Below are 250,000 nucleotides of genomic sequence, written 5' to 3' on the forward strand. Positions count from 1 at the left end.
GAGAGGTTGGAGGAAGGGAAAAAATAGCCGTGAGAAAAACCCAAACAATTGACTCTCTTTCTCTCTCTCTAAAACACATGGCTGTCAGAAAGGAGATGAGAGAGAGAGAGAGAGAGAGAGAGAGAGAGAGAGAGAGAGAGAGAGAGAGAGAGAGAGAGAGAGAGAGAGAGAGAGAGTGAGAGAGAGAGAGAGAGAGAGAGAGAGAGAGAGAGAGAGAGAGAGAGAGAGAGAGAGAGAGAGAGAGAGAGGAAAAAAAGACAAACAAAGACAACCAAGCAAAGAAAAAAAAACGAGACATAAAAAAGAATAGACCGCAAAAAAAAAAGACAGACAGACAGAAGAGAGAGAGAAACACCATCGTCATCATCATCATTAGCAGGAGGAGGAGGAGGAGGAGGAGGAGGAGGAGGAGAGGAAACAAATAAATAAATGTCTTCCACTCTCACACATTCTCTCTTAATCTCTCTTTCTTCACCTCTCTCTCTCTCTCTCTCTCTCTCTCTCTCTCTCTCTCTCTCTCTCTCTCTCTCTCTCTCTCTCTCTCTCTCTCTCTACTCTCTTTCTCCCGTCCCTCATCCCTTCCTTCCCTTCCTTCCCTTCCCTCAATCCACTTCCGTCACCGATATCTATAAGGACAAAGAAGGCCACAATAGGTATACCCAGGACCCCTTTTCAGCCTCTGCAGCACGCGCGTATGTTGCAATAAGGCGCGCCCATTGAGGGAAGGTTAATCTTTATTGCGGAGTCCTGTTTGCCACGCATTTTTCTATCTATATAGTCCATTCTCCGTGGCCGTTCAGGCGCAAGGGAGGAGAGAGAGAGTGGGGGGGGACTAGAGGGAGGGCGCCGCAGGAAAAAATGACGCGGATGAGAGGGAGGCAGAAGAGGGAGGAAGAAGAGGGAACATTGAAGGAAGGGAGGGAGAGCTGGAGGGACATGTGGTAGCCTCTCTTTTGCTCTCTCCCTCTCCCTCCCTCACTCCCTCTCCTTCCCGCCATGCAATACGTCAACAGTCAGTTCCTGAAAGCACGGCGTCAATCAATCACAGGCAGACAAATAAAGGCCGCGTAAAAACCTTGATCGAGCATATGTATACATGGATGGCTCTCTACCGCGCGGCCACTCGAAGCCAAGCCGCCGCTACTCACGGGAACACGGACTCATTCACGCGATAATCACCCTTTTGTGGAATAGATAGATAGGTAGATAGATATAGATAGATTGATTAAGAGCGAGCTAAGGAGATGGATAGATAGACTGACTGATTGAGTGAATTAATGAGTGACTGAGTGAGTAAGTGAGTGATAGTGAGAAGTTAAGAGCGTGTCCTCAGTGCTCATCTCCGTCACATTAGCCCTAGAGCCTGTGGTGGATAAGAGATACAGAGATATAAAGAGATTGTGAGATAGATAGAGAGAAAAAGACTGAGATAGATATAGAGGTAGATAGACAGACAGATAGGTATTAAACACCTAGAGCCGATTTCACAGTCCAACACAGTGTCTTCATAACAGTCCAAACCAAACTATAGAATCCCGTACAATCCAAAATGGGGAGGTCTTCGATGCCACACTAAATACACAAGACTTTTCTAGTATAGTTTCATCAAATTTGTGAACTTAAATATAAACACCAGACACTATACAAGGAAATTTCGAAGGCTCTGGTATTGGTTTGGGAGCTTACTAAGCGATCATGGGAAACTGTGAAACTGGACCCTAATTTCACATCTATCCCAAAATGACGGTTCAGAGCCCTCGCGCCCTAATAATAAGTCGTGACAGGTAACCGTGGACCCGTCGAACCAACCCTCCCCCAACGGCAAAAGACCAAGCCTGCGGGCAAACACTTGTTCATTGACCCGACCCGCGGCCAGACCCCGACGCCCCGAGCCAAGGCCCTTCCTGAGCCCCATAACAGCGTGTGTGTGTGGTGTGGAGGTGCACGACAGGACTACCGACTAGACTAGACCATAAAAACGAACGTGCTTTCTTTATTTAATATTGATTATTTTACAGAGAAGGAAGCAGCTCAAGGGAAAAAAATAAATGAAAGGAAAAATTACTAATCACAGCTCCTATATAAGAAAGTATAGCTCATGGATGACTTTACCGACAAGAACTAGAACAAGATAAGAACAGGAAAAACAAGAACAAAAACAAGAGAGAGAGAGAGAGAGAGAGAGAGAGAGAGAGAGAGAGAGAGAGAGAGAGAGAGAGAGAGAGAGAGAGAGAGAGAGAGAGAGAGAGAGAGAGAGAGAGAGAGAGAGAGAGAGAGAGAGTGTGAGAGAGAGAGAGAGAGAGAGAGAGAGAGAGAGAGAGAGAGAGAGAGAGAGAGAGAGAGAGAGAGAGAGAGAGAGAGAGAGAGAGAGAGAGAGAGAGAGAGAGAGAGAGAGAGAGAGAGAGAGAGAGAGAGAGAGAGAGAGAGAGAGAGAGAGAGAGAGAGAGAGAGAGAGAGGCGGAAGAGGTCAGTGAGATGGATGAGGGAGGCAGACTTGCAGAGGAGAAAAAATGAGCAAAGAGGAGGAGGAGGAAGATGATAGAACAGAGGAAAAGAAGACCAAGTAAAGGTCATAATAGGTAATGAAGGAGATGAAGGAGACCAGCGTGGGATACAGGTGAAGGGAGGGAGGGAGCGAGAGAGGGCAAGGAACAGCGGGTAAGGGACAGAGGGAGGTCCTTCATGGTGTGGTATATCAGGAGGCGCCCCGCTGAGCCGCCCTCCCACCCCGCCGCAGGCTAACCCGCATATAACAACCCTCAACACACGCCACACTGCAAGCTAAAGACTATACAAGGGGTTAACCGCGTACAGAACCCTCAACTCTCACCTCAGCATTACTGGGTCAGCCGCTAAAGAAATGATTCACGGGGTATGCGCGGTGTAGGTGTCCCCGAGATGCTGGCCGTCCCCCGCTGAGCATCCCCGCCCTCTTTTGTTCGAGGTGTTAAAACCCCCGCGGGCGCTGAGTTGTGTTTACCTGTAGCTTATTGTGCGCCGCTGCCACGTCTCCTGCCCACTTATACCTACCCGAGGGTCACACACGCTCCCTCCCCTCACCCATACCCACACCTACACACACACTCACGCACACACCACTCACGCTTAGGACCGGCCGATGAGAGAGTGATGTGAGCTTACTGGGCATAAACACATATATAGATAGATAACGAGAGATAGTTAGATAGATAAATAGATAGAGAGATAAATATGTAGATAGTTAGATAGACTGAGAGAGATACATTTATACACACACACACACACACACACACACACACACACACACACACACACCACACACACACACACACACACACATATATTAACAGCACTTTCCTTCTATACCCTCCTCAAGCCACATGAGCCCCGGCGGTCTCGGTGGGGTCACGGAGTCCAGAGGTGTGATAGGGCAAAGCGTGGACGGAGATTTAATAAGAGGAGGACGTGAGGCAAGACAGAAGACGGGATGGTAACAGGTGTGGCAACGCTGTTCAGAGGGGCACGGACGGTAACGGACAGGCCACTTTCTCGAGAATAATAGACTCGTGTGTGTGTGTGTGTGTGTGTGTGTGTGTGTGTGTGTGTGTGTGTGTGTGTGTGTGTGTGTGTGTGTGTGTGTGTGTGTGCCCGCCCGCCCGCCCGACCCTTCCCGCCTCCCTCACTGCCCCGGGCGGCGGTCAATGGGGGAGGGATTAAGGCGGTCAAAATAATGGGTGACGACTGTTGCGTCACCTCCACTATACATCACCGCCACCACCACCACCATCGCCACCACCACCCTGCTCGTAATGGTATAGTGGTGACGCCAAGAAGGAAGAGGAGGAGGAGAAGGAGGAGGAGGAGGAAGAGAGGAGAACAAGAACAAGAACAAGAATTCTCTCTCTCTCTCTCTCTCTCTCTCTCTCTCTCTCTCTCTCTCTCTCTCTGTTTATCCAGTTAATTCCATCCCAGGACATTCGCGTTCTATCTAAATATCATCTCATTCTCTTCCCTTCTTCCCCTTCCATCTCCTCCTCTCATCTGTTTCTCTTTCTCCCTAACTCGCCTCTTCCCTTTCTCTCGTTTATCTGTATTTATCTGTTATTTATGTTCATTTCTCTCTCTCCCTCTCTCTCCTTTCACAACTCTCTGGTGACATTTCCTTCTTACTTTCATCTCGAATGAGTATATGTGTGTATGTTAGGGGGGGGCGGGGTCTTTGTGTATGTGTGTGTGTTCTTTCTATGACATTAAGACCAGTGAGAGCAAATCTAAGTTGTCTGCGCTCTAAAAAATATAACGCACGTAAACGTTATAAAAACAAGATACTGGTTTATATACAAAATTAGTACAACAAACTCTCGGGAGGTCTCATTTCACATTTAACACTAACGGACTGGCTATATCAAGGTTTTTCAGCAAGATTTCCACTCGAGTGCCATCAACCTTTCAAGCTGAGAAGACAAGCAGTGCGTTACGGACGGAGCGTTACTCGGGCGACGACGCGGTAAACTCTACGGACACAGCCAGCCGCGTTTACATTACTTAGCGGCTCCCGAGATGGTCAACGCCAGTACTTCGAGAGCATGTGTGACTGGCGGACAAAATTCATGAGGGCGAGAGATGAATCCAGCTAAATTGAGGAGGGAAACATCTTTCGAACAGACTAAAGAAGAGAAATAGACAGGGATGGTAAGGGATGTGGCGGGTTAGGACGGCTGATGGTACAGTATAGTCGGTATTCTCAGACGCTTCCACCCCCTACATCAATTATTTCCAAAGGCCGAATAGGAGATCGATTTGGTCCTCATGAGTGTCCTTTTTTAGGTTCCTGGTGCAGAAGAAGGCTCAAACTACCACCAGGCTCATTAATCTACCCCTGGAAATCCCTCAAACCCCCACGAAAGCCTTGTTAAATAGGTGATCTTGGCTGTCGAAGTGTTTAAGAATATGAACCTATGATGGAACGGGTTACATTGAAGCAGAAAGGCAGGGGATGGGAGTGCGGAGCTAGACATTAAGAGGATGGGGCGGTATGCGTTGCGTCGTCCATTTCCCTTAAGAGGAGCCACGGAAAGCACGTCCATAAAGGAGAACGAGAAGCACAAAGTACCCGTATTAATATTACTTTGTCTCGGGTCATTAACTTCTTTCCCTCATTTGCATGTAGACACTGCTGAGAGTTGGTCACAAAAAGAAGCTAGGAGAGAGAAAATGTATAAGCGAGTGTTGTTGATGAAATAAATGATGCACTGTTAATAAGTGACCGTTGCGAAGATATAATGAAGGAGTTTGTGGAGTTGAGAATGATTTTTTTGTCTTAATATTCCTATATATACTTGTTTAATTATACGTGTTTATTTCTTCTAATCTCATATTCTAATATTCTCTCTCTCTCTCTCTCTCTCTCTCTCTCTCTCTCTCTCTCTCTCTCTCTCTCTCTCTCTCTCTCTCTCTCTCTCCTCCCCACCCACATAATGCACCCTTCACAGACGACTTGACCTCCGAGCAGACATAACGCGCAAAACGAGGCATAATTGAGATATAATCCGCCCCATTCCTGTCCAATTTACGTCCTTCGCCACCCATTGCTCTCACTACACTGGCGACGCTCATCGTAGGGGGGAGTTACCCGAGTCGTTGGGGGTCACTGTACCGCAGAAAATGGTGGAGCAGGAGGAAGAGGATGAGGAGGAGTAGGAGGAGGGTTGTAATTGGTTATTTAGTAGACGAGTCGGGGTCAACGAGACGTGCTTGGAATGGCCCGCTGTTAGGCTTGACATCGCTGTTGTTATGTAGTTTTCTGCGTTGCCACCCCCCGTGATCGTGTGTGTGGGGGTGTATGTATGTGTGTATGTGTGTAGGGGAAGGGGGGGGGGGTTGTACGTCTGTGTGTGTGTGTGTGTGTGTGTGTGTGTGTGTGTGTGTGTGTGTGTGTTTGAAAATCTTGCAAACACACACACACACACACACACACACACACACACACACACATACACACATACCCCAACCCAACACACACACACACATATATGAACCCTCCCCACACACACATACACGAACATGGTAACCGCTACGACATCTGCAATAACAATAACACATACACACACGTACCAGCCGAAGCATCGACTCTTATAAGAAGCCAACCGAGGAGCAAGAACAACGCCCCCTGCACCACCACCACCACCACCATCACCACCACCAGCCTCCCCCTCCCTCCTACGGCCAATAATCATACCATAAACCAAGTGGCCCCAGAGAATCTTCGGGGGAACTCAACTAAAGCGCTGCTGTTCATCGCGTCAGCATACGAGATAAATATTTTTCAGCGGCTGGCAATCTCTGTAATGGAAGTCTCCCTCGAGGGGTTGGCTGTGAGGGCGAGGCGAGGGTTGTGATTTTGGGAGGACGGAGGGTCACACATCATCTAGCCGACACCCAACTCGTCCAGCTTTTGCGACTGAGTGAGCAGGGTGTGTGTGTGTGTGTGTGTGTGTGTGTGTGTGTGTGTGTGTGTGTGTGTGTGTGTGTGTGTGTGTGTGTGTGTGTGTGTGTGTGTGTTAACGGCAAGGGAGGCAGACAGCTCAAGGGTAAAATACAAAAGAAAAATTAAACAGAGTAAGAATGAGACCAGAAGTGAGGTCAATTTTGGGGGGAGCGGGGTGAGTGTGTGTGTGTGTGTGTGTGTGTGTGTGTGTGTGTGTGTGTGTGTGTGTGTGTGTGTGTGTGTGTGTGTGTGTGTGTGTGTGTGTGTGTGTGTGTGTGTGTGTGTGTGTGTGTGTGTGTGTGTGTGTGTGTTTTGAGCTCTGCATCCCAACACAAAGGCCTCTCTGTTCCTATATTGACAACAGTCCTTTCGGTAAGAGGTCTTGGTCCCCCGCATGGTCATCCCTTAACCCTTTCACTCCATCATTCACCCCATTCTCTCCACCAGTATCTCCTCCCTCCTTCCCTCTCTCCCTCCCGTCACTCCTCCATCATCTCCTGACAACACTTCCGTTCGTGCCGGCTGCCAGGGAGGGACTAAAGGGGCAGCATAGGCCGTGTAGAGTAACCTCCCTACCCCTTCTACTTCCTGCTCTCTTCCTCACTCTTTGGTCTCTCTCTGGTCGGTATTCTCAGACACTTCCACCTCTCACATCAACTATTTCCAAAGGCCGAAATGGAGATTAATCGGGTTTTCGTGAGTGTTCTTTTATGTTCATGGTACAGAAGAAGGGTCAGACTACCATCAAGGTCATAAGACTACCCTTGGAAATGCCCAAAACGCCTAAGAAAGCCTTGTCAAATATGTATATGCTTGGACCCCGAAGTGTTTAAGAATATACGGGACTCTGTTTTCACTTCCCTTTCCCCTCTCTAGCGCACTCTCTCTCTCTCTCTATACCCTTTCCTGTAGTCATATGTCTTCCCGGCATCCGTATATGTGAAGGCTTGGGGACGGGGTGAGCCATATGTCTGTGTCTATTAGTTGATTGCCCGAAAAAGCCGCAGAGTGGTCATTCGGTGTCTGTTTGTATGTTTGTTTTTGTTATTGGGGGGCTGTTTGTTTGTGTGTGTGTGGAAGGTGGAGGAAGGGTATTTGTGTTTGGGGGTTTCTCTAAGTGTGTGGGGGGTGTCACTTTTTCACTCAAATAATTAACGACCCACGAAGAAAGTCTTGTAAGGTGTTTCTGATTCCTCCTCCTCCTCACCTCCTTTCCCTGATTTCTCCTCCTCCTCCTTCTCTTCCTTCTCCTTCTTCTCTGTCTCCTCTTCCTAGCTATACTCTGGTTCATGGCGTCACAGATCTTCCTCCTCCTTCCTTGTCATCTCCTCCATAATCCAAGTCCTCAGCAGCCCACCTCACAACCTGCTTCCCTCACCCCTCATCCATACGTCGGTACTGTCAGACCATGGGCAACACCGATCCCAGGGCCGTATTTTAAGACACCATCGCTTCTCACATCAACTATTTCTAAAGGTCAAAGAGGGAATCAATCTGTTTTTCATGAGTGTTTTTTTAAGGTTCATGGCACAGAAGAAGGGTCAAACTACCACCAGAGACATTAAACTACCTCTGGAAATGCCCAAAACTCATAGGAAAGCCGTGCCAAATATGTGAACTTGGGCGACGAAATGTTTTAAAATACGACCCCCAGTCCCTCCACAATCCGCCCCAGCCCGCAGATTCCCCTCACTCCCCCTCCCCGTAGAGCACCCCGGGAGGCATAAACCAGAGGGCCAGCCAGGGTCTCTCACGTGGTCGCGGCTCACTCACTTCCTGCGCTGAGCCATTACGGAGAGCGACGAGGCACCGCGCCGCATCTTAACCCTTTACCTCCGGGGCCGCGGTGACGCCCGGCGCAGTATTTTAGGCAGACAATGAGGGTCGGCGGGCAGGTTTGTTTATGATACGGCAAAACACGAGAGGAATCCTGCGTTAAATGCGCCATTAGTGAAGGGAGAAGGGGGAGAGGGAGGAAAGGAGAGGAGTGACAGGCAGCGATGGCGAAGGAGATTGCCCAAACAGATGAAAATTGTATATATAACCGGGATGGGACGCGTATTTCCCTTCTTTGTACTGTCTCCCATACTTGAACACGTCATGCTAGGCTTAGTTGGAGTCACATAGGGTCAGGTTAAGTATTGTAGGTTAGATCAGGTCAGGTTAGGATTAGTTGAAGTCATATGGGGTCAGGTTAGGTTTAGTTGGAGTCATGTAGGGTCAGCTTAGGTTAGGGTAGGTTAGATCAGGTTAGGTTAGGATTACCTGGAGTCAAATGGGGTCAGGTTAGGTTTAGTTGGAGTCATATAAGGTCAGGTTAGGTTAGTGTAGGTTAGGTCAGGTTAGGTTAGGATTAGTTGAAGTCATAAGGGGTCAGGTTAGATTTAGTTGGAGTCACATAGGGTAGATAAGGTAAAAAAAACTACTACTGCAAATGCCCCAAATTCTACCTATCACGGTGAGGCGAGCGAAGAGAGAGAGGGAGAGAGGGAGGGAGGGAGAGGAGTGACAGGCCATGATGGCGAAGGAGATTGCCCAAACAGATGAAAATTGTATAACTGAGGCTGCCGGGATGAACGGGACAAGCTGAGAGGGAGGCTGCGAGGCTTTTGTTTGGCCTCACGCGCCGCCCACCGTGGACCATTTGTTTCCTCGCACGTTTTCGAGAGTCAACGTTTACATAATCTCAGTATTCGTCAAGCTTTTCCACTCTCGCCAAAGCTTCTTTACTTGCCTCAAAGCTGATCACGCCGCGGGACATGCAGGGAGAGAGGGAGTGTTGGTGGTGACAACTGCGTGAAAATTTAATGTAACTTTGCGTAGCGGTGGAAAACAAAATAAAGAACGAGAGACTAAAAATAAAACCAGGAAAGTATAAACCGCTCGTGACTTTTATCTGCAACGTCGGATTAAGACAGAAAAAAACAGCAACGTGGTGAGGAGTCAACCTTTTTTTTCCGTTTTTTTTTCTTTTTTCTTTAACCTCTCCCTTACCTCTGTTACCTCACCTCACAACCTCTCCCTTACCTCTTCCTCCTCCTCCTCCTCCTCTTCCTTATCTTCCAATCAAACTGCCTTATCTTACCCTTATGCGTTCTCCCTTTCTTTATTCTTCCTCCCTCCCTCTCCCTTATCTTACACTCCCTCTCCCTGCCGTTACTCCCTTCCTTCTCTCCTCCCTTCTCCTTTATCTTACACTCCCTCTTCCTGGGCAACCTCGTAATGAGCCAATAAGCTTTCTATTGCCTACTTTTCCCTGTTTCCATGTTTCCTTAATCCCTTCTCCCTTATCTTACAATCAAACTCCCTACGCTTACCCTTCAGCGTCCTCCCTTTCTTCCATCAAACGTCGCCCTTCACTCCACACACTCACTAAGTCGCGCCGATGACACAACTAACAAGAGAGGGAGAGGCGGGGCGAGCAACTTGGGGCCACACTTCGGCGCCCAAGCACACTTATTTGGAAAGGCTTTCATTAGAGTTTGGGGCATTTCCAGGGGTAGCCTTATGACCCTGGTGGTAGACTGACCCTTCTTCTGTACCATGAACCTAAAAAAATACTCTTAGAAACCGATTGATCTCCTTTTTTGGCCTTTGGAAATAGTTGCTGTGAGAGGTGGAAGCGTCTGAGAATACCGACTCAGCTCTTCCCGCGCACTAACTATAGTCAACGAGCGTCAACTAGTTACATAGGAAGGGTTACTGGCACGCGTCATTCTGGCCCCACTGACTGCTTTTCTCGATTGCCTGGTGTAGTGTGAGTGCCTATACCGACCAGACACTAACTTTTGTATTTTGTTTATTGGTTATTATATTAGTGTTTGTTGTCTGACCAATGTGTAAAATGTATACGGATGAAAAGTTATGAGGTGAGGAAGATGCGAGAACGAGGGAGATTGGGAGGGGTGAGGGTGATAAGAAGGGAGGAGTCGTTTCAAGTATACCTACCTGTCTCACACACACACACACACACACACACACACACACACACACACACACACACACACACTAACGTTTCTATATCCTCCACTTACTAATAACACGGCCTAACATTACTACATAGTCCCCCTCTACCTCCCCCTCCTACTCCTCCCCTTCCTCCTCACCGCACAGACCTACGCTAATCAGCTGGAAAACCTCCTCCAACGCTGCCCTTGTGTGTGTGAAGTGAACTGGCTGGCGGAGGGCAAGGAAGGAGGGCATGGGCGGAGGGTAAGGAAGGAAAATAAAGGAGAAGGACCTGCCGGCCTGACGGTGCTGGTGGTGGTGGTGCCCGAGGGTGTTTGTGTAGCACCTAGAGCCCCTATACACGACTAATTATTGTTCCCAGCCACGGGGTCCTCTACTACCAATGTCTACCATCACCTCCTCTTCCTCCTCCTCATCCTCCTACTTTTCTTCTCTCTGAATATGTATGTGTGTGTGTGAGAGAGAGAGAGAGAGAGAGAGAGAGAGAGAGAGAGAGAGAGAGAGAGAGAGAGAGAGAGAGAGAGAGAGAGAGAGAGAGAGAGAGAGAGAGAGAGAGAGAGAGAGAGAGAGAGAGAGAGAGAGAGAGAGAGAGAGATCGCACACACACAAAACAAGAAGAAAAGTGAATGTTAATCTGGGTACAATATGATCAAGGTCGCTTATCACATGAGCCGAGGAGAGGGACCGAAGTAACCTGAAGTAGGGTAGCGGGGAGGCTGTGTGAAGGGTCCATGGTAGGGGATATGAATGAAGACTTAAGTGACGATTGATTTACGTTCAGGAGTGGCAGGTGCGTAACAGGTGTGTGCAACAGGTGTTTGGATGGAGAAAAGGGCAGCAGTCAATGTGTGCGGGGGGGAGGTGAGGGGAGGGATGAAAGAGAGAAAGATACGGGGGGAGAAGGTGAGGGAGGGATGAGAGAGAGAGAAAGAGAGATATGACTTTGATGGATGGGGCGAACCAGCGAGTCACGCCACCAATGAAAGCTCACGAAACGGCTTTTTTATGGACACGCCTTCCCTTCCCTAGGCATGAGGTGTAGTTGAATGACTTGAGGGGAAACTGAATGAAGCGAGAATAGAGAAAGGAAAAGCTGATGTGTGCATATATGAATGGGCCGTCAAAGCCCTAAGAAGCATAAACTGAAGACGAAGAATTCTATTAGGTAAGTTAATGGTAAGTTGAAGGAAGATGAGGAGATTAAGAGAAAAGGAAAAGCTCTGACAATCAAGACAAGCACAGCAAACAGAAGGAAGGTGAGAAGATTAAAATAAGAAAAAATTCAGAGATTAAAGACAACTGCACCAAAGGCAAAGGTAAGCTAAGGAAAATAAAAATAAAAATAAGTATATATAATTTCTCATAATATTTCAATCATTGCCATAAATCCTCTCCTTCATTCTTGTCACTTCCTGGTCTTAGCGTGAGATTAACGAGACCCGCGGCGCCCCATTACCTGCCCTCCGCGCCGCCATTAGCCCAGGTGTGGCGCGGTAATTGGACGCACCTCGCAGCGCCCTTCCTTCACCTTCCCGCGGTCACTGGGGCAGGTGGGGACAGGTGGCGGCCGAGGCTCAGGTGTTCGGAGGCGGTGTGGGGGGGGGGATGTGACTTGGTGTGTGTGTGTGTGTGTGTGTGTGTGTGTGTGTGTGTGTGTGTGTGTGTGTGTTTCCCCTTCCCACCTGTAATTAAAACCCCGTGACCAGCGGCTCGCCAGGTGAGGGGCGCTGCCGGGACAGGTGCGTCGAGGCGGCCACTGATTAACATTTTTATGAAGTGTGTGAGCCAGGCCGAAAACGAGATTGCTTACGCGCTATTGATCATACGTGGGGGGGAGGGGGGGAGGGACACACACACACACACACACACACATTACAAACAGAAGAAAAAACAATACATAAAGCGTCATCCAACTTGTTTAAACAGCTTCCTCTCCCTCTCTCCTTCCCTCCCATCCTCTCTCTCTCTCTCTCTCTCTCCCCCTCCTTATTCCTCCGATTCTGTCATTTTCTCTCTTTCCTTTCTTATCTCCTCTTGAGTTTCTTCTTTCTTTCTCTCTCTCTTTCTCTTCTTCCCTTTCAACGGTAAACAAGCGAACTGGTGGGAAGGGAAAGAATGAGGAGGGGAGGGAATTGATAGGGAGGGATGGAAGGAAAGGAGAGAAGAGAGAGGGAGATAAGAGAGAGAGGAGGAGGAGGAAGAAGAAGAGGAGAAGGAGGAGGAGGAGGAGGGTTAACAGGTAAAAACTAAAAGGGGGGTAAAAAAACAGGAGAGGTAAATAAACAATAATAAAAGGGAAGTAAAACGAAACTGAAGTAAAAGAAATAAAATAAAAAAGCAAAATAGAAGTAAAATAAAGTAAAAGAAAAAGAAAAAAGTGAAAACAAAAGTGAGGGAACGCAAAGCGGGACGGAAGGAAAGGCGGAGGAGGAGGAGGAGGAGGAGGAGGAGGAGGAGGGAAACAGGTAAAAAATAAGGGACGTACAGTGTTATGTCTGAGGCCCCGAGCGTCCCCTTCAAGCCTCTCCAAGAAAGGATAACAAAACATGAAACAATAGCCAGCGACGAGAGAGAGAGAGAGAGAGAGAGAGAGAGAGAGAGAGAGAGAGAGAGAGAGAGCAGAACTTACCCCCCTCCTCTCCCTTCCCTCCATCCCTTCATTTCCTCTGTTCCTCCCCTCCCTCCCTTACATCCTCTCCTCTCTTCCCCTCTCTGCCTTCTCCCTCACACCATCTCTCCACACCCCTCCTCCTCCTCCTCCTCCTCCTCCTCTCCTCTTCTCCTCCTGGCTGATAAATATGCACTTTGCCTTTTATTTCTTCCGGGCACACAATAGCGGCTCACAAAGGGCTGTCTCATTAACCCTGGCAAACAATAACACTGCATGGACACGCCTATACAGACATACACTAGAGCTTCTGCTACTTCTACTGCTGCTACTGTTCCTAATACTGTTTTTTGGTGGTCTTTAATTTACAGATTTGGGAATTTTCTCTCTTGCCTTACCCAACCTATACCTAATTTAACCTTTGCCTTACCTAACCTAATTTAACCCTTGCCTTCCCTAACCTAACTTTACCCTCGTCTTATCTAACCTAATCTAACCCTTGCCTTACCTAACCTAACCTAACTCTCGCCTTACCTAACCTAATCTAATCCTTGCCTTACCTAACCTAACCTAACTCTCGCCTTACCTAACCTAATCTAACCCTTGCCTTACCTAACCTAACCTAACTCTCGCCTTACCTAACCTAATCTAATCCTTGCCTTACCTAACCTAACCTAACTCTCGCCTTACCTAACCTAATCTAACCCTTGCCTTACCTAATCTAACCTAACTCTCGCCTTACCTAACCTAATCTAACCCTTGCCTTACCTAACCTAACCTAACTCTCACCTTACCTAACCTAATCTAACCCTTGCCTTACCTATATTGTTTTTTGGTGGACTTTTACTGCTTTGGGAATTCTCTCTCTCTCTCTCTCTCTCTCTCTCTCTCTCTCTCTCTCTCTCTCTCTCTCTCTCTCTCTTCTGCTAATGTTTGTGGTTGGTGACGAAGCTAAAGATGACGATTAAGAATAAGACATTGACTTGGGCAGGTTATATATAATGTGTGGAACTGATAACAGACGGACAACAACAACAGCAGCAACAACAACAACAATATCAATAGCAAGCACTAAATACGAACCTAATCTACTTATTCTTCTATTGATATTCTTCCTTTCCCCCTCCTCCTCCTTCTCCTCCTCCTCCTCCCCTTCCGCAATGCCACAATCACCACCACTATGTTCCTGACGATGTACAATTACCACCACCACCACCACCACCACTACCACTAACGCTAACTATATATACCATTACTTATAGCTCCCTTCATATACCTCGGTTCATATAGCACATAATACGGCCGTAGCAAGATGGCCACTCACTCAATTCGAAGCGGCCATTATTACTTCATCAATCACCCACATGGCCGCGATAAATGAGTGCTTGTCTTTGTTATTGTGCTGATCCCTCTCTCCCTCCCTCCCTCTCCCTCCCTCTCTCCCTCCGTCCACCTGATAAAGCAGTGTAACGTGCGATCTGTGTTCTATCATCCACTTCTAACGATTTCCACTAATGCTTCTCTCTCTCTCTCTCTCTCTCTCTCTCTCTCTCTCTCTCTCTCTCTCTCTCTCTCTCTCTCTCTCTCACACACACACACACACACACACACACACACACAAATAACCCCACACACACACACACATATCCCCCCCCCCTACACACACACACACACACACACACACACACACACAAATACCCCCCCACACACACACACATAACCCCCCCCCTACACACACACACACACACTCAAGTTTCGACACATTTTACGAGGAACACAACAATGCAAATAGGAACTAATATGAGAATAAACCAGAATTGGAGAAGGAGGAGGAGGAGAAATAGGAGGAGGAGGAGGAGGAGGAGGGAGAACAAGAGGGATCAGCCACTTGTACCCTACCGCTCCTTTTCCCTTACCCTCCCTCTCTACTTCCCTCCCATTGCAGGCACACCCCGGCCCCGAGTACTTGCAGGCGTCCCAGGGCAAGGCGCCGCCACTCCACGCGCGGCCGCTTTCACGTGTCGCCGGAGAACAAAAAAGGAAACGAGGCGAATCTACAAGCAATTGAGAGCCATGCAGGCAGGCGAGGAGGGAGAGAAGGGAAGGGAAGGAAGGGAAGGGAGGGAAGGGGGGTTAAAGAAGGGGGGATGTGACGCTCTATTCTCGAGGTTCACCGCCATGCATGCGACTGGCTATCCTAGGTTGTCTTTAGGAGGGCAAACGGCCTTAAGAAGTAATCTAAGAGAGCAAAGTTAGTTAGAAAGGAAGGAGAGAAGTAACTTAGCCATATAGTAAAGCGTAAAGGAAGTAACTAAGAGCTGTATTTTTAAACAGTTAACCGCCAAAGCTCACATATTAAACAAGGCTTTCGTAGGAGTTTTGGGGTCATTTTCAGGGGTAGTTTTATGACCCTGGTGGTAAGGTAGGTATTATATTTATTAAAGACACTGACGGTAAATCTTTAAAACACTTGCAACCTCAATATTGGTGGTGATGGTGGTGGTGATAGTGAGGGTGGTGGTGACAGCGGGAGGGGAAGTGGAAGGGTAGTGAGGGGTGAACGAGTGGGTGGTGGTGGTGGTGGTGGTAGTGGTGATGGTGGTGGTGGTGAATGGAATGAGTGAATTAAAAAGTAAAATTGACTAATGGAAGCAGCGCCGAGGCTATTGAGAAGAGACAAAAGGAGGAGGAGGAGAAGGAGGAGGAGGAGGGACGAGGACACTGGAAAAGAGGAGGAGGTGGAGGAGGAGGAGGAGGAGGAGGAGGAGGAGGAAGGGAAGTGGCCACAGCTGTCTCATTTCTGGCACCTGTTTAGGGCCAACCTCTTTGCTATTGTTGCATTGTGTGTGTGTGTGTGTGTGTGTGTGTGTGTGTGTGTGTGTGTGTGTGTGTGTGTGTGTGTGTGTGTCTTTCCATCTGCTTGCCTGGCTTGTTAACGTTTTTTATCAAATCTCTCTCTCTCTCTCTCTCTCTCTCTCTCTCAATTACCATGGCACATATGACGCCACAAGACTCTTGTAATATCGACCCTGACACCACCACCACCACCACCACCATACGGCAACCCTCTCAATACTACAAGAACAATAACCATTCTGCATTAGAGGTCGTCAAGTCTCTCTCTCTCTCTCTCTCTCTCTCTCTCTCTCTCTCTCTCTCTCTCTCTCTCTCTCTCTCTCTCTCTCTCTCTCTCTCTCTCTCTCTCTCTAATATAGTATGTGAGACAGATAGAGAGTTTCAATTTATATATGAATTTATTTAACCTTCTCTTTGACAAAACTCTAATAATTGACGAAAATCTGATGCACTGGAAAAAAATAAAAAGTTAATGTGAGAGCTGGAAACTTCTTTTTAAATTCCTAATATAATGTTAGAACAGCTGAGATGCAAGATTCCTGAGGGTCATATTCTAAACATTTCGGCGTCCAAGCACACACATATTTGGCAAGGCTTTCGTTGGGGCATTTTTAGGTGTAGTTTTATGACCCTTCTGGTAGTCTGACCCTTCTTCTGTACCGTGAACCTAAACAAAAACTCATTAGAACCCGATTGATCTCCTTTTCGGCCTTTGGAAACAGCTGATGTGAGAGTCGGGAGCGTCTGGGTATACCATCCTCAAACCGTGAGATGCTGGAGTGAGATTACGAGACATAAAAGAGAACCCGCTAAGGCCTGGAGACGATACAGGGACAGAGATTAAGACCAGATGAAAGACTTGCTCAGACCGAGGGAGGGAGGGAAGGACGAAGGGTTGGAGAGATGGAGAAAGAGAGAAGAAATGGAGAGAAAAAAGGAGGAGCGGGGTAAGCTTATGTATGTTATCTCGATGCAAATAGTGGAAATCTTTTTTTTTTTTATCTTCTTTTTCTGCCTCCTGAAAAATCTTGGTAATTCTGAACATTGGGTTATTGTGAACGTAAACGAGGGGAGAGAGAGAGAGAGAGAGAGAGAGAGAGAGAGAGAGAGAGCGCGAGAGAGAGCGCGAGAGAGAGCGCGAGATCTCTCTCTCTCTCTCTCTCTCTCTCTCTCTCTCTCTCTCTCTCTCTCTCTCTCTCTCTCTCTCTCTATCTATCTATCTATATCTCTTTGTCTATCTATCTATCTATCTATCTAGAGAGAGGACGGACGGACAGAGACAGAAAGAAAAAGAGAAAGAAAGAAAGAAAGAAAGAAAGAAAGGCAAGTAACAGAGGCCAGGAGGGATATGATGACAGCGTAGATGAGGAGGAGAGTAACAATGAGAAGAGGGTAAAGAGGGAGGGAAGGAGGGAAGGAGAGAGAGAGGGAGGGAGGGAGAGAGGGAGGTCGCGCCGTCTTACGAGAGTCGAACAAATATAATCTCTCCTCACTTACTGTAATAAAAATCCCACGTTAAGAGGCTTAGCGTTAATGACGGGACCGGCGACACAAAGGAGCCTGTGGGACCTGCAGGGGAGACTTGGGCATATGTAGCGTGTCAAACCTGTGAACTCTGAAACTGTAGGGACTTGGTATTCTCAGACGCTTCCACCCCTTACGTCGACTACTTCCAAAGGCCGAAAAGGAGATCAGTCGGGTTCTAATGAGTGTATTTTTGTTTTGTTTTTTTGGTTCATGGTGCAGAAGAACGATCAAACTGCCACCAGGGTCATAAAACTAGCCCTGGAAAAGCCCCCCGTCAACTCCTACGAAAGACTTGTCGAATATGTGTGATTGGGCGTTGAAGTCTTTAAGAATCCGACCCTAAAACGTATTTGAAATGAAAGGAGATCAGTCGGGTTTTAATGAGCGGGATTTTTTTTAGGTTCATAGTGCAGAGAAAGGATCAGACTGCAACCAGGGTCATAAAACTACCCCTGGAAAAGCCCCCCGACAATTCCTTCGAAAGCTTTGTCGCATATGAGTTTCAAAATAAGACTCTAAAACGTATAGGAAATGAAGAACGTGTACAACCTGACGAGATCCAAAGGACAAAGGTATATATATTTTGCCTAAGAGATTTTTTTTCTAAACTTAGCTCTTGTTTCGTTATGATCGGGGTAGTTTAAGGTTTTGATGTAACCTGATGTATTGAATAAACTGGCATCTTTTTTTCTCATTTCCGTTCCTATACCATTTTGCAAAGCGATGTTCTATTGGTAGTCGTCCTTAATTCACTCACTCTTTGTCCGACGAGAGAAAAATGTACCAAAGACAAAAAAGAACAGGAAATAATCTAAAGGGGGATTACTTCAAGGAGGACTGTGTATTCCCTCGAGGACAAGAGCCTCCCCGCCTCTCTCCTCCTCCTCCTCCTCCCTCACTCCTGTAATAATCGTTCCCTCCCTCATATCCTCTCTCGATCTTCCCTCCCTCCACCCACGCTTCCCTCCTCTTCCCTGTCACGCCACCATAGATCTCTCAGCCGTTACATCCGTCTCTACATCCCAACCTCTCCGTCCTCTCCTCCTCCCCTTCTCTCCAAGCCTCCTTCACTTCCTCGGCCAAAAGAAAAAAAGTCGATGGGAGATGATGATTCGGAAATGGAGGCAAACATAAAGACAAACAGCAATTATACAGCCAGTCTTAATCCCTCTTTCCTTTCCGTCTCCCCCCACGAGTTGTCGAGGTCCAAAGTCCCGTCAAGTCTTCGCGCGGAACGACCCAAGAGGACACGGGTGCTCTGACTCGTCTTGCCGCGTTTAGAGGGAAGGAGAAGACGTTAAGATTGCAAGAAGGAAGGATCATTTGACGGGGCCTTCCATTCTCTGCCGTGGCACATTCTCTGTTTAATGAGGAAATGTCTTAGTGAAAAAAGGAAGGTGAGAGAGAGAGAGAGAGAGAGAGAGAACGATTAATGTATAGATGTTAGTCACTCGATTTGCTTGCATGCCAGCTTTCTTTATTCTCTCTCTCTCTCTCTCTCTCTCTCTCTCTCTCTCTCTCTCATACACACGAGAACGAAAAAGAGATTAATAAGATTCTCCAGAGTTTTTTTTCTTCTAATTTTACGTTTATGGTGCAGATGCTTTATCAAACTATCACTAGGCTCATAAAACTGCCTATGGAAATACTAACACAACCTCGATGTGACAATAGCCTATCCAAATGTGTGTGTGCGTGTGTGTGTGTGTGTGTGTGTGCCCGGAAATGCTTGAGAATGAATATGCATGGGCCCCGAAGCTAGGCTATCATATTATAAAACTAATCGGTAAAAAAAAAAATTATGTGAAGTATGATGATAATTATAATACAGTAGTCTACGTACTTCACAAACAGCGACGGCCTATATAGCTCACAATACTCTATAATTTAACACATATGAAGGAAGGGGAGTGTTGTATATGTAATACTTAGAAGGTCGACTCCTCAGTATTTCATGTCATATCTCAAGATTAAGGTAATACTTTATAAGAAGTCCGCCTCCCCCTTCGCCACTCCAGCCCCCCCTACCCCCTACGACAAGCCTGGGGAACTGTGGGGAACTGGGGTTGGGGGCCAAAATCACGATGGGCTTCCATTTCCTTGAAAATCCTAAATGAAGGAAAATTCCCTAGTCTCGAAAGTAAGGAAAGTACTAACTTTAAAACATAACAGCCCCCCTCACCCCCCTGCTAATTTCATGTGATGCGCCGGAAAATCTTTTTTTTTTTTTTTGGTGGAGGCATATTTCTAACCGAACTTTACGACTTGCTACTGACTTCTCCTAACCAAGGCTGCGCCCCTCTGGACCCCCATGTAAGGAATTTTCCTTAATTTAGGGGTCTAGGGGGGGCGCAGCCCTCCTTGGTTAGGAGGGGGATCGAGGGGGGCGAAGCCCCCTCGTTAGCAGGTCGTAAAGTTCGGTTGGAGTAGTTTAAATACGCTCCCCACCGAAAAAATAAACCACGATTTTCCGGCGCATCATACATGTGGGGGGGTCCACCCCCCTTGGTTAGCAGGGGGGGCGAGGGGGGCTGTTAGGTTATAAAGTTGGGACTTTCCTTACTTTCGAGACAAGGGAATTTTCCTTCATTTAGGGATTTTTCCAGGAAAATTTTGGAAGCCCATTTTTCAGTGATTTTGGCTTCCCCCCCCCCTCCCCCCCCAAACCTCGGTTCCCCACAGTTCCCCAGGCTTGTCTTTGGGGGTAGGGTGGGCTGGAGTGGCGAAGGGGGAGGCGGACTTCTTATAAAGTATTACCAAGATTTCTTCCTGGTTATAAGTACCACGAAATAACAATTAACGTACCTTTCAAATTCACCAGAGTGCCTTAACTTGATCCTCAACTTGACCGCCAACCTACCGTCACGAGTCACGACCTTGAACTGAAAAATATAAACAAAACAATTTATACAAACAGTAGCTGAGCCTCGCTTTGCGCAGGCCCCTTATCAGCGATCGGCTCCTCGCGTATCTATGCATCGTAACATCAATTTGTATTTTAGGCTGGGAGAGTTTGGGCAATAAGTTGAGATCATGAATAGGACCTATCTTACCTTACCGGATCGACATGGATTGCCACAGCTTTCTTATCTTCTGTCATTTGCATCCATCTCTCGTTGTTCTTATTATTCCGTTCATATACTTTTCCCTATTGCCTGTCTCTTGCTTTATATATTACCCGGGACTCCACGTTAAACTCAAGTTCTCTAATCTTTCCTCTTTTCATAGCGTGTGATAATAATCTCATATCTGTCTTCCTCTCACATTTATCAATATTTCTCTTCCGATATCCATTCTCCATAGCATTTCTTCATGTCGGAAATTTATGTATACCTACATAATTATCTCTGTCCATGAAGTTTTCATAATTAAGCCTTCGCACCACATTTCAAGTTTATAATCCATACATAACAACACAGGCTATATACATAAGTCTTGATTGCTCCTCTCCTAGTTCGTATTGATAAATGTCTGTTAGTATATTCCTCATTCTCTGATATGCCTTCCCTGCTTCACATATTCTTCACATATATTCCTCATTTTTTCGGAGAAACCTTCTTCCTTTCCTTCTCCTTTTAATTAACCTGTATCGCGCCTCGATCTCTTCTGTTTATTCACGCACTTTGCTTTCCAATGGCATTATATTATCTATCTTTCCTCACTTTAATAAACTATAGCACTATATATTTTTTTTCGCAGATAGCTTCTTCCTTTTCTTCTCCTTTTGACCTGTATCACTCCGTATAGGTCCCTCTCCTCTTTGTCGATCATGTCTTCTGTTTATTCACGCACTTTGCTTTCCAATGGCATTATATTATTATCTTTCCTCACTATATATAATACACCATCGCACTATATAATTTTCATAGTCTACTCTCTCCCAAGTCTGTCCGGTGCGCCATAGAAAACGTTCCACCACACACTGTGTTATTTCCTCGCTCACTGCAGCCTCGCAAATGTTGTTGGAAATATAGAATAAGATAGTATGGGAGAAAATCAGCTATTTTTTTTTATTATAGCACTTGTCACCTACCATTGTTTACCTGTGATCTAGTCCGGCCCATGGCAAGGTAGTAAAGAGCTAGAAAGGATCCCAAATGGTGCTGTAACCTATACGAATATGTCAAAAGTTGTGGATTTATTGTATTACCCTAATTAACTAGGGGTCGAGACGGCCTGTTAATTTAACTTACATCAGTCAACCATTTGCCACTCATGGAAGTTACTTAACATCAACCTTCCCAGCCAGCAAAAAATGTGGGCCCCATATGGGTTTGTGAGTGGGCGGAGTTGGGCCCATGTAGCCCATGTGGGCCCTTTGTGGGCAATATGTGGGCAGTGTTTATAAGCATGGGTCTGATGTGGGACCCATATGGGCAATGTGGGCCACTTTGGTTCAGCTGTCAGGAGTGTTCTAAAATGTATTTTGTGAATTTTCTCCGATTCTAAAGGTCATTTGTAGTGCGGGGACAACTGAGAAAATCGATAACCTGTAATAACTGATGTGTTGCTTGTGAATTAGGTGATGGTGCGGCAGGGCAGACATTCAGACAGACAGACGAACCAGTGACGGGTCAGCATCGCGTGGGTCTGACTCATAGTGAAGGTGCCGAGGATGGTTAAAGTTAGGTTTTCTTTTACGGGGAACAACGAGGAGGAATTTTTCACCTAAGTCACGTGGGAGAGAGGAACAGCTGTCTCTGAACTCCTGAGTTAGTGGAACAGGCCAAGTATCTGTAACTACAACCACCGTTCGGTGCTAGTTAGCCGGCAGCCACGCCAAAGGGGGGAAGGAGGAGTCGAGTTAGGGAAGGCGCTGAGAACTGCATATTCAGTCAAGCCTCGTCTCTCCTTCCGACAGGTATATGTGAAGTTTAATTCCAACGGACAGTGATTATTTAGGGTGTTACAATGTTATTAGTATACATATGACGGTTAACTTAGTCAAGCCTCGCCTCTCCTCCCGACAGGTTCCCTAATGACTGGGCAGTTACCCCCTTGTTGTGTTAGAATGTAAAGTTCCCCCTTGTTGGGCTTCCATGCCCACCCTCTGTTATCCTAGGAGCACGAATTTCTCATCCCATGATTAATAGAGTAATAGAAAAGGATTATTTTTCTTGTTAGTGTCATTTGTTTAATACAATGCTTGTGGGGACTCATGGCCATCTCCTTGGTGTCATGAATCCCCATGACTACCTTGCTTCCATGATCATCCCTGTGAACACATATCGGTGGTACGAAATATTTTCAGTAATAATCATGTATCATTGAACCCTGATTAGGGTAGCTGTTATTTAGCAACGGTTAAGTGTTTAGACTATGGCCAGTGTACCACATCCTTCATGTAGTTGTAATAGTCTGAAGAGATGAGTGAGCCCTTTAAAAGGTGAATAGGAGTGATGAGTGATAATTATTAATTAGGATTGATACTTAACTTCAGTAAGCTCGCTACCATGACCAACTAAATGATGAATTGTAAATAAGTTAATTAACTTCAGTCAGCTCGCTACCATTACCAACAGAATAATTAATTGTAAATAATATTGTTGCTTAACTTCAGTAAGTTCGCTACCATTATATACCAACATAATGTGAATAAACCTCATAAGTTAACCTTGTGTTGCGTCACCCTAACAACCATAACAACTATGAAGCTACACTTGATAGTAATATATTAAAAACAGAGCTGAAGGCAACACATATTACAGTTTCGAAGCCTGAAAAGCTGAAATAAAACTTCATTATTAATCTGGATAGCACATTATTTTGTTGCAAAGCTGTTTAGTCTGGCATAGGAAAAGCGCAAACAATAAAGAGTGAGGAGATGACAGAGACGATAATTGTGGTGTTCCAGGTGTAGAGTAGTGTGTATTTTGTGTATTGTTCGTATGTTTTTGTTTTGTCTTTTTACGGGAGGTGCCGTTTCAAAGGCCCGACTCAAGAGGAATCTTTAGACACCTGTAACATCAAGATCAGGATCAAGAATATTCAAAATGGAGCGGAGAGAAGAAGGACGGACCAGCAGAAAGGGATCGACGGCGGCCATATTGGATCACGGTCCCTTGTTCCCAGTCTGCCTATTTACCACTCCCACCTCGGGCCCCAACCCACAGTGCTTCCCCAGACAACCCTTAGCTCTGCATGACACCCCTGACTACCCCTGGATGTCGTCAGATCCGGGAGGAGGCCGCGAGGCCGCCTCCACCAACTTCAAGGGTGATGTTGGTGGAGGATTCATGGTGCAGGGACGTGGATGGTGTGGGGGAGTAGGGGGAGGACGTTGCTGGCCGGGTGACGGCGGGGGGAAAACTGTGGCTGCGGGGGGTGGGTGGTGGGCCTAGAGTTGGGTGGGCGGGGAGAGGAAGGGGTGTGGGGGGCCCTCTGTGTGTGGTGGTGGGCAGAGTGAGGTGTTTGCAGGGGGAAGCGCGGGAGGGGGTCAGTGTTGCTGAGGGGCTGTGGGGGCGGGGTGGTGAGGCGTTGTGGAGTGGGCGCGAGGGTGAGGAGACGTGGGGTGGGGCGGACAATGGCACCAGGATGGTGGGTGGAAGGGGTTGGCTCCAACACTCCGGAGGCAGTTAGCAGTGCGGCAGCGGGGGGGCGCTGGGGTGGTGGTCCAGGGCGAAAGGATCCAGGTTTGATCTCCCGCATCCGCTGCCGGGACTCAAGCACCGTCAGGTCTCCTTTAGTAAGGCTGCTCTGTATGTTTTCTGCTGCTGCATGAGCTGGGCAGAGTTTGGAGGTGGACGTGTGTACGCCCTGGCAGTAGAGGCATCGAGGGTCCTTCGTGCAGTCCTTTGCACCGTGGTAACCGCTGCAGGTGCGGCACCTGACCTGGCCCCTGCAGGTCCCTGTCCCATGCCCATACGCCAGGCAGTGGTAACATTGGAGGACTGGAATGGTATGGGGCCGCACTGTATAGGCCATACTGTCGATGGCCACATGTGTTGGAAGTGGGCCTTAGAATTTAATGCGGATTGCCAGGCCCCGGACTCTGGCACCGTCAATGAACTTGCCAGGAAGTCTGCTTATGGCACTTGGGAGGGAGCGGGAGCCCCCCAGAACAGTCAGTTTGGCTAGGATGGCAGTCAGGCAGGGCTGTGTCGACCGGGTAGATCCGGCCGTATGTATGTTTGTGGGCAGGGTCTGGGTCAATCACCCGGCCAGGCCCCCAGGGAGGTCACAGACTCTGGGGTCTGGGTTAAGTTGTCAAGGTTCGCAACCTCGAAGCATAACCCGTACCCCCCGTGTGTGATCTGCAGGGTCCCCTCGATCACTTTTTTTCTGGAAGATGGAGCCGTGCAGAGCATGGGCCACCTTGGATGGGTGGATGAAGCAGCGGGTGTGGTCGTAGGAGAGGCATACCACTAATGGTGGCTTGCCGGTGGGGTCAGGGTTGTTGGGGAAGGGGAGGGTAGGAGTGTGGCCAGGGTCATCTAGGGGTTCCCCGGGGGGTGGCGGAGTGAGGTGGTCCGTGGGGCCCAGTGCGGAGGGCTGGATGGCGGGTGGGGTGGTGAGCGGGAGGATGGGGTCAGGAGTGGGAGGAGAACCATGATGGTGTTTGGGTTCGCTGGAGGGTACATCACCAAGTGGAGAGCGTGGCCGTTTGAAGGTGGAGGTGGTGGAGTCCATCTGTACCGCGGCGGACGGAGGTAGTTGCCTGGTGACGTCGTGGGAGGCTTCAAGCAGGGAAGGTTGGTGGGCGGAGGCGGCCTCGCGGCCTCCTCCCGGATCTGACGGCATCCAGGGGTAGTCAGGGGTGTCATGCAGAGCTAAGGGTTGTCTGGGGAAGCACTGTGGGCTGGGGCCCGAGGTGGGAGTGGTAAATCGGCAGACTGGGAACAAGGGACCGTGATCCAATATGGCCGCCGTCGATCCCTTTCTGCTGGTCCGTCCTTCTTCTCTCCGCTCCATTTTGAATATTCTTGATCCTGATCTTGATGTTACAGGTGTCTAAAGATTCCTCTTGAGTCAGGCCTTTGAAACGGCAGCTCCCGTAAAAAGACAAAACAAAAACATACGAACAATACACAAAATACACACTACTCTCTACACCTGGAACACCACAATTATCGTCTCTGTCATCTCCTCACTCTTTATTGTTTGCGCTTTTCCTATGCCAGACTAAACAGCTTTGCAACAAAATAATGTGCTATCCAGATTAATAATGAAGTTTTATTTCAGCTTTTCAGGCTTCGAAACTGTAATATGTGTTGCCTTCAGCTCTGTTTTTAATATATTACTATCAAGTGTAGCTTCATAGTTGTTATGGTTGTTAGGGACCGGGTGACGCAACACAAGGTTAACTTATGAGGTTTATTCACATTATGTTGGTATATAATGGTAGCGAACTTACTGAAGTTAAGCAACAATATTATTTACAATTAATTATTCTGTTGGTAATGGTAGCGAGCTGACTGAAGTTAATTAACTATTATTTACAATTCATCATTTAGTTGGTCATGGTAGCGAGCTTACTGAAGTTAAGTATCAATCCTAATTAATAATTATCACTCATCACTCCTATTCACCTTTTAAAGGGCTCACTCATCTCTTCAGACTATTACAACTACATGAAGGATGTGGTACACTGGCCATAGCCTAAACACTTAACCGTTGCTAAATAACAGCTACCCTAATCAGGGTTCAATGATACATGATTATTACTGAAAATATTTCCTACCACCGATATGTGTTCACAGGGATGATCATGGAAGCAAGGTAGTCATGGGGATTCATGACACCAAGGAGATGGCCATGAGTCCCCACAATCATTGTATTAAACAAATGACACTAACAAGAAAAATAATCCTTTTCTATTACTCTATTAATCATGGGATGAGAAATTCGTGCTCCTAGGATAACAGAGGGTGAGCATGGAAGCCCAACAAGGGGGAACTTTACATTCTAACACAACAAGGGGGTAACTGCCCAGTCATTAAGCTGCTCCCACACTAGGACTTTTCAAGCGCGTCATCACGCTACTCGATCGCCTCAACTCCCATATATGGTAAAATGGGCGGAGCTACGCGGGACTCACCGAGAACCTAGCCGAGGGGCATTTGGCGGGACTGGCGAGTCCCGCGCTCAGTTGTTTCCATACAGTGAAGATGGCCTAGAGGAGTTTACAATCTATACGGCATAACCTCAGAGGGCCAACGGTCCGCTCACAAGGGGATACGAGAGAAACACTGCATGTTAATAGCCTAGATTGCCCTAGAACTTACAATTTACACGACATGACCTTGGAGGACCTACGGTTCGCTCACAAGAGCTACGAGAGAACGATTACATGTTGAACATGCATTAATTGGGGTAGGAGGGAGTTTGGGTGGTGTGTGCGAGTGTGTGTGTGTGTGTGTGTGTGTGGACGAGACGATTGTGTCGCCGGGTCGTCACCAGCAGGTTGAAATGATCGAGGGCGGCTTGTGGGCAAAAGGGTAATTACTCGCCCCTAAGATATTAATCAGTATGGTAAGCCGGGGGACGGGGGATGATGCACTGGGAGAAGGGAGAATGCTTCACTGGGAGGGGTGTTGGAGGGCGTTAAATCACTGGGCAACGGAAAGCTGCTTACCTGTAGGTTGAAATGAGGGTGGGTTATGGGCCACTTCATCGCTCTGCGCTCTCTTTTATACCGGGGACAGGGAGAGAAGAGAGGGATAAAGGGATTCCCTGTATTACCCCGAGGGAAGGAACCGTACAACGTCCACTGACGTCTGACTCAGACGGTCGCCTCGCCCGTTTGGGAGTTTCCCCCCCCTTCCCCCTCGAAAGTCCGACTCATGAAGCGCGTTACCAACCCCAGTGTGGGAGCAGCTTTAGGGAACCTGTCGGGAGGAGAGGCGAGGCTTGACTAAGTTAACCGTCATAGGTATACTAATAACATTGTAACACCCTAAATAATCACTGTCCGTTGGAATTAAACTTCACATATACCTGTCGGAAGGAGAGACGAGGCTTGACTGAATATGCAGTTCTCAGCGCCTTCCCTAACTCGACTCCTCCTTCCCCCCTTTGGCGTGGCTGCCGGCTAACTAGCACCGAACGGTGGTTGTAGTTACAGATACTTGGCCCGTTCCACTAACTCAGGAGTTCAGAGACAGCTGTTCCTCTCTCCCACGTGACTTAGGTGAAAAATTCCTCCTCGTTGTTCCCCGTAAAAGAAAACCTAACTTTAACCATCCTCGGCACCTTCACTATGAGTCAGACCCACGCGATGCTGACCCGTCACTGGTTCGTCTGTCTGTCTGAATGTCTGCCCTGCCGCACCATCACCTAATTCACAAGCAACACATCAGTTATTACAGGTTATCGATTTTCTCAGTTGTCCCCGCACTACAAATGACCTTTAGAATCAGAGAAAATTCACGAAATACATTTTAGAACACTCCTGACAGCTGAACCAAAGTGGCCCACATTGCCCATATGGGTCCCACATCAGACCCATGCTTATAAACACTGCCCACATATTGCCCACAAAGGGCCCACATGGGCTACATGGGCCCAACTCCGCCCACTCACAAACCCATATGGGGCCCACATTTTTTGCTGGCTGGGAAGGTTGATGTTAAGTAACTTCCATGAGTGGCAAATGGTTGACTGATGTAAGTTAAATTAACAGGCCGTCTCGACCCCTAGTTAATTAGGGTAATACAATAAATCCACAACTTTTGACATATTCGTATAGGTTACAGCACCATTTGGGACCCTTTCTAGCTCTTTACTACCTTGCCATGGGCCGGACTAGATCACAGGTAAACAATGGTAGGTGACAAGTGCTATAATAAAAAAAAATAGCTGATTTTCTCCCATACTATCTTATTCTATATTTCCAACAACATTTGCGAGGCTGCAGTGAGCGAGGAAATAACACAGTGTGTGGTGGAACGTTTTCTATGGCGCACCGGACAGACTTGGGAGAGAGTAGACTATGAAAATTATATAGTGCGATGGTGTATTATATATAGTGAGGAAAGATAATAATATAATGCCATTGGAAAGCAAAGTGCGTGAATAAACAGAAGACATGATCGACAAAGAGGAGAGGGACCTATACGGAGTGATACAGGTCAAAAGGAGAAGAAAAGGAAGAAGCTATCTGCGAAAAAATATATATAGTGCTATAGTTTATTAAAGTGAGGAAAGATAGATAATATAATGCCATTGGAAAGCAAAGTGCGTGAATAAACAGAAGAGATCGAGGCGCGATACAGGTTAATTAAAAGGAGAAGGAAAGGAAGGTTTCTCCGAAAAAATGAGGAATATAATTATGTGAAGAATATGTGAAGCAGGGAAGGCATATCAGAGAATGAGGAATATACTAACAGACATTTATCAATACGAACTAGGAGAGGAGCAATCAAGACTTATGTATATAGCCTGTGTTGTTATGTATGGATTATAAACTTGAAATGTGGTGCGAAGGCTTAATCATGAAAACTTCATGGACAGAGATAATTATGTAGGTATACATAAATTTCCGACATGAAGAAATGCTATGGAGAATGGATATCGGAAGAGAAATATTGATAAATGTGAGAGGAAGACAGATATGAGATTATTATCACACGCTATGAAAAGAGGAAAGATTAGAGAACTTGAGTTTAACGTGGAGTCCCGGGTAATATATAAAGCAAGAGACAGGCAATAGGGAAAAGTATATGAACGGAATAATAAGAACAACGAGAGATGGATGCAAATGACAGAAGATAAGAAAGCTGTGGCAATCCATGTCGATCCGGTAAGGTAAGTGTCCCAGGAATTGGTCGCCATCAGTTGTGCTCGGCATCAAAGGATCCAGGAGAGAAAGTTGAAGAAGGATAAGATGTTTATGGCAGCGCAGACACTCATGGACATACAGGAATACACTCAACCTTGCAGTGACGAAGTTCATGTTGGTAAGTGGGTATGTTGATATATGCCATCAACAAGTAGCCTGTTCTATGCTTTTTTTATGGAAATACAGACCTTTTCATAAAAAAAAACCATTCATATCACCATAAAATGCATTCTCATCCTTTTTGTTGATGTAAGTTAAGAAACCTCTTCTAAAATGGGTATGAATTGTCACGGGTCAAAGTTGTCATGGGAGTGTATTACTATCGTCTCACAATCTTCTTAACCTTTCAGAACAACAGGAACAGTTGTCCCTACTAGCCATTGGCCAGACATTTCAGACAGAGAAGCAAACCAATCTGTCTAGACCAGCTGCCTGCCAGACAGAAACTGTAACAGTTGCAACTGTTGGCTGCCAAACAGACCTCACCCTAATGGAGATGACCATGTTTGATCAGCAGTATGAGGACTTGAACCAGTTACGAACAGAGGTGTATGAACTCCGTTCTACAGTAGGTGACTACAATAACCTCAACCTCAGTAATGATGATGAAAAAGTACTTTTTTATACAGGGCTGCCAAACTATGCTGTACTGATGTGCATTTTTAATTATGTTTGCCTTAATGTTACCCATTCAATTAATTCAAAGCTATCCCCGTTTCAAGAATTTGTTATGTTTCTGTTGCATCTTCGTTTAAACACATGCTTCCAGGATTTGGCCTACAGATTTAATATATCTCTTTCAACTGTGTCAAGGATATTTTATTAATGGGTAGATACAGCAGATACAAAATTAAGACATTCCATTGTTTGGCCCGGAAGAGAAGAGCTTAGGCTAGCAATGCCTGCATGCTTCCGCAGGAATTTTGGTGACAAGAGTTTCTGTCATACTTGACTGTTTTGAAATGACCTTGGCTACTCCTTCCTCCCTAATGGCCAAGGCAGCTACTTGGTCAAATTATAAACACAATAACACCATGAAATTCCTCATAGGCATTACTCCCACAGGATGCATATCATTCATATCTAGAGGTTGGGGTGGTAGGGTCAGTGACAAGACCATTACCGAGAAGTGCGGCATTTTAGAAAATTTGCTACCTGGTGATATTGTGCTTGCTGATAGAGGGTTTGGAATTGAGGAAAGTGTAGGATTATACCATGCAAGTTTATATATTCCATCATTTACCAGGGGAAAATCGCAGTTGTCAGCCTTTGAAGTTGAAAATACTAGGAAAATTGCCAATGTAAGAATTCATGTAGAGAGAGTAATTGGGTTGGTTCGTCGTAAATATAAGATTTTTCAAGGTCCACTTCCAATAGAATTAGTAAAAGGTAATGACAGCAATGAGACTACGCTAGATAAAATAGTTAGGATATGTTATGCACTTGTTAACTGTTGTCCAGGCATTGTACCAATGACTTCATGAATGTAATTTAATTACTTATTTATGTTTAATATGTAATTTTTAATCCAGCCTTCTTCCCAACAAGTGGGATGGCAGATTAAATTAATTGGTAAATGTAATCCAATTAATTACATTATCCATTTCTATACAATAAAATAAAAACAAAGATTGTTACTATAACCATATAGTGTCTCTTAGTAACCCTTTTTAATGGGGGAGGGGGGCCTATGGATAGAAGCCTTGAGAGGCCTAATAAGACCCACTTTTTGTGTGTTAAGATGGCCCAAATGTAAATCATGGCATTAACAGTGACATACAGACTATCATTATCTCAATCAATTGGGGCATACGCCGGGGAGCGCGTCGCCACATCCACCCAATGACGCCAGCCTCGGGGGTTCCTCCAGTCTAGTCTCCATGCAGGCCCCCTTCCCATCCCAAGTACGTACCTCATGGCAAGTAATAGGTGTCGAATCAGTCTCATGCAATAATCATTGATTTGACATAGTCATTCCAGCGATACCCTATGATCCTGCGTAGACACCCATTACCAAAGGCATCAATCCGCCTCTCCAAGTCGCTATTCAGTGTCCATGTCTCACAGCCATAGAGTAAGACAGGGAGCACAAGCGACTTGAAGATCTGGATCTTTGTCCTTCAGCACAGGTATCGACAACGCCATATACTCTGGCTGAGCGAGTCCATAATGCCATGGGCCACACAAATCCATCATAAGACTGCCTGCTGAGACCCACCGTCGTTATGAACTACACTACCAAGGTATGTGAAATTTTCCAAGATCTAAACGTCCTCGCCACACGCTCGAACAGACTGTACTGCTTCATCTAGCAAGCCCCTAAACACCTGTACCTTGGTCTTAGCCCAGGAGACCATTATGAAATTACTAAAAGATGGGTTGAGAAATAAGACATACAAATAACTTTGCATCAGATTATATCAATATATTAATGTGGACTAGAGGAGGACTAAGGGCAACATATATACATTCAATGTAAATCATGGCAATAGCAGTGACATACAGACTATCATTCTGAGTTTACTAAATGATGAGATGAGAAGGCATACAAATAAATAACTTTGAATCAGAATATATTAAGATATTGCTGTGGACTAGAGGAGGACGATGATTATGGACTAGAGAAAACACTTATATTATACCTTCAAATACATTTTCATCTGAAATTTATTTATGTCTACAATTAGGGCAGTACCATTTTCCTTTGGGCACTCTCTTCAGCTTCATACAGGAAATGTGAAACCAGTGAGTCGCACACATATTGTCACACTGGATCATCCTACCATATTCATGCTGTCTACATGTGCACCATATTTCCTGAGCACCCTGAATATTACATAGACTCATATGTGACGGCCTACGTGTGTACACGGTAGCCAGGAGTTCTGGCAACACACCTGTTGACAAATATTTTGACTTTTGTGGTGATGGCCTCCCACAGCCATTCGTCAGGGACTACATTCTTTGAATAGACATGCTACTCAGCCAGGTGCCAACATTTCTTACCAGGATTTCTTACCAGGATGAGCTCCACAGGCATGGAGCAATACATAGATATTATTGACAGGATACAGAATTTAGCCTGTTGTGTACATAAATACATACTCTGTGCTTGGGTGTGGAACTAGGTGTCACTTCTTAATATGTTATAATTAGGGATTGTTATGAATGAGTCAGATGCGGAGGGTAACAGCCATGTTTCAGTTATTGCAGCAAAGTCAATCCTGTTCTCATCAATTAAGTGACACAGTAAATTAATCTTATTACAAAGGCTATTTACATTTACAAGAACAAAATTTAATTCTCTAAAGGGGCATGTGGGCGTTCCTCTCCATTACCTGGGCCGACACCAGGGCTCGGGGTTGGAGCAGTACCCACAGACTTCCCTGGCTCCTGTGACTGTCCAGACTGACTCCTTTGAGAAGACTCTGTTCTCCTATTCACAAGGCTCTGTCGTCAAGCATATAACTCTTGCCACTGAATATAAGTCAAGTCCCGGTTGATATAGATGTTGGAGAATTGATCACTGTCTTTGAGGGATTTAGCTTCAAGCAGTAAGTCAGTGCGAAGATCTTGGTTCAAGCACTTGACTCTATAAATTCCTTTCACTTGATTGAGACAATACAAGTCTAGTATTGGAAACTGAGTTCCGAGAAGATACTCTGAAATTTGAAATAATGTGTTTTTAGCTTCTGTCAAGTTAGTAGCCATGATACCATGAAAAATTATGGAGTCTTTAAGTTTGCGTCTTTCCTCAATTTCAACAATCTCCTTCCTGATTATAAAACTAAGATCTTGAGATTCTGTTGGACGGTTTCCCCAAACACCAGTGCCAGCTATGGCCTGGCTAAGCCCAGCATTAGCTTGACAACTGGCGCTGCCATGGGTGCAAGGCCTGACCGCAACCGACACCTGGTCAGTCAAGACAGTAACCTGCTCAGATAAAGCCTTAACAGAAGTACAAAGGGCCCTAACAGTCTCATGGAGCTGCTTAGGGCAAGGTTGTTACTACCACTGTCCCCAGTGCACCTGCCTCCCCCACCAACACCACTAGCCCCGCCGGAATTCCCAACTCTGCATCCAGTACAGACAAACAGTAAAGCATCTCTACCCTCTTTTAATGACTGTATAATTGACTGGAACAGACCCATACACAGAGGAGAGTCATGAAGCCATAGGGGGCACTTATCACAGCCTATGCAATTGTCATCCATGTCACCACACTATCCACAGTATCTATCATCACTACCGTCAGCATTAATATTTGCAGTAGCAGAGGCACTTGAAACAATATTATTAGGGTTGGTCTTACGATTGGACCTCCCGCCCCCCCCGGCCTCATCATCGTGAAAACAATCATTATCTATGATATAAGGATCTACATTTCCTATAACAGATATTATTTCATCATATCTGTGTGCTGCAGCCGCTGGAAGCTGGTAATAATACGAGGAGTGGTCTTTAAACACAGCCATCCTTAGCGCCTGAAACCAGCCGTGGACCCACACAACGAAATGTAAACAAACTCAGCTGATAGAGTCCGGTGCATTGTGGGAAATATGTGACGTAGGTGCAAGGAACCTTCTCTTTGGCTCTCACGAAGGTTCTTGTCTCTAGGGAGAACACGTGTACCAGATGTTCTGAGTGTTTTCAAAAAGCACGCATTCCTTTGTGGGCCGGTAATAAAGTCACAGGAAAAATAGTCACAATTTTGGTTAGGATAAAAAGTCACAGGAAAAAAAGTTACAACTTTGGCAAGGAAAGAAAATCAGGTAATCAAACAAAAATGTTCAACTCATATGCAATCGCCAGACTGAATGATTGCAGTGACCAACGAGGTTGAAGAATTTATTATTCCACACTTCTCATATGTTTTTGGTACGGACATTGTTATGTCATGCACATTCCACAGGTGAGGGACAAACAGAGGTGGAATGTGACGCATTCTCAAAGGCATCAGGGCATCATTAATCATGGCAAGTGGCTGCTGCAGCAGTTGAAAGGAGCCACTAACACAAATACAATCGAAGTAAATGAGCAACTCCTCGGCTGAATGCAGGTGCATCTTGTGGAATGACAGTTTTGAGGTAGCTCATACCTTCATCAACGTTCTCTAGGGGCAAAAACGCTAGAGCATTAATCATGTCACAAAACAAGGAACTCAGCATTGACATTATCCTTTGTTTCCAAACCCAGTTTCTGGATCTATAGATATAAAGCCTAGTAGACTGCGTAAGATGATAGAAATAATTACCTTTGCACTCTACCTCACGGCCAAACACTGCAAGAACAGCTCTCACTCTCAGTACACCATTTTCGAAGTCAGTCAGCACGGTAATCTGCACATCAATAGAATAGTTTAGGTCTGCACACTCATCAACTGTAGCCTGCAAGAGTTCTTCGTAGGTGGCACGAGTCTTGTTTGGGAGATGAGTAGCTACTCGTACAGTACACTGAAGTAACAGTTCTTTTACCGAAATGCACACGGATGACATAAATCTGTTTGAAAATATTTGGAGCCAGAGCAAGGTTGCGATCCATATATAAAGTGAAAACAGTGCTAACATTGCCTTGTTTCTTTTTTGTCTGTGACTTTCTTATTGTGGCTTTTTTACTTGTGATTTTCTTGTGTTTTTTTTACCGTGACTTTCTTACCCGTGGCTTTTTTACCACGACTTTCTAACCTGTGGCTTTTTTACCGTGACTTTCTTATCGTGGCTTTTTTACCGTGACTTTCTTACCCGTGGCTTTTTTACCATGACTTTCTAACCTGTGGCTTTTTTACCGTGACTTTCTTACCCGTGGCTTTTTTACCATGACTTTCTAACCTGTGGCTTTTTTACCGTGACTTTCTTATCGTGGCTTTTTTACCGTGACTTTCTTACCCGTGGCTTTTTTACCGTGACTTTCTTATCGTGGCTTTTTTACCGTGACTTTCTTACCCGTGGCTTTTTTACCGTGACTTTCTTATCTGTGGCTTTTTTACAGTGACTTTCTTATCGTGGCTTTTTTACCGTGACTTTCTTACCCGTGGCTTTTTTACCGTGACTTTCTTACCCGTGGCTTTTTTACCGTGACTTTCTTACCCGTGGCTTTTTTACCGTGACTTTCTTATCGTGGCTTTTTTACCGTGACTTTCTTATCCGTGGCTTTTTTACCGTGACTTTCTTATCTGTGGCTTTTTTACCGTGACTTTCTTCTTGTGGGTTATTTCCGTGACTTTCTTATTGTTACTTTTTTGCCATGACTTTCTTATTGCGGCTTTTTTACCGTGACTTTCTTCCTTGTGGCTTTTTTTTTTACCGTGACTTACTATTGTGACTTTCTTACCGTGACTTTCTTATTGTGACTTTTTTATGCTGACTTTCTTACCTGTGATTTTTTTTACCGTGACTTTCTTATTGTGACTTTTTACCGTAACTTACTTATTGTGACTTTTTTACCGTGACTTACTTATTGTGACTTTTTTACCGTGACTTACTTATTGTGACTTTTTTACCGTGACTTACTTATTGTGACTTTTTTACCGTAACTTACTTATTGTGACTTTTTACCGTGACTTACTTATTGTGACTTTTTTTACCGTGACTTACTTATTGTGGCTTTTTTACCGTGACTTACTTATTGTGACTTTTTTACCGTAACTTACTTATTGTGACTTTTTACCGTGACTTACTTATTGTGACTTTTTACCGTGACTTACTTATTGTGACTTTTTTACCGTGACTTTTTTATTGTGACTTTTTTACCGTAACTTACTTATTGTGACTTTTTTACCGTGACTTACTTATTGTGACTTTTTTACCGTGACTTACTTATTGTGACTTTTTTACCGTGACTTACTTATTGTGACTTTTTTTACCGTGACTTACTTATTGTGACTTTTTTACCGTGACTTACTTATTGAGACTTTTTTACCGTGACTTACTTATTGAGACTTTTTTACCGTGACTTACTTATTGAGACTTTTTTACCGTGACTTACTTATTGAGACTTTTTTACCGTGACTTACTTATTGAGACTTTTTTACCGTGACTTACTTATAGTGACTTTTTTACCGTGACTTACTTATTCTGGCTTTTTTACCGTGACTTTCTTCCTTGTGACTTTTTTATCGTGACTTTCTTATTGTGACTTTTTTACTGTGACTTTCTTACCTTTGATTTTTTTACCGTGACTTTCTTACCTGTGTCTTTTTTACTTGTGACTTTCTTACCTGTGTCTTTTTTACCTGTGACTTTCTTACCTGTGTCTTTTTTACCTGTGACTTTCTTACCTGTGTCTTTTTTACCTGTGACTTTTTTACCTGTGTCTTTTTTACCTGTGACTTTCTTACCTGTGTCTTTTTTACCTGTGACTTTCTTACCTGTGTCTTTTTTACCTGTGACTTTCTTACCTGTGTCTTTTTTACCTGTGACTTTCTTACCTGTGTCTTTTTTACCTGTGACTTTCTTACCTGTGTCTTTTTTTACCGTGACTTTCTTAACTGTGTCTTTTTTACCGTGACTTTCTTACCTGTGTCTTTTTTACCTGTGACTTTCTTACCTGTGTCTTTTTTACCTGTGACTTTCTTACCTGTGTCTTTTTTACCGTGACTTTCTTACCTGTGTCTTTTTTACCGTGACTTTCTTACCTGTGGCTTTTTTACCTGTGACTTTCTTATATGTGTCTTTTTTACCGTGACTTTCTTACCTGTGTCTTTTTTACCTGTGACTTTCTTACCTGTGTCTTTTTTACCGTGACTTTCTTACCTGTGTCTTTTTTACCGTGACTTTCTTACCTGTGGCTTTTTTACCTGTGACTTTCTTACATGTGTCTTTTTTACCTGTGACTTTCTTACCTGTGTCTTTTTTACCGTGACTTTCTTACCTGTGTCTTTTTTACCTGTGACTTTCTTACCTGTGTCTTTTTTACCGTGACTTTCTTACCTGTGTCTTTTTTACCGTGACTTTCTTACCTGTGTTTTTTACCTGTGACTTTCTTACCTGTGGCTTTTTTTACCGTGATTTTTTTACCTGTGACTTTTTAACCGTGACTTTCTTACTTGTGGCTTTTTTACCGTGACTTCTTACCTGTGGCTTTTTACAGTGACTCTCTTATCTGTATTCCATTCCTTGCACCTTGTTCCTTCAAAAAATTTATTTTGCAAAACTGTAGAGTTTTAACTCAAAAAGAGGATCAAGTCATTGTCATTCTCTTACTAAATACATCTGTGCTGTTTATCTTTCACCTAATTCTACTAACTATGTAAAATTCTTTGACCACCTGAACTCTAAAGTGGAGCACATCTTGGCCCACTCTCCCTTCGCTGAAATCTCCATCCTAGGAGATTTCAATGTTCACCAACGCTTTGGGTTTCATCCTTTTTCACTGACCAGCCTGGTGAGCAAGCCTACAACTTTGCTCTCCTCAATGACCTAGAGCAGTTGGTTCACCATCCTACACGTATTCCCGACCGTCTTGGAGACCGCCCCAGCATACTAGACCTTTTCCTTACCTCTAACCCTTCTGCTTACTCTGTCAAACTGTTCTCTCCGTTGGGCTCCTCCGATCACAACCCCATTTCTGTATTCTGCCCTATCGCTCCTGTACACCCTCTGGACCCACTGAAGAGGCGATGTTTCTGGCATTTTGCTTCATCTCGGTGGGACGACCTGAGGATGTACTTTTCCGATTTCCCGTGGAATGATTGCTTCCAGGATAGAGACCCCTCTGTGTGTGCCCAGCGCATCACAGAGATGATTGTCTCAGGAATGGAGGCATTCATTCCACGTACTTTCTCTACTCCCCATGCTAAAAAGAAATGGTTTAATCACGCTTGTTCTCGTGCTGTCAAAGATAGAGAGGCAGCTCACAAAAGGTACCAGAGCCTTCGAACTCCCGTTAACCATGACCTTTACATTTCCGCCCGGAATCGTGCCAAATCTATTCTTCGACTTACCAAAAACTCCTTTATCCATAGCAAATGTCAACACCTTGCTTTCTCTAATTCTTCCAGAGACTTCTGGCACTAAGCCAAAAATATCGCCTCCAATTTCACTTCTTTCTCTTTTCCGCCTCTTCTTAACCCAGACGGCAGCACTGCCGTCTCTTTTATCTCTAAGGCTGAACTCTTCGCTCAAACTTTCTGTAACAACTCCGCTCTGGACGATTCTGGGCATATTCCTCCTACTCATCCCCCCTCCGACTCCTTTATGCCAGTTATTAAGATTCTTCCTAATGATGTCTGCTATGCCCTCTCTGGCCTCAACTCTCAGAAGGCTTATGAACCTGATGGAGTGCCTCCTATTGTCCTTAAAAACTGTGTTTCCGTGCTGACACCCTGCCTGGTCAAACTCTTTCGCCTCTGCCTATCAACATCTACCTTTCCTTCCTGCTGGAAGTACGCCTTCGTACAGTCTGTGCCTAAGAAGGGTGACCGTTCCAATCCCTCAAACTACCGCCCTATAGCTTTACTTTCCTGTCTATCTAAAGCTTTTGAATCAGTTCTTAACCAGAAGATTCAAAAGCACCTTTCCACTACTAACCTTCTATCTGATCGCCAGTATGGGTTCCGCAAGGGGCGTTCTACTGGCGATCTTCTTGCTTTCTTAACTGATTCTTTGTCATCCTCTCTCAGCCGTTTCGGTGAAACTTTCTCAGTTGAACTAGACATATCGAAAGCCTTCGATAGAGTCTGGCACAAGTCTTTGCTTTCTAAATTGCCCTCTTTCGGACTCTATCCTTCTCTCTGTTCCTTTATCTCCAGTTTCCTTTCCGACCGTTCTATCCCTGCTGTGGTCACTGTTCTTCTCATAAACCTATTAACAGTGGTGTTCCACAGGGCTCTGTCCTATCACCCACTCTTCCTGTTATTCATCAATGATCTTGTTTCCATAACAAACTGTCCTATCCACTGATACGCTGATGACTCCACTCTGCATTATTCAACTTCTTTCAACAGAAGACCCTCTCAACAGGAATTACATGACTCCAGGCTGGAGGCTGCAGAACGCTTAACCTCAGACCTTACTATCATTTCCGATTGGGGTAAAAGGAACCTTGTGTCTTTCAATGCCTCAAAAACTCAATTTCTCCACCTATCAACTCGACATAACCTTCCAAACACCTATCCCCTATTCTTCGAGAACACTCAGCTGTCACCATCTTCAACACTAAACATCCTCGGTCTATCCTTAACTCAAAATCTTAACTGGAAACTTCACATCTCTTCTCTCACTAAATCAGCTTCCTCGAGGTTGGGCGTTTTGTATCGTCTCCGCCAGTTCTTCTCCCCCGCACAGTTGCTATCCATATACAGGGGCCTTGTCCGCCCTCGTATAGAGTATGCATCTCACGTGTGGGGGGGCTCCACTCACACAGCTCTCTTGGACAGAGTGGAGTCTAAGGCTCTTCGTCTCATCAGCTCTCTTCCTCTTACTGATAGTCTTCTACCTCTTAATTTCCGCCGCCATGTTGCCTCTCTTTCAATCTTCTATCGATATATTCATGCTGACTGCTCTCCTGAACTTGCTAACTGCATGCCTCCCCGCTGCACGCGACTTTCTACTCATGCTCATCCCTATACTGTCCAAACCCCTTATGCAAGAGTTAACTCTTTCATCCCTCACGCTGATAAACTCTGGAACAATCTTCTTTCTTCTGTATTTCCTCCTGCCTACGACTTGAACTCTTTCAAGAGAAGGGTATCTGGACACCTCTCCTCCCGCAATTGACCTCTCTTTCGGCCACTTCTTTAGATTCTTTTTGTGAGCAGCGAGTAGCGGGCTTTTTTTTTATTATTGTTTACTTTTTTGTGCCCTTGAGCTGTCTCCTTCGTTGAAAAAAAAAGTAGAGCGTCGGGGGGCACCATGAGCCAAGCAAGAATGGCGCCATTATAAAGCAACTGCCGGCGCCACTAACGAGCTGCGGCCGAACAACAGGCCTCATACGAAAATAAAAAAAACTAACGGTACTATAGCCCAAACAAAAAAAAATATATATACATTGTAAGTCGAAAGTGATGGCAACAGGTGTTCCCAATTCCCCAACTCTTGATTTTGCAGTCACCGTTGAGTAATACTTGTATCAAGAAGCTTAAATTTTTTTAGCAAGGAGTACCTAAGGATACGTGTTCTTACTGGGCCCAATTACATATGCGTAGCTAAATTTTTCCATAGTCAGCTTACCCTTAGCGTTTCCAGGTGTGAAGACCTCAAAATTTCGAAAATGCTTCCTTTTGAATTCTGGAAGGCCTGGCACGTTCACAAATGATCAGTAAGATGATATTTTATTTAACTCTTTTTGTAGGGATATGTCATTAATCAGACTAAAAATAAAGTAAAAAATGAAATTTAATCGTTATAAATGAGCGAAAAAAATATTACTGGGGTGCCCATTTACCCCAAGAGTGGAACGCCAGCACTCGTCGAGCCAGCAACTCTCCTGGCCTCTGGGCCACCTGTAGACTGTTGAGTTGCTCGCATGGCTCTGCTACGGGCTGCCGTGTACGCCCGTTTCCCCGCCTGGCACGCCAGCCGGCGGGTTCAACCTGCCATCCCTGCGACGGGCCGTCCCCGTGACAAAGGCCCGTTTTCCCTTCTAAGGGGATAAATCTTAGAAGAAGAAGAAGGAGAATTTACCCCAGTTTATACCCAATCACCCCATTACACGGTAACTGTCTATCTTGTATAAGAGTTGAGCTATGGCATATAATATAGGGAACATTTACCAAGGGAAAATGTGTGACGGACAGACAACCTCTCGAGGAATCCATCCAATCAAGAGGTCTGACGAACGTCGCCTTTAGAGGAAAACAGTTTGATCAGACTATAGATACCTGACGTCATGGAAATCTCTCAGAGAAATGAGGGATATGCATGATACACACACACACACACACACACACACACACACACAAAGAAACAGACAGGCACGCGTGCGCTCTACCGCTTTAGTGTTTTCCATGTGCCAAACTGTTTCAGAAGGGAACTCCGCACGCTGTACATATAGTGGTTAATATAACAAAGAATATTGGGTGCTACTTTAGTATGAGGTCTACCTGGCCGTTTCTACTTTAGCGTGCGGTCTACCACCATATTATTTTTACAATTCAGCGTGCAGCCTAACTTACTACACTACTGCTGATTAAAGATTTTATTATTATATGACACCAATGAAAATCATCAAAATATAACTATAAAAATGCTGAAGAGCATATCAAAGTTAAAAAAATACATAATCATAGACCAATGCTAAACAGTACGTCAAAATAAATAAATAAATATTTGTAAATATATTTTGGTCCTCTAAAGGTACATACTTTGTATATCATTGAGGAATGGCACAAACATATCAGCTGCATCTTTTCTAAGTATTTTCCAACAGATATGATCAAGGTGTGACTGAAAAAGTTCACTGCTGACTCCTCTCATTGTCTTTAAAATCTTTGTTTTGGCATCGAACCATGATCGTTCAGCTTGTGTGTGTGCTCCTGTCTCTGGGTCTTCATAATGTTGTTGGTGGTTCACTGTAATATGGCGGCAACACATGGCATTTAGATTTATACGCTGGCCATTCACTCGAATGAATTACGGAACCTTTCATATAGACCGGTTTGGAATAGTCAGGTAAGATGAAGTAATGACCTGACTGTGGTCAGTTCATTACTCTGGAGCTAAGGTTTCCGGAGACAGGTCATGTCATTCAGGTGTCCGGTGAGAAGCACTCAGGTAACAATACAACTTCAGACGAGGTCTCGGGAGACAGGACAGACCGGTAGACCACACGCTAAAGTAGCACCACACTTGGTGCATACTGGACTACAAATACGGCTCTAGACTGCATAAAAGGTTAGCACCGAATATTGCGTCCAGAGCATTCGTGGCAGCGGTGCCTCCGGCTTTCGCTTCGGTCTCTTGTCATGGGAGTCATATAATTATTGAAAAATATTTATCTATTTTTCATAAGGTAATCACATTTGCATTTGTCATCTATCCTGCCGTTTCTCTCCCACTGTGAAGGGCTGCCACCAGAGTTGCCACACGCTCTCAAAACTTATGTGCGGGAGAAAATCTAAAGATCACTTACTCTTACTTATCACTTACTACTACACTTACGGAATGTTTTTTATATTTGGAGGGGGGGGGAGGGGAGGGGAGGGCACTGATAGAAATGTCAAAATTCTGGATCCACTTCAAAACTACCATCAAAGCAAAACTACTATCAAAGAGAGAGAGAGAGAGAGAGAGAGAGAGAGAGAGAGAGAGAGAGAGAGAGAGAGAGGAAGGAACTGGAAGGAACTGGACTGCATGAGTCGAGGCGAGGCAAGGCGTCATAATACGATGGAGTCATCTACATTTAAAATTAAAATAATGGAACTCTCCTTAGAATACACATACTATGAGGGTGATTGTTGTGGGCCATGCATGATCTCATGTAGCCACTGCATAAACAAATCAGGTGGGTGAATAAAATCCACACTGGCAGACGAAAGATGTGCATTTTAGTCATCCTCTCAGGTTTACCTTTTCTTCTGCGTACAAAATGAGATCTGAACTTATTTTCCCTACTTCTATATTCCTTCAGTTATAAAATCAGGTAGACTATAAGCTCCCTGACGGGGCGTCAGGGCGGCCGCCCAAGCTCTGCACCCACCGTTAACAGAGACCTAGCGCGGCGCCTAGTAGCAGTCTGTCTGTGGCCGCACAGGGTTTATCGGTGAGTCTTTCCCATGTAGGCCACGTGACTTGACTCAAGAGGTCTCTAAACAAGGAAGAGTGCGGAGGAGGGGTGATAGCATATCAGCTTTTTACAGCTTATGCACTTCATTCGCTGGTTGTCGTTAGCCAACAGTATGAAGGTCATAGATCAATACAACGTAAAATACTTGCTTGCTTGTATATCTAAGAAACTTCCATTACATTTCTCTGTGCTATAAATGTTAAAACATCCTCTAGATGGTAACGCAGCATTGAATGTACCAACACACCCTCTACCTTTATCCAATCAGGGACGAGTATTCGTCAAGTCTTCCATGACGTCACACAGATAGGTAAACTGGGGTACTGAATGAGCATTAAGCCCATACTAGAATCTATATTTTTATACCTGCAAACAAAACTTCTCGCTGCCACACATTAACATGTTGAAAATAAGTAAACACGCAGGTCTGCATGATGCGACGTACCCTGGCACGTTAGTGGTCGAGTATTTAAGTAGAAAACTAAACAAAATGAAACAGCATGAGTTCTTGTGGAGAGTAGAGCGAGCTCGGACTATACTATCTGATATATATATATATGAGAGAGCGTATGCTGAGCCTGACTCCAGTATTATAGTTTTACGGAGCCACCTAAAAGGGCTGACTCCCTCGTTTTTCCCGCACCAGCAGGTAATGTACTAAAGACTGTCATAATCACACACATCATCATAGCTGAGGTGGCAGCTGGGGGCGTTGGGTCTCTCAGCCGATATAGGATGGGGAGCGCCGCATCCATGCATGCCTTATGTCAGAGGAATGATGGTTGTGTACCGCCATAAAGCCATTGTTTTGGTGGGACACGTCCTAATGGATGTTGCGTGTTGAGCTCAAGGTGATAGCGCCCTAGCACGCTTTATGCCCTATTAGTCTTGTAACATATCTATTTATTTGTTTGGTGATATGATATTCAATCTGATTAAATATACACGCCAAATTAACACACACACACACACACACACACACACACACACACACACACACACACATACACACGCACAACTTCATTTGTGTCTTCGAGCCAGATTATTATTATTATTATGCTTGTCGGACTATGCCACCGCCACAACAATACAGTTGACTTTCATATCTTATTAAAGAGAGAGAGAGAGAGAGAGAGAGAGAGAGAGAGAGAGAGAGAGAGAGAGAGAGAGAGATCGTTCGTAAGATTTACTCCCTAAATAGGGGGACAGGGCCTTTGCTCAAAGGCGGCCCTGTAAGGGGGGGCGGGCAATTTAAGTCCCGGCGGGTGTAGGGACGCCTCCGCCGCCGCCACAGCCACGGGTAACAACCGGCGAGCAGCGACGGAGGCACGGGCCCTCCGGGCAGGCGCCCAGAAGCAGCCCGTAGCGGTACACGGGCGAGCAGCCGACCAGTCGACTTGACTGCGGAGGGGGGTCCCAAAGCGAGGATGACCACGCGGGTCAACCTCGCCGCCGCAGAAGGGCCACCCGGCTGCTCGTCCACGGATTGCTGGCGTTCCACTGAGAGAGAGAGAGAGAGAGAGAGAGAGAGAGAGAGAGAGAGAGAGATAATAATGGATGGAGGGAGGTCAAAGCCGCAAAGCACCTAATTCATCCACATAATAATAATAATAATAATAATAATAATAATAATAATAATAACAATAATTATAATAATTATTATCATTAATTATAATAGTAATAATGAGGACAGCAAAAACAACTGTAGTTACTTCACTAATATAAAGTGACTGACCGACGTTTGAGTAAAAAAAAAAGCGAGCGAACGAGCATTGGAGAGAGAGAGAGAGAGAGAGAGAGAGAGAGAGAGAGAGAGAGAGAGAGAGAGAGAGAGAGAGCTGTGGTTGACCAATAATTTCAACACTCGGGCAGCGAGTCAAGATAACACTACCACCACACTGTTAAGATACAAGATAGATATACCTAATCAGTAGTTGACACAAAACTTTGGAGATGATTCACGTGACGGAGAGATTTACATAGATTTACATAGAAAATCAGACCACACAGACCCCATGGTCCAGACTAGGTGGTCTGTCCATAAACCTAAGTGATTCTACATTAATCAGAAGGCTCCAAAACGATGCATTTCAACTCTAGTTGATATTAAGTTGATGGAAGTGACGGTCGAGCTTGTTTTTGAAGGAGTCAATCGTGTTACACGACCACTGACGGTGGGAGCTTATTCCATTCTCGCACTACAACGTTGGTGAAGAAAAATTTATTGCAGTCTGAATTTACTTGTCTACATTTGAGTTTTACGCCATTGTTCCTCGTACGCAAAGTGTCATCGATCGTAAACAATGTTGATCTGTCTACATTCGTGAAACCATTAAATATTTTAAAACATTCGATCAGTTTTCCTCAGAGGCGACGTTTCTCAAGAGAGAACATGTTAAGGGTGGAAAGCCTTTCTTCGTAGGATTTTTTGCGCAAGGAAGGGATCATTTTTGTTGCCCGACGCTGAACACCTTCTAATTTAGCAATGTCCTTTGCATGGTGGGGAGACCAAAACTGTACCGCATATTACAAGTGGGGTCTGACTAAACTATTGTAGAGTGGAAGTATTACATCTTTATTCTTGAAGAAAAAGTTTCTTTTAAGCCCAACATTCTGTTCGCTTTATTTGCTGCATCGATGCATTGCTGTGAGAATTTGAGGTTTGACGCGATTTTGACCCCCAAGTCCTTAACGCATTGACGCTTTTGAGTTTGACGCCGCGCATTTCGTAATCGAACTTCTTATTTCTTGTTCCAACTTGAAGGACCTGGCACTTGTCTACGTTAAAGGGCATCTCCCATCTGTCAGACCAAGCTGAAATTTTGTGCAAATCCTCTTGGAGGCTTTGCCTGTTTTCGTCAGTGAGAACCGAGTTACCAATCTTTGTGTCATCTGCAAATTTACTAATGCGATTATTAAGTCCGACATCCACGTCGTTGATGTAAATAATGAAGAGCACTGGGCCAAGAACCGAGCCCTGATGGACGCCACTAGTGACCGGCGCCCACTCTGAGTTAAATCCATCAATCACAACTCTTTGTTGTCTGTTGCTCAACCAATTCGCGATCCATTGGTGTACTTGACCGTCAATACCTATTTGCTTTAATTTGTAAAGTAATCTATGATGTGGGACTTTATCAAACGCTTTCTGGAAATCAAGATAGACTACGTCCAGTGATTTGGTTACGTCATAAACAGTGGAGAGGTCGTTATAAAAGGTTAATAGGTTTGATAGGGAGGATCTTTTGTTATGGAAGCCGTGTTGTGAGTTCCCAATTAATGAGTGTCTTTCAAGGTGACTCACAATTTTGTCTCTAATTATGCTCTCAAGTAGCTTACCTACAACCGAAGTTACACTAATGGGCCTGTAATTACCTGGTACTTTTTTGTCTCCTTTCTTAAAAATCGGTGTCACGTTAGTCTTTTTCCAATGCGAAGGGACGATGCCTTGTCGCAAGGACATACTGAATACGATTGTGAGGGGGGAGACTATTTCGCTCTTTGTTTCTTTGAGCAGAGTAGGATATACTTTGTCAGGTCCAAGATTTTTATTTGTTTTAAGTGATTTGAGGGCTTTAAGGACTTCATCGGTTGTTATTTCAAAGTTAGGCAATGCATGCTCGGGATTTACATTAGTACTGGTGTTGGTGGTAGTGGTGGGAGGACTGTTAGTATTAAACACAGAGGAAAAGTAATTGTTTGATAGGTTTGCAACGTGTTGGCTGCCAGTCACTAGTGTACCATCGGTGTTTAGTAGGGGTACAATGCCACTTCTGATCGCTTTTCTGTTGTTTATGTAACTGAAGAAGGATTTCGGATTATTTTTACAGTTGGCCGCAATAGTTTCTTCATATCTACGCTTTGCCTGACATACTAATCTTTTTACTCGTCGCCTGGCATCATGGTAAAGTCTAATGTTTTCGGGCGTGCTTTGCTCTTTCTTTAGCCTGTAAAACAATTTTCTCTCCTTGAGTGAGTGTTTAATTTCGCTGTTAAACCAAGGTGGGTTTTTATTAGTGTTACTTCGCTTCTCACACAAAGGGACGAATATGTTCTGCTGAGTGAGTAAATGATTTTTAAAGCTTAGCCAGGCGTACTCTACATTACCGTCATCTGATAGTTGCATTTCTATTAGTTTTCGTCGGATTTCTACGAAGTTAGCTCTTTTGAAATCGGGCACCTTTACTTTATTTTCAGTCATTGATGTTTGAGCTCTAATGTCGACGCGGACTAATTTATGATCGCAAGAACCGAGGTGTTCTCCTACCGAGACATTACTGACAAGGTTATCTTGGGTCGTTATAACAAGGTCTAGTATGTTATTTTGTCGAGTTGGATCAGAAACTTGCTTAGATCATTTTCTTCCAAAAATTCGATCATTCTGTGTGACTCGCCTTCTGTACCTGACAGTGTCGCCCAGTCGATATGGGGGAAGTTAAAGTCTTCTAATATCAGTGAGTCGCTGTTATTAGGTGACTGCCTTAAAACGCTGTACATTTCAAGATCGGCATCGAGTGATTGCCCCGGAGGCCTGTAGGTGACAGATATATTTAAATTGACCTTTGCAATGTTTACTCGCACGCACAAATGTTCAATGTTACTGTCTCCTGGTGTTCTGTCAGTGGGTTGCAAATAGCTTTTGACAAAAAGGGCGACACCACCACCTCTACGGTTTACACAATCTTTGTTGAAGAGTCTGTAGCCATCTATGTTGTATTCTGTACTTAAATCAATATTTGTGGTGTCGATAAATGTTTCGGTTATAGCAATTACGTCAAAATTTTCTGTCAGAGCAAGACATCTCAGTTCATCAAACTTGTTTCTTAGGTTACGCGCATTGAAACTAAGGACTCTTAGGTTATCTTGAGGCTTGGTAATAGAGGTGTAGGTACTGGCGGGTTCAATGTTACGAGTTTGCTGCGATGAATGGCGTCTACTTACACGGGCGGGGTGGAGGGACGTGGCTGAGGGTCGTTTTTTGATCGGGTGTCAGTACTGCGTCGTTGAGAGAGAGAGAGAGAGAGAGAGAGAGAGAGAGAGAGAGAGAGAGAGAGAGAGAGAGAGAGAGAGATTTACATAGATTTACATAGAAAATCAGACAACACAGACCCCATGGTCCAGACTAGGTGGTCTGTCCATAAACCTAAGTGATTCTACATTAATCAGAAGGCTCCAAAACGTTGCATTTCAACTCTAGTTGATATTAAGTTGATGGAAGTGACGGTCGAGCTTGTTTTTGAAGGAGTCAACCGTGTTACACTGGACCACTGACAGTGGGAGCTTATTCCATTCTCGCACTACAACGTTGGTGTAGAAAAATTTGGTGCAGTCTGAATTTAATTGTCTACATTTGAGTTTTACGCCATTGTTCCTTGTACGCAAAGTGTCATCGATCATAAACAATGTTGATCTGTCTACATTCGTGAAACCATTAAGTATTTTAAAACATTCGATCAGTTTTCCTCAGAGGCGACGTTTCTCAAGAGAGAACATGTTAAGGGTGGAAAGCCTTTCTTCGTAAGATTTGTTGCGCAAGGAAGGGATCATTTTTGTTGCCCGACGCTGAACACCTTCTAATTTAGCAATATCCTTTGCATGGTGGGGAGACCAAAACTGTACCGCATATTCCAAGTGGGGTCTGACTAATCTATTGTAGAGTGGAAGTATTACATCTTTATTCTTGAATAAAAAGTTTCTTTTAATGAAGCCCAACATTCTGTTCGCTTTATTTGCTGCATCGATGCATTGCTGTGAGAATTTGGGGTTTGACGCGATTTTGACTCCCAGTCCTTAACGCATTGAACGCTTATGGGTTTAACGCCGCGCATTTCGTAATCGAACTTCTTATTCCTTGTTCCAACTTGAAGGACCTGGCACTTGTCTACGTTAAAGGGCATCTCCCATCTATCAGACCAAGCTGAAATTTTGTGCAAATCCTCTTGGAGGCCTTGCCTGTCTTCGTCAGTGTGAACCGAGTTACCAATCTTTGTGTCGTCTGCAAATTTACTAATGCGATTATTGAGAGAGAGAGAGAGAGAGAGAGAGAGAGAGAGAGAGAGAGAGAGAGAGAGAGAGAGAGAGAGAGAGAGAGTAGGGGGGGTGGGGGATATACAGTACTGTAGCCTACCTTGTTTTCAGCACTTCTCTAATACTTGAACTAATTTTACGACACACTGCCTAACCTTTTAAATCTGGTGTATATCTTTGCAGCATGTCTCTTCGGTGGTCAGCAATCCTGCTACGACGGGCGGCGACGCCACTGATGCAGCCCTCCAGGACCCTCTACAACAGGGGTGAGTCAGGCGCGGATGCAGGAAAAAAGTTTGAGAGGGGCCCGAATGTTGAAGTGTTCGACGAAATTGTCTACCACACAATGGACATGTTTCCGGTCAACATATTTATTTCAAATTCTGTCTGTATGGATAAAATAGGCGCTAAATTCAACTATGGTACTATTTTTTCTTCATGTAAAATAGTAAATGTGGTATAAAATATGGATTAAATTTGAGGAAAAATCCCGTGACCTGGAAACGGGTGCTGATTGGTCGTGACGTCACGATGCAGTCGGCAGGCCGCCAACTTTGTGTTACTCCGAGATTTCGTGTTGTGGTATATATTTCTAGTGTCTAGCAATGCCTGGAGACGTAACCCGCAGTCGTGATTCGTGCCAATGTGCAAGAGTATATATATATATATATATATATATATATATATATATATATATATATATATATATATATATATATATATATATATATATATATGGAAAAAAGTACTCCACGTAAGATATTTCTGTGCTAGTGAATCCTGCAATAATTTTCTTTAGTTTCCCTTCGGACTAACTTTTCATCGTGAACTCAACTATTCTCTCTACTGTCACGTCCTCTTATTATAAAATATTGGTCTGCATTCGTTTTCTTCTTATTCATCTTCAGGCATTGATTCTCTCTCTCTGACGTTCCAGAGCCATTGTTTTCTCTAGGTTAGGCTAGGTAAGTTTCCATAATACTAATATAAATTCAACCTTGATTATTCTCTATAGTTCCCCCTCTGACTAACTTTTAATCGTGAACTCAACTATTTCTTGCAGAGCAGAGGCGAATCGGTTGATTTCACTCCAATTTTAATAATATAACATATTTCCAACACTCTTAAGGTGTTCTGTAAGCACCTATAACATATATGTTAGGCGCAGTTTGGAGCTGGAGTGGCCATAGCTGATAAGAAAAAAAAATGGACACAACACTGGTACTGTCGTCTGCTGTACTCCGCTTCAGCCTGATGACGTCACGAGCTAATGGTGGCTTCTCCCCGTGAGATGAAAATAATTTGAGATATCTCTCCAATATCCAGTCAACTAGCGATTTACAGGACGTAATATGTGCACTACTTTATCATTGGTACGTGGCACAAAGCATTTCTAGGCTCTTCCCAGAACCGGAAACATGTCCATTTGGAATGCCCCGCAGCGCGCTTTTGAGCTGGTTTTACTGTATCCACTCAGAACCATGGGGGGGACCCGGGCCCCCTGGACCCCCCACCCCCCTTGGATCAGCCAATGTGGTGAGTCAAGGGAATTCGCAGCAGGATCTTTTTTTCGAAGTCCAGTGTGTAGCCCCGCCTATGGAGCAAGATCTATGACGACTTTAAAGTGAGCAGCAGGGGGTTGACCGCTCATGACCCGGTCAGTCTGGTCAGACCTGCCGCCGCGTGAAAGTCAAAGGAGCTCCACTAATTAGTGTATTATGGGAAAATTTGCTTTAAAATTTGAAAAATTATTCTCTGTATCGTGTGTGTGTGTGTGTGTGTGTGAGAGAGAGAGAGAGAGAGAGAAGGAAAAAAATGGGTTCATACGTCTCCTACTGTGTAGGACAAAGCACTGTGTGTGTGTGTATGTGTGTGTGTGTGTTTGAGAGAGAGAGAGAGAGAGAGAGAGAGAGAGAGAGAGAGAGAGAGAGAGAGAGAGAGAGAGAGAGAGAATTTACATAGATTTACATAGAAAATTAGACCACACGGACCCCATGGTCCAGACTTGGTGGTCTGTCCTTAAACCTAAGTGATTTTACATTAATCAGAAGGCTCCAAAACGTTACATTTCTACTCTAGTTGATATTAAGTTGAAGGAAGTGAAGGTCGAGCTTATTTTTGAAGGAGTCGATCGTGTTACACTGGACCACTGATGGTGGAAGCTTATTCCATTCTCGCACTACAACGTTGGTGAAGAAAAATTTGGTGCAGTCTGAATTTACTCGTCTACATCTGAGTTTTATGCCATTGTTCCTCGTGCGCAAGGTGTCATCGATCATAAACAATGTTAATCTGTCTACATTCGTGAAACCATTAAGTATTTTAAAACATTCGATCAGTTTTCCTCGGAGGCGAGGTTTCTCAAGAGAGAACATGTTAAGGGTAGAAAGTCTTTCATCGTAGGATTTGTTGCGCAAGGAAGGGATCATTTTCGTTGCCCGACACTGAACACCTTCTAATTTAGCAATATCCTTTGCATGGTGGGGACACCAAAACTGTACCGCATATTCCAAGTGGGGTCTTAGAGTAGGAAAAAAATGAGTTCATACCTCTCCTACTGTGTAGGACAAAGTACTGTGTGTGTGTGTGTGTGTGTGTGTGTGTGTGTGTGTGTGTGTGTGTGTGTGTGAGAGAGAGAGAGAGAGAGAGAGAGAGAGAGAGAGAGAGAGAGAGATAAGAGCGAGTCAGACCGACAGACAGACAGATGGGGGGCAGGGGAAAAAAAAAAAAAAAGAGGAACTGAATCTGTAATGGTTCAGTTACCCATTCCTAGTATAATTATCTCTATCCCCCTCCCCCTCCCTCCCTTGTTTCTCTGAGAGGGGTCCCAGACCTCTCCATTGGTTACTTTGTCATCCCGCCAGGCATCCAGGCGACGTCTCATTGGTCCTTAGCCGCACCTCATAGTGACGTCACATAGGGTGCGCAGTAGCGAGAAGTGAGTCGACCTCTCCTTCTATAGATCTTGCTATGGAGCGGGGTAGGTCTAGTCCACTCCTGACTCGGGAAAGACTTAACACATTTCCAGAGACTTTAATTCCCACCAAAACCATCGCCTTGCATCAACCCACCTCTCTCTCTCTCTCTCTCTCTCTCTCTCTCTCTCTCTCTCTCTCTCTCTCTCTCTCTCTCTCTCTCTCTCTCTCTCTCTCTCTCTCTCTCTCTCTCTCTCTCTCTCTCTCTCTCTCTCTCTCTCTCTCTCTCTCTCTCTCTCTCTCTCTCTCTCTCTCTCTCTCTCTCTCTCTCTCTCTCTCTCTCTCTCTCTCTCTCTCTCTCTCTCTCTCTCTCTCTCTCTCTCTCTCTCTCTCTCTCTCTCTCTCTGTCTGTCTGTCTGTCTGTCTGTCTGTCTGTCTCTCTCTCTCTCTCTCTCTCTCTCTCTCTCTCTCTCTCTCTCTCTCTCTCTCTTTTAAGACGGCATACACCTGTCCCCCATCGGGGCAGCCAGATTCGGAAGGCTCCTCAACAACGCCGTACGTAACGCCCGAACAACAAAAAACGACTCTCAGCCACGTCCTTCCATCCCGCCCGTGTAAATAGACACTATACACCGCAACAGACTCGTAACATTGAACCCTCCAGTACCACCACCTCTATTACCAAGCCTCAAGATAACCTAAGAGTCCTTAGTTTCAATGCGCGTAGCCTAAGAAACAAGTTTGATGAACTGCGATGTCTTGCTCTGACAGAAAACTTTGACGTAATTGCTATAACCGAAACATTTATCGACACCACTAATATTGATTTAAGTTCCGAATACAACATAGATGGCTACAGATTCTTCAACAATGATCGTGTAAACCGTAGAGGGGGTGGTGTCGCCCTTTTTGTCAAAAGCTACTTGCAACCCACTGACAAAACACCAAGAAACAGTAACGTTGAACATCTGTGCGTGCGAGTAAGCACTGCAAAAGTCAATTTAAATATATCTATCACTTACAGGCCTCCGGGGCAATCACTCGATGCCGATCTTGAAATGTACAGCGTCTTAAGGCAGTCACTTAATAACAGCGACTCACTGATACTAAGAGACTTTAACTTCCCCCATATCGACTGGGCGACACTGTCGGGTACAGAAGGTGAGTCCCATAGAATGATCGAATTTCTAGAGGAAAATTATCTAAGCCAAATGGTTTCTGAACCAACTCGACAAAATAACATACTTGACCTTGTTATAGCGACCCAAGATAACCTAGTCAGTAATGTCATGGTAGGAGAACACCTCGGTTCCTGCGATCATAAACTAGTGCGCGTTGACATTAGAGCTCAAACATCGGTGACTGAAAATAAAGTAAAGGTGCCCAATTTCAAAAGAGCCAACTTCGTAGAAATCCGACGAAAACTAATAGATATGCAACTATCAGATGACGGCAATGTAGAGGACGCCTGGCTAAGCTTTAAAAATCACTTACTCACTCAGCAGGACACATTTGTCCCCTTGTGCGAGAAGCGAATTAACACTAATAAAAGTCCACCTTGGTTTAATAGCGAAATTAAACACTCAGTCAAGGAGAGAAAATTGTCTTACAGGTTAAAGAAAGAGCAAAGCACGCCCGAAAACATTAGACTTTACAATGATGCCAGGCGACGAGTAAAAAGATTAGTGCGTCAGGCAAAGCGTAGATATGAAGAAAATATTGCAGCCAACTGTAAAAATAATCCGAAATCCTTCTTCAGTTACATAAACAACACAAAGGCGATCAGAAGTGGAATTGGACCTTTAACAAACAGCAACGGTGCACTAGTGACTGACAGCCAACACGTTGCAAATCTATTAAACAATTACTTTTCCTCGGTGTTTAATAATAACAGTCCTCCCACCACCACCACCAACACCAGTACTAATGTAAATCCCGAGCATGCATTGTCTAACTTTGAAATAAAACCCGATGAAGTCCTTAAAGCCCTCAAATCACTTAAAACAAATAAAAGTCCTGGACCTGACAAAGTATATCCAACTCTGCTGAAAGAAACAAAGAGCGAAATACTCTCCTCCCTCACAACCGTATTCAATATGTCCTTGCGACAAGGCATCGTCCCTTCAGATTGGAAAAAGGCTAACGTGACACCGATTTTTAAGAAAGGAGACAAAAAAGTACCAGGTAATTACAGGCCCATTAGTCTAACTTCGGTTGTAGGTAAGCTACTTGAGGGCATAATTAGAGACAAAATTGTGAGTTACCTTGAAAGCCACTCATTAATTGGGGACTCACAACATGGCTTCCGAAACAAAAGATCCTGCCTATCAAATCTATTAACCTTTTATAACGACCTCTTCACTGTTTATGACGTAACCAAATCACTGGACGTAGTCTATCTTGATTTCCAGAAAGCGTTTGATAAAGTCCCGCATCATAAATTACTTTACAAATTAAAGCAAATAGGTATTGACGGTCAAGTAAACCAATGGATCGCGAATTGGTTGAGCAACAGACAACAAAGAGTAGTGATTGACGGATTTAACTCAGAGTGGGCGCCGGTCACTAGTGGCGTCCCTCAGGGCTCGGTTCTTGGCCCAGTGCTCTTCATTATTTACATCAACGACGTGGATGTTGGACTCAATAACCGTATTAGTAAATTTGCAGAAGACACAAAGATTGGTAACTCGGTTCTCACTGACGAAGACAGGCAAAGCCTCCAAGAGGATTTGCACAAAATTTCAGCTTAGTCGGATAGATGGGAGATGCCCTTTAACGTAGACAAGTGCCAGGTCCTTCAAGTTGGAACGAGGAATAAGAAGTTCGAATATGAAATGCGCGGCGTTTAACTCAAAAGCGTTCAATGCGTTAAGGACTTGGGGGTCAAAATCGCGTCAAACCTCAAATTCTCACAGCAATGCATCGATGCAGCAAATAAAGCGAACAGAATGTTGGGCTTCATTAAAAGAAACTTTTTATTTAAGAATAAAGATGTAATACTCCCGCTCTACAACAGTTTAGTCAGACCCCACTTGGAATATGCGGTACAGTTTTGGTCTACCCACCATGCAAAGGATATTGCTAAATTAGAAGGTGTTCAGCGTCGGGCAACGAAAATTATCCCTTCCTTGCGCAACAAATCCTACGAAGAAAGGCTTTCTACCCTTAACATGTTCTCTCTTGAGAAACGTCGCCTCCGAGGAAAACTGATCGAATGTTTTAAAATGCTTAATGGTTTCACGAATGTAGACAGATCAACATTGTTTATGATCGATGACACTTTGCGCACGAGGAACAATGGCGTAAAACTCAGATGTAGACAAGTAAATTCAGACTGCACCAAATTTTTCTTCACCAACGTTGTAGTGCGAGAATGGAATAAGCTCCCACCATCAGTGGTCCAGTGTAACACGATTGACTCCTTCAAAAATAAGCTCGACCGTCACTTCCTTCAACTTAATCTCAACTAGAGTAGAAATGCAACGTTTTGGAGTCTTCTGATTAATGAAATCACTAAGGTTTAAGGACAGACCACCAAGTCTGGACCATGTGGTGTGTGTGGTCTGATTTTCTATGTAAATCTCTCTCTCTCTCTCTCTCTCTCTCTCTCTCTCTCTCTCTCTCTCTCTCTCTCTCTCTCTCTCTCTCTCTCTCTCTCTCTCTCTCTCTCTCTCTGCTTGGGGTGATCTACATATCTTTATAAGAAATTGATTTTTGGGTTATTTTATTTACGATATTTATATGAATTTAAAAGTAGATCACACGCACACACACACAAACAGGGGCGCCCACAGGCGGACGCACTGACGCACGTGCGTTCATTACAGAGGGTCCCAGTTAATAAAAGACATCCTATCATTCAAACAGATCTGTATGGAAAACATTTGTCAGTAAAACAGTCTCTTTCTAAAACTTGTGCTGAAAAACTGTCAAAAAGTAGAGCTGCTCTAACATCATGACATGGGTGTGGTATGGACATGCACAGGTGCCGTGCGCATTATTATCATATCAAGAACATTATCATCAGCCAAATGTTAGGCTAGACACCATTCTGACTCCATGAAAAATTCAAAATACTTAATTGTCATTGTCACTGATCTTCTTTCCAAAACGAACTGTCCTAGCTATTCTAACGCCGATGACTCTTCACTATTTAACATCTTTTGATAAAAGACCCACCTAACAGGATCTTCATGATTCCGCAGAATGCTTAACCTCAGACCTTACTATCATTTCCGATTGGGGCAAGAAGTACTTGGTGTCTTTCAACGCCTCAAAAACTCAATTTCTCCACCTATCCACTCGACACAATCTTCCAAACACCTATCCCCTATTCCTTGACAACACTCAGCTGTCACTTTCTTCTACAATAAACATCCTCGGTCTATCCTTAACTCAATATCTCAACTGGAAACGCTATACCTCCTCTTATTAAATCAGCTTCCTCGAGGTTGGCCGTTCTGTACCGTATCCGTATGGAGTATGCACCTCATGTGTGGATTATCAGTAACGGCGGGATTATCAGTAAACCTCTTCCCTCTTCGTCGAAGCGTCTCTTAGAGAGTATGTTTCCGTTTGGAGGTATTAGTAAACGCTCGCTTCTTTTCCTTCTCCGAAGCTATCTTTCCTTGTAGTGTTGGTACTACTGCAAATCAAACAAACTTTAAAAACCGAAACATTAACGCATTTTAGGTACATTTCTAAAATGGAAAATATTGTGTGGCTAATATTAAGGTAAACAGTGGTTGATGCAGTGACATACACTATAAACATACACTATATACAACAGAAAATTTTATATTGATGCTTTGGTTGTTAGCCATGGCGACGTTTGTTTCGTTCTCACAGCTCGTGACGTCACCTGTGGGCGGAGCTTAGGAGACCTCTTTAGAATTTTTTTTCTCCAAAACAAGACCAACGCAATACACATGCATACATTGTGGAAGCACAAATGATAATATTGCTGTAGGTCTATCCTAAACATCCCCAACAAGTGCTTACTAATAGCAAAATAAATATATAACCTCGCTCTCCCTGAGCGAAGATCACAGCAACAGCAGCTGGACACAACGACGAGGAAAGCTCGGCAGAAAACAGATGTTACCACTTTTCACCCACTGATAGGAGCTTGAAAGTTAGTTCAAAGTATATTCACATGGGATAAAATATTGCTCACACAGTCTATACGGGTACGAGCAAGGCATATATGAGGTGCCTGGCTTTCCACGACCAATCATCACTGTTCCACCTTGTGACGTCATCTGTGGGCGGAGCTAAGGAGACCGCTGGAGAGTAAAATGTGTATATTTTCTTTATTCTCCACCTGTTCCATGAGACATCTCTTTCTTTATTTTTCTAACTAGTTTTCGAGCTCCTATCAGTGGGTGGAAAATGGTATCATCCGCTCTGCCGAGTTCTCCTCGTCGTCACAGCCAGCCGCTGTACGTTGCGGTCTTAGCACAGAGAGAACGATGTTGTATATTTTTTTTCGTTACGAGTTGGGACAACGATGATTGGCCGTGGGAAGCCAAGCACCACATAATACCTCCACATACTCATACAGACTTGGGAAATATGCACCCCGGAGGCCGCTCAAGAACGAGAATTTCTATTTTTATTATTATTTTTTTTTTTTTTTGGGGGGGGGGGTATTTCGTTGGGGATATACCCCAAGGGAGGAAGGCGGTGCATGCCGCGCAACCACCCAGACGGCTGGTAGAGAGATGCCCAATTCTTTCAAGGAGGAGGCCCAACAACGGGCTGAGGGTGTCGGAAAGAGCCATGGCCATGAAAGAGCCCACCTTTCCATCCCCATGGCACCGGATAGGTCTCGAACCTACGCTCTAGCACCCCGCCGAAGCGCAAGGCGGAGACTGTACCACGGGACCACGGGAGCCCCCGAACGAGAATGTTGTTAGAACTGGTGAATATTATAGTGAACCGGGCAGCGTGTTCCAATGTTGGCTCATATTATTATAGGAACCGTGAAGTCTTGAATAAACAGAAAAATATATTAATTGTTTCTCACAGTGTATGACTTATATAAGGCCCAGAAAATTTAGATTGATCTTATACCCAATTGATAATACAGCAACATGGAAAAATGTTGTAATAAATCATTAAATGTGCGAAGATATTAGAGAAGAGGTGGCCTTCAGCTGCTCTTCCTGAAGAGAGAGAGAGAGAGAGAAAATAGTTGGTTTCCTTCCCGCTCGCCGCTTCGCGCGCTGCACAAATCCCCGTTTTCTTAAACTTCTAAAATTTCGTTTCGTAGGTCAACACACTACGGTGGTGTGCTAGCACGCGAATGTTAGGTTTCGATTTCTTACGGCCGTTTTCTTAAACAGTGTAAACCTAGGATACCACATTATTAGTTAACTAGACACCCACAAATGGATTTCATAAACGCATCTGGCACCGTTCTGTGTATAGCTAGGATCCCACATTATTAGAACATTCGTGTGTTGACCTACCACACAACATGGGGCGACCATATGTCCACCCGAAGGAGAAGCGAAATGTAAGAAATGTATTCATTATATGAAAAACATTTATGAATAATAAATAAATATGCTATTATTCTACTTGTTATTATTTCACTTCTCTTTTTCAATCAGTAACTCTGTAATCACAACAAATACAAGATTTTAAAACAAAGCGTGGTCGCGCGTGTATTGAGGGTGCCACAATCAAAACAAACATCTGAGTTGGACAAGAAGCTGAGAAATTCGTTATAATGGTACATATGATATATAAGTATATGTAATATAGTGAAAATATGAAGCATCATAGAGGGAATGTTCGAATAAATGGTTATACATGAGCGTTGTTGCACGGTTAAATACTGAAACCACTGAAAGATCGACGGTATTTCAGCTTCTCGCCCCACGCAGGTACACATTCCTACCCCTACCTCATTATATAGAGCAGTGATTCCTAATTATTTAGCACTTGCGACCCCTTTACCAAAAGCTTCAAACTCACGCGACCCCCTGCTATCAGCAGCTTGCAAGTAGCAGCTAGGGCTTGTATGACTTAGGTTGCTTGTCAACACCACTGCCCAGCTGGGATATAAGGCAGTCTCGCCACACACGAGCCGCCAGCAAGGGTGTTATAACTGTTATTCTACTACATAATTCTTTATAAGAAGTCCGCCTCCCCTTCCGCCACTCCAGCCCCCCCTACCCCCCAACACAACCCTGGGGACTTGTAATCTATTATAACATAACCTAGCAGCCGGTCTGTTGAGTGTCGGGCGTGTCACCCCCAACCACCGCCTCCCAAATCCGTCCCCTACATCATAACCTCCTTGGGAAAAAGATCGTAGAAGTTTTTTAAGGATTTCTTAAGGGAAATTTTGGAAGTCCATTCTTTAAGTACCCCCAATTCCTCTTGAGCTGTTGCTGGGTATTGCCCTCCGACACCGAGAAGTTCACATTGAAGTTCTCGGTGATCCTCTCCCATGCTGTTTTGCGTGCCAAAACAGCACTGTAGTCCGATGGCTTTCTGTGGACGACCGGGTTGTCTCTTATTTGGTTCACTAGAAACAGTTTTTGTGAATAAGAAAGCGGGGAGGTCTTTGTCTCTTGTAGCCATTTTCAAAGAATGCAGCGCTATACTACATCAGTTGATACACAGGCCAGCCAACCTACTAGGGCGGGAGCTACCAACCTTTGCGAATCGTCCGCAATTCTTTGGTATGCTAGGTCACGAGTGTGGTTGTCTAGCTAGCTAACAACACACTACTGGATTTGCGAGTGTTTAAGAAATCGAAACATAACCTTCGGGTGCTAGCACACCACAGTGGTGTGTTGACCTACGAAACGAAATTTTAGAAGTTTAAGAAAACGGGGGTTGAACACTCGCTCACCCAGTAGTGTGTTGTTAGCTAGACAGCCACACTCGTGACCCAGCATACCACAGAATTGCGGACGATTCGCAAAGGTTGGTTGCTCCCGCCCTAGTAGGTTGGCTGGCCGCTTGTAAAATACGCGTCGTAACGTTTCTCCACTCTTCCTCTTACTTTCGTCAGCAGCGAGCAGCGGCTTTCAGTCATGGCAGGCCAGATAAATTTTAGGGTTGCCACACGTTCCATATGGATTCGTTCTGTATTGGAGAATGGGATGTTGCGTTCCTTATTTGTTTTATATCAAGATGGCAACCCTAACTGAGACTATTCCCATTGTTTTCTGCTTCAAACGCTCTCGTCTTGTAGGGAACAAAGGGAACCCACGCTCACGTCTTCGACTTGTACAAAGACTCACCAGTCCTCGTCGAAAGACCGATTTGGTTGGCGAGGCTGACATAAGCCGATAGAGTCGGTCTATCGGCATCCTCCCCTTCCCATCATGAGCTGTCACCCGGCAGGAGTTTGTGATCCCTCCTCGAAGGGACGTACGCGCTTGATAATGACGGACTCCATATAGCCCGTGTCCCCATCCGGGAGGTGGCGAAACCCCCCCGAACAAACAGGATGCTCATATAACAAGTCACCGCTCGTAAATCAAAACACTCGTAAACTAAGGTACTCGTAAACCGAGGTTTGACTGTATATATATATATATATATATATATATATATATATATATATATATATATATATATATATATATATATATATATATATATATTTTTTACATCTCCGCCTGTAGCGCCGGTAAGCTTTCTCTAGGGGCCTGGTGGTCGGCCCTAGCCCGTCATGTCGCAGGCAATTTTTATAGTGGCGCCAGTTATATTGTTTTTTTTCTTTATGTTTTCGCCTATGGCACCGGTAGGCTTGCTTGGTGGGGCCTGATGGTGTGGCCCAGCCCGTTGTGGCGTAGGCAAGTATTTATAGTGGCGCCATCTTGCATTGGCTCGTGCTGCCCCCCGGAGCTCATCTTTGATCCTAGAACTTAGAGTCCGGGTTAATCGGTGGTCCTCTGGACAGCATGTGTTTAGTCTTAGGCAAAAAATCCCAGCTAGTGACACCAGGCGGGGCGCGAACCCGCATCGTACTGGACGCGGCGTCACGCTATCCACTCAGCCACCGCCTACCCAGCTCATTCTGCTCTCCGGGACTCATTCTTGGTTCACTTTGACGGTTTCTTCTAGAGTCCGGGTTGATGGGTGGTCTTCTGGACAGCGTGTGGGTAGTCTTAGGCCACTCGGCAGTGGCTGAAAAATCTCAGGTGGTAGCGTGGGGATTCGAACCGACGTTGTCCATGGCGTGGTGAATATGGGGCCCGCACGCTAACCACTCAGCCATATATGAAGGTGAGTAGGGAAAAATCAAGGGTCAAATCAGAAGTTTATTCCTGACTAGTTTCGCTTGGTACAGCTTCTTCCTCTGAAGAAGCTGTACCAAGCGAAACTAGTCAGGAATAATCTTCTGATTTGACCCTTGATTTTTCCCTACTCTCTCTCTCTCTCTCTCTCTCTCTCTCTCTCTCTCTCTCTCTCTCTCTCTCTCTCTCTCTCTCTCTCTCTCTCTCTCTCTCTCTCTCTATATATATATATATATATATATATATATATATATATGTATGTATGTATGTATGTATGTATGTATTTTTTTTTTTTACAGCTAAGGAGACAGCTCAAGGGCGCAAAGAAAAAAAAAGAAAAAAAGGCCCGCTACTCACTGCTCCCGAACAGAGGTTAAAGGAGTGTCCAAAATCAGAGGTTAATTTCGGGAGGAGGTATGTCCTGATACCCTCCTCTTGAAAGAGTTCAAGTCGTAGGCAGGAGGAAATACAGATGAAGGAAGATTGTTCCAGAGTTTACCAGCGTGAGGGATGAAAGAGTGAAGATGCTGGTTAACTCTTGCATAAAGGGTTTGGACAGTATAGGGATGAGCATGAGTAGAAAGTCGAGTGCAGCGGGGCCGCGGGAGGTGGGGAGGCATGCAGTTAGCAAGTTCAGAAGAGCAGTCAGCGTGGAAATATCGATAGAAGATAGAAAGAGAGGCAACATTGCGGCGGAATTTAAGAGGTAGAAGACTATCAGTATGAGGAGGAGAGCTGATGAGACGAAGAGCCTTAGCCTCCACTCTGTCCAGAAGAGCTGTGTGAGTGGAGCCCCCCCACACATGAGATGCATACTCCATACGAGGGCGGACAAGGCCCCTGTATATGGACAGCAACTGTGCAGGGGAGAAGAACTGGCGGAGACGGTACAGAACGCCCAGCCTCGAGGAAGCTGATTTAGTAAGAGATGAGATATGAAGTTTCCAGTTAAGATTTTGAGTTAAGGATAGACCGAGGATGTTTAGTGTTGAGGAAGGTGATAGCTGGGTGTTGTCAAAGAATAGGGGATAGTTGTTTGGAAGATTGTGTCGAGTGGATAGGTGGAGAAACTGTGTTTTTGAGGCGTTGAAGGACACCAGGTTCTTCTTGCCCCAATCGGAAATAATAGTAAGGTCTGAGGCTAAGCGTTCTGCAGCCTCCATCCTTGAGTCGTTAAGTTCCTGAAGGGTGGGGCGGGGATTGAACTCGCGTCCTCCTGAACACGGGGCCGTTACTTTGACGACAAGCAATTTTAGGTGCTGTTTTGGTATGTTATCTACCTCGTTATTTTTGCCTACCTGGTACGCGTCTGTTTTGGAGTGTTCTACCTTGCTAAATCAGCAACGAATCATGATTCGTTTCACGTCACGATTATGTGTGTCTCTCCGTCCGTCGACAAGTGCTCAGATTTGCGTCCTACTCATGAATTTTACTGCAACATAGTGCCTTCAGAGGAAGTTGCAATTGCCTTCCTACGGCAAAACCACCTTCTTGATGCTGTAAATGATACTGTGAGTAAACTGTGCCGATAACCGTGTTAGCCTATAATAAGCAAAACCACCTTCTGGATGCTGCAAATGATACTGTGAGTGAACTGTGCAGATACCGTGTTAGCCTAATAAGCTGTACAATTACGCAATTAGCATGTAACTTTCACATTTCAAGCCCCATGTAGTTACTGTGGTGGAGACATGAAAGAAGTTAACAAGAGGGAAAGGAATGGAGAGATGGCCCTAATGTTGTGGTGCCGCAGGAAAGGTTGTCAGAAGTATCGTTCCGTTCGCCAGGGTAATCGTTTCTTTCACTTCACCGATGTCAATGGAAAACTGAATTCTAAGCCTATATACTCTGTGTCAGATCCTTGAATTGGTCTATCTCTTCCTTCTCAACATCCCGAATCTTACAACCGTTTTAAACTACTCTACTTGAAGGTAGATAACATACCAAAACAGATAACACATGGTAGATAACATATCAAAACAGCACATTTACTGGTTTTGTGGTTCACCGAAAAATGCACTCACTACATTTTTAAAACCCTGGATTTTATCTGCTTAACCATTCAGACAGGCATATACGGAACAAATGGCGTCCCGTATTTTTAAGGAAAGGTGGCAAGTTTGCAACTCTAATGCGTCATCTGGCGATATATGGCCTTCTTGAACGATTCCCCATTCTTGAGACTGTTTTTCACCTCCCTCCCGTAATCCGCCAGCGCGCTCTATCTTGTCCATATGATTGGATGCTAAGTCTATATATACCAAGTCAAGTCATACGCAGGTTTGTGGGAGGAGACACGGCAGAGGCGTACTTCATGCGTGACTGCTTGGAGCCAAACTAGAGAATGTAGAAACAGGGATTTAGAAAAAACGAAGAAAGGTGAACTAATTTAAATCAATCACTTCAACATGCCCTCCCTCACACCCCACACCGCCGTTTGTAGGCATTGGTATTACAGTCACGCAAGAGCACAATAAAAAGGCATATTTTTTTTTGTCAGTGGCTTGCCTGAAAGCGCCGAGAAAGAAGGCAAGCATGCACATCCAAAGTGCGCACACGGCCGCAACTTTAGTTACCCCTGAACTGGCAGGTATTTTTTTTTTTTTAGCTTCAAGTGACGTCATCCCGCTGCTCCGCCCCCAAACCGCCCCCTGCGCGTACCGGTCGCAGTTTTGAAGCAGAGTGACTTGACTTGGTATATATAGACTTAGATTGGATGAACCAACACTATTTCTCATTTTGTCACTCATCAAGGACAACACGCGTTAATTTTGTCACAGTTACGGGATCTACAGTTCATTAGGAGTATTTCAGTTGCTACTTAATTAATTAGTGTCATTGCATCCGACAGAATTTCTTAAAACGTTCTTCTCTACAAAATATTGACAAATGGCATCGTTTCACTTTCTTATGTTTCTAACGATGATGATGTTTTCATACCGGGAAGTTCTTACTTATCATACAGTGGTGCAACAGTAACACAACAGTAACCTCGTGAACTCAAAGTCCACCCCCACCTGGCAGGGCATAGAAGGCTAAGGAAATGGCATAGCTGGGCGTTATCGCGATAAGTTATCGCGATACTTTATCGCTGATAACAAAGTCGGGTTATCGGCCATTCGCTACTCATTTAAATATGTATCGGTATCTTCGTTACTGTTGTAACCAAACCAGCGATAATCGCTACTTTTTTCCGCCTCTCAGAAAAAAAACCGTTGTCTCCTCCCTACTGCGCATGCGTGGCCCGGGCGCCCGGTGTTGTTTGAAAAAAACTTCGGGGTATGAAATATCTTCGGTGAAAAGATTTCATACTTATATCATCAACATTAAAACACTAGGTTATTTTTTATGTTAGACACAAAAATCAATATATCAAAGAGAAAAATCATTTAACTGCCTCAAATTTGATATTCCATATTCGTTTGTGAGCATGCCATGGTTTTGAAGGCACACGGTGTTGTACGTGTTATTTGGTGTCCCATCGTCAAAAGCTGGCGCTTTTGTTTATAAACACTGGTCTCTCGTGAACTTCCCATGTTCAGACCAGTAAGCGTAGCCCTGTACAGTCTCACAGAGCTTTTTAACACATTAAGAGTTACTGGAAGGCTGAATCAGACAAACAGTACCACCATCCTCGCTGTTTCTAGAACGACACTCTTTACATATAAATACAACTCGTACAGACTGTCGTTCTAGAAACAGCAGGGATGGTGGTAGTGGTACTGTATGTCTGATTCAGCCTTCCAGCAACTCTTAATTACGGTTAAAAAGCTTTGTGAGACTGTACAGGTCTATGCTTGCTGGTCTGAGCATGCGCAGATCATGAGAGACCAGTGTTTGTAAACAAAAGCGCCAGCTTTTGATGGTGGGGACGCCAAATAACACAACACCGGTTCAGGCGTTTCTAGTATTACCGTCCATAGGTACGTGTCAACGTGTGGTTTTCAGGTTTTGCAAGTTTTCTAAAATACAGATAATGAAAATTTGAATTCATCTATGTTTTTTTATTTGAAATATCAATAAAGTATCGTTTTCCCCTATCGGACTTATCGCTAGCTAGTATCGGAATTGTGGATTTATATCGGGTATCGGTTATCGCCTATATTTGTGTCTCCAGTTAACGAATATCGGTTATCACCGATAAGGTTTTCCATTATCAGTTATCGGTTATCGGGAATAAGGTTTTCTGTTATCGTGCCCAACTATGGGAAATGGTCATCGGCAGTAGGCCTGTGGAGGTGCGGCCAGCAAAACAGTGGCCGTACCCAGCCCCGCCGCGGCTTGCGCAGGAATTGGGGGGAATTCTTTGAACTCTGACACACCAGAAGAAGAAACGCAAGAATTTTGCAAAGATTTGGGGTAATAGTTGCTCTGTCTAGAGTGCGTGCGTAATTCTTGGTCCGTGTTGTATCTCATAGAAATAGCTCGTGTCATATTTTCGGCACTTCAGTGTGAGTTCTTTGTGCTTTAACAATGTCCCCCAGAAAGATGGTTAAAAGGGATGGTGCGTAAAAGAAGAAAACAGGAACGGTGGACATACTATTCTGGACGTGACTGACTCCCGTTCACCCTTCATCTTCATCTTCATGTGAGAGAGATTGCAGGCAAAGCTAGTGGCATAAGCTATAATATTCTTAAGGGAACTATTTGTAGAACTCCAGATTTTATGAGAGGTTTTTATTTCACATATTAGGCCAATCCTCGACTACGCTTCTGTGGTGTGGTTTACTGGATATTTGGGTAATGTAAGACTACTATATAGAAGCTGTTCAGAGAAGGTGAACTAAGAAAATCATTGGGTTCTGTGACGTACCTTATAGGGATCGTCTCGTGCAACTGAGTCTCTTGCTACTCGATCAAAGGCAGACTGATCAGAGCTGATCTTATTATGGTATTTAAAATTGTAAAAGGACTTTGTCCGAATCTTGATCATTTGCTGACGAGAAATGGCAATAGGGACACTAGAGGTCACTCCTATAAGCTTTATATGTCCCACGGGGGATATAAAGCTTATAGGAGTGACCTCTACAACGGCCGTGGCCGTTGTAATACTGATGTGAGAGCCCGCTTCTTCTCATTGAGAGTGATTAACATTTGGAACAGCTTGCCGGATTCTGTTGTTTCTGTCATCTCAGTGAATTCCTTCAAGCATCAGCTTGGCAAGCATCTTGGTCAGATCTCATACGAATTTGATTAATTTGCCACGTGGTTTGGTTGTTCTTTGGGTGTTTTGTTTGGATTGTTGTTGTTGACTGGATATTGAAAACTAGTAGTTGTCCGTGCCATCTTGTGATGTCATACTAGCCAACCATCTGACCATCTTCATGAAAATTCATCAGCTGCAGTTTTGGTTGGAGACATCACACAGTTTTTGGATGGGGCGTGTCCCCATCCAGGTAAGAAACCCAGGTAAGACATCTCGGACGATACATCGAGTTTGCTTCACGTTGGTAGTCGAACGTAGTTCCGGTGCCAAGAGAATAGGGAAACTGCGGCTGCTAAGCCCCGGGGCGAAGCCTACACCTCAAGTGTAGTTAGCGGTTGCGGGAGTCTCCGTAACAACCGTAACACATTGATATGTGTTTCATATTATTAATAATCGCTATTTGTTACTAAAATAACTTTAATTCAGTAAAAAAATAACATGTAAAATGATTTTCATATAAATATCTTTTGAGATATGGGACGCATTAATGGGATTTACATTAATTTAGATGGGGAAATTCGTTTTGGTTTACGAGTGTTTTGGTGTGCAAGCAATATTCCGGAACGAATTAAACTCGTAAACCGAGGTTTGACTGCATGTGTGTGTGTGTGTGTGTGTGTGTGTGTGTGTGTGTGTGTGTATATATATATATATATATATATATATATATATATATATATATATATATATATATATATATATATATATATATATATATATATATAATGGAACCTCGGGTCACGAACGCCTCTCATCACGATCGAACAAATCGGTTCACGAACAAATTTTCCGATTAAGAATCGTCTCGGGTGATGAATGATGTTTCGAGCTACGAACACGCAAGTCAGCAACTTCGTGGGGCGACAAGGTGGGCAGGATATCGTCAGTTGCTGTGTAGCCCTACATTTCACTAAATACACAATATTGAAGGGTCTTCCCCTCCAAATAATAACATCTCTTCCTTTTCCCTTCCTCACCATCTTCCACCTTGTGTCAAACTGGGCCATTTTCCTCCAACCGCATTGGCGGTAGGGGCTAAGGGCAACTCCAACTTTGCCGGGTGTGCATCACCCGGTGGCTGAGTGGTTAGCGTGCCGGCCTCGCATACGGCGCGCTGTCCATGATGTGGGTTCGAATCCGCCGCTTACCACCTGGGATTTTTCAGTCACCGCCGAGTGGCCTAAGACTACCGACATGCTGTCCTCAAAACCACCCATTAACCCGGACTCTAGAAGAAGCTCTACAGCACAAGTGAAATCAAGAATATGAGCTCCGGGGGACAGCATGAGCCATCAGGCCCCATGAAATAGCCTACCGGCGCTATAGGCCACATGTTAAAAAAAAAAAAAAATCACACACAGCTAAGGCCGGTTGCCCATTATCTACAACATAAACAATGCAGTTGCCCTGTATCGACATGACGCCGTCTACTAATAAAGAAAAAGCTGCTTTGGATTGTGCTGCCGTTACCAAAGTTATGGACTTGTTGCCGCAGTAAAATGCAAGGAAGAAGCGGTTGTGAGCACGATCATGGCTTCAAAGACGGGAGGACAGGAGTGTTTTTCCAAATCTCGTCAGAGAATTGTGCTGAGACCGGGAGTCCTACAATTTTCATAGAATGGAGAAAATAAGATATTTTGAAATGTGATTCCACAGCACAGGGTGTTCTCTTATCTTGTCAATTAATTTATAAACAAAGCAGCTCTGCCAGTCCAATTTACGAGTCTCTTGGTAGGCCATCTTCCACTGCTCCTCACTTCAGCCATTGCCAACGTGTTTGTTTACATACAGACGCGCCGTTGTTCGTATCCACAATCGTTTTCCATCCATACGGATAGAACCAACGGTTGGGCGTACGGGCAACCGTGGTTGCCGCGTAGCCCCAACAGTTGGAGGAAAATGGCTAGTGTGACACCGCCTATTGCGCCGTCAAAGTTAAAGTTAAAGTAAGTTTTCGTCTATATTTTATCTGTTTAATAATGAATTCCTCTATTTTTGTGTTAGAGTTATTGATCTCCATTGGTTTTGAGTTGTGCACTTGTGCACAAAAGTACTGAAGTAAGTTTAAATTAGCAATCATCTGGGGTCCCGGAGCGGATTAATTCATTTTACAATGATTTCTATGAGGAAACTTGCTTCGGTTTAAGAACATTTCGGGTGATGAATGACGTTCAGGAACGAATCAACTTTGTGAACCAAGGTTCCACTGTAATTGATCTTTAAAGCTTTAGCCAGGCATCATCATCTGATAGTTGTATTTGTTAATTTTTGTCGGATTTCTTCGAAATTTGCTCTTTTGAAATTGGGTACCATTACTTTATTTTCAGCCACTGTTATTTGAGCTCTAATGTCGACATGCATGTGACTAATTTATGACTGCAAGAACTGAAATGCTCCCCTACCATAACATTCCTGACTAGGTTACCTTGGGTCGCTATAACAAGGTCTAGTATGTTATTTTGTCGAGATGGCTCAGTAACCATACGACTTAGGTAATTAGCTTCAAAAAATTTGATCATTCTGTGTGACTCGCCTTCTGTACTCGGCAATGTCACCCAGTTAATATGCGGGAGATTAAAGTCTCCTAATATTAGTGAGTCACTGTTATTGAGTGACTACCCTAAAACACTGTACATTTCAACATCATCTTCGAGTGATTGTCCCGGAGACCTGTAGGTGACATATTTAGATTTTTTTTCCTTTCCTTATAATTTACTCACACACACAAATGTTCAATGTTATTGTATCTTGACGTTCTGTCAGTGGGTTGCAATTCATTTGATTAACAACACAGAGAGAGAGAGAGAGAGAGAGAGAGAGAGAGAGAGAGAGAGAGAGAGAGAGAGAGAGAGAGAGAGATTTTTTTTTACATAGATTAACATGGATATTCAGACAAAACAGACCCTATGGTACAGGCAACTTGGCCTTTCCTTAAACCTAAGTAAAAATTGTGTTAAATCAAGTGCATTTCTATTTTAGTAAATTTTAAGCTTAAGGAATTGAGTGTCTGTCAAGCTTGTCTTTAGATAAGTCAGTTGCATTTCACTGAAGTACTGAAGGTGGGAGCTTATTCCAATATCACGCTTCAACATTGGTGAAGATAAATTTCGTGGAGAGAGAGAGAGAGAGAGAGAGAGAGAGAGAGAGAGAGAGAGAGAGAGAGAGAGAGAGAGAGAGAGAGAGAGAGAGAGAGAGAGAGAGAGAGAGAGAGAGAGAGAGAGAGAGAGAGAGAGAGAGAGAGAGAGAGAGAGAGAGATTTACATAGATTTACATAGAAAATCAGACCACACAGACCCTATGGTCCAGACTTGGTGGTCTGTCCTTAAACCTAAGTGATTTTACATTAATCAGAAGACTCCAAAACGTTGCATTTCTACTCTAGTTGATATTAAGTTGAAGGAAGTGACGGTCGAGCTTATTTTTAAAGGAGTCAATCGTGTTACACTGGACCACTGATGATGGGAGCTTATTCCATTCTCGCACTACAACGTTGGTGAAGAAAAATTTGGTGCAGTCTGAATTTACTTGTCTACATCTGAGTTTTACGCCATTGTTCCTCGTGCGCAAAGTGTCATCGATCATAAACAATGTTGATCTGTCTACATTCGTGAAACCATTAAATATTTTAAAACATTCGATCAGTTTTCCTCGGAGGCGACGTTTCTCAAGAGAGAACATGTTAAGGGTAGAAAGCCTTTCTTCGTAGGATTTGTTGCGCAAGGAAGGGATAATTTTCGTTGCCCGACGCTGAACACCTTCTAATTTAGCAATATCCTTTGCATGGTGGGGAGACCAAAACTGTACCGCATATTCCAAGTGGGGTCTGACTAAACTGTTGTAGAGCGGGAGTATTACATCTTTATTCTTAAATAAAAAGTTTCTTTTAATGAAGCCCAACATTCTATTCGCTTTATTTGCTGCATCGATGCATTGCTGTGAGAATTTGAGGTTTGACGCGATTTTGACCCCCAAGTCCTTGACGCATTGAACGCTTTTGAGTTTAACGCCGCGCATTTCGTAATCAAACTTTTTATTCCTCGTTCCAACTTGAAGGACCTGGCACTTGTCTACGTTAAAGGGCATCTCCCATCTATCCGACCAAGCTGAAATTTTGTGCAAATCCTCTTGGAGGCTTTGCCTGTCTTCGTCAGTGAGAACCGAGTTACCAATCTTTGTGTCGTCTGCAAATTTACTAATGCGGTTATTGAGTCCAACATCCACGTCGTTGATGTAAATAATGAAGAGCACTGGGCCAAGAACCGAGCCCTGAGGGACGCCACTAGTGACAGGCGCCCACTCTGAGTTAAATCCGTCAATCACTACTCTTTGTTGTCTGTTGCTCAATCAATTCGCGACCCATTGGTTTACCTGACCGTCAATACCTATTTGCTTTAATTTGTAAAGTAATTTATGATGCGGGACTTTATCAAACGCTTTCTGGAAATCAAGATAGACTACGTCCAGTGATTTGGTTACGTCATAAACAGTGAAGAGGTCGTTATAAAAGGTTAATAGATTTGATAGGCAGGATCTTTTGTTTCGGAAGCCATGTTGTGAGTCCCCAATTAATGAGTGGCTTTCAAGGTAACTCACAATTTTGTCTCTAATTATGCCCTCAAGTAGGTTACCTACAACCGAAGTTAGACTAATGGGCCTGTAATTACCTGGTACTTTTTTGTCTCCTTTCTTGAAAATCGGTGTCACGTTAGCCTTTTTCCAATCTGAAGGGACAATGCCTTGTCGCAAGGACATATTGAATACGGTTGTGAGGGAGGAGAGTATTTCGCTCTTTGTTTCTTTCAGCAGAGTTGGATATACTTTATCAGGTCCAGGACTTTTATTTGTTTTAAGTGATTTGAGGGCTTTAAGGACTTCATCGGGTTTTATTTCAAAGTTAGACAATGCATGCTCGGGATTTACATTAGTACTGGTGTTGGTGGTGATGGTGGGAGGACTGTTATTATTAAACACCGAGGAAAAGTAATTATTTAATAGGTTTGCAACGTGTTGGCTGTCAGTCACTAGTGCACCGTCGCTGTTTGTTAAAGGTCCAATTCCACTTCTGATCGCCTTTCTGTTGTTTATGTAACTGAAGAAGGATTTCGGATTATTTTACAGTTGGCTGCAATATTTTCTTCATATCTACGCTTTGCCTGATGCACTAATCTTGTACTCGTCGCCTTGCATCATTGTAAAGTCTAATGTTTTCGGGCGTGCTTTGGTCTTTCTTTAACCTGTAAGACAATTTTCTCTCCTTGACTGAGTGTTTAATTTCGCTATTAAACCAAGGTGGACTTTTATTAGTGTTAATTCGCTTCTCGCACAAGGGGACAAATGTGTCCTGCTGAGTGAGTAAGTGATTTTTAAAGTTTAGCCAGGCGTCCTCTGCATTGCCGTCATCTGATAGTTGCATATCTATTAGTTTTCGTCGGATTTCTACGAAGTTGGCTCTTTTGAAATTGGGCACCTTAACTTTATTTTCAGTCACCGATGTTTGAGCTCTAATGTCAACGCGCACTAGTTTATGATCGCAGGAACCGAGGTGTTCTCCTACCGTGACATTACTGACTAGGTTATCTTGGGTCGCTATAACAAGGTCAAGTATGTTATTTTGTCGAGTTGGGTCAGAAACCATTTGGCTTAGAAAATTTTCCTCTAGAAATCGAGAGAGAGAGAGAGAGAGAGAGAGAGAGAGAGAGAGAGAGAGAGAGAGAGAGAGAGAGAGAGAGAGAGAGAGAGAGAGAGATAGAGAGAGAGAGAGAGAGAGAGAGAGAGAGAGAGAGAGAGAGAGAGAGAGAGAGAGAGAGAGAGAGAGAGAGAGAGAGAGAGAGAGAGAGAGAGAGAGAGAGAGAGAGAGAGAGAGAGAGAGAGAGAGAGAGAGAGAACCTATCACCCTTTCTTCTACAGGAAAATCTACCATGGTGTCGGCATCACTGAAAGCTGAAATACCCTCCATCACATCTGCCCTTCCTGCACACCACCATGCTGCCAAAGTCATATTTGACAATGATACTGTTGCAGACTTCAAGTACATTTGGGTAATTATCAAATTCAAAATTCTATCTAAAAATATGTAATAGTTCAACCTGATGGCAGTAACCTTAGCTTACCCTTATACTCAACAAGGCCCCCTGTTCACAGCTGAGGGACAACTGTCAGTGTCCCAAGTGTGTCGACCAAAGCACAAAACAGAAGTTGGTAGACACTCCCCTCCTAGACGTGAATGTGAGGCCAGAATCCCTCTTCATCAACAGCAAGGGCCAGCTTGAAATTATGTGGTCTGAGGAGAGTGGATCACACAAATCTGAATATGATCCTCATTGGTAAGTATATTTACAGAAAGTCACCGCAGTCACAGGGATCGAGTAAACAGCTAAATTAAAAAAAATATATATATATATATATATATATATATATATATATATATATATATATATATATATATATATATATATATATATATATATATATATATATATATATATATACTGATGGGACATTCCACCAAAACCAGGAAAGAAAGGGATTAAAAAGCGACTTTCAGCATTTACTACGTGACTTTCTCATGAAGCCTTTCATCATAAAGTTTGTTAAGCAAGGAGATCAACTTTGTTGCCCTACATTGAACACCTTTTAATTAAGCTTGGCTTGGCTGAGAGACCAAAACTGTACTGTATATTCCAAGTGGGGTCTAACTAAACTATTGTACAGAGGAATTATTACGTCTTAATGCTTGAATGAGAGGTTTCTCTTAATAAAGCCCAGCATTCTGCTCACTTTATTTGCTGCATGAATGCATTGCTGTGAGAATTTGAGGTTTGGTACAATTTTGACACTTGGAACTCTTTTGAGTTTAGCGCTACATCTTTCATAATCAATATTTTATCGTTAATACAATTGTCTTCGCTAAAGTTGGTGCTAGTGGTGATAAGACTGTCAGTGCTGAATACTGAGGAATTATAATTATTCAACAAGTTTGCAATGTGCTGGCTTTCAATTACTAATTCACTATTGTCTTGTCCTGTCTTGTCGTAGTTTTGGTGATGTTCACCCTGGTTGACTTGGGAGTCCACCCCCCAAAGTTACAATCAGTTACATGTCCAATCCCACTTCTGATCTCCTTCCTATTGTCCATGCAATTGAATTACATAGAATTACATAGAAAATCAGACCACACAGACCCCATGGTCCAGACTAGGTGGTCTGTCCTTAAACCGAAGTGATTTTACATTAATCAGATGGCTCCAAAACGTTGCTTTTTTACTCTAGTTAGTATTAAGTTCAAGGAAACGACGGTCGAGCTTGTTTTTAAAGGAGTCAATCGTGTTACCCTGGACCACTGATGGTGGGAGCTTATTCCACTCTCGCACTACAACGTTGGTGAAGAAAAATTTGGTGCAATCTGAATTTACTTGTCTACATTTGAGTTTTACGCCATTGTTCCTCGTACGCAAAGTGTCATCGATCGTAAACAATGTTGATCTGTCTACATTCGTAAAACCATTAAGTATTTTAAAACATTCGATCAGTTTTCCTCGGAGGCGACATTTCTCAAGAGAGAACATGTTAAGGGTGGAAAGCCTTTCTTCGTAGGATTTGTTGCGCAAGGAAGGGATAATTTTTGTTGTTCGACGCTGAACACCTTCTAATTTAGCAATGTCCTTTGCATGGCGGGGAGACCAAAACTGTACCGCATATTCCAAGTGGGGTCTGACTAAACTATTGTAGAGCGGAAGTATTACATCTTTATTCTTGAATAAAATAAAAAAATTAATGAAGCCCAACATTCTGTTCGCTTTATTTCCTGCATCGATGCACTGATGTGAGAATTTGAGGTTTGACGCAATTTTGACCCCCAGGTCCTTAACACATTGAACGCTTGTGAGTTTGACGCCGCGCATTTCGTAATCGAACTTCTTATTTTTTGTTCCAACCTGAAGGACCTGGCACTTGTCTACGTTAAAGGGCATCTCCCATCTATCCGACCAAGCTGAAATTTTGTGCAAATCCTCTTGGAGGCTTTGCCTGTCTTCGTCAGTGAGAACCGAGTTACCAATCTTTGTGTCGTCTGCAAATTTACTAATGCGATTATTGAGTCCAACATCCACATCGTTGATGTAAATAATGAAGAGCACTGGGCCAAGAACCGAGCCCTGAGGGACACCACTAGTGACCGGCGCCGTCAATCATAACTCTTTGTTGTCTGTTGCTCAACCAATTCGCGATCCATTGGTTTACTTGACCGTCAATGCCTATTTGCTTTAATTTATAAAGTAGTTTATGATGTGGGACTTTCTCAAACGCTTTCTGGAAATCAAGATAGACTACGTCCAATGATTTGGCTACGTCATAAACTGAGAAGAGATCGTTATAAAAGGTCAGTAGGTTTGACAGGCAGGATCTTTTGTTACGGAAGCCATGTTGTGAATCCCCAATTAATGAGTGGCTTTCGATCGAGGTAACTCACAACTTTGTCTCTAATTATGCTCTCGAGTAGCTTACCTACAATTGAAGTTAGACTAATGGGTCGGTAGTTACCTGGTATTTTTTTGTCTCCTTTCTTAAAAATCGGTGTCACGTTAGCCTTTTTCCAATCCGAAGGGACGATGCCTTGTCGCAAGGACATATTGAATACGATAGTGAGGGAGGAGAGTATTTCGCTCTTTGTTTCTTTAAGGCTTTAAGCAGTATAGGATATACTTTGTCGGGTCCGGGACTTTTATTTGTTTTAAGTGAATGGAGAGCTTTAAGGACCTCATCGGTTGTTATTTCAAAATTAGGCAATGCATGCTCGAGATTTACAATAGTACTGGCGTTGGTGGTAGTGGGAGGAAGACTGTTAGTATTAAACACCGAGGAAAGTAATTGTTTAAGAGGTTTGCAATGTGTTGGCTGTCAGTCACTAGTGCACCGTCGGTGTTTGTTAAAGGTCCAATACCACTTTTGATCGCCTTTCTGTTGTTTATGTAACTGAAGAAAGATTTCGGATTATTTTTTACAGTTGGTTGCAATATTTTCTTCATATCTACGCTTTGCCTGACCTACTAGTCTTTTTACTCGTCGCCTGGCATCATTATAAAGTCTAATATTTTCGGGCGTGCTTTGTTCTTAATTTCACTATTAAACCACGGTGGGCTTTTATTAGTGTTAATTCGCTTCTCGCACAAGGGAACGAATGTGTTCTGCTGAGTGAGTAAGTGATTTTTAAAGCTTAGCCAGGCTTCCTCTACGTTGCCGTCATCTGATAGTTGTATTTCTGTTAGTTTTTGTCGGATTTCTACGAAGTTAGCTCTTTTGAAATTGGGCACCTTTACTTTATTTTCAGCCACTGATGATTGAGCTCTAATGTCGACGCACACTAATTTATGATCGCAAGAACCGAGGTGTTCTCCTACCGTGACATTACTGACTAGGTTAGCTTGGGTCGTTATAACAAGGTCGAGTATATTATTTTGTCGAGTTGGCTCAGAAACCATTTGGCTTAGATAATTTTCTTCTAGAAATTCGATCATTCTATGTGACTCGCCTTCTGTACCTGACAGTGTCGCCCAGTCGATATGGGGGAGGTTAAAGTCTCCTAATATCAGTGAGTCGTTGTTATAAAGTGACTGCCTTAAGACGCTGAACATTTCAAGGTCGTCATCGAGTGATTGCCCGGGAGGTCTGTAGGTGACAGATATATTTAAATTGACTTTTGCAATGTTTACTCGTACGCACAAATGTTCAACGTTACTGTTTCTTGGTGTTTTGTCAGTGGGTTGCAAATAGCTTTTGACAAAAAGGGCGACGCCACCGTCTCTACGGTTTACACGATCTTTGTTGAAGAGTCTGTAGCCATCTATGTTGTATTCGGAACTTAAATCAATATTTGTGGTGTCGATAAATGTTTCGGTTATAGCAATTATGTCAAAATTTTCTGTTAAAGCAAGACATCTCAGTTCATCAAATTTGTTTCTTAGGCTACGCTCATTGAAACTAAGGATTTTTAAGTTATCTAGAGGCTTAGTAATAGAGGTGGTGGTACTTGCGGGATTACGGTTACGGGTTTGTTGCGATGCACGGCGTCTATTTACACGGGCGGGGTGGAGGGACGTGGCTGAGACTCGTTTTTTGATCGGATGTCACGTACTGCGTCGTTGAGGAGCCTTCCGAATCTGGCTGCCCCGATGGGAGACAGGTGCAATCCGTCCCTGGAGAACGACTTCAGAATAGTTTTACAGATGACAGCAATATATTCTTCATACCTAAGCTTTGCCTGACATACTGGAGCTTAAACATGTATTTGTGTGTGTGTGTGTGTGTGTGTGTGTGTGTGTGTGTGTGTGTGTGTGTGTGTGTGTGTGTGTGTGTGTGTGTGTGTGTGTGTGTGTTTTCAGGTCACCCTTGGACAAAGTGAACCAGAATTTGGATGCTCGCTCTCTCTCTCTCTCTCTCTCTCTCTCTCTCTCTCTCTCTCTCTCTCTCTCTCCGAGCAAAAAACGAGTCACGGCCACGTCCCTCCACCCCGCCCGTGTAAATAGACGCCGTGCATCGCAACAAACCCGTAACCGTGATCCCGCAAGTACCACCACCTCTATTACCAAGCCTCTAGATAACTTAAAAATCCTTAGTTTCAATGCGCGTAGCCTAAGAAACAAATTTGATGAACTGAGATGTCTTGCTTTAACAGAAAATTTTGACATAATTGCTATAACCGAAACATTTATCGACACCACAAATATTGATTTAAGTTCCGAATACAACATAGATGGCTACAGACTCTTCAACAAAGATCGTGTAAACCGTAGAGGCGGTGGCGTCGCCCTTTATGTCAAAAGCTATTTGCAACCCACTGACAAAACACCGGGAAACAGTAACGTTGAACATTTGTGCGTGCGAATAAACATTGCAAAAGTCAATTTAAATATATCTGTCACCTACAGACCTCTCGGGCAATCACTCGATGACGACCTTGAAATGTACAGCGTCTTAAGGCAGTCACTTAATAACAGCGACTCACTGATATTAGGAGACTTTAACCTCCCCCATATCGACTGGGCGACACTGTCAGGTACAGAAGGCGAGTCACATAGAATGATCGAATTTCTAGAAGAAAATTATCTAAGCCAAATGGTTTCTGAGCCAACTCGACAAAATAATATACTTGACCTTGTTATAACGACCCAAGATAACCTAGTCAGTAGTGTCACGGTAGGAGAACACCTCGGTTCTTGCGATCATAAATTAATGCGCGTCGACATTAAAGCTCAATCATCAGTGACTGAAAATAAAGTAAAGGTGCCCAATATCAAAAGAGCTAACTTCGTTGAAATCCGACAAAAACTAACAGAAATACAACTATCAGATGACGGCAACGTAGATGAAGCCTGGCTAAGCCTTAAAAATCACTTACTCACTCAGCAGAACACATTCGTCCCCTTGTGCGAGAAGCGAATTAACACTAATAAAAGCCCACCGTGGTTTAATAGCGAAATTAAACAATCAGTCAATGAGAGAAAATTGTTTTACAGGTTAAAGAAAGAACAAAGCACGCCCGAAAACATTAGACTTTATAATGATGCCAGGCGACGAGTAAAAAGACTAGTAGGTCAGGCAAAGCGTAGATACGAAGAAAATATTGCAGCCAACTGTAAAAATAATCCGAAATCTTTCTTCTGTTACATAAACAACAGAAAGGCGATCAAAAGTGGTATTGGACCTTTAACAAACAGCGACGGTGCACTAGTGACTGACAGCCAACACATTGCAAACCTCTTAAACAATTACTTTTCCTCGGTGTTTAATACTAACAGTCTTCCTCTCGCTACCACCAACACCAGTACTATTGTAAATCTCGAGCATGCATTGCCTAATTTTGAAATAACAACCGATGAAGTCCTTAAAGCTCTCCATTCACTTAAAACAAATAAAAGTCCTGGACCTGACAAAGTATATCCAACTCTGCTGAAAGAAACAAAGAGCGAAATACTCTCCTCCTCACAACCGTATTCAATATGTCCTTGCGACAAGGCATCGTCCCTTCAGATTGGAAAAAGGCTAACGTGACACCGATTTTCAAGAAAGGAGACAAAAAGTAATTACCCGTACAGGCCCATTAGTCTAACTTCGGTTGTAGGTAAGCTACTTGAGGGCATAATTAGAGACAAAATTGTGAGTTACCTTGAAAGCCACTCATTGATTGGGGACTCACAACATGGCTTCCGAAACAAAAGATCCTGCCTATCAAACCTATTAACCTTTTATAACGACCTCTTCACTGTTTATGACGTAACCAAATCACTGGACGTAGTCTATCTTGATTTCCAGAAAGCGTTTGATAAAGTCCCGCATCATAAATTACTTTACAAATTAAAGCAAATAGGTATTGACGGTCAAGTAAACCAATGGATCGCGAATTGGTTGAGCAACAGACAACAAAGAGTAGTGATTGACGGATTTAACTCAGAGTGGGCGCCTGTCACTAGTGGCGTCCCTCAGGGCTCGGTCCTTGGCCCAGTGCTCTTCATTATTTACATCAACGACGTGGATGTTGGACTCAATAACCGCATTAATAAATTTGCAGACGACACAAAGATTGGTAACTCGGTTCTCACTGACGAAGACAGGCAAAGCCTCCAAGAGGATTTGCACAAAATTTCAGCTTGGTCGGATAGATGGGAGATGCCCTTTAACGTAGACAAGTGCCAGGTCCTTCAAGTTGGAACGAGGAATAAGAAGTTCGAATATGAAATGCGCGGCGTTAAACTCAAAAGCGTTCAATGCGTCAAAGACTTGAGGGTCAAAATCGCGTCAAACCTCAAATTCTCACAGCAATGCATCGATGCAGCAAATAAAGCGAACAGAATGTTGGGCTTCATTAAAAGAAACTTTGTATTCAAGAATAAAGATGTAATACTCCCGCTCTACAACAGTTTAGTCAGACCCCACTTGGAATATGCAGTACAGTTTTGGTCTACCCACCATGCAAAGGATATTGCTAAATTAGAAGGTGTTCAGCGTCGGGCAACGAAAATGATCCCTTCCTTGCGCAACAAATCCTACGAAGAAAGGCTTTCTACCCTTAACATGTTCTCTCTTGAGAAACGTCGCCTCCGAGGAAAACTGATCGAATGTTTTAAAATACTTAATGGTTTCACGAATGTAGACAGATCAACATTGTTTATGATCGATGACACTTTGCGCACGAGGAACAATGGCGTAAAACTCAGATGTAGACAAGTAAATTCAGACTGCACCAAATTTTTCTTCACCAACGTTGTAGTGCGAGAATGGAATAAGCTTCCACCATCAGTGGTCCAGTGTAACACGATTGACTCCTTCAAAAATAAGCTCGACCGTCACTTCCTTCAACTTAATATCAACTAGAGTAGAAATGCAACGTTTTTGAGTCTTCTGATTAATGTAAAATCACTTAGGTTTAAGGACAGGCCACCAAGTCTGGACCATGGGGTCTGTGTGGTCTGATTTTCTATGTAAATCTATGTAAATCTCTCTCTCTCTCTCTCTCTCTCTCTCTCTCTCTCTCTCTCTCTCTCTCTCTCTCTCTCTCTCTCTCTCTCTCTAGGTATATATATATATATATATATATATATATATATATATATATATATATATATATATATATATATATATATATATATATATATGTTAACTAGAGAAGAAATGCAAAGTTTTGGAGCTATCTGATTGATGTAGAATTACTTAGGTTTAAGGACAGATCACCTAGTCTGGACCATGTGGTCTGATTTTCTATGTAATATTCTATGTAAATCTCTCTCTCTTTCTCTCTCTCTGAGCTTGAAATGAAAATATGTCAGAACTATGAAAATAATATTAGTTAATGTCCCTTTTCAAATGGTTTTAAGGTGGCTTTATAATAGTTTATGTACTGTTATGATCTGAAGAATTGCCATTTTAATCCCTTATCATTCTACTGATGTTATTCACAGCTTAATTTATTTCTACTGTAAGTGTTTCATTGCCACGTTCACAGGTTGCTGAAGTATGGACAGTCATTCATACACAACAGCTTCGGGAGTGACAGCATGGATGTGGAAACCATGCCTCTAAGATCTGAGATAGAGCGGTGGGATCGCACCACCATTTGGTCAAACTTTCCAGAGTTGTCTTACACTGAAATGATGGAAAGTGATAGTGGCCTCAGGCAGTGGCTTGACATATTTTATAAAGTAAGCATTAAAATGAAAAATAAATATAAATAAAAAAATAAAATAAAAATTGTTCATCTACCAGTGTATAGTTCTAATGCCTTGTTCCCTCCAGGAACTCCTATTGAGGGCTTGGCCATGGCAGAAGTCAATTGTATTTACATATGACTTTGTAAAACAAATTTCTTCCTCTTTGGTCAAATATCTATTTATTTATTTTGTCTGTTTACAAAGTTTTCCTTTAATTAACCATTATATAATGTATTCAACCTGGTCATAATAATATTTTTTTTAATCATTTACAGTTCATAAAGCAATTGCAAAAAAGTACAGCAACTTCATTATTTGGGGTGTTCATATTTTTGTAAAACTTTCCATTATCCAGGTTGAGTATAATATATCCAAAGGGATATGACATCACTTATGAAAATTTTGGCAGTAATTTGCCACAGACCATTGTTGCTGCAGGGATTTTATTTTTGCTTTTCTTCTGTTCAATGTCTCAGAGGCCTGCTGATAACATCAAAGAGTAACAGTTTGAAAGATGATACAAACTTTTGAGCTTTCAGGAGACATTAGTAGCTAATATACACTCATGCAAGAAATAGTCACTTTAACCCATATGCAGTTGATGTTTTATAATTGAAGTTAGTTAGTTATACTAAAACTGGTAACTTTTTATTCAGGTCTAGACTATGACTGTCATCTGTTAAGAGACTGAATCAACTCAATCCTGCCCTTTGTTTGAAATTACACAATTACTTTCCATTAGTCACTATTTACTTTCCATCCTGTCAAAGTTCCCTTAGTAACACCCCTCCTCAGTATGGTGTAGCAGTCCTTCGTGGAGTACCAACAGAGGAAAAGAAGATCACAGAGGTAGTGGAGCGATTTGCCTATGTGAAGGAAACCCAGTATGGCCGAACCTTTGATGTCATCAACAAAACCACAGAAGGTGCCCACCTGGCCTACAGTGGACTGGCTCTGGCCCATCACACAGACATGAATTATCGAGAGAAGAGTCCAGGCATGCAGCTCCTCCACTGTCTCAAGGTGCTCACTGACTGACATTTATGAACCAATAATCAATTAGAATGGTTTCTCATTACTCAAGTAAAATGTCATGATTAGTTATATTTGAATATACCATCATCAGTAGCAGCCGTATTTATATTTATATTTCTCTCTCTGTTAATGAATATTTTCATCCGCTTATTTTACAGGCTAATGACCCGAAGCTTTCTGATGGTGACATTGGAGGCCGCTCCTTCTTTGCTGATGGCTTTCGAATTGCTCAGTGGCTGGAAGAAAATGAACCAGCAGCCTTCCATGTTCTCACCTCCACACCAGTTCGGTGAGTCAGTGCAGTGGGAATGAAAATGCTGCATTTATGTATATTTACAACATTATTGGCACTAACACTGATCCCTGTGGCATTCCGCTAGAGTTTTTTCCAATCTGATTGTTCATCTTTCAACATGGTTCTCATTTCTGTTTGTCAGGTAATTTTTCATCGATTCTGTCATTTTTCTCCCCAATCCTCCTCTATTTTCTAATTTCCACAGCAGTTTCTTTGTATGAAACTTTATCAAATGCCTTCTCTAGTTCCAAAAATATGCAATTCGCCCATCTGTCTCTCCTGCAATATATTTTTTTTTTTTTTTTTTACAATAGAGGAAACAGCTCAAGGGCAAAAAAAAAAGGAAACTGTAATGGAAAAAAAAAAAAAGCCCGCTACTCACTGTTCCTACAAAAGAGGTAAGAGGAGTGGCCGAAAGATAGGTCAATTTTGAAAGGAGAGGTGTTCTGATACCCTCCTCTTAATATAGAGTTCAAGTTGTAGGCAGGAGGAAATACAGATGAAGGAAGCTTGTTTCAGAGTTTACCACCATGAGGGATGAAAGAGTGAAGATGCTGATTAGCTCGTGCGTAGGGGATTTGGACAGTAAAGGGATGAGCTTGAGTAGAAAGTCGTGTGCGGCGAGGCCGCGGAAGGGGGGGAGGCATACAGTTTGCAAGTTCAGAAGAGCAGTCAGCGTGAAAATATTGATAGAAGATAGAGGCAACATGGTGGCGGAATTTAAGAGGTAGAAGACTATCAGTAAGAGGAAGAGAGCTGATGAGATAAAGAGCCTCTTACTCTTGAGTAAAAACATTAAATTTGTAACACAAGATTTACCTTGTCTGAATCTAAATTGACTTTCATATATTATTTTCTCTTTCTAGATGGTCTACCCACTTTCTTTTAATTATCTTCTCACAGTTAAAAGACAGTGGGAAGACCATCTGGAAAGAGAGAAAATAATATATGAAAGTGTGTGTGTGTGTGTTACTGCATCTAGGTGGCTGACAACATAACACCACCGTGCACGCTCAAGGAAGGTAAAACAAGAAAAACGTAATGCTTGCATACACAGTGCCTTCCTTATCACCACAGTTACACTCATAGCACTTATACTACATACATTAACACATTTGAAACAAACAACACACCCACGACAACTACAAACAAGCACTCACACACAACAATCGTTTTCGCTCACCGTGGTTCAGTATTTCGAACAGCACACAAACAATGATACAAAAGCACACAAACGGCACACCATCCTTTTCTTGCTGCTTCTATGTGGAGACACGGGCGCTATGGTCAACTCTGGCCCTTATAACCCCAAGTATCCTTGCCAACTTTGTAGCAAGGCGGTGAGGTGGGGGCAGAGGGCCATCCAGTGTGATTCGTGTCGTGATAGATCCGAGCATGCTGGCTGGTAGGTACCACGTCAGCTGTATCGGTTCTTTCACGCCTACTTACGCTGGATTGGTTGACAATAGCATCTCGTGGATCAGCATTAGATGTGGCGTACCTAATTTCTCATCCTCATCCTTCTCAGCTGATCCTCCTATTCCACTGTTCAATTCCTTCGACACGCTATATCAACATAACACAGACAACCCTGGCACACAACACCTCCTCTTGAACCCCAAACATTCAACACCTCTCACCTCTCATAACCCGGCTCCATTTTTCACACCTAGTCCCATAAACACCCACAGACAGGTGCGTTCCCTCCGTACGCCAGACTTGACCCGTCACTCACCTCTCACCACAGCTACTAACACACCCAGGTCTGCCCTATCACCCTCCCCCGATCCTACCCTTAGTTCTCTTTCCCCAGTTCCTATTTCCATTTCTTCCCCTTGTTCATCACCTGTTTCACCTCCCTCCTCTACTTCTTCACCCCCTCCCGTTTCTTCTGTATCTTCACTATCCTCGCCTCTCCCTTCACTTCCACTACCACCACGTCATAACCATACTTCCCTCTGACTTTAACAATTAATTTCCGTAGTATCAAAAACAAAATAGCCCAATTACAACACCTAATCACCACACATAACCCAGACATAATAGTAGGGACTGAGACTTGGTTGACTTCTGATGTTGACAGTAGTGAGCTTTTCCCTCCCCCATTTAGTATGACTTTCGTAAGGACCGCCCGACAGACCTCGGCAAAGGTGGCGGTGTTATCATCGCCACCAAGCCGGGTCTTTGTGTTAAACTTAGGCCTGACCTTGACACAGACTGCGAAATCACCTGGGCCCAGTTACAAACCTTCAACTGTAAATCTCTTCTTATTGCTGCTTTTTACAGACCGCCTTCTACTAATACAGACTATTTACACAACCTTCAAATTTCTTTTTCACGCATACAGGCAGACAAACACATCTGGATCACAGGTGATTTCAACCTCCCCAACATCGACTGGACTGCAATATCCCCATTTGACCCTCCCGATGCTGACGCCCCCAACCCCATTATTCCCCACACGAACAGACGCCAACTACACGACACATTCATTGACATTATAAAAACATTTTCACTCTCACAAACAGTACTCCAGCCAACACGAACACATACTGTAACACGCCCCGGTGGCCACGGTGGCCCTTTGACCTCGGCACACACACTTGACCTTTTTCTCACCAACAACATTCTTAACATAACAAACACTCAGATTGTTCCAGGACTTAGTGACCATGACATACTCATTGTTGACGCTGACCTCCGACCGATTAGACATAAACAGAGACCCAGACAGATTTTCCTTTTTTCAAGGGCTGACCTAGACATGATCAAACAAGACCTAACTGCCTTCAACACTGACTTTTTTGCGACAGACCCACACACAAGACCTCCTTCCACCAACTGGAACAACCTGAAACACAAAATACATGCCTCAATTAACAGACACATACCACAAAAACCACTTTCTAGTAGGTACACACTTCCCTGGTTTTCCAGGGATCTACGCAGACAACATCGCAAGAAACAAAGACTCTACAGACGCGCGCAGACATACAACACAACAGATAATTGGACTGCCTACAAAAACCACCAAAAGACATTTGCCAAAAACATAAAAGTAGCGGAACACAAACACATACCAACTTACCTCGCAGACAACGTAAGAAATCACAAAGGAAACTTTTTCAAATTCTTTAACACGTTACCTGCGATGCGACCCACCGGTGGGTCATCAGCTTCTTTTATATGTTGCGATATGACCCACCGGTGGGTGGTAAATTTGCTTTCATATATGTCATGTTTTCTTTATATTATTGAAAGGAATTGGATTATAGTTAAATTACAGTAGTCAGCAGGTGTAGGTGGCCATAGAAAAATGATAGATAAGTAATATTGATAATATTTCATTATTTCATTTATATAAAAAAATAATACAAAAAAGACCTTATTTTTGTTTGACATTTTCATGATACATATAAAAATATATATTATCTTCTATTTTTTTTCATTCAAAAGAACATGGAAAACTTTCCTAAAACAAATAATGCAAATAGCGCTTTCATAAATGGAATTTCCTGGCTAGGCTTCAGTGATGTTTTTTGTCAAATTTCCTTTTTTTTGTGTGAAATTCCTTATATAATCTGCTGAACAAACTATGACAAGAAATCAATCAATGGTGAACTTCATAGATCTTATATCGTATTGATAAACACTAGTAATGTTGGCCAAATCTTCCATTCTGATGATGAAGCTCTCACACAGAGTTCTTCCTTTCCTGGGAATGGAAAGGAATGCTGTGTTGCTGTCACGTTTTTGCAACTACAAAAAGGTGATACAGCTAAATCATCAACAAAGTCCTCCTCTTCCTCCTCCTCATCAGTCACATCTTTTCAGATTTTTTTTTTTTTTTTTTTTTTTTTTTTTTTTTTTTTTTACATCTCCGTCTATAGCACCGGTAGGCTTTCTTCATGGGCCTGGTGGTCGGCCCAAGCCCGTCAGGGCGCAGGCAATTTTTCATAGTGGTGCCAGTTATGCTTGGCTCATGCTGCCCCCCTGGGTTGAGCTGCACTGAAGTGAGGGCAAATTACTTAGATCACAGTACTGGAGAGTTCGCCGCGATGCCAGTCACAGGCAACGTGTTAAGATACGCAAACATGACACTAACACGATTACATCACTTAAAGACAACACTAATACATTAGTAACCAGACCACAACACAAAGAACAAATACTCAACACACAGTTCCAATCGGTATACACACAAGAAAACAACCTGACACCAAACATGGCACACAGCCCATTCCCCCCCATAGCCCCCCTTGACATCACGACTAACGGAATACAGAAATTACTAGAAGGACTTGACATAGCTAAATCCACTGGCCCTGACAACATTCCCGCCTTCATCCTTAAAACCTTTGCCCCCATCCTTCAGGCCATATTCATCCAATCACTATCATCCACCTCATTACCCTCTGACTGGCTTTTGGCAAATATTGATCCTTTATTTAAGCCAGGTGACCGGACTGACCCAGCCAATTATCGCCCCATCTCACTAACATCGATTCCATGTAAAATTTTCGAACACATTAGACACAAACACTTAATGAATCACCTTGACACAAACAACATCCTTACTGACTCACAACACGACTTTCGACCTAAACGCTCATGTGAATCGCAACTCATAACAACATATTACGACATTACGAGGCCACTTGATCGACGTGACATTAAACAAGTTGACACTATTGTTTTAGATTTTGCCAAAGCCTTCGACAAAGTCCCGCACAAAAGACTGACATTAAAATTGAAATACTACGGTATTTCAGGACCTATTCTTCACTGGATCACTGCATTTCTTACTAACAGGACTCAACGTGTTCTTCTTGACAGATCTTCATCTGACACTGTCCCTGTTTCTTCAGGTGTCCCACAAGGCACCGTTCTAGGTCCCCTTCTTTTCCTCCTGTACATTAACGATATTCCACTGTCAACGCCTAACTCTTCCACTAGACTATTTGCCGACGATAGTTTACTGTTTAGAGCAGTAAAGACTACTGATGACTGCAGACTACTACAAAACGACTTGAACGCCCTCGAGCGGTGGGAACACACCTGGCAAATGCACTTCCGACCAGACAAATGCAAACTATTAAGATTCACCAGAGTGCACAACCTCATCCATCACATTTATAGCCTCTTCCATTTAGCGTAACCCGTTTCTGGGTCGTGATCTGTAGAGTCCCTCACAGAGTCCCGACAACCTAAGATTTGGACGCCATTATTGGCCCTGTGTTTTCACCGCGCTTTTCAAACACTAGCACACAGTCTCGCGGCGAAGACAGGGCCAATAATGGCGTCCAAATCTTAGGCTGTCGGGACTCTATCTATCAAGGGACTCTACAGATCATGACCCAGAAACGGGTTACGCTAAATGGAAAAGGCTATTACACTCTCCACAATTCAGATTTAGAATCGGTTCACACACACAAGTACCTTTGTATCCATCTCTCAACTAACTTGAAATTCAACACTCACATAGACCATATCAGTGCCACAGCCAACAGAACACTGGGGTTCCTGAGGAGGAATTTACATAACTGCACACCTGACATTAAACACATAGCTTATGACACACTGGAATACTGCTCCACGGTGTGGGATCCTCACACACACAGAAACATTGATCGGTTAGAACAAATCAACACCAAGGCGGCTAGGTTCATTACAAACAATTACACTCGAACACCTGGAATCACAACACGGATCAAACAACAGATAAACATGGAACCTCTTCACATACGCAGACAAGCACACAGACTTACACCTATGTACAAGATCACAAACACTCACATTGACATTGACCCACAAACATACCTACATAAGACAAACAGTCAACGTACTCGTAACACACACATCCATAAATACCAAACATATCACACTAACACTGACGCATACAAGCACTCATACTTTCCACACACCATACATGACTGGAACAGCCTCCCTCAACAGATTTTAGATTGAGGTACAGTAGACTCATTCAGAAAACAAATACATACTCTCTTGTCACCACAACACACCAACACTAACAACTACACTGGATTCACTTCCCTCCCTGCACACTCGGCTCCCCTGTCCCCCCAACAGCCAACACAAATATGCGTGTTATGCACCTATACAGGTGCCCTGCGCAGTATTGTCCAGATCTAGATCCAGATATTTGTTGCACTTCAAAAAGCTGGTGACACCTTACTAGATCATTTACAAAGATATCAATCTTCTTAATAGATTTTCAGTGACAAATGAGGGGCAGCAGTACTCTGCAGTGTGGCCTGTCCTGTGCACAAATTCAGATGGAGACGTGATTGAGGTGCACTACAACAACCGCACCATGAAGCCCCTCCAAGCTCCCACCCATGTGGTGATACCCTTCTACCATGCTTACAAGGTGAGGGAAACCTTTGTATGGCATGCTTGCCTTGGTCACTCATCAGTTGCCAAGAGCACCTTCAGATGGATTAAGACATTGTATTTGTTATTGAATAAAAGTGATTTACTGTCATATCATTCATATACAGGTATATAGTACTTGAGTTATGATGGAGTTTGCTACTGACAGGCTGGTTGCAAGTCAAAATTTACATTAAATAATAAAAAATATTGAAATGTCCTGCCAGGGATAGATTGGCAGTTGCACACCTCTTACCCTCCCAGCAAACCTGCCTCTGTCCTCATAACTCCATCTTGCCACAATCCTGCAAATGGTTGACCCTTTGGCCACACAACATTGTGCAACATTATAGAATTGAGCTACCGAGTTTTGCCAAGATGGCGGCATTAGCCAAATGCCCCACCAAGTCATTTTGTTGGGCATTGTGTTGGTCAGGGGACAGTGTTTGTAAGTAAAGGAAATGTTATAGTTATATGACTAGCCAGTGTCACCTCTGCAGGCTCTGCTGCATCTTCTTATTTTCTGTGAATGTTTTGTTCAACTATGATTGCTGTTTCCAATAAACAGTAGACTATAATAGCTGCTGCAAGAATATTGTAAGGGGGCTGATGTTGTGGGATGTCATTTTGCTAGCCAACTGGCAGCTGCTAGATTTAGCAATAAGCTTGCACAGCAGACTATAAGCATATAAAATGGTAGAGTAGCAACTATCAACTGCAGTGTGAGTAGTACTTGCAGCTTGTGTTCCAAGGGCAACTGAAGGAAAAGTGTGCCACACACACTTCATTCCTTGTGCGCCCCACCTCAACCCCAGCCTGGCTGGGGTGGGGCCAGCACATCATAACTCACAGACTACATGTACATATATGTACTTTTTTCCCTTTTTTTCATTGTCCATATTATGCGTATGAGTATATTTACCTAGTTGTGATATTCAGACAGTGAGTTACACTCATAGAATTTCCTCTCCAGAGCTCAGTTTATCAAGTTTAGCTTTAAATTCATTATTTTTTTGGCTTGAATTATCTCCTTTTCAAAGTCACTCCGGGTGTCAATTTATCTGTGGCACCCTTTCCCAACCCTGGGATCGCCAAGACCTCAAAATATCAAACATAGTGTTATTATATCATAATAACACATATGTATACAATTAAACTAGTGGGGTCACGGTCATGTTTAAAAAAATGTTTGAAAAAAAAGTTGGGAACCACTGATCTATGGGGAAAGCGATGTTGGATGGGATCACTCACAAACTCATTTCACCTTAGTATTACAAGTCAGCAGGGCTCTTCTTCATAGCTTATGAACCAAAGTTTCTACTGACCCCAACTCAGCTGATGTGATCATGTAAGTCTAGCATCATTCATCATCATCATCATCATGAATGATGATCAGTATATCATAAACAAACAATTATGGAATGATTTTTTACAGCTCTTCTCAGACAAGCTTCGTGACCTTTCAAGCAGTCTAGAGTTCAGCATGGTACCAGGTGACCTAGTGGCTTTCAACAATCGCAGGGTCCTTCATGGTCGTACTGCCTTTAATCCTACCAAAGTGGATAGGTGAGAAGTCTTGTATTACTCATTAACTGAATGGAGTAATGACAAAGGTCTTTTACTCAAGTCTAAATCTGCTGACAATCCCTATAGGCCATTGCATCTTTATTATATTTTTATTAGTGAGCAGAGGAATGGGATTTTAATGCTGATACATTTTCTTCAGACACCTTGTTGGCTGCTATGTTGACATGGATGAAGCCCTCTCCAAATATGATTTGCTCCAGGCCAAGTAAGTAGGGATCTTGTTGGTCACTAGAATTTAACAGTGCAGTACAGTCTCTTTAAGTCAGTATTACTGGGACAGAGGCCTTTCACTCGACCACTTTGCTGACAGAAGAGTGGCCTTCCCCCAAACAATATGATAAATAAAAGCAATTATCATGTTAGCTTACAGCATTAACCCCTTAACCCCTGGCATATTTCAGCAGTCTTGTGCTGCAGCCTGGAATAATTGGGCAAAAGTTGCCCTTGGGAAAATATTCGCCAAAAAAAAAAAAATAATAATAAATAAATAAATTAAAAAAAAACTACTTAACCTAGATCAATAAACCAAACAGCATATGAAAGTACATTCCTTGGACTTCAAGATGGCGGTCTTGTTTGACTGGTACACAGACAATGAAGAAGACTGGGGTGGGGTGGGGTGGGGGCATAGCTGGGCACGATAACAGAAAACCTTATTCCCGATAACCGATAACTGATAATGAAAAATCTTAACGGCGATAACCGATATTCGTTAACTAGAGACACAAATATAGGCGATAACCGATACCCGATGTAAATCCACAATTCCGATACTAGCTAGCAATAAGTCCGATAGGCGAAAACGATACTATATTGATATTTTGGATAGAACAACATTGATGAATTCAAATTTTCATTATCTGTATTTAAGGAAACTTACAAAACCTTAAAACCACACGTTGACACGTACATATGAACGGTAATACTAAAAATGCCTGAATCGGTGTTGTGTTATCAGGCGTCCCCACCGTCAAAAATTGTTTACAAACACTGGTCTCTCGTGAACGGTGCATGCTCAGACCAGCAAGCGTAGACCTGTACAGTCTCACAAAGCTATTAAACCGTAATTAAGAGTTGCAGGAAGGCTGAATCAGACATATAGTACCACTACCACCATCCTTGCTGTTTCTAGAACGACACTCTGTACGAGTTGTATTTATATGTACAGAGTGTACGTCGTTCTAGAAACAGCGAGGATGGTGGTACTGTATGTTTGATTCAGCTTTCCAGCAACTCTTAATGTGTTAAAAAAAGCATTGTGAGACTGAACAGGTCTACACTTAATGATCTGAGCAGTTCACGAGACACCAGTGTTTGTAAACAAAAGCGCCAGCTTTTGACGATGGGACACCAAATAACACAACACCGGGTGCCTTCAGTATCATGGCATGGTCACAAACGAATATGGAATATCAAATTTGAGGCAGTGAATAATCATTTTTTGGGCAAAGTTAAATAATTTTTCTCTATGATATATTGATTGTTGAGTAGCATTAAAAAAAAATAACCTAGTGTTTTAATTTTCATGATCTAAGCATGAAATCTCATCACCGAAGATATTTCATACCCCGAAGTTTTTTCATACAACACCGGGCGCCAGACGCATGCAGTAGGGAGACAACGTTTTTTTCTGAGAGGCGGAAAAAAAGTAGCGATTATCGCTAGTTTGGTTACAAAAGTAACGAAGATACCGATATATATTTAAATAAGTAGCGGATGGTCGATAATCCGATTTTGTTATCAGCGATAAAGTACGCAATAACTTATCGCGATAACGCCCAGCTATGGGTGGGGGGTGTAAACGCAGGTAGTTTGCCCCCAATTTATTGGCACTTCTCTGCACGCCAGGACGTACCACACACTCACAAAGCTGTTTATATAATGCTGGGCTCATATATATACACAGTATCACTTTGTTTACACAAAATATTTTGGTTGTTTGCACAAACAAGTGGGGCACGTATGCGGGAAACATGCGCTTTTTTCCGTGAAACGGTATTAGTGCAGAACACTGTTTGTTTGCAGAGTTGGCTGGCCTGAAAAAAAAAAAAAGCTGTTTACAGGTTGTTTACATCTAAATTTAGTAGATTATTGTACATTTTTTATGAAAAAACATCATTCCATTTTTTGACTAAGTGTATTGTAGCAATATATGGGGTACAATGGCAAACATCATTGTTTACATCATAAACAGCGAATTGTTTACGTGATACATATGAAATGAAGAGGTAAAAATGACGTATGAGTTATACCGTTGTTTGGCTATCCTTACCCATTGAAGAAGTGCACAAATGGTGATTGTTTACACCCATGACAATTGTTTACACCACCAAAAACATCAAATTTTGAAGAAGAAAAAAATTGCATGATATGTGAGTGCGTGGTATCATTACCAACCAAGAAACCCCCCAAAAAATGATTTCCAAGTGTTGTTTGCTTCTTGTTTGCATGAAATATTTGTGAAAAAGTTGTAATTTTTGGTGTCAAATTGAGCATATGTGACTTATGGCCCCTTTACTGAACGTATATAAAAAAAAAAAAAAAAACGCATTGTTTGCACTGGAATGTCATTGTTTACACCTAAAACAGAGAAATTATTGTAATTTTCGTGACAAAACTGAAAAATTACGTACATTTCCTTCCCCCGTCTGTTTATTTGCCAATGTTTACGTGCTGCATTGCACTGTTTACGTGTTTTGTGGTTTTTTTTAACTACCACACCAAGCTGTTTACACACTGCCCGAGTGCGAGGATGAACTACACCTTTTCACCCTCAAATTAAAAAAGTTGAATTTCAAATTAAAAAAGTTGAAATTCAAATTTAAAAGGTTGAAATTCAAATTTAAAAAGTTGAAATTCAAATTTAAAAAGTTGAAATTCAAATCAAAAAAGTTGAAATTCAAATTTAAAAAGTTGAATTTCAAATTAAAAAAGTTGAATTTCAAATTAAAAAAGTTGAAATTCAAATTAAAAAAGTTGAATTTCAAAATAGAAGTTGAAATTCAAATTTAAAAAGTTGAAATTCAAATAAAAAAAGTTGAAATTCAAATTGAAAAAGTTGAATTTCAGATTAAAAAAGTTGAATTTCAAATTAAAAAGTTGAAGTTCAAATTAATAGATGAAGTGCAAGTCATAGAAAGAGATATATGTGCATTCATATTACATAAATTCATACATCCACAAACTTATCATATATACATATATATACATATATATATATATCTATATATATATATATATATATATATATATATATATATATATATATATATATATATATGAAAAAATCTGCGTGAGCAGCGTGGATCAAACTCGCGTCCCCAAAGGTGGAAACCCTAAGCTCTACCACTGAGCCATCGGGCAGTGTGTGTGTGTGTGTGTACGGTATGCATGTATGTATTTATGTGTGTGTGGAGGGGATGTGTGGTATGAGTACTTGTGGAATGAGTGCTTGTGGAATAAGTATTTGTGGAATGAGTGCTTGTGAAATGAGTGTGTGTGTGGAATAAGTATTTTTGGAATGAGGGTTTGTGGAATGAGTGCGTGTGGAATAAGTATTTTTGGAATGAGTGCTTGTGGAAGGAGTGCATGTAGAATAAGTATTTGTGGAATGAGTGCATGTGGAATAAGTATTTGTGGAATGAGTGCTTGTGAAATGAGTGCGTGTGGAATAAGTATTTGTGGAATGAGGGTTTGTGGAATGAGTGCGTGTGGAATAAGTATTTTTGGAATGAAGGTTTGTGGAATGAATGCATGTGGAGTGAATATTTGTCGAATGAGTCTTTAAGGAATAAGTGCGAGTGGAATAAGTATTTTTGGAATGAGTGCTTGTGGAAGGAGTGCATGTAGAATAAGTATTTGTGGAATGAGTGCATGTGGAATAAGTATTTGTGGAATGAAGGTTTGTGGAATGAATGCGTGTGGAGTGAATATTTGTCGAATGAGTGCGTGTGGAGTGAATATTTGTCGAATGAGTGCGTGTGGAGTGAATATTTGTCGAATGAGTCTTTAAGGAATGAGTGTTTGTGGAATGAGTGTGTGTTTAATGAGTGTTTGTGGAATGAGTGTTTGTGGAATGAGTGTGTGTGGAATGAGTGTGTGTGGAATGAGTGTGTGTGGAATGAGTGTGTGTGGAATGAGTGTTTGTGGAATGAGTGCTTGTGGAATGAGTGCGTGTGAAACGAGTGTTTGTGGAATGAGTGTGTGTGGAATGAGTGTGTGTGGAATGAGTGTGTGTGGAATGAGTGTTTGTGGAATGAGTGCGTGTGGAATGAGTGTTTGTGGAATGAGGGTTTGTGGAATGAGTGCGTGTGGAATGAGTGTTTGTGGAATGAGTGTTTGTGGAATGAGTGTTAGTGGAATGAATGCGTGTGGAATGAGTCCTTGGAATAAGCGAATGTGGAATGAGTGAGACAAAGAAAACAAAATAACTACAGAGGTCCCATTCAATTTCTATGGTGGAGGCGCCAAGTGCGGGTCATTCAATATAGCAGCCGGCGGCCGAACACTGACGGGGGAGATAACCCCTCCATGTGTATAGAGCTCAGTGGGAGAGAGGCGCACTATTTTAAGCCACTCGGTGGCGGCTGAAAAATCCCAGCTTGGTGGCACTGGGCGGGGACTGAACTCGCGTCATCCTGAACGCAGCGCTGTCGCGCTATCCATTCAGCCACCGCCTCTCCATTAATGAACTGTAGATCTCGTAATTGTGACTAAATTAATGTGTATTGTCCTTAATGAGTGACAAATTGAGGAAGTGTTGGTTCATCTAGTCATACGAGCAAGAAAGAGGGCTCTGGCGGATCACGGGTGAGGTGAAAAACAGTCTTAAGAATGGGCTGGGGGTCAAGAACACCAGGTTTTTGTTCATGATGCTGCAAAAGGTGCAATATTTCATACTGAACTTGATGCTCACCAAGTGCATGGAGGCCTCACCATTCATTCATTCTTGACACAACTCTCAGCTTATCCTAAAGGCTTAGAGCTTACAATATCATCCCCTTCCTTCCTAAGGAGCCATGGTTCCATGAGCAGAAGTAATGATTCACGATATTCACTTAAAACACTTGAAAAGTGAGCAACACTTTGTCTGACTTGTGAACAAATAAGAGAGATGCATCCCTTCCAGGGGCAGAAGTAAGGCTGGAAAGCTGAGTGTGGGTCTCCAACAGATGGCACACTGCCAACTTGACTATTTTTTTCCACTTTTTTTTGTATGTCAAAATGACATGCTACCATACAGTGTTTAGGTTTCAAGCAGAAGATATACTGCCAACTTTAGGGTCATTTTTTCTAACTTTTCTCTGGCAGTTAAAAATTTAATTATATTTCTTGAATGTTTCATATGTTGCCATCATGGCAGAAACTTCATGCCGAATGTCCTCCATTATCAATGTTGCCTTATCTTAGATGAGACCATTCCTTAACTTGCAGCTCAAGTCTGTTGACTGTGAGCAACAGCTCAATCAAGCTGTACAAAGCCAAAACATGTCTCACTAAAGTTACTGTTACAGTAAGCACAAACCAGCCTTATTTGCATAAAGGAAAACATGCCAATAAGTCTTATCTGTTTGTTGCCTTTGTTTGTAAGCATTTCTCCATTTGTCAAGTACCCATATGACTCCTACTTCCTGTATAACTCCCATTTTTTTTAAACTGATGAATTTCTCTTCTAGAATAACCTTGAGGTCCCTTTCTTTAGTCTCACTGATTAAATAGACCTGTCATATTTTCATACGATGGAATATTTTTAACAAATAAAAACTACCATCATCTGGGGTTAATTTGACTGGTGGTTTTATGTTGACCAAAACTTTTTTTGTTGTTGGTGGGAGCTTTTAATAATTATTTACAGTGTTATTTTGAAAAATTGAAGTGTTAAATATAAAGCAAAATATTTTCAAATTACATTGAAAAATGAGAAAAAAAGATATGCCAAAGGTTCAGAGTTCAAATTTTACACATGAAGTTCAAATATATATATTGAGTAAAAGTGCATAAAAAAAAACTGACAAAAAAATACAAATTTTATATCATGCCACTACAAAAAAATGTATTTGATAAAATCAATTTTTAAAGACTTTCCAAAGTGTGAAAAATGCCAAAATTTCCATTTATAGCACTTTCATAATTAACATACAGCAGGGATCCAAAGTTTGGGGAAAAAGTTGTCCAAAACCATGGGTCTAAGTTGACCACCTTGAAAAAATGTTCTGAAAATATACCTGCATGTTAAAATGTTCAAATATAGGCTTTAATGCTTGTTTTATACCCGTTTCAAGAGATCTGCATGAGATTTGCATGATCTGTGAGTGTTAGCATATTGCATCCTGCCTAAAGCATGCCACACAAATATATAAAAGGGTCGCGTGGGCGAGAGTATCAAAAATGATAAAATTATAAAATTATAAAAAAAATTATAAAACAATATACTATCGGGTAGTAGCTGGGAGTGGTAATTTCAAATTTACTGGGAATCACACAGACATTAGTTTTGTTGACAAACCATCCATAATTAACAAGGTTGAGCAGCCAGTTATGAACAAGAGGGATCAGTTTGTCTTTAAAAACTCTCTGGATGTATACCATTAAGTGTTGTAGTATGTAAGTACAAGGAATATGGATAGAGAATTACCATATATTTTGCTAAAAAATTTCTAATTCAAGGAAGATACCATTTGTTATGTTTACTTTGTTCTACTAGATTGTTGCCTGTAGGACAAAATTACACCGCCAAGTGTCTGTAATGGTCATGTTTACCCCCATTCTCCCATCAGAGGCATTCCTGTAGTGTTTAAGCTAGAGGCACCTTTACCCCGAGTTGTGGGCCCAAGTCATAATTACCCCAAGTCTGTGGGCAAATTTGACCACCAACATTTAATTATATGGCAAATTAAAAGAAGAATATTTTTACTTTCTTTATATATGCTTAGATAGCCTCAACAGGGATACAAACTTATATATTTTGAGAATTCAAATAAATGTTTTTGTTTGTAAATATAAGTGTTTGTTCTTCAAAACTGGTCAATATTACCCCTTTTCACAGTATGTATTTATCTTCTTGCAGATTTCACACAAAATGATGAGATGTGATACCTGTCAAGGTTGTGGCAGCGATTTAGACTAATATCACCATGAACAGTGAAGAGAAGGTATTCATTTTATTTACTAAGGCTAAAAATACATGCAATATTAAAATACTGTATATTCTGATATTTAAGTTGATATTGCCTATGTCAGCAACACTTTTTTCACTTACATAAAACATTCTTGAGATACAGGAGTCACTTTTGATGGCAAATGTGTAATCACATCAATAGTCTTAGTACAAGTTGAAGGTTTTAGTTGGTGACCTCAATATACAAAAATTAAGGTATTTATATGTCAGCTGTTTTTATGTAATGGCTATGTAAATCTGTGATGTACAGATCATAAACACATGAGTACAATGACATGGATGGGAGGTGACCCATGCTTGTGGATATGATTGCTGTTTGTTTGGAGATGCAGATTTCTAGCAAACTTTAGGTTTGCAGCCAATTCACATGTTGTTCAGTCATTACAACTAATAAACTTGCCTTAACAAAGCACATGTGTTGTTTTTCTGTTTAGCTGCATGCCACTAGCAAATCATAAGAATAGATGAGTGTGGGTAATATACAAAACTTTCTACCATCAAACCATCATGTCATGAAAACTTAAAGAAATTTCTTTGTAAAAAGAATATTTATATGATGCAGAATGGCTTGCTTGTGCTTGGTCTGTTTCTAAAATATTCATTACCATATTTGCATGCATAGAGCTTAAGGAATATATATTCAAGGTCATAGTAAATATATTGGAGCCCCTTTTTACAATGTAAAGATATTGACAGCGATAGAAAGTAGTGTGTAATTACAGCTGTGCAAGATGGGGATTATAACATCACAAAGATAAAAAAATTTCATCAGTGTTATAAAAAAAATAATATATAAAATAATATGCACTTATTCAAAAGTGGAAACATACACTTTCTGAAGTCAAAACTATTTTGACATTCTTTTGATACTTAAATATTTTAAAATTGAGAAGGTAAGAGAATGAACCTGTATAAAACTGTCACTCTAATCAAGTGATAGAGAGGGAAAGAATTAGTGTCAGTTGCAATTGTATATATTACTCATATTAATCTAACCACATCAATTTCACTACTACTGAAACATTTGCTGTTAGAAAAAAAAAAAAATATATATATATATTATATATATATATATATATATATATATATATATATATATATATATATATATATATATATATATATATATATATACATACACACACACACACACACACACACACAGGTAACTCGATTTATGCGAGTATTGTGTCCTTGAAGAGGTCGCATAAATCAAAAACAATGTAAATCAAACAAGAGGTAGGTTTGAAGGTTTCTATCAAAAAATAAATATTCACTTCATTCAGTGGAGAGAGAGAGAGAGAGAGAGAGAGAGAGAGAGAGAGAGAGAGAGAGAGAGAGAGAGAGAGAGAGAGAGAGAGAGAGAGAGAGAGAGAGAGAATATCCATATCACCGAGATATCCACTTAGGCACTCGGTCTCAGCCTCACTTGTGTGAGGAAGAAATGAGGGACACCATGAGCGACTGGCTAGTATTGGTACCGGTACTGAGCAGTCTGGTACCGGTACCGTACCATATAGCTGGTACTGTTAGTACCGGTACTGGTGCCGGTACCTGCCCACCCCTATTGTTGAGTAGCATGACAACGTGGGTACTATATTGTTGTTCAAGTGGCACACAGGAAGAACTGAGCTCAGCTGTGTGGCCGCGGCGCCGTGTGAGTCCAGTTGTGTGAGACATCTGGTGGCCACTCCATAAAATATCGTGTATAAGTGAAAAAACGTGTAAATTAAACATTTATTTGGATTTTGGATCCCGCGTTATTTCAAAAATGCGTAAACTAAACGTGTGTAAATTGAGTTACCTGTGTATATATATATATATATATATATATATATATATATATATATATATATATATATATATAGATATATATATAGATATATATATATATATATATAATGGCTACCTGGTTTGTTAGGCTATTTGAAATAATTTATTATTTTGTTTGTATGCACATTGCTAAGTACCCCATTAACATTTTTAAGTATGAAAATATGAATATCACATAATATGTATCCTCCTTCATGTAATTTATTTTATATGGTCACAGAGCATCCTCCCCCACATGTGAATGGGATTCAGCTGTGTCTTCATAATGTTTTGATGATTGTTATTAAAGACAACAAAAACATTCGTTTTTTTTCATGACAAGCAAACTATGTAGACTAGGGTCAGAAATTGATAACACAACATGTGATGTGTGTAATTCACTTCACCACCACGGCCTGATCACATGATGGACTCGTAATCGCCAGCAGGTACCCTCCCGACATGAGCAAGTGCTCTTTATCATCGATCTATGGGTACTGCCAGGGCCTCACACACCACACAGCCCATTACCCTTGCTCAAGGGGGGACAGTAACAACTCATAGTCAACAGAAAGAATCCAGCCTGAGCGGGCTCGACCCGCTGCTCTAGCCGTCAGGCCATGAAGCCTGGCAGCGCAGCGCTCTAACCAGTTGAGCCACAGAGTGGTGTGTGTATTTACCTCTAGTCTGTTCACTTAAGCTAGATTCCTGGCGCCTAGGCAGGTTGGTAAGCTTGCAGCTGATTGGCTGCTCCACTCTCCCGCTAACACTTATGTCGGACCACATCTTGCATGCTTGAGTGAGACATGTTTCTTTATTATATGCCATAGCTCAACTCATATACGAGCTAGCCAGTTTTGGTTGACACCATCAGACTCAGCAGTGACTGTTGAATCAAGATGTATTATAAAAACTCGACAAAACAAATAAGAAAATGGTATTACGATGAGTTGAACCGTGAAGATGTTAAAAAAATGTTTATAACATGTTTTACTTATGCTCACTGTTTTCAACAGTTGTTCATTGACTGCAGAAGTATATTATTACATTACGTAGGAAAATTTCTCGTGAACACGATAGTGTGATCAGAATGCAGTTAAAGCTCTACGTATTGAAAACACAGAGTTATTTATAGCAACATTTCACTCGCCCCAACCATCACGGCGTCGAGACACCCTGTATGATGATGTTAAAAAAAATGAGTGTCGCGCGCGCCATGATGGTTGGGGCGAGTGACATGTTGCTATAAACAACCTGTGTTTTCAATATGTGAGTTTCATCTGCATTCTGATCACACTATTAAGTTTGATTAACTTTCTTGCATAAATACTTAATATATAAAAAAAGTTAATGAACAACCGTTTAAAATAGTGAGCATAATTAAAACATGTTATAAATTCAAAGATTTTATCTGTTGATCAACAACAAAAACCAATGTTGTTGTTTTTTAAACAAAAACCAGGTTTTTTTGGTTTAAACCATTTTTTTGGTTTAAACCATGTTTATTAGTTTAAACCACAGATTTTTTTTCTTTTTGCTTTTCAGTATTTTTATTCCAGTAATTCTATCCGTTTATACAAATATGAGTTTGAAAATGAATTATAGATAGATTTTGAGATGGATTTAGCAATATATTCATTTGATCTTCATACAATCTGTAAAAGAGGCAAAATGCAGCTTCTCCAACATGCTTTTTAATTGCAATGTTAAAGAGTAGTAAAACATGAAAGACCTCTTCTAATTTTCCAGTTGCATGCTACAAAAACAGCTGTAAGAGAGAGAGAGAGAGAGAGACAGAGACAGAGACAGAGACAGAGACAGAGAGAGAGGGGGGCTTTACTGGCTATATCCCGCACGCATACTGCCACTGCATCGCGCTCCCTGGAGTTAGGCGCTGTTATGATGACTCAGAACAACAATGGCTGTCTTAGCATATACAGACTGTACGTATGTACAATTTACAGTCCACAGACGCCAGTGTCACCATGCAACATGGACAGCATGCATCTAATATCTACTGTGCTGGAACCTAAGTAATACTTATTCTGAGTTATTAATGAGAATAGTCACTAGGACTGAAAATCATTAGAATAGTGGTCCTGGCAATTATTCAGGTGACGATTACCATTGCAGCTTCCAGGACAGCGCCCCCCCCTTCGGTGATGGCTGCATTCACGATGCCCTCTCTATAATACCTAGTTACACTATACCTCGCTGCTACAGTAATACACTACCGGTACACAACACTATCACTTTGCACCTTGCTCCCGACCGCAGCTCACAGCTCTGAATGACTAGAATCATGAGTCACTCTTTCCCTTCCCACCAGGGTTGCCAGGTTTGGCTTAATTATGCCAATTTGGTATATTCCAGGCCTGGTTGGCGTACTGGAAATTTAGTTTTATGCCTAACCTCATTTGGCATAATTTTTGGTATATTTAGGGGTGTTTTTAATATTATTTCATTTATATTCATAATAAGGTGCTGGAAGTCAAAGACGTTGACCAGATTCTATAATATATCTAGTGAATAAAACATCAGAAAAAAGCATTATACACATCAGATGAGGTACCGTTCCTCTTAAACCGTTTCAGGACCTAAAGTTCTGATCACCGCAGAACGCATATTGTTCGTTACTAGTCTGCAGGTCTGTGCGGGAAAGGAGAAAGTGGCCTCCACTGCCCAGCAGTGCCCAGGATTGTACACTACTTTACGAGGACTTACGCTATCCCAGCTGTGTTATTGTGTCTTACAAGTGGACTTAAGTATCAGAGTGTGCTAGGATCCGTTCCTGACCTGCAGTACAGGCTGAGTCGCAAAAACTTGGAAGTATTTGTGGTGTGTTCCTCAGAGGCATCGACGAATATGGCGGAAACGCTGCGGCATCACATTTTTATGCGCTTATAAAGACCCTGAGAAGCCATTTTAACGTGATTTTAGGAGTAAATAAAACTGTTCATATCATATTCTCCCCTCACAGTGTGGCATCAACGAAAGGAAGCCAGAAATCTTTAAAATGTGCTGATAGGCGTCGGTTTCTGAGTCAAAGGACTCCTCTGCATCCTTGTAATCTACTGCTGCACACATTAGTTGCAGGGGCGTCGGTGATGCGATGGTGTGGAATGTGGAGGGAGTGGACAGTGCTCGATTGGAAACAAGATATAAAAGACCAAAATTGTGTTTTAACTAAGCTAGAGTGAGGAGGCAGGCTGTGAGGCAGCGCAAGTTTGGTGCAGCAGGTCCTATGTAAGGGGTCTTGGCTTGTAACTCACAAGAAAAGGCTAAGATAATACGCATTTGAAAGATGTGCAAATCTTAAGAGTGTTGAAATAATGCAACGTGTGCGTGTGTCTACCATTCCAGTACTTGAACAGTGCCATACAGTGAAGGTGATGTGAGGGTGAGTGGGAGGATAAGATGATGCGCTAAATCCTTCTCGTGTCAGACCTCATAATGCTGAAAATATATAGATACGCATACGCTGAACTATACCATGTAATTTAAATTGATACATACTGTATACTGAACATACTTAATTACAGAAACAAAGCAAATAGTGTATAGAGAAGTGAGTATGATTGTGTCTTAATCTTTATCTTGAACTATGAAAAATATTAAAAGTTTTACTGATTATATTCTATTCAAACGTACAGGCACAGAGATATTATAATGCAGTGATCAAACCATTAACTATCAAGACTCAAGTTATTAGAAACAAAGTTAAAACTGTTGGTGATTAACCTTGTGCTGAACTATTCATCAATATGACAGGCAGAAAACCAGACTATATTTGGAAATTTTTTGAAAAAAAGGTTGTTGAAGGCAGAAAAGGCTGCCGAGCAATTTGTAAAAATTGCCGTAAAGCAATGGAAGGACAAATAGTACAAATGAAGAGTCATTACAGCAAGTTGTTTTCAGCTACTTTGAAGTTACAGCATTTGAATAGAGATTTGAGTTTACCAACTGACGTTTTCATCCTGGTGTTAGTAAAATGACAGTGCATAATTTTTTTTTTAAACCACATATAATTAAAACCACAATACCTGATGAAACTAAAAAAGATTCACAAAAAACACTGGTTTTATTGATGGGCTTTTGGTTTAAACCAGGGGTGTCAAACTCATGGCCCGCGGGATAATCATAAATGGCCTGCTGTATCACGGTAACTTCAATCTTGTCAATGTATTTTCTACCCTTGTTGGCCCCCATTCAGAGTATGAATTGGCCCTCGAAGGGTTTTGAGTTTGACACCCCTGGTTTAAACCGCCAACTCTGCTGTACATAATTAAAATCTTACACATAGTTAAAACCACAATACTGATGAAACTAACAAAGATACACACAAAAGAAAAAAAAAAAAAAAGGTTTTATTAGTTGGTTTAAACCAATGGTTTTTTTTATTGGTTTAAACCATGGTTTAAACCGCCAACCCTGCTGCTGAGTCTGATGGTGTCAACCAAAACTGGCTAGCTCGTATATGAGTTGAGCTATGGCATTTAATAAAGAAACATGTCTCACTCGAGCATGCAAGATGTGGTCCGACATGAGTGTTAGCGGGAGAGCAGAGCAGCCAATCAGCTGCAAGCTTACCAACCTGCCTAGGTGCCAGGAATCTAGCTTAAGTGAACAGACTATAGTTGTATTTACCTAGTTGTGACATACGGGAAAAGAGCTACACTCGCGCTGTCCCGTCTCCAACTTTTCCTTAAAATCATGAATTTTCTTGCACAAACCACCCCCTCCTCCAGTCTATTCCATAGCTCAATGCTTCTGTTTGGGAAGCTAAACTTTTTCACGTCTCACCTACACGTGGTCGTCCTCAACTTCTTTCCATGTCCTCTCGTTTCTCTCTCGCTCCACACACACAGGTCCTCTCTGTCCAGATTCTCCACCCCGCTCGCCACCCTGTACGCTGCTATTAGGTCTCCTCTTTCTTTTCTTTTCTCCAGGGTTGTGAGCCCCATGCTATTGGGTCTCTCCTCGTAAGTCCGATCCCTAAGTTCCAGTACCATCTCAGTTGCCACTCTCTGTACTCTTTCCAGCTTTCTTATGTTCTTCTTTTTGTGAGGAGACCAGACCACTGCTGCATACTCCAACCTTGGCCTTATCATTGTAACTATTATTTTCTTCATCATCTCTTCGTCCAAATACACAAATGCCGTCCTTATGTTCCTTAGCAAATTCACAGTTTGTTCCGTTATCCTGTTGATGTGTTTGTCCGGTGACATGTTCTCTGAGACAGTCATTCCCAAATCTTTTTCTTCCATTCCTCTGCATATTATCTCACTTCCCATCTTATAATCATATTCACATCTTCTACCACTCCTACCAAACTCTGTTTTTTTACATTTCCCAAGGTTGAATTTCATCTGCCATGTACCACTCCACTCCCATAGTTTGTCCAGGTCCCCCTGCAATGCCTCACAGTCTTTCACATCATTGACTCGTCTCAATAGCTTTGCATCATCTGCAAACAAACTCACATAGCTGGTCACTCCGTCCACCATATCATTTATATAAACAGCAAACATTATTGGCGCTAGCACCAAACCTTGTGGGACCCCACTCCTCACTGGGAACCAGTTGGAAACCTTGTCCTTGATTATTGTCCTCATTTCCCTGTTAGTTAGGAAGTCCTCCAGCCACTTAATCAGTCCATCACCCACTCCACCCCTATTTTAAATTTTCCAAATTAGTCTTCTGTGCGGTACTTCGTCGAATGCCTTTTTTCAAATCCAGGTACACTCCATCCCCCCAGCCTTCTCTCTTGTATTAAATCTGTCACCCTTGAGTAATAACATAACAAATTGGTGACACACGATCTCCCTCTCCTGAATCCAAACTGGCAATCCGAGATAATTCTCTCCCTTTCTAAAAAATCCGACCACCTGTTTTTAACTAGCCTCTCACATATCTTTGCAACCACATTAGTGAGTGATACCGCTCTGTAATTCAATGGGTCCTCTCTCTTTCCTCCTTTATAAATTGGTAATATGTTTGCTCTCTTCCAATCTTGTGGTACCCTTCCTTCCCTCAGAGAGGTGCTCATTATGGAGTGCAGTTTCTCTGCAAGTTGCTCACTACATTCTGTCTGTGTGTGTGTGTGTGTGTGTGTGTATTTACCTATTTGTAGTCTACCGGGCCCGAGCTAAGCTCTAATAGTTCCGTCTCCATATCTACATTTATCCAGCCTTTCCTTCATTTGGTGGACACTGCTCGCCTCCACCACTTCTTCCCGTAAGCTGTTCCAAGTATTAATACTTCTATGTGGAAAACTATACTGTTTTACGTCACTCAAACAAGTTCCTTTATTAAGTTTCTTTCCATGTCCTCTCAGCCCCTGCGTTCTCGCAGTTGAGAAGAGATCATCTCTATCCACCTCATCAAACTTATTTACCAACTTATAAAGTGTGATCAGATCTCCTTTCTCCCTTCTTTGTTCCAGTGTAGTCAAGTCCATCCCCCAATCTGTCTTCATACGTCATATTCAAGAGTTCTGGGACCATTTTAGATACAATTCTCTGTATCCTTTCCGACTTCCTGATATCCTTCTTTTTGTGATGCAACCACACAACTGCAGCATATTCAAGTTTTGGTCTTATCATTGTTGTTATTATTATCTTCGTCATTTCTTTGTCCATATAATGGAATGATACCCTTATATTTTGCATCATCCTGTAGGTTTTTCCAAATAACTTGTTTATGTGCTTTTCTGGGGATAGTGTGTCTTGCATTGTTACTTCCAAATCTTTTACTTCATGTATCAACTTTAAGTTTTCTTCTCCCATCCTGTATGTTTTCCTCTGTCTTTTTTTACTTTTCCCCATATCCATAACATGGCATTTGTTTGCATTAAATTCCATCTCCCATAACTGGCTCCATCTTACACTCTATCCAGGTCTTTTTGCAGTTCTTCACAGTCTTCCTTCATCTTCACTTTTCTTATTAACTTTGCATCGTCTGCAAAAAGGCTTATATAACTTTTTATACCCATCAGCATATCATTTATTTTATATTATGAACATAATTGGTGCCAGTACTGAGCCTTGAGGAGCTCCTCCTCCACTCTCCTCCAATTTGATTTCTCTTCTCTAATCACTGTCCTCATTTTTCTTCCTGTTAAGTAATCCTTCATCCACTCGATAACCTTTCCGGCCATTCCTCCCCATTTCTGTAGTTTCCAGATTAACCTTTTGTGCAGAACCTTGTCAAAAGCTTTTTTCAAATCAAGATATACACATGTGTGTGTGTGTGTGTGTGTGTGTGTGTGTGTGTGTTGGGGGGGGGGGCGGGGTGCATTTAACCCGTAAATTGCTACTGGGCTGTGGCGAGCTATCCTTATGATGCGGCAGTATTAAAAAAAAGGCCGCGATTACAGTATCGGTAAAGATAGCATTCCAGTGTCTTTGGAGGGTGACACTGCATCTACTTGCAAAAATAACTTGTAGTAGGTCTTTTTGTTTTCATATAATTGCTTTCCAAAGTTGTATTTTGGCGTGAATGGAAGCTCGCTCTGTCAGCAGGGGAGGGAGGGGAAGGATAGGGAGGGACGGGTAGGGGGTACTCGTTGCCATGGAGATGGGAGAGACAGCAGCATTGTCAACATCAGCATCACAAGAAGACTGTGCGGTAATTCATGTCATGCAAATGAGCGCGTGTGTTTGTGTGTGTGTGTGTACACGCACACACAATATATATATATATACAGTAGAGCCCCATTTAGCGCGAGAATTAGGTGGATGAACGCGGTCGCGCTAATTGAATAAAGTAACCAATATGAAAAAAGTTATTTGGTGCACACGTGGGTCTGACTTTTGGGTTTGATAATTACTCAAAATACACAGTCATCAGTTATTGAGCCGTGATGGTGACTTGCGGCCCAAGGTATCGGCAAGTGGGTGTGACAGGAGTTTGGCCCCAGCAAAGGTTCGGCGGGCAGGGTGTGGGCGTGTGTGGGCGTCATGCCTGCCAGGCTGACATCACACTCGTTATCATCAAGCGTGTTACGGTGACGGTGGCCACTCAGTCAATGGTGACACCTTGCCTCATCTGCCCCGCTGCGGCAGGTAATAGTGACACCACGCGGGGCCGACGCGGCGAAGCTCACGCCCGTGGCGACGCCCCGAGGATGACAGCGGAGGCGGCAGCGGGGCTGGGACACAGAGTGTGACAGTGGCTGCTGCGGCGCCACACAGGCGGCGAGCTGTGCACCACCCCCAACAGGAGGTGGCAGGTGAGGCGGGCAGCCTCCGAGGGGGGCCAGGGGGAGTAGGACGACGTTAGGGAGCATGAGAGACTGGGAGCGTGTGGGAAGTGGTGGAGGGGGGCTGTGTTGTGGTGTGAGGCAGGCCACCCAGGCCTCCGTGCATCATGGCGGCTTGGCGCAATTTTCAAAATTCAGTCGTGGTAGCTGCTCACGCTAACTGAGGCTTTCGCGCTAATTAATTTTTTTCTTGGTTGATGGTGGCTTGCGCTAATTGCGGTTCGCACTAATTGATCTCGCGCTAAGTGGGGCTCTACTGTATGTATGTATATATATATATATATATATATATATATATATATATATATATATATATATATATATATATATATATATATATATATATATATATATTTTTTTTTTTTTTTTACAGCTAAGGAGACAGCTCAAGGCAAAGAAAAAAAGAAAAAAACCCTTCTCACTGCTCCAGAACATAGGATAAAGGAGTGTACAAAATCAGACGTTAAATTAGGGAGGATAGGTGTCCTGATAACCTCCTCTTGAAAGAGTTCAAGTCGTAGGCAGGAGGAAATACAGATGAACGAAGATTGTTCCAGAGTTTACCAGCGTGAGGATGAAAGAGTGAAGATGCTGGTTAACTCTTACATAAGGGGTTTGGACAGTATAGGGATGAGCATGAGTAGAAAGTCGAGTGCAGCAGGGCATGGGAGGGAGGCATGCAGTTAGCAAGTTCAGAAGAGCAGTCAGCGTGGAAATATCGATAGAAGATAGAAGAGAGGCAACATTGCGGTGGAATTTAAGAGGTAGAAGACTATCAGTATGAGGAGGAGAGCTGATGAGACGAAGAGCCTTAGCCTCCACTCTGTCCATAAGAGCTGTGAGTGGAGCCCCCACACATGAGATGCATACTCCATGCAGGCGGACAAGGCCCCTGTATATGGACAGCAACTGTGCATGGGAGAAGAACTGGCGGAGGCGGTACAGAACGCCCAGCCTCGAGGAAGCTGATTTAGTAAGAGATGAGATATGAAGTTTCAGTTAAAATTTTGAGTTAAGGATAGACCGAGGATGTTTAGTGTTGAGGAAGGTGATAGCTGGGTGTTGTCAAAGAATAGGGGATAGTTGTTTGGAAGATTGTGTCGAGTGGATAGGTGGAGAAACTGTGTTTTGAGGCGTTGAAGGACACCAGGTTCTTCTTGCCCCAATCGGAAATAATAGTAAGGTCTGAGGCTAAGCGTTCTGCAGCCTCCAGCCTTAGTCGTTAAGTTCCTGAAGGTGGGTCTTCTATTAAAAGAAGTTGAATAATGCAGAGTGGAATCATCGGCGTAGGAATGGATAGGACAGTTCGTTTTGGAAAGAAGATCATCAATGAACAACAGAAAAGAGTGGGAGATAGGACAGAACCCTGTGGGACACCACTGTTAATAGATTTAGGGAAGAACAGTGACCGTCTACCACAGCAGAAATAGAACGGTCAGAAAGGAAACTGGAGATAAAGGTACAGAGAGAAGGATAGAAACCGTGGGAGGGTAGTTTAGAAAGCAAAGATTTGTGCCAGACCCTATCAAAAGTTTTGATATGTCCAGCGCAATAGCAAAAGTTTCACGAAACAGGTAAGAGAGGATGACCAAGAGTCAGTTATATATATATATATATATATATATATATATATATATATATATATATATATATATATATATATATATATATATATATATATATATATACACACAGTCGTCCCTCAAATAGTAGGGGTGTTAGGGAGCCAGGACCCGCGTACTATTCAAAAATCCGTATAAAATTAGTGCCCCCCTAGAAACACTCCTGGCACTCCTACGGAATCTGGCTCCCGCCTGGCTCAGTTGCCAGTTATGCATTTTCTGCTGCAGTCACAGTGCAGTGTTACCACACTGGGGGGATCGAGGGGGTCGAAGCCCCCCCATTAGAGGTCAGGTTATTTAAAGATTGGTTGGAGTAGTTTAAATATGTGTCCCTTAACTACGTATATAACATGGAGGCATAATGCCATATTTTGGAGGCGCGGAGTCAATCTCCACAATTACCGTTTCGTATCTTATTTGAAGTATGATTTAGACAGCAATAGAGACAATGGTAGAGAGTAAGATAGAGTGCGAGTGTATGATAAGGTCCGCTCGCTGACAATGTGGAAGGGAGCGCTGCCAGGATGGCTCCGTTGCCCAGCGTGGTAACACTACGGCAGAAAATGCATAACGGGCAACTTTGGCCGGCGAGTAGAAGCTGAGCCAGGTGGGACTCGGATTCAAGTGGTATGCTCTTCCTACTGCAACTTAACTCGTACGAAAACGTAACTTCTCCTAAATTTGAATTCTTCTGCAAGGTGAACAGCTTTCTCGAACACTTTGGGGTGCTTACAGCAAGTGTTTTAGTTTGTCTCTTGGGTCCCATGTTCATGTTATATGGTAATGGAGAAGCGTATCTGAGGCTGTGCACACACACGGACTTAAGGAAAGCGCATACGTTTCAATCTGGCAAAACATTATTCCTGATGTGCACACACATGGACTGAGATGCGCATGGGTGGCAGTCTGGGCCGATAATCCCATTCATTGAGGTAAAGCCGCCGAACTGTCATTTTTAGGGCCGGAAGATGAGGGATACACGGGTGAGAAAAGCCTGCTGAACCCATTAAGGGGGAGCCTAACCTGACGACACCTGACACCTGGCAGGTTTCCACAATCTTGCGGCCCTAAAAATGACAGTTCAGTTGATTCACTTAATTGGGCTGATGTCGACTCCACCAATTCTACCTCCACGAGTAGAACAGTGTTGCCATTCACGTCATTGCTATTTGGTGCGATGAGCGGGAAATTTAAAAATCCTAAAAATAAAATTCTATGACAATCCGTATAAAACTGAAACCATACTATTGGAAACCGTACTATGTGAGGGACGACTGTATGTATGTGTATATATATATATATATATATATATATATATATATATATATATATATATATATATATATATATATATATATATATATATATATATATATATATACAAAGTTCGACTTAGTACTGAAAAATATCTGGCACTCGAACGTCCGCTGCGTGGTTGTAAACAAAGGCTCCTGGCCTCTCCCTCCCCGCCGCCGCCAGTTGTCCCGCTGCGGTCGTGAGAACAACATTCTCCTGCGTTCTGTCTGTGGTTTTTCATCTAGAAACTTACAATGGCACCAAAGAGGCTTATTAGTGGTGAAAATATGCCTAAAAGGAAGAATGTAGTGACGACCACTGAACGGAAAAAGGAGATTATTGATAAATACGAGAAAGGAGCAAGAATCACCGATCTTGCAGCTGAGTATTGTATGGCGAAATCTAGAGTAGCCACCATACTGAAGAACAAGGAGGCCATTAAGGGAGCTGATGTGGTGATGGGTGTGAAAAAGCAACTTGAGCGACCTGCGGCAGTGGAAGAAATGGAAAAATTGTTGATGGTGTGGATAAACGAAAGGCAGATGGCTGGTGATTCTATGTCAGAGGGCATAATTTGTGCAAAGGCTAGGCGGCTCCATGGTGATCTTATTTGTGATACTACCTCTGACTCCAGTGAAGATTTTAAAGCTAGTAAGGGGTGGTTTGGGAATTTCAAGAAGAGAACTGGAATTCATTCTGTTGTGAGGCACGGCGAGGCCGCAAGTGATGACAAAGTTGCCGCCGAGAAGTTTGTGCCTGAATTTAAGAAATTTGTGGATAAGGAGCACTTAAGCCCACAACAGGTCTTTAATTGTGATGAGACAGGCCTGTTTTGGAAAAAAACTACAAATCAGGACCTATATAACAAAGGAAGAGAAGTGTTTGCCAGGACACAAGCCCATGAAAGACAGGCTAACCCTGCTTCTGTGCGCCAATGCAAGCGGCGACTGCAAAATTAAACCGCTGCTGGTGTACCATTCAGAAAACCCCAGGCCATTCAAGAAGAACGGTGTGCAAAAGAGCAAACTCAGTGTGATGTGGAGGGCAAACAAGAAAGCCTGGACAACCAGGCAGTTCTTCACGGAGTGGTTTGTGGAGGTGTTTGCACCTGCAGTGAAGACATACCTAATAGAGAAGAATCTACCACTCAAGGCCCTCCTGCTGATGGACAGTGCCCCTGCACACCCTCCAGGCGTGGAAGAAGAATTGGGTAAGGGGTATAAATTCATCGGTGATGTTCCTCCCCCCCAACACCACGCCACTGATCCAACCCATGGACCAGAATGTCATCGCCAGCTTTAAGAAGCTGTACACAAAAGCACTTTTTAAGAGGTGCTTTGAGGTGACTTCTGAAACAGAGCTCACTCTGAGGGAGAATTGGAAGAATCCTTTTGGAAGATCATTATCCTCCACTGCCTAAGGCTTATAGATAAAGCCTGGGGTCAAGTTTCTGTGAGGTCCTTGCAGTCTGCCTGGAAAAATCTGTGGCCGACCTGTGTGATAGCCAAGGATTTTGAGGGATTCGAGCCTTCAGTCCAGGAGTCTGCTGTGGTGGAGGACACTGTGTCTCTGGGGAGGGCCATAGGCATTGAGGTGGACAGTGATGATGTGGAGGAGCTGGTGCAAGCACACTCTGAAGACCTCACCACTGACGAGCTGCATCAACTTCAACAGGAACAGCTGCAGGAGGTAACTGAGGAGCTGTCTTCAGGGGAGGAGGAGGGAAACAGCAAGGAAATATTTGCGGCAGTGGACAAAGCTGGGAAACTTTTTGGAGAGGTGCCACCCTGATATTGCTGCCGTACACAGAAACATAAACCAATTTGATGAAAATTTGATGCAGCATTTCAGAGACATTTTGAAAAAAGGCAAAGGCAGATCACATTAGACAGATTCTTGTTGAAAAAGGAATCTAGTGAGAGTGCAAGTGTTAGTGAGCCACAGCCCTCCACTAGTGGGTTCACAGGAATCACACCAGGAGACGAGTTACCAGGCGGTGACTCGTCCTCCGACAATAACCTCCCTCCTCCTCCCCACCCTTCTCCCCTCCTCTTCTACGTTATCCATCACCAGCCTTCACTTATGGTAAGTACAAATCAAAATTATAAAAAATTTTACATTGGAATTTTTGTAAACTTAAGGTTTTGCTAAGGTTGGAACGAATTACCTGATTTATAGGTATCGGTAGTCGAACTTTTTGATACTCGAACACCCATTTGGAATGAATTAAGTTCGAGTATTGAGTCTCCACTGTATATCCATATAAATCTAATTTATTATTAATTAATTTGAGTGTTTGCTGGGCCCTTGGAAGGTCTATTTGTTGCTGTCCCCGGCGGTACACCTGTACAAACTTTATACCCGTTACCCCTCTGCCACTGTTGCAGTCTCCGCCATGTTTGTTTACTCCTCAAAGCAGTAGCCTCGAGTCTCAAAGAAGGACCAGTTCTGGCCAGTCCCAGTAAGTATCAAGGATTTTAAATTTAAAATATTGAGATTTAGGGCTGTTTTCACAGTCACTTTTCTTTGTTTTGATTGTTACCAATGACCGGCGATCGCTGCTATACTATTTCAATGGTGAGAGTCTTTCTTGATTTCTTGGCAGCACTTTCCTGTGAGGAGGTGGAATGACACTTGGGTGCCATAGTAGAGGTGAAAATGCAGTGTATTCCAGAGAAACTTTCCACTCACAGTGCGGGCTAGGTTCAGACTGAGGAGAAACAGAGCGTCTCAGCGCGATTCCTGCCAGAAGTAGTGTGGGTGCGTGTGACGTCATCTTGCATGACATCATCAATTAAACGCATGTTAAATCGAAAATATCGCGTTAGTTAATTGTATCTCCTTAAATATAAACTCGTATTAAATAAAAAAAACGTGTTGTTTAAACTTGTGTTAATCAAAAGGTGACTGTATGTATAATGAGCTTGCACAAGGTATTTTGAACTGCCACAGGGCTTCACTGTGAGACTATTTTTCTTTATTAGGTGACTTTATTCTAATTCGTTGGAAATAAAAAAGCATCGCTTCTCATGCTTAGCCTACGCAATTTATCCATATCAAAGAAAATGACTCTCATGCTTAGCCTACGAAATTGATCTGTATCAAAGAAAATTATTTCTTCTTTCACGATTAGCCAACGTAATTGATCCATGTAAGAACATAAGAACATAAGGAGTCTGCAGGAGGCTGGTTTGCCTATACAAGGCAGCTTTCCTTTCTTTCCTTTCCTTTCCTCTTTCATGCTTAGCCTACGACATTGATCCATATAAAAAATATGCTTTCTTCTTTCATGCTTAGCCTACGTAATTGATCCATATTAAAGAAAATGCTTCCCTCTTTCATGCTTAGCCTGGCCCTAGGACATTAATCCATATAAAAGAAAATGCTTTCTTGATAAGCTAATATAATTTTCATTCATATGAAATAGATTGAGTGATACAAAATAACTATAAAAAAAGCTACTTTCTTTCTGGTTGGGAGGGGGCATTCTTCATTCATGTCATTAGAAAGGGATGCAGTGCACTGCCTCCCATAACTGGCGGTGAGAGACTGCGGGTCTCTGGGTTGAGCAGCGCGTGTGACTCATTGTGTGTGAGATGCAGTGTTACCAACGTACAGAAAGCCTTCCTTCTGAATTCTTAACAAATTGTTATTTTCTCTCATCTTTGCTTCTTTTTATGCCTGGAGTTTGATGTTATTGTGTTTATAACTATATTTACAATGTAACAGAGAAGAGACAGTGAGTAGGATCCTGAATTCAGTGACTCTATAGGCTTCCCATACAAATGTCTTTATCACTCTTGACAGACGACAAACTAATGACAAAATCTGCATGTCTAAGATGAAAAATGAAACATGAGACGCTATGCTAACTAGAAAAAATAGATTCGAGGGTGTACAAGGTTCAGCAGTTTTATAGAAGCAATCTAAAAATCACGCTTCCAAGAGGTGTACAGCACGTTCCTGAAGAAGCCGCCTGAGAGGCGTACAGCAGTTAACGGGTTAATGGTAATCTAAACTATTCCTTGACATGCCCTGTTGCTTTCACCAAGAAAATCTGACTTACCTGTCATTAATGTTAGTAAATTTTGTGAATCTATAATCCTTCTCTTTCATGAGAAATGCTGTTTAGGTTCAGGACCAACTTCACAAGACAGAAGAAAACATATTCTCAAGAGATAATTTCCTTTATGATGTGTCTGCGTTGCAGGTTTAATTCACAATCTTGTAATGCTTGCAGCAGCCCTGGTATGGGGTCTCCTTGTGCCTGCAGTCTGTGTTCCTCCAAGACCTATAGGTTGAAAGTTATGAGTATCATCAAAAACTTCGTTCTGCAAATTTGGAAATGGTGATCAAACTGATATGTAAAATGACTGCCTAAACTTTGCCTGTCATTATAATTATTATTATTATTACCATTATTATTATTATTATTATTATTATTATTATTAGTATTATTATTATATTATGATCACTACAATTATCATGAACCAATTTTTTTCCTTAGCAAAGTAGGGAAGGATACAAATAATAAGATACCAAGAAAAAAACACATTCAAAAACAGAAAACTGAGTTACACAACATACTCATAATACAAGTGTATGGTTGCTCAACCCTAACATTGTTTACAATAACACTCCCAGACACTATATGAAGCCCAAGTGCCCATCTTGTAAGAATAAAACTATCCCCATTTGCTTCTTGAAAACTGAATTTGAAAAAAATAATGGAAAAGGGAGGGTACAGATGAAGATGAAGATGACTACTGACCTGATGAATCTTGTCTTTGTTTCTAATACCTGATTCTCGGAACAGCTCACTGACAAGATTACCAAGGTTTAGGGAACGCCCCAAGTCCGACCACCTTCCTCGAAGATTTTCGCTCAGGTACTCACAGACTGTGGAAACATGTGTCCTTACCTTTATACTGTTCATGAGGCCTTGTAATAGATTCAGCAAAAAGGAATTCTCTAGTCACAACTTTATCAGGCAAAAGTATCTCCTAAATGTTTTAACCCTTATACTCCGTCAGGCACGATCGTGGCTTTTATGTTAGTCCACTTTATCACTTACTTTTGGCATAGATAGGTTCATGAGGCAATCTGTTCTGATCATCATGCCTTTCTTGACTTCGATGGGTGTTGACAGAAGAGATGGAAATTTTCTTGTACTGTTCTATGAGACCCCGAATCATTTCTGAATGAGGTCCCACATCCTTAGTGAGCCAAAGAAGAATGTCCACTCTATGTGAATGAAATTATATCAGTTAAATGGTACAAGGGGAAATAAGTGTTAGTCAGTCATATAAAAATTGCAACTACCTGACAGCTCAACAGCTGCATTATTTATATTACTTGGCTTCTAAAATTTGTCTGCAAAAGAGGGAAGAAAGGAGGATCTGACCTCATAAATTACAATGACTGGAGGATCTTAACTCAGTACTAATTACATTACATAAGGATTTATAAATGCCTGGTAGATCACTTAAATTGCCCTATTCCTTCGTCGACACAAAACTTTTATCCTGTTTCATTATGAAAATGAATATATGATAAATGAAACTGAAAAAGTAGAAGGCCCACCAGAAAAAAATACGGAAGAGGAAGTAAAAGAAGCACTAAAGGAAATGAAAAATGGTAGAGCAGCAGGACCTACAGGGCTAACAATAGATTTAATAAAAGCAGCAGGAAAGGAAGGAGTGGTGGAATTTAGTAGGAATAGGTAGGAAGACACCTACCGAAACGGGCACAAGCCACTCCCAGTGAGTTATATACGGGAAGCGAGGAGGGTGCTGAAGCCCTCCAAAGACCCTTCCTGTGTCCTCACTCTCCATTTCCCTATTGTCTCATCTACACCAGAGAGTGGTTCAGCATCTCTCTAAAGACAGATCCTCTTACTTTCCACACCACACTACATACACACAACACTTGCACCATTTCCCAAAATTATCCAAGTTTCAAAATGGCGTATAATAATGCAGCCTCGGAGTCCCCGTCTGAGGGGGGGGGGGAGACCACAAATGCCCCCAGAGCAGACTCCACATTCGGCCTCCGAACCAAGAGGTGTCTTGATACCTCTTCCAACTTTCTTTTATCAATTTCTGCAACATTCGAGGTCTTCGTTCTAATTTTCATTCTGTGGAACACCATCTCTCCTCCTCTAAACCTCACCTTCTCTTCCTCACTGAAACACAGGTTTCTGAGGCTACTGACAGCAATCTCTGTTCTGTTCCCTCCTAATATCTCTATCCTAAATTTCAATCCAAAGCTGGATGTTGCGCCTACGTGCGCAACGACATCACTTGCTCTCGTGCCCACGACCTTGACTCTTCAGAGTTTTCCACCATCTGGCTAAGACTTCATTGTCATTCTATTACTAAATACATCTGTGCTGTTTATCTCTCACCTAACTCTACTAACTATGTAAAATTCTTTGACTACTTGAACTCAAGTGGAGCACATCTTGACCCACTCTCCCTTTGCTGAAATCTCCATCCTAGGAGACTTCAATGTTCACCACCAGCTTTGGCTTTCATTCTCTTTCACTGACCAGCCTGGTGAACAAGCCTACAACTTTGCTCTCGTCAGTGACCTAGAGCAGTTGTTTCAGCACCCTACACGTATTCCTGACCATCTTTTAGACCGGCCCAACATACCAGATCTCTTCCTTACCTCTAACCCTTCTGCTTACTCTCAAACTGTTCTCTCCGTTGGGCTCCTCCGATCACAACTTTATTTCTGTATCCTGTCCTATCACTCCTGTACATCCTCTGGATCCACCGAAGAGGCGATGTTTCTTTCATTTTGCTTCAGCTCGGTGGGACGACCTGAGGATGTACTTTACTGATTTCCCGTGGAATGATTACTGCTTCCAGGATTTACATAGATTTACATAGAAAATCAGACCACACAGACCCCATGGTCCAGACTTGGTGGTCTGTCCTTAAACCTAAGTGATTTTACATTAATCAGAAGACTCCAAAACGTTGCATTTCTACTCTAGTTGATATTAAGTTGAAGGAAGTGACGGTCGAGCTTATTTTTGAAGGAGTCAATCGTGTTACACTGGACCACTGATGGTGGAAGCTTATTCCATTCCTTTTCTAGCGTTGGTGAAGAAAAATTTGGTGCAATCTGAATTTACTTGTCTACATCTGAGTTTTACGCCATTGTTCCTCGTGCGCAGACTGTCATCGATCATAAACAATGTTGGTCTGTCTACATTCGTGAAACCATTAAGTATTTTAAAACATTCGATCAATTTTCCTCGGAGGCGACGTTTCTCAAGAGAGAACATGTTAAGGATAGAAAGCCTTTCTTCGTAGGATTTGTTGCGCAAGGAAGGGATCATTTTCGTTGCTAGACGCTGAACACCTTCTAATTTAGCAATATCCTTTGCATGGTGGGGACCAAAACTGTACCGCATATTCCAAGTGGGGTCTGACTAAACTGTTGTAGAGCGAGTATTACATCTTTATTCTTGAATACAAAGTTTCTTTTAATGAAGCCCAACATTCTGTTCGCTTTATTTGCTGCATCGATGCATTGCTGTGAGAATTTGAGGTTTGACGCGATTTTGACCCCCAAGTCTTTGACGCATTGAACGCTTTTGAGTTTAACGCCGCGCATTTCGTATTCGAACTTCTTATTCCTCGTTCAAACTTGAAGGACCTGGCACTTGTCTACGTTAAAGGGCATCTCCTATCTATCCGACCAAGCTGAAATTTTGTGCAAATCCTCTTGGAGGCTTTGCCTGTCTTCGTCAGTGAGAACCGAGTTACCAATCTTTGTGTCGTCTGCAAATTTACTAATGCGGTTATTGAGTCCAACATCCACGTCGTTGATGTAAATAATGAAGAGCACTGGGCCAAGGACCGAGCCCTGAGGGACGCCACTAGTGACAGGCGCCCACTCTGAGTTAAATCCGTCAATCACTACTCTTTGTTGTCTGTTGCTCAACCAATTCGCGATCCATTGGTTTACTTGACCGTCAATACCTATTTGCTTTAATTTGTAAAGTAATTTATGATGCGGGACTTTATCAAACGCTTTCTGGAAATCAAGATAGACTACGTCCAGTGATTTGGTTACGTCATAAACAGTGAAGAGGTCGTTATAAAGGTTAATAGGTTTGATAGGCAGGATCTTTTGTTTCGAAGCCATGTTGTGAGGCCCCAGTCCATGAGTGTCTTTCAAGGGAACGCACAATTATGTCTCTCATAATGCCCAGAAGTAGCGTACCTCCAACCGAAGTTAGACTAATGGTCCTGTAATTACCTGGTAATTTTGTCTCCTTTCTTGAAAATCGTGTCACGTTAGCCTTTTCCAATCTGAAGGGACGATGCCTTGTCGCAAGGACATATTGAATACGGTTGTGAGGGAGGAGAGTATTTCGCTCTTCGTTTCTTTCAGCAGAGTTGGATATACTTTGTCAGGTCCAGGACTTTTATTTGTTTTAAGTGAATGGAGAGCTTTAAGGACTTCATCGGTTGTTATTTCAAAATTAGGCAATGCATGCTCGAGATTTACAATAGTACTGGTGTTGGTGGTAGCGAGAGGAAGACTGTTAGTATTAAACACCGAGGAAAAGTAATTGTTTAAGAGGTTTGCAATGTGTTGGCTGTCAGTCTCTAGTGCACCGTCGCTGTTTGTTAAGGTCCAATACCACTTTTGATCGCCTTTCTGTTGTTTATGTAACTGAAGAAAGATTTGGGTTATTTTACAGTTGGCTGCAATATTTTCTTCATATCTACGCTTTGCCTGACCTACTAGTCTTTTTACTCGTCGCCTGGCATCATTATAGAGTCTAATGTTCTCGGGCGTGCTTTGTTCTTTCTTTAACCTGTAAAACAATTTTCTCTCATTGACTGATTGTTTAATTTCGCTATTAAACCACGGTGGGCTTTTATTAGTGTTAATTCTTCTCGCACAAGGGGACGAATGTGTTCTGCTGAGTGAGTAAGTGATTTTTAAAGGCTTAGCCAGGCTTCCTCTATGTTGCCGTCATCTGATAGTTGTATTTCTGTTAGTTTTGTCGGATTTCTCGAAGTTAGCTCTTTTGAAATTGGGCACCTTTACTTTATTTTCAGTCACTGATGATTGAGCTTTAATGTCGACGCACTAATTTATGATCGCAAGAACCGAGGTGTTCTCCTACCGTGACACTACTGACAAGGTTATCTTGGGTCGTTATAACAAGGTCGGTATATTATTTTGTCGAGTTGGCTCAGAAACCATTTGGCTTAGATAATTTTCTTCTAGAAATTCGATCATTCTATGTGACTCGCCTTCTGTACCTGACAGTGTCGCCCAGTCGATATGGGGAGGTTAAAGTCTCCTAATATCAGTGAGTCGTTGTTATTAAGTGACTGCCTTAAGGCGCTGTACATTTCAAGGTCGTCATCAGTGATTGCCGGGAGGTCTGTAGGTGACAGATATATTTAAATTGACTTTTGCAATGTTTACTCGCACGCACAAATGTTCAACGTTACTGTTTCCCGGTGTTTTGTCGGTGGGTTGCAAATAGCTTTTGACATAAAGGGCGACGCCACCGCCTCTACGGTTTACACGATCTTTGTTGAAGAGTCTGTAGCCATCTATGTTGTATTCGGAACTTAAATCAATATTTGTGGTGTCGATAAATGTTTCGGTTATAGCAATTATGTCAAAATTTTCTGTTAAAGCAAGACATCTCAGTTCATCAAATTTGTTTCTTAGGCTACGCGCATTGAAACTAAGGATTTTTAAGTTATCTAGAGGCTTGGTAATACAGGTGGTGGTACTTGCGGGATCACGGTTACGGGTTTGTTGCGATGCACGGCGTCTATTTACACGGGCGGGGTGGAGGGACGTGGCCGTGAGAGAGACTCCTGTGTGTGCTCAGCACATCATAGAGGTAATTGTCTCTGGAATAGAGGCATATATTCCACGTACTTTCTATACTCCTCATGCTAAAATAAAAACCCTTGGTTTAATCACGCTTGTTCTCGTGTTATCAAAGATAGAGAGGCAGCTCACAAAAGGTACCAGAGCCTTCGCACTCCTGCTAACCATGATCTTTATATTTCTGCCCGGAATCGTGCCAAATCTAGTCTTTTTCTTACCAAAACCTCCTTTACTATTAAGATTCTTAAGAATGATGTTTTCTATGCCCTCTCTGGCCTCAACTCTCAGAAGGCTTATGGACCTGATGGAGTGCCTCCTATTGTCCTTAAAAACTGTGCCTCCGTGCTGTCACCCTGCCTGGTCAAACTCTTTCGTCTCTGCCTGTCAACATCTACCTTTCCTTCCTGCTGGAAGTATGCCTTCATACAGCCTGTGCCTAAGAAGGGTGACCGCTCCAATCCTTCAAACTACCGCCCTATAGTTTTACTTTCCTCTCTATCTGAAGCTTTTTAATCAATCCTGAACCGGAAGATTCAAAAGCACCTTTCCACTTCTGACCTTCGATCTGATCACCAGTATGTGTTGCGCAAGGGGCGTTCTACTGGCGATCTTTTTGCTATCTTAACTGACTCTTGGTCATCCTCTCTTAGCCGTTTTGGTGAAACTTTCTCAGTTGCGCTAGACATATTGAAAGCTTTCAATAGAGTCTGGCTAAAGTCTTTGCTTTCTAAACTGCCCTCTTACGGTTTCTATCCCTCTCTCTGTTCCTTTATCACCAGTTTCCTTTCTGGCCGTTCTATCTCCGCAGTGGCAGACGGTCACTGTTCTTCCCCTAAACCTATCAAGAGTGGTGTTCGACAGGGCTCTGTCCTATCACCCACTCTCTTCCTGTTATTCATCAATGATCTTCTTTCCATAAAAAACTGTCCAATCCACTCATATGCTGATGACTCCACTTTGCATTATTCAACTTCTTTCAACAGAAGACCCTCTCAACAGGCATTACAAGACTCCAGACTGGAGGCTGCAGAGCGCTTAAGGGGAGGCGCCAATAACAGATATTTTCACTTTTTCAGCCAAATTTTAAAAGTCACTCCAAAAAATAGCTGAACATGGCACACGTTCCCTGTGAAAGCTTGGCACCTGTACGACAATTCTTTCCCTTTCAAATAAATAGATTTGTATTACTAATTTCGTGGTCCCCTACTTGCAGAACCTATATGTTTTCTGTAGAATACTCATATATGTTTCATTTTGCCTTCTTTTGTCCAATTTTTTCCACTTTTTTTTTTTACGAAAAGCGTGTCATCATGCATCTGGCAAAATTCTAGTGGCAGCCAGCAAGCCTTGGAGGGTGTGGTTGAGTGAATCAGTCAATTAGTCACTTATTGCATCACCAGTGCTCCTCAGAGGTACACTTGTACTTTGGCAGGTTTGGAAGCTCAGGAAGAAAAGGAGAAGCCCAAAAGAAAAGAAAATGACGAAGAAGAAACAGGAGGCATCCACAGAACACTATAGCCCAGATTTCTAGTGCGTGCGCGCACACACACACACACACACACACACACACACACACAGAGGTGTCAATTATGATGATTATTTTTTATATCATTCATTGTCATTCATAAATACAACTACATAGGTATCTAAGTTGTTTTTTATCCCTGTAAAATCCTCTAAAAATCATAACTTTGTTCGCTAACTGGATCTATACACAAAATAGCCGATATCTCGAAAGTGCATTTTTTGTATTTTGGAGAATAATAACTATTAGTTGTGAACATAATAAAAAAATCAAATATCTGCTGAAAGACGAGTGAATGGTAAAAAAAATTATCCTTCTGATTTTTTTATAAAAAAGAAAACACTGCTGATATGATTTATTGAAGGTAAAAAATGTGGTAGAATTATGGGACACATAAAATGGTGATTTTGGTAATTTTTTTTGCACAGGAATGGTGAGGCATATTAAAAAATTTAACAGACAATATTTAACCAGTGGTGTTATGAGTAAAACTGCCCAATGTCGTACATGTTGAGTGAACATGCTGGCCCCCATTTATGTTTTTAGCTCTCTTATTACAGGTAATAAATTTCGTTTGTAATTTTTTTTCCTACAGAAGCACGAAAGCTATTATGCTGATACATGCAGATTTTAATGCACTTACCTAAGTCTTCAAAGAAAAAATACCTTAGAACAATTGAAATAAAATGAATGTACCCTCCACTAATACTAGGCGGCGCCTCCTCTTAAATGTATTAAAAAGGGAGAGATACCAGAAGACTGGAAAGGAAGATACACTGTACCCATTTTTAAAGGGAAAGGAGATGCTTTGAAATGTGGTAACTAAAGGGGGATAAGTTTACTGGAGGGAAGGTATACGAAAAAGTCCTGAAGAAGAGGCTGAGAAGGATAATAAGAATAGATAAATTCTTGAGCAGTTTTCTTTGATGTAAAAAAAAAAAAAAAAAAAAAAAAAAAAAAAAAAAAAAAAAAGTCAGTTTTTGTAGCAGTTTCTGCTTCATTCTTTTTGTGGTAGTTGCCTTATGGCGCTTCGACCCCGCTAATATGAACAAGATCTAATTTCCATTTGGTACTTACTATCCCCATTTCTAGTGTTTTTTTGTGCATGTTGTGTTGTGGTGGTGAAACCTTGTATGATATGAATCATGACATGCCTTTCGTTTTGTCGCATGGAAAATAAATACATGTTACTTGAAAAATAATCGCATTCTGAAAGGCAACACTCACGGAGAATCTTGTGGCTGCTATCAGTTTGAATTGTAGACACAAACACTCTCTCTCTCTCTCTCTCTCTCTCTCTCTCTCTCTCTCTCTCTCTCTCTCTCTCTCTCTCACACACACACACACACACATACACCCCTCCGGCATTGTTTACACCGCAGAGCGCAGGGGTCAGGACAAGGCAAGCAGCAAAAAGGCAAGAGTTTGAGTTTGAGGGCTTCCCGGATGACATGGAGAGACCCAGAGACAGAGACAATATGTTGAAAAGGAGGCTCATAGACTTGGAAAGGGAGATGAAGGATATGAGAGATAGAATGGGGATGCTGGAGAGAGAGGTGGACGTTCTGAAGACAGAGAAGAATGTTTGGAAGAATGCATATAATGACCTGCACAAGCAGGTAACATTGAACGAGAAAAAGGCAGAAGACGCGGAGGTTAAAGTCAAGGAATTAAAGGAAACACATAAAGTCTGGAAGGAGGAACAAGAAAAGGAGAATGTTAGCTTTAAGAAAATTGTGGAGGAACAAGTCAAGGCTGAGGATGAAGCTATAACTGAAAAGGTGATCAAGGTGATAAAAGAAAAAACAGAAATAGTGAGGGACTCCGCTGAAAAAAGAAGTCTGTAATAGTGGTGGGCATTAATGAAGAGCACATGCCGGTCAGACATACAAGGGAAAAGAAGGAAAGGAAGGCAGTGGAGCAAGTAATTGAAGCAATTCAGGAAGAAGGTCATGAGCTGGTAGGAGAGATTGAAGAAGTATTCAGGCTTGGAAAGTATGAAGAAGGAGCCCAACGACCAGTTGAAATTAGATTTAGGTCTCAAGTGGCTGCAGAAGAAGTGGTGGGAAAGTCATGGAAGTTAGCAAGAACAGAAACCTACAAAAAAGTCTGGGTAAGAAAGGACAGAAGTGTGGAGGACAGGAACACGATAAGAGAATTGAAGAATCAAGCCAATGAAAAGAATGAAGTAAGATCAGAAGAGGATAAAAATAAATTTTCTGGAGAGTGATAGACATGGACCTAAGGAAGTGGTACAGAAGGGAAGAGGAGACAGCTTGAAGGTGGCATACACTAATGTGAACGGGTTAATATCGTCAATGTTAGAAATAGGAGATTCCCTGAGCAAGGAAAAAATAGATGTTATGGGGATTACGGAAACCAAATTGACTGGTAGTATAGATGCATTTAACTTAGGGGATGGTAAATATAATGTATGGACGAGAAATAGAGAAAATAAACAAGGAGGAGGAGTGATGCTATTGTTGAAAAAAGAATGGACAGTGGAGGGTGTCACCTATGGCGAAGGGGAAGCGGAGGTCTTGAGTGTGGGAATAAGACTGCAAAGGGGAGGATGCAGAAATATCGTAGTGGTGTATGTCCCTCCAAAAACCAATTCATGGACAGAAGAATTGTACAAGAAGAAGCTGGAAGACACATTGGATTGCCTAAGGAGATTGCTGGAGGAGAAGGATAAGATTCTGATAATGGGAGATTTTAATTGTAAGGAAGTGTCATGGGAAAACTGGTCAATGGAAGGAAGTGAAGCTTCATGGGGGAACGAGGTTTTGGAATTGGTTATAGATAACATCCTCACACAGTGGGTGGAGGAAAATACACGATTCAGAGGAGAAGACGAGCCATCTAGATTGGACTTGATAATCACCAGGGAGCCAGATATCATAGAGGAAATGAACTATAAGAGCCCTATAGGGAAGAGTGATCACGTACTTATCGAGTACATATTACGAGAAGGAGATAAAATAATCAAGAATGAGGACTACGGGAAAGAATGGTTTAACTTTAATAAGGCAAATTTTGAACAACTTGGGAAACATTTTGAGGAAGCACAATGGGATACTTTTTCTGAGGCTGAAAATGTGGAGGAAAAATGGGCTATCTTTCTACGGATTTACAATGGAGTGGAAATGTGGGTACCAAGGATGAAAGAAGGCCAGAAATCAAGAGAAGAGTGGTATAATAGAAAGTGTGTAGATGCCAAGCAGGAAAAGGAGAAGGCATGGAACAAACGGAGAAAAAATAGGAGGATGGATCTTTGGAATGAGTACAAAAGGAAGAGGAATGCTAATGTTAAAGTAAGAAGAGAAGAAAAAAGGAATTTTGAGAAAAATATTGTAGATAAGTGCAAAGACCAGCCAAAACTGTTTTAAAAGTTCATAAATGGACAGTTGAAAAATAGAGATGAGATTCAAAAAGTAAAAGTTAATGGTGAAACTTTTGATAGTATAAGTGAAATAGTAGAAGTGATGAATAACTGTTTCCAAACAGTGTTCACAAGGGAGAGTGAGTTTGAAGGTGTAGATGCAGTGCCGGGGAATAGAGTGCATGGGTCTGGAGAGAATACAAACATCAGCAGATGAAGTTAGAAAATTATTGGAAGAATTGGATGCGAGGAAATCAGCAGGACCGGATGGTATATCAAATTGGGTGCTAAAAGAGTGTAACCAGCAAATAGCTGAAAAGTTGAGCAACTTGATTAATGTCTCACTAGCACAAGGGAAGGTACCGAGAGACTGGAAGAGGGCTAACATCATCAAAATTCATAAAGGAGGAAGTAAGGAAGACCTGTTGAATTATAGGCCAGTATCATTAACAAGTGTAGTAGCAAAGATGTGTGAGAAAATTATAAAAAAAACATGAGTGGAGTATTTAGAAGAGAATAGTATATTAACAAATAGCCAATTCGGATTCAGAGGAGGACGGTCTTGTGTAACTAATCTGATCAGCTTCTATTCAAGAGTAATTGATATAATACAGGAAAGAGACAGTTGGGCAGATTGTGTGTATCTGGATTTAACCCTTTCCTTATGCCAGAAAAGTGGACGCCGACTATCCCCTCAGGCGCAGTCAGGCAACCCAATGGGGGGTCTTTTTTATCCTCTGTATCTCAAAAACTATTCATCACAGCTAAAAACCCAAAACACCATTGGAAAGAGGAGGTCCAGATCTATAGGAGTCAGTTATGTATGCCTCTCTTGCGAACGTACATGCACGTTCAGGGAGTGTTGAATGTTAACACTTATGTCGGTGCGTGCGGGATGATCAGCCATATTGAGGGAACTGCGGACATCTCTCCTTCAGATTCTGGCAAGGGAGTATTGCCAACTGCAATATTTACAACTATTTGGTCAAAGAATCAGTCAGGTGATAGGTGAAGCTATGCAAAAATGCAGCTATATTGGGCAAGAACATCCACCAGTTACTCGTCTGTAGATTTGCCGCGCTGGGCTGTTATGATTTTACACCAAATTTAGTGAAGAACCCACTCAATTGGCAATCCTGTGTTGTGAGAATTAGTGTTGGAACACTCATATGCGGGAGATTTGAGTGCTGGTGGAGCTCGCAGCAAGCGTTTAGCACCACCAGCAAATACGCCTAACGCTCGCTGCGAGCATTTAGCAATGAAAGGGTTAAAGAAGGCATTTGATAAAGTACCACACAAGCGATTAATATGGAAACTTAATCATGTTGGAGGTCTGGGTGGTTCAATATTGGATTGGATTATGGACTTATTGACGAAGAGAGAAATGAGAACAGTAATCAGGAATAATAAATCAAGCTGGATGGAAGTGATGAGTGGAATCCCCCAAGGATCGGTGCTGGCTCTGATTATGTTTGCAATATATATAAATGACATGACAGAAGGGGTGACAAGCTATATGAATATGTTTGCTGATGATGCTAAAATAATGAGGAGGGTGGCTAATGAAGATGACTGTGTAGCCCTGAGCCAAGATCTCGATAGAATAAATGAATGGTCACGCAAATGGGAAATGACATTCAATACAGAGAAGTGTAGCGTGATGGAGTTTGGTAAGAGCAGTAGACGAATATCGGGGAACTACTCTGAGTAATGAAAGCATCATGAAAAAAACTGAAGAAAAAGATCTGGGAGTGATCATAACAGACAAGTTATCCTTTGGAAAACATATAGACCAGATAACTGGGGAAACACACAGTCTTCTTAGAAACATAAAAGCAGCATTTACATATTTAGATGAAGAAATGGTGAAGAAACTAATAACATCAATGATACGTCCAAGACTGGAATATGCAGCATTAGTGTGGTCACCTAGATTGAAGAAAGAAATTAGAAAGTTGGAAAGAATACAAAGCAGTGACTAAAATACCAGAAACTCTGAGAGAACATACTTATGAAGAAAGACTGGAGAAATTGGGACTAACAACACTGGAGAGCAGAAGAGAGAGAGGGGACCTAATAACATTGTACAGGATACGCGATAACTTATCGCGATAACGCCCAGCTATGATATATATATATATATATATATAGATATATATATATATATATATATATATATATATATATATATATATATATATATATATATATATATATATATATATATATATATATATATATATATATATATATATATATATATATATATATATATATATATATATATAACGAGCTTGCGCAAGGTATTTTGAACTGCCACAGGGCTTCCCTGTGAGACTATTTTTCTTTGTTTGGTTACTTTATTTTAATTCACTGGAAATAAAATAGCGTCGCTTCTCATGCTTAGCCTTCGAAATTGATCCTTATCACAGAATATGATTTCTTCTTTCATGACTAGCCTACGTGATTGATCCATATAAAAACATAAGACCGTAAGGAGTCTGCAGGAGGCCGGTTTACCTATACGAGGCAGCTTTCCTTTCTTTCCTTTTCTTTCCTCTTTCATGCTTAGCCTACGACATTGATCCATATAAAAAAATATGCTTTCATCTTTCATGCGTAGCCAACAACATTAATCCATATCCAAGAAAATGCTTTCCTCTTCCATGCTTAGCCTACAGAATTTGACCATACCAAAGAAAATGATTTCCTCTTTCATGCTTAGCCTACAACATTGATGTATTAATAAAAACCCACACTGGCAGACGATAGAATTATATTTTTAACCAAACAGTTTCAGTGGACACTGCCACCATCTTCAGTGGTGTAAAGGAAGAGCAGAAGTAGATAGAGTTATATTTTTAACCAAACCGTTTCGGTGGACACTGCCACCATCTTCAGTGGTGTAAAGGAAGAGCAGAAGTAGATAGAGTTATATTTTTAACCAAACAGTTTCGGTGGACACTGCCACCATCTTCAGTGGTGTAAAGGAGGAGCAGAAGTAGTCACAATGGTTTACAATGGTCCTTATATACATAACAGAACGAGTAGCCTACCTAAGTATGGGAGGGGCTGGATAGAGAGGGATGGGTGCGTCCGTCAGATCAGGGGGAGGGAAATGAGGTCACGGCCCCACCCCAATGCTGCGGCGGACACATGGGGGGATGGGAGAGTAGAAGTAGGATTAGGGATTAGCAAAATATAATCTAATAGGCGTACCTAACAATCACCAAATGGAGGGGTACAAACTTGGTGGAGGGACTTTTTTGGCAGCCATAGCCGGTAGTGGGCTAAAGAGTAGCCTATCCAGATATTTTGTTTTTATCTATTAATGATCCATGAGACATCCTAGAGTTAAATCAAAGTATGTGCTTATCTTTGTATTCATTCATACACATGCTGGTAATATTTCTGTGGGGTCTGATTCACTTGTTTGAGTGAAATTCTGTTGTGATAAACAGGCACCAATTCGGGTCACTAGTAAAAAATGAAACGGGTAATGTAAGTTTTGCCTCCATGAAACATACACAAATAGATAAATATGAAAGCTCAAAAAGTCACAGTAAGTGACCACCTGCTTTGTGCAGTAAAAATATGCTATTTCAGGTATCTGACACCTGCAAAACGGCGTGCGCGCTACCTCTGTCCTCGGAGCTACAGCCTCAACATTGCCAGATTGTCGTACTCAGCCGATTATATTTATTGACTTCCTACCCCCAAACTGTCTTCTGGGCCCCAATAAGAAAACTAATTTATAGTTATCATTAAAAGAGTTAGATTCTGATGTTTCTTGGCAATAGTTAGACGTCAGAAACAGGTAAATACTATGCTCTGAGTACGACAATCTGGCAACAGTGGCTATACGTATTTTCATATTATTGTTCTGCTGTGTTCAAGAAAAAGAATACTCATAATTTTAGTTAGTTTTTGGTTATAAGGATTCTTTACGAAATACAGTTATAACATTACCTCCTACTAGTTAGGAAACGTACTGAATCCTGGATCAGATATGGTGATGTTAGGTACACCTATTGACAAACAGGAAAAGGAAAAATTAAAAACGATATACAAAGGACAGGGATGGGTGGGCGGGCAACCCTAAGCCATCAGGTCGCATATAGGTAAGTAAGGTCGGCACCCCACTCCAAAGCTACGACTGACAGATGTTGGGATTAATTAAAGGGGGCGGGAAGAGACTTCTCGACCAGTGACCTCATTACCGGATCGAGCTTGAAATTCCCGTCACATGAATTAAAATTGCTATGTTTCTTTATACACATTGCCTCAATAACCTTACGTTGTTTATAATCATTGCATTTATATAAAAGATGGCTGTTTTTCCACGAAATCCTATGATTTGTATTTTCAATGTGTTTAAAAATAGCATTATTGTCGTTCCCTGTTATAACAGCATACTTGTGTTCCTTAATGCGTGTATTGAGATCTCTACCTGTTTCGCCTATATAAACTAACTGACAATCTTCGCATGAGACTTTATGCACACCAGCTGCCGATGAAACAATACTTTTGTTCTTAACTAATATGTTTTTGATTGTGGAAGTATATGTAAAGGCTATATCAACATCAAGTTTATGACACACTGCTTTAATGTTACACAAGTCAGCAACATATGGCAAGGACAGAAATTTTTTTTTCCTAGGGGAGGGAGCGCTAGGTACAAAATATGATTTTCTTGCTTTTAAATATGCTTGCTGTATAAGCCAGTTTGGATATTTTAGGTTGCGGAAGATCCTCCATATATAATTGTTTTCACATAAAATATAACTCTATCGTCTGCCAGTGTGGGTTTTTATTTATACATCAAGAAATTACGTCAGTGTGATTAGCCGCTCTACGACATTGATCATTATCAAAGAGATATACTTTCTTCTTTCATGCTTAGCCTACATAATTGATTAATATCAAAGGAAATGCTTTCCTCTTCATGCTTAGCCTACGACATTAATCCATATAATAGAAAATGCTTTCTTCATAAGCTAATATAATTTTCATCCATATGAAATAGTGATAAAAAAAAATAACTACAAAAAAGTTACTTTCTTTCTGCCGGGAAGGGGGCATTCATCATTCATGTCATTGGAAAGGGATGCAGTGTTTGCCCCGTGCACTGTCTCCCATAACTGGCAGTGAGAGACTGTGGGTAGCGGGGCGGAGCGGCGCCGCGCGCGTGACTCGCGAGAGGCAGTGTTACCAACGTACAGAATGCCTTCTTTCTGAATTCCTAACAAATTGTATTTTTTTCTCATCTTCTGCTTCTTTTTATACCCGAGCTTTGATGTCATTGTATTTATAACTATATCAACAATGTAACAGAGAAGAGACAGTGAGTAGGATCCTGAATTCAGTGACTCTATAGGCTTCCCATACAAATGTCTTTATCACTCTTGACAGATGACAAACTAATGACAAGATCTGCATGACTAAGATGAAAAATGAAACATGTGACGCTATGCTAACTAGGAAAAAAAAGATTCGAGGCTGTACAAGGCTCAGCAATCTTATAGAAGCAATGTAAAAATCGCGCTTCCAAGAGGCGTAAAGCATGTTCCCGGAGAAGCCGCCTGAGAGGCATACTACAGCAGTTTACGGGTTAAGGGCAAGAGAGATGAGAACAGTGGTAAAGGACATGAAATCGGAATGAAAAATTGTAGAGAGTGGAGTGCCTCAAGGATCGGTATTGGCACCTATACTCTTCCTAGTATATGTAAATGATATGCCAGAGAAAGTAAACGGTTATATGAGCCTGTTTGCAGACAATGCAAAAACTGCTATGACATATTAGAAACAGTAAAGACTGAAATTCTGCAAGATGACCTGAACAAGATTTGGAAATGGAGTATAAAATGGGAGATGGAATTCAATGTGAAGAAAAGTCATGTAATGGAAATGGGAAAGAGTGAAGGAGACCAAAATGGACATATAAAATGGGAGATGGAAAAGTATTAAAGAAAGTTCATGAAGAGAGAGATCTGGGAGTGACAATACAAGATAATCAACAGCCTGAGTCATGTAAATAGGATATTCGGTGATACGTATAAAATGGTGAGAAACAGGATTAGCATTCCACTACATGGATAAGGATATGATGAAAAAGTTAATAACCACTATGATTAGACCAAAATTGGAATATGCAGAGGTGGTGTGGTCTCCCCATAAGAAGAAACACACAAAAACTAGAAAAAATACAAAGAATGGCAACAAAAATGGTTCCAGAACTGGAGGGACTGACATATGAAGAAAGATTAAAGGAAATGGACCTTTCCAACACTGGAACAAAGAAGAGAAAGGGGAGACCTAATACAAATTTATAAATTATTGAGCAAAATGGAAGATGTAGATAATGAGGAGTTACTACTTAAAGAAGGAATAAACACCAGGAGGACAAGAGGACACAGTAAAAAACTGAGGAAAGGAAGATGCTTGAGAGACATAAAGAAACATAGCTTTCCGCAAAGAAATATAGAGGTTTGGAGCAGACTAAGTGAGGATGTAGTATCGGCAAAGAGTGCAAAACTTCAAGGAAAAGTTGGATAAATACAGATACAGAGATGGGACCACATGAGCGTAAGCCTAGGCACCGTAAAGCTATAACTAGGTAAACACACACACACACACACACACACACACACACATTCTCCACCCGCACAAAAACAATTACGCACAGGAAAGGGCTTTTTTCGTGACTATAATTTCTTGAAGCTAAAATATGACATGTTCTCCTCTCAACACAGTTACGATGTTATGCACGTCCCTAACTCATTGCTCCAAGTGTGAGAAAAAGAAGAAGCGATAAAACTATATAAGGTTTCGCTAAGCCACAAACTCTAGCATGGAAGATCTTGTGCAGCATAATACCACTTCCACTCAGTTCTTGGTGCAATGACTAATTTCCATTCCTTTCACATCATTTAAGACTGATTTCGCTAAGAAAAACAAAAATATTCAAGATGTGGCCGGCACTGGCGTAACCACAAGGTGCCATATTTGCCAACGCTTTACAGGTTAAAAAATCTGCATACGCTTTGCTTTCGAAACTATCCTCAGGGGGAAAAAATTATGAAGCAGCTCTGCAGATAGAGAAATAATTACAAAGACAAAGATCCAATAACAGAAACTCTTATATAAATTAAAAGACATTCCACAACCACAACACAACTATAAGGCCTTGAACGATATTAGAGTTACCCTTAGTTGTACATTGAAAGCCTTACAAGTACCTACATAAACTGGCCTGTGATACAGACTGGCTCTTCAGCCATCTAATACATCACATATTGCCCAGTGCACTTTGGGATCAGTTGTACCAAAAATACCAAAAATTACTACAACTGCCCTGAAATTGAAGAGGGCTTAACTCTTTCATTGCTAAGCGCTCGCAATGAGACTATCCCCTCAGGCGCGCTCGGGAACCGCAGTGGGGGAAGGGGATCTCTTTTAACTGCTATATCTCAAAAACTATTCATCACAGTTACAAAACAAAAACACCATTGGAAAGAGGAGGCCAAGATCTATAAGTTTCGGTTGTGTAAGCCTCTCCTGCAAACGTACAGGCATGTTCAGGTTTTTTTTTTTGCTGTGAGTGCGACTGGCACTCGCAGCAAGCTTTTAGCACCACCAGCAAGTGACGCTAGTGCTCGCTTTTTTAACCTCTGTATCTCAAAAACTATTCGTCACAGCTAAAAAACAAAAACATCATTGGAAAGAGGAGGCCAAGATCTATACGATTCAGTAATGTAAGCCTCTCCTGCGAAAGTACAGGCACATTCAGGGGGTGTTGCCTGTGAAGGCGTACATTTATACGTGCGCGACGGTCAGCCGTAAGGCAACTACTGTAGATCTCTTGATGATGGGGTGCTGGCAGGGCAGTATTGCCAACTGCAAAATTTACAACTATTTGGTCAAAATATCAGCCATGTGATAGGTGAAGCTATGTAAAAATGTCGCTATATTGGTCAACAACATCCACCAGTTGCTCGTCCGTAGATTTTCCGCGCTGGGCTGACATGATTTTCCACCAAATTTAGTGAAGAACCCACTCAATTGGCAATCCTGTGTTGTGAGAATTAGTGTTGGAACACTCATACGCGGGAGATTTGAGTGCGGCTGGAGCTCGCAGCGAGCGTTAGCGTCACCAGCAAATACGCCTAACGCTCGCTGCAAGCGTTTAGCAATGAAAGGGTTAATGACAGTGTGTAAACATCTGCAGAGATCTAACAAACCCCCTCAAAAGGAAGCTAAGGATAATGCTCCAAAGGGCCCAATTGATATGAAACCAAAATATAAAAACGAAAGCCTAGGAAAGAGAATATTGGCACATATGCTGCTTCAGAATCCTTTACACAATAAAAACTCTACACGATGAAAGCAAAGCAAGCAGATCCTCCAAATAAAACCCAAAATACAGGAGCAAGGATTCAGCAAAAAAATACTGTTTTTTGTCAGGAGGAACACCCCAAAAATGTAACTTCCACCAGACAGAAACCCAACACCAGTGACCTGTTACCCAAGTCATGACATATCCAGGGCAGGAAGTGGCCACAGAGATAAGTGTCCTGAAGGGAATGTGCTCTGCGGGAAGACGTGTGGATGCCTCCTCGAATTCCAAAACGTTTCCAGATTTGAATTCTAGAGTATCCAAAGTCATAACCTCACACATGGACCTCAACTGCCTCAGGTCACACCATGTCACGTCAGACTGCTCCCTTGTATTGAAATCTTGTCTAAAGTGTAAAATAGGATGGCATAATGTTGCACTGTGAGGGCCAAGTGAGTCACACTTTACGGCAGATACCATGAATAAAATTTGGCTGATGGGCTAGGGTCGTCTAAGAGGCCCTTCAAGACGACCTACTGGCGCAATAGGCAACACCTAAAAAAATAAATTAATAAAGAGAGAGAGAGAGAGAGAGAGAGAGAGAGAGAGAGAGAGAGAGAGACTGGTAAAGTCTCATGCTAATATAAATCTAGGACATGAAACATAATACATATATAATAAATGCATCACCTATTCCAATAATTATATGGATTTTCAAAGTAAAGAAACATACTCAAATAATTTTAATTTATCTGCTATAATAATACATTTGCTTACTTTTGAGGTGTCAGAAGTTTCCATTTTTCAAGCAAAATGAGAGCTGAAGAAAGATCATAACACTTGCTTATTTCTCTCATGCGTGGGTACTGCCCTACTGAGCGGGAAACTTCCAGAAGTGCCATACGGACCTGGGCCATCTGTTCAGCACTCAGCTGCACCCATGTGGTGCAGATTTCATTTTTCAAATCAGTGTATGTCATTCTGGAAGTAAAAATTGTGCTGTGAAAATGAGGACTGCAGGTTAGGAAAAGTCTGATAGATCTGCTGTTCACCATGCATGCGCACTGGGGGGAATACACAGCAGGAGGAACTTGAGGAGGTAGGAAGACACCTACCGAAACGGGCACAAGCCACTCCCGGTGAGGTATACATGTATATGGGAAGTGAGGAGGGTGCTGAAGCCCTACAAAGACCCTTCCCATGTCCTCACTAACTGTTTCCCTATTGTCTCATCAACACCAGGGAGTAGTTCAGCATGCTCTCTAAAGACAGATCCTCTCTCTATCCACACTACACTACTTTCACACAACATACACACTTTTTCCCAAAATTCAAAATACAAAATGGCACACCTTCACCCTGCCTCAGAGTCCCCACCTGGGGGGGGGGCACAAATTCCCCCAGGGAGAACTCCCCTTCTGGCTGCTGACTTGTGAGGTGTCTTGATAACTCCTCAAACCTCTTTCTTATCAATTTCTGCAATATTCGCAGTCTTTGTTCTAATTTTCATTCAGTGGAACACCATCTCTCCTCCTCTAAACCTCACCGATACACAGGTCTCTGATCAAGGCTACTGACAGAAATCTCTACTCTGTTCCCTCCTACTATCTACATCCTAAATTTCAACCCAAAGCTGGATGTTGCACCTACATGCACAACGACATCACTTGCTCTCGTGCCCACGACCTTGACTCTTCAGAATTTTCCACCATCTGGCTAAGACTTCATTGTCATTCTACTAATAAATACATCTGTGCTGTTTATCTCTCACCTAACTCTACTAACTATGTAAAATTCTTTGACTACTTGAACTCTAAAGTGGAGCACATCTCGATCCACTCTCCCTTCGCTGGAGTGCCTCCTACTGTACTTAAAACCTGTGCCTCCGTGCTGACACCCTGCCTGGTCAAACTCTTTCACCTCTGCCTGTTAACATCTACCTTTCCTTCCTGCTGGAAGTATGCCTTCATACAGCCTGTGCCTAAGAAGGGTGACCGATCCAATCCCTCAAACTACCGCCCTATAGCTTTACTTTCCTGCCTATCTAAAGTTTTTTAATCAATCCTTAACCGGAAGATTCAAAAGCACCTATCCACTTCTGACCTTCTATCTGATCGCCAGTATGGGTTCTGTAAGGGGCGTTCTACTGGTGATCTTCTTGGCTCTCTTAACTGACTCTTGGTCATCCTCTCTTAGTCATTTTATTGAAACTTTCTCAGTTGCACTAGACATATCGAAAGCTTTCAGTAGAGTCTGGCACAAGGCTTTGCTTTTTAAACTGCCCTCTTTTGGATTCTATCCCTCTCTCTGTTCCTTTATCTCCAGTTTCCTTTCCGGCTGTTCTATCTATGCTGTGGTAGACAGTCACTGTTCCTCCCCTAAACCTATCAACAGGGCTCTGTCCTATCACCCACTCTCTTCCCGTTATTCATCAATGATCTTCATTCCATAACAAACTGTCCTATCCACTCATACGCTGATGACTCCACTCTGCATTATTCAACTTCTTTTAACAGAAGACCCTCTCACTAGAAATTAGAAGACTCCAGACTGGATGCTGCAGAACGCTTAACCTCAGACCTTGCTATCATTTCCGATTGGGGTAAAAGGAACCTTGTGTCCTTCAATGCCTCAAAAATCCAGTTTCTACACCTATCAACTTGACACAATCTTCCAAACACCTATCCCCTATTCTTCGACAACACTCGGCTGTCACCATCTTCAACACTAAACATCTTCGGTCTATCCTTAGCTCAAAATCTCAATTGGAAACTTCACATCTCCTCTCTTACTAAAATGCCAGCTTCCTCAAGGTTGGGCGTTCTGTATCATCTCTGCCAGTTCTTCTCCCCCACACAGATGCTTTCCATATATAGGGGCATTATCCACCCTCGTATGGAGTATGCATCTCACGTGTAGGAGGGCTCCACTCACACAGCTCTTCTGGACAGAGTGGAGTCTAAGGCTCTTCGTCTCATCAGCTCTCCTCTTAATGATAGCCTTCAACAGTACCCTCTCGAGTTTCGCGATCCTCGTGTTTTGCGGTTAGTCCTAAATTCTTACAATCCCGACTTTCGCGCATTATCACCCTGAGTTTCGCGCTGCTTTGACATGTACGGGTCGCGTCTACTTACCATCGGCGTCACGCACACTACCTTAAAAGGTAGTATCACACTGGATGTTTTCCTCCAAACATTTTGGCTATGGCAAGATAGATAGAGAGAGAGAGAGAGAGAGAGAGAGAGAGAGAGAGAGAGAGAGAGAGAGAGAGAGAGAGAGAGAGAGACTTATTAACACATTAACCGTGTTTGAACTTCCCGCCGCCTCCTCCCTGTCACGTTTGGTTCAACTCGGCGCAGCCTCAATACCACGCGAGCCCCTGACTCAAGAGGAGGTGTGTAGCTTCACTCTGGTTATGAGCCCCTCTCGTGAAAGATGAGATAGAGAGGATGAAAACAAGGAGAAGGGTGTGGGGAGGGAGAGTCAGAAAGGAGTCAGGTCAGGGCTTTGGTGAGGACATGACCTGACTCAGGTTAGGTCTTGTCCATACCTTTCACACACACACACACACACACACACAAGGTGAATTGAGAAGGATGTGGGGATGATGGGGCAGAAAGGAGAGTCAGATCAGGGCTTTGGTCAAAACATGACCTGACTCAGGTCAGGTCCTGACTTGTCACACACACACACAAAAGGGGAATGATAATGGTGTGGGGAGGGAGGGGCAGAAAGGAGTCAGATCAGGGCTTTGGTCAGGATATGACCTGACTCAGGTCAAGACATGATTTGACTCTCCCTTTTGCCCCTCACTCCCCCCACCTTTCTCATTTCCCTTTCTTTTTTTTCTTCTTTTTTTTTATGTTGCTGCCTATTGCGCCGGTAGGCATCTTCCCGATGGGGCGTGATGGTCGGCCCAAGGCTTCTTCCAGGTGGGGCCTGATGGTCGGCCCAGCCCGTTCTGGCGCAGGCGAGTGTTTATAGTGGCGCCATCTTACGTGTGTGCCTGTGTCATGACATGACCTGACTCTCCCTTCTGCCCCCCACCCACCCCCACACACACACCCTTCTAATTTCCCGTAATGTGTGTGACGCCCACCCAGAAAACTTGCCGCCAATGCGGTGGGAAGAAAAAAAAAAAAAATATATATATATATATATATATATATATATATATATATATATATATATATATATATATGTAACTCTCGATTTACGCGAGTATTGCGTTCTTCAAGAGGTCGCGTAAATAAAAAAAAAACAATGTAAATCAAACAAGAGGTAGGTTTCTGTCGAAAAATAAATACCATATTTTGCGGCGTATAACGCGCACCCCAAACTTTGGAAAAAAAAAAAAAAAAAAAAAAAAGTTCTTCAAATGCTCAGAAATATGTACGGGTTAAAGAACACTGACAATGTACAGTTTTCCAAAATTTATATATTTTACTGCTTGAATTGACAAGTGTCCTTGAGTAAAGCAGTGAAAATGGCGGTCGGGCTGGTGTTGTGAGAAATACATCCCCGTACATACTGATTATGTACAGCTTCTGATATCATAATAAGCATATTATTCTCACCATCACTCGTAGGTTATGACAGAAAACTAGGCAAGACACAATTCACACGGTTCTGGTGACACGCGGCATGCAGCTGTTTGTTGTGTGGATGTGGTTGTGTGGTTTTCAAACAATGCAAATGGCGGCCGGGCTGGTGTTGCGAGAAATATCTCCTCGTACATACTGATTATGTACAGCTTCTGAGATCATAATAAGCATATTATTCTCACAGTCGCTCGTAGGTTATGACAGACAACAAGGCGAGACACAATTCACGCGGTTCTGGTGACACGCGGCATGCAGCTGTTTGTTGTGTGGATGTGGTTGTGTGGTTTTCAAACAATGCAAATGGCGGCCGGGCTGCTGTTGCGAGAAATATCTCCTCGTACATACTGATTATGTACAGCTTCTGAGATCATAATAAGCATATTATTCTCACAGTCGCTCGTAGGTTATGACAGACAACAAGGCGAGACACAATTCACGCGGTTCTGGTGACACGCGGCATGCAGCTGTTTGTTGTTTGGGTGTGGTTGTGTGGTTTGTAAACAATGCAAATGGCAGCCGGGCAGGTGTTGCGAGAAATATCTCCTCGTACATACTGATTATGTACAGCTTCTGAGATCATAATAAGCATATTATTCTCACAGTCACTCGTAGGTTATGACAGACAATGCGGCATGCAGCTGTTTGTTGTTTGGGTGTGGTTGTGTGGTTTGTAAACAATGCAAATGGCGGCCGGGCGTGAAATAACTCCTCGTACAAGACTCATGATGTACAGTTTCTGATATCATATTTACCCCATTATTCTCCCTAATATTAATAATTAATAATGAACACGTGGTTATTTTTTTCCAATATGATTTTTTTATGTAGCTTGTACTGCTCCTTAGTCATACAATCGTAAGCCACCTGTGACATCAATATCAAGATATACAAATGGCGCCCGACGGGGAAAACGGGACAACGGCAAGGCATGGGTGATGCTCCACCGATTTAAAAAAATTTTATAGTAGTTATTAGATCGCCCTGTATTCTATGGTAACATATTATAAGACAGCTATGGACTATGAAGGATCATTAACAATAATAAAGGTAAGTTTGCCGTTGTTATTGGATAAGACGAAACACAGACCCTTAAAAACACCCCAAAGAAGAATAAAATCATTAAAAATTTGTACATTCGGCGTATAACGCGCAGGGCTAAACTTTCAGGCATTTTTTTATGTGAAAAAGGTGCGCGTAATACATTCAGTGGAGAGAGAGAGAGAGAGAGAGAGAGAGAGAGAGAGAGAGAGAGAGAGAGAGAGAGAGAGAGAGAGAGAGAGAGAGAGAATATCCATATCACCGACATATCCAATCAGGCACTCAGTCTCAGCCTCACTCGTCTGAGAAAGAAATGAGGGACAGCATGAGCGCCTGGCTAGTATTGGTACCGGTACCGAGCAGTCTGGTACCGGTACCGAGCAGTCTGGTACCGGTACCGTACCGTATACCTGGTACCGTTAGTACTGGTACTGGTACCGTTACCTGCCCATACCTATCGTAGAGTAGCGTGGCAGCGTGAGTACTATATTGTTGTTCAAGTGGCGCGCAGGAAGAACTGAGCTTAACTGTGTGGCCGCGGCGCCGTGTGAGTCCAGTTGCGTGAGACTTGGTGGCCACTCCATAAAATATCGCGTATAAGTGGAAAAAACGTGTAAATTAAACATTTACTTAGATTTTGGACCCCGCGTTATTTAAAAAACGCGTAAAACAAACTCGCGTAAATCGAGTTACCTGTATATATATATATATATATATATATATATATATATATATATATATATATATATATATATATATATATATATATATATATATGCCCTGTCAGACCGTGAAGCCTGGCAGCACAGCGCTCTAACCATTGTGTGTGTGTGTGTGATCACAAGGTAGGAGTAAATTATAATACGTATATATTATTGTACGTGTGTGTACTTATGTTTGCATGTGTGTACATGTTTGTGTACATGTGCGTAATTATGTGCATATATGTATGCGTAATGGAAACTAAACTAAATGAGATCATCCAAATAATGTTTGATAATAACTACAATGTATGGAGGAAGGACAGAAATGGTAAAGGTGGTGGAGAAGTGATGATAATGACGAGGAAGGAGGTATTAGTGAAAACAGTAATATATGGAGAAGGAAAAGCAGAAATAGTGAGTGCAAATCTGGAGAACAAAAACAGAGAAATGATGAAGATAATAGCAACCTATGTACCACCAAGAACTAATTCATGGAGTAGCTAAGGAAAAATATGAGACCATGATTGAATAGATATCATTCAGAGTTTGAGCAGACTACTCAAAGCAAACAAAAGAATCTTGTTAGCTGGTGATTTTAACTGTAAGGAGGTAAATTGGGAGATATTTGAAAGTGGAGGTAGCAAAACAGCATTAGGGGAAAGATTTTTAAGATTGACGATGGAAAACTTGATGACGCAATGGGCGAAGGAATACACGAGATTCAGAAGTGACGACGAACCGGCGAGACTGGACCTGGTGTTAACAAAGGGAATGCATTTGATGAATGAATTAAGGTATGGGTGCTCCCTGGGAAAGAGTGATCACGTAATAATTGAGTTGGAAACAGAGGAGGAAGGAAGTGAGGGGGATGAATCATATAAAAGAAACAGGTTAAACTATAGGAAGGCAGACATGGAAAATCTCAGGAAATACTGTGGAGAGCTAGACAGGGAAGAGTTAAAGAGAACAAGGGAGGTCCAAGAGAAGTATGATATTTTCCTGGAGGCATATAAATCAGGAGTTACAAAATTTGTACCAGAATACAAACATAAAGAAAAAGGCAAAAAGGACTGGTTCAGTGTAAGATGTGTTAAGGCAAAAGAAAAAAAAGACAAACCATGGAAGAGATTGAAAAGAAATAAAAACGAAAGGAATAAAGATTTTAAGATAGCGAGAAATGAATACATGAAAATTAGGAGAGAAAAAGAAAAGGGATATGAAAAGGATATTGTAAAAAAGTGTAAGGAAGATCATAAACTGCTTTATAGATTCATAAATGGAAAAATCAAACCAAGGGAAACAATAGAAAGATTGAGTGATGGGAATATGATAATCGAAGATCCTAAAGACATGACTGAGCTACTAAACAAAAAGTTCCAGCAAGTTTTTACAAAAGAATCACAATTCTACGAACCACAAGAAAACAAGATAAATGTTCATATGGAAGAAGTCAAAGTAACTAAAGAGGAGATATATAAAATGATGGGAGAGCTGGAAGAGAGGAAAGCAGTAGGAGCGGATGGAGTCTCAGGTTATATATTGAAAGAATGCAGAGATCAGCTGGTTGGACCAGTATATGATATCATTAAATGCTCATTAACAACTAGTAAAGTACCAAAGGAGTGGCGGAGGGCTGAAGTGGTCCCGATATTCAAAAGTGGAAAAAAGGAAAAAAAACTGAATTACAGACCAGTATCATTGACCAGTGTTGTAGTATGTAAAATATGTGAGAAAGTGATGAAGAAACAATGGATGAGATTTCTAGAAGAGCATAATATGATTGCAAGTAAGCAATATGGCTTCAGAAAAGGGCACTCATGTGTAACAAACTTACTGAGCTTTTACTCAAGAGTGACAGACATAATACAGGAGAGGGACGGATGGGTTGATTGCATTTACTTGGACCTGAAGAAGGCGTTTGACAAAGTTCCACAGACAAGACTACTATAGAGGCGGTGGCTGAGTGGTAGCGTGCTGGGCCCGCATTCACCGCGTGATGGACAACACGGGTTCGAATCCCCACATTACCACCTCAGATTTTTCAGTCACTACCAAGTGGCTTAAAACTACCCACATGCTGTCCTGAAGACCACCCATCAACCCGGACTCAAGAGGAAACCGTCCAAGTGACTCAAGAAGGAGTTCCAGGGGGCAGCATGAGCCAAGAGAAGATGGCGCCACTATAAACACTTGCCTGTGCCATGATGGGCTGGGGCCGACTTCCATCCAGGCCCCTCAAGAGAGCTACTGGCGCTACAGGCGTACACATATAAGAAAATAACTAACTAAATAAATAAATAAAAAAAAAATAAAAAAAAAGGAAGCTGGAGAATAAAGGAGCTTTGAAAGGGGAAATGAAGAACTGGATGGAAAGCTACTAAAGGGGAAGAGAGATGAGAACAGTGGTAAAGGGCACAAAATCGGAATGGAGAGTTGTAGAGAGTGGAGTGCCTCAAGGATCAGTATTGGCACCTGTACTCTTCCTAATATATGTAAATGATATGCCAGAGAAAGTAAACGGTTATATGAGCCTGTTTGCAGATGATGCAAAACTGCTAAGACATATTAGAAACAGTAAAGACTGAAATTCTGCAAGATGACCTGAACAAGATTTGGAAATGGAGTATAAAATGGGAGATGGAATTCAATGTGAAGAAAAGTCATGTAATGGAAATGGGAAAGAGTGAAGGAGACCAAAATGGACATATAAAATGGGAGATGGAAAAGTATTAAAGAAAGTTCATGAAGAGAGAGATCTGGGAGTGACAATACAAGATAATCAACAGCCTGAGTCATGTAAATAGGATATTCGGTGATACGTATAAAATGGTGAGAAACAGGATTAGCATTCCACTACATGGATAAGGATATGATGAAAAAGTTAATAACCACTATGATTAGACCAAAATTGGAATATGCAGAGGTGGTGTGGTCTCCCCATAAGAAGAAACACACAAAAACTAGAAAAATTACAAAGAATGGCAACAAAAATGGTTCCAGAACTGGAGGGACTGACATATGAAGAAAGATTAAAGGAAATGGACCTTTCCAACACTGGAACAAAGAAGAGAAAGGGGAGACCTAATACAAATTTATAAATTATTGAGCAAAATGGAAGATGTAGATAATGAGGAGTTACTACTTAAAGAAGGAATAAACACCAGGAGCACAAGAGGACACAGTAAAAAATTGAGGAAAGGAAGATGCTTGAGAGACATAAAGAAATATAGCTTTCCACAAAGAAATATAGAGGTTTGGAACGGACTAAGTGAGGATGTAGTATCGGCGAAGAGTGCAAAACTTCAAGGAAAAGTTGGACAAATACAAATACGGAGACGGGACCACATGAGCGTAAGCCCAGGCACTGCAAAGCTACAACTAGGTAAATACATGTATGTTCATGTGTATGTGTATGCATGTACATGTGAGTTTATCTGTATACATGTTTGTGTGTACATTGTGTGTACATGTATATGTATGTGCATACATATCTGCATGCGTGTACATGTGTGTATATTGTGTAGACATGTGTGTGTACATGTTTTTGTGTACCTGTGTGAATATGTGTGGTGTACTTGTGTGTATACAGTGTGTGTGTGTAAATGCCTGTGTATATGTGTGCATTTATTTCTGTGTGTAAATGTATGACATTGTGGGCGTAGCCTTTTTTTGTTGTTGTTGTTGTACAGAAACATGTATGAAAATATGGTAAGGTACAGTAATTTACCATAATTGTATGGTACAAAGTCACTTTTCAAGTACAGTATGGGATTACGGTACGGTATTATTTTAAGGTTTGAATTACGAAAAATATTACCGTACTGTACCACGCTACATGCCCTGGCCCTGACTGACTGCCACTGCCCGCTGGTGGTGGAGGCAGGGGGAGGGGGGAGAGGAGTTATGTCATGCCCTTTACACATATTTTAGGATGACCATTAACAAATCCATAATATTACGGATTGTTTGTTTGATAGCCTTGAAAATGTGCTCACTACAATTTCAAAATATAGTGGAACCCCGGTTTTCGTGATTAATACGTTTGAAAAAGTCTGACGAAAACCGAATGTACGAAAACTGAAGCAATATTTCCCATAAGAAATAATGTAAATCCAATCAATCCGTTCCAGACACCCAAAAATATTAACAAAAAATACATTTTAGAGAGACTAACTATATATAGTTCTACATACAGAAAATAATGAGAAATATATGTAAATGACTAACGAAATGGATAATTGAACATTTATCATCACTTTTACCCTTACTGAAGACTTTATGAAAGACGGCGAGGAGGGGAGAGGGAGGAGAGGTTATTGTTTGGAAAGGGAATCACCCTCCATAAGGATTTCAGGTATCAAGGCCCTATTTAGGGTCACTTCCCTGTCGTTTGAACACCAGTCTTATAAACATGTTTGTATCTGTAACTTTTTTCCTCATACTCGGGTCAAGGTGGACTGAAATTCACATTTTTTACACCAATGAGAATATACTAGCACTTCATCGTGCATAAATGATGATATAGTAATTCCTAATTATGTCACAAAGGAAAGGTTCAAGGGAGGTCTGGAGATACCTTGGAAATGCTAAGTTGTCCTTCGAAGATTTTGTTTGGAGACGAGCATACAGGGCTGTGAGTCACAATCGCATGGGATGCTTTGTATGGGCGCTCGATTCTGGGAAATGAGTGCCCGAGCCACGTGGGCAGGTGGACGAGTTTGGTATGGACCATTTTTAATTGTACAAAAACCGAGCGGATGTACGAAAACTGGGACAAATTTTCAACGAAAAAACTCGTTGAAAACTGAATCGTATGAAAACTGGGGCATACAAAAACCAAGGTTTGACTGTGCTGAATTTTATCTGCTTGATCATTCAGACAGCCAAATACAAAACAAATGGCATTCTGTACTGGTTCAAAACAGAAAGAATCCAACAACAGAATGCTATCAACACAGGGAAATTTCCTCAAGTTAGGGAAAATATAACCCTCCCTAAGCTTTTGAGTGTCAAGTGTGTAACTGAAAAGACGGGCAGGTAGAGATACCCTCCTTAGCTGATAGGGGCGATGCCTTCCCCAATTAAAGGGATTTCAAGGTTAGGTTATGTAAAGTTAGGTTGGAGTAGTAATATATTGGACACGCGGTGTGGGCCATGGGAAATATGCAGCACAGGATGGAGTGGGGCGGCGGCAGTGGGGTAGTGGGTCCACTATGATGGTCATCCAATGACACGAACGACACTCATCAACAGACCAGCTGCAGCGGCGTCTGCTGCTGCTGGGTTAATGTAGAATAGATTACAAGACAATAGGTTTAGGGAACTTTCCTTAGTTTTGGGACAAGGGAATTTTCCCTATTTTAAGGAAATTTCGGAGGCCCATGTTTCAGTCAATTTGCCTTCTCCCCCAAAACCCTGTTTGCCCACAGGTCCCCAGACTTGTTTGGGGTGTAGGTGGGCTGGAGTGGTGGAGTGGGGTGGAATTGAAATTCATAAGATTTATCGCTTGTTTTGATATTTATTCTTTCCAACAGTTTCCTGGGGCACTGATGATTAGTAAAGGGCATAATTATATAAGACATCTGAAGAATACTTTGTAAAGTTGGAAGTGAGATAAAGGGATATAAATACAACAATATTAAAACCCATTTTATAATACATAACACTTATTGCCCTTGATATGAAAAAGGACACATTATGGTTTAACATGGCATTCCTTCTTCTTCTTCTTTTGACCTGTGACGCTTTGTATCGCTTCTTAGGTCCTTCTTTCGTCCTTCTTTTCTTCTTTTTTCACTTCTACACACTTTTCTTTACAGTATTACATCACTTTCTCAAGCACTTTATCCTGAACTCAGGTTTTCTGTCCTTTTCTTTCCCTGAATTACTTGCCTATGTGCTTTGCTATTTTCCGCTATTACACTTTTCACTCCACTTTCACTGCTCAGGTCTTTTTTCCCAGCAACATGCCAAGAAAATTTTTGTGTGAGGTATTAATGGTATTATTATTCTAGTGTTTGCCCATACTCACCCCTCGCAACCAAAATTGGCTAGGGGGCCATTGAGACTTCGGGGAATGCGGTGGTAAACGTGAAATGCGTCGCAAATGCATAGTTTTTGAGTTACAAGGGGTTGAAAAATACCCTAGATGTAGGGAAATTCCTTACAATTACTTAGATGTAGGGAAATTTCATACATTCCGTTTTTTTTTTTTACAACGTACGGAAACCATGCAAGGTAATTATTGAATATCACTCCGCACCTCGAAAATACGATATTACGCCTCCATATTATACTTAAGGGCATATTATACATATGGACGATGTGTTTACATGGCAATGCCATTGCAATATGAGCAGCGTTGCCAACGATCCGGTTAGCAATGATACGCTAGGTGAGACCAGGTCCACCACGCGTGGTTATTTTTTTTTAGAACATGCACCTTTACCTAATACTATCACCGATGGTACGCTTGGTTAGCGATGGTACGCTTAGTTAGCCATTAGCCCACGTATGTGAGACCAGGTCCACCATGCGTGGTTATTTTTTTTTTAGAACACGCACCTTTACCTAATACTATTACCGATTGTACGCTTGGTTAGCGATGGTACGCTTAGCTAGCCATTAACCCACGCATGTGAGATCAGGTCGTAAAGTTTGGTTGGAGTAGTTTAAATATGCTCCCCCACCCAAATACCCCGAGTTCACGCAGGTCCCCGAAGATCGTTGGGGGAAGGGGATTAATTCGGCTTCTTTACTTTTAAGTACTTTGTTTTTTTTACTATGATATATGGAGGCGTATTATCGTATTTTGGAGGCGCGGAGTCAATATCCACAATCACCTTATATACTGGGAATACGAGCCCGTGAAGCAGATTCAAAATCCGGTCAGTAAGGATTCACGTGTTCGAACAGCTCGGGCAAGAGGTTCGAGAGCCTGCACTTCCTGCACAAGCCGCAGTAGTGTTAAAGGCGCGGTGTTGGATGGATCCCGGCTAGCCGGTGGTTTTACTTGTGTCAGTGATAAACAATGAAGATACACTGTGTTTGGTGCCACAGACTCTACTTGGAGGAGAGAAACCTTGCGATGAGGTGACAACCTACTAGAGAGAGAGGGCATGAGTGTGGTGGAGGCGTTTATGTGAGCACAGATGGCCGCCGGTGCCACGCCAGATGGTGATGTGAGAATTGTTTGGTGGGTTCACTACGCTTCTCTCCCAAAACAAGCTTGGGGATCCACTGAGTGCGTGGTTTTCGTATGGGAAACACTAAATTCGTCGCAAGCGCTTATTTTAGTGGTGGTGGGAGGAAAAATTCCCTAAATTTAGGGAATTTCCCTAGATCTAGGGAGATTTTATCCCCCCCTCCCCACATACTAAAAAAATACGCGAATGCGATGGATTTCGTGTCCCCCACCCGAAACCCTGCATTCCCACCAGGTCCCCAGGCTTGTATGGGGGGGTGGGGGGAGTATGGGCAAACACTAGAATTTTACCGTATTAATTTCACTGCTTCCTCCTTACTCCCATATAGTCCTAACACAGTACTTATTCCTCCGTCTTCCTCCTCCAATCTGCTATGCTACTCCTCTTCCCCAATAATTTCCACCACAGATGCCAATAGCCTTTGCCTCTCCTCGTCATACCTGTCACAGGCCACTATCAGGTGCTCTATTATTTCCTTTCCCCTATACATAAGCTACAGTTTTGGTCCTGTTCGTCTCTGCTTCTCCCCTTTACTTCTAGAGTTCCAGACCTTGCCTGAACAGCAGTTTACTCCCCCAGTCTCCCCGGTACCGGTACCTGGCAAACATGTGGATGGTTTTCTAGTCACAGACTGTTACATCATCTATATACTGTGGTGTGTTGACATGTTTGGAGCTCCATGCCTGTGGTGCTCATTTTGGTAAGACATCCTGGTAAGACCATCCACATTTTGCCAAGAATGCCATGTTAAACCATAATGTGTCCTTTTTCATATCAAGGGTATTGTTTGGCATCATTGGCATAAAATCTGGGTAGTGAATCTAGGTCGGGTATCACATAATTTATGTAAACAAGAAAGAAGACACGGCCCAACGCCGACCCTTGGGGCACTCCACTGAGGATCTGCTGATGGCTGCCAGACGGTGCACTCAAACGCTACTCTCATAACCATTACACCACGGAAGCTTAGCAGTGACACCTTATAAACGTTACCTTCATCACACTGTCACAGCAATCCAAGACGACGATCAGCTTCTGCCAGCCTTCAGAGAGCACGAACTGTCCTTGACCGCCGATGACGCAATTCCTTACGGTACTCCTCAATAAAAAATAAAAAGTTCTCATTGAATTTGATTATTCTCTATTTCCATTTTTCACGGCCACGTTGTTTTGGCCTAATTCAATATGCGCACCAAACTCTTCGATGTCGTTTGTTTTTCTTGTCCTGTTTTTTTGTTTTTTTTAAATATGCCGCTGGGCGAAATAAAACAATTATTATTATTATTATTATTATTATTATTATTATTATTATTATTATTATTATTATTATTATTATTATTATTATTATTATTATTATCATTATTATTATTATCATTATTATTATTATTATTTCCACACAAGATGTGGATTCAGTACCTTTTCTCGGACAAAACACTGAATAAACAACAAAGTCAATATGAGAAAAATACGTTCCGCTCTAGGTGGCGTTATCACAGAGTATTTAACTCTGTGGGAGTTATTAGAGTCCCTTTTATATAGAGAGTCCCGACATTGGCGACCCTGTGTAGAGGCTGCTGGGCGCCATTATTAGCCCTTCGAGCACCGCGCTGACTTTGAACTGATGTAATAAAAACATAGTTTTACCTATTTTGGAAGCGGATTCGGCTGCTTTTTAATGTAACAATGCCTTGCTGCCTAGCCTTCGGCTGTAGCAACATGTCACATGAGGCTACAAAGTGTATAATTTAACTGCAAGGCCGATGAGAAGACAGACGAAGGTGTGCTAACAGTCAGTCGTCTTGGGAAGATACCTCCATGGAGGGAGGGAAACTGTGGCCCTTATGGCCGAAATTATTAGATAAGATCTCTTCCACAGGGCTCTAGCTGTTATTACAGACTCACAATGGATATATTTCACAGTCTCATCAAGGCCACAGTCTAATAGACTGGACGTTTTACAAGAGTTTAATGAGCAGTAGCTATTGGTGAGCTACACCTGTCGGTAAAACTTTAGAATCACACCCAAGTCACTCTATATACTTTAGCCTTTTCCATTAGCGTAACCCGTTTCTGGGTCATGATCTGTAGAGTCCCTTAATAGATAGAGTCCCGACAGCCTAAGATTTGGACGCCATTATTGGCCCTGTCTTCGCCGCGAGACCGTGTGCTAGTGTTTGAAAAGCGCGGCGAAAACACAGGGCCAATAATGGCGTCCAAATCTTAGGTTGTCGGGACTCTATGAGGGGCAACAGGGGCGGACTGCGCATGCGCCGACCTGTGTTTATATGCGCTACTCGGCCCACTCCAAAACACTGGAAAAATCGCCCCCCCGAGCAACGTTGCCAGATTGTCGTACCCAACCTTTTATGTTTGCCGATTTCCGACCCAATAAACTGCTTTCATCACCCAAATAACTGCCTTCATATATGGATATCGTTTAAATGGTTAATTATTGGTGCTTGTTGGCAACAGTTATAGCCAGAAACCGGTAATTACGCGGCTCTGGAGTACGATAATCTGGCAACGGTGCCCTCGAGCCCCGAGCTCGCCTGCCTCACCTCAGCAGCCGCACCCTTTTTTTAGTATGGTATCTTACCTGTATACAATAGGTACAGGATGTAAGCCATGAAGTTGTGACCTCATCTTCCCAGCAGGAGCAGAAGGCTAGCAATCCTGCCCTCCTATATGTGTATGTGATCCTGCGGCAGTGAAAGGCCGACAGTCCTGCCCTCCTGAGTGTGTGTGTGTGTTTTGTCTTGCTACAAGATCAGAAACGGTTTGAGCCATGCCATGAAAGGGAGGAGCATGCCGTCCAAACCCCCAGACAGTACAGAGTGTGATTAATTATACAACTAAGGATACATATGTGTAAGTAGCACCAGGAATAAAAAAAAACATTATATCCTTGCATGTATCGATATTATATTTGGAAAAATGTATGTATCCCTGATAATAAAATTTATCTATATGTGCTTAAATTTAAGTGAATATGGAAGCATAAGAGAGTAAAGTGAATGGAAGCATAGTGAGTAAAGGTCTAAAAAACGCTATATCCTTGTATCTATATTATATTTGGAAAAATATACTTGTTGTATGTATCCTTGATAATAAAATTTATCTATATGTGCTTAAATTTAAGTGAATGGAACCATAAGTTGTGTAATATGTGTGCCCCCCCAGACCCCAAAAATAAACTATAAGCTAAATCCCCCACACACAATAATGAACATAATCAAGTACTGGCAGATCTTTCGTAATAAATCTGCAATCGCTCCTTCAGACCTATTTGTTCTAACTCCTGATCTTCCCACTAGAGTCCACCTGTACAAAATAGCCTCTCAGAATCCCTGGTCATCCTTCAGTCTATCTATTTAAATCAGCACTAGCTCATCATATAGGGGTAAAGCTTTTAGAATATCACTACATGGACTATAGCTCTTCATCTTTAATATTATGAATTTTATTACGTTGATTGCGCATCTGCAGAGTGCTGGCTTCCTAGAGCCCCCGCCTCATCATGTGGAATTTGGGGTCGGGAAGCCTATCCTAACGTAACCTGGGTGGGCGCCTCCCAAAACATACTAACCTAAGGGAGTTGTTACAGTCTTCATAATATTAATCTAGAGCATATAAAGGTATTTTGTAAAGGATTGGTGACCATAATTATTAATGTGGCAGCAGTCTCGCCTAGGAAATAACCCCAACAAGTGATACAGAAAGAAGGGAAACCAATTTACTGAAGGCTTTTAGTTGTACGTTTTGATACCGTTGATGAGCATTCAGGCCCCGGTCCGCCGTCGCAGCAGCGCTCCACAGGGCCGCTAACATTATAACAGTAATATTAGCACCTAAAGTTGTCTTCAATCCTCATATTTGTTAAGTCGTAGGACTTAGTGAATAAGTGAGTCTTCAGCGCTTTCTTGAAGATTGCCAGACTGTCACTGTTCTTAACATCCCCGGGTAACTCATTATAGAGCCGCGGGGCACTCTTCTCAATTCCAGCCCTGAACCCAGTTCCAGGTTGACCCTGGGCTCTTAGAGTTTATGCCGTTATATCCTGTTGTATATTACAGATAGTATGTTCAGATATGAGTAAAAAAAAAAATCGTTATACACAGTGGAAAATAACAGGCATGTAAATGACAGAATAAGGAGGGCGGACCGATGTCTCGTGGGGGGACCGATCAGTCTGCAGTAGATGCGGGCCAGCTGGTCCCCCCTTGAAATGGGGCGGGCCAACACGGGTCGGCGCATGCGCAGTAGAGGGGGGAACAGGGGGGGGACATTTTGGGTCTGGGTCTGGCAGCTGAGCGTGTCCGTCTTGTATTGCCGACTGGCGGCTGGGTAAACATGTCGGCGCCAATAAAACAAGAAATGACAGATGCAGATAACAAGATTTGGAGCCGGGAGGCCGAGGTGGCATTGCTAGAGGAAGTGAGGCAGCATCGACACTTGTGGGACCCACAAGATAAGCTCTACAAGAGGCAGTCTGCCCAAAACAACTTTTGAGAGAGTGGCAGCAACATTGCGGGAAATGTTTATCTCTTTGCGAGATATCGATGGAGGTAATTAAGGAACGATTATTTTCGTGTATTATATAATCACTCTATGTAATGCCTGGGGGTTGGGATGGCATGTTCCTCCTTTCTCCTTTGTTATTAAATGCAACAATAAACAATCAATCAATCAATCAATGCTACTTATGATAAAACTCGTTTACTTAAAGTATTTCTACAATATTAGGCTAACGGACCAAACTCATTGTGGTTTTAATATATGGTAGTAGCCTTTTGGGGTGTCTGGGATGAATTCATGCCCTTGCATTTACTAGCAGTTTACGTCTTGATGCTCCCGGCTGCTCCTCCCACGTGTGAACGTACTTGCTCCCGAGAGCACCCAGGCTGGGTCAAGGCAAGTATAGAGAGGTATCGTCACTCTCATAGAACATGAAAGAACCAAATTTTGAAATGAGCTTTTTTATTAGGACCTCTCGGATGTTTTTTATGCTATAAACTACTACAATAAAATAAAATAAGATGTAGATTTTTCGTTATATACCCTATGAAGCAATTGTCGGTGAATAAAAAATATAAATAGAAATGTTCACGGCATATCTCGTCCTGGACGATGATTGGCTGGCGTCTCGACAAGCTCTGTCCCTTCCTCGAGCCTAATTAAGCCCCGCCCCATCCTCGTCGTCTGCCCAAACCGACGACTTCACACACCTCACTCTCACCCTGTTTCCTGACCCCAACATTCATTTTTACGAAAAACTGAGACCACTATCATCTTCCTGAGGAAATTCTGCATCACACGAGCATAAAATTGTAACCATAATGTAAATTTACACATACGAAAATCAGAGTTAAATGAAGTAGGGAATACATATTTTCTTGCACTTATTTCCCTTTAACTCCTTAGTACTCAGCTGGTTTTCGACGCATCACTACCAGCGCTCCCAAGGTCACCTCATATCCGCAACCTTTATCCCGCCATCATTGCCACATTAAGTGAATTATTATTTTTTGTTGCACTATTTGGTGCTCAACATGTCTCTCTTAGGTGTTGTAATACTAAAAATTGTTTTCCACCAGGTTATTGTTTTGCCATTTATTGCGCACCCAGGAGCTATTCCCAAATCTTAATTGCCCAGTTTATGGGTTAACCTCTGTATCTCAAAAACTATTCATCACAGCTAAAAAACAAAAACACCATTGGAAAGAGGAGGTCTAGATCTATAGGAGATGGTCATGTATGCCTCTCTTGCGAACGTACATGCACGTTCAAGGAGTGTTGAATGTTAACACTTTATGTCGGTGCGAGCGGGATGATCAGCCATATTGAGAAAACTGAGGACATCTCTCCTTCAGATTCTGGCAAGGGAGTATTACCCGAGACTTATGGTAGGTTTTACCAGAAAAAATACATCAGGGATATTTTGAGTGATTTTTATTGTGGCAGAAAGTAAACATTGATTTGATGACCCAATGGGTGAACCAACTTAAGCAGTGATGACCACTCCTAACTTCACAATATGGCATTACAGTTCACAAGCATATTCGTCTACATGAATCATAATACACTCCGGTCAGTGCTGTATTATCCATAAGGCTGACTAGGCTGAAGCCTAGGGGCCCACCAAAAGCAGGGGCCCACGCCCACCAAAAGGAGGGGCCCATGCAGTGTTGGAATTATGGGGGGGCACGTGTCCCACCCATTTTAGGGTTGTGCCCCCCTGGATGCCCCCCCTTTGAATAACTTCACAAATTGGTAATATACTGATAAAAAGTAGAAAATAGAACTAGCTACGTTTATTATAGTCTATCGACTCCTTGAGCCCTGTGGTTTGGCCCAGAGGGCCCCCCATTTTTTACACATCTAACGATGTCCTGTGCAGGGTGATCTATCTCACTCTTAGTCTGTACGTTACCTATTTATGGAATATCTATCTGTATCTATCTATCTATCTATCTATATCTATATCTATCTATCTATCTATCTATCTATATCTATATCTATATATATCTATATATATATATATATATATATATATATATATATATATATATATATATATATAAATTATTCAAATTATTGGTTTGTGGGAAGACTTAACAGAGGAGATGCGTGATTACTGGTGCAGGAAGGGAAGCGGTGACTGCCTCAATGAAACTGCAAGCATTATTAACTCTATTCAAATAGATGGAAAACAAAAAAGATATTTATGCAAGTCCATGTTTTACTTTTTTTCTGCCAAATGGTTGAAGAAAAAGAGAAACTGGCTCTGTTATTCCCCAGGTACAGGCAAAGTATTTTGCTTCCAATGCAAGCTGTTTTCATCAGAAGATAGTGCCTTCTCCAAAAGTGGCTTCTGCGACTGGAAAAATGCCACACAGTGAACGGTGGCTCATGAGAGCAATAAAGTCCACAAGGATGCTACGATGACCTTGTGCAGAAGGGCAAAAGCATTTGGCTGTGTGAATTCACAGTTGATTGAGCAGTGCCAAGCTAAGCGCGTTTATGCTAAAGCTGTGCACATAGAAAAGTATAGCAACAAGGGGAAGGGGTCAGTTTCTTACTTGTCTTCCACTACATGTGACCAACTCATAGCTATTTTAGGGAGAAGTACTGAGCACTTTACTGAGGAAATCAAGATAGCTAAATATTACTCAATTTGTCAACTCAACCCCTGATATAAGTCACTCTAAACAGCTGTGTTGCATTTTCCGATATGTCTTTGATAGTAAGCCTATTGAAAGGTTTGTGCGGTTTATTGAGATGAGCTGTGTTGCATTTTCCTATATGTCCTTGATAGTCAGCCTATTGAAAGGTTTGTGCAGTTTATTGAGATGAGGTGTCACGGTGCTGCAGAGCTCGAGCATAGCATTTGCACTTTTTTTAGAAAACATCAGATTAAGTTAGTGACTGTAGAGGCCAATCATATGATAATGTATCAAACATGAGTGGCAAATACTCGGGACTGCAAGCAAAAATTTAGGAAAAGAATCCTCTTGCTGACTTTATTTCTTGCTTCACCCATTCCCTTAACTTAGTTGGCCATTCTGCTGTGGATAACATATCTGCTGCTTACAATTTTTTTTGAATTGGTACAGAATATCTACTGCTTCTTCACAGCATCGACTCTTCGGTGGGAACTGTTAGTCACTGCCCTTGATGGCCTGTCTGTTGTCAAATGCCTGAGTGACACTAGATGGGCTGCCCACTCCGATGCTTCAAAGGCACTCAACAGTGGATATGAAAAAATAAGGATGGTTTAAGAGCAATTTACAGAAAACCAGGATGAAACAGCCAAAGCACAACACGAGGCAAGGGGAAGTTTATCCAAGTTGAATACCTTGGAAAATTGCATCTTACTGGTGTTCTGGTCTGTCGTCATGGAAAGGTTTCAGTAGACAAGCATAAAGCTGCAGAGCACAAATATGGACCTGAACAAAGCCGTGAAGCTTTTATGTTCTTCGAAGAATTATGTCGCCATTTTAACCCTTTCCTTGCGCGTGGTGCAGACGCGACTATCCCCTCAGGCGCAGTCAGGCAGCCCAATGGGGGGTCTCTTTTAACCTCTGTATCTCAAAAACTATTCATCACAGCTAAAAACCAAAAACACCATTGGAAAGAGGAGGTCCAGATCTATAGGAGTCGGTTATGTATGCCCCTCTTGCAAACGTATATGCACGTTCAGGGAGTGTTGAATGTTAACACTTATGTCAGTGCATGCGGGATGATCAGCCATATCGAGAGAACTGCGGACATCACTCCTTCAGATTCTGACAAGGGAGTATTGCCAACTGCAATATTTACAACTATTTGGTCAAAGAATCAGTCAGGTGATAGGTGAAGCTATGCAAAAATGCCGCTATATTGGGCAAGAACATCCACCAGTTACTCATCCGTAGATTTGCCGCGCTGAGCTGATATGATTTTCCACTAAATTTAGTTAAGAACCCACTCAATTGGCAATCCTGTGTTGTGAGAATTAGTGTTGGAACACTCTCATACGCGGGAGATTTGAGTGCGGGTGGAGCTCGCAGCGAGTGTTTAGCACCACCAGCAAATACGCCTAACGTTCGCTGCTAGCGTTTAGCAATGAAAGGGTTAAGAGATGCTTTTGAAGAGTTTGAGGAGAAAGGGAAGATCAAAATTGGTCTTGAAAATGAGCCGGTGTACAAAGAAGATACCCAAAGAAAGAAACAAAGAAGTGTGAAGCTCAGACAAAACAATGGCAATCTGAAGGTAGTTTTTTCAGGGAGGGAAAATTTTAAGGTCATAGTTTCTTCCCATGATCGATCACTCGTTAAACAGAACTTCAGAAGAGGCTGGAAACATATGATGCTGCCTCTGGTAAATTTGGCTTCCTTTAAAAAATATCCTTGGTAAATGGTGACCAGCTGAGGGATGTGGCAGAGAGGCTGGTAAAAACCTACCCAGAAGACCTCAATACCAGCTTCTCTGAGGAAATTGTTAATTTCCAAGAGTACATGAATTAACCTGAATCTGATGTGTGGGCTAGTCAAAAAGGTGAAAATAAGGGAAGCTTTATTGCTTTGAGAATGCTTCAAACCATTATTAACAATGAAATGCAGTACTTTTCCAAACATGTACATTTGTTTACGTATATACTTGTCACTTCTCGTCACAAACTGTTCTGGAGAAAGGTCTTTTTTCTGCAATGAAACGTATTAAAAATTACCTGGGATCCACTCTGAAAGAGGAAAAGCCAGTGGCAGTGCCAAGGGGGGGCTTGGGGGGGCTGGAGCCCCCCCAATAATGAGCCAAGCCCCCACTCAGCCCCACCAATATTGCTGCCTGATGAGGATGATGAGGATGCCTAATGAGGACTGAAGCTGCCTGGAAGGAGTTAGAGGAGGCTGCTGAGGATTTGTGCAAGGCAGTTGGGATACGCACGGAGACTCAGCGTCTGGGTAGACAACGATCTGCTCCCAGACACCTGGATGAATTCATCATAACATCTAGTACAGGTCAGAGAGATGGAGCTACACCACCACATGCCGGGAGAAAGACCTTCTATGCCATCAAAGATAGAATGTTCAATGAGCTGACCAGGCAATTCTCATCTAATGCCTGCAATGTTCTGATGGGTGCTACTGCCTTGAACCCGAAACATACTTCATTTCTGGACAAAGAAGCGCTGTCAGGAATGGCAGCCAATTATGAAGTGGCAGAGGATGATCTTGCAGTGGAGGTCCACCAATTGAAAAGACTCATAGCTAGGAAGAGAGACAAGGGCCAGGAAGTGTCCACACCACTGGAGCTCGCAGCCATCTGGAGCCATACAAGGATGCCTTCATGGATCTGCATAAACTTGTCTGCATTGCAGTGACCCTCCCTGTCACCTCAGCCGCCTGTGAGAGGAGCTTCTCATGTCTGAAGCTCCTCAAGACATACTTGAGGAACAGCAGTGGCAACATCCGCACCAGCAACCTTGCTGTAATATCAATTAATTCGAGGAGGGCCAAACAGCTGAACATTGATGCTATTATAGACACATTTGCTGTCAATCACCAGAACAGGCACATAGTTTTAAAGTAACATCTTGATTTAAAGTTCTTGGGCTGTTTGCCATGCTCTAACTTCTACTATTCTTCCTCAGATTGTATTAACTTCATATAGAATCATTCTTTTCTGCCATGTTAACTACGTACTTACACATGTCTATATATTTTATTTCTTCACTTTGATGACATTTTGTGAAGCCCCTTCACATTTTACCCCAGCCCCTCCTCAGCCCCCCCCAATAAAAATTTCCTGGCTCCACCACTGTGAAAAGCTCAATCATTTGGCAGTAATGCATATAGAATTGTCTGTGCTCTGGAAATTGAAGTTGAACAATATTCTGGATGAGTTTGTTGAAAGATTAACGAGAAAAACGTTTAAGTAGCGACATACATTAGTAGGCCCATATATGTTTTAACTTTATGGTTCAGAACATGTATTTTGGTATTGTTTTGCTTTATGCTAATTAAAGGTTCTCTGATAAGATGATATAATTTTCTTTGTTACTTCATTTGTAATTCAGTGTAATAAATTGTACGAAAAGAGAGCGTGAAACGGGGAGGGGGATGTCGAGGGGCTCAAAAAAGCTTGAAGCCTAGGGGCCCTGCCATGGGTTTGTAACGGTCTAAATGTGAACTCTTCTCGTATCATCACAATCATCGCCATTGTTTGCTTTTATCATCATCACCATCTTTTCCTCATTGAAACGATCCAAATGTGTAATGAGTGAGTGGGTATGGAATGCAAGTGAGTGAATGATTATATATTACAACAAACGAGCAGGTGAGCAGATGTGTGGACGGGTGAACGAGTGTGCGTGATAAGTAGAGATTATTGGCGTGAATGAGGGTGTGAATGGATGAAAGACTGTTCTGAAATCCCTCATCTCCAGTCTCGAACCCTAGAATGATTATTAGTTAGCTAGCGATAGATTATCGAGTTGTAATGCCGAGGTCAGGGAGTACACCGGGGGAAGTTGAGTGCGCAAATAAGAAGTCACGTGAAGAAGGGGAGGAGCTATGCAAGAAGACCAGGCGAGCAGGCAAGGGCAGGGAGAAGCACGGGCAGTGAGGAGACGAGCACCACCACAGCAAGAGGGCAGCCAGGGAGGAGACAGAAACCCTGAGATACAGGCAGACAGTGAGAGGCAGAGAGCGAGACTGACGAGCGGTGAGGGATGCACGTTAAGAGGTTGGCGTGACCGTCCATCACAGCCCTGTGAACACCACCGCAAGCACGGCAGAGGCGAGGCAAGGCACAGCAAAGCTCAGCAAGGCGAGGCAAAACAAAAGCACGGCAGAAGCAGCCTCTTCAACAACGCCTTAAACCAGCCTTGCCGTCGTAAACCACCCAACCTAGGCCTCTTCAACCACGCCTCGTCAACAACGCTGCTGCAGTTGCCAGCCCTGGCAGTCTCCACCCCCCCGCCGGCGCCTCAATCGCCCCAGTGCCTTCCTCCATCCTGCACCAGTCAGCACTTCAAGGGTCGTCAACACAGATAAGCATTCAAATGTTCCCCAATCTCCCTGATAGATAGTTAGTTAGGTTCAGTAATATGTACGTATGTATTCATTTAAAAATTGTCACTCCGCTAACCGCCCAGGGCCTGTAACTATATTTATACATAAGAAAAGTGATTAAGTTACTGTAAGTGCTATAATTTCAAGCCTGTCAACCTGCCATTTGGGCATTACTGAACACACACCCACACATTATCACCACTTCCCCCTTAACTAAACATTGTCTCAGAGTGGTTCACATGGGAATCCACCCACCTTCCATCATTACCGCACTAAAACCCAGAACGAGTGTTCACTTGTCTTGAGGCTTGTCTCAACATCATTGACAACCGCTCGGAAATAGCCAGACGACCACCCCGCTACCACATTACCATCTAAACAGTGGCCGTCAGAAGGAATGTAGCGTTGGCTTGGAAAAAAAGACGTTACAGGTTAATATGGCACTGACTCCAGTACACCATTACATTACTGCCAAACATGGCAAACATATTCACAATTATATAATTCATGTTTCTATACCGACATGACATGTAACAGCAGGAAAACTTGGTAGATTCATTGCATATTGATGCACAATGTTGCATGGCTACCAGGTCAACCTATTGCAGGGCTGGGGTGAGGCAAGTACATGAGGACAGAGATGGGGTAAATGGGGAAGGGTAGGAGGCACAGGAACACTGCTTTATCTGTGGCAGGACATTTGAATCATATTTTTTTATTTTCAAGTGTCAGAACCAAAACCCATCAGAACTCAAGGACTACCTGTTAATTCATGAACCCATTTGACTTACCTATTTAAATGTATTTTATAGGTGGCATATGGCCTAAGATGCTCACTCTTCTCTCACAAAACTTGGGTATGTAAGCCGTTATCCCAAATAGAGCATAAATAAAGCCCCGTGTTCATCGGGTAACAAGTTTATACCTGTCACAATGCAATGAAGATAAGGATGATTGATAAAGATGCAAACAAGATGCAGCTCAACATAATGCAAAACAACTGTCATTGGAATGCCAGATACAGAAGCCCCCCGCCGTTCACGAGTATTTTGTTACGCGAGATTTCCGTGATCTGCGAAACAGTGATCGCCGGGACTAATCAAATAGGGAAAATAAGGTTTCATTCTACCATCTCAAAAAAAAAAAAAAAAAAAAAAAAAAAAAAAAACAAGAGGATAGCATTGAACCCGACGGGACAAATCAAATAGGGAAAAAAAGTTTTCATTCAACCCTCTCAAAAAAAAAAAAAAAAAAACAAAAAAAAAAAAAAAGGATAGCATTGTTGTTTTACATACACATAAATCACAAATTAAATTTGGACTGTAATAATTTAACACTCACGTCCAGGCAAGGGGTAATGTAGGCTCTGTTTTTCCCTACATATCTTGTGTTTAAGCTATTATTGCCACTCTCCTGGTGATCTTAATTGTCTGATGCGATGGTTAGTTGTGTTATTTAACCCTTTCATTGCTAAACGCCTGCAGCGAGCGTTAGGCGTATTTGCTGGTGGTGCTAAACGTTCGCTGCGAGCTTCAGCCACACTCAAATCTCCCACGGATGAGAGTGTTCCAACACTATTTCTCACAACACAGGATTGCCAATTGAGTGGGTTCTCCACTAAATTTGGTGGAAAATCCTATCAGCCCAGCGCGGAAAATCTACGGACGAGTAACTGGCCAATATCCTTGTCCAATATAGTGGCATTTTTGCATAGCTTCACCTATCACCTGACTGATTCTTTGACCAAATAGTTGTAAATATTGCAGTTGACAATTCTACCTTGCCAGAGGCCCAGAACCTCAAGAAGGAGAGATGTCCGCAGTTTCCTCAAAATGGGTGATCATCCTTTTCCTCAAAATCTTGTTTCAAACAAGATGGCGGCCACGGTGGAGCAAAACAAACAATTTGTTTGTTTTGCTCTGGGTACACCAGTGTTGCCAGATCATCGTACTTAGCACATACTATATTCCGTTTCCTGACCCATAACTATTGCATAAAACATCCCTAATTGATGGTTTTAACAATAACTTTAACTGAATATCGTTATTAGTGCAGGGACAGCGTTGCCAAGCTTGAAAGACCCGAGAAGCATCTATGTGTATCATACTTAAGGATTATTTCGCTTATGCTTTAACACTGTAATGTTCTGTTTGGGAGGGAAAGAGATGAAGTTATTCCAGTTTTATTATGTTTTCTGTGTCCCAGATCAATGAGTTTTCACTATAGTGCACGTAGGATAACTGGTTCTTGACCACCATGATCCTGTCAACCAAACGTCAAACCCACAGGGAAATACGTAGTGTGAATAGCATTGTGGCTTTCCATGCATGAATATGACACTTAAATCGAATTTTGATGTTTAGAAAGCAAAAATAAGTAAGTTTCCTTTAGAAAGAGACAGTCCTGTACATCCAGTCCAAGATCCAGCCCCAGGGACGGTTTCTTTGTTTACATTGCGCAACGTTCGAGCTGAGTGCTACAGACTGCGTATACGCGAGTTTTCATCCGCGTTCGGCGGGGGGTGTTGCAAATACCCTACCTGCGTATAAACGAATCCGTGAACAGTGAGGCCGTGAACGGCGGGGGGCTTCTGTATTAAAAAGTTTCTTAGAACACCTTTATTTATAGTCTGACTGTCAACCTTCAAAGTTTCTTAAAAAAAAGGCTAAAAAAATCATTGCACACAAAACACTAAAAAAGGATGAGGTAATTATACCCTTCTAACTCATGTATGGTGACATGAAATTCAGTGGGACTCTGAAAATGTAGGGCTCTTATTTGTCTTCCATGCCAAGTATGTGTTCCAGAAGAGAGCAAAAACCTGCACCACCAACACCTGATGGTGGAGGGGTATAAAGGAGAAGTTGATGATCTGAACAGCAGGCCACACCTGAAAATAAAAGTAAATTGAGTCGTGTGTACTGCAAGACCATAAGCTATGTGTTCAGCACTGGGCATTATAAAGAATAAAAGATTAAGATTAAAGAGCATTGATGATTTACAGGGTAACTTCAAACATCTGTTGACTGCTTTACCAAACCTCTTGAATACTATTTTTTTGTCTCAAATTGTTAGATCTCAATTATTCAAACACCATAAGATATATGATGTAGAAATACCATATTGTGGCACAGGAATGGTCAGTGAAATGCCTGATACTATACTATGGCACTACCACTGCTCCATATTGGTTTACATTATATATTTTGTACCCTTTGCTACTGTTAAAAGTGTTCAAGTGTATTCTAGCCTGGTGTTCACCCTGCCTTCTGTCTATCTATCATCTCTGATGCCCTCTTCCCACATGAGAACTTCCCTCCAGGGGGTGGCTGTGGCAGAAGTGTCTCCATCCCTCCCTGTTCCGGCACTCCCTCTCAGCACACTAAATCCTGCTACTTCCAACTCTCTTGCCCCAGTACACTCACTCACCCTATTGATCCACTTCATTGGTGGTCTTCCCCTGACACCCCCTCCCTCAATCCTTACCTCATACATTCACTGCATAAATTCTTTCTCATTCATTTCTAATCATGTGCCCAAACCCTCTCAGTGTACCATGCTTCATCCATTTGACCACTCAACAACAACCCTTGCTGTCACACCTATACCAAACCGCTCATACACACTTTCATTACTTTCTCCCTCCCATCCTGAAACACCACATCCACCTCTTGTATACCATACTTCCACTTCATGTATTCTCAATTGATATACTGCATTCCATGTCAATGTCTCTGATGCATACGACAGAATTGGCAGGATAATACTGTTCCTTATGCCCCTCTTTACCCACATGCTCACACTTCTTCCTCTCATAACTCTCTCCAATGCACTTACTACCTGTCTGCCCTTCACTGCTCTTTCCCTAACCTCACTTTCCATACTGTCATGCTTACATAAAACTGTCCCAAAATCTTTAAACTCAGTCACCTCTTCCAGTTTCTCTTCCCCTGGCCATATCCTACACTTAAGTTGTGCTCTCTACTCTAACTTTGTATGGCTTAGCAAAATCAATGCTCTCTTGTCCTTTTAAATACCATAACCTTACTCTTGTTAAATTGTGGGATATTTTCAAAAGTGAAACTTCTCAAGCTCCAAAAGAGTACACTAGAGTGCCTGAGATCAAGTAGTGTTTTGCCTTGGGGAGAACATTGGAGAATATTGAGAAGTCATGCTGCTAGGATTGCTGGGATTCGGGACTGATATAGGGGTCTGTCATGTAGGACCTGAGCTCTCCTGAGGAGAGGACACTGGCCATTTCAGTCCAAATGGCATCTGACCTACTTACTGAGCCCTCAAGAAGCTCCGCTCACAGCCTCCCTCTCAAGTGAGTGATAACTGAACAGCTGATGGCTGCTTCATGCTAGATATATATAGGTAGTGTTCGTTAGGCTGAGTACACTTTGGGCAGTTGTATAGGGTGGTTCCTCCGAGCATGAAGCTCCAACTGCTGGACTGCAAATGAACATAAGAACCTAAGGAGTCTGCAAGAGGCTGATAGGCCTGTGCAAGGCAGCTCCTGTGAACTTAACCCCACCTAACATCACTATCGACAAACTTATCTAATCTATTGTATTGGCACTCTCAACATGACTGCCCAGCCTGTTCCACTCATCTACCACTCTGTTAGTGAACCAGTTTTAGCCTTTGTCCCTGGCAGATGTTGATCCATCCATTGACAAAAGCACACCCTCTCTTGATGAGGTCAGAGTGGCTGCAGCAAAGTTGAGGGGTGGAAGGCAGTTGGTATTTGCAACAATAAAACAAAGCTGCTCAAAACTGGAGGCTAGACCATGACCCATGAGTTGCATGTGGTCTTGACTGTTGTATGGCAATCACTTTTCAACATTAGGAGACTGTTAATTACGCAAAGTTGTGGATCAAAATCATTATGGAGCATCTGTTGGCAAAACCAAGGCTTAGCTTTTGCCCATTTTGCAATGATTCTTGCAGTCAGTGAAGATTCTGATGATGACTTTCAAGGCATTGCACAAGGAGGCAAAGCCTGGGACTACCAAGGTACAGGTGTTTGGAATCTTGCTAGATGGAACAGTACAGTCTGTTCATGCATGTGGCAAGGACATCGATATCTTGGAAAATTTCATATACTGTCTCCAAGTTTGCGATAAATAGGTTGACGTTGCGGGTCGCAAACTTTGAACCATTATTCTTATGGGGAAAATTGAAAACCATTGACATCTTGTGCGGACGGCCCCGGCCGTGCGCTGGGCCCGAGCAGCTGGTGGGCGGCTGATGATGGTGATGGTGATGATGAGTGTCGGCGGCGTGGCCTTTGCATGGCGCCGCCTGAACGGTGTTTTTGTCCTGGCTCGTGTGTGTGTGTGGCTGTTTGTTGTGGGTTTAGGCTTCTCAGTTTGCCAGTTCTTGTTTTCCACATGTTGCACGTGACCCCTTTCTTTTCTTCCATTTCTTCTTTTTCTTGTTTTCTACATGTTGTGTGGGACCCCTTTCCTTTCTTCCATCTCTTCTTTTTGAAAAGTAAAAGATGGAAGAAAAGAAAGAGGTCCCACACAACATGTGGAAGGTGGGAATTGGCAGATTGAGGAGCCTGGGCCCACGATGGGCACAGCCACACATGCACTGGCCCCGATGAAGGTGCCGTTTGGGTGGCGCTGATGTGGGGGCCGTGCCGCTGACGCTCATCATCACCATCACCATTATCAGCCGCCTGTCAGCTGCTCGGGCCCGGCGTGCGGTTGAGGCTGCTCGCACATATGCGCCTGGCTGCCCGGATCCCACTCACCATGCTTCCTGCAGCCAATGGAAAGGCCCAGGGGGTGGGTAAGAACGAGAATGGAAATCAAGGACCACAACAAGGTGTGAAAAAACCCAGTTTTAGCAGCTTTTTCCTTTTCCTTGCGGGTCATATCGCAATTTCAGTTTTCAATAAAAATCAATTTTTTGGGGTCCCTATCGCAAACTCTCGCAAACTTGAAACTCGCAATCCTGGAGACAGTGCTGTACCTTGGTAGTGTAGGGCAGAAAAACAGCATATCTTGTCAAGAAGTCACAGGTGAACTGGCTTGGCCTAAGGTGTGATGGACTCGCTTAGCACGAGTATATGTCATTATCAATGTCTGTGCAGATGGACAAAGATCCAGGGCCCGAATTTACAATTAATCTTAATCTTTAACTTAAAAGTTCCACTGAATCTCAAGTTTAACTTATAGCTGAGCTTAAATGAAAAAATAAGTTCAACTTCACTCAGCAGCTGATCCAGTATGAAAATTTGTCCTGGCAAAAGATGTATTTTTTAAATTGCAGAATTGCGACACTTCAGTGATTGAATATGTAGTAATACTACTTTATCAATGTTATATGATGATATACTTCAGAAATATGGGCATAATAAGGTAGTATTTATAAAATAAAGGTTACGTTTATCATCCGCGCAAGGTGATATTCTTTTTTTTTTCTCTTGAATGTAAACACGGACACGCGTTCCTGTTCGTCTTCCTCATTCCTGCATCACCCACCCTCTGACGAAGTAATCATGGAAAATATTGCCGCTTTCACTTCTCCCAAGAGGAAAAGGGGAGTGAATTGGAGAGACTGCCACACTCTACACATAGTAGAGGGAAGGGAGTCAACAGATACCGTCTGCAAGGGTAGCCACTGTCCCCTAATAGATGACATGAATCCGGTGGTATACGATGATCCTCAAACATGCGTTTGAGGCCACTCTCACGCCAAATACGAGCATCATGAGTGGACCCAGGCCAATTAGCTACAACATTAAGAATATTATATTTGGCATCGAACACTAATTGTGTGTTTATGCTATGGAAATTCTTCCTGTTGACATGGTCTGCTTCATATTCCCTGGGGGTATCCTGACATGCGTGCAATCTATTACACCAACAATGCCAGGGAAGTTTGCAACTTGCACAAATTCTTGTTGTTTCTCTCGGATTTCAGGGACGGTGCGAGGAAATCGAATGAATTGGACAAGTATGGCTGGTTGTGTAAGTGCCTTGAGGGTATCGGTGATCGCTTTGCTTACTGACGACTGTGATGGACCAAGATCATCACTGTTACACGTCTGCATTTTCCCCGTTGCTAAGTAACGCAGTGTAATAATTATTTTCATTTCGGGTGTCAATGCAAAACTCCTTGAAGTAGGGCTTTGCAGGGCCCCTCTCACCAAATCCGTTACGACCAGTACTCCTGCACGATCCAGTCTGTAGCGTTTCAATAGTTCTGCGTCACTCAAAGTATTCAGAACGTCTCTTCGCTCTTGAAAAGTCTTCTCTTGGCGCTGACGGGCTTGTTGACGTTCGGCCATCTTGGCGACTGAAGTTCGACTTAGGCTCCTTAAGACGGGTTTGGGCCCGCCTAAAATATCCCGTCAGCTAAGATCAACTTATGAGGGATAAGATGAAGAATAAAGTTAAACTCGCCCTAAAGTCAAACTTAGCGGTTTAAGATTAATTGTAAATTCGGGCCCAGATCTTAAAGTTGCTGGTGCTCCATGTCTTACTATATGGCTGTAAAATAGACACTGAATAATGACTTGGAGGCAGATTGATGCCTTTGGTAATAAGAGCTTATGCAAAATCATGAGATATCAGCCGAAATGACTTTGTATCAAACCAGCAATTGCTTCAAAAGACTGTATCAAGCCCTTTTACCTGCAGTCTTTGAATGCCAACTCTGACTATGTGGGCATGTAGTACGCTTCCCAAAAGTCAACCCTGCTCACTATGTTGTTTCTGTAAGACTATCCTGAGAGGAGGATACCAAGGGAATGCCAACAGAGTTCATGGCTTGAGCAAGACGATAGATACTGCCAAGAGGTACTTAGGTTGGAAAGGGGGATTGCATGGACACTTGCTCAGAGGCACTCCTGGGTTTTGCATTATAGGGTGGGTGAGGTAAGGCTACATTCTAATGTAGACACTAATATACAGTGTTAATCAATGCATCTTACACTCCAATTCACAAGAAGAATATCCTTGTAGTTTGTCTTTATTTCTTGTTCTATTTGGGCCATGGAGTGACCTTGAGAACCCCCTAGCACGCACATGAACACTCCAAGGAAAGATGGGGCAAAAATTCCTTGATCCAATGCCACCTTCTTGAAAGCAGAAATCCTCTTCCTAGAACCCAACTTCTGGTCCAGGAAACCATACCATCTGGATAGTATCGGAGCCTGAGAAAAGTAAACAGTATTGTAACTGACTTTTCCTTATATTGAGTTTACTGAAGAACACAGTCCTAAAGTCTATGATAGCCTAATTCAAATGTATTTTTAATATAATTCAATGGACCATATTGGCTATACAGGCAGCACCACACGTGGCCACTCAGTGAACTGTCAAAGCAGTACTTTCCATAAAACTCAAGCTCTATACTAGAGTGTGTTTGAGGCTGCCTCCAGGATACATGGCCTTGGTGCCGCCACCGCTCCAAGCCAACGACTGCATACACTTTACTCCTACCCGATTTCCTGACTCTACTATTTGACATGGAGAAAAACTGAAATCGGGAAGAAGTGAAGTGTGTGCAGTCATCGGCTTGGGGCGACGGCAGCATCATGGCCGTGTATCCCGGAGACAGCCTCAGATGCACTCTAGTCTATAACTTGAACTCTATGGAAAATACAGCTTAGAGTTGAGTGGCCACATGTGGCGCTGCCTGTATAGCCAATACGGTCCATTTAATGCAATGAAGTTATCCATATACAAATTTATACCTGGAGCCTGTGCTGTGTAACTCTTAGAAACCTTCAAGTAGAATTCTGTATAAAAGATGAGTTTATCAGAGAGATAGAAAAGCTTTTGCATAGGAGCTGCTAGTAGTGCATCAACTGTCAATATGTCATTTAGGGATAAAATTGTTGTGCTGGTCAATAAGGGTATATTAATGTAATCTGTGCATCATTCACTTACTAAACTTCAAACTTAATACTGAACTATCAAATCAGCATGCATGCACATCAGCTTGCCTTGACAACACTCACAACCAAAAATGTGCCAAGAGCAAAGAAGCGTGCTGTCCTCTGCCATTCGTATTCTCTGAATGTCTTGCGTTCAATGAGCATCTGTGACGTAACATCTCCAGCTCCCATCAGTGTGCCTGGTGGACAGAAAAAAATCTTTAGGTATACCATAACTGGTTAGACTCCTAAATTAGTGTTATTATATTATGCTTGCTGTCTATCAAAACAAATGAACCTATCAGGTGCATAGCATTTTTTTTAATACAGTAGAACCTTGGGTCACAAATGCCTCTCATCACAAACAAATTGGTTCACAAATTTTCTGAACAAAAAATGTCTCGGGTGAAGAACAGTGTCTTGAGCCATGAACACACAAGCCAGCAACATCATGAGGCAACAAGCCAGGAGTAATGGCAGGAGACTGTCGGTTGCTGTGTAGCTAAATACGTAAGTGTGATACACTTCACAATATACTACTGTTGCAAATGGCAGTGAAGGCTACCCTCAGCTCCATATTCCCCAATACTTTAAATACCTCTAAGGAGAGGTTTCACCCCCCAAAGCTAAGTGTGTAGTTTAACCCTTTCCATCCATGACGCAGACGTCGGCGTAACAGTATGTAAAGGGTCAAAAGGAAATGGAAGAGAATTAATCCTCTTCTAAACCTCTCAATCCTCCTCTAAATTCCTCTTTCATTTCCTCTTAACACATATCTTGTGGCTGGCAGCAACTGCGCCACCACGATGTTGTGATGATTTTTGAATGTGAATATCTCCAGTTTGCCGGTAGCCACCAGACAGAGAAGAGGTGCGTGTTATGCTGGCGGCTTGTAGAGCGTAATTGCGCCAGCAGAAAGCCTGACCCACATGGAGGCAGGCCGCAACAATATAATGTTTTATGAATCTGTTGCGGCCTGAACCATTTTGGGGCAGGCCATCAAGATGGCTTTTCTGTGCATATATACGAATATAAGCTACTGTATATGATTTGTTATTTCAATTGTTCAACTGATTACCTTACAATACAGTAAATTAACCAATTCTACTTGTATTTTTTACTGGTAATGGAACCCATCAATTTGTCTACCACGAAGAAGGTGAAGAGTGTCACTCCAGAATATGGCTCTGGTGATGAAGATTCTTGTTGGGAATTCTACAGTCTATCTTCAAATTATGACTCCTCATTGAATGAAGGATGGAAAATTGCAGCAAAAAGAGTAAAGAAAGTGTCAACCTTTTGTGCTGGCTGTGAGGGTAGTCCATTCATGTGCCTGGATTGCTTCAGTGTGAAACATCATGGCTAATATGCGAAGGGAGAACAATGAACTCAAAATATGGGAATGCACATCTTTTGTTTATTACCTCCGCCAACGAATTTGGAGGTTATACTTTCGGTCGGGTCGGTATGTTTATTTATTTATTTATTTATTTGTTTGTATGTTTGTGTGTTCGTGAGCAGTCTCCTATGCACAATTTTTGCAGATATCTCAACCAATTTTTCAGGGAAGCTTCGTGCCTATCCAGATTAGAACCCATTAAATTTTTTATGTCAAAGATCAAAAGTCAAGGTTGCACAAAACATCATTTTGGCCATAACTTCGGTTCTCCCTATCGTAGAGTCTCAGACTTGGTTCATATTTTAGCTCATGGAAAGACGCACCTTGCATGGCCTTGACCTTGACCTCGAAAAGTTCGCCCAAGGTCAAAGTTTCCAAACAATAGAATTTCATCAAATTTCGAAACAAATGCTTCCATATGATGCACCTTGCATGGGCTTGACCTTGACCTCAAAAAGTTCACCCAAGGTCAGCTTAAAAAAAAAAAAAAAAAAAAAAAAAAAAAGATTTTCATAAAATTTAAAAAAATGCTTCCAAATGATGCACCTTGCATGGCCTGATGTCAGAGGTTAAAGGTCAAGGTCAAGGTAGCACAAAACGTCATTTTGGCCATATCCTCGGTTCTTATACTCTATTATGGAAAGCTATAGGGGATATTTGAGAAAAAATAATTTTGAACCACTCAAGCTAAAAAAAAAGACCAATTTTTTTTTGGGCAACAAAGGAGGCAGCTCAAGGGCACAACCCCCAAAAAAAAAAAAAAAAAAAAAAAAAAAAAGCCCGCTAATCGCTGCTCCCATAGAAGAATCAGAAGAGGTGGCCAAAAGCAAGGTCAAATTCAGGAGGAGAGTGCTGATCTTCTGAGGACGTTTACTAGCTGTTTTGGTGGCTGTTTTGGAGGCTGCAGAACACTTAACCTCAGACCTTGCTATCATTTCCGATTGGGGCAGGAGGAACCTTGTGTCCTTCAATGCCTCAAAAACTCAGTTTCTCCACCTATCAACTCGACACAATCTTCCAAACACCTATCCTCTATTCTTCGACAACACTCAGCTGTCACCTTCTTCAACACTAAACATCCTTGGTCTATCCTTAACTCAAAATCTCAACTGGAAACTTCATATCTCCTCTTTCGCTAAATCAGCTTCCTCGAGGTTGGGCGTTCTGTATCGTCTCCGCCAGTTCTTCTCCCCCGCGCAGTTGCTATCCATATACAGGGGCCTTGTCCGCCCTCGTATGGAGTATGCATCTCACGTGTGGGGGGGCTCCACTCACACAGCTCTTCTGGACAGAGTGGAGTCTAAGGCTCTTCGTCTCATCAGCTCTCCTCCTCCTACTGATAGTCTTCTACCTCTTAAATTCCGCTGCGATGTTGCCTCTCTTTCTATCTTCTATCGATATTTCCACGCTGACTGCTCTTCTGAACTTGCTAACTGCATGCCTCCCCCCCTCCCGCGGCCCCGCTGCACACGACTTTCTACTCATGCTCATCCCTATACTGTCCAAATCCCTTATGCAAGAGTTAACCAGCATCTTCACTCTTTCATCCCTCACGCTGGTAAACTCTGGAACAATCTTCCTTCATCTGTATTTCCTCCTGCCTACGACTTGAACTCTTTCAAGAGGAGGGTATCAGGACACCTCTCCTCCCGTATTTGATCTTCCTTTCGGCCACCTCTTTTAATTCTTTTTTTGGGAGCAGTGAGTAGCGGGCTTTCTTTTATTATTGTTTTTTTTTTTTTTTGTCTCCCTTTGTTGTAAAAAAAAAAAAAAAAAATATAAGGCGTCCATTGATCTTCTGTGGACGTTTACTAGCTGTTCTGGCAGCAAAATGGCATCCGCTGATCTTTGAAGGACGTTTACTAGCTGTTCTGGCAGCAAAATAGCATCCGCTGATCCTGAGGACGTTTACTAGCTGTTCTGGCAGCAAAATAGCATCCGCTGATCCTGAGGACGTTTAATAGCTGTTCTAGCAGCAAAATGGTGTCCGCTGATCATCTAAGAACGTTTATTAGCTGTTCTAGCAGCAAAATGGTGTCCGCTGATCATCTAAGAACGTTTATTAGCTGTTCTAGTAGCAAAATGGTGTCCGCTGATCTTCTGAGAACGTTTATTAGCTGTTCTAGCAGCAAAATGGTGTCCGCTGATCATCTAAGAACGTTTATTAGCTGTTCTAGCAGCAAAATGGTGTCCGCTGATCATCTAAGAACGTTTATTAGCTGTTCTAGCAGCAAAATGGTGTCCGCTGATCATCTAAGAACGTTTATTAGCTGTTCTAGTAGCAAAATGGTGTCCGCTGATCTTCTGAGAACGTTTACTAGCTGTTCTAGCAGCAAAATGGTGTCCGCTGATCTTCTGAGGAGGTTTAATAGCTGTTCTAGCAGCAAAATGGTGTCCGCTGATCTTCTGAGAACGTTTACTAGCTGTTCTAGCAGCAAAATGGTGTCCGCTGATCTTCTGAGAACGTTTACTAGCTGTTCTAGCAGCAAAATGGTGTCCGCTGATCTTCTGAGAACGTTTACTAGCTGTTCTAGCAGCAAAATGGTGTCCGCTGATCTTCTGAGAACGTTTACTAGCTGTTCTAGCAGCAAAATGGTGTCCGCTGATCATCTAAGAACGTTTACTAGGTGTTCTAGCAGCAAAATAGTGTCCGCTGATCATCTAAGAACGTTTACTAGCTGTTCTAGCAGCAAAATGGTGTCCGCTGATCTTCTGAGAACGTTTACTAGCTGTTCTAGCAGCAAAATGGTGTCCGCTGATCTTCTGAGGAGGTTTAATAGCTGTTCTAGCAGCAAAATGGTGTCCGCTGATCTTCTGAGAACGTTTACTAGCTGTTCTAGCAGCAAAATGGTGTCCGCTGATCTTCTGAGGAGGTTTAATAGCTGTTCTGGCAGCAAAATGTCGTCCGCTGGCGAGCTACAGCGAGCTACAGTGCGCCCTCTGCCGCCAGTGAAGAACACTGCCAACGTACACAACAAGTCATTTCCCGCCATAACCCGATCGTCTCTCCTTGTCTCGTGGTGATTGCGATTATTCAATGTTTTCTGCCTCACCTTTGCACCACCATCATGCTGCACGCAGCGTCATCGAAGCCTAAACCCAGGAAGAACCTGATGATGACCATAGCACAGGTGGAAGTGATTAAGAAGGTGGACAGTGAAAAAAAAAAAGCGAGAGATTGGCAATGAGTATGACGTGTTTCCTGCCAGCAAACCATTTGGTTTGCCCAAATCTATTTTCCCCCATAGGTTATTAAGTTCGCCATTTGCGCATTCGCCATTTGCGCACCTTCAGATCGCCCATATGTGCGCAAATGTTGAGGTTTGACTGTATACATGTTAATGCTTTGATTAAAGTGGCAAAAAATAAATACCCTCTAACCATGATATAGAGGTGCATATGTATTATCAAAAACTAACATTGCTACCCTAACCAAACCAAACTAACCTACAGGTAGGCACCTGTTCGAGCTTGTTTCTTCTCAGTGCGGGTCATTAGCATTTGGAATAATTTACTCAAATCAGTTGTCGTAGTGAATTCTGTTAATGCTTTAAACCCTTTCCTTGTGCGCGGTGCGGACGCAACTATCCCCTCAGGCCCAGTCGGGCAGCCTCTATTAACCTCTGTATCTCAAAAACTATTCATCACAGCTAAAAACCAAAAACACCACTGGAAAGAGGAGGTCCAGATCTATTGGAGTCGGTTATGTATGCCTCTCTTGTGAACGTACATGCACGTTCAGGGAGCGTTGAATGTTAACACTTACATCGGTGTGGGTGGGATGATCAGCCATATTGATGTAACTGCGGACATCTTTTCTTCAGACTCTGGCAAGGGAGTATTGCCAACTGCAATATTTACAACTATATGGTCAAAGAATCAGTCAGGTGATAGGTGATGCTATGCAAAAATGCCGCTATATTGGGCAAGAACATCCACCAGTTACTCGACCGTAGATTTGCCGCACTGGGCTGATATAATTTTCCACCAAATTTAGTGAAGAACCCACTCAATTGGCAATCCTGTGTTGTGAGAATTAGTGTTGGAACACTCTCATACGTGGGAGATTTAAGTGCGGGTGGAGCTCGCAGCGAGCGTTTAGCACCACAAGCAAATGCGCCTAACGCTCGCTGCGAGTGTTTAGCAATGAAAGGGTTATACAGCATCTCGACACTTCTCTTGGTCAAATTTTGTATGATTTTGATTGACTTTGGGTTGTTGAGTACAGGTAACTCTCGATTTATGCGAGTTTGGTTTACGCGTTTTTGAAATAACACAGGGTCCAAAATCCAAATAAATGTTTAATTTACATGTTTTTTCACTTATACGTGACATTTTCTAGAGTGGCCACCATATGTCTCATGCAACTGGACTCACATGGCACCATGGCCACGCAGCTGAGCTCAGTTCTTCCCGCGTGCCACTTAAACAACAATACAGAACCCACGCTGCCACGCTACTCAACAATAGGGGTGGGCAGGTACCGGCACCAGCTATATGGCACAGTATTGGTACCAATATTAGCCAGTCGCTCATGGTGTCCCTCATTTCTTCCTCACACGAGTGAGGCTGACACTGAGTGCCTGAGTGGATATCTCGGTGATATGGATACTCTCTCTCTCTCTCTCTCTCCACTGAATGAAGTGAATATTTATTTTTTGATAGATACCTACCTCTTGTTTGATTTACATTGTTTTTGATTTATGGGACCTCTTCAAGAACACAATACTCACATAAATCGAGTTACCTGTATCACTTTGAACTGTAAAATTGTGTCCTGTGCTGTGGTTTCCACTCGGGATTGCCAACCTGACTGCATTATCTTGCCACTTGCTCAAGAGTATTATGGCAGTGGTTTGTGTGGTCTTGGTGATGCCACATTAGCCAACCATCAGAACATCTGTTTGGACTGTCCTTTAAAGGACAATCTACTTGCTGTCTTGGTTGGAGCCACCACTTGATTCTAGATGGGGTTCTCCCCATCTAGGTAAGAAATCTAGGTAAGAAACCCCAGACTGCATTCGCTGCCCGACCGTCCAATGCATCAGTGACCCTAGCATTGTAATGGTAGGTTTGCTTAGGTTAGGTTGTTTTCTAGCCATGTGCACCTTCATATTTTTGTAAAAGGTCATGTATTTTCACATTTTAATTGACTTGACCTCCTTCATGAAGAGTGTATCAAGACACCTCTCCACCCAAAATTGACCAATCTTTACCGTTTATCGTTGATGAAGTTTCAGGCCCTGCTCAGCTGCTAATGCAGCGCTCTACGAGGGCCGTCAACAATTACGACGTTAGCTTCAATAATAGTCTTCGATGCACTTATTCCCAAACATCGTAGTGAGTGAGCGAGTGTCTCAATTTCTTTCACAAATAATATCACATATAACTATTAGTTAAGTTTTCATGTCTAATATTTTCATAATAGTATCACAATTAATATCCAACGATTATTTCCCACACACTGAACATCCATCACACACAATTTATCGTTGAGTACAGACACTAATTAAACCGGTAGCAGTGGGGATCATGTTTCTGAATGGTCCCTCTAAGCGAGAAAAATGAGAAAAAATCACCCCTCACACAAACCATTTTATAATATATATCAAAGCATTTGTGATCAGATCATGTATCATATATTTTGGGGGGTAAATATCAGGGTTGGCAGTTTAAACCAAATGGTTTAAACCATGGTTTAAACCAATAAAAAAAACAGTGGCTTAAACAAACTAATAAAACCATTTTTTTTCTTTTGTGTGTATCTTTGTTTGTTTCATCAGTATTGTGGTTTTAACTATATGTAAGATTTTAATTATGTACAGCAGGGTTGGCGGTTTAAACCAGGGGTGTCAAACTCAAAAACCTTGGAGGGCCAATTCATACTCTGAAGTGCCGTCATGAGGGCCAACAAGGGTGGGAAATACATTGACAAGATTGAAGTTACCGTGATACAGCAGGCCATTTATGACTATCCCGCGGGCCATGAGTTTGACACCCCTGGTTTAAACCAAAAACCCATCAATAAAACCAGTGTTTTTTTGTGAATCTTTTTTAGTTTCATCAGGTATTGTGGTTTAATTTTTATTTTATTATGCACAGTCATTTTACTAACACCAGGATGAAAACGTCAGTTGGAAAACTCAAATCTCTATTCAAATGCTGTAACGTCAAGGTAACTGAAAACAGAATTTTGGTATATATATATATATATATATATATATATATATATATATATATATATAAATATATACATATATATATATATATATATATATATATACAGTCATCCCCGCCGTCATGGGTATTTAGTTCGGACTTGGCGCGATGCGAAACCATGAACGGCGGGACTATAACCCTATGGGAAAATATGCATTTGGGGAAGTCACCTCTGACACGTCATATAAAACATGTTTTTTTCGTTCTTTTTAATGACTGAAATGAGACAAGACCTTGTTAGACAACAACACAGAAGACCCAAAAGTAGCCCAATTTGCGATAAGTAGTCCAATCTGGCAACACTGCAGTGTGGCGGCGCGTGAATTTTTTTTTTTTAGGATAATGTTGCTATGAGAAAATCTCGACCAATAGCAGTCGTCCCTGAGTGAGCTGCTGGCCAATAGGAAAGCTTGACGTCACAGTCTAACCGTGACGTCACTCAGGAGCAACCTAACGTTCATTGCCCCGCCTCCCTCCTCGCTCCCTTCCCCCCTCCTCTCTGCCTCCCTCCCTCCCTCCTCTGCCTTCCTCCTCCTCTCTCCTTCCCCTCCTCTCTGCCTCCTCCTCCTGTCTGCCTTCCTATTTAGCGTCAATGCATCCGTATCTGAGAAACTGGGGCCACAGATAAGCGGGGTCAATTAGTTGACATGAATACGGAAACCGCGATGGGTGAGACCATGAACGCATGGGGTGACTGTATATATATATATATATATATATATATATATATATATATATATATATATATATATTTTTGCCACTTCACTAAACAGCAGATGAATTGTTTAAAAAATCCTTTAGCACGTCATCTTATCCTCCCACTCACCCTCACATCACCTTCACTGTATGGCACTGTTCAAGCACAGGAATGGTAGACACATGCACACGTTGCATTATTTCAGCGCTTTTAAGACTTGCACATCTTTCAAATGCGTATTATCTTAGCCTTTTCTTGGGAGTTACAAGCCAAGACCCCTTACATAGGACCCGTTTTCGCACCAAACTTGCGCGTCCCTCACTCTAGCTTAGTTAAAACACAATTTTGGTCTTTTATATCTTGTTTCCAATCGAGCACTGTCCACTCCCTCCACATTCCACACCATCGCACCACCGACGCCCCTGTAACTAATGTGTGCAGCAGTAGACTACAAGGATGCAGAGGAGTCCTTTGACTCAGAAACTGACTCCTATCAGCATATTTTAAAGATTTCTGGCTTCCTGTCGTTGATGCCACACTGTGAGGGGAGAATATGATATGAACAGTTTTATTTACTCCTAAAATCACGTTAAAATGGCTTCTCAGGGTCTTTATAAGCACATAAAAATGTGATGCCGCAGCGTTTCCGCCATATTCGTCGATGCCTCCGAGGAACACACCACAAATACTTCCAAGTTTTTGCAACTCGTAGCCTTTACTGGAGATCAGGAACGGATCCTAGCACACTCTGATACTTAAGTCCACTTGTAAGACACAATAACACAGCTGGGATAGCGTAAGTCCTCATAAAGTAGCGTACAATCCTGGGCACTGCTGGGCAGTGGAGGCCACTTTCTCCTTTCCCACACAGACCCGCAGACTAGTAACCGAACACGAACAATACGCGTTCTGTGGTGATCAGGAACTTTAGGTCCTGAAACGGTACCAAGAGGAACGATACCCTCATCTGATATGTATAATGCTTTTTTCTGATGTTTTATTCACTAGATATATTATAGAATCTAGTCAACATCTTTGACTTCCAGCACCTTATTATGAATATAAATGAAATATGGTAAAATTCTAGTGTTTGCCCATACACCCCCCTCCCCCCATACAAGCCTGTGGACCTGGTGGGAATGCGGGGTTTCGGGTGGGGGACACGAAATCCGTCGCATTCGCGTATTTTTTTAGTGTGGGGGGGTGGGGGGATAAAAACTCCCTAGATCTAGGGAAATTCCCTAAATTTAGGGAATTTTTCCTCCCACCACCACTAAAATAAGCGTTTGCGACGAATTTAGTGTTTCCCATACGAAAACCACACACTCAGTGGACCTCCAAGCTTGTTTTGGGAGAGAAGCGTAGTGAACCCACCAAATGATGCTCACATCACCATCTGGCGTGGCACCGGCAGCCATCTGTGCTCACATAAATGCCTCCACCACACTCATGCCTTCTCTCTCTAGTAGGTTGTCACCTCATCGCAAGGTTTCCGTCCTCCAAGCAGAGTCCGTGGCACCAAACACAGTGTATCTTCATTGTTTATCACTGACACAAGTAAAACCACCGGCTAGCCAGGATCCATCCAACACCGCACCTTTAACAGTACTGCGGCTTGTGCAGGAAGTGCAGGCTCTCGAACCTCTTGCCCGAGCTGTTCGAACACGTGAATCCTTACTGACCGGATTTTGAATCTGCTTCACGGGCTCGTATTCCCAGTATACAAGGTGATTGTGGATATTGACTTCGCGCCTCCAGAATACGATAATACGCCTCCATATAAAATATTAAAAAAAAAAAAAAAAAAAAAAAAAAAAAAAAAAGTACTTAAAAGTAAAGCCGAATTAATCCCCTTCCCCCAACGATCTTGGGGGACCTGCGTGAACTCGGGGTATTTGGATGGGGGAGCATATTTAAACTACTCCAACCGAACTTAACGACCTGCTAACGAGGGGGCTTTGCCCCTCGACACGCCTAACCAAGGACCCCCTCTTAAAGGTGCGTGTTCTAAAAAAAAAATAACCTCGCGTGGTGGACCTGGTCTCACATGCGTGAGCTAATGGCTAACTAAGTGTACCATCGCTAACCTAGCGTACCATCGGAAATAGTATTAGGTAAAGGTGCGTGTTCCAAAAAAAATAAATAAATAAATAACCATGCGTGGTGGACCTGGTCTCACCTAGCGTATCATTGCTAACGAATTAGTTGTAACGCTGCTCATATTGCAATGGCGCTGCCATGTAAACACATCGTCCGTATGTATAATATGCCCTTAAATACAATATGGAGGCGTAATATCGTATTTTTGAGGTGCGGAGTGATTTTCAATAATTACCTTGCATGGTTTCCGTACGTTGTAAAAAAAACCCAGAATGTATGAAATTTCCCTACATCTAAGTAATTGTAAAGAATTTCCCTACATCTAGGGTATTTTTCAACCCCTCATAACTCTAAAACTGTGCATTTGCGATGCATTTCATGTTTACCACCGCATTTCCCGAAGTCTCAATGGCCCCCTAGCCAATTTTGGTTGCGAGGGGTGAGTATGGGCAAACACTAGAATAATACCAATAATATTAAAAACACCCCTGAGTATACCAAAAATTATGCCAAATGAGGTAAGGCATAAAACTAAATTTCCAGAAGGGAAAGAGTAACTCACGATTCTAGTCATTCAGAGCTGTGAGCTGCGGTCGGGAGCAAGGTGCAAAGTGATAGTGTTGTGTACCGGTAGTGTATTACTGTAGCAGCGAGGTATAGTGTAACTAGGTATTATAGAGAGGGCATCGTGAATGCAGCCATCACCGAAGGGGGGGGCGCTGTCCTGGAAGCTGCAATGGTAATCGTCACCTGAATAATTGCCAGGACCACTATTCTAATGATTTTCAGTCCTAGTGACTATTCTCATTAATAACTCAGAATAAGTATTACTTAGGTTCTAGCACAGTAGATATTAGATGCATGCTGTCCATGTTGCATGGTGACACTGGCGTCTGTGGACTGTAAATTGTACATACGTACAGTCTGTATATGCTAAGACAGCCATTGTTGTTCTGAGTCATCATAACAGCGCCCCTAACTCCAGGGAGCGCGATGCAGTGGCAGTATGCAGTGCGGGATATAGCCAGTAAAGCCCCCCCCCCCTCTCTCTCTCTCTCTCTCTCTCTCTCTCTCTCTCTTACAGCTGTTTTTGTAGCATGCAACTGGAAAATTAGAAGAGGTCTTTCATGTTTTACTACTCTTTAACATTACAATTAAAAAGCATGTTGGAGAAGCTGCATTTTGCCTCTTTTACAGATTGTATGAAGATCAAATGAATATATTGCTAAATCCATCTCTAAATCTATATATAATTCCTTTTCAAACTCATATATGTATATACGGATAGAATTACTGGAATAAAAATACTGAAAAAAAAAATTATGTGGTTTAAACCCAAAAAAACATGGTTTAAACCAAAAAAAACTGGTTTAAACCCCCCCAAATTTTTTTTTATTTTTTTTAAACATTGGTTTTTGCCAACCCTGGTAAATATCATGGCACAAATTTGGCCCGTCGCTGCTACACAGTGACACAGTGAAGCCACAAATTTGGCCCGTTGCTACTACCGGGTTAATAGCCATGATCGATCATCTTAGGAATTCTCTCAATTTCAGTCTGGAAACTACACAACACTGGTCATTCGCTGAGCGGTTGATTTCAGGCTTCTTGTACGCTTACTTTTGTCTGTTATGGGAGCGGCATGTAGCAGGCTTTTTTTCTACACTCTCCTTGTTGCCCTTGAGCTGTTTCCTCTGTTGTAAAAAAATAAAAATAAAAATATATAACATGAAGGTGTATATGGTATTTCAAGGTGGAGCTAAACTACACATTTACCCACCCAAATTAAACTATTTCAGGTTGTTTTTATATTGTTATGGAGGCCATAGGGGTTTTTAAAAACTCAAAAAAAAGAAAAAAAAATAGAAGGCAAATCCTTAACTTCAACTCTTACAATCATGCAAGAAAACAAGTCCATATATATATATATATATATATATATATATATATATATATATATATATATATATATATATATATATATATATATATATATATAAACAGGATAAGTAAACGAACGAGATGGAATGTACACAGGATCACAAATGTAGCTTTACTTGTAGGTCTTGCAAAATTGCAAGGCAATGCCCCCACTGGGCTTTGAGCTGCCTTGCCTCCCGGCGCAGACGGCAGACTGTTCTGTGCAGCCCCACGCCCGGAATACCTTTCATGCACACTCACCTGCCTGAAGACACTGCACTGCCATGGGGTGAGTCTTCAGGAGGCGAGCGTATGCTTTATAGACAGAGCTCATGTTTCAGCGGCTTACATTAACCTTCAATGTAATACTATCTCTCGTGCCGCTATCTTTGGGCGCCTTTCTGCTGCCCTGCATTTCCAGTGTTACGTAAAGAGTTTCATACCCTGCTGCTGCGGTATGAGTGCATCAAATATTTCATGTGTAGACCGCATGTCTGACGACCTAAGACATGACCCTAGAAGAGTTTTGAATCCAATCATCCAATGAGTTTTTTTTTATTGTTGGGCGGCCACTTGACTTGAAGCCACTGCCCTCCCTCGGCGGCCATAATGTTTAGTGTGCAGGAAAGGTTCCGTTAGACCGTTTTAGACACAAGGGTCAGTATTTTTAGACGTTTCCAGCTCTCACATCAGCTACTCCCAAAGGCCTATAAGGAAATCAATCGGGTTCCCATTAGGGTTTTTTTAAGTAAATGATACAGAGGTCGTCTCACGGTCACAAAACTACCCCTGCGAGCCAATCTGGCTTCACTATTGTGACGTCATGCCCTCTCCTTGTATTCTTCGCAGCGCCTGGCCGCAGTTGTACAAAAATATGAACATATTTTTATATTCTGTTTATTCAATATTTTGAATAGGGAAAAGAATATTAAAAATATTAATGACTTTTTGAAATGTAATATTTCTTACGAAACCCAATACATTACCTCCTACTGGTTAATAAAAAAACGTACTGAATCCACGTCTGATCGTCAGCTTTTAGGGTGCCGTTAGTAAGGCAATACCCGGCAACATCACAACAACTGATGTTAGGATGCAGTGTTGCACTGCGAAGCAACCAAGTGTGCATGCTGTGAAGTATATGTGTTGAGAAGGAGGACCTAAGAAGCGATACGAAGCATAAAACACCCAAGAAGAAGATACTCGACCACGCAACGCATGTAAGTTCCCCAAAACACTGAAGAAGTAATTTGTCTTACCTGGTTCTGTTACCTACATGGAGGTAGGATTAATATGAGGAGGCGGCGCGCGCTGGGTGAGGCTTCCTACTAGGAAAGTCATTTCATTCATTAATTAATTTCTTGGGGACCCGCAGAGGGCCACTCTCGGGTGGCATGATATGCGGGAGTTGTTTCGGGGATTCAAGGGGCAAGGACAGGATTAGGATGAAGAAAGGTATTGGGATATGGTAAAGGGCTAGGATTAGGGAGATAATGACTGATGATCCTATTCCTAAATGTGTCAAGAGTGGGGGTATTAACTACTCACAGAAACTCACAGAAGAATTCCGGAAGAGGCTTACAAAGCCTGTGTCTCCTGCTCTAACTCTTACTTTGATCGTTCGGGTGGTCTCCGTGGTCTAGTTGTCTGGATCCGTGCCCAATATCAATGGCTACCATGTGCTCAAGTTTTTGTCTGTGATCTCCATGCCTTATCCAACCTATTTTCAAAGGTTTTAACTGATGGTGCACTCACTACTGCTTCAGGGGGGCTGTTCCAGATGTCCACCACTCTATTACAGAATGAATATTTTCTTATATCTAACCTGGCACGTTGTTTATATATCTTACTATGTCCCCGTGTAGCTTGATAATCTTGATCCATGAAGATCCTGCTGCATATGTCATTGTCATACACTCCATTTATGATCTTGAACAATTCTATCATATCACCTCTTGATCATCTGTAGACAGGGTTGGAAGGTCTAATTTCTCTAATCGTTCTGGATATGACAAGTTCTTCAAGGTTGGTACCAATTTGGTGGCTCTTTGAACTGCCTCCGCTGCCTCAATGTCCATCTTCTTGCTTGGGGACCAGACTTGGTTTGCATACTCTAGGTGTGGTTGAACTAAGGCAACAAACAATAACTTGAGTTTTGACTCATCCAGTGTCACAAATGTATGTCGGATCAGTCTGACCAATCCGTTAGCCTTATTGATTTTCCTTGCACGGTGTTCTTTAAACTTCAGCTCGCAATCAGTCCAAACTCCCAATCCCTTTTCCACTGTGATGTCCTTTATCTCCTCCCTCATTTTGTATGTGACTTTTTCTTCATTTGATGTTCCTATCCTCATTGCACTGCACTTTTCAGGGTGAAACTCCAACAACCACTTCTCCGACCCATGTTGCATCCTGTAGTGATCTTCCTGCAGTTTAACACAGTCTTCTCTCTTACCAATTTGTCTGAAGACCTTTGTATTGTCAGCGTACAAAAATAATTCGCTGTTAAGTGTTACATCTGGTAGATCATTTATGTCTGTAATGAACAACAGTGGTCCAAGCGCTGAGCCCTGGGGCACTCCACTAGTAACCATTTGCCAGTCTGATTCTTTTCCATTTACCGTTTACTGTTTACCGTTGATGAGGTTTCAGGCCCTGCTCCGCTGCTGATGCACCTCTCTATGAGGGCCGTCAACAATTATGTTAGCCTCAATAATAGTCTTTGATGCACAGGCAACTCTCGATTTACGCGAGTTTGGTTTACGCGTTTTTTAAATAACGCGGGGTCCAAAATCCAAATAAATGTTTAATTTACACATTTTTTTAACTTATATGCGATATATTATGGAGTGGCCACCAGATGTCTCATGCAACTGCCCATGCAGAAAATGAAAGTGATCTACAAAATTTCGTCAGTGTTTTTGATAGTGTCTGTAATAGGAGAAAGCTGAAAATAAATGTCAACAAAAGTAAAGTGATGGTTTGTGAGCGAAGTAGAAGTGAGGTTGTAGATTTTGTATGCCCATATTGAGTGGGAATTGAATGTGAAAAAGAATGCAAAATAATTTTGAATGGTGAAGAAATGGATGAGGTTAATGAGTTTAAGTACCTTGGATCAGTGCGGTACGCTATGTATTCCCGTAGGATTTGGTTGCTAAAATTGATTTTTTTGCTTGTTTGGACTCGGTAGGGACCAGACTTTCAGAAAATGAAGGGGTTCAAATTTTCCTACCCCTCCCACCCTTTTTGGGGGGTCACTTCCGTTTTGGCCCCCCTGGAATGGACTATGTCCCTATTTCCACTGTTTATTGACCGATTTCAGTAATGGAAGAGTTGTTTTATAGGTTTTAAAGTGACAGGAGCTAGATTATGCTACTTTCAGATCAACCGGAAGTGCCCTAAACAGACTTCCGGTTCACCGGATGGCATTTAAATGAGGAATAAACTTTGTGTCAACTCAGCATCACTTTAATAAAATTACCACAGGGTGACCTTTATTGGCTTTAACAAAGTTAGTCATATAGGTACATTACAGTCAAAATACCACTTTTTAATTATAGTCAGGCTAAACCTAGACATGGGTAAAAAGAACATCTGGTATAGAAATCCAGTATTCATTTCAACCACAAGCAAGGTAAGGAAAACCACCTGAATTCGATAGCTTTAGAGACCCTCAAAAATGGGATTATATTGGCCTATATTAGACAACACAAATCCATGCCATGTTTCCTACAAAAGGCATCACCCACATTCCTTTGATATGACCCTACATCTAGGTTTAGCCAGACTTTAGATTCACTTTAAATGTCATTGACGTAGTCGCATTGCCTGTAGCAATATTTTGGTCACTTAGTTACGGATTACATTAAATTCTACACTATTGTTCCTTGCTCTCTGTCTACACAAAATCAGGGTAGTCTAATCCTCATCAGAGTCACTTTCTCGTATTTTCTCCAGAATTGTGTTCACACAGTCTCCGCCATAGCATTTGCAAAGAGGAGTGCAAGGCAAACCATTTTTAGAGCAACTACATCGCCCTTGACATCCTGTTTTACATCCACATTTGATGAGTTCAATTACTGCCTTTGGGGCAGGAAGCGCAAGACATCTAACTGGAACGTACAGTCCTTTTTCCAGAGTCCATCCATTCTCTTCAAGAGGAGGAAGTTCTGGGCAGTTGGTCTGGTATGATTTATCTCGCATAGTCATGTAGTTGGCGCGGAGAATATGCGGCAACAATGTGGCACGAGTAGGAGGTAGCATCTCGCCCTCTAAGTTCTTTGACCGAAATAGTTCCCATCTTAAAGATGGCAAGGATATTGGACCCTTCAAACTATAGACATGACACACAAAATGCTCCAAACCCTTGACTTGAGCAGGAAGCTCATTGCTCTCAAGCTCTGCAGGAATGCAGCGTTCCCCGAGTTCTTTGAAACAGCTTATGGCTTGATCATCATCTTCAAGCTTGAGGTAGGCATCGATCCATCTCTTTTTGGGGATTCCAACAAATTTGCCTCCCCAGTCAGCACCAGAGAAGTTGTGGAGTCCAAGAAGGCCTTGGCATTTATGGCGGCCAATTACTTTTAATCGTTCAAGTACATCGATCTCTCGTGCCTTGGTGCCCATACCAGTTGCAAACCTCAGGCAAGTGGGAGCAGCAATGCGTCCGCAAGATACTGGCATGCAACATCGACTGTCTTGTCAACCTCTTCCTCCCGCACTCCAGACACCTTGCTCACATGACTGCCGAAAAGGAGGTGGCTCAGAAAAAATTGTAGCAAAGAGGGATTGTCGAAGTTATCAAAGCTACCTGTGAATGACCAACCCCGCTTTGATATCATCTCTTCCCGTAGCAGGCTAGCAGCATTCACAAGGTTACTAACTATCTCACCATTATCCATCACTGAAACCCTAAGGTCTACAGCTTTACTAACTGCTTCTGAAAGGACAAGATTTTCTGGCTCATTCCTTCGCACTGAGCTGACAAACTGAACACCTGGAAGCCGCCAAGTTATCAACCTTTTCAGATACTTGCGATAGTTTTTAGTCTCATTAACATCTACGTTATATCTATCTAAGATTGACAAGTAAGCGTCATTCACCTCAGCCATGTTGAGCGTAACATCATCGTCTGTAAGAGTGTTTTGTATGGCGAGGACTAACTGTTCATCACATAATGAGCGAATAAGTGGCACATTACCAAGATCAGCTTTTGCAGATGTGCGCTGTGCTGACCTCAAGCATGACCTGTGGTAATACTTTTCGAGAGCTGAAGCATCACCGGCTCCTAGATCGGCTACGCAAATTCTGACTGTGTCATCAGTGGTCAGCTGCTTCACTTCAATCAGAGTTATTCCCATTGCATCAGAAAGTACGCGTGTAACGGCTCTGATCCACCCTCAGGGCAAAAAGCACAGGAAGAAAACATGCACACCTCCTCCTTTGGGAGTGACCTGGAACGTTTAGGTCGCACAAGTCCTGTTGCACTTGAAGGGCGACCAGGTCCTCGACTAGCACTGGGGTAGGGAGATTCAGTACTGGAGCGCTTTCCCGTATTCGTTCAATCATTCCCTACTTAACGATGGGTTTGCGGCACTCGCTGTTATAATAAACAGATTTGAGTTCCAGCTCATTCATGACAGACAAGTGGACAGTCAGCTGCTGAATATCACTTTGACCTAGGGACACTCTCCTGGCAGCACTTTAGAAGGTCCTTTAGCATATTTGGATCATTTAGTAGATTCTTGCCAGGATGCCCCTCTTGCAAATCAAACACACTTTGATATCCTGTGACATCTTCCTTAGCACTTGCAGTTCACCATCATTCAGCACAAGAGTTTCAGTTGTGAGCAATCTGTTAGTGAGCCTTGAATCTTCTCCATATCTACATCATGCACATATCTGAAAAAAGATGGAACGTTTGTCAATGAATTACAAACTTAAGAGCAATGACGTTTAGTTTGAGGGGGAGTCAAAAAGGACCTAACACCTAGAAAGTGACCTAGATGTGGTTCGATTGCTTTCAAAGTGTGATAAATAAACTCGGCACACTGAGAAACCTGTAAAACAAAACTAACATTATGAAAATTGTTCATCAATTCAGCGGCATAGGCGCACTGACGATTTTGGGGGGTCCCAAAGGGAAAATGACCCCCCAAGGGTAGTGGAGGGTAGGGAAAATTTGAACCCCTTCGGATTCTGACAGTCTGGTCTCTACAGAAGCTGAAAAAGCAAAAAAATCAATTTTAGCACCTAAATCCTACGGGAGCAGTTTCTCGTACATAGCGTACCGCACTATCAGTTATGTGTAAGCATGGTGGTACGGAGGGAGAGATAAGAGAAAGGGCATTGCAAGGAAGAAGGGTGGTAGGGTCTTTGGGACGAATCATGAATGGCAGAAGTGTGAGCATGGAGGTAAAGAGGGATTTGTGAAATACAATAATAGTACCAACCCTCACATATGCAAGTGAAACGTGGGCCTGGAATGAAAGTCAGAGGTCTAGAGTGCAGGCAGTGGAAATGAGTTATTTGAGGAGTGCTTGTGGTGTGAGTAGAATGGATGGAATGAGTAATGAAAGTGTGTACGAGCGTTTTGGAACGTGTCACCGGGGTGAAGGGAAGAAGTGTGGAGTGGTGGAAGAAGTGAAGCGACAGACTTTAAAGTGGTTTGGCCACATGGAGTGAATGGAGGAGAGTAAGATGACCAGAAGGGTGTATGTGAGTGAGATAGAGGGAGGGAATGCTAGAGGACGACCTCCAGTGAAATGGAAGGATAGGGTGCAAGAGTACGTTAGGGAGAGGGGGGAAAGACCTTTGAGAAACTTTGAGTGGGCAAGGAGGGAGTGTCTGGATAGAGAAAGTTGGAAGCTCTTCTGCCGTGGCCATCCCCTGGTGGGAGCTCCTAGGAGCAGGCGTCGATGAAATGATGATGATGAGTATACCTGGAAAAGTATATGGAAAAGTCATGCAGTACCCTCTCGAGTTTCACGCTATCCGAGTTTCGTGATACACGAGTTTTGCGGTTAGTCCTAAATTCTTACCATCCCGAGTTTCGCGCTGCTTTGACACGTACGGGTCATGTCTACTTACCATCGACGTCATCCACGCTACCTTTAAATGTAGTATCACGCTGGACGTTTCCTCCTAACATTGTAGCTATGGCGAGAGAGAGAGAGAGAGAGAGAGAGAGAGAGAGAGAGAGAGAGAGAGAGAGAGAGAGAGAGAGAGAGAGAACGGGTCGTTTTGAAGCCGCAGTTGAAGGCGGCTGCCTTACAATTGGCTGCCAGTTTTGAAAACAAGCTTGTGATTCGCTAGGAGTCTGACAACATCATCACCGACGCTCACCCTATCAGCGGCTTCACTGCCTTAAGGTGGTGTCACAATGGCCGTTTTCGTCCAGCCACTGTCGCGGCTTGTGCTGCCATTACCAGTTAAATGGAAGGAAGAAACAGTTGTAGGTGTGGCATGCCTGTGGTTCCTCCATGCCAGTTCCCATTGTCACCGATGCACATGCACAGCCAACCCACCCATCTTGACTCAACCACATAATCTCATGGATCGAATAACAACACACACACACGCACACACCAGACTCATTAGGAACTATTGCAGATGTTTTTGACAAACAGAAACTACTTCACCATTTCTTGGGTGTGTTAGAACGTATTTGGTGAGTGGCTCACATGAACCAAACCTAGCTCTTGGCAAGAAGAGAGCAGTTGTCTTTAACACTGCTCTCTTCTTGCCACTGGGTATGTTTGGTTTGTATGAACCACTCAACAAATAAGTTCTAACACACTCTAGGAAATGGGGAAGCCATTTTTATTTGTGAGAAACATCTGTCATGGTTCATGATGAGTCTGGTGTGTGTGTGTGTGTGCGTGCGTCTTTGTTGTTACTCGATCCATGTGTTTATGTGGTTGGAGTCTAGATGGGTGGGTTGGCCGCTCACGCATAGTTGTGACAATGAAAACTGGCACGGAGGAACCACAGACACGCCACACCCACAACAGCTTCTTCCTGCCATTTAACTGATGCAACAAGTCCATAACTTGGGTAATGGCAGCACAAGCCGGGGCAGCCCTTACTTTAGCAGATGACGCCATGTTGATACAGGGAAAGTGCTTTGATTACATTGTGGATGTGGATACGGGCAACTGACTTTGGCCGTGTGTGACGCACACCTGGAAAAGTTGGATTTGCCGGTTGCCCAAGCTGCCGCCAACGCGGTGGGAAGAAAAAGGCCCAGTGTGACACCAGGTTAAGGACAACCGACAACTCGCTCCCGGATGGGCGCACGGGCGTTGCCAGTAGCCAGAACGGTGAGAGGAAAATGGCCAGTGTGACACTGCCCCAAGGCAGTGACGCTGCTGACTGGGTGAGTGCCGGCGATGACGTCATCGGACTCCCAGTGAATCACAATTAAGCGTGTTTTCATAGCTCAGCCAATTGTAAGGCTTCATCTGTGGCTTTAAAATGATCCATTCTCTCTTCCTGTTTTCTTCCTTTTTCCAAGGTACGTATTTTGAGATAACAAAGGAGTAAAGGAGGAACAAAAGTGAGCTCCGGGGGTTAGCATGAGCCAATTATGATGGTGCCATTATAAACAGTTGCCTGCGCCATGACGGGCTTGGGGCCGACCATCAGGCCCAGATGGATAGTCTACCGGTGCCATAGCCCACATGTAAAAAATTAAAAAAAATAAAAATAAGGGTCGGAACAGATAAGCGCTTTTTCAGTGTTTTCAATACCTTGAGTTTTGCGATCCTCGATTTTAGTGCTATACCTTCGGAATGAAGTGAGCGCAAAACTCGTGAGGGTACTGTAATAGAGAGGGTGCAAAGACATACAGAAGAGAAAATCAGTGAAGAACAAGGAGGCTTCAGGAAGGGAAGGGGATGTGTGGATCAGATATTTGCCTTCAGGATGGTGGTAGAAAAAAATAATAGCAAAAGGAAAGAAACTATACGCTGCCTTCATGAATTTGGAAAAAGCTTATGACAGAGTCGATTGTATTGCATTGTGGGATGTTTTAAAGATTTATGGTGTGGGAGGAAAACTGCTTAGTGCAATAAAGTCTTTCTATGAGAATGCATCTGCATGTGTCAAAATTACTGGAGAAACAAGTGAACATTTTGAGATAAAAGTGGACTTAAGACAAGGGTGTGTCATGTCACCGTGGTTATTCAATATTTATATGGATGGTGTTATTAGAGAAATGAAGGGCAAAGTTGGAGAAGTTGGAGTAAGAATGTTCGATGAGGGAAGGAAATGGGTACTGAAGTGGGTACTGAGTGGTGGAAGAAGTGAAGCGACAGACTTTAAAATGGTTTGGTCACATGGAGTGAATGGAGGAGAGTAAGATGACCAGAAAGGTGTATGTGAGTGAGATATAGGGAGGAAATGCTAGAGGACGACCTCCAGTGAAAGGGAGGGATAGGGTGCAAGAGTACGTTAGGGAGAGGGGGGAAAGATCTTTGAGAAACTTTGAGCAGGCAAGGAGGGAGTGTATGAATAGAGAAAGTTGGAAGCTCTTCTGCCATGGCCATCCCCTGGTGGCAGCTCCTAGAAGCAGGCGTCGATGAAATGATGATGATGATGATGACTACATGGATAAGGATATGATGAAAAAGATAATAACCACTACGATTAAAACAAAATTGGAATATGCAGAAACTGTGTGGTCTTCCCATAAGAAGAAACACATAAAAAACTAGAAAGAATACAAAGGATGGCAATGAAAATGGTTCCAGAACTGGAGGGATTGTCATAAGAAAGGTTAAAGGAAATGGACATACCAACACTGGAAGAAAGAAGAGAAAGGGGAGACCTAATACAAATTTATAAATTATTGATTAAAATGGAAATAGACAATGAGGAGTTAGGTACTACTAAGAGAAGGAAGAAACACCAGCAACACACGAGGACACAGTAAAAAATTGAGGAAAGAAAGATGCTTGAGAAACATAAATAAATATAGCTTCTCATAAAGAAATATAGAGGTTTGGAACAGACTAAGTGACGATGTAGTATCGGTGAAGAGTGTGCATAACTCTAAGGAAAAGCTGGACAAATACAGATATGGAGACGGGACCACATGAGCGTAAGCTCAGGCCCTGTAAATCTACAACTAGGTAAATACTACGGAGATTTTTTTACCTATAGGCAGTGGGATAACAGACTGACTGGAAGCCCCTGGACAACCTTTTGTTTGTGAAATTTTGCCGGAGGCGGCCGGTAAGCGAAGCAGCGCCATGGCCCGCGCGCTGGTATGTAGTTGGCAATAAAAAATAAAAAAATAAATAATAAAAAAAAAAAAAAAAAATCACAGCTCACAATTTTCAGTAGCAAAGCAGTGTCATGGAAAACTGGTCAAACCTGTAGTATGTGCATAGTTCTTTGGTATTTAGTTTATTATTATTATTAGGTATTATTACTATTATTATTATTATCGTTATAGCAAATTATATTAATATTATTTCAGCCTATTATATTAAAATTAACAAAGGTAACCTATTACAGTACCCTCTCGAGTTTCGCGCTCGCTTCGTTCCGAAGGTATAGCGCTAAACTCGAGGATCGCGAACCTCGAGGTATTGAAAACACTGAAAAAGCACTTATTTGTTCCGACCCGTAGAGTTTTTTTTATTTTTTTTATTTTTTTACATGGCCTATGGCGCCGGTAGACTGGGTCCAATGGTCGGCCCTGAGCCCGTCATGGCGCAGGCAATTCTTTATAGTGGCGCTATTATAATTGGCTCATGCTGCCCCCCGGAGCTCACTTTTTTCCTCCTTTACTCCCTTGTTATCTCAAAATACGTACCTTGGAAAAAGGAAGAAAACAGGAAGAGAGAACGGGTCGTTTTAAAGCCACAGATGAAGCCTTACGATTCGCTGAGCTCTGAAAATACGCTTGTAATTTGCTAGGAGTCCGATGTCGTCATCGCCGGCGCTCACCCAATCAGCGGCCTCACTGCCTAAAGGCGGTGTCACACTGGCCGTTTTCCTCTAACCGTTGTGGCTACTGGCAACGCCCGTGCGCCCATCCGGGAGCGAGTTGTCGATTGTCCGTAAGCTGGTGTCACACTGGGCCTTTTTCTTGCCACCGCGTTGGCAGCAGCTTGGGCAACCGGCAACTTTTCTGGGTATGCGTGTCACACATAGGGGGAAATTTGAAGGGTGTTGGGGGGGGAGGGGCAGAACTGCCGCAGAAGGGAGAGTCAGATCATGTCATGACACACACACACACACACACACACACACACACACACACACACACACAGAAAGGGAAATGAGAAGGGTGAAGGGAGGGAGAGGCAGAAGGGAGAGTCAGGTCATGTCTTGACCTGAGTCAGGTCATATCCTGACCAAAGCCCTGATCTGACTCTCCTTTCTGCCCCTCCCTCCCCACACCATTCTCATTCCCCTTTTGTGTGTGTGTGTGTGTGTGTGTGACACTGTCTTGTGGGTGTCTTTGGCTGGACTAAGACTACGGGAGTCAACCCCTAAGGAAAAATCTGCTGTGGCGACCCGCATAAGGCGAGCGTTCATGGCGCAACGACTCGGCAGTCTCCTGCAACATCCCATAGTAGCTGGCCGTCTTGGACACCACCTTGCCACCAGCCCAACTGTGGAATGCCAAGATAGTGGGCTGAGGAATGTACGCCCTTCTCCCACTTTAAGCGTGATATGTGCAGGTATCACTACACGCCCTAATGGGCTTGAAGTGACGTCATCGTCGAAATCGACGGACAACCTTAAGCAAGTAAGTAAGCAGTGTGTGACAAAGTCCGGACCTGACCTGACCTGAGTCAGGTCATGTCCTGACCAAAGCCCTGACCTGACTCTCCTATCTGACCTTCCCTCCCCACACCATTCTCCTTTCTCCTTGTTTTCATCCTCTCTATCTCACCTTTCACGAGAGGGGCTCATAACCAGAGTGAAGGTACACACCTCCTCTCGAGTCGAGGGCTCGCGTGTTATTGAGGCTGCGCCGAGTTGAACCAAACGCGACAGGGAGGAGACGGCGGAAAGGTCAAACGCGGTTGACGTGTTAATAAGTCTCTCTCTCTCTCTCTCTCTCTCTCTCTCTCTCTCTCTCTCTCTCTCTCTCTCTCTCTCTCTCTCTCTCTCTTGCCATAGCCACAATGTTTGGAGGAAAACGTCCAGTGTGATACTACCTTTTAAGGTAACGTGCGTGACGCCGATGGTAAGTAGGCGTGACCTGTACATGTCAAAGCAGCGCGAAACTCGGGGTGATAATGCGCGAAAGTCGGGATGGTAAGAATTTTGGGCTAACCGCGAAACTTGAGGATCGCGAAACTCGGATAGCGCGAAACTCGAGAGGGCACTGTATATTATTATAATTACTATATCCTATTATATCATTAATATATCCTAATGTTATATTTTATATAGGTAGCCTATTATATTAATATTTTAGCTTATCATATTAACATTATTATTATAGCTTATTATAATATTATTATTGTGTTCAGATAGCTGGGAGCTATACCTATTCGGGATGAAGTAATAAAGGAAACTGGCAACAGTGACTATTAATTATTTTATTTTTAATTGTCAACAATGTAATATTCATGCAATAAATGATCAAAATCGACTACGTCAGTCAGTCATGACGCAGTCAGTGTAAACGGAGAAACATATACTTACGGGCACAGCACCTCGTTGGTGGCACCTGGTGGTGTAACTTTTGGCATCGTGCATCACAACGCCAGCTGATCAGTTCCCCACATGGGCCACGGTCACATAATATATTTATTGTGCGTATTCAAGTTTTCAAGTCACGGATCCGCAGAGGGCCGCATTTAGGCGGTATAGTATGCGGGGGTTGTACGGGGGGCTCAGGAGGTTGAGAAGGGATTAGGATTTGGGTTAGGACTTAGGATTTGGGTGAGGATTGGGTACAATCTCCATATCTTTTAAACATGCAGCCCTTGCATTATACGGTTTATACCACAACACAAATCCAACAAGTCCGTTATAATCACTATTCAGCACAAAAGTTGTTAAAATACGCATCATACCACTCAATACAGAAACACCACTGCAAAACTCATTGCACTCTGTATGTGGCAATGACCGGGGTTTTGTCACTTTCTGACCGACTATGATCACTCATCATTATGCAGCATGCTGAATGCTGATAAAGCACAACACAGTGTCGTATTCACTATAATATCAGTCAGTCGGATTCTTACCCATCAGCATAAGTTATTAACCCGGTACCAACGGGCCAAATTTGTGGCTTTACCATGTAGCAGCGACGCCATATTAGTGCCATGATATAAACCCCAAAATAGATGATGCATAAACTGATCACAAATGCTTTGATATGTATTATGAAATGGTTTGTGTGAGTGATTTTTACTCATTTTTCTCGCTTAGAGGGACCATTAAGAAACATGAACCCCGCTGCTACCGGGTTAAAATACAGAACACACCATGAACCATGCCATGCACCGAGCGACCATCAGCCAGCAATGTGTCTCATTTCAAAGATCAAGTCAACACTGCAAAACTCATCACAAATCATGTCTGGCAACGACCGGGTTTTATCACTGTCTGACAATGATCAGTGGTTATTACAGGACATGCTGATATACACAACACAACTTCGTCACTGATATTTCACTCTGAAAACCGCGAAAAATACAGATCCCACACAGTGACAGTACCATTTAAACACGAGGGAGAGGGGAACTGGTAATGAGTTCAGATTCCAGTGTTGCCACTATTGTTTGTTGCAGTGTTGACACATTACTTATTGTATTTTAGCTAAAATGAAAATATTACGAAGGGAAAAGCAGTAAATTTAGGGAAAGTAAAAAGGTATTTTCACATTATTTTTGTTGGTTTTATTTCTTATACTAATTTATTTGTTTTTTAATCATTGCCTCATCGGGGGCTCCCTGAATACCCAGGGCCTGAGGCTGTACCCTCCATGTAAATCCGCCACTCTCTCTCTCTCTCTCTCTCTTGTCCCAGGACCTCCGAGGCCCCTGCATGGACCTCCGAGACACTTGGACTTTGTCCACCTGTACTATGGGTGTTACGCCACTGCCTATAGGATTAAGATTAACAGTCTTTTTATTTTTTTACAGTCCACCTGTGGCATGCTCAGCATAATGGATACAGAAGATGGGAAGTTTGTGACTTAAGAGGCGCTCCAGGATGCGGGGCCTCAGCAAGTGGTGGCAGCGTTGGGTGTTGGATGCAGTGCTCACCCATCCACCGCCACTGGTTGCTGTAGTCATTGCCATCTTCCTGACCGTGTTTGCTGTGGGGTTCTGGTGTGCTCATTGGCTGGTGAGAATATTTGCAGTTGGTATTTTCATATTATGTACAGTACTCTCCCGAGTTTCGCGATTGCTTCTTTCCGAAGGTATGGCGCTAAACTCAAGGAGCGCAAAACTCGGGGTATTGAAATCCATGAAAATGCGCTTATTGGTTCCGACCCGTGGAAAAACTTACTTTTTTTTCGACTTTACTCCCTTGTTATCTCAAATTTTTCGACTTTACTCCCTTGTTATCTCAAAATACGTAACTTCGAAGAGGAAGAAAATGGGAAGTGAGAATAGGTTGTTTTGAAGCTGCAGTTGAAGGCGGCTGCCTTACAATTGGCTGGCAGTTCTGAAAACATGCTTGTGATCCACGTGGTGTTGTCTGGTAAAGTAAGGGCTGTCGTGGTCACCCGTGGGACAGTTGGACAAACCTATATTTTCTGGTAGTTTTCTGTGTGTTATGAAATAATATGCTAGTTCTTTATGTCATGAATCATTAAATCACTAATATCATGATTAACTTTTCAATGCCTATTGTACGTGCACCCGCCGCCGCAGCCGCAAAATACAGTACCCTCCCGAGTTTCACGCTTGCTTCGTTCCGCAGGTATAGCACTAAACTTGCGGATCGCAAAACTCGGGGTATTGAAAACACTGAAAAAGTGCTTATTGGTTCCTGCCCGTGGAGATGCTGACTTTTTTTCCCACTTTACTCCCTTGTTATCTCAAAATATGTACTGTGTAAAAAGGAAGAAAATGTGGAGAGAATGGGTCGTTTTGAAACCGCAGCTGAAGGCGGCTGGTTGCCTTCCGATTTGCTGACAGTTCTGAAAACATACTTGTGATTCGCCGAGTCCGATGACATCATCAACGGCGCTCATCCAATCAGCGGCCTCTAACTTTGATGAACCGAAAGCTCTGTGAATCTGAAGTCAACGTTGATAGTTAAATCATTAGTTCGAAGCTTTCACCTTGGGCCATTATTGCGCATCTCTGTGAATTCCGCCCCAGCACGTGTGAACACGGTCACCCAACCGCTAGTTTCTCGAGAATTTTGTACAGAGATTCAAAGCCGGCTGCATTTCATGGGAAACTCATCGAAATTCTAGTCAGAAACTCACTCACCAGCATGTCGGTTATTTTATCGTAAGGTCGGTAAGTTGTGGACACAAAAAGAAGAGCGTATCAGCTGATCGGTTGAGTAGCTATCCGCGTATTTATTCCAGTACCACAATGAGTTCGACGAAGCTAGATATGCCTGGAATAATCAGGTTGAGCAGGTCTTGGACTTGAGTCTTGTCCAAGTGAAGCCATTGCCTCATCGTGTCTGGGTCCTCACTGTTGCGTTCTCGTAGCATTTAACGGTAGCAAGCTGTGACACACTCTCCCTTTGTCTTCGAGCTAACCGCTCACGAACCAACAAATGTTTTTTTTTCATTTTATTCCTTTTTCTTCAACAAACACCACAAAGCATACTCTGCAATGTCTGGATCCATTGTTTGTTTTGTTTTTCAGCTGATATATCCCAGAGTGCAACAGTCCTCTGTGTGACCAAACTCGAGGATAAATTAGAGGCAGAAAATTGTCGGGACAATTGCGGTGGAAAATTCCCGGGAAACTAGCTTGTGTGACCGCCCCTTTAAAGCTGTTGGTGTCACACTGGGCCTTTTTCCTCTGACCTCGTTGGCGATTGGGGCGACCGGCAACTCCAACTTTTCTGGGTGTGCATCACACACGGCCAAGGTCGGTTGTCCGTCTTCACAACGTAAACAAAGCAGTCACCCTGTATCGATTAAATAGTAAACAAAGCAGCTCTGCCAGTCTACTTTACGAGTTTCTTGGTTGGCCATTTTCCACTGCTCCTCACTCCTCAGCCAATGCTGGCGTGTTTTTTTTCTTAACATGGCCTATAGTGCCAGTAGGCTATTCAATAGGGGCCTGATGGTCGGCCGGAGCCCGTCATGGCGCAGGCAATTGTTTATAGTGCCGTCATTATTATTGGCTCATGCTGCCCCCGGAGCTCATTCTTGATTTCACTTGCACAGCTTCTTCTAGAGTCCGGGTTGATAGGTGGTTTTCAGGACAGCATGTGGGTAGTCTTAGGCCACTCTGTGGTGACTGAAAAATCCCAGGTGGTTAGCGGTGGATTCGAACCCGCACCACGGACAATGCGCCGAATGCAGGGTCGCACACTACCCACTCAGCCACTGTCTCCCATTTACATACAGCCATGTGGTTGCTCGTACACCCAACCGTTTTCCATCCGCACGGACAACCGACAACTCGCTCCCGGTTAGGCACATGGGCAACTGCGGTTGCCAGTAGCTAACGGTTGAAGGAAAATGGCCAGTGTGACACCGTCTTAAGGAATCGCACGTGATGGTGACACTAGGTAGGACCCACACATGTCAAAGCAGCTCAAAACTCTGGGCAATAATGCATGAAGTCAGAATGGTAAGAATTTAGGATTGAGCACGAAGCTTGAGGATTGCGAAACTCGGATAGTGCGAAACTCGGGAGGGTACTGTTGCTCGCAGAAAGGTTCAACTTGCTTACTGTTTCCATATTTCCCTCACTGCTCACAAAGATCACAAGCTGATAAACTAGAACAAAACCATGCAAATTAATACTTTTAATGCGGGTACAGGTAACTCTCGATTTACGCGAGTATTGTGTCCTTGAAGAGGTCGCGTAAATCAAAAAACAATGTAAATTAAACAAGAGGTAGGTTTCCATCGAAAAATAATTATTCACCTCATTCAGTGGAGAGAGAAAGAAAGAGAGAGAGAGAGAGAGAGAGAGAATATCCATATCACCGAGATATCCACTCAGGCATTCAGTCTCAGCCTCACTCGTGTGAGGAAGAAATGAGGGACACCATGAGCGACTGCCTAGTATTGGTACTGGTACTGAGCAGTCTGGTACCAGTACCGTACCGTATAGCTGGTAGCGTTAGTATCGGTACTGGTACCGGTACCTGCCCACCCCTATTGTTGAGTAGCGTGGCAGCATGGGTACTATATTGTTGTTCAAGTGGCACACGGGAAGAACTGAGTTCAGCTGTGTGGCCGCGGCGCTGTGTGAGTCCAGCTGCGTGAGACATCTGGTGGCCACTCCATAAAATATTGCATATAAGTAAAAAACATGTAAATTAAACATTTATTTGTTTTTGGACCCTCGTTATTTACAAAACGCATAAACCAAACTCGCTAAATCGAGAGTCACCTGCATTCCCACAGTGCATAGCGTGGTGAACAGCAGAACGACTAATTTCAGCGGGGATATATTTCTCGCAACACCAGCCAGTATAGTGGACCGTTGCTGCCATGCATTACAGGTCAAAAGAAAAAGAAGAAAACAACACTGGGATTTGTACAATTTTCATAGACTGGAGAAAAAAAAGTTTTTTGGACTGTGGTTCCACAGCACGGGGTGTTCTCTTATCTTGTTAATCAAGTAGTAAGCAAAGCAGCTCTGCCAGTCCATTTTATGAGTCTCTTGGTGGGCCACCTTCCACTGTTCCTCACTCCTCAGCCACTGCCGTCGTCTGTTTGTTTACATACAGCCTTGCAGTACCCACGCTCGTGCCCACAACCATTTTCCATTCATACGGACAACCAACAACTCGCTCCCAGTTGGGCATACGGGCAACCGTGGTTCCCCATAGCCCCAATTGTTGGACACCGCCTTTTAACCCTTTCATTGCTAAACGCAGCGTTAGGCATATTTGCTGGTGGTGCTAAACGCTCGCTGCGAGCTCCACCTGCACTCAAATCTCCCGCGTATGAAACTGTTCCAACACTAAGTCTCACAACACAACAGTAACTGGTGGATGTTCTTGCCAATATAGCGGCATTTTTGCATAGCTTCACCTATCACCTGACTGATTCTTTGACCAAATAGTTGTAAATATTGCAGCTGGTAATACTCCCTTGCCAGAATCTCAAGGAGAGATGTCTGCAGTTCCCTCAATATGGCTGATCATCCCGCATGCACCAATGTAAGTGTTAACATTCAACACTCCCTGAACGTGCATGTATGTTCGCAAGAGAGGCATACATGACCGACTCCTATAGATCTGGACCTCCTCTTTCCAGTGGTGTTTTTGGTTTTTAGCTGTGATGAATAGTTTTTGAGATACAGAGGTTAAAAGTGACCCCCCATTGGGCTGCCTGACTGGGCCTGAGGGGATAGTTGCATCCGCACCACGCGCTAGGAAAGGGTTAAGGCAGCACGCATGACACCGATGGTAGGTAGACGTGACCCATACATGTCTAGTATGCGTGTCGGTACTGGACAAGGGGGAGAGAGAGGCTCAGAAAGCTGCGGCTGATCGCTATTGATGTACAAAGACTACCTCTTAAATAATCCAATTCTGGGCCTGGATGATTTACATGATTATGTCACTGAATTCAGAATGTGATCATGTTGGTCTTCTGTACCTAAAAGCTCCTTGCCAAATACTGTACTTGATACATATGAGCAGTGCTCACAAAATTATCCTGTTACAAAGAAATTATTACTTATTTATGCCACTTTGCCCATTCCATCTGCCTCAGCTGAACAAAGATTTTCTACACTTAAACATATAAAATCATACAGATGGTCAACTATGGGTGAGGAGAGATTGAATGGGTTTGCAAAATTATACATTCACCGTGAAGTGACCAACGGTGATCTATTTGAAAATTTTGTTACGGCTGTCACTGTTTTATTTAAAAAAAAAATGGCCCCCCCCCCCCAAATTGTTTTCTTGATCCGCCACTGCGTGCGTGTGTGTGTGTGTTGTTATTCAATCCATGTGTTTGTGTGGTTGAGTCTAGATAGGTGGGTTGGCCGCGCGCGGGCAATGGTGACAGTGGAAACTGGCATGGGGGAGCCACATGCGTGCCACACCCACAGCTGCTTCTTACTTCCATTTGGCTACAGCAAGGAGTCCATAACTTGGGTGATGACAGCACGGGCCGCGGCGACCCTTGCTTTGGCAGACGACGCCATGTTGATGCAGGGCGAGTGCTTTGTTTGCGTTGTGGATGTTTGGTCTCCCTTCACTCTTTCCCATTTCCATTACATGACATTTCTTCACATTGAATTCCATCTCCCATTTCATACTCCAGTCCCAAATCTTATTCAGGTCTTCTTGCAGAATTTCAGTCTTTACTGTTTTTTATATGTCTCAGCAATTTCGCATCATCTGCAAACAGGCTCATGTAACTGCTTACTTTCTCCGGCATATCATTTATATATACTAGGAAAAGTATTGGTGCCAATACCAATCCTTGGGGCACTCCACTATCTACAATTCTCCATTCCAATTTCATATCCTTTACCACTGTTCTCAACTCTCTTCCCCTTAAATAACTCTTCATCCAGTTTTCATTTCCCTTTCAATCCTCCTTTATTTTCCAGCTGCCAGTCTTGTATGTGGAACTTTGTCAAAAGGCTTCTTCAGGTCCAAGTACACGCAATCTACCCATCCGTTCCTGTCCTGTGTTATGTCTGTCACTCTTGAGTAAAAGCTCAGTAAGTTTGTTACACATGAGTGCCTTCTAAAGCCATGCTGTTTTTCTGTAATAATATTATGTTCTAAAAATTTCGTCAGTTGTTTCTTTATCACTTTCTGCATATTTTACTAACTCGCTGGTCATGATACTGGTCTGTAGTTGTTTTTCTGTAATAATATTATGTTCTAAAATTTCGTCCATTGTTTCTTTATCACTTTCTCGCATATTTTACTAACTACGCTGGTCATGATACTGGTCTGTAGTTCAGAGGTTCTTCCTTTTCCTTGTTTTATATATAGGACCACCTCATCCCTCTGCCATTCCTTTGGTACTTTACCAGTTGATATTGAGCACTTTATGATATCATATACCGGTCCAACCAGCTGATTTCTGCATTCTTTCAATATAAAACCTGAGACTCCATCCAGTCCTTTTGCTTTCCTCTTTTCCAGCTCCTCCATTACTTTATATATCTCCTCTTTAGTTACTATAACTTCATCCATATGAACATTCATCTTGTCATCTTGTGGTACATTGAATTGTGATTCTTTTGTAAAAACTTGCTAGAACTTCTTGTTTAGCAGCTCAGTCATGTCTTTAGGATCTTCGATTATCCGATTTCCATCTTTCATTTTTCTTATTTTTTCCCTTGGTTTGATTTTTCCATTTATGAATCTATAAAACAGTTTAGGTTCTTCCTTGCACTTTTCAACAATATCCTTTTCATATCCTTTCTCTTCTTCTCTCCTTATTTTCACATATTCATTTCTTAATATCTTAAAATCTTCTTTATTTCTTTGATTCTTATTTCTTTTCAATCTCTTTCACGCTTTGTCTCATTTTTCCTTTGCATTTGCACATCTTGCATTAAACCAATCCTTCTTTCCTTTTTCTTTGGGTTTATATAATGGGACATATTTCATAACTCCTGTTTCATATGCCTCCATAAAAATATATTTTTCTTGCATCTCGCTTTTTTTCTTCAACTTTTCCCAGTCTAGCTCTCCTTATAGTTTCTTAAGATTTTCCATGTCCGCTTTCCTATAGTTTCTGCTGTTTCTTTTATATGATTCATCCCCCTTGATGCCTTCCTCCTCTGTTTCCATCTCTATTATCACATGATCACTCTTTCCCAGGGGGCACCCATATCTTAATTCATTTACCAAGTGCATTCCCTTTGTTAGCACAAGGTCCAGTCTTGCTGGTTCGTTGTCACTTCTGTATCTTGTGTTCTCCGTCACCCACTGTATCATCAAGTTTTCCATAGTCAATCTTAGAAATCTTTTCCCCTATGCCATTTCACTACCTCCGCTTTCAAATACAGTACCCTCTCGAGTTTTGCGCTCGCTTCGTCCCGAAGGTATAGCGTTAAACTTGAGGATTGCGAAACTCGAGGTATTGAAAACACTGAAAAAGCGCTTATCTGTTCCGACCTGTGGATTTTTTTTTTATATATTTTATTTATTTATTTATTTATTTATTTATTTATTTTTTTTTTACATGTGGGCTATGGCGCCGGTAGACTAGCCATCTGGGCCTGATGGTCGGCCCCGAGCCCGTCATGGCGCAGGCAACTGTTTATAGTGGCACCATTATACAATACCCTCTGGAGTTTCACACTATCCAAGTTTCGCGATCCATGAGTTTTGCAATCCACGAGTTTCGTGGTTAGTTCTAAATTCTTACCATCCCGACTTTAGCGCATTATCACCCCGAGTTTCACGCTGCTTTGACACGTACGGGTCACGTCTACTTACCATCGGCATCACGCACGCTACCTTTTTTGGTAGTATCACACTGGACGTTTTCCTCCAAACATTGTGGCTATGGAGAGAGAGAGAGAGAGAGAGAGAGAATGGGTCATTTTGAAGCCGCAGTTGAAGGTGGCAGCCTTACGATTGCCTGACAGTTCTTAAAACATGCTTGTGACTCGCTGGGAGTCTGATGACGTCATCGCCGACGCTCACCCTTTCAGCAGGCTTCACTTCCTTAAGGTGGTGTCACAATTGCCGTTTTCGTCCAACCGTTTGGTCTGCGGACAACGCCCGTACGCCCAACCGGGAGCGAGTTCATGGTTATCCTTATTAAGCTGGTGTTACACAGGGTTTTTTCTTCCCACTGAGTTGGTGCCACCTAGGGCAACCGGTAACTCCAACTTTTCCGGGTTTGTGTCACACACGGCCAATGGCGGTTGCCCGTATCCACATCCTCAATTTTTTTTTTTTTTTTTTTTTTTTTTTTACAGCAAAGGAGACAGCTCAAGGGCACAAAAAAGTAAACATCAATAAAAAAAAAAAAGCCCGCCACTCGCTGCTCCCAAAAAGAATCCAAAGAGGTGGCCGAAAGATAAGTCAGTTTCGGGAGGAGAGGTGTCCTGATACCCTCCTCTTGAAAGAGTTCAAGTCGTAGGCAGGAGGAAATACAGATGCACTTTTCAACAATATCCTTTTCATATCCTTTCTCTTCTTCTCTCCTTATTTTCACATATTCATTTCTTAATATCTTAAAATCTTCTTTATTTCTTTGATTCTTATTTCTTTTCAATCTCTTTCACGCAATGTAAACAATGCACTTGCCCTGTATCAACATGGCGCCGTCTGCTAAAGTAAGGGCTGTCGCGGCTTGTGCTGCCATTTACCCAAGTTATGGACTTGTTGCTGCTGTTAAATGGAAGGAAGAAACAGTTGTGGGTGTGGCATGCCTGTGGCTCCTCCATGCCAGTTCTCATTGTCACCACTGCACGTGCACAGCCAATCCACCCATCTTGACTCAACCACATAAACACATGGATCGAATAACAACAAACACACACACACACACACCAGACGGGGCGTACGGGCAGGGGCAGATCCAGAAACTCAATTTGGGGGGGGCCCGCATGTAAAATTTCATAAGTTAGCGACAGTCTCAGAACAGTGAAGACCAATGGATAGTGATGGCGGTTCTTTGCTTAAAATCCGCAGCTCCTGAGCAATCAACGTATATGTGACAAATGATTTTTTCTTGTATCTTTATATGAAGTGCAACAACAAGAAACAATTCAAATTGTACATCCGACCAGTGAAAAGGCAGATCTGAACAGGTAGAAATCATCACCATATGAGCATTCGAAGAAAACTAAATGTTTATTTCGATATGTAAGCAGCAAGGGTGATCATAATACAGGTCATGAATAAATTACAAACCTAAACTTTACAAAAAAGAGCTAATATGTAAAATTAGACACAGCTGAAGATAAAAAAGAATTATTTTAGGGCTTCTTTTACATGGGATTGAGGTAACACATTTGCAAAGATTGGCTGATCTAAAGAAATATATTTACAAATTCCCATGTATTCAACAAGTGCCTCACTAAGCAAGAGTAGTCGGCGTTTTTTTTCGCCGAATTTGCTCATCACTCTCGACTGAAATGGGGATATCATAATGGACACAGAGGAGGGCCGACGGTACTCCTCAGATAGGTTTTCAGCTTTTTCAATGCTGAAAAAGACCTCTCAGCTTCCGCGTTGTAGACTGGAAGCATCAACAGAGTTTTCAAGAGAATGGCGAGATTGGGGAACATGCTGGTGCTGGCGTGTGCCTGGGCTTCTTTGATAGTCTGGAAGACCGGAACAGATAATGCCCAGCGCTCCGCTTCCGCCTTCACGAGTCAGGGATTCGATGTCGAGCTCGTAGAGTCAACCGCCAGCACAGCCGCAACATCCATTTTGGGGCCTTTGAGGAGTTGCTTGAGCTATAGTGTGACAGGCACTGTGTCGTCGCCGAACCGACTCTTCCACTCAGCCAAGACGTGGTCCACGAATGGAATGTACACCGCCCGGCGGTAGTAGGTTCTCCAGCATGCTCACACTGAACATTTGATCGCTGGGTCTGTCGTCCACAGAGTCGTGGCACAGGGATGGTGTCATGCGATGAACCCACCTCGACCAAAAGCTATTCCGCTTTCATGAATACGTTGTGGAAATGATTTTCCGCATCTGCTCTGAACTTGGCAAAAATGGTCTCGATGCCATGGGTCGTGGCATAGGCTGACACCAGGTCGCCATCTTTTCTCTGAAGAGTTCGGCTCGGCTTGAGAGTATGCGTAATATACCTTCACTCCACTACAACCAGTCCAACGAGAAAGTGGGGAACACGTATGGCGATGAGAAGGAGCCCAGCAGTGGCGTCAAGTTCTACCTCGAGAAAAACAGTGATGACAGGCAGAAATTCAACGAAAACCAGCACTGCATCATGCCTCTCAATCCACCTGGTGGGGCACAGGGGAACAAGCTTTTCGCGCTTGGCCGAGGTAAGCTTGACAACCTCTGTGAAGCGGAGAGAGCGCATATTTGAAGAATGAACGAAGTTGTACACCTCGGTCAGTGTTTGAAGAGCGATCTTCACTTCTTTGACGTCACATGCCTTTGTTAGTACACTAGATTCTGCTGGTGGTTAAAGCAGTGGATTGGCTTGGCCAGGGTGTACTTCTTCATGAGTACTGTGGCACACCCTTTGAATTTTCCCATCATGGCACTTGCTCCATCGAAACCAAGTCCTCTGCACTTGGCCATGTCCAATCCGAGGCCTTCAACGGTGCGCAAAAGGAGCCAGGCTAAACCTTTACCGGTGAGGTCTTGGGCGTGCACAAAAGCAAGGAAGTCTTCCCTTATTTCCTATTCGAAGTGCCGAATGATGATAGTGGCCTGCACTAAAATTCACTTTCTGCTTGCATGTGAAGAATGAGGTCACAAAGATTTTTTCCTAGGCCTTTAAATTTTGCTCTGTAATATTCAATATACGATTCTGTAACTTAAATACTGAAAATAGAGAAAGAAAATCCTGAGTTCTCCAGAAATGCAACAGAAAGGGAACAGTTTTCGTTTAGACTCTCTCTCTGAAAGTGGACATTTTAGCAGATGGGGGGGGGGGGCGTCCGACACCCCCGGCCCCTCCCCCCCCTGGGTATGGCGTATTACGGCCTAGTACGAGTATATAGATTGTTAGATCAGTGCGAGCCCCATAAGAGCGCGGGGCCCTGGGCATGTGCCCGTTGTGCCCTGGCCCTGCAGGAGAGTGAAAAATTTCATCAGACACCGAAAAAAATTAAATAGAGGAGGATTTTTTTTTAAAGTTTGGAGGACAGCGTCCAGAGTTATCTAGCGGCTGCCGGCTTCGCTCCCCAGCTCTCTAGCTTTCTAGGGGTAGGTATCATAAATATATTTTATGTTTTCTCAATTCATGGGTACTTCAAATATTTTAGTTATCCTAATATTTTTGGGGGGGGCCCTGGCCATCTGGCTCCCCACCCCCGTATCCGCGCCTGCATATGCCTACAGCCGATGACACATTCCGTATTATAGTTGCAGCACATTATAAGCGAGTCAGTTTTGTACTGACTATCCGCATATACTCGAGATTTTTTTTTGGGGGGGGAGATTTTTTAGCCGGGCCCCTGGGCCCCCCCCCTGTATCCGCCCCTGCGTACGGGTGTTGCCCGTAGCCCCAACGGTTGGACGAAAACGGTCATTGTGACACCGCCTTAAGGCAGTGAAGCATCGGTGATGACGTCATCGGACTTGTAATGAATCACAAGTGTGTTTTCAGAACTGGCAGCCATTCGTAAGGCAGCTGTCTTCAACTGCGGCTTCAAAACAACTTGTTCTCTTCCCGTTTTCTCTCTCTCTCTCTCTCTCTCTCTCTCTCTCTCTCTCTCTCTCTCTCTCTCTCTTGCCATAGCCACAATGTCTGGAGGAAAACGTCCAGCGTGATACTAAAGGTAACTCGATTTACGCGAGTATTGCGTCCTTGAAGTGGTCGCGTAAATCAAAAACAATGTAAATCAAACAAGAGGTAGGTTTCTGTCGAAAAATAATTACCGTATTTTGCGGCGTATAACGCGCACCGGCGTATAATGTGCACCCCAAACTTTAAGACAACAATTTTGAAAAAAAAAGTTCTTAAAATGCTCAGAAATATGTACGGGTTAAAGAACATTGACAATGTACAGTTTCCCGAAATTTATATATTTTTGGTGTAATCTGTACTGCTTGAATTGACAAGTGTCCTTGAGTAAAGCAATGAAAATGGCGGTCGGGCTGGTGTTGTGAGAAATACATCCCCGTACATACTGATGATGCACAGCTTCTGATATCATAATAAGCATATTATTCTCACCATCACTCGTAGGTTATGACAGACAACTAGGCGAGACACAATTCACACGGTTCTGGTGACACACGGCGTGCAGCTGTTTGCCAGCTGTGACATCAAGATCAAGATCATACAATGGCGCCCGACGGGAGAACGGGATAACAGCTGGCATGGGTGATCCTCCACCAATTTAATTTCTGTATAGTAGTTATTTGATCACCCTGTATTCTATGGTAACATATTATAAGACAGCTATGGACTATGAAGGATCATTAACAATATTAAAGGTAAGTTTGCAGTTGTTATTGGATAAGACAAAACAGAGACCCTTAAAAACACTCCAAAGAAGAAAAAAAGATCATTAACCCCTTCGCGCCGGATGCTAAAAAAGCCCGCCTGGCTGATATACGGCGTGCGCGACCGCGCGCTACTGCGCGCGGGAAACCTGAGCCGGCATGTATCTGCTTGTCGCCTCCGTATATTATGCTGCTGAAAGCCCTCATTACATGTATCCCGTATTTCCAAAGCAGCATACACGACGAGTCAACATATACCTGCTATGCATAATATAAATTAAAACGCGAAATAAAAAAAAAAAAGCGAAATAAAGAAAGGGGAGAAAGGGGCAAGGGGGAAAGAAATAGAGAAAGCAGATGATTGTGTAGAGGAGGAAGAATGTCGAGAAATTATCAACAAATACAACTCTGTTATCATCAGTCAGAGAGCTGCCAGATACTCCTTTGTCATCACAGACAATGTATGTGTGTACGTGTGTGTGTGTGTGTGTGTGTGTGAGAGAGAAAGAGAGAGAGATAGGCAAGGAGTGGTGGTGTTGGCACCTTGGTGTATGAGAGAGAGAGAGAGAGAGAGAGAGAGAGAGAGATAGAGAGATAGAGAGATCATCTGCCACCGAGGCGCCTGACACCATCACGTCTCGCCGAGACGTGATGGTGTCGGCGCCTCGGTGTCTGAGAGAGAGAGAGAGAGAGAGAGAGAGAGAGAGAGAGAGAGATCCAATGAGACTTCCTAATTTTAGACACAAGGCAGGAAGAAGGCGGTGCATACTGTAGCTCATTTTTTGTGATTGGTGGGAACAAGGATGGTGGGAGGAGCAATAGGATTTCAAGGACAGCATACGGCGTCTTTACTTAGTAACCAACACAAAGTACAGGACAACTCAATAGAAGAAAAAACAGAATAGAAATATGACGCCTACGTAGGCGTCATCGTATATGCTACTGGGGCTTCATGACGCCTATGTAGGCGTCATCGTATTGAAACGGTTAAAAATTTGTACAGTCGGCGTATAATGCACAGGGCTAAACTTTCAGGCATTTTTTATGTGAAAAAGGTGCGCGTTATACATTCAGTGGAGAGAGAGAGAGAGAATATCCTTATCACCGAGATATCCAGTCAGGCACTCAGTCTCAGCCTCACTCGTCTGAGAAAGAAATGAGGGACAGCATGAGCGCCTGGCTAGTATTGGTACTGGTACCGTACTGTATAGCTGGTACCGTTAGTACCAGTACTGGTACCGTTACCTGCCCACCCCTATCGTTGAGTACCTTTAAAGGTAGCGTGCGTGACTCCGATGGTAAGTAGATGTAACCCGTACGTGTCAAAGCAGTGCGAAACTCGGGGTGATAATGCGCGAAAGTCGGAATGGTAAGAATTCAGGACTAACCGCGAAACTTGTGGATCGCGAAACTCGGATAGCGCGAAACTCGAGAGGGTACTGTATTTCCTAATTTACCTCCTTACAGTTGAAGTCTCCAACTAACAAAGACTTTTGTTTGCTTTGAGTAACCTACTCAAACTCGGAATGGTATCTTCTATCATGGTCTCATATTCTTTTTTGTTCCATGAGTTTGTTCTTGGTGGTACATAGGTTGCTATTATCATCATCATTTCTCTGTTTTTGTTTTCTAGATTAACACTCACTATTTCCGCCTTTCCTTCTCCATATACTACTGATTTCACTAATACCTCCTTCCTCGTCATTATCATCTCTCCTCCACCACCTATACCCTTTCTCTCCTTCCTCCATACATTGTAATTATTATCAAACACTATTTGAATGACCTCATTCAGTTCTGTTTCTGTCAAACATACAATCTTGGGCTCTTTTTCCTGTAAGTAGTCTGGTAGTTCCAGTTTTCTAGATATTATCCTGTCTACATTTGTATAAATCACACTTAATTCCTTTTTTGTTTCAATCTTGTCTAGCTTCTGTTCTCTTTCGTCTTTACCCTTATGTACCATTTCTTTACTCTGTCTCCCAGAACTCTCCCTCCTCCCCCCCAAAAAAAACTTTTTCCTCTTCTGATCTTTCATTATTTCTCTCTTTTGCCTCTGCTTGTAATTCATTCCATTTTTTCCTTCTTCATTTCTATTTTTCTTTATATATATTTCCTTACATTCATCTATTTCCCTTAGTTTAGTTGTTCTTTATAATATTTCCTCAGTTACCTTCTGTGATTTTAATCTTGATTTAACTGGCCTTGTCTTACCTTCTATGTAATGGCCCATCCTAACAATATCTTCCACCTCTTCCTCAAGGTTTTGTATTTCTTCGTCATTCAAGTTTTTCAGTAAGTCCTTCACTGACTAAGTTCTTCCTTATCCCTTCTTGGTTTATATGTTATGTTTTTCTCTTTCATTCTGAATATTATAACACTCTTTTTCTTATCCGCTACATCTCTCACTAAATCTTCATTCTTTTTTAAGACCTTGACCACCTCTTTTTCTACATTTTCCTTCTCTTTTAGTTGCTTTTCAATTATTTCCTTGAAGTCTACATTAGCTTTATCATGTTCTACTTTCCATGTCTTCATCTCACCCTGCACTTCCTCCCTTACTCTCTTTTCTTCCTTGCCCATTATCTCTTTCAGGTCTTCATTTTCCTTTCTTACCACTCCTAGTCCTTCCTTCACCATTTTCTCATATTTTAACTTCTCTTTCAACTTCTCATTTTGAACTAGTTTTTTTCCCTTTCTCCTAGGCTTTGCACTTGACTTGCCTAGACTTTCCCTTAAGTCACTGTGCATCTTCTTACCTTCCATATCTTCATCCTCCTTGATCTTGACTTCTGATCCATGTATTCAGTTTCTTTTCCACCAGCAACACTTTTCTGTACAGAGACAGTTCATTATTTCCAAAACCAGAGAAATTTGGCTCACTAGATTCATAACAATCTTCACTATCCTCATACCCTCCCACAGCTCCCTCTCGCATTTTCAGTCCTGCTCCATTTCCTCTTCCTCCTCTTTTCGGTGTCTGCCACCCCTCTTCCTCCTCATTCATCTAACACTAGCTTTTTTCAGTTCTATAAATGGGAGATGGGCCTCACAGCATAACCCTGACCCCTGTAAACACAACAACAGCTGATCCCAGCACAGGGAGTGGGGGGAGCAAACAACTACACGTCCACTTTGCTTGGTCTCTTTCTCAGTGTGTGTGTGTGTGTGTGTGTGTGTGTGTGTGTGTATTTGCCTAGTTGTATTTACCTAATTGTGACATACGGGAAAAGAGTACGCTCGCGCTGTCCCGTCTCCATATCCACTCTTATTCAACTTTTCCTTAAAATCATGAATGTTTCTTGCACAAACCACCCCCTCCTTCAGTCTATTCCACAGCTCAATGCTTCTGTTTGGGAAGCTAAACTTTTTCACATCTCTCCTGCACGTGGTTGCCCTCAACTTCTTTCCATGTCCTCTTGTTTCTCTCTCGTTCCACACACACAAGAGCTCTCTGTCCAAATCTTCACTCCGCTCGCCACCCTGTACACCACTATCAGATCTCCTCTCTCTCTTCTCTCCTGGGTTGTGAACCCCATGCTATTGAGTCTCTCCTCATAAGTCCGATCTCGAAGCTCCGGTACCATCTTAGTTGCCACTCTCTGCATTCTTTTCAGTTTCCTTATGTTCTTCTTTTTGTGAGACCAGACCACTGCTGCATACTCTAACCTTGGCCTTATCATTGTGACTATTATTTTCTTCATCATCTCCTCATCCAAGTATACAAATGCCGTCCTTATGTTCCTCAGCAAATTCAGTTTGTCCCGTTATCCTGTTGATGTGTTTGTCCGGTGACATGTTCTCTGAGACAGTCATTCCCAAATCTTTTTCCTCCACTCCTCTGCATATTATCTCACTTCCCATCTTATAATTATATTCACATCTTCTGTCACTCCTCCAAACACCATTGTTTTACATTTCCCAAGGTTGAACTCCATCTGCCATGTACCACCATATCATTTATATAAACAGCAAACATTATTAGTGCCAACACCAAACCTTGCGGGACTCCACTCATCACAGGGCACCAGTTGGAAACCCTGTCCCTGATTATCGTCCTCATTTTCCTTAGTTAGGAAGTCCTCCAGCCACTTAATCAGTCCATCACCCACTCCACCCCTATTTTAATTTTCCAAATTAGTCTTCTGTGTGGTACTTTGTCAAATATCTTTTTCAAATCCAGGTACACTCCATCTGCCCAACCTTCTCTCTCATGTATTAAATCTGACACCCTTGAGTAGTAACATAACAAGTTGGTGACACAAGATCTCTCTCCTGAATCCAAACTGGCATTCCGAGATAATTTTCTGACATTCTAAGAGATCTGACCACCTGTTTTTAACCAGTCTTTCACATATCTTTGCAACCACACTAGTGAGTGATACCGGTCTGTAATTTAATGGGTCATCTCTCTTGCCTCCCTTAAAAATCGGTACTATGTTCGCTCTCTTCCAGTCTTGCAGTACTTTTCCTTCACTCAGGGAGGCACTCATTATGAAGTGCAGTTTCTCTGCAAGCCGCTCACTACATTCTTTCAAGATCCACCCTGATACTCCATCCGGCCCCTGTCATTTTTCTCACGTCCAGCTTGATCAAACTTTCCCTGACCTCCTGCACCGTTAACTGTATCTCTTGCATAACCCTTCCTCTTTCCTGGCCTGGGGGTTGAACAAATTCTTCTTTTATGAAAACTATGGAAGCTGTTTTTCATCACCTCCGCCATCTCTGTTGGGTCCTCATATGTAGCTTCGTCCATTTTCAGTTTATTGATTTTTTCTTTATTCTTTAATTTGCCGTTCACATGTCAATAGAATAGTTTGGGTTGGTCTTTGCACTTGACGATTATGTCTTTCATATTTTCTTTTTTCTTCTCTTCTAATCTTTCCACCTTCCTTGCTTGTTTGAAATCGTTTCATGAGTTGATTTTTCTTCGTCTCCTCCATCCCTTCCAAGCTTCCTCTTTTCTCTTTCTAGCTGTCTCATCTCTTGTTAAACCACTCCTTTTTACCAATATCCTTTTGGTTACCTTGGGGACATATCTATTATTGGCTTCCTTGTATAGCTTTAAAAACTCCTCCCACTTATCCTGTGTACTCTTGGCTTTGTACAGCCCACTCCAATTTGCATTTTCAAAAAAGGTTCTCATGCTAACAAAGTCTGCCTTGCAGTAGTTGCTTCTCCAAATTTTGTGATCTTCTTTTTGCTCAATCATTCTCTTTTCTGATACAGTACTTCAGATTCCACAACTGCATGGTCACTCTTCACTATTAGACAAGCTATTTTAAATTTTCTATTATTTCCTGCTCCTTACTAAATACCAGGTCTAGTCTTGATGCCTCGCCTTCTTTCCCGAATCTGGTATGTTCTTTGATCCATTGAGTCATTACATGTTCCATTGCCAGTTGCAGGAGTCTTCCTCCCCACAACTCGTCTGTTACCTGCATCTGCCAATCCTCCTATTCCACCTCCTTGCAGTTGAAATCACCCATTATAATTATTCTCTCACATTCCCTCAACATTCCATCCAGGCAACTCACCGTGTCTTGTATCATTTGTTCATATTCCCGCACCTCCCAGACGCTTGTTTTGGGGGGCACATACCCTACTACATAATGCTGCCTCCTTCCTTCAGCACCCCCAATTTTCACTTTCAATACCTCTGCCAAGCCTTCACCCTCAATCACCTCCACCCTAATGCCTTTTTTTACCATCAACATAACACCTCCTCCCTGTCTTATCTTTCTGTCTCTCCTCCATATGTTGTCTGCACCTTCTCCAATCCACACCATCTCAATTGGTTCACACAACTTAGTTTCCATTATCCCCACAATATCAGGTTCTTGTCTCTCAAATAGTAGTCGTTAACCTGTACAGAATTTAGCACGTATATCTACGTACCTCATTGGGAAGTGTTTAGTACGTATATATACGCATGCTCTTTTGAGGGTTTATACGCCCTTTATTTTTGTTTGTATATAGTACCCTCTCAAGTTTCGCACTATCCGAGTTTTGTGATCTTTGAGTTTAGCGCTTAGTCCTAAATTCTTACCATCATGACTTTTGCTCATTACTGCCATGAGTTTCACGTTGCTTTGACATGTACAGGTAACTCTCAATCTATGCGAGTTTGGTTTACGCATTTTTTAAATAATGCGGGGTCCAAAATCCAAATAAATGTTTAATTTACATGTTTTTTTCACTTATACGCTACTTAACAATAGGTAAGTGCGCGGTACCAGTACCGGTACTAATGGTACCAGCTATATGCAGTACCGGTACCAGCTATACAACGGTACCGGTACCAGACTGTTTGCACCGTACCAATACTAGCCAGCTGCTGATGGTGTCCCTCATTTCTTCCTCACACGAGTGAGGCTGAGATTGAGTGCCGAGTGGATATCTCGGTGATATGGATATTCTCTCTCTCTCTCTCTCTCTCTCTCTCTCTCTCTCTCTCTCTCTCTCTCTCTCTCCACTTAATGAATATTTATTTTACGATAGAAACCTACCTCTTGTTTGATTTACATTGTTTTTTATTTACGCGACCTCTTCAAGGACACAATACTCGCGTAAATCGAGAGTTACCTGTACAGGTTGCGTCTACCTACCGTCGGTGTCATACGTGCTGTCCATACGTCCATCACCCACTCCACCCCTATTTTAATTTTCCAAATTAGTCTTCTGTGTGGTACTTTGTCAAATATCTTTTTCAAATCCAGGTACACTCCATCTGCCCAACCTTCTCTCTCATGTATTAAATCTGACACCCTTGAGTAGTAACATAACAAGTTGGTGACACAAGATCTCTCTCCTGAATCCAAACTGGCATTCCGAGATAATTTTCTGACATTCTAAGAGATCTGACCACCTGTTTTTAACCAGTCTTTCACATATCTTTGCAACCACACTAGTGAGTGATACCGGTCTGTAATTTAATGGGTCATCTCTCTTGCCTCCCTTAAAAATCGGTACTATGTTCGCTCTCTTCCAGTCTTGCAGTACTTTTCCTTCACTCAGGGAGGCACTCATTATGAAGTGCAGTTTCTCTGCAAGCCGCTCACTACATTCTTTCAAGATCCACCCTGATACTCCATCCGGCCCTGTCATTTTCTCACGTCCAGCTTGATCAAACTTTCCCTGACCTCCTGCACCGTTAACTGTATCTCTTGCATAACCCTTCCTCTTTCCTGGCCTGGGGGTTGAACAAATTCTTCTTTTATGAAAACTATGGAAGCTGTTTTTCATCACCTCCGCCATCTCTGTTGGGTCCTCATATGTAGCTTCGTCCATTTTCAGTTTATTGATTTTTTCTTTATTCTTTAATTTGCCGTTCACATGTCTATAGAATAGTTTGGGTTGGTCTTTGCACTTGGATTATGTCTTTCATATTTTCTTTTTCTTCTCTTCTAATCTTTCCACCTTCCTTGCTTGTTTGAAATCGTTTCATGAGTTGATTTTCTTCGTCTCCTCCATCCCTTCCAAGCTTCCTCTTTTCTCTTTCTAGCTGTCTGCATCTCTTGTTAAACCACTCCTTTTTACCAATATCCTTTTGGTTACCTTGGGGACATATCTATTATTGGCTTCCTTGTATAGCTTTAAAAACTCCTCCCACTTATCCTGTGTACTCTTGGCTTTGTACAGCCCACACCAATTTGCATTTTCAAAAAAGGTTCTCATGCTAACAAAGTCTGCCTTTCAGTAGTTGCTTCTCCAAATTTTGTGATCTTCTTTTGCTCAATCATTCTCTTTTCTGATACAGTACTTCAGATTCCACAACTGCATGGTCACTCTTCACTATTAGACAAGCTATTTTAAATTTTCTATTATTTCCTGCTCCTTACTAAATACCAGGTCTAGTCTTGATGCCTCGCCTTCTTTCCCGAATCTGGTATGTTCTTTGATCCATTGAGTCATTACATGTTCCATTGCCAGTTGCAGGAGTCTTCCTCCCACAACTCGTCTGTTACCTGCATCTGCCAATCCTCCTATTCCACCTCCTTGCAGTTGAAATCACCCATTATAATTATTCTCTCACATTCCTCAACATTCCATCCAGGCAACTCACCGTGTCTTGTATCATTTGTTCATATTCCGCACCTCCCAGGCGCTTGTTTTGGGGGCACATACCCTACTACATAATGCTGCCTCCTTCCTTCAGCACCCCAATTTTCACTTTCAATACCTCTGCCAAGCCTTCACCCTCAATCACCTCCACCCTAATGCCTTTTTTTACCATCAACATAACACCTCCTCCCTGTCTTATCTTTCTGTCTCTCCTCCATATGTTGTCTGCACCTTCTCCAATCCACACCATCTCAATTGGTTCACACAACTTAGTTTCCATTATCCCCACAATATCAGGTTCTTGTCTCTCAAATAGTAGTCGTTAACCTGTACAGAATTTAGCACGTATATCTACGTACCTCATTGGGAAGTGTTTAGTACGTATATATACGCATGCTCTTTTGAGGGTTTATACGCCCTTTATTTTTGTTTGTATATAGTACCCTCTCAAGTTTCGCACTATCCGAGTTTTGTGATCCTTGAGTTTAGCGCTTAGTCCTAAATTCTTACCATCATGACTTTTGCTCATTACTGCCATGAGTTTCACGTTGCTTTGACATGTACAGGTAACTCTCAATCTATGCGAGTTTGGTTTACGCATTTTTTAAATAATGCGGGGTCCAAAATCCAAATAAATGTTTAATTTACATGTTTTTTTCACTTATACGCTACTTAACAATAGGGGTGCGCAGGTACCGGTACCAGTACCGGTACTAATGGTACCAGCTATACAGTACGGTACCGGTACCAGACTGCTTGGTACCGGTACCAATACTAGCCAGCTGCTGATGGTGTCCCTCATTTCTTCCTCACACGAGTGAGGCTGAGATTGAGTGCCGAGTGGATATCTCGGTGATATGGATATTCTCTCTCTCTCTCTCTCTCTCTCTCTCTCTCTCTCTCTCTCTCTCTCTCTCCACTTAATGAATATTTATTTTTCGATAGAAACCTACCTCTTGTTTGATTTACATTGTTTTTTATTTACGCGACCTCTTCAAGGACACAATACTCGCGTAAATCGAGAGTTACCTGTACAGGTTGCGTCTACCTACCGTCGGTGTCATACGTGCTGTCTTAAAAGTCGGTGTCCAACCATTGGTGCTACTGGCAACCGCGGTTGCCCATATGCCCAACCGGGAGCGAGTTGTTGGTTGTCCTTATGAATGGAAAACGGTTGTGAGTACAAGCGTGGGTACGTGGGTACTGAACGGCTGCATGTAAACAAACAGACAACGGCAGTGGCTGAGGAGTGAGGAGCTTTGGAAGGTGGCCCACCAAGAGACTCGTAAAATGGACTGGCAGAGCTGCTTTGCTTACTACTTGATTAACAAGATAAGAGAACACCCGGTGCTGTGGAACCACAGTCCAAAACCCTTTTTCTCAAGTCTATGAAAATTGTAGATATCCCGGTGTTGTTTTCCTCTTCTTCTTTTGACCTGTAATGCATGGCAGCAACGGTGAAAAGTGATAGTGAAAAATAGCAAAAGGGCATAGAAAAGCATAATCAGGGAAAGAAGAGGACAGAAAAACACTGAAGTTCAGTGTGAAGTGTATAAGTGCGCACTGTTAAGTAACTAAGGACTGCTTTCACAGTCACTTTGTTTTGATCATTACCAATGGCGGCGATCGCCGCTCACCGTTGCCAGATTGTCATACTCAGAGCATAGTATTTACCGGTTTCTGATGCCTAACTATTGCCAAGAAACATCAGGATCTAACTCTTTAAATGATAACTATAAATGAGTTTCGTTATTGGAGCCCAGAAGACAGTTTAGGGGTAAGATGTCGGGAAATATAATCGGCTGAGTACGACAATCTGGCAACGTTGTCGCCATTTAGTATTTCATGTGAAACTGGCCGATGGGGTAGTGGCGGCTGCAGAGGAAGCGAGAGATGTTGAGAGTGTGTGGTAAGTGCGGGGCTAGGCTAACCCCACAGCCGCCACTACCCCATCCGCCAGTTTCACATGGAAATACTACAGCGGCAATTGCCGCCATTGGTAATGATCAAAACAAACAAAATGACTGAAAGTGCCCCTAAGTGCATGTTGTGAAGTATAAAAGTGTTGAGGATGGCCTAAGTAGTGTTACAAAGCATTACAGGTCAAAAGAAGGAGAAGAAGAAAAAGGTCCACTACACTGGCTGGTGTTGCGAGAAATATCTCCCCGATGAAATTAGTCATTCTGCTGTCCACCACGCATGCGCGCTGTGGGAATACACAACATTAAAAGTATTAATTTGCCTGGTTTTGTTCTAGTTTGTCCGCTTGTGATCTTTGTGAGTGGTGAGGGAAATACGGAAACAGTCAGCAAGTTGAACCTCTCTGCGAGCTATTTTGCGGCGGCGGCAGCGGTTTACATTCAATAGGCATTGAAAAGTCAATAATGATATTAGTGATTAATGATTTATAACAGAAAGAGCTAGCATATTATTTCATAACACACAGAAAACTTCCAGAAAAATATAGGTTTGTCGAACTGTCCCATGGGTGACCCCGAGCGACTGCCCTTACTTTAGCTGACGACATCACGTGGATCACAAGCATGTATTCAGAATTTCAGAACTGCCAGCCAATTGTAAGGCAGCTGCCTTCAACTGCAGCTTAAAAATGACCTGTTCTCACTTCCAATTTTCTGCCTATTACCAAGGTATGTATTTTGAGATAACAAGGGAGTAAAGTCATTATTTTCCACGGGTCGGAACCAATAAGCGCTTTTACATGGATTTCAATACCTTGAGTTTCGTGATCCTTGAGTTTAGCGCCATACCTTCGGAATGAAGCAAGCATGAAACTCGAGAGGGTACTGTATGTAATGTTGTTCATTGACAGTAAAGAGGGATGATTTGACAAGTCCGTATTTTTTAATAGATGTTAAAGGGCCTTTCTGGACATTTGTCCGCATTCCAACAACAATCATTATACAAGAAGGAAAGTTACTTTCTTCTAGGTAATTACTCCTTGATTCTATAATCAGTAAGGCATGTAGAATTGTAAATTACGGTTCAGAGTAATCGGAAATGAAAACTGATCGTCAGAAGCTTCATAGTATTATGTTGAGCTATGAGAACTACACACGGCCTTGTAGCGAGCGGTGTTGCCTAATGCACATCCAACTATTTTGTTGTACTTACAATTCCTGTTTATTTTATTAGGTTTTTGTGATGTAACGAAGTACTTATACATTACTCATGCTTTAGGGTTGTGAGAAGTGTTTATAATGGAAAGAATATAGGCTCTAAAAATCTCTAAGATAAATTTCCCTTTCCTGGTAAGACATCGTTAGTTCTGAGATGAAGAAAAATAAAAGAACAAACACTCCTGTGCTCCATTCCTCACATATAAATAATACATATATCATATGATTTGTAATTTTTTTTTACATTTAATGAGCCAAAAAAAAAAAAAAAAAAAAGTGCAACCTGGCATGACCCTTATCTATGACAAAAGACGACACTGTACAGGTTAAACTCTATCCTCGATGAAACTATTCCAATAATTATCAGTTATGTCAATTTCCACCCTTCCTCTTTTGCTGTTAGTGTGTGTATTTACCCAGTTGTAATTTTACAGGGCCTGGGCTTACGCTCGTGTGGTCCCGTCTCCGTATCTATAATTATCCAACTTTTCCTTGAAACTGCACACTCTTCGCCAATACTATTTCTTCACTTAGTCTGTTCCAAACCTCTATATTTCTTTGTGGGAAGCTATATTTCTTTATGTCTCTTGAGCATCTTCCCTTCCTCAACTTTTTACTATGTCCTCTAGTATTCCTGCTGGAAGGTTCCTCTCTTAGTAGCAATTTCTCGTTATCTACTTCTTCCATTTTACTCAATAGCCTATATATTTGTATTAGGTCTCCTCTTTCTCTTGTTTGTTCTAGTGTTGGTAAGTCCATTTCCTTTAGTCTCTCCTCGTATGTCAGTCCCTCCAGTTCTGGAACAATTTTTGTTGCCATCCTCTGTATTCTTTCAATTTTTTTTATGTGTTTCTTCATATGTGGAGACCACACTGTTTCTACGTATTCTAGTTTAGGTGTGTGTGTGTGTGTGTGTGTGTGTGTAGCTGACATGTTCACTGTGTGAGGACTGGAACTGAACTGATCATCAACCAAGCGGTGTAGGTCAGTGTTGCCAATTCCTCCGTAGCACTTCCGGTGGCATTCGCCCACAAATGTAACCACAAGCTGCCAAAACAGAGCGGCAAGCACAGATAAAATGTCTAGAAGTTGGCAGTCACTCTGATAACTAATCTCCTGCTGTGACTTTTGATTTGTATCGCATTGTGTTATTAAAAAAAAATCGTAATTGAAAATGTATACATACTGGCTTTTTAACATTGCTTGAAACCAAATTCATGTAATTTTAACTCACGCAAAACAATAGGTACCATAGCTTTTTATCAGGACTTCAGCTTTGTCAGGACATTATTGCTTAATGTTTTTTTTTTTTTCTTTTTTTTGCAATTTTATGTAATATATTTATTATTGTTACAGGATCAGGTTGACTTGGCAGTGTACAGATCACTTGATGTTTTCTCAGACAACATAAGAGGAGAAAATCTACTGGGGAAGTAAGTTCTTTGTCCATGTTTTTGTTGTATTACTTCAATTTATATGTTTTGAAAGATTATACGTATATTTTGGGAGGCGGTGGCTAAGTCGACAGAGTGACGGCGCCACGTTCAGGAGGACGCGAGTTCAATCCCCGCCCGGTGCCACCAAGCTGGGATTTTTCAGCCGCCGCCGAGTGGCTTAAAACTACCCACATGCTGTCCAGAAGACCACCTATCAACCCGGACTCTAGATTCTAGGATTAAAGATGAGCTCGGGAGGCAGCATGAGCCAATGCAAGATGGCGCCACTATAAACACTTGCCTGCGCCAGAACGGGCTGGGCAGACCATCAGGTCCCACCGGGAAGAAGCCTTGGACCGACCATCAGGATCCACCGGGAAGAAGCCTACCGTCGCAATAGGCTGCGACGTATAAAAAAAAAAAAAAAAAAAAAAAAAAAAATAGTTGTATCTTTTGGCTTCGTCCTCAATCTTTAGAAGCAGGTTCACAATTCATTGATGATTCTGCATAACTTCTTCCCTAAGTCTCATATTGTCAACTTCTTTTTAACTAACCAGTAACTCCCTTGCCTTCCACACCACACAAGATGATTCTGCATAACTTCTTCCCTAGGTCTCATGTGGTCAACTTCTTCTTAACTCTAACCAGTAACTCCCTCACCTCCCTCACCACACAAGATGATTCTGCAGAACTTCTTCCCTAGGTCTCATGTGGTCAACTTCTTTTTAACTCTAACCAGTAACTCCCTCACCTCCCTCACCACACAAGATGGTTCTGCAGAACTTCTTCCCTAGGTCTCATGTGGTCAACTTCTTTTTAACTCTAACCAGTAACTCCCTCACCTCCCTCACCACACAAGATGATTCTGCAGAACTTCTTCCCTAAGTCTCATGTGGTCAACGTCTTTTTAACTCTAACCAGTAACTCCCTCACCTTCCTCACCACACTAGATGATTCTGCATAACTTCTTCCCTAGGTCTCATGTGGTCAACTTCTTTTTAACTCTAACCAGTACCTTCCTTACCACACTAGATGATTCTGCATAACTTCTTCCCTAGGTCTCATGTGGTCAACCTCTTTTTAACTCTAACTAGTAACTCCCTCACCTTCCTCACCACACTAGATGATTCTGCATAACTTCTTCCCTAGGTCTCATGTGGTCAACCTCTTTTTAACTCCTAACTAGTAACTCCCTCGCCTTCCTCACCACACTTCTCATCCATCCTTTACACTTGTCCAAGCCACCTTAGCCTTCCCTTCTTCATCACAATATTGATATGTTTCAGACCCTACCTCATAAAAAGCCTTTGTTTTGACTTATAACTGCTATCTCTTTCATCTTACTTACACTTTGATTACAAATTTAATTAAGAAACCAGGTTTGTGTCTGGTCCAGTTTCAGTGGATCTCAAACTGAAGTTATTGTTTTGGCCTGACAAGAGATTTAACACAGCAGCAAAGATATAGTCTAAAGAGACCAGTCTTCCTAAACAAATTCCAGTGCATCATCATTAAGGGGTCTCACATGTTTAGTTTCATTATTCATCATCATCATCATTTTGTTTAACGTCCGTTTTCACTCTTCCTGAGTGGTCAGACGTTTTATGGCTCATAAATCAAGCCGTTTTCAGTTTTTGGCGGAAGATTTTCTGGGTGCATGCCTTTGCAAACTCAGCTACCAATTTTAAGTGGTGGCCCTAGCATTTGCCTGAACATAAAAGGCAAACCTAACAAGGCAGCAGGGAGCTATGAGGCTTACCACCTGCTATTTCACTCATAGCTAGGACTGGATGGCCATTGACTTTGATAAACACGAGTTCATCTGCCCTTAGTTCCATTATTCAGCAGCTAATATATAATCTAGTATAAGAACCTGTGTTTTGTGGTCAGTATATGAAACTATGTATTAATAGGCTGCTTATTACCAGGCTATCCGAGTGTTGCCCATTGATGTGGTGTACACGTGGGTTAATGGGTCCGACCCCCTGCTTTTGAGTGGCCTCAGGGCACTGTCTGATGGCATCCAGGACTCCTGCCCCCTCTCCCACTGTATGCCTGCACCCTACATCAGTCTTATGTGAGTATCACCTTAGAATAGTTTCACATTACAGTAAACTTTCTATATAACTACCTGGTTGGGGGACCACCACATTATCACTGAGGCCTGGCAGCTTAATCCTGAGGCTGCCAACATTCCTGACTTCTCACTGTTCCATCATCTCTGCATTGACAGACATGAAGAAAGTAATTCTGTGTTTTGCCACTCGTTCCACCTCACACGGCTTCCCGCTAACATCTTTCGGGGTTGAGGCAGTGTGGGTCCGAGTCACAACATCCATGGCACCCCTGGGAGAGGCTTCCATCATCTGTTGCATGCTCTATTCATCTCCCTGTAATGCTGCCAGGGAGAGACTTCTCCAACATCTCATCCTACATTTCTGATGTAGTCACAGCAAGTTCATGAGCTCCAATCTGATCATCTGTGTGGACTTTAATGACCTTAACCCTTTCCATCTGTGACGCAGACATCTGAGTCACAGTATGAAAAGGGTCAAGAGGAAATGGAAGAGGATTAATCCTCTTCTAAACCTCTCAATCCTCCTCTAAATTCCTCTTAATCCTCTTCCATTTCCTCTTAACCCTTTCCTTGCGTGCGGTGCAGATATGACTATTCCCTCAGGCGCAGTGGGGAGCCCAATGGGGGGTCTCTTTTTAACCTCTGTACCTCAAAGACTATTCATCACAGCTAAAAACCAAAAACACCATTGGAAAGAGGAGGTCCAGATCTATAGGAGTCGGTTATGTATGCCTCTCTTGCGAACGTACATGCACGTTCAGGGAGTGTTGAATGTTAACACTTATGTCGGTGCGTGCGGGATGATCAGCCATATTGAGGGAACTGCGGACATCTTTTCTTCAGATTCTGGCAAGGGAGTATTGCCATTTGCAATATTTACAACTATTTGGTCAAAGAATCAGTCAGGTGATAGGTGAAGCTATGCAAAAATGCCGCTATATTGGGCAAGAACATCCACCAGTTACTTGTCCGTACATTTGCCGTGCTGGGCTGATGTGATTTTCCACCAAATTTAGTGAAGAATCCACTCAATTGGAAATCCTGTGTTGTGAGAATTAGTGTTGGAACACTCTCATACGCGGGAGATTTGAGTGCGAGTGGAGGTCGCAGCGAGTGTTTAGCGCCACCAGCAAATATGCCTAACGCCCACTGCAAATGTTTAGCAATGAAAGGGTTAAGAGGTTTAGAAGAGGATTAAGAGGAAATGGAAGAGGATTAAGAGGTTTAGAAGAGGACTAACGATGACGACATCGGATGCCCATCGGACGCCGACGTCGGCGTTGCCGGAGTGAAGGGGTCAACACTACTGGGTTAAGATTCGTTTTAGGTCCGTGCCAGTATCTCGTTACCTACCTTATGAAACATCCGTATCTCTTCATATATCTTTTCTACAAACCTTCAACAGTCATGGAAACGCTTTGAAAATCCAATTCAAGGACTTTTTTTTTACTCTTGAAAATAGGGAATAATGTTTACGAAAGCGCGTTGCCTCCTCTGGCGGTGGCTGCGGCGACGCTGCAGCCGGTGTTGGGAGAAATACCTCTTCGCTGAAATAAGTCACATATACATGTGGGGGGTCCAGGGCGTAGCCCCCTTGTTAGAAGGGGGGTCGAGGGGGGCGCCCCCCCCCTGTTAGTAGGTCGTAAAGTTCGGGTGGAGTACTTTAAATATGCTCCCTGACCCTAAACCCTCTGCGAGCTATTTTACGGCTGAGGCAGCTGCAGTGTGTGCCATGTCACGCCAGAGGAGGCGACGCGCTTTCGTAAACATTATCCCCTATTTTCAAGAGTAAAAAAAAAGCCCTTGAATTGGATTTTCAAAGCGTTTCCATGATTGTTGAAGGTTTGTAGAAAAGATATATGAAGAGATACTGATGTTTCATAAAGTAGATTATGAGATACTAGCATGGACCTAAAATGAATCTTTACCCACTACTCTCCTCCAAGACCATCTACACCTCACACAAGTGGTCAGTTGGAATAAATTAATCTCAAACACACCCGTGTTTACTTCCTCCTTCACTCAAATTGTTGAAAATGTCCTTACATTATTATTATTAATATTATTATTATTATTATTATTATTATTATTATTATTATTATTATTATTATTATTATTATTATTATTATTACTATTAACATTATTATTATTATTATTATTATTATTATTATTATTATTATTATTATTATTATTATTATTATTATTAAAATGTCTCACTCAAGCCTGGGTGGAAGATGTGACTGGCTGGGTACTGTGCCTTTGTTTATGGCCTTTGGTTCAACCAGTGCCATTGGAGAGGGTTGCTAGTCATTTAATTTCAGTAAGGGTCAGGAAACTTAAGCTCACACCAATGTTGATGCTAGTGGTTTGATAAGAACAATACAGTCGTCCCTGGTGAACAAGCCTACAACTTTGCTCTCCTGAATGACCTAGAGCAGTTGGTTCAGCACCCTACTCGTATTCCCGACCGTCTTGGAGACAGGCCCAACATTCTAGACCTCTTCCTTACCTCTAATCCTTCTGCTTACTCTGTCAAACTGTTCTCTCCGTTGGGCTCCTCCAATCATAACCTTATTTCTGTATCCTGTCCTATCGCTCCTGTACAGCCTCTGGACCCACCGAAGAGGCGATGCTTCTGGCATTTTGCTTCAGCTCGGTGGGACGACCTGAGGATGTACTTTTCCGATTTCCCGTGGAATGATTACTGCTTCCAGGAGAGAGACCCCTCTGTGTGTGCCCAGCGCATCACAGAGGTGATTGTCTCTGGAATGGAGGCATACATTCCATGTTCTTTCTCTACTCCTCATGCTAAAAAGCCTTGGTTAAATCATGCTTGTTCTTGATAGAGAGGCAGCTCACAAAAGGTTCCAGAGCCTTTGAACACCCGCTAACTTTGACCTTTACATTTCAGCCCAGAATCATGCCAAATCTATTCTCCAACTTACCAAAACTTCTTTTATCAATAAAAAATGTCAACATCTTGCTTCTTCTAATTCTTCCCGTGACTTCTGGCATCTGGCCAAAAATATCTCCTCCAATTTCACTTCTTCCTCTTTCCCTCCCCTCCTTAACCCTGACGACAGCACTGCCGTCTCATCTGTCTCAAAGGCTGAACTCTTCGCTCAAACTTTCTGTAAGAACTCTGTCATGGTTTCATTATTCAGGGAGTGGCCTGTGGAAAAATACCGCGGGAGTCCCCGCCATTTTGATTGAGAGAGCGGGAGTAGTCACAAGTCTGGCGGGAAAACTAGAAAGCGGGAGCAGCGAGCTTTTCAAGTCATATTCGCTATTACTGCCAACGCTGAGCTATGTGTGGGATGCATGACCCACTATGACCAAGTGCATGTGTTAGGTTATTAATAAATAACAATCCATAGCCGTTAGGGCGTTTTAGCGTAAGTGTTGCACAGAAAACGAGATGCCGTATGGCGAGAGCTGGCATCTTGACCGTGGAACCCGGCCTGAGCATTGTGGGACCGCCGCCATCTTTCCACCCATCTCCTGCCCAGACTTCGCCGTGGGCACACGTCCCTCTCCAACCTCCGGGTTTTTCAGCCTTGTAGTATCCGCATGTCCAGAGTGACTGTGTACTAAGGTCAGGGAAGCCTGTGGGAGGAGTGAGGGCACAGCGTTGCAGTGAGGAACGAGAGAGGATTGAAGAAGGACTCCAAGGCTCAAGACACGAGGTAGAAGGTGTGGCATGGCTTCTCCCCACCTGCAGCTAAGTAATCTAATTCCTAGGAGATTTTAAGATAGCTAGCTAGGTTGCTGTGTGCTTGGATTAATTAATTATTTTTAATTTCCAGCGAGTTTCTTTGTTGTTCTCAATAAACTTAAGAGCAGGTTTATCTGGCTTTTGCTTACCCTATGAGAGATGTGACTGGTCAGATATTTAAATAAATAAAGACTAGAGGGGCTGTGAGTCTGACAACTCAATTTTCAGTTATTTTATTTTATATTTTTTTTATTGCTGAGAATTTACGGGATTTTCGGAAGTCCAGACCTTTCAAGAACCCCACAAACTCCACCATGGACGATTTTGGGCATATTCCTCCTACTTATCCCCCCTCTGACTCCTTTATGCCTGTTATTAAGATTCTTCCAAATGATGTTTTCTATGCCCTCTCTGGCCTCAACTCTCAGAAGGCTTATGGACCTGATGGAGTGCCTCCTATTGTCCTTAAAAACTGTGCTCCTGTGCTGATACCCTGCCTGGCCAAACTCTTTCGTCTCTGCCTATCAACATCTACCTTTCCTTCCTGCTGGAAGTATGCCTTTGTACAGCCTGTGCCTAAGAAGGGTGACCGTTCCAATCCCTCAAACTACCGCCCTATAGCTTTAATAGCTTTACTTTCCTGTCTATCTAAAGCTTTTGAATCAATCCTTAACCGGAAGATTCAAAAGCACCTTTCCACTTCTGGCCTTCTATCTGATCGCCAGTATGGGTTCCGCAAGGGGCGTTCTACTGGTGATCTCCTAGCCTTCTTAACTGACTCTTGGTCATCCTCTCTTAGCCGTTTCGGTGAAACCTTTGCTATTGTGCTGGACATATCAAAAGCTTTTGATAGGGTCTGGCACAAATCTTTGCTTTCCAAACTACCCTCCTATGGTTTCTATCCTTCTCTCTGTACCTTTATCTCCAGTTTCCTTTCTGACTGTTCTATTTCTGCTGTGGTGGAGTCACTGTTCTTCCCCTAAACCTATTAACAGTGGTGTCCCACAGGGTTCTGTCCTATCTCCCACTCTTTCTGTTGTTCATTGATGATGATCTTTCCAAAACGAACTATCCTATCCATTCTTATGCCGATGACTCCACTCTGCATTACTCAACTTCTTTTAATAGAAGACCCACCCTACAGGAACTTAATGACTCAAGGCTGGAGGCTGCAGAACGCTTAGCCTCAGACCTTACTATTATTTCCGATTGGGGCAAGAAGAACCTGGTGTCCTTCAACGCCTCAAAAACACAGTTTCTCCACCTATCCACTCGACTCAATCTTCCAAACAACTATCCCCTATTCTTTGACAACACCCAGCTATCACCTTCCTCAACACTAAACATCCTCGGTCTATCCTTAACTCAAAATCTCAACTGGAAACTTCATATCTCATCTCTTACTAAATCAGCTTCCTCAAGGCTGGGCGTTCTGTACCGTCTCCGCCAGTTCTTCTCCCCTTTGACAGTTGCTGTCCATAGACAGGGGCCTTGTCTGCCCTCGTATGGAGTATGCATCTCATGTGTGGGGGGGCTCCACTCACACAGCTCTTCTGGACAGAGTGGAGGCTAAGGCTCTTTGTCTCATCAGCTCTCCTCCTCATACTGATAGTCTTCTACCTCTTAAATACTGCCTCAATGTTACCTCTCTTTCTATCTTGTATCGATATTTCCACGCTGACTGCTCTTCTGAACTTGCTAACTGCATGCCTCCCCCCCTCCCGCGGCCCCGCTGCACTCAACTTTCTACTCATGCTCATCCCTATACTGTCCAAACCCCTTATGCAAGAGTTAACCAGCATCTTCACTCTTTCATCCCTCACGCTGGTAAACTCTGGAACAATCTTCTTTCATCTGGATTTCCTCCTGCCTCGACTTGAACTCTTTCAAGAGGAGGTATCAGGACATCTCTCCTCTCGATTTGACCTTGCTTTCGCCACCTCTTTTGTTTCTTTTTAGGAGCAGCGAGATGCGGGCTTTTTTTTATTATTGTTTTCTTTTTTGTGTGCCCTTTGTTGTAAAAAAAAAAAAAAAAAAAAAAAATCATTTACTAAATCAGCTTCCTCTAGGGTGGGCGTTCTGTACTGTCTCCGCCAGTTCTTCTCCCTCGCACAGCTGCTATCCATTTACAGGAGCCTTGTCCGCCCTCGAATGGAGTATGCATCTCATGTGTGTGGGGGGGTCCACTTACACCACTCTCCTTGACAGAGTGGAGTCAAAGGCTCTTCGTCTCATCAGCTCTCCTCCTCATACTGATAGTCTTCTCTCTCTCAAATTCCGCTGCCATGTTGCCTCTCTTTCTATCTTCTATCGATATTTTCATGCTGACTGCTCTTTTGAACTTGCTAACTGCATGCGCCCCCCCTCCCACGGCCCCGCTGCACACGACTTTCTACTCATGCTCATCCCTATACTGTCCAAACCCCTTATGCAAGAGTCAGCCAGCATCTCCACTCTTTCATCCCTCACGCTGGTAAACTCTGGAACAATCTTCCTTCATCTGTATTTCCTCCTGCCTACGACTTGAACTCTTTCAAGAGGAGGGTATCAGGACACCTCTCCTCCCGAAATTAACCTCTGATTTTGGACACTCCTTTAACCTCTGTTCGGGAGCAGTGAGTAGCGGGCCATTTTTTCTTTTTTTTTCTTTGCGCCCTTGAGCTGTCTCCTTAGCTGTAAAAAAAAAAAAAAAAATACATACAGATATATATATATATATATATATATATATATATATAGAGAGAGAGAGAGAGAGAGAGAGAGAGAGAGAGAGAGAGAGAGAGAGAGAGAGAGAGAGAGAGCAGTGAGTAGCGGGCTTTTTTTTTTATATATATTTTTCTTTACGCTCTTGAACTGTCTCCTAAGCTGTAAAAAAAAAAAAAAAAAAAAAAAAAAGTACAGTTTCCAATAGTACGGTTTCAGTTTTATACGGATTGTCATGGAAGAATTTGTAGTATTTTTAAATTTCCCGTGCGTCAAACCAAGTAGCCATGGCGTGAGTGGCAACACTGCTTTACCAGACTGCCACCCATGCATATCCCCTCAATCCGTGTGTGTGCACAACTTCACAAACACTGTTTTGCCAGATTGACACCCATGCGCTTTCCCTCAGTCCGCGTGTGTTCACAGCTTCAGCTACTCTTCTCCATTACTACATAACATGAAGATTGAACATGGGCCCCAAGAGACAGGCCAACACACCTACTGAAAGCACCCAAAGCATTCGAGAAAGGTGTTCATCATGCAGAAGAATTCAGATTTAAGAGAAGTTACGTTGTGGTAGGGAGAGCCTACCACGTGAAAGAGAGCAGTGTTTGCTGTATCAAGCGTAGTGAAAAAGAAATTCTTGCTCCAGTAACTGCCAGTGCTCCAAGAGTGTTGCAAGAGTGGAGATAAAGGCCGTCCTTTTCTGTTTATTCATATATTAACCTATTGTAAACACATAAATAGGCATTTTCTTACCTTAAGCAAGAAATTGAGGTAAATTTCTAGATTAGGACCCACAAGACACTGGTGGAGGAAACTATTTTTTTCTGGTAGTTTTCGGTGTGCTATGAAATACTGTGCTAACTGTTTCTGTCGCAAATCATTAAATCACACACACACACACACACACACAAAAAAAAATCAAAGCGTGTTGAACACCCGCCGCCGCAGCTGCAAAATAACACTCAGAGAGGTTCAACTTAGTTGCTTACTGTTTTCATATTTCACTCTCCGCACCGCTCACAAAAATTACAAGTGGTCGAACCAGACCACAGTCAAGCAAATTAATGTTTTCCTGCTGTGTATTCCCCCAGCGCACATACGTGGTGGATAGCAGAGCGACTTATTTCAGCAAGGAGGTATTTCTCGCAGCATCAGCCGCCACCACCACCATGTTTTTGTCCTGGTGCTGCACTTCAAAATACGATATTAAGCCTCCATATTATAGTTAGGGGACGAAATACACATCCCTAAACCATACTATGAAGGCGCAAGTACTTAAAAGTAAAGAAAAAGGCCTAATCACTTCCCCTAACGATCTTGGGGGACCTGTGGGAAATCAGGTTTTTTGGGTGGGGGAGCATATTTAAACTACTCAAACCGAACTTTGCATAACCTAACCTCTATCGGGGGGGGGCTTTGCCTTTGCTCTTCTAACCAAGGGGGCTGAGCCCCCCTGGACCCCCCCCCCCCCCCCCATGTATGATACGCCAGTAAAACTAGGGAAGTACAACAGTTTCCTTCCTTCTGTCTCACACTACTGACATAAATATTTACGAAAAAAATTATATCTTGAAAAAGACTGATTTGCGACGGCAGAGCAATACAGCAATGTGTTGTATGGACACTAAACCATTCATAGAACACCAAGGCATTTGTGGCTGTGAGTTGGGTCCCAATCTAGAATAATACTGAAATTGGTGAGCAGGAGTGTTTCCAGGGGGAGCAATAATTTTATACGGATTTTCGAATAGTACGGGGGTCCTGGGTCCCCAACCCCAGTACTATTTGAGGGACGACTGTATTTGTGTTTAATATCACTCCATTGGCATCATGGGTTAACTTCTGAGGTACATTTATGTTCATGCCATCCGCGTCATAGTGCGCCAAGTGGTTAATATGGGTGGATGTGCAGAAAAATTGAGGCCCTGGAATGAATCTTTATTTATCCCGTGTTACATAGGATTCGTACAACAAAATTCTCCTCAGCAAACTTTCTCAGGAACATAACCTGTTCATAAAGCAAGGGTCCCCTGTACTAGGAACAATGTATTATATTTAATGAAATGAAAGTGATTGTTCTCAATACATAATATTGTAATATCAAATAAGATCCATGTTAATTATCTATATATTGAACTTTTATAAATTAGTAACATGAAAAATTTCCAATGAAAAGTAATACATAGTTTGCTTAAAAAGAAGTTTGATAGGTTTACATGGTTTGATTAACTGAATTCTCATAAAATATAAGTGTTGCATGGAGAGTTTCTGTAAACAACTGCAAGTATAAAGGAAATAATCTGAACCAGTCAGGAAAAGATATAATTTGTGCATTGCAAGTAATTATTTCTGTGCTCTGCCTCCTAGGGACTGCAGCACACCCAAGGCAACGTTTTCCAACATTCCCTTTGTGGTGGAAGTGACACAGCGGACCATGATGCACAACAGTCGATCACACAACTTTACGATCTTACGACTGACAAGGGAAAGAGACATTCCAGAAGTGATGGAGAAGGTGATGATGATAGCTGGCAACACTTCAATGCCTAAGCAAGCTTACTGGACATCAGGTAAAACAATAATTCAAGACTTGGTGTAGTGTCCCCTGGATAATAATAATAATAATAATAATAATAATCATAACAGTAATAATAATGATAATAACATTAATGATAATAATGATAATGATAATAATAATGATAATCATATAATCTGTGAATCATGTTTACTCACCTAGATGAATTATAATACATAGTACAATGAAAGTGCCACGTAGATGTTGCTTTACTGTATTTTTTATGGAATAGTACTAGACTAGACATTTTTGGCCAAGAGCATTTTTTTTAGATTTGATGAGCAGTAATTGTATTGCCATCACCTGCATCCTATGTCCCACAATACCTAATTAAAATGTGGCATGTTTTCACACTGCATTTGCTGGCACTTAAGACGCATTTTTCTGAAGAAAACGTATAAAGTAATTACCCTGCATTTTTCACATTTGCATACATATTAGAAACTGAGTACTTAACACATTGATCATATATTGGGCCAGTTACATATACTGATTGGATATCTCCCCCTTTGCATTTTGGCAAATCCATGGCCCAAACAACCTTGTCAAAAATCTTTTGCAAACATGAGTATATAACCAATTTGCATGTTGACATTTGTCTTATTATCAATACTATTAACCCTTTCATTGACATGGTGCGGGACGCGAGTATCCCCTCAGGCGCAGCCGGGCATCCAAATGGAGGGTCTCTTTTAACCTCTGTATCTCAAAAACTATTCATCACAGCTAAAAACCAAAAACACCATTGGGAAGAGGAGGCCCAGATCTACAGTATAGGAGTCGATTATGTATGCCTCTCCTGCAAACGTACATGCACATTCAGGGAGTGTTGAATGTGAACACTTGCGTCAGTGTGTGCGTGATGATCAGCCATTTTGAGGCAACTGCAGACATCTCTCCTTGAGGTTCTGGCAAGGTTGTATTGCCAACTGCAATATTTACAGCTATTTGGTCAAAGAATCAGTCAGGTGATAGGTGAAGCTATGCAAAATTGCCACTATAGTGGACAAGAACATCCACCAGTTACTCGTCCGTAGATTTGCTGCGCTGGGCTGATATGATTTTCCACCAAATTTAGTGGAGAACCCACTCAATTGGCAATCCTGTGTTGTGAGAAATAGTGTTGGAACACTCCCATACGCGGGAGATTTGAGTGCGGGCGGAGCTCACAGCGAGTGTTTAGCACCACCAGCAAATGCACCTACCCCTCGCTGCGAGCGTTTAGCAATGAAAGGGTTAAGGCTACAGATGTGTTGCAATGGCATCTGGTAATCAAATAATATTCATAATTCTGTAAATTATTTATTTATAATTGACCCAAAATCATTCTTCCTTGTTCATCATTTTTAATGCAAATTGTTTTCATATAACAGTGTACATTCTTATACGAATTTTAATCAATATCAAATATATCAGTTATCAAATATAAAACACTTAAATGCATTCCTTGTGTTTAAAGCAAAAAAACGACAAAAAAAAAAAAATTAAAATTAGATGCATTAATAAAATATTATTGTACAAAACAATACATACTTCCAAAATACATATACACTACCCTCCAAAGTTTTGCGCTTGCTTTGTTCTGAAGGTATAGAGCTAAAATCGAGGATCATGTAAACTCGGGGCATTTAAAACACTGAAAAAGTGCTTATTTGTTCCCACCCGTAAAGAAACTGACTTTTTTCCCACTTTACTCCCTTGTTATCTCAAAATACATATCTTGGAACAAGGAATAAAATGTGAAGAGAGAACAGGTCGTTTTGAAGCCGCAGCTGAGGCCTTACGATTAGCTGATAGTTCTGAAAATGCGGTAGTAACTAAAATTAGGATGAAGGAGAAATGGGAATCCAGAGGGAGTGGGAAGAAGGAAAAGGGTTGGAAGGAGCTAGCAAGTGAGAAATTGCGTGACAGTGGCCACAGGAAGATGTATAGGAGGAAAGTGGAGGAAATACTTGAGAGAGCAAGAGCACAGATAGAACATAGTGAAGGAGTGAATGAGGTTTATGAGATCTACAGACTGAAAATGACTTTTACAGGCAAAATCCGGAATTTGCCCTGTTAGACAGATTTGGGTGCTTTAAACGATATCGATCATTATCTTCAACCATTTTGGGTTAATTGGGCTAATAAACTGAAAATGTAGGGTTCCAATGATGGGGGCTACCTAAATGGCAATAAGCTCACCTAACATCACCAAATGTGGGGTACAAATTGTTTTTTTGGGGCCATTGAAGGTAATGGGCTAAAGATTAGCTGATCCGGATATTTTGTTTTTATTTATTAATGATCCACGAGACATTCTAGAGTTAAATCAAAGTATGTGCTTATCGTTGTATTCATTCATACATACACTGGTAATATTTCTGTGGGGTCTGATTCACTTATTAGAGTTAAATTTTATTGTGATAAACAGTCAAATTCATGTCAATAGTAAAAATGAAACTAGTAATTTAAGTTTTGCCACCATGAAATATACACAAATAGATAAAATATGAAAGCTCATGAAGTCACAATAAGTGACATCACCTGCTTTGTGCAGTAAAAATATGCTATTTCAGGTATCGGATACCCTCAAAATGGCAGGCCTGCTGCCTGGGGCTCATGGCTACAGCCTCAACGCTGCCAGATTGTCGTACTCAGACGATTATATATCCTGACTTCCTACCCCAAACTGTCTTCTGGGCTCCAATAACGAAACTAATTTATAGTTATCGTTAAAATAGTTAAGTCCTGATGTTTCTTGGCAATAGTTAGGCGTCAGAAACCAGTAAATACTATGCCCTGAGTACGACAATCTGGCAACGGTGGCTTTACATATTTTCATATTATTGTTTTGTTGTTTATTCAGTGTTGTCTTCAAGAAAAAGAATACTCCTAATTTTAGTTAGTTTTTGGTTATAAGGATTCTTCGTAAATACAATTATGACGTTATCTCCTCTACCTTAGGAAATGTCGTGAATCCTGGATTGGCTATGGTGATGTTAGGTGCTTATTGCTCCTGACACTGTATGTGCCAAGTTATACAATGTATATGTTATCTAGCTTACATAAGTCTAATTGTGATCAAACAGGCTTGTTTTAAAAGATACCAGACTGCACATATATTAGCAGAATATTGGCTATCCAGCTGCACCTTCATATGTTGAACCTCCAAGAGGTTTTGCATTGCATGTGGGCTGGTGTCCTGTCCATGGAAAGGCTAAACTAGTGTCCACTGATACAAAGGGACTGAGTGTTGGCTGAACTTGGCTGGGTACAGTATGACTGCTGCATCATTCTGTGCATTTATATTTTCATGCTTATTTAATGGGCAGCACTGTGTTTGAGAATTTCAAGTGTTCTTCTTTGAGAATACTTTGTATTTTTATTTACTTTATTTTTTAACTGTGTTGGTCAAGACCGTGTTTGTCAAACTCAAAGATGAGGTGGGCTAACTTTAATGATAACTAATTCCTTGTTAATCTTGGAAAACCTTGTGAAATTAAGATAAAAGATAAGCTTTGATAGAATCACAGTAGTTGCATCAATAAGTCATTTTCCTATTACCTTCAATCCAGTCTCATTGTGGGAGTCTGAAGAGGCTTTACTCCACACAGATGTTGGTGGTGGCTGGGGCATGAAGCAGAAAAATGCAGTGTTGGTGACTGGCACTGCAGACTTGTCCCACGCTGCACTGTTGCAGACAATCTTCCCACAGTACAAGAATGGCACACCACAAGTGAGCATTTTTATTGTGTGTGTATGTGTGGGTGCATGCTTGTAGCACTAGTAGGCAATATATTGCAGGCTACTGCCGGTTGTCCCAAGCCCATTAGTGGCACTGGCCCATCTTGTATTGCAATACTGTATTGTATATTTCATCTTGACTCGTTTTATTTATTGTGGCACTGTGATCTATATTCCTACTTGACCCACTCTTTTCCATGATACTATCCTCAATAGATGCTGCTGAAGGTCTTGTTTATGAAACAGTGTTCTTACTCACTTGGTAGGCTACCGCAAATTATGAACCATCATCATCATCATCATCATCTCATCGACGCCTGCTCCTAGGAGCTCCCACCAGGGGATGGCCACGGCAGAAGAGTTTTCATCTTTCTCTATCCAGACACTCCCTCCTTGCCTGGTCAAAGTTTCTCAAGGATCTTTCACCCCTCTCCCTAACGTACTCCTGCATTCTATCTCTCCATTTCACTGGAGGTCGTCCTCTAACATTCCCTTCCTCTATCTCACTCACATAACCCTCCTGGTCATCTTACTCTCCTCCATTCACTCCATGTGACCAAACCACTTTAAAGTCTGTCGCTTCACTTCTTCCACCACTCCACACTTCTTCCCTTCACCCACGTGACACGTTCCAAAATGCTCATATACACTTTCATTACTCATTCCATCTATTCTACTCACACCACATGCACTCCTCATATAACTCATTTCCACTGCCTGCACTCTAGACCTCTGACTTTCTTTCCAGGCCCATGTTTTGCTTGCATATGTGAGGGTTGGTACTATTACTGTATTTCTCAAATCCCTCTTTACCACCATGCTCACACTTCTGCCATTCATGATACATCCCAAAGACCCTACCACCCTTCTTCCTTGCAATGCCCTTTCTCTTGTCTCTCCCTCAGTACCACCATGCTTACACATAACTGATCCAAGGTACTTAAACTCATTAACCTTAACATTTACTTTCAGCTTTCTCCTTTTACATACACTATCAAAAACACTGACCAAATTTTGTGTCACTTTCATTTTCTGCAATGAGCACTGTGTCATCAGCAAATAAGATTGAATTCAGCACCCACTTTTTTTCCTCAGCATGCATTTTTACTCCAACTTCCCCAACTTTACCCTTCCTTTCTCTCATAACACTCTCCATATAAATATTGAACAACCATGGTGACATGACACACCCCTGCCTCAAGCCCACTTTTATCTCAAAATGTTCACTTGTTTCTCCAGTAATTTTGACACATGCAGATGCATTCTCATAGAAAGACTTTATTGCACTAAGCAGTTTTCCTCCTACACCATATATCTTTAAAACATCCCACAATGCCATCCAGTCGACTCTGTCATAAGCTTTTTCTGAGTCCATGAAGGCAGCGTATAGTTTATTTCCTTTTGCTAATATTTTTTTTACTACCATCCTGAAGGCAAATATCTGATCCATACATCCCCTTCCCTTCCTGAAGCCCCCTTGTTCTTAACTGATTTTCTCTTCTGTAAGTCTTTGCACCCTCTATTATGACTTTCTACATACCTTTCTGGGTATACTCAGGAGACTTATAGCTCCCACACTCCCCTCTCCTGCCCTTCCATTTGTAAACTGGGACAATGATGGCATTTGTCCAGTCTGCTGGCACCCCCCCCCCTCCCCCCTCCCATTCCATTTCACATAATTTTGACCATCCATTTAGTAACTACATTTCCTCCACACTTCAACATTTCTGCTGTGATTCCATCAATTCCTGCTGCCTTTCCATTTTTTAATCTTTTTATTGCTTAATTTACTTCTTCATATGTTATACTTCTTTCTTTATATACTCCTCCTTTACCTCTACTCAAAACTGCTGCTGTTACAGCTGCTGGACGTCCATCCTCAAAATTCATCAAGTTTTTGAAATATTCTCTCCACATTTCTTTCACAGCTTCCCTGCCTTTCAACATCTTTCCATTCCCATCCATAACTTCATTTATTTTACTTGGGGAGATATTTTCTGCATTTCTTTCGTTCTTTACTTATTTCCAACATGATTTTCTGTTCCCTTTATGTTTTTCACTTAGTCTTTTTCTAAAGTCTTCATCAACTCACTTAAAAGTTTTCTTAAAAAGTTCCCTTTTCTCTTTTACTATCCTCCTTATCTCTTCTGTCCACCATGAATTTCCTTTTCTTTTTCCATCTCTCACCACTTTCATCCCTAACACTTTTTTTGTTGTAGTTACCATTACTTCTTTAAATGTTCCATAAACTTTTTCAATATTTGCACTATCTTTTGCACTTTCCCGTTTTTCAGTTAAGGCTTTTGCCATTTAATGTTTATACTCAATCTTTTATTTCTTTTTCTTGTAACTTTTCTATCTTCAATATTTCCTTTTTTACTTCACCTTTCTTTTCAAACACTCACTTTTTCTTCAGGTTTAATTTTGCCAGCACTGCAAGATGGTCAAATCCATCGAACATTCCTCTTATTACCTTCGTATCACAGATATCTTTTCTAAGTCTTCCATCTACTGCCACATAATCAATCAATCCTTTCTGCTCATTATCTTCTCCCCTCCTCCATGTGTATCAGTGGATATTCTTGTGCTGAAAGAAAGTGTTCGCTAGGAACATCCCTCTCTCAGCACAGACATCCACCAGGCACTCTCCATTTTCATTCTTCCCAGGTATCCCCCATTTTCCCACCACATCCATCACACATTCATCACTCACTCTAGCATTCATATCTCCCATCATAATAAGTTTCCTTTCTTTCTCAAAACTCTTCAAGCATGCATTCACTTCCTCCCAAAAAGCTTCCCTTTCTCTCAGTCCTTTTTTACTTTTCACATTTACTGGTGCATAAATATACACGCATGCATACCTTACTAAACCTACTTTTCCTTTCACCCACACAATTCTTGATCCCTTCCAACCATAATCAGTCACACCATTCCACACTCTTTCAGACATCACAATAACACATCCTTCCTTACTCCTGCCTATATACTTCTCATCCATCCCCGTCCATACAACCCCCCCAGGCACACCCTCCCACGTACCCTCTCTACCATCACTCACACCAGTTCCTCGAATATGTGTTTCACTCACTCCCAACACATCCACTCTACCATTCACAAAATTTTCAGTCATCAATCTCCTCTTTTCCTCATCACCTAACCCATTCACATTAATAGACACCAGTCTCAAGCATTTCCTACTCTCCTGCTGCCCCCTGGCCATTGCTTCTGCCTCTAAACTTGATAAAAGTATTAGAGGCCACCAATGGGTGGCCAGTCCAATGTAGTATTATTGAGACTTGCTCCTTGTCCAGGCTAAAAGGATTAAAACAAACAGCTGATGGTCGCTGCCCCCCTCCCCGTTGGTTCTACCCCACAGGGTATGATAACGGTGCGTACCGCGTGAAGGTGAGGATAGGGTGGGCTACCCTCCCAGTCAGAAGGTAGCCGTATTGCTCTTTTCCCAATACCCCAATACAAAGGAGCTCTATGCATCGGCAACAACGCACCTCAGATGAACCTCATTGGTTACGATACTGCCACTGGGCAAAGTCATGAACCAAATGATCATAATTTAGCTGACAGTTTAGCAGATATGAAGGAGGCAACTCAGATCTGGTTATTGGTATACTGCAAAGCCGCTGATAAATCCAGTACCGAAAATAGTGGAACAGAAATATTGATAATTTGGTATACTGGATACTGGTGCACACCCCTAGTCTGGACACATGATGAGAATGAATTGGAATGAATTTGTGTGAAGAGGTGTATGAGGGAAGGATTGAGGGAGGGGGTGTCGGGGGAAAACCACCTGTGAAGTGGCTCAAAAGGGTGAATGGGTATTTGCCTGAGAGAGTTGGAAGAAGCAGGATTAAGTGTGCTTAGAGGGAGTGCCTGAACAGGGAGAGATGGAATCACTCCTGCCGTGGCCACCCCCTGGAGAGAAGTTCCCATGATGGAACAGTGTGCAGAGATATAGACAGATGGATAGATAAAAGAACAGAAACAAGTGGAAATACTTGGGAGAGATCTATATCCTGCAGTGAAATGATACAGGCTGCTATAATGTTGATGAATTGTATTTTATTAATTTGTATTCCTGTATGTACTCATAATTATGCACACCTGCTGCACTCCTTTTGTTTGTGTCTTAGAGTGTCATCATGATCAGTACCGTATTTCGCGGCGTATAATGCGCTCCGGTGTATAACGCGCACCCCAAACTTGAAGACAACAATTTTTGAAAAAAAATAGTTCTTAAAATGCTCAGAAATATGTATGGTTAAAGAACATTGACGATGTACAGTTTCCCGAAATTTATATAGATTTGGTGTAACCTGTACTGCTTGAATTGACAAGTGTCCTTGAGTAAAGTAATGAAAATGGCAGTCGGGCTGGTATTTCGAGAAATATATCCTTGTATATACTGATGATGTACAGCTTCTGATATCATAATGAGCATATTATTCTCACCATCACTCGTAGGTTATGACAGACAACTAAGCAAGACACAATTCACAAGGTTCTGGTGACACGTGGCATGCAGCTGTTTGTTGTATGGGTGTGGTTGTGTGGTTTTCAAACAATGCAAATGGCGGTCGGGCTGGTGTTGCGAGAAATAACTCCTCGTACAAGACTAATGATGTACAGTTTCTGATATCATATTTACCCCATTATTTTTGTAGGTGGTTAGTGAGTGTTCTGATGCTAATTGGTTCACGGATACAGAAAAGTCAATATCTGTCAGGGTTATTTATTCACAAAAATACAAACAGGTCATTAGGACAAACAAAACACATAGAAAATGTGTTTGTGTGTGTATGCGTTTATGTGAATGTTGTGTAGTGTGAATGACATTTAAGTGTTAGTGTATGTGTGGAATGATATGTATAAAACAACAATAGGAGGATGTGGACGGACAGTTGAAGATAAACAAGTAACAAGAAAGATAAACAATTAGGATGTACAAGACAGACAGGGAGCGCAATGGTCCATGAGACAGCACAGGAGAAGGAGCATTGAAAATAGTCTGTGCTGCCGCACCACATTTTCTTTATTGTCACTAGGGGAGAGCACGTGGTTTGAGCAGTGACCGCTACATTCTCACTAATATTAATAATAAATAATGAACACTTGGATCATTCTTTTTCCAATATGATTTTTTATGTAGCTTGTACTGCTCGAATTGGCAACACTGCACCTTAGTCTCACAAAACAATGTAAATGGCAGCTGGGTCGTGTTAGCGCCCGACGAAGAAGCGGGATAACAATAAGGCATGGGCGATCCTCCACCGATTTAATTTTCGTATAGTAGTTATTTGATCGCCCTGTATTCTATGGTAACATAATGGACTATGGACTACGAAGGATCATAAACAATAATAAAGGTAAGTTTGCAATTGTTATTGGACAAGATGGAAAAAAAAGACCATTAAAACACCCCAAAGAAGAAAAAAAATCAATGAACATTTGTACCTTCAGCGTATAACACGTAGTTGTAAACTTTCAGGCATTTTTTATGTGAAAAAGGTGTGTGTTATACACTGTGAAATATGGTAATTTGTTTTCCTCCTTCAGTGCTCTGTGTCAGGGTCTGGTGGCGTGCATATGGTTGAGTGTCAGGAGGAGGGACTTGTATCAGGTGCTCTGCTTTCCAAGAGCCACCAGGAGACAACCTTGACCAACAGCAGCCTCCGTTTGCACCAGGCCATGCTCATGTTGCAGCCGGACAGGGAGGACCACCTTAAGGAAATTGATGCCAACAGATTTGAGGACAATGAGGTAGAGACTAGGGAAGAACAGGAGACCCATTGTTGTACTATATCCTTATACTTTTGAATTTTCATGTCTTTTAGGCACACACTCAGTTTTTCCAGCTGCCTGCCACTAGGTATTTGGCACCAAAATGAAATTAATGCACACTGGAAAAGTTCATCAGTACAAAATATATTTATTGTTATTTTTGTGGTAAATCCCACTGATATCTAGCAAACAATTCAAAGCATTAATTGAAATGGCAAGTCATGTATGAATAAAAAAAAATGAGCTCACTCATTTTCTGCCACTATCAGGAAAAGAGGGCTGAAGATTATACTATCAGGTGATTTTTGCTTTACTGGAAGTATCCGTGATCAAGCTCTCACTTTTTACAGCTCATCCCAAGAATTTACTGGTTCATGTCCTCTTGCCTTTCAGTTTTAGCACTTCACTCAATCTTGTGGTCCTCAGGAGCTGCGGTATTCCCTGCGGTCCCTGGAGAAGTATGCACCGTGGGTACGGAGGATCTACCTGGTGACCAATGGCCAGATCCCTCACTGGCTGAACCTGGACCACCCTCGCCTCACAATCATCACACACCAAGATATATTCCCCAACACTAGCCACCTTCCTACCTACTCATCACCAGCTATTGAAAGTCATATCCACAGGTAAGTTATAAAAATATATACAGTAGAAATTAATAACTGCATTATAACGTGGAATATGATATAACTCGGCAATGCAAAGGAATATTCATTCATCAATCAGTTTCAAATTCCAATGAATAATGGAAAAATATACGGAAAAAAATTATGCATCTTCACGAGTTTTAACCATAGCATGATGAGCCTGCAGTAGCTCTCAACATGTACAGGTAGTCCTTGAGTTACAACGGGGCTCAGAACTAACAGGCTGATCATAAGTCAAAATTTACAATAAAATATGAGACAAAATATTCAAATGTCCTGCTACTGGTAGAATGGTGTTCCCACACCTACCCTTCCCATCTAACACTCCTCTTACCTTTTGAGGTCACCTCACCCCAGCCCTGTGCTTGGTTAACCCAGTGATTCCCAATCTTTACACCTTGGAGGAACTCCTGAATTAATTTTTTCATATTACAAGGAACCCCTATATACTGTATATTAGTCACTAGTGACCAGTTTGTACATAAAGAGAGAGAGAGAGAGAGAGAGAGAGAGAGAGAGAGAGAGAGAGAGAGAGAGAGAGAGTCATCCCTCAAATAGTACGGTTTCCAATAGTACGGTTTTGGTTTTATATGGATTGTCATGGAAGAAATTTTTTAGGATTTTTAAATTTCCCGCTCGTCTCACCAAGTAGCCATGGCATGAGTGGCAACACTGTACTACCAAAACACCTGCTGAAAGCACCCCAAAGCATTCGAGAAAAGTGTTCACCTTGCAGAAGAATTCAGATTTAGGAGAAGTTACGTTTTGGGATAAGTTACGTTGCGGTATGGAGAGCATACCACGTGAATGAGAGCAGTGTTTGCTGTATCTATCATAGTGTAAAATAAATTCTTGCTGCAGTAACTGCCAGTGCTCTAAGGGTGCTGCAAGAGTGGATATAAAGGCTGTCCTTTTCTGTTTGTTCATAAATTAACCTTTTATCAACACATAAATGGGCATTTTCTGACCTTAAACAAGAAATTGGTGGGCAGGAGTGGGCTCTCCTACAGAATCCAGGGGTCCCGCATGGCTCAGCTTCTACTCGCCGGCCAAAGTTGCCAGTTATGCATTTTCTGCTGTAGTGTTACCACGCTGGGCAAGCGAGCCATCCTGGCAACGCTCCCTTCCACATTGTCAGCGAGCGAGCCATGTCACACTCACACTCTCTCTTACTCTCTACCACAGTTTCTGTTGCTTTCTAAATCATACTTGAGATAAGATAAGAAATGGTAATTGTGGAGATTGACTCCGCACCTTCAAAATACCACGTTACGGCTCCATATTATATAGTTAAGGGATGCATATTTAAACTACTCCAACTGAACTTTAATTACCCTGACCTGTAATGGGGGGCTTCACCCCCCTCAACCCCCCCAGCATGGTAACACTGCACTGTGACTGCAGCAGAAAATGCATAACTGGCAACTTGGGCCTAAGGGTAACAGCTGAGCCAGGCAGGACCCAGATTCTGTAGGAGTGCCCAGGAGTGTTTCTAGGTGGGGCACTAATTTTATATGGATTTTCGAATAGTACTTGGGTCCTGGGTCTCCTGGGCCTCCCTGTGGTCCTGCTGGATACACTGTGCAGGGGGTACCCGCCCCCCCTGGCTCGCAAGGGCAACACAGTGTAACTAAACAGCCACAGATCACCGTGCAAGCGGATGCGCCAGGTTGTCATTGACTCCTTGGTTATCCTCCCCACTCACACTTAGAGTGGGGCGGCCTGGCGTACTTGCCCGGCGTCTGTGGGCCTTTGGGCTCATTGCCGGGCTTAAAAGAGTAGCGCCCAGCGGTGCCTGCCTGGGCGTCTGTATAGAAGCCTGCTTTGAGTACTTGATGCCTGTTGCTGGCCCGGACTGCTTCGGGTATCGCTCTGGTATGCCTTCTGGTTGACCCAGATGGTAAAGCCCGCAGTGCTCGTAGCCACGAGGTTGCTAACACAGCTACGCAGCGATAAAGCCGCGGGCTTGCACCTAAGAACAGCACAGCGTCGGCCTTCCAGTTTTGTAAAACTGGACCCGTAATAAGTTTCTGGTGGCAGTGCTAGGTCTGCTAGAAAGCCTACGTGGTAAACACGATTGGGCGGGTAAGCTGTCACAAATACCTGGACTTTTCTGGGTTGGGTCCAGGCCCCGCTGCTGTGATTGGCCAGGCAGGGGAACATTAGCTGCTGCCTGTGTACACAGGGCTAGGCACCCCAGCAGTGGGTTAGCGGCTGAGGCTGTTGCGCCTAATTGCCGAATCCCAAGTAACATATTCCCCCAAGGTGCAGCAGGACTGCGATAAGCCAGGGAGAGATTGCTTTGAGTGCTAACCGTGACGATGCTGCTTGAACCCTTTTCTCAGTGCCCGGAGCACGTCAGTCATTTCACTCCCTGGTGCAGACTGACTGCTACAAAGCCATGGGGTGTACCATATTATGAGTATGGACAGAAGCACCTATGCAGTACTGTGCCGTTGCCTTTATGGCAGGCCATAATTGAACGTTGGGTTTACGGGTCTGTAGACTTAACCTACACCATATCCGGGTTTTTCCCATATCCGGGTGCCCCCGTGGCTCTATTAACCCGGATACCAGAGGGTTTACTGTATTATTATTAATTCCATTATTAAAAATTGTAATATTTTATTTTTTGGGGGGCACGTGACCAGGTGCCCCCGCCCTGGATCTGCCACTGTATGTGTGTGTGTGTGTGTGTGTGTGTGTGTGTGTGTGTGTGTGTGTGTGTGTGTGTGTGTGTGTGTGTGTATTTACCTAGTTGTATTTACCTATTTGTGACATACGGGAAAAGAGCTACACTCGCGCTGTCCTGTCTCCATATCCGGTCATCCAACTTTTCCTTAAAATCATGAATGTTTCTTGCACAAACCACCTCCTCCTCCAGTCTATTCCATAGTTCAATGCTTCTGTTTGGGAAGCTAAACTTTTTTCACATCTCGCCTACACGTGGTCGCCATCAACTTCTTTCCATGTCCTCTCATTTCTCTCTCGTTCCACACACACAGGTCCTCTCTGTCCAAATGCTCCGCCCCGCTCGCCACCCTGTATACCGCTATCAGGTCTTCTCTTTCTCTTCTTCTCTCCAAGGTTGTGAGCCCCCATGCTATTGAGTCTCTCCTCATAAGTCCAATCTCTAAGTTCTGGTAACATCTTAGATGCCACTCTCTGCACTCTTTTCAGCTTCCTTATGTTCTTCTTTCGTGAGGAGACCAGACCACTGCTGCATACTCCAACCTTGGCCTTATCATTGTAACTATTATTTTCTTCATCATCTCGTCCAAATACACAAATGCCGTCCTTATGTTCCTCAGCAGATTCAGAGTTTGTTCCGTTATCCTGTTGATGTGTTTGTCTGGTGACATGTTCTCTGAGACAGTTACTCCCAAATCTTTTTCTTCCACTCCTCTGCATATTATCTCACTTCCCATCTTATAATCTTATTCACATCTTCTACCACTCCTACCAAACTCCATTTTTTTACATTTCCCAAGGTTGAACTCCATCTGCCATGTTCCACTCCACTCCCATTGTGTGTGTGTGTGTGTGTGTGTGTGTGTGTGTGTGTGTGTGTGTATTTACCTAGTTGTATTTACCTAGTTGTGAAATACAGGAAAAGAGCCGTACTAGGCTCGTGCTGTCCCGTCTCCATAACGCTTATTATCCAGTTTGGCTTTAAATTCATGAATCATTTTTGCACACACAGTCTCCTTGTCAAGTCCATTCCATGTTGTTATGCTTCTGTATGGAAAACTGTATTTCTTGACGTCTCTCCTACAATCACTCTTTTTCAATTTCTTACCATTGCCTCTTGTCACACTTCTGTCACGTACAACTAGGTCTTCCCTGTCCAATTTCTCCAATCCCTCTTGTATCCTGTACAATGTTATTAGGTCCCCTCTCTCTCTTCTGCTCTCCAGTGTTGTTAGTCCCAATTTCTCTAGTCTTTCTTCATAAGTATGTTCTCTCAGAGTTTCTGGTATTTTAGTCACTGCTCTTTGTATTCTTTCCAACTTTCTAATTTCTTTCTTCAATCTAGGTGACCACACTAATGCTGCATATTCCAGTCTTGGACGTATCATCGATGTTATTAGTTTTTTCACCATTTCTTCATCTAAATATGTAAATGCTGCTTTTATGTTTCTAAGAAAATTGTGTGTTTCCCCAGTTATCTGGTCTATATGTTTTCCAAAGGATAACTTGTCTGTTATGATCACTGTGTATGTATGTGTGTGTATTACCTAGTTGTATTTACCTAGTTGTAATTTTACAGGGCCTGGGCTTACGCTCGTGTGGTCCCGTCTCCGTATCTATAATTATCCAACTTTTCCTTGAAACTCTGCACACTCTTCGCCGATACTATTTCTTCACTTAGTCTGTTCCAAACCTCTATATTTCTTTGTGGGAAGCTATATTTCTTTATGTCTCTTGAGCATCTTCCCTTCCTCAACTTTTTACTATGTCCTCTAGTATTCCTGCTGGAAGGTTCCTCTCTTAGTAGCAATTTCTCATTATCTACTTCTTCCATTTTACTCAATAGCCTATATATTTGTATTAGGTCTCCTCTTTCTCTTCTTTGTTCTAATGTTGGTAAGTCCATTTCCTTTAGTCTCTCCTCATATGTCAGTCCCTCCAGTTCTGGAACCATTTTTATTGCCATCCTCTGTATGCCTACGACTTGAACTCTTTCAAGAGGAGGGTATCAGGACACCTCTCCTCCCGAAACTGACTTATCTTTCGGCCACCTTTTTGGATTCTTTTTAGGAGCAGCGAGTAGCGGGCTTTTTTTTTTATTAATGTTTACTTTTTTGTGCCCTTGAGCTGTCTCCTTTGCTGTAAAAAAAAAAAAAAAAAAAAAAAAAATTCTTTCTAGTTTTTTTATGTGTTTCTTCATATGTGGAGACCACACTGTTTCTGCGTATTCAAGTTCAGGTCTGATCATAGTAGTTATTAATTTTTTCATAATTTCTTTGTCCATGTAGTGGAATGCTATACCTATATTTGTCACCATGTTATATGTATCACCGAAGATTTGATTTATATGACTTTCTGGTTGCATATAATCTTGCATTATTACTTCCAGGTCTCTCTCTTCATTTACTTTCTTTAATATTTCACCATCTCCCATTTTATATGTCCATTTTGGTCTTTCTACACTTTTTCCCATTTCCATAACGTGACATTTCTTCACGTTGAATTTCATCTGTGTGTGTGTGTGTGTGTGTGTGTGTGTGTGTGTGTGTGTGTGTGTGTGTGTGTGTGTGTGTGTGTGTGTGTGTGTTTACTTGTGTATTTTATTCACAGGAGATCTCTTTTACTCACTGAAGAAAGGGCAGAGAGAGAGAGAGAGAGAGAGAGAGAGAGAGAGAGAGAGAGAGAGAGAGAGAGAGAGAGAGAAAAAACAAATGATTCTCAGGAACTACCTTTTCTAGGCTGACTGGTCTCTTGTAGTCTCCTTATATTTTTGTGTATCCCTATGTAACATATGTGTTGTGTGTGTTACAGGATTCCTGGACTCTCGGAGCACTTCCTGTACCTCAATGATGATGTGATGTTTGGCTCAGAAGTTTGGCCTGAAGATTTCTTCTCTCCAGGTGATGGATATAAGGTAAGAAACCACTATGGGTTTTTATTATATGGAAAACAGTGTGAAGCAGCTGAAGAAAATATTATATTTTATTGTACACTATGCCATCACCTTTGTGGCGTAGTAGTTAGTATTCCTAGCTAAGAATCTGTAGGCTCAGGTTCAATACCAACTTGGGCAACTGGCACCCAGCTCACTCAGCTGACTGTCCTCCTTTTTGGGGTAGGGAAACTTGAAGAAGGTGAACTGTAGTAACCAGGATGTCACACTTGCCCTGTGTCCTGGGGTAATGGTTCTCACCCACCACAGGCTCAAGGGCCAATGAGTATGAGACCTAACGGCAACACCGCTGTCTCATCTATCTCTAAGGCTGAACTCTTCTCTCAAACTTTCTCTAAAAACTCCACTCTGGATGATTCTGGGCATATTCCTCTTACTCATCCCCCTCTGACTCCTTTATGCCTGTTATTAGCACTATGGCCGGGCCAAAACAGCGCCCTGCGCCGTATCCGAGATCGCTGCGCGCGCCAAATTTCAAATGTCGCTATTAAATGTAACAAGCTTTCAGCCATAAAATCAACACAATCATCATGTATTATGTAATGCAGGGAAACCCAGAACAATCGATCCTCTTGAATAATTAAGGTATTAACTGTGAATTAGGTGATGGTGTGGCAGGGCAGACATTCAGACAGACAGACGAACCAGTGATGGGTCAGCATCGCGTGGGTCTGACTCATAGTGAAGGTGCCGAGGATGGTTAAGTTAGGTTTTTCTTTTACGGGGAACAACGAGGAGGAATTTTTCACCTAAGTCACGTGGGAGAGAGGAACAGCTGTCTCTGAACTCCTGAGTTAGTGGAACAGGCCAAGTATCTGTAACTATGTAGTCGCGCCTTTCTGATTTATCCTGCCCAAGCCGCCAGTGGCGGCTACAAACTACGACCACCGTTCGGTATGCTAGTTAACTTGCAGCCTCGCCAAAGGGTGGGGGAGTCGAGTTAGGGAAGGCGCTGAGAGCTGCCTATCAGTCAAGCCTCGCCTCTCCTCATGCCAGGTTCCCTACTGACTGTGTGGTTACCCCCTTGTTGTGTTAGTATGTAAAGTTCCCCCTTGTTGGGCTTCCATGCCCACCCTCTGGTATCTTAGACCCGCACGAATGTCTCATCCCATGATTAACTCAGTAATAGAAAAGGATAATTTTTCTTGTTAGTGTCATTTGTATAATCCAATGCTTGTGGGGACTCATGACCACCTTGGTGTCCTTCATGTATCATTGAACCCTGATTAGGGTAGCTTGTTATTTAGCAACAGTTAGGTGTTTAAGCTATGGCCAGTGTACCATGTCTTTCATGTAGTGGTAATAGTCTGAAGAGATGAGTGAGCCCTTCTAGGTGAATAGGAGTGATGAGTGATAATTATTAATTAGGATTGTTAATTAACTTCAGTAAGCTCGCTACCATTACCAACTAAATGATGAATTGTAAATAATATTGTATAACTTCAGTAAGCTCGCTACCATTACCAACTAAATGATGAATTGTAAATAATATTGTATAACTTCAGTAAGCTCGCTACCATTACCAACTAAATGATGAATTGTAAATAATATTGTTTAACTTCAGTAAGCTCGCTACCATTATATACCAACATAATGTGAATAAACCTCATAAGTTAACTTTATGTTGCGTCACCCTAACAACTATGAAACTCACTTGATAGTAACATATTAAAAACCGAGGATCGAAGCTGAAGGCAACACAATTACATATTAAAACATGCAGAATTAAATGGTGCACTTAAAGAAACTCACTATGGCTGGGCCAAAACAGCGCCCTGCGCTGTATCCAGGATTGCCGTGCACGCCAAATTTTAAATGTTGCTATTGAATATAACAAGTTTTCAGCCATAAACTCAACATAATCATCATGTATTATATTTGAAAACATGCAGAATTAAATGGTGCACATAAAGAAGCATAAATTAATTGATAATTTTGAGATGTAAGCATAAATATAAAGATAAAATAACTCGTATATTGGTTAAAGCAAGCCAGGATGCAGTATGTGCGTCCTCGGATATAATGCAGGCTCATAGGACGCAATATACGCGTTCTCGTATTGAAGGGGTTAAGATTCTTAAGAATGATGCTTTGTCTGCCCTCTCTGGGCTCAATCCTCAGAGGGCTTATGGACCTGATGGAGTGCCTCCTATTGTCCTTAAAAACTGTGCTTCCATGCTGACACCCTGCCTGGTCAAACTCTTTTGCCTCTACCTGTCAACATCTACCTTTCCTTCCTACTGGAAGTATGCCTTCATACAGCCTGTGCCTAAGAAGGGTGACCGTTCCAATCCCTCAAACTACCGCCCTATAGCTTTACTTTCTTGTCTATCTAAAGCTTTTGAATCAATCCTTAACTGTAAGAATCTAAAGCACCTTTCCACTTCTGACCTATCTGATCGCCAGTATGGGTTCTGCAAGGAGCGTTCTACTGGTGATTTCCTTGCCTTCCTAACTAACTCTTGGTCATCCTCTCTTAGCCGTTTCGGTGAAGTCTTTGCTATTGCGCTGGACATATCAAAAGCCTTTGATAGGGTCTGGCACAAATTTTTGCTTTCCAAACTACCCTCCTACAGTTTCCATCCTTCTCTTTGTTCCTTTATCTCCAGTTTCCTTTCTGACCATTTTATTTCTGCTGTGGTCACTGTTCTTCCCCTAAACCTATTGACAGTGGTGTCCTGCAGGGTTCTGTCCTATCTCTCACTCTCTTTCTGTTGTTCATTGATGATCTTTCCAAAACGAACTGTCTTATCCATTCTTACGCTGATAACTCTACTCTGCATTACTCAACTTCTTTTAATAGAAGACCCACGTAACAGGAACTAAATGAGTCCAGGGTGGAGGCAGCAGAACGCTTAGCCTCAGACCTTACTATTATTTCCGATTGGGGCAAGAAGAACCTTGTGTCCTTCAACGCCTCATAAACACAGTTTCTCCACCTATCCACTCGACACAATCTTCCAAACAACTATCCCCTATTCTTTGACAACACTCAGCTATCACCTTCTTCAACACTAAACATCCTCGGTCTATCCTTAACTCAAAATCTCAACTGGAAACTTTATATCTCTTCTCTTACTAAATCAGCCTTGTCTGCCCTCGTATGGAGTATGCATCTCATGTGTGGGGGGGCTCCACTCACACAGCTCCTCTGGACAGAGTGGAGTCTAAGGCTCTTCGTCTCATCAGCTCTCCTCCTCTTACTGAAAGTCTTCTACCTCTTAAAGTCCGCCGCCATGTTGCCTCTTTCTATCTTCTATCGATATTTTCATGCTGACTACTCTTCTGAACTTGCTAACTGCATGCCTCCTTTCCTCCCACGGCCCCGCTGCACACGACTTTCTACTCATGCTCATCCCTTTACTGTCCAAACCCCTTATGCAAGAGTTAACCAGCATCTTCATTATTTCATCCCTTACACTGGCAAACTCTTGAACAGCCTTCCTTTGTCTATATATCCTCCTGCCTTTGACTTTAATTCTTTCTAGAGGAGTGTATCAAGACACCTCTCCTCCTGAAATTGACCTCTCTTTTGACTGCTCATAACTTTTGTCTCTGTAGGAACAGCGATTAGCGGGCTTTTGTTTACACCTTTTTTTTTTGTTACCCTTGAGCTGTTTCTTTAGCTGTAAAAAAAAAAAAAAAAAAAAAAAAAAGGACTGAGGCCACACAGATTAGCATATGCCCTAAACACATAACAACACTTACTTAAGACAACATTACTATTTGAAGAATCCACTTCAACAAATAAGAAAAGAAAGCTGAACACATAAAAGATATTATGCTTACAGTGGAGCCACATGTTGAGCAATAATAAGAGACTGGAAAAACTTCACTGGTTCTGAAACCATGGGTTTGGGGGCAAACTGTGAACAGTAAAAAATGAATACACTAGAACTTTTCAGAAGTTGAATATTTTTCATGCTCCATTTCAACTGCTTTTAACCTGCAAGCTGCGACATCCTCTTTCAGAAAAAGTCCCTCAGTGTGGCAACTATTGTCATGCCCCGAGAGCTTATTTTTCTATTTCCTCTGTTTCCCAACACGACCTCTGCATGTATCGAAACACACGAGAAATTAATCAAGACAAGGTGAGGGTATTCGCCGGCTGCCTGGGATTGAACCCGCGACCAACGTGACGGGAGAGCCACTCCTTACCGAGTTAGCCAAAGAGGTACCCCACTGGCCAAGTGGGTAATGGGAGGCTCCCTTATCAGCCCTAGTTGCGGCACTACATGGCTTTCCCCTCAATGTAGATTAATTTTTGTGTGTTGAGACCTTAGACAGTGACCACTATCGGTTCGCTATTCCACAACGTCCCCATAGAGACATACCTCCAACTCTCCCATTTTCTATTACCCTCGGAGAGCATGGGCCATCCTACCTGTTACCCCTTCGGGGTAACTCAACAGAACCACAGGATAGGATGCCCACTGCTATGCCACCAGTATCATGCCCCGAGAGATTATTTTTCTATTTCCTCTATTTCCCAACACGCCCTCTGCGTGTACCGAAACACACGAGAAATTAATCAAGACAAGGTGAGGGTATTCGCGTTGTGCAAGATTGACACACTGATGAGGGATAGATCGTTGTGCGTGTTTGGGTTGGCTTGTATATGGATTCTGAGAACATTTTATCATATCTTTTCGGGCTAATGTTCACTTTGAAGACTTCGTCTTTCATAAATTTATCAAAGATAACTCACCACTTGTGTGTAGAGTAGTAAATCGTTCAAGGATGACGGGAC

The 250,000-nt window shown here is 42.5% G+C and overlaps 4 protein-coding genes, 1 long non-coding RNA gene and 1 pseudogene across 6 annotated transcripts; 3 read left to right on the plus strand and 3 right to left on the minus strand.

The window, feature by feature from the left end:
- Positions 1–23,660: 23,660 nt before the first annotated feature.
- LOC127004712 (uncharacterized) lies at positions 23,661–25,166 on the minus strand. Its single transcript, XM_050872804.1, has 2 exons — positions 24,666–25,166; positions 23,661–23,741 (listed from the first exon to the last, which is right to left on the minus strand). Exons 1-2 carry the CDS (start codon positions 25,164–25,166, stop codon positions 23,661–23,663), a joined length of 582 nt encoding a protein of 193 aa, XP_050728761.1.
- An 18,322-nt stretch (positions 25,167–43,488) lies between these two features.
- LOC127004687 (gamma-butyrobetaine dioxygenase-like) lies at positions 43,489–97,438 on the plus strand. Its single transcript, XM_050872776.1, has 11 exons — positions 43,489–43,576; positions 49,138–49,220; positions 72,249–72,379; positions 72,483–72,664; positions 80,335–80,530; positions 81,335–81,562; positions 81,733–81,863; positions 88,101–88,260; positions 89,698–89,828; positions 89,989–90,054; positions 96,916–97,438. The coding sequence occupies exons 2-11, from the start codon at positions 49,139–49,141 to the stop codon at positions 96,929–96,931; spliced, it is 1,323 nt and encodes a 440-aa protein (XP_050728733.1). The 5' UTR covers positions 43,489–43,576; position 49,138; the 3' UTR covers positions 96,932–97,438.
- Positions 91,661–147,892, minus strand: LOC127004688 (uncharacterized). Of its 2 annotated transcripts, XR_007757925.1 has the most exons (6): positions 147,691–147,892; positions 133,924–134,127; positions 115,094–115,263; positions 114,791–114,918; positions 114,086–114,310; positions 91,661–91,885 (listed from the first exon to the last, which is right to left on the minus strand). XR_007757925.1 is itself a non-coding variant. In XM_050872777.1 (5 exons), exons 2-5 carry the CDS (start codon positions 134,124–134,126, stop codon positions 114,191–114,193), a joined length of 621 nt encoding a protein of 206 aa, XP_050728734.1. In that variant the 5' UTR covers position 134,127; positions 147,691–147,892; the 3' UTR covers positions 113,789–114,190. The 2 variants fall into 2 exon arrangements, 1 of the variants encoding a protein (XP_050728734.1); XM_050872777.1 differs by lacking the exon at positions 91,661–91,885 and having other exon boundaries at positions 113,789–114,310.
- LOC127004690 (uncharacterized) lies at positions 125,507–159,420 on the plus strand. The gene is made up of 2 exons (XR_007757926.1): positions 125,507–125,812; positions 155,043–159,420. It is a non-coding gene; the product is annotated as an uncharacterized LOC127004690 (long non-coding RNA).
- Positions 159,421–160,419: 999 nt separating this feature from the next.
- Positions 160,420–180,311, minus strand: LOC127004689 (protein Mpv17-like). The gene is made up of 4 exons (XM_050872778.1): positions 179,745–180,311; positions 167,233–167,348; positions 166,201–166,422; positions 160,420–161,139 (listed from the first exon to the last, which is right to left on the minus strand). The coding sequence occupies exons 1-4, from the start codon at positions 179,815–179,817 to the stop codon at positions 160,996–160,998; spliced, it is 555 nt and encodes a 184-aa protein (XP_050728735.1). The 5' UTR covers positions 179,818–180,311; the 3' UTR covers positions 160,420–160,995.
- Positions 180,312–220,271: 39,960 nt separating this feature from the next.
- LOC127004714 (N-acetylglucosamine-1-phosphotransferase subunits alpha/beta-like) overlaps positions 220,272–250,000 on the plus strand; it is a 47,883-nt pseudogene continuing 18,154 nt past the window's right edge.

The sequence above is a fragment of the Eriocheir sinensis genome, chromosome 28, assembly GCF_024679095.1.
Source record: "Eriocheir sinensis breed Jianghai 21 chromosome 28, ASM2467909v1, whole genome shotgun sequence".
NCBI lineage: Eukaryota > Metazoa > Arthropoda > Malacostraca > Decapoda > Varunidae > Eriocheir > Eriocheir sinensis.

What these genes read in the sequence shown, in the direction of transcription:
- LOC127004712 (XM_050872804.1), bottom strand. Translation starts at nt 25,166, where the DNA reads ATGCCGTCAGATCCGGGAGGAGGCCGCGAGGCCGCCTCCGCCCACCAA. An exon ending in CTGCAGATCACACACGGGGG is followed by an intron (nt 23,742 to 24,665) that starts GTACGGGTTATG and finishes CACCCCCCGCAG; the next exon opens with CCACAGTTTTCCCCCCGCCG.
- LOC127004687 (XM_050872776.1), top strand. Translation starts at nt 49,139, where the DNA reads ATGTCTCTTCGGTGGTCAGCAATCCTGCTACGACGGGCGGCGACGCCA. An exon ending in GGCTTGACATATTTTATAAA is followed by an intron (nt 80,531 to 81,334) that starts GTAAGCATTAAA and finishes ACCCCTCCTCAG; the next exon opens with TATGGTGTAGCAGTCCTTCG. An exon ending in CTCACCTCCACACCAGTTCG is followed by an intron (nt 81,864 to 88,100) that starts GTGAGTCAGTGC and finishes TCTTCTTAATAG; the next exon opens with ATTTTCAGTGACAAATGAGG.
- LOC127004688 (XM_050872777.1), bottom strand. Translation starts at nt 134,126, where the DNA reads ATGACATACACTGATTTGAAAAATGAAATCTGCACCACATGGGTGCAG. An exon ending in AAACTTCTGACACCTCAAAA is followed by an intron (nt 115,264 to 133,923) that starts GTAAGCAAATGT and finishes TCATTCACATAG; the next exon opens with AGTGGACATTCTTCTTTGGC. An exon ending in TGAACCTATCTATGCCAAAA is followed by an intron (nt 114,919 to 115,093) that starts GTAAGTGATAAA and finishes ATGTTTCCACAG; the next exon opens with TCTGTGAGTACCTGAGCGAA.
- LOC127004689 (XM_050872778.1), bottom strand. Translation starts at nt 179,817, where the DNA reads ATGAGCTCTGTCTATAAAGCATACGCTCGCCTCCTGAAGACTCACCCC. An exon ending in AGTGCAGTGTCTTCAGGCAG is followed by an intron (nt 167,349 to 179,744) that starts GTGAGTGTGCAT and finishes TCTGTCCACCAG; the next exon opens with GCACACTGATGGGAGCTGGA. An exon ending in TTCTTCTTGTGAATTGGAGT is followed by an intron (nt 161,140 to 166,200) that starts GTAAGATGCATT and finishes TTTTATTTTCAG; the next exon opens with GTGTGGCCTGCTGTTCAGAT.